Source organism: Salvelinus alpinus, chromosome 5 (genome assembly GCF_045679555.1).
Source record: "Salvelinus alpinus chromosome 5, SLU_Salpinus.1, whole genome shotgun sequence".
Taxonomy (NCBI): Eukaryota; Metazoa; Chordata; class Actinopteri; order Salmoniformes; family Salmonidae; genus Salvelinus; species Salvelinus alpinus.
In genome coordinates, this window is record NC_092090.1 from 66,469,974 (window position 1) to 66,758,331 (window position 288,358).

At 42.8% G+C, this 288,358-nt stretch overlaps 6 protein-coding genes and 1 long non-coding RNA gene across 16 annotated transcripts in view; 1 reads left to right on the forward strand and 6 right to left on the reverse strand.

Moving 5' to 3' along the window:
- LOC139576580 (phosphatidate cytidylyltransferase 2-like) overlaps window positions 1-12,769 on the reverse strand; it is a 21,519-nt gene extending 8,750 nt beyond the window's left edge. Inside the window, exons 1-6 of the mRNA XM_071402829.1 lie at window positions 12,505-12,769; window positions 9,408-9,550; window positions 8,842-8,938; window positions 8,113-8,210; window positions 7,465-7,604; window positions 6,213-6,271 (exon numbers count right to left, since the gene is read on the reverse strand). Coding sequence (XP_071258930.1) covers window positions 6,213-6,271; window positions 7,465-7,604; window positions 8,113-8,210; window positions 8,842-8,938; window positions 9,408-9,550; window positions 12,505-12,570 — 603 coding nt within the window. The 5' untranslated portion in view covers window positions 12,571-12,769. The remainder of the gene's footprint in view (window positions 1-6,212; window positions 6,272-7,464; window positions 7,605-8,112; window positions 8,211-8,841; window positions 8,939-9,407; window positions 9,551-12,504) is intronic.
- A 10,693-nt stretch (window positions 12,770-23,462) lies between these two features.
- On the reverse strand, window positions 23,463-27,435 carry LOC139576556 (low molecular weight neuronal intermediate filament-like). Its single transcript, XM_071402775.1, has 4 exons — window positions 26,562-27,435; window positions 24,737-25,060; window positions 24,349-24,473; window positions 23,463-23,957 (listed from the first exon to the last, which is right to left on the reverse strand). Exons 1-4 carry the CDS (start codon window positions 27,303-27,305, stop codon window positions 23,612-23,614), a joined length of 1,539 nt encoding a protein of 512 aa, XP_071258876.1. The 5' UTR covers window positions 27,306-27,435; the 3' UTR covers window positions 23,463-23,611.
- Window positions 27,436-40,330: 12,895 nt separating this feature from the next.
- LOC139576557 (max dimerization protein 1-like) lies at window positions 40,331-61,311 on the reverse strand. Its single transcript, XM_071402776.1, has 6 exons — window positions 60,446-61,311; window positions 59,629-59,728; window positions 51,979-52,008; window positions 45,433-45,547; window positions 42,818-42,977; window positions 40,331-42,522 (listed from the first exon to the last, which is right to left on the reverse strand). The coding sequence occupies exons 1-6, from the start codon at window positions 60,510-60,512 to the stop codon at window positions 42,317-42,319; spliced, it is 678 nt and encodes a 225-aa protein (XP_071258877.1). The 5' UTR covers window positions 60,513-61,311; the 3' UTR covers window positions 40,331-42,316.
- Window positions 61,312-64,409: 3,098 nt separating this feature from the next.
- LOC139576558 (uncharacterized) lies at window positions 64,410-66,984 on the reverse strand. Of its 2 annotated transcripts, XR_011675145.1 has the most exons (4): window positions 66,750-66,927; window positions 65,863-65,995; window positions 65,403-65,516; window positions 64,410-64,489 (listed from the first exon to the last, which is right to left on the reverse strand). It is a non-coding gene; the product is annotated as an uncharacterized lncRNA (long non-coding RNA). The 2 variants fall into 2 exon arrangements; XR_011675144.1 differs by lacking the exon at window positions 64,410-64,489 and having other exon boundaries at window positions 64,804-65,516; window positions 66,750-66,984.
- A 2,112-nt stretch (window positions 66,985-69,096) lies between these two features.
- On the reverse strand, window positions 69,097-96,223 carry LOC139576559 (beta-adducin-like). 9 transcript variants are annotated; one of them, XM_071402786.1, is made up of 17 exons: window positions 95,802-96,223; window positions 82,888-83,099; window positions 82,114-82,255; window positions 81,772-81,923; window positions 78,725-78,805; window positions 78,244-78,393; window positions 77,854-77,997; window positions 77,492-77,590; window positions 76,954-77,130; window positions 76,297-76,542; window positions 75,090-75,197; window positions 74,886-74,972; window positions 74,498-74,566; window positions 74,128-74,254; window positions 73,200-73,283; window positions 72,720-72,753; window positions 71,809-71,855 (listed from the first exon to the last, which is right to left on the reverse strand). In XM_071402786.1, coding segments are annotated over exons 2-17 (1,866 nt in total). In that variant the 5' UTR covers window positions 83,053-83,099; window positions 95,802-96,223; the 3' UTR covers window positions 71,809-71,854. The 9 variants fall into 9 exon arrangements, with proteins under 9 accessions (XP_071258880.1, XP_071258878.1, XP_071258879.1 ...); XM_071402784.1 differs by having other exon boundaries at window positions 73,200-73,286; XM_071402779.1 differs by lacking the exon at window positions 72,720-72,753 and having other exon boundaries at window positions 69,097-71,855; window positions 95,802-96,222.
- Window positions 96,224-117,568: 21,345 nt separating this feature from the next.
- On the forward strand, window positions 117,569-181,647 carry LOC139576561 (hexokinase-2-like). The gene is made up of 18 exons (XM_071402787.1): window positions 117,569-117,904; window positions 132,354-132,516; window positions 149,430-149,578; window positions 150,318-150,437; window positions 150,570-150,665; window positions 152,423-152,522; window positions 155,229-155,412; window positions 166,489-166,650; window positions 166,955-167,188; window positions 169,257-169,561; window positions 170,155-170,303; window positions 170,401-170,520; window positions 171,273-171,368; window positions 171,615-171,714; window positions 171,866-172,049; window positions 176,846-177,001; window positions 177,319-177,555; window positions 179,381-181,647. Exons 1-18 carry the CDS (start codon window positions 117,842-117,844, stop codon window positions 179,523-179,525), a joined length of 2,763 nt encoding a protein of 920 aa, XP_071258888.1. The 5' UTR covers window positions 117,569-117,841; the 3' UTR covers window positions 179,526-181,647.
- A 33,935-nt stretch (window positions 181,648-215,582) lies between these two features.
- Window positions 215,583-237,614, reverse strand: LOC139576562 (neuropeptide FF receptor 1-like). The gene is made up of 4 exons (XM_071402788.1): window positions 237,195-237,614; window positions 217,217-217,316; window positions 216,643-216,969; window positions 215,583-216,594 (listed from the first exon to the last, which is right to left on the reverse strand). Exons 1-4 carry the CDS (start codon window positions 237,571-237,573, stop codon window positions 215,949-215,951), a joined length of 1,452 nt encoding a protein of 483 aa, XP_071258889.1. The 5' UTR covers window positions 237,574-237,614; the 3' UTR covers window positions 215,583-215,948.
- Window positions 237,615-288,358: the final 50,744 nt, after the last annotated feature.

A 288,358-nucleotide genomic window follows, 5' to 3' on the forward strand; every position in this document is an offset into this window, starting at 1 on the left:
TACAAAATCCATGTGTGTATAGCACATATGTTATCGTGTGAGTGTATGCATGTGTCTGTTCCTATGTTTGTGTGGAATCACAGTCCCCGCTGTTCCATAAGGTGTATTTTTTATCTTTCATCTAAATTTTACTGCTTGCATCAGTTACTTGAAGAGACCTCGTGGCATGTCTTGTGGGGTATGTATGGGTAGCCGAGCTGAGCGCCAGTAGTTCAAACAGACAGCTCGGTGCACTCAACATGTCAATACCACTCATAAATACAAGTAGTGATGAAGTCAAGCTCTCCACTTTGAGCCAGGAGAGATTGACATGCATATTATTAGATCACTGTGTACGTCCAAGGGCCAGCCGTGCTGCCTTGGTCTGAACTAATTGCACATTTTCCTAAGTCCCTTTTTGTGGAACCTGACCACACAACTGAACAGTTGTTCAGGTGTGACAAAACTAGGCCTGTAGGACCTGCCTTGTTGATAGTGCTGTTAAGAAGTTAGAGCAGCGCTTTATTACGGACAGACTTCTCCCCATCTTTTTGGTACTGTTGTATCAATATGTTTTGACCATGACAGTTCACAATCCAGGGTTACTTCTAAGCAGTTTAGTCACCTCAACGTGCTTAATTTCCACATTATTTATTATAAGATTTAGTTGAGGTTTAGTGAATGATTTGTAAATAATAAATACAATTTGGGACAATGCTTTTAGTTTTAGAAATAAATTACTTTTGCTTCCCTCCAAGTCTGGGGGCACACACTTTCTAGTAAGTAGGCTTAAATTGAAAATATGGCAAATGGGAGTTGCAATATCGTCCACTATTAGCCTCAGTAATTTTCCATCCAAGTTCAGACTCCGGTGGTTTGTCATTGTTGATAGACAATAACTTTACGAAATTCAAAATTACAATGCTTGCCTTTCATAATTTGTTCAGATATACTTGGATGTGTAGTGTCAGTGTTTGTTGCTGGCATGTCATCCCTAAGTTTGCTAATCTTGGCTATGGAAAAAAATAATTGAAGTAGTTGGCAATATCAGTTGGTTTTGTGATGAATGAGGTGAGTCAATGAATGATAGAGCTGAGTTTGCATTTTTTCTCCAAAATGTAATTTAAGGTGCTCCAAAGCTTTTCACTATCATTCTTTGTTATTTATCTTTGTTTCATCGTGTAGTTTCTTCTTTTTACTCACATGATTTCGCAATTTGCTTGCCATTTGTTTTGTGCAGCCAAACTTATTTGCCATTCCTTTTGCCTCTTCCCTCTCAACCATACAAATGTTCAATACTTCATCAATCCAAGGGGATCTAACAGTTTTCACAGTCATTTTCTTAAATGGGTGCATGCTTATTAGTTACTGGAATAAACAATTTCATAAATGGGTCAAGTGCAGCGTCTGTTTGCTCATTACACACCACGGACCAACAAATATTTAAATCAACATAGGAGTCACTACAAAACTTATTGTACGACATCTTATACACTATATTAGGCCCAGCCTTACAAACTTTGGTTTTCCTAGATATTGCTACTATATTATGATCACTACAGCCAATGGATCTGGATACCGCTTTCAAGCACATTTCTGGTTCATAGGCACATGATTACAGCATACAATAGCTGTAGGATCAGCAGAGACTTTCAGGGCAGTTAGAGGGACATAAATTAGGTTAGTTACATTGGATCTACCAACGCCCCTGGTGTAATGTACATTTGCTGAAGCATTATGGCAATTCTGCGTCACAATGGTAGGGATTTGCTGAGCTGGGGTCATTGATAAGTCATTGTCTCAATGCAGCCTTATAATGCGGTGAAAGGATTAAGGAACCTAAATGATTTTGGTGGATCCCATCCTCCTTATAAAAACGTGTTTTGTTTCCAAAAGGTATCGAAATTGTCAGAGGTTACACCCACTGAGCTGCAATAATCACGTAGCCAGTTGTGAGGAGAAAGAATCCTGCTAAAGCATTCAATGCCACGATTCAGAAGGGGCACAGGGCCAGATATGATGGGTCTTTTGTTAGTGTCTAGCAGAGAGTCAATCAGCTCTTTAAAATCCAGTTTCAACTGTTCAGAGCTGCCGTTTATAATGTCATTAGAAACCCACATGGACTACGATGGAAATCGATTCGATGTCCTGACGTAGTACATTCGGGAGCAGCTTAGTAATGTCATTTACTCGAGCTCCGGGATAGGACATTGTTTTTGCACCAGGAGCGGTCACATTTCTTACCATGGAGCTCCCCAAAAATAACAGCTGGCGAGAAGGACGGGGAAATCTGCCCACTCCCACGCTTCACAGGATTCGGAGAACACTTTATGGATGGGCGAGAGGCAGGATAACGTGAGCCCGTTGCAGGCATCTGACAGATGGAGAAGCCCCGCTCGATCCAGAGCAGGGCTGAAGGTTGCCGACGTCGACTTCGAAATCGTAGTAGGCGGCACTATGGCCGCAGACACCCGAAGCGACGAAAGTGCAGGAAGCTCAGGCTCAAGGACGGCGAAACTATTCCTTGTTTGAATCCACTCTGGGCCTCCCTTTGGGAGTTTAGACTGCTTTGCGGGAGGCCGCTGTCTTCGACTTCCACGGCTTGTGACATGTGACCATCGTTAATTGCCTTGCTCCTCTTGCTGTGCTCCTTCAACTGAATGGGGAGCTCCGGGCAACACCGGCAAGTCAGATAACGACAAACAAGGCATCCAACAAGCGTGAACGCCATCCAGCCACCGGCTTAGAAAATGTACACATTCCACTCTGCGTTTTCTCCAGTTTCTTACGAAGGCTGGCGAACTGCGTGATCAAGGAAGCAACCTCAAGCCTATAATCCTCAGTAAGGAAACAATTGCCGCATTGGAACTATGAGTGATCCAGATTGTCCCGAAACAAAGCATAGTAGATACAGATCCTACAGCTCTAGAAACCGGTAATTTATTTCTCCAGACAAAAAGGGCTCCACTGAAAAACTAATTTGGTACCAACTTCGTTAGCTTGATGGCTAGCAGCTTAGCATCTCTGTCAAGCAGGCTTCAACCTTCATTAAGCGGAATACTGGGACAAGAAATAGCGGTCCTAGCTGTTAAAAGCTAACCGAGTCTCGGAATACACGCAGAGCTTGAGAGGATTTGCAGAGAAGAATGTGAGAAACTCTCCAAATACAGGTGTGCCAAGCTTGTGGCGTCATACCCAAGAAGACTCGAAGCTGTAATCGCTGCCAAAGGTGCTTCAACAAAGTACTCAGTAAAGGGTCTGAATACTTGTGTAAATGTGATAGTTATTTTTTAATATACATTTGCAAACATTTCTAAAAAATAACTGGTTTTGCTTTGTCATTATAGGGTAGTGTGTGTAGATTAATGAGGGGAAAAAACAATTTCATCAATTTAGAATAAGGCTGTAACGTAACAAAATGTGGAAAAAGTCAAGGGGTCTGAATACTTTCCGAATGCACGGTGTTTCCTTGCAGCGCTCAGCTCTGTCACTGCCTTACATGGTCAAGCCAGAGCCCAGAACACAAAGCTTCTAGCTATGCGTGTGTGTGAGACAAAGGCAGCAGATAAAGTGCCTTCAGAAAGTATTCACACACCTTTTTTCCCTAATTTTGTTGTGTTACGAAGTGGGATTCAAATTGATTTAATGGTCATTCTTTGTCAACGATTTACACAAAAAACAAATGTCTAAGTGGAAGAAAAATACTAACATTGAAAAATAAAACACTAATATAATCTTGACTAGATAAGTATTCAACCCCCTGAGTCAATACATGTTATAATCACTTTTGGCAGCAATTACAGCTGTGAGTCTTTCTGGGTAAGTCTAAGAGATTTCAACACCTGGATTGTGAAACATTTGCTGATCAAAATTCTTCAAGCTCTGTCAAATTGGTTGTTGATCATTGCTAGATAACAATTTTTCAAGTCTTGCCATAGTTTTGACTTAACTCTGCTTGAAAATCTAACTCGGTCTGTGATTAGCACCATTCAGTTTCCCATTTCCCAGTCCTTAATGATTGCAAGCATACCCTTAACATGATGCAGCCACCACTATGCTTGAAAATATGAAGATATGATGGTACTCAGTAATGTGTTGTATTGGATTTCCACCGAACATAACACTTTGTATTCAGGACAAAAAGTGAATTGCTTTTTTTGCAGTATTACTTTAGTGCCTTGTTGCAAACAGGAAGCATGTTTTGGAATATTTGTATTCTGTACAGGCTTCCTTCTTTTCACTCTGTCAATTAGGTTAGTATTGTGGCGTAACTACAATGTTGTTGATCCATCCTCTGCTCTCCTATCACAGCCATTTAACTCTAACTGTTTAAGAGTCTCCATTTGCCGCCTCCCGAGTAGCGCAGAAGTCTAAGGCACCCGGGTTCAATCCCATGCTGTGTCACAGCCGGCCGTGACCGGGAGACCCATGAGGCGGCGCACAATTGGCCCAGCGACGTCTGGGTTAGGGGAGGATTTGGCCGGCCAGGATTTCCTTGTCCCATCGCGCTCTAGCAACTCGTGGCGGACCAGGCGCATGCAAGCTGACTTTGGTCGCCAGCTGGATGGTATTTCCTCTGACACGTTGGTATGGCTGGCTTCCGGGTTAAGCGAGCAGTGTGTCAAGAAGCAGTGCGGCTTGGCAGGGTCGTGTTTCGGAGGACGCATGGCTCTCTACCGAATACGTAGTGGAGTTGCAGCGAAGGGACAAGACTGACTACCAATTGGATATCAATTGTCACCATTGGCCTCATGGTGAAATTCATGAGTGGCTTCCTTCCTCTCCGGCAACTGAGTTAGGAAGTACGCCGGTACCTTTGCAGTAACTGGGTGTATTGATATCCTATCCAAAGTATAATGAATAACTTTACCATGCTCAAAGGGATATTCAATGTCTGTTTCCAACCTTTCTGCATATATCATCAGAGTCCATCCAACTTGTGTGACTTGTTTTATTCTACCTTTATTTAACCAGGAAGGGCACATTGAGATTTGAAATCTCTTTTTCAAGAGTGTCCTGGCCAAGATAGACAGCACCAAGTCATTGCACAATTAGACAGACAACATGAAAAACTACATGTAATCTAACAAAAACTATAGAAATCACAGGAGTATAACAAAGTCATAAAACAATTAAAAATATTGACAGGTCAAGGAATCAGCCTCAAAAACCTTAAACTATTTAAAAACACCAATCAGGACAAGTTCTTCCAGTTTGAAAGTATTTTGTGGTGCTCCAAACCGATGGCGCTGAGTACATAAAAGCCCTTTTACCAAACTCAGTTCGGACATTTGGAACAGTTAGCAGAATAAAGTCCTGAGAACAAAGAGAGTACCATCACATTTCTGGAGAATAAAAAGGCCCAAATAAAATGGTAGTAAACCCAAAATGGCTTTGTAAATAAAAGTACACCATTGACTGAGCCTACGAGTGACTAGAGAAGGCCAGCCAACCCTGGTATATAAAGTGCAGTGGTGCGTAATGGTTTTACAGTTTAAAATAAATCTCAATGCTCCATGGTAAAGGATGCCAATTGATCTCAAACACTGAGCAGAAGCAATTATATATAAAATATCACCATAGTCTAGTATAGGAATAAATGTAGCTGATACTAGCCTCCTTCTGGCTTCCAACAAAAAAACAGGCCGTATCCTAAAATAAATTGGTAAGAATATTTTTTGTCCTGGACTTATTTAGGCCTGACATAACAAAAGGGTTGAACACTTATTAACTCAAGATTTTTCAGATTTTCATTTTAAATTAGTAAATGTCAAAAAACATAATTCCACTTTGACATTATAGGGTAATGTGTGTAAGCCAGTGAAAAAAATAGTAATACATTGAATCCATTTTAAATTCAGGTTGTAACAATAAAATGTGGAGAAAGTCAAGGGGTATGAATACTTTCTGAAGTTACTGTAGATCTGGGGTTCCCAAACTTTATCCCCTCAGGCCCCCATTACAGCATTGGGGAACCTTGTGCATTCTGCTATTACAACTTTCAAGAGTAAGTTGAAAGCAGGAATGTGGTGGAGAGAAGAACCACTGCTGTGGATGAGGCCCTGGCCTTATGTCCTGGAATGGACCCAGAACACTGTTGGAGGGCTTACACGTTTTTAGGCAGGAACACATCAATAACGTAATAGTAGCCAAGAGGAAGAAGGCTCATATAATACAGAACACACAAACACTATGCCCAATACACTACGCAACACATGCACACAAACACTCACCATGTAGAACTGCAGGCGATAGTGTTTCTTCACCAGGCTCAGCACAAACATGCAGAAACCTGCAAAAAACACAAAGAAGAGAGGAAACAAGTCAACAAAGCATTATGGGGTCAGCCTTTTTTTAGTGGTTATTGTCATTCTTTGCTTTCAAACTGAGGACCGGTAACTGCAACCTTGTAAATCATCCTAGCCATGTTCAATCACAAACGCAATCTTCAGTGACGCATAAATGCCAATTTGGTTCTGGGTTCCGAGGTTAAAACGCCTGCCAAAGTCAGTAACAGATAAAAAGACAATCACGTGAATGTGCAGCATCGAACTCTTCATTTCTTACAGTTCCAAGAATTCTATTCTTCCCCAAAGCAGAGTAAGAAGACAGCCTTCTGAGTAAGAGGCTTTTACTGAATCAAACAAATTAGATCAAGCCAATGTGACTATAATCCAGTTAGGACAACTTGGACATCTGAATATTGGATGGCAAGACATCCATTCAATTCACATTATTTTGTTAGATGTGCTTCATCAGAGAAGAACAAAGCTAGCCTGGTCACAGATCCGTTTGTGCCGTCTTGCCAACTTCCATGGTCATTGTGGCAGCCACGTCACAAACAGATCTGGGGCCAGGCTAGAACAAAGCACACAGTGTTCTGTGAGTGTCTTTATAGAACTAGTTGACCCTGTGAGCTCATTCTATATTATCTGACACTGGGGAGATGGCCCGATTACCGTAAAAGCCTTTTCCTGACAGCATTTCTACAGTAAACGACCTGGCCTGGTTTTTAAATGTACCCAAAGGGAGAAGTGAACGAAGGAGGGGTGGGTATTTACTTTCCTCTCCTTTCACCTTGAGGCACGGAGTCGAGGTGTGATCATGCAGTCAGAAACAGCCGTTAGCGAGTCAAGTGCTGCCTGCCTTTACCACATCCTCCTGCCATTAACTGCCATACTGCTGCACTGACTGAGTGAAAGCGGGAGGAGCAAGTGAAGCACAGTGGATCTGCCGTCTGAAACTAACCATTTTTAAAACTTGTACCAAACCCTTAGTCAGGTAAAAACTGATAGAAATTGCAGAAGCTTCAACAGTGACTAAAGCAACACTAAAAGTTGACACTAAAAGCAACACCCTCCCGTCTCACTCAATACTCCCTGAAAGCACTAGATCGATTTCCATATATCCTGCCTGGCCAGATCAGTGATCAGGAAGGAAAACACAAGGAAAGGAAGCTAGTTAGAACTTGAACCACAGCCTCACCAGTGAGGTACATGGCAAAGGAGATGAGGCGGTGGTATTTGCTAAGGATGCGCAACGGCTCCTCCCTCTGCACCAGATTAGAGAAGTAGTCCGTCACCGTCTCTCCGTAGAAGAAATAGTTCACACACAGTAGGAAGTACCTGGGGGGGAGGATGAGGAGGGGAAGGAGGAAGGTGAGGTCAGAACTGTTGCAACACAGATCAACTGCACTATGCACTCCAGTCTAGAAAAGTCTGGTGTAATGGTGAACTTTGCATGTATCTGAAGCCATTAAGGGACTTTGTGGGTTCAATATTTACATCAATAATGTTAAGAGCTTTTCACCAGGTTTTTCCAACATAGTGCAATGTGAATGGCAGGAGACCACTGAGCGATCATACTACAAATACCATCACCACTACATTGGTTAAAGACTACATCTCTATATACTCAATTTGATCAGCTAACTAACATTATATAGTCTATCTGCTGATTGGTTTAATAAGCTAGATAAACACTGTAAAGTGGGTAAACATTACCAAGATCAAAAAATCTCAGGAAGTCTGCAATGAAATAAAACATGCAATTCATTATTTTGGATGGCCAAATGGTTAGTTGAAGTGTAACCTTAAACACAGACATAGAACTGTGTGTGTGTGTGTGTCTCACCAGCTCAACGTTCTGAACCAGGGCAGGTGGTAGGAGTGGTACACACTGTAACCGATGTGGATAATTTCTTGGAAGCATTTGATCTGCACACACAGCACCTGGGCAGAGACAGATAATCCAATATTACTGCAAAGATACAACAGGTCTGTAATAAATTACTGAGGTGTGCCGATGACTGTCTGAGTGTTGGTATCATCCCTTTGGTATCAACTACATGGACTTCCCCTACCACAAATTTGATATCGCTCTGACAACAGCATCTGGTCTGTGTATGATTCCTCATCGCCCAAAAACATTTAATTTAATCATACACATTTGGACATGTCTTGTGCTATGACCATTTAGAGTTTTTGTGTTCTCGATTTAGTTCCTGCAGTGTCTGGATGTGGCCGCATGCTTTCTCCTTCCCAGCAAGTCCAACAGAGCATTAAAGCAGAGCAAAGAAAAGCATGTTATTTCCACTGACCTACACTCTGAACCTGAAACTATTAAAGGACAGACAGAAACAGACAGATCCAATTAAATCCCTTACCCTCTCCTAACGCTTTGTTTCTGCAGCTCTGTAAGGTGCGTTAGCAACATGGTAGAAGCGCCACCGATGCACTGCTTTTACCTATCCTGAACCTACTGATCTGGAAACGGCGAGGGGTTAGGGCCAAGGGAGCGATTTGGGACCGGCTAACAAACTGGACTGACAGGAGGCTTAGGGGAGGGAGGAGGAGTACTCACAATCAACATGAGCACCATGGGGCCCAGGTAGATGATGAAGAAGAAGAAGGAGATCATGGCCAGAGTCAGGATCCCTCGCACCCACCAGTTCTTCCATCTGAGAACACACACAGTTAATACCCGCATGCGGTGTTTAATAGATTGTGAAATGAACACAGTGAAATGAAGAGGGGAACAATAAGCATCCATATCAGTTGCACAAAATATTTGCTGGCCAACAGATTCCTAAAGAATGTCAATATAGGCCGACACAGATCAATAGTTCTAGTATATCAGGTGCTGCTTCATAAGCATTCAATTATCCATGACTGAACAGCAGGATGTTGTTAGGAAGGAGGACCAAACAGAAGACAGTACAAAGAAAAAATGCAATAGGCTTGTTTTGTCCCAAATGGCACCCTATTCCCTATATAGTGGCACTACTTTTAACCCAAACCCTGTGGGACGCAGATATCGTGTGTTGTGAAACTATGATCTTTCCCTTGTTCTAAACAATTCCCAAACTGGATGTTGGGATTACCATGAGAAGATAGTAAATAGAAATCTGTTATTTTGTTAGTGGTTACCGTGAGGACAGTCCAGACAGGGCTTTGTTGAGGACCTCGGGGGTGTCATCAGCAGGGACAGGCACCCCCGGGTGCCCTGTATCAGGCTTGCTCTCACTGTCAGACGCCCCATCCTTCTCCGCTTTCCCCTCATTCTCAGATCCCTAGAGACAGACAGAGATGGGGAGAGAGTGAGTCAGACAATTTAAATAAGCACAGCTAGCTACCTATGAGGAATGCTCTCCCACTTCCTTTCTAGGTCTATTTTTTTGTCAATTAATAAAAACATTGCAAGCAAGCTTGTAGAGCTTTCCTGATTTGGTGTTAGGATATTCTGCATGATAAATGTAGGTCTGATAGCGACAGAGTAATCAATATATTACACGGTGTCTGTCTGCCCCTTGATGCTCTGAGAGCTTTTGTCGTGAAACTGCATTAATCCGGATGACCCTCTACTTTTCCATGGCAACAGCCACCAAATGTGTTATCAGGAGACAGCAGACACTAGACTGCTGTAAAGTCCTCGTTGTCGCTCTCCTCTGCCCCCCCCCGGGCGCTACCAAAGTTACACTGTTGTCTAACCTCCAAATAACACAACAGATAGCTATTAGCCTACACTATTTCTATATTGGTTGCAAACACACACACACACACACACACACACACACACACACAGCAGTAGCCATCAAGCTGATGGATCCTCCAGGCTCGCTGGTTTCCATGGTGACCATATCATGTCAGTCAGGATGACTTGGTTAAAAATAGCCCCTCCTTTCACATAAACAACACGCCTGCTACTGAAGAGGCCATTTTCATGTTTCCTGTGTAGAGTACCACTACACTCTTTCCCGTTTCACATCAGAAGCAAAATATTTATTCAACCATGTTAAGTAATGTAGGCCTATGCTATTTCTACCTAGTCTTTTGACTCCTGCCAATCATGCTCGCCTAGGCCTACTCTTCTCAATTTGGCTCATACGGTTTCAACAACAAAAAAATTGAGGGTGCAGATGACAGACAACTTGTTTTCCATGGAAAGTTGCATCTGCTGTCAGGGAACTCCTACAGTGACATATGACTCTAAACCGAACCATAGACAGCACAGCACCATACCACTAGCACAACACAGCTGCACGGGGCCTGCCTGACAGTTGTTAACACTATCCTTCTCTTCAGCAGTCAAACCCAAATTGGGGGTAATGTCAATTACTGATCAAAAGCCACAATGCAAGGCCCTATGCCTAGCAACCCAGGAATACATTCTACTGAAGCAGGAATGCAAGGCTAAGTGGAGGGAAACTGAAAATCTAATAAAGCCCCACAGTGGAACTGTGTCGAATTAGAGAACAGGCAATACACACCAAAGCAGCTGGGCACTGTCTATTTTTATTAGAACTTATGAAGACCCTTGACTTTAACATATAACTGTGTTTCTTTCTTCAAAAGAGCCCACAACTGGTATCAAATAAGATTTTATTTGTCACGTGCGCCAAATACAACAGGTGTAGACCTTACAGTGAAATGCTTACTTACAAGCCCTTAACCAACAATGGAGTTAAAAAAAATATATATAAAAAATAAAACAAATATTAAAGAGCAGCAGTAAAATAACAATAAAGAGGCTATATACAGGGGGTACTGGTACAGAGTCAATGTGCGGGGGCACCGGTTAGTAGAGGTAACTGAGGTAATATGTACACATATGGGTAGAGTTATTAAAGTGACATATGCATAGATAATAACAGAGAGTAGCAGCAGCGTAAAAAAAGGGGGGGGCAATGCAAATAGTCTGGGTAGCCATTTGATTAGATGTTCATGAGTCTTATGGCTTTGGGGTAGAAGCTGCCTCTTGGACCTAGACTTGGCACTCCGGTACCGCTTGACATAGGGTAGCAGAGAGAACAGTCTATAACTTGGGTGGCTGGAGTCTGATCATTTTAGGGCCTTCCTCTGACACCGCCTGGTATAGAGGTCCTGGATGGCAGGAAGCTTGGCCCCAGTGATGTACTGGGCCGTACACACAACCCTCTAGTGCCTTGCGGTCAGAGACCAAGCAGTTTCCATACCAGGTAGTGATGCAACCAGTCAGGATACTCTCGATGGTGCAGCTGTAGAACCTTTTGAGGATCTGAGGACCCACTGCAAATCTTTTCGCTCCTGGGGGTGAATAGGTTTTGTCGTGCCCTCTTCACGACTGTCTTGGTGTGCTTGGACCATGTTAGTTTGTTGGTGCACACTAGCTAAGTTGTGGAAGTCTATTTGTATGTGGCTACAAATGTGTATGTGGGTTGTCCTTCCTGCAGAGTTGTTTGGCCTTTTCATTTCAGCCTATAACTTATGAGTTGAAATCCAACCCATACATTGGAAAAACTAGGCAGTTTATGACTAAATTGAAGGTTGTTCCACCTCAAAACGCACAAGAAAGAGGATGGCACCCACCATCTCAGATTGTTCTGAAATTGTTTCTGTTGATAGAGACAGATAAGATTATCATTCCTTCAATATTATTTTGTTCAAATATAATTTGATCAAGTGCATTGTTCTCAGAGATCAAATTATATTTAAACAAAATAATATTGCGTGAATACTAATCATACTGGTTTCTAACTACAGAAACGATTTCAGAACAATCTGAGATGGTGGGTGTTATGGCCTGCTGAAATGACATGGAACGATCCTCGATTTAATCAATTGAATACATAGCTAGCTACCTAACTTTAGCTGCCCTCTTTGACCTGGCAACACAGGCAAACGTTAGATAAGATAGCTAAACAGCTAACCACTGAAGTAAACGAGTGCCTTTCATGCCAGAACTAATGTTAGCAGCAAATCAGCATCCATAGCATGTTGTTAGCTACCTAGTTAGCATTTTATCTATGTTTTGATAGCAAACTAGCGCAAATGTTTATTAATTGCAGACGTGGCTGGTCAACTAGCTAACTTCCCTTTTACACTAGATATAGTTAACTAGCTAAAACATTTACTATAATTACTTATAGCCTCTATCATAATGTGTGGAAAGGTCTCCCTGCATCATGTGCATGTAGCGGATGTTTCTCTTCCCTTGGCTAGCTAACTAGCGGGTCTGTCCAAACGGTAGTCCATAAACACTCCGTACCTTGTCTTCGGATTGTTGATGTTGTAGGTCGTTTTCCGTCTTTCCGCGGTGCCGTAGCTCTGTCATTTGTGCAACTCTTGTCCAAGCTACTACAGAGGAGTGTATGTTACAGCTTGCTAGCTATTTTACAACCTTTGCTAGCTTGCTAAATAACAAATATAACCGTTTGGTTCGACAGAAATTATCCTTTGCCCCAGATGATGCACGTTCCTCTCACTGCGTTGCCCCTCCCACAAAGTCGTTTCCCGAAGTTGCTAAATGGTCTGAGCTGCATTCTGTATCGCGACGTTTTGTAACGTTGCTTTGCATTTGTTGCGAAACACTCTTTAAAATCCACTTTCTCTTGTCTGGTCTAGTCTAGAGTTGAATGAATTCCAGAGTTGGTCTGCTGGTTAATGTATATATCACGCTGCTGGTAGTGGGTTACAATGAATTTATATCTAATCTATCCCGGCTGACCTTGGAGGCATTTTGAAAATGATATATTTTTGTTTTGCAATTGGAATTTTGCACGCTATGTGGCAGCAAAGGCCCACAAATGTATTGAACGAGAACTGTGTGGCGTGCATGTGTGTGCTTGCTTGTGTGGGTGTGTGTGTGTGTGTGTGTGTGTGTGCATGCTTGCTTGTGCTTGCGTGCATGTGTGCCTCTCCCACCCCAGCAGCACAGGGATGTGTTCAGCCCTGTGGCGTGACAGGGGCACAGAGCAGTATAAATACTTAATGGCTTCCTGCAGAGTCAGAGTGAAGGGAGAGCAGCACTGCAGACAAAACACAAAAGCTATGTTTTTTTCAGGGCGTTTCCCCTCTTTTCTCCTCTTAATATTCAATGTTTATTATAGTAAAGTGTCATCCATAGAGCTTCAAAGTCTGAAAGTAGGCTAAGAATGAACTACCATTTCTACAAAAACATCAGTGCTCATGTGAAATAGGCCTACTGTAAAGTAATGTTTTTTTTGTTACTTCATTTGATTCTTGCGTAAGTCCATTGAGAACCCTCTCACCACTGTAGCCCATGCTGGAGCACAGCACTGAGATGTATGACTCATCAAATACCCCTGTAGTGCTGAAAGAGATAAACCAATCTATAGCGATGCAGGTATGCAACATGTTACATTTCATGCTTGCATTATGACTGCAGTGTTGTGTTTGTGATCTGTGATCTGTGGTATGTGGCGTTGCTTCCCCTGCAATATGTGGCACCCGACTTTGCCCAGTCATGCTATATTACGTATTGGGTGCACGGTGGTGTGATGTCTTGCTGTACTGTCTGTCAGTGGCAGAATTTGGCTGGGATTCCTCAGGAGCTCCAACACGACTGCAGGGCTCTGGGACATCTGCAATGCAGAAGTCTATATAAATAGCGGTGGAGAAAGGGTGCCAGAGAAACTGAAAGAGAGGGGGGGGGAACGAGAGAGAGAAAGAGAGAGAGAGAGAGAGAGAGAGAGAGAGAGAGAGAGAGAGAGAGAGAGAGAGAGAGAGAGAGAGAGAGAGAGAGAGAGAGAGAGAGAGAGAGAGAGAGAGAGAGAGAGAGAGAGAGAGAGAGAGAGAGAGGCTGAGAAGAGGGTGTGCAAGAGCAGCCGCTGAATTGTGGATACATGAAAACTATTATTGTGCAGAAAAAGCAAGAAGACTCTTGGAGGAATACGTTTTTGCTGTAATTTTACCCTCAATTTGCCCATTTTCTTTTTTGACCTGCTGTTTTCTCCACCATCAATATGTTGCTAAAGAAAAGTTAAGAAATCCCTTGGACCATTTGAGAAGCCAAAAAACAGGACTCACCAGTGGATATAAACAGCCCTAAGTGGCAGACTGAAAGACTGTTAAGTCGGTAACTTCGCTTAGATATAATCAGCCTCCCCTGCCACATGTGCTAATGAATTATGTAGTACAGGAGTATGCAAAAACCACAACTAAGCCCAATAAGAGATTGTATTTGAAAATAACAATAATTGGGCCTCCCGGGTGGCGCAGTGGTCTAGGGCACTGCATCGCAGTGCTAGCTGCGCCACCAGAGTCTCTGGGTTCGCGCCCAGGCTCTGTCGCAGCCGGCTGCGACCGGGAGGTCCGTGGGGCGACGCACAATTGGCATAGCGTCATCCAGGTTAGGGAGGGTTTGTAGGGATATCCTTGTCTCATCGCGCTCCAGCGACTCCTGTGGCGGGCCGGGCACAGTGCGCGCTAACCGAGGGGGCCAGGTGCACGGTGTTTCCTCCGACACATTGGTGCGGCTGGCTTCCGGGTTGGAGGCGCGCTGTGTTAAGAAGCAGTGCGGCTTGGTTGGGTTGTGCTTCGGAGGACGCATGGCTTTCGACCTTCGTCTCTCCCGAGCCCGTACGGGAGTTGTAGCGATGAGACAAGATAGTAATTACTAGCGATTGGATACCATGAAAATTGGGGAGAAAAGGGGATAAAATTAAAGAAAAAAAGAAAAAAAAGAAAAAAAAGAACAATAATTGAATACCTTGATTACATTGAGACACGATCACATATGTCTATTTTTTTTATTTGTGCGACTACTTGGTAACAGATTTCCTAAATGTAAGTAATTATTTTAGCTGAATTCCTGGTGATTTTACAGTCTTTTTTACTTTGGGGGGGGCCATAAAAAATCACCCGCATGATGTAAAACTTTTCCTGGATACAGAGGAATCTTTTGTCTGATTAGCAGGATGTCTTGGTAAGCTCATTACCTTATTGTAATGTAGTGCCTTCGGAAAGTATCCAGACCACTTCACTTTTTCCACATTTTGTTACGTTACAGTCTTATTCTAAAATGTATTAAATCTGTTTTTTTCTCAGCAATATGAGATGACAAAGTGAAAACAAGTTTTTAGAAATATTTTATTAAAAATATTTATTTATTAAAAATGAATAAAAAATGTATATTTATTAAAAATTAAAAACAGAAATACCTTATTTGCATAGGTATTCAGACCCTTTGCTCTGAGACTCGAAATTGAGCTCAGGTGCATCCTGTTTCCATTGATCATCCTTGAGATGCTTCAACAACTTGATTGGAGTCAACCTGTGGTAATTTCAATTGATTAGACATGATTTGGAAAGGCACACACCTGTCTATGTAAGATCCCACAGTTGAGTAATGTCAGGGGGAAGAAAAAAAAAACAAGCCATGAGATCGAAGGAATTGTCCGTAGAGCTCAGAGATAGGATTGTGTCGAGGCACAGATCTGGGGAAGGGTACCAAAACATTTCTGCAGCATTGAAGATCCCCCAAGAACACAGTGGCCTCCATCATTCTTAAATGGAAAAAGTTTGGAACCAACAAGACTTCCTAGAGCTGGCCGCCCGGCCAAACTGAGCAATTGAGGGAGAAGGGCCTTGGTCAGGGAGGTGACCAAGAACCCAATGGTTCTTGGTCACCTCTGTGGAGATGGGAGAACCTTATAGAAGGACAACCATCTCTGCAGCACTCCACCAATCAGGCCTTCATGGTAGAGTGGCCAGACAGAACTCTTCAGTAAAAAGCACATGACTGCCCGCTTGGAGTTTACCAAAAGGCACCTAAAGACTCTCAGACCATGAGAAACAGGTTCTCATATCCCAGGCCACCATACATACAGGGCTATAACGGTTTAAATGTGTTTATCTCAAATTATTCACAGCAAACCATAGGAAATAATTCAAAATTATCAAATGAGGCACATACTATCTTAAATAAGGGATCTCTCTGTCTCTGCTTCTTGTTATTTTCTGTTGTCACTCGGTTTGTCTGTGCTTCTCCTTGTTCTCCTCTATTGTCACTCGGTTTGTCTGTGCTTCTCCTTGTTCTCCTCTATTGTCACTCGGTTTGTCTGTGCTTCTCCTTGTTCTCCTCTTCTGTCTGTCTGTCACTCAGTGTGTTTGCGCTTCTTGTTCTCCTCTGCTTTCACTCTTGTCTGTCTGTGCTGAGCCCAGCCACATCCTCGTTGTGAATTAATAAACACATATATACTGTATGTTTTATTGTAATACATGATGACTTGTGTTTAATAAAAGCACTGTATTAATGTCTAGTAGATGTTTATTGGCTTCTGTCTTATAAAACTACTTTTTAGGCTATATTGCATGTTAGTGCCTGTCATATGTGTTCCTCTGAATCCCCCCTTCCTTAATTAAGTGTTAATTAGCCTCCTATTTCATACAATATACAGCCAAAATATGAACTGGCAGGAGTAGGCTACATCTGTGTCAGTTTGTGTGACAGTGTGCCTCCCTCTGTTTTCTTCCTACAGCGACTGCACTGTATTCTGCTGCCACAGCAGCTGATGATCTGTCTGTGCTAAAGCCTGGCATCATTTCTCACAGTCACAGCACTCAGACCAGCAGAATAACCAGAACTTTTAGAAAATAAGTTGTTTAATTTTACACACTCAGCAGCGTTGGCCTTAATAGATATTTTTGGGTCTCTAACTTTTTTCGACACCACCTTTTGCAATCCATGATCTTGGCTGACCAACTGTTGACAGAGAGTCAGAGTGGGTCTCTTTTCTGATTAACTGTTTGACTGAATGTGAATTTGTGCAACCTCAGTTCAGCCAATTAGAAAACCGGGGACCAGTCGTTGCACACTGATCAGCCAAATGCTCATTATAGATTATTATGACAACAGAGAAAATGCGCAAAAATCATTGGGCCATAGGCACTGTTACTTTTTTTTTGCCAGACCAACTAAAAGATTGTGCGGCCCAAATGGCATTTGCCAGAATTGCCAGATGGCTAATCCGCCCCTGTGTATGTGTGTGTGTCTTCTATTTCAATCCCACTGCAGAGTGATGTGTCGCTGGACTCTCCTCATTCACCCCACCGGCCCTGCCAACCCATAACTCTCTCCATGGCACATGGACAACAGGGAATCAGTCATTCTGTGCCTTGGCTTGCATACAGATGCAAAGGTTGACGTTTGCATGGCCACACATGCACTGTATACACACACGTGGGGAAGCTACTCTGAAATTCTAGTTTACCAAGCTACCAATTACTTCACACTGGAAGAAGTTAAGCTACACTAAAGCTACCCTTAAGAAAACTATAGTTTACTTCACTAAAGTTACTTTGAAAGAGTAGTTCATTACATCCAAACTACTTTGTAAATATTTGTCATTTGTAAATCTGAAATGTTATCGATGACCAATTGCAAGAACAGTTCACTTTGGGGTCATAATGTTAACATAATGTGTAATTTAGCCAATTAAAAGTGAGAGAAAAGAAGGTCTGATGCTAGAAAAGAAAGGAAATTATTGCCTACTTCACCCATATTTGATTTGATTTTTGCGAGAAAAAACAGTAGTGTGTAGTTCCAGTAGTTAGATACACCACTACATGGCAAAAAAAAACTACTAAAAACACTACCTAGATTAGAATTTAGTTCAACTACCACCAAGCTATTGCAAAATGTAGTTAAATTATTAGTTGAACTACATATAGTTCACTAATCCCTAACACTGACACACGCATACACAGAGAGAGCGAGAGACAGATGCATAGAGGAGTTACATTCAGACTGTCGCTATAATTTCACCATAATCTCACAAGCGTTCTCACAGTAAAGTTGACCATAATCTAGTTCATATGATACCAAGGTCTTACGTTTCCTCTTGCAGGTGTAGTCATGTTTTCAGTTTCATTGATCTGGCCTTTCTGCTGATAACGGCCTTTTGTCAATGCGCTGATGCCTATTTGCCCACACAGTATTACTGAGTGGCTGTGCAAAGAGTAAAGATTTCCGTTCTGAGATCAAGTATTTGCTTCTGACAGCAGCGCTGGTGGACACTCTGCTACTGTCAGCCATCTTGCATTCTCCTCCCATCGTATACCTTTGAGTCAGACAGGCAGCAGAGAAAGAGAGTGCTGAGATGGGGAGATATCGTTTGCGTCCCAAATGGCACCTTATTCCCTATAGGCCCTGGTCAAAAGTAGTGCACTAAATAGGGAATAGGGTGACATTTGGGACAAAGACATCCAACTCATCTAAAGACCCAACTGACTTCATACAATAAATAAATCACTTTAAGTCTGGTGGGGTAGTTTGTAGAACTTTCCCCCAACTAACTACACTACAGTAATACATCATGTCTACTTCACATTATCATAGCAACTTGTCAGTGAGTGATATAATGTAACTGTGATGTGTTATTGTATGGTATAGTCATTACTGGTTGGACAACCCAAATTGCTATATCATATCAGCTATTATAGTTTATAGTTTATTATAGGTGTGCCTATTGCTCTCAGGTCAGTGAGTTGGTGAAAATAGTTGTCAGCGGGATGACTGCCAATAATATATGCTATGTCATGCTAATGGTTCAGCAAGGGAGGATGGGCAGGCAATTCAAGTAAAGTCCATGTAATTGATTTGTTCTTTTTGTGGACTATTATTTATCTCTTTTGCCATGTCCATTAGTGAAGTAATGAGTTGATATCACGGTATGTTTCACTTTACAGCTAGAATCCTGATTTGCTACATCCATTTTTGGACTTTTAAATTAATAATATAGTACATACCCATCTATTCTTGAAGAATATAACTTAGAAATGCCTCATGAGTTGAGAACCTACTCGTTCAAGGGTTTTTTCTTTATTTGTACTATTTTCTACATTGTAGAATAATAGTGAAGACATCAAAACTATGAAATAACACATATGGAATCATGTAGTAACCAAAAAAAGTGTTAAACAAATCATAATATATTTTATATTTGAGATTCTTCAAAGTAGCCACCCATTGTCATGATGACAGCTTTACACACTCTTGGCATTCTCTTAACCAGCTTCACCTGGAATGCTTTTCCAACAGTCTTAAAAGAGTTCCCACATATGCTGAGCAATTGTTGGCTGCTTTTTCTTCACTCATCCCAAACTATCTCAATTGGGTTGAGGTCGGATGATTGTGGAGGCCAGGTCATCTGATGCAGCATCACTCTCATTCTTGATCAAATTTCCCTTACGCAGCCTGGAGGTGTGTTGTGTCTGTGTTTTGTTGAAAACAAATGATAGTCCCACTAAGCACAAACCAGATGGGATGGCGTATCGCTGCAGAATGCTGTGGTAGCCATGCTGTTTAAGTGCGCCTTGAATTCTAAATAAATCACTGACAGTGTCACCAGCAAAGCACCCCCACACCATCACATCTCGTCCTCCATGCTTCACGGTGGGAACTACACATGCGGAGATCATCCATTCACCTACTCCGCGTCTCACAAAGACACTGCGGTTGGAACCAAAAATCGAACATTTTGACTCATCTGACCAAAGGACAGATTTCCACTGGTCTAATGTCCATTGCTTGTGTTTCTTGGCCCAAGCAAGTCTCTTCTTCTTATTGGCTAAAACTTCTTGGCTAAAAGTTTTTTTTCAGCTTTTTACCAAACTGAGGTGGGATTACCGCTTTATTATTGTTTCAACAAAGGATTCTAGCTTTAACATTTGTCATGTCTACTGCATGCATTTTCAATACAAAATGCTACAAATATTATACTATTGTTTTTCGATTTTCCCTTCTTGTTCTAACCTGGCTGTGCCCAGTCAGAAAATGTTTCAAGTTTTAATGTCACATATACTCTTAGAAAAACAGTTGCTATCCATAACCTTAAAGGTGTCCCCATAGGAGAACACTTTGAAGAACCCTTTTTGGTTGCAGGTAGAACCCGTTTGGGTCCATGTAGAACCCGTTCTACAGAGGGTTCTACCTGGAAACAAAAACAGGTCTACCTTGAACCAAAAGGGGTTCTACCTAGAACAAAAAAGTGTTTTCCAATGGGGACAGCCAAAGAACCCTTTTTTCTAGGAGTCTACACAAGTACAGTGTAATGTCTTTCTTGCAAGCTTTAACCCCAACAATGCAGTAATCAATAACAATGTAATACAAAAAAGAACAAGGTAGAACAAAAACACACAAGATCTAAAAATAAGAAGAACACGATGAAGTAAGTAAGAATACTATATACAGGGTCAGTACCAGTACCATATGTACAGAGATACTGTAGCTTATGTAGTATGGTTGTAACGGCAGCCTTCCTCCTCTTCACGAGAAGAGAAGGTGTAGCAGGGATCGGACCAACACGCAGCGTAGCCAGTGCTCAACATGTTTAATAAACGAAACTGTGAACACTTAACAAAAGTGGCAAACCGAAACAGTCCTCTCTGGTGAAACGAACACAAAGACAGGAAACAACCACCCACAAACCCCAACACAAAACAAGCCACCTAAATATAATTCCCAATCAGAGACAACACAAAACACCTGCCTCTGATTGAGAACCATATTAGGCCAAACATAGAAACAGACAAACTAGACACACAACATAGAATGCCCACCCAGCTCACGTCCTGACCAACACTAAAACAAGTAAAACACACAAGAACTATGGTCAGAACGTGACAATGGTTTAGATGTTACCATAATAATTGAAGACACTGACGATGGTTGTGAGTGTTTGGTTAATAAATTGCTTTATTTGGCTTTGGGAGGAATATCACTGCATGAGACAGCAGCACATACAGTCACAGTAGTATAGCAGAATTAATGGTCTGTGTCAACGCTCCTGAACCACCTTGGTAACATGTGAAATGCAAGTGAAAAGGTTGTTTTATTGTTTTGATCATGGTTAAGGCAATTATCTTTTTTTACACTCAACAAGCAAAATCTATCCCATCCCCAGTTTTCAAGCTCCCAAGAATCAGGCCATGCAGTCAATGCTTGTCAATTGATTCATTTCTCAAGGAAAGGAAAAAGGAGTGATATCTACAACGGTTAAAGATAAGGCCTTCCACAGTGTGTGCCAGTCTCAAAAAAAGAACATTTAACATTCTGTGAAGCTATACATTTGCCCACGGTAAGTTTACAAACATTTTGGAGGACAGGTCATTTTACTACAGTATAGGATTCTAGAGTCCATTCCATTTTACTACAGTATAGGATTCTAGAGTCCATTCCATTTTACTACAGTATAGGATTCTAGAGTACATTCCATTTGGGGTTTTCCATGTATTTTTCTTTCCCTAAACATACTTCCTGCAACACTTTTCCTTTTATCACTGTAAATCATAAATGTCTCCTTCTTTAACATTTTCACTCATTCTTTATAACCTTACATATCTGTGCAGTCACTCACTGTATCCTGACCCACAGATAGTCCTGATATCGATAGCGCAGCACCATGATAGAAGCTAGCCGGCCATATAACTTACAGTATGCTATTAAGGTCCCTCTCGTGCAGCTACGATATGTCTGCCTAGGGTATCCTGTGTACATACTGTTGCTGTCCATCTCAGACTGTGGTAGTGGTGGTGGTGGGGGGGGGGGGGGGGTATATGGTGATAATAGCCCTTATCTGTGGCGCAGCATCATGTGACCACCCATGACCCCAGTGGCGTCTGCACCGTCTGCCACTTGGTCCTGCAGTCCACACGAGGCTGCTGAGGGGAGGACGGCTCATAATGACTTGAATGGAGTGAATGGAATGTTATCAACCACATAGAAACCATGTGTTTGGTGTGTTTGATACCATTCCATTCCAGCGATTACTATGAGACCGTACTCCCCAATTAAGGTGCCACCGGCCGGCCGCCTGTGATGCAGTCAGAGTGGAGGGCTGTCTCTCACTCATTGTCACCTCCAGCTGTCCTTCACAGCAGCCACAGGCCTCTTAACTGTCTGGAGCAGAGCACACTGCTAGAAGCAAACACAGGCAGCATCCCGATGGGCTCTGATCAAAAGTAGTGCAGAAAATACAGAATAGGGTACCATTTGGGACTTAACAACACACACTCTACCACTCAAACCACCAGCCAGAAGGTCGTAGGGTACAGAGCACTAAACGACCGCAGATAGTAAACAAACAAGACTTAGACTGCTCTGAGGAAAGGAAGGGACTAGGAGAGACATTTACCTCAGGTTTAGAGAGTTATCTTACTTTGAGGGCATATCCATTCAGTGACAAATGAATCAATCAAGAGAGGGTATTTCAACATCAAATATAAGGGTATAGTGTGATAAATAGCAGCATTTTAAAACTCTACATTTTTCATTCCTGAAAGGTGTCCTTCTGAACACAGAAGAGGTACTGCACAATGCACTTATCTCCTATCTTTGAAATTAGAACCCTCCCAAATAAATGCTATGATTTCATGTACTGTTTTCTAGAATCCATGTTGTCATTTTGCCGTGCTATGACATTCGCAGTGACAGAGAGAGGGGGGAAGGTGAGTGGTGAAATATTTACTTTTCTGGTGATGAAAAGTGATGGAAAAGAAAGTGGGTCAATGGACAGAACATTCTATATCTTTCTCCTGTGAATGAAAAAGAGAGGAGGGAGGAGCATTCAGTGTGCCAGTTTGTATCTTCAGCTCAGAATACGGTATTGCACCCATGGGCATGTTCTGGATTCTGTGTGCCCAATATTATACGCTAACATTCATGAAAAGGTTTAAAGAGCATTTTCTACAATCAAATTACCTTAGATGTTTCCAACTTTTTAAAATGTCTTTCTTCAAAAAGCACCTTAAATGTTGGACTGGTAAACGTTGGTAAAGCTCTATGCTCTAGACCTCTGTGCATATAGTAGGCATAGTCTGTGTGCTACTACCAGTATCCTACTATTACTTTCAAGATTACAATTGAATTGCTCTTAATAACCACATCTCATATCATTAATGGTACATAAAGACGGGACCTTACTGGGCGACATCATCCCTGACTTCTTAATCTGACATCATACTTGCTTTAAGGCATTCTCTTTTGCTGACTGACTGGCTTAATACTGTAATGTTGACCACCTTCTCTCTGCTCCCTGTGGTAACCATCATCTATGGAGTAAAACCGTGACATAGAATCCTGAGAAAATGTAGCTACAGGTTTATCTTCTGGCAGGGTAATACACCTCTCTGCGTTGTCTGTCTTTCTGTTTACCACCACACAGCTGATAATTGATACCCAGAGAACGAGAGGAGAAGGTACGTGTGTGTGAGGCATCTGGCGTGAGTACGTTAAGTGTATGTGCGTGTTTGTCCTTGTGATCAGAAATGAGGTGACAGGGAAGGGATCCATATGAGTGAATGAGTGGACTGTAGTAGGGCGAAAGGCATTGATGATCGATGACACAAGCAGTTTAGCTCTTGGTGCTCTTGCTGGGAGCACCCCCCTTCTCTTCCTTCTTCTTCTGAATGTCATCCTCCTCTTCCTCATCTTCCTCCTCATCTCCCTCTCCATTCTCCACCGCATTCTCCTCTCCATCCCCTCCCTCCTCTCCTTCCTCCTCGTTCTCCTCTTCCTCCTTCTCTTCCTCATCCTCCTCCTTCTCTGATTCCTCAGGCTTGGCTCCCCTCATCCTGTAAGGGGCGGAGGAACCCAGGGCGTAGGAGCGGCTGGACGAATAGGAGAAGCCAGAGTAACCTGACTGCAAGATATTTCCGCCAACCGTACTCAGACGGCACTCTTCACCTTCAAGCAGCTTCCTAAAGAGGGGGATGAAGATGGAGAGATGTAGAGGAAGAGAAAGTCAGTTTACAAACATTTATTAAATTCTATTGCTGTGCTGACGAGGTATTCAAATGTTTAGAAAAGGGGGGGGTGCTCATAAATCTTTTAAAGAGACACTGTGGTGCATCAACAGTGGCCTGATTGCTGAGCTGACTAATATACTGACTAAATCAGAGGAAGAGAGTCAGTTAACAAATGTATCAAATTCCAACCATTCATACTTTTCAAAGCACTCTGCTGACTTGGAATTCAAATGTTAAAAAGGTGTTCAGAGTACAGGAAAGGCACTGTGGTTTGGATCAACGATATGCTGAATGCGGACTTAACATTATCAGACATATTGACGCAGACTAGGTGATGACTAACCTGTAAGCAGCGATCTCAATGTCCAGGGCCATCTTGACATTCAACAGGTCCTGGTAGTCACGCAAGTGACGGGACATCTCCCCCTTGGTGCTGCGGAGGGCAGACTCAAGCTCCTGGATGGTCTCCTGCAGGCAGATTAACATCAGGATGTGTTACTAATGATAAATACCTCACTATGTTCATTTCCTAATACCTCACAACGTACATTTCCTAATACCTTTTTACATGTGTTGTGCTACAGTGCAATTGAAATGACATCACACATACCATCTGTGATATACACCTGTTACTTAGGAGGGGATAATTCTATAAAATCCACAGGTTAAACCCTGTACTGTAGCAATTACTGTGGTATACAGTAATAGCCAGCCTGTCCTACTCCACGTACCTGCATCTCTCCCATCTCGTTGCTATGGCGGTCCTCCATCTCAGCCATCTGCCTCTCCAGGGCCTCGTTGTGGCCCCTGAGAGCCTCGATCTCCAGGCTGCGGGCCTGCACCTGCCTGCGATACTCATTTAGCTCCTCCCTGCTATGCTTCACCTGGTCCTGGTTGCGGGAGGCCGCCTCGTTCACACTGGCAAACTTAGAGCGGTACCACTCCTCGGCCTGGTTCTGATTCTTGGCTGACAGGACCTCGTACTGGGCACGGATGTCCTTCAGGGCCACGGCCAGGTCGGGTTTACCATCCCTCATGTCCATCTCCACTGAAACCTGGGACCAGGTAGGGACAGAGGGGTTAGTTAGGGTTGGGTATGGTTACCAGGTGTGAAGAGAATGCTTCAATGGCTAAATATCTACATATTTGTAGTGTAGCGGAGATTCAAATATGATAATATTTTGCTTTAGTATTCGTTATTATATTATTCTTTTTATGTTCGTATTAATTCTAATTTACTGTAAATGTGAAGTAGGCTATTATAATAAATCCAAACCAAAATTGTTGCCACATCCATTTTTTGTTGTTGTTCTTTAACTAAATATAGTAAAAGGTTTGATAATCACTATTGAAATCTATGTCAAACCACACAGACCATCATGGGCTTATAGTAGACACATGGGAGCTATGAGCCTTGGGCTAATGTGATCTATCCAGTGAGGTAAAATACTGAGGGCTGATGTATTGATCCCTGAGTCAGGGCTCTGTGCACCCCCATGGGTGTTGCTTTCAATCGCTTCCATGGCAATTATATCTCCAGCAGGGCAATAGAAAAGCCCCTGGAGAAAACAAACACTTAATTATCTATCCAATAAGGAAAATTCTCTGTTGCATCAATTGATATTAAATTGTACATCAGACTTATTTTTTATTTAAAGAAAAGCATTTAGAGTACTATCACCTTATCCAATGATCTATCCAAAATGTAATTATCAGTAATTAACCTATAGAAATCGTCCTGTAAAATGTGTTTACAAAGTGTGATTGTGGTAGTTGATCATCATGAGATTGACTACGTAAAATTCAACAAGGGCATTGATTAATCTTATTTTTTGTATACGTTCTGAGTTGACCCTATCCTATTTCTCCCCCAACATGCTAGGTCGACCACACCTAGATATTGCGCTACTCTTTCTCTGCATCATCAGTGGGAGCGCTAGCATCCCTATCAACCCAAATGCTCCCCCTCTCTCTCCCTCCCTCTCGATCTCCCTCCCACTCCCTCTTTTTAGCACACTGGCTCTTGCGTTAGACTGTATAACACTTTCAGACTATGCACAGAATCGATTTTCAGTAACCATTTACACCATTTCAATTATATTTTATAGTTATACAACTTCCCTCATAGTTTATATATAGTTAGTGTCCTATGTCAATGCTGGGTTTGAATTGACAGAGGAGAGGGAGTACTGCATGGTGCTGTTTTACGCAGAACCGCAGTGCCGTAAAATTTACTGCCACTTATCGCAGTGCGCAGTGTTCACTGGCTTCAGCACCAAGGACAGCGCATGTGCTGTGAATTAACTTTGACTCAGTGAACGTGGATCCACAGTGAATGTGAATGATAAGACAGCCATATGATAACACGCTATGAACAGTGTTAGTTATTTAGAGATGGTTATCACCATAAATGATAAAAGTTATCATCAAAACATACATTGCCTAACTTTTCCCTTGGTGTATATTTGTTAGGATATTTGGAGGCGGCGAGATGGGGAGATGAGGGTGACAAGTGACAACAGATGGGGGTCATGAAGGGTGATGTGATGTTGGCACCTGTGTGGCTTGCAGGGAAGCCTGCAGCTCTTGCTGCTCCTCCTCGTGCACTTTCCTGAGGAAGGCGATCTCATCCAGCAGTGACTCGACTTTCTTCTCCAGCTCGAGTCGGGACATCGTGGCGTCATCCACGTCCTTACGGTAGCTCTTCAGGGTGCCCTCCGCCTCCTCGCGGAGCCTTGTCTCCTCGTCCAGCTTCTCCTTCACGCGGTCCAGCATCTCGTTCATCTGCACGCAGTCCAGGTGCATCTGGCTCTTTTCGTGCGTCAGCTCCTCGACCCGCGCCCTCAGCTCCCGGATCTCCTGCTCGTACAAGTCGTGCAGACGGGAGGGCTCTGTGTGGCGCTGGCGCAGTAGAGTCACCTCGGCTTCCAGAACCTTATTCTGCTGCTCCAGGTTGTGGACCTTCTCAATGAAGGAGACGAAGCGGTCGTTCAAGCCCTGGAGCTGCTCCTTCTCGTTGGTGCGGATGATTTTCATCTCGTTGGTGACGGCCGTGGACTGGGTCAAGTCCATGGAGTCGGGCATGGAGGAGTGAAAGTTGCGCCCGGCACCCGCCTTGCGGTAGCCGGAGGATGTGACCATGGATGGGGAGCCATAGTTGCGGTGTGAGCCGCTGGAGCGGTATCCACCGGACAGGCGAGAGGGGCTGCTGCCCACCGACATGCGGCCGGAGCTCCGGGGCGCATCCCCGAAGATCTTCCGATAGGAACTGCTGGAGTAGACGTCGCCGGAGTAACTCATGTTTGCAGGTGGAGAAGTGGAATGCTAGTCTGACCCTTGCTGCTTGCGGAGTCCCTTCTCACTGCCCCGTGTGAGAGTGTGTGTGGAGTGTGGGAGTGTGGGAGAGAGAAAGAGAAAGGAAGTGAGATACGAGTGATGTCTGGCAAAGACAGGTACTTTTATAGTGATGAAACTCGAGCATCATTTGACGCAGGGGCAGGAGCAGGGTAAGGGAAACCTGCAAGCTCATGCAAAAAGAGCTATTCTCAGGGGAACACGAATTAAACTTGTAAGTATTTTAGGCTAATCCATGCTGTACAGACAAGCCAAGATAGACCTTTGGTCAATGCGAGAGCATAAAATGATGACTTACAGGGGACATGTAAATAGTTATTTATAATAAGACCAAAAGGCCAGGCCTACTAATATCCTGATGATAATGATTATACTAATTAAAGCGAAAAATTACTTTACTATTACATTTTGATACCGAGGCCAACTTAGGACATAATAGGCCAAATTGACATTGCCTAGACTATTTCTGATTAAGTTTTGTGAAACTTCCCATGTTTTGTGAAACTTCCCACTTCCCTTCCGATCCCAGTAAACACGGTCATTACCGTTTTGCCGTGCTGTCCCAGCAGTCCAGGTATCGGATCGATGCATGTGAACTGTGTGCCAGGTCTGACTATGTATAAACGGTACTGCTGTATTGCAGTCTGCAGCCATGCACCTTTCGTGCCCAACCACCGCAGTGTCTGAATACAGGAAGAGACACAGACACAAAGGTCTGTTTGCATGACTCCCCAATGCCCACACATCACATTAAATAAATGCAAGTCACTTAATATCCTAACACCTATTGTCAAGTTTAGCCTATACACTACATTGAAAACATAAGCCTGTGAAATGGGTCAGTCCTGCAGACATTTTCCAGAATCACAAAGCACTTTTGTGCGATGATTCAGCACATGAGAGAGGATTATTCATGGTGCAGCGCTGTCTTCTTCTCGCGCGATGACTCGACCTGCTGGATCTGGCCTTGGCCCTGATCCAGGTTACCCCATTTAGAGGGTAAAGCACACGCGCCCAGAGCTGTCGGGACTGCAGAACGCATAGCCCAATAGCTATCTTATCCCATATAGTAAACATTCAACACATTCTGAATTTGCATTTGCACTTTGACATTTTTTAGGTATTCATGAAGATAATAACACATTCTAAACTAGTTGTTTAGTCACTTTTAATGCTGATGAGGTAGCCTTGCCCTTGAAGATTTATGAGATATTGATCGCTTGAACTATATGCTATTATAATATTGCAGCAGATTGTAACTTGGGCAAGGGCATATCCTGATGGTCAAGTTATTCCTAATCAAATTTAGGAATTTACATATGGAACCACAAATGCACCAACAAGGAGTAATCATGGTTATTATCTGAACAGAAAATAAAATACTGTTGAAAAAAGTCAAAAATATTTACACTGTAGATGCCTTGTTTACCATGATCTAATACAAATGTTAAAGTCGATGCGACGCATTTGCAAACGTCCCCTTTTAACCACTAGAGGGCAGAATATTCTTAGTAATGTGCAACATCTCCACTTGGCTTTGAGAGATGCCAGGCCAAGTAAACAATGGGATAACCTCCTCTCTACTTCTACACTGACCAATCACCATCAGCAGCTAGACAGGCTGTCTATCCTGAGATCTTCCTTCATAAGAAAAAATGACTGTCCTTATTTCTTTCTTTCATACCATTCATTCTTTCACTCACAATGGTCTCTTCATAGACATCGCATTGTTTGCTTATGGCATGTATTTGAATCCTCTCTCTGTTTTATAGCAGGCAACTCTCAGCTCATATGCTGCCAGACATAATCACCAGACTTCAACCAAAGTCACCTTGACATCCAGAACACAGTGTCACCCACATGTACAGACATGTACCTTCAGCACTCCCACATAGTTCCAGCCTACACCTCCTCTATCAAAAACACCTCATCATTAGCGTGTGAGACATACACACATCCCACACCCCTACCTATACCAGTGGAGGCTGCTGAGGGGAGGACGGCTCATAATAATGGCTGGAACGGAGTAAATGAAATGGCATCAAACACATGGAAACAATGTGTTTGATGTATTTGATACCATTCCACCATTCCACTAATTCCTCTCCAGTCATTAACACGAGCCCGTCCTCCCCAATTAAGGTGCCACCAACCTCCTGTGCTACACAAACCCTGCCGCACCTCACCAGCAAGCTCAGGCCAGCCATTTCCAGCAGCTCCAACAGCAGGCAGCAACAAAAGGCCCATTGAGACAGGAGACGACCGGGAGTGACTCAGCAGGTAGAGGTATCACCTCTTTCTAGGCCAACGTTTGTGTCTTCCAGTCTTCCTTTCTCCTGCTCCAGTTCAGCAAGTTAGTGAACCTCGAAATGGGAACATTTGTTGTACTGAAAAAGAGAACCTGAAAACAACTCACTGCTGTCAAGGTGTAAAGGGGATGCTTTTTTTTAATCGATGAGATTTGTAAATTAAATGTGTGATTCACATGCATTCACTTTGCAGTCTGCAGTTCCTTTCCTGTTGGGACAAATGCCATTTTTTAAAAGCAGTACCACTTTGAGAGCAATTTCCTTTGAATGCTGCGGTATTGATCTACAATGTCTGTAGTATCTCCATGCTTAGGCTCTCAGTCAAAAGGCTCCTTTAAAACGTTCCTATCCCAGGTGCTTTGATTTGCCAGGTGCTCATGAAGTAGCTGTGCCAAGACCAACTGTATGTTACTGACCAGTAACCATTCTGTTCATCTTTTTTTCTTCCTTAAAAACAACTGATCCTGTCTGATGTGCACTACCTCGTCCCTCTGGTCCCAAGAGACCATCCTCCTAATGCAGACTATCAGCTCCATCTGTCAACAAGCCCCCTCATTCACAGCACGGCCCCTACCTTCCCTACGTTTTTTCTCAGTGTAGGGATGGGATTGTCAGTCACGTCCTCTGTCTCGCTTAACACATCTTTTATATTCTACGATACGTAATCACTATGAGACAGAAGGGTCCTTCTACCAATTCGGCAACATTTGTATTTCAGTTTCTTTTTTAACGTAATTTTAACATTCTGTCATAAAGAACATGTTCAACTACATAAAAACACGTTTTCCCATCTCAAGAGGTGAAATAAAAAAATTACTATAGTAAGTAATTAAGTGTCAAAGTAACACGGTTGACCGTAACAGGGTTGCCAATTTCATCTTAATAAATTATAAGGAATAAAGTTTTGAAGTGTCTGTCCGATATCTAGGACATAAAAGAAAACACAGGAAATATAGTTTTTTTTTTATACATACAGTGCATTCGGAAAGTATTCAGACCCCTAAAATGGATTATATAAATACAAATCCTCATCTACACACAATACCCCATAATGTAAATTGTCCGATGGCAATTTTTATGAATTGTTCAGCAGTCTAATGGCTTGGGGGTAGAAATTGTTGAGGAGCCTTTTTGTCCTAGACTTGGCACTCCGGTACCGCTTGCCGTGCAGTAGCAGAGAAAACAGTCTATAACTTGGGTGACTGGAGTCTCTGACAATATTATGGGCTTTCCTCTGACACCGCCTATTATATACAGTGGGGAGAACAAGTATTTGATACACTGCCGATTTTGCAGGTTTTCCTACTTACAAAGCATGTAGAGGTCTGTAATTTTTATCATAGGTACACTTCAACTGTGAGAGACGGAATCTAAAACAAAAATCCAGAAAATCACATTGTATGATTTTTAAATAATTAATTTGCATTTTATTGCATGACATAAGTATTTGATCACCTACCAACCAGTAAGAATTCCGGCTCTCACAGACCTGTTAGTTTTTCTTTAAGAAGCCCTCCTGTTCTCCACTCATTACCTGTATTAACTGCACCTGTTTGAACTCGTTACCTGTATAAAAGACACCTGTCCACACACTCAATCAAACAGATTCCAACCTCTCCACAATGGCCAAGACCAGAGAGCTGTGTAAGGACATCAGGGATAAAATTGTAGACCTGCACAAGGCTGGGATGGGCTACAGGACAATAGGCAAGCAGCTTGGTGAGAAGGAAACAACTGTTGGCGCAATTATTAGAAAATGGAAGAAGTTCAAGATGACGGTCAATCACCCTCGGTCTGGGGCTCCATGCAAGATTTCACCTCGTGGGGCATCAATGATCATGAGGAAGGTGAGGAATCAGCCCAGAACTACACGGCAGGACCTGGTCAATGACCTGAAGAGAGCTGGGACCACAGTCTCAAAGAAAACCATTAGTAACACACTACGCCGTCATGGATTAAAATCCTGCAGCGCACGCAAGGTCCCCCTGCTTAAGCCAGTGCATGTCCAGGCCTGTCTGAAGTTTGCCAATGACCATCTGGATGATCCAGAGGAGGAATGGGAGAAGATCATGTGGTCTGATGAGACAAAAATAGAGCTTTTTGGTCTAACTCCACTCACCGTGTTTGGAGGAAGAAGAAGTATGAGTACAACCCCAAGAACACCATCCCAACTGTGAAGCATGGAGGTGGAAACATCATTCTTTGGGGATGCTTTTCTGCAAAGGGGACAGGACGACTGCACCGTATTGAGGGGAGGATGGATGGGGCCATGTATCGCGAGATCTTGGCCAACAACCTCCTTCCCTCAGTAAGAGCATTGAAGATGGGTCGTGGCTGGGTCTTCCAGCATGACAACGACACGAAGCACACAGCCATGGCAACTAAGGAGTGGCTCCGTAAGAAGCATCTCAAGGTCCTGGAGTGGCCTAGCCAGTCTCCAGACCTGAACCCAATAGAAAATCTTTGGAGGGAGCTGAACGTCCGTATTGCCCAGCGACAGCCCCGAAACCTGAAGGATCTGGAGAAGATCTGTAGGGAGGAGTGGGCCAAAATCCCTGCTGCAGTGTGTGCAAACCTAGTCAAGAACTACAGGAAACGTATGATCTCTGTAATTGCAAACAAAGGTTTCTGTACCAAATATTAAGTTCTGCTTTTCTGATGTATCAAATACTTATGTCATGCAATAAAATGCAAATTAATTACTTAAAAATCATACAATGTGATTTTCTGGATTTTTGTTTTAGATTCCGTCTCTCATAGTTGAAGTGTACCTATGATAAAAATTACAGACCTCTACATGCTTTGTAAGTAGGAAAACCTGCAAAATCGGCAGTGTATCAAATACTTGTTCTCCCCACTGTAGGTCCTGGATGGCAGGAAGCTTGGCCCCAGTGATTTACTGGGCCGTTCGCACTACCCTCTGTAGCGCCTTACGGTCAGATGCCGAGCAGTTGCCATACCAGGCGGTGATGCAACCGGTCAGGATGATCTCGATGGTGCAGCTGTAGAACCTTTTGAGGAACTGGGGGCCCATGCCAAATCTTTTCAGTCTCCTGAGGGGGAAAAGGTTTTGTCGTGCCCTCTTCAAGACTGTCTTGGTATGTTTGGATCATGATAGTTCGTTGGTGATGTGGACACAAAGGAACTTGAAACTCTCGACCCGCTCCACTACAGCCCCGTCGATGTTATCAGAGGCCTGTTCGGCCCACCTTTCCTATAGTCCGCGATCAGCTCCTTTGTCTTGCTCACATTGAGGGAGAGGTTGTTGTCCTGGCACCACACTGCCAGTTCTCTGACCTCCTCCCTATAGACCGTCTCATCGTTGTCGGTGATCAGGCCAACCACTGTTGTGTCATCAGCAAACTTAATGATGGTGTTGGAGTCGTGTTTGGCCACGCAGTCATGGGTGAACAGGTACTACAGGGGACTAAGTACACACCCCTGAGGGGCCCCAGTGCTAAGGATCAGCGTGGCAGATGTATTGTTGCCTACTCTTACCACCTGGGGCCGGCCCGTCAGGAAGTCCATGATTCAGTTGCAGAGGGAGGTGTTTAGTCCCAGAGTCCTTAGCTTAGTGATGAGCTTCGTGGGCACTATGGTGTTGAACGCTGAGCTGTAGTCGATGAACAGCATTTTTTATTTATTTTACTTTTATTTAACTAGGCAAGTCAGTTAAGAACAAATTTTTATTTTCAATGATGGCCTAGGAACAGTGGGTTAACTGCTTGTTTAGGGGCAGAAAGACAGATTTGTACCTTGTCAGCTCGGGGATTTGAACTTGCAACCTTTCGGTTACTAGTCCAACGATAGGTGTTCCTTTTGTCCAGGTGAGAAAGGGCAGTGTGGACTGCGATTGAGATTACATCATCTGTGGATCTGTTGGGGCGGTATGCGAATTGGAGTGGGTCTAGGGTGTCCGGGAGGATGCTGTTGATGTGAGCCATGACCAGCCTTTCAAAGCACTTCATGGCTACCGACGCGAGTGCCACGGGGCGGTAATCATTTAGCCAGGTTACCTTAGGGTTCTTTGGCACAGGGACTATGATGGTCTGCTTGAAACATGTTGGTATTACAGACTCATACAAGGAGAGGTTGAAAATGTCAGTGAAGACACTTGCCAGTTGGTCAGCGCATGCTTGGAGTACGTGTCCTGGTAATCCGTCTGGCCCTGCGGCCTTGTGAATGTTGACCTGTTTAAAAGGTCTGACTCACATCGGCTGCGGAGAGTGTGATCACACAGTCGTCCGGAACAGCTGATTCTCTCATGCATGTTTCAGTGTTACTTGCCTCGAAGCGAGCATAGAAGTTATTTAGCTCGTCTGGTAGGCTCGTGTCACTGGGCAGCTCTCAGCTGTGCTTCCCTTTGTAGTCTGTAATAGTTTACAAGCCCTCCCACATTCGATGAGCATCGGAGCCGGTATAGTACGATTCAATCTTAGTCCTGTATTGACGCTTTGCCTGTTTGATGGTTCGTCGGAGGGCATACCGGGATTTCTTTGAAGCTTCCGGGTTAGAGTCCCGCTCCTTGAAAGCGGTAGCTCTACCCTTTAGCTCATTGCGAATATTGCCTGTAATCCATAGCTTCTTGTTGGGGTATGTACGTACAGTCACTGTGGGGACGATGTCGTCGATGCACTTATTGATAAAGCCAGTGACTGATGTGGTGTACTCCTCAATGCCATCGGAAGAGTCCCGGAACATATTCCATTCTGTGCTAGCAACACAATCCTGCAGTTTAGCATCTCCTTCATCTGATCACTTTTTTTGAGACCGAGTCACTGGTGCTTCCTGCTTAAATTTTTGCTTGTAAGCAGAATTATGGTCAGATTTGCCAAATGGAGGGCGAGGGAGAGCTTTGTACACGTCTCTGTGTGTGGAGTAAAGGTGATCTAGAATTTTTTCCCCTCTGGTTGCACATTTAACATGCTGATAGAAATTAGGTAAAACAGATTTAAGTTTCCCTGCATTAAAGTCCCCGGCCACTAGGAGCGCCGCCTCTGGATGAGCGTTTTCCTGTTTGCTTATGGCGGTATACAGCACATTGAGTGTGGTTTTAGTGTCAGCATCGGTCTGTGGTGGTATGTAGACAGCTATGAAAAATACAGATGAAAACTCTCTAGGTAGATAATGTGGTCTACAGATTATCATGACATACTCTACCTCTGGCGAGCAAAACCTTGAGACGTCCTTAGATATCGTGCACCAGCTGTTGTTTACATATATGCATAGGCCCCTGCAACGTCTTACCAGAGGCAGCTGTTCTATCCTGCCGATAGAGTCTTTAACCCGCCAGCTGTATGTTCTTAATGTTGTCGTTCAGCCACGACTCGGTAAAACATAAGATATTACAGTTTTTAATGTCCCGTTCATAGGATATACGTGCTTTCAGTTCGTCCCATTTATTTTTATTTTCCAGCGATTGAACGTTAGCTAGCAGGATGGAAGGCAAAGGCAGATTAGCCACTCGTCGCCTGATCCTCACAAGGCACCCTGGTCTTGTTCCGTAAAATTTCCTTTTCCAGCGAATGACGGGGATCTGGGCCTGGTCGGGTGTCTGTAGTATATCCGTCCCGTCCGACTCATTGAAGAAAAACTCTTCGTATAATCTGAGGTGAATAATCGCAGTTCTGATGTCCAGAAGCTCTTTTCGGTCATAAGAGACGGTAGCAGCAACATTATGTACAAAACAAGTTACGAACAACGTGACGTCATACCCAAGAAGATTCGAGGCTGTAATCGCTGCCAAAGGTGCTTCAAGAAAGTGCTGAGTAAATGGTCTGAATACTTATGTAAATGTGTTATTTCAGTTTTTTTTATTTATAAATTTGCAATAAAAAATTTAAAAACTGTTTTTGATTTGTTATTATGTGGTATTGTGTGTAGTTTGATGAGGGTTTGGATGCTACAAACAGAAGTTGGCACAATGACGGTAACGACTTCAGATGAGTCCTGTTTTTGTGAGAATACCAATTTTTGGGATGTCTCATGGTCTGACAAACACAACTGTAGCTCGGCCACCTCCCACCGCAGATGTGGAAGGCCGCCATAAGCGGATGCGTTGGATTGAGTTGCAGCCCATGCAGATATCTCTAGCTTAAACTGAACAATTTTGATGGGGCTTTTTTACATCAATTAGATTGACGCACCGATGCATCAATAGACTCTAGGGAGTTACATCAGCCATAAATCCCCTAGTGACAGGAGGAATGGAAGTTTGTGTGCAAAAGTTTTCCACCACAAAACACCAGAAAATGTCCAAAAAGAGTAGAAACAGCTCACCTGCTTTTACACTATGTTTTGACTATCAGATGTTCAACGTTCCTTTTGAAGTAAATATTTCAAATGGAATAGTTTCAACATATTTAAAGAGTTCAGTTCACATAAGTGTCCCTCATTTTAAGGCCAACAGATGTACACTGAGTGTACAAAAGATTAAGAACACCTGCTCTTTCCATGACATAGGTGAAATCTATGATCCCTTATTGATATCGCTTATTAAATCCACTTCAATCAGTGTAGATGAAGGGTAGGAGATTTTTAAGCCTTGGATCGGGTATGTGTGCAACTCTGAGGGGTGAATGGGCAAGTCAAAAGATGCAAGTGCCTTTGAATGGGGTATGGTAGTAAGTGCAATGTGCACAGGTTTGTGTCAAGAACTGCAACACTGTTGGGTTTTTTACACTCAACAGTTTCCCATGTGTATCAAGAATGGTCCACCACCCAAAGGACATCCAGCCAACTTGACACAACTGTGGGAATCATTGGCGTCAACATGGGCCAGCATCTCTGTGGAGCGCTTTCGACACCTTGTCGAGTCCATGCGACGAATTGAGGCTGTTCTGAGGGCAAGTCATCTTCCAAAATTACTTTGAGAAAGTGGGTTAAAACAATTTTTACTTAAAATATTAAAGTGCATTCCATTTGTAGAACGACCCAGAATTCTGTCTGTATGTATTTTTTTGCTGTAAATTAGGCCATTTGATCTCACAGAGAGAATACTTCCTAACTGCAGCTACCTGTTTTGTTTCATATGCCAGTGTTTACATTTGAATAAGAGGGTGCGATCTGGCATGACTGTTGTGTGAGTCTCTAAACATATTAGGGATCATGCCCAAAGCAAGCATCTGCAGTGGGGATTCAAAGCACATAAATGATAGAGTCATGTACTCAATGTTTATTTCCCAAGGGCATGTTGCAATTGTATTGCAAAGTGTTATTCGGGCCTAGGTGTGTGTGTGCAAACGTTGTGGTTCGTTGGGTCTGCAGGGTTGGGATAAACTGATGGATTTGCCTAATTTGACAGCCAGGGGGATGGAGGGGTCACAGGGACTCGGATCCCACTGGCAGAATGTAGACAACCGACACACACACATTTGTCACGGCATGCACACACGTCAATGATAAAGCCATCTTTGTACACTCGCCAACAATACACTGACACGATAGTGGACCTGCAAACCAGTAACAGATGCAAGTAGAGACTAGGCTATTCCAGCTATTGCAGCAATGACAAAGACAATACTATATCAGGTAGCGTAGTGTTGTGGGAAAGCATTTAGGGTCAGAACTGCAATGCAAAACATGTACGCCCCATGAGACAATGGCACTGATGGCATTCAAAGACTGTCCATTCATGTCTTTTGTTTGGAGTCTATATTATATTCAAGGTTTCCTTGACAGTTGTTTTTACCCCCCCTGGACCTACTACCTCCTGTGAGGGTAGACTCACTCCCCTTCAAGAATATTCCCTGTAGACTCACTCCCATTCAAGAATATCCCCTGTAGACTCACTCCCCTTCAAGAATATCCCCTGTAGATTCACTCCCCTTCAAGAATATCCCCTGTAGACTCACTCCCCTTTCAGAATATCCCCTGTAGACTCACTCCCCTTTAAGAATATCCCCTGTAGACTCACTCCCCTTTAAGAATATCCCCTGTAGACTCAAAATACTGTAAAGCACCAATGCTTCTTCTGCTATATTAGTTCAGAACAGAATAAACCTGTAGTGAAAAAGTCTTCAATAATATAAAAATCAATTTAGTCATGCGGGCATACATTTTATGTATAGCTGATCCCGGGAATCGAACCCACTACCTTGGCATTACAAGCACCTTGCTCTGCCAACGAGCTACAAAGGACCACTTCAGATTTCCTTTGGCCAGTAGGTTATAAGCAGTGAGCATCTCATACAGACTGACCTGGACACATATTATTCCAGTCTGAATTAGATACTGGAAGAATAACTAATCTCAGTCACCAGGGAGAAGGGTCAGAGGCGTGCTGGAATCATATCAGAGGGTGTAAGAACAGTAATCCATAGTAGAATATCCACACTGCACTCTCCATCTTCCTCCCGTTGAGTTGGCAGCCAGACAAGGACAGACTGCATCACAAAGGTGCCAAGATAAAGAAATTGCTTTGCGATGTGTCATTTGTGACTATGTGCAAGTGTGTGTGCATACCAGTGTGCGTGTGTCCCAGTGTGTGTGTTTTAGCAGTTTGCAAAAGGACGACAGACTTTTGAGAGGAAGGATGCCGATCAAGGTTCCATCACTCCCTCCCTCCATCTCCTGGTTATTAAACAGCCGCAGACTTATCTGGTCAAACCAGGGATTTAAGCAGGAGATTACTGTCAGAAACGAGCTATTCTGCCTGCCTGAGCTAGCTTTGATTACCTCCCAAGATGATGGCTTTGTTTTCCTGTCTGGCATCATTCCACATTGAAAAGGTCTCATCAAACCCAAGCTGATTATTGCTACTATAGAATATGGGCACTAGAGGCATGTCCTCTGCATTAGGTTTACATTACGGTCCTTTAGCAGACACCCTTTTCCAGAGTAACTTACAGCCTGAGTATTCAATTAAGGTAAGACATGACATATCTGCTATCAGAATAATCATAGATAAATACATATTTCAAATCATCAGACCAAGTCATAAACACAAAGACAAGTAGCTAGGTAAACAAGGTTGGGAGATGTTTTATTCCTTTCATATCACTGGCAAATATAAATTACTGTTCCACATTTCCCCGTTTTTTTTTTCTCCCTCCGAAATGTTTAAGTGCTTTCTTTTAAAGTCGATATTCAAATTCCCCAATTCTAAAATGTAAGTGCACAAAACGTCCACCTTTTTAATAGTTGAACAAACCCTTAAGCCATCGTTTTTCGGACGTGCGCGAATGACAACGTGTGTGCGCGTATGAGGGAGAGCAACACACCCGAGACAGTTACAATGAAAATAATGACATTTGTAATAACACGTCTATACTTACATTATATACATTCATATATAATATACTTTACTATGGTTCTCTTACAGTTGTCTGTTTTAAGGCTTACGCCACTTCGTACGAACCTAACCCAAATATACAAAAAAAAAATATGTGTTGAATTCCCAGGGTGATATCCCATATAGCTTACACAGGACTACACAGAAGCCAACTGCAGTGATCTGCTTGTTCTTTAAGAATCCACACCTGCTCTTAAGGCAGATGCTGAAGCACCAGGGGTGTTAACAGAGTGTAATACAGGGAGGTAGGAGAGCTGCAGCTATACTGTACAAACAGCCCAGTCTGCTCCCTCTGCACCATGGTGGCTGGCCCACAGCATGTGGAGGAGGGGGGGGGGGCGGGGGGCACCATAAAAATGAATCAGGATCTCTTCTCTATGGGAGCCACATTCACACACGAGGAGTGGAAGACACAGAAAACAGGCCATGGACGGAGGGAAAGAGAAGAGTGTGTGGCCCCCGAATAACAGACAATGCTTAGGTTAAAGTGATGCTACAGAGGTTTAGTATATTTTCAACCAGTAGTTTTGAAAGTAGCACTCAAGACAAAACAGGTCCCAGAAAATTGTGCACGTCATCTTTTTCCCCCTCAATTCGTATGATACAGTATGTTACAAATTCCAATTCGTTATGAATTTGTAAGTGCTTAAGATCCCATTCCATCTTTTAATAATACATGAGGTCTTTATTGAAGAGTTGGGCTTTTTTGTTGTTGTGTGTGCACCTTTTTACTTATAAACAACTAAAAAACATCCATATAAGTGCTAATTTCCCCCTCCATTTCAAAACAACCCTCCCTCTCCCAAACCCTTATAGTTTCTCTCTGAAGACAGTGACGGGACATACACACCGACTCAAACCGACAGCATTCCAGCACACACACCTGCCCCATAACACCAGTCTCAGCCAGGGGCTCAATTCACAACAATCCCCTTCTAGCATGGTTACATCGTTCCTCTCCTTTTGGATAAGTTTTTTTTAAGTGACACAGAAGTGCAGCATTCCACACACACGACACTAAACAACCCTAATCCTATATTTCATATATGTTTTTGTCTGTGTATCGACCATCTTCCCATTCTACCGAGATTCTGCATGTGACAAGTTCGAGGTTCGCCATTGTGCTGCAACAGTGCAGGAGATTATAGGCTAGTCAACTACATTCAACCGCTACTGCAATCCTCTCCAGTTTATCCCCAGGTTATTGAACCCACCATTTCCTCCTCACTACACCATGTTATAATCTCTTGGGTCAAGGAGCCATTTTGTTTCAGGCTCTCAGGCACAAAGAAGGGTGAAACCCCACTGTAGCTTCCCACTGTCACAGCAATGCCAAAGCACCAACACCAGCTCCTCTTAAATTATATACATTTTTATATTCCTTTTTTATTTTTTATTATATTCATTTAAATTATTTTCCTATTGAGAGGATGTTTATTATTATTATTTAAATATAATCAACCACAAAACAATTTCATTCATTTCTAGGAGCACCGTGCCAATTTCTGAAAGGACACAAAAGTCTATAGGCACAAAAGACAGTTCTAAAAAACTATGGATCGACTATGCTGTGCAAACCAACCACACATAGAAAACCTCACAAGAATAACATAACTAAAGCCATAACTAATTAAATAGATATATCTATATATTTAGATCTAATATAAATACTTTTTATTCAATATACATAAGAGCTCTTTCTGTGTAAACTATTTACATAAACATGACTACATTTTGCTAAAATAATAAATAGCTCTATAGGCCAGGCAGATATTTAGTGTACAGTAACCTTTCTGCTCTTTTCTTTTCAGAGGAGAACTAATTCAATAGACGTTGACCTTCCTTGTTCTGTGTTTTGACTGAAAGGCAAAGCAAGTCAGCAAATCTGTTGTGTTCTGCTTGTGGGTAACCTGAAGCAGATAGCTAGATCCTTCCTGGCATTAAAACGGCAAAATGCTCTCCCTCATAAATATGGGCGAAGGTAATCCTCTACTAACATATGTTACTTTCGATCTAACATGGAATGTGCTTTAATCTCTTTACTGGTTTATTTCAACAGTTAATGTACTGTCTGTCTGTATGACTTCCCTTCAAATACATTTAAGTGATTACCACTGGCTACAGTGCGTGACCAGCATCAACACAGACACGTACATTAAAACACAAGCTAGACGCCACCGTCATCAGAGAGAGGAAGATACAAGTTGCCTTAACCCCAATCCCCCCACCCCTTAATCTCATGCTGCACATTGTTTTTCAAAGTTTTTTTTTCTACTCCCCCCAATCATAAAAATTCTGAAATGGCAGGTGTGGACAAAAACAAAATAACAGCTTAATAACCCCCCCACCCCATAAGAGCCATAAACATGGAGGTATGTATCCGGCCGCTAAACCTGGTAGAGAAGAGAGGGATGGATGTATTGCTGCCGACCACAACAACGAAGAGTTTGTGGAACATGGATGACGTCACAGCCGTGCTTAGTGTCGTAGAACTCCCAGTGAGGCTTCACGTGGACAGTGCAGGTAGACGATTATTTACCATAAAGACTTACTGAAAGACTACACCTGATAACATTACTACAATAGCTGCAGTGTAGATTGTTTAAAATGACCACGCCACAGCTCTTTGACCAAGACCATCCATTCCTATACTCCGTTCCAAAATACCATGCTGTGATTGGTCAGCTGGTTAGTCAGGTGGCACAGCTCTGCTGTCTGTACCACCACCACCTATGGAGAGGCCAGTCTCATGGGAGAAATGGGCGAAATGGGATTTAGAGCTGGGGGTCGAGCAGGGTTTCTCATCATGACTGGATTGCTTCAGATGGCTTCTGAACAAGAGAGAGAGGCAGTGGGGTGTAGGTGTGGTGTTGTAATCACATTCTCTAGCTGTCTTAAGTTTTCGGACGCTGGAAGGGGAACACTGCATGGATATGTGAAAAGTCAGTCACCTCTACTTGGCTTACACTGAAACAGACAGCAGAGCAGGAAGGACAGAAGGAAGGGGGGGGGCTGGTGGACACAAAGGGACGGACGGAGTGTCTTGTCCTCCTAATCCCACTCATCAAAAAGCTCTGATTTGGGCAGTGCCACAGACTGATCCTCCATTCTGGTTGGCCGATGGACGATTGAGATAGGACGGTGGGTGTGTCTGTCTAAGAGGTGTTGCATTGGGGGTTTCAGGGGGGAAAGAGGTGGAATACAGCTGGAAAGGAGGAGGGGGCTTGGTCAGAACAGGCCAGTCCTGCTGGGAGTGAGGTCTGATTGGCAGAGACTGGTTGGAGGACGGGAGTTAACTGGACGATAGAGGGACGGGATTGAATGGGGGCTGGGGTCAGAGGTTGAGGGCTGTGCTCTTATAGGCTGCAGCCCAGCTGCTCGGCCTTCTCCTGAGTGTTTTGGTTCTGCATGCGCAGGCGCAGGCTGGCGCTGGAGTAGCCCTCGTCACTGCAGCTGCTGCGCAGGCTGCCCCGCTCATCAGAGTCACTGACACTGCTGGTGCTCCACTCCAGATCCCCCAGCAGGTAGTCAGTCCCCTCCACATCCACATCCAGCTCCTCCTCTGCAACACACAACACAGGTCAATATTATGCAGGTACCACAATCAGCACCAATGCGGTCTCTACTGCGCTCATATTCAAATTCAATAACTTTGGTTAACATAAAGCCCCATCACTAAGAGTGGGCGGAAGGATTGGTGGAAGAGAATGGAGACCTTTATATTGTATTATAGTGTGGTTTGATGGAAAAACGTGAAACGTTGACAAAAAAAAAACGTTATACTGTAAACCTCCACAAAGCATTAATCACCCCAGTTCAGTTTGTAATGTAGGAGAGGGATTCCCTTGAGTGCTCACCCTGGTCTGAGTCAGGATTGTCGGAGGAGACAATGGATCCTGTGCTGTCCATGCGTGTTCTCTCCACCCCCAGCTGCTCCAGACGCCGTTGCAGGTGCCTCTGCTCTCTCTGCAGCTGGTCTAAGGTATGCTGGGCTCTCCGCTCGCTCTCCTCCAACCTCTACAGTAGACACACATACAGCAATAGACACTGGTCCTCACTTTGTGTGTGTGCACTCTTGTGACAGCTGCTCTAAGACATGCTGATATCGCCTTTTGCCCTCCTGCAACCTCTGACCTCAGTATGTACAGTGCCTTCAGAAAGTATTCGTACCCTTTGACTTATTCCACATTCTGTTGTGTCAGAGACAGATTTTTTTCTCTCTCACCCATCTACACAATGCCTCATAATGACAAAGTGAAAACATGTTAAGACATTTTTGCTAATGTATTGAAAATTAAACAAATCTCATTTACATAAGTATTCACATCAATGAGTCATGTTGTAGAAGCACCTTTTGCAGTGATTACAGCTGTGAGTCTTTCTGGGTGTCTCTAAAAGCTTTCCACACCTGGATTATGCAATATTTGCACATGACTATTAACAAAAATCTTCAAGCTCTGTCAAATTGGTTGTTGATTATTGCTAGACCCCAATTTTCAGGTCTTGCCCTAGATTTATCTCCCAGTGTCTGGTGGAAAGCAGACAACCAGGGTTTCCTCTAGGATTTTGCCTGTGCTTAGCTCCATTCAGTTTCTTTTTTATCCTGAAAAACTCCCCAGTCCTTAACAATTTCAAGCATACCAATAACATGATGCAGCCACCACTTTGCTTGAAAATATGGAGAGTAGTACTCAGTAATGTGTTGTATTTGCCCCAAACATAACAATTTTTTTGCAGTATTACTTTAGTTCCTTGTTGCAAACAGAATGCATGTTTTGGAAAATTCCTTCTCACTTTGTCAATTAAGTTAGAATTGAGTAGTAACTACAATGTTGATCCATCCACAGTTCTCCCCCATCACAGCCATTAAACTCTGTTTTAAAAAGTCACCATTGGTCTCATGGTGAAATCCCAGAGCGGTTTCCTTCCTCTCCGGCAACGGAGTTAGGAAGGACGCCATTATCTGTGTAGTGATATACCATTCAAAGTGTAATTAATAACTTCACCATGCTCAAATGGATATTCAGTGTCTGCTTTATATAAATCTACCAATATGTGCCCTTTTTTGCTAGGCTTTGGAAAACGTCCCTGGACTTTGTGGTTGAATCTGTGTTTTAAATTCACTGCTTGACGTTACAGATAATTGCATGGGTTGGGTGCAGGGATGAAGTATTTATTCAAAAATCATGTTAAAACACTATTAGAGAGTGAATACATACAATTTGTGGCTTAAGCAATTTTTCACTCCTGAACTCATTTCGGCTTGCCATAACAAGGTTGAATACTTATTGACTAAATACTTTTCAGCTTTTCATTGTTAATTTGTAAACATTGACATTATGGGGTATTGTGTAGGCCAGTGACAAATCTTAATTGAATCCATTTTAAATTCATGCTGCAACAACAAAATGTGGGATAAGTCGAGGGGTGTGGATACTTTCTGAAGGCACTAACAGTGATTCATTAATATACTGGCCTCCTCCTACCACCACACATAGTTAACCATAGACAGGTTCCTGAACAGTCTAGTCCACAAGGTAGGTAAAACCCTGGTCCTGGAGTGATGCAGGTTTTAGTTTTTAACCAGGTGCCGCTTTACTCGACCTCATCAAACCCTGATGTACACTAGTCGCTCACCCGAGTTAGCACTACACTAATTACCCTCTAGACCACGAGGGTAACAGACATAGAATTAGAATACTAGAATTAACTTGAACCTTCTTATGATGGTATAAAAGGTCAGTCATTTTGGTCAGGAAGTTGGTCAACCATGGTTTGCCAGTGAGTCGATAAGATAATGTAAAACAATGCATTTGAAGAATTTATCTGCAATCCGTTTGTTAGCTAGCCAGCCAGCCAGTTTTAGAGGAATGATCCCATGAATTTTTCAAATTAACTGCCAATATGATAAGATATCTATACTTGTCTGAGTCCTAACACAATAGCACTCACAGCTTTCCAAGAAAGCAAAAATTGAGACATTTATGGTCTATTCACATATTTTAGAGGCTATTTATACAGAAACTGTATGAACCTGTATGAACTGTATGATTATTTGACAATATTTTTTAGGTTGACAATTCTATTACACAATTTCTGATATCATATGCCTTACTTTTATTTTCCTACATAAGTAAAATCAGGATTATGCCTCTACTGCCATTCATTCCAATTAGATTGGTTTGGATTTCTCCCGGACCAACATGGCTGCCATTTTCACCCCTTTCTGGAACTATAGCCCCCTCTAGTAATTTAATAGGGTCTCCATGGTAACAGATTTCTTTCTATTTTAGTCAACTCTGTTGCTGTAACCACGCCAAACGTTGCCATGACAGTAAAAAGGGAGTTGGCTGAGGCAGAAACAAAGTGGCACCGTCTATTACCCTCTTCCAACGGTAGAATAAATTGCCCTCTTGAAACTGTAAACACTTTAAACGGATTTCTCATTACTTCTCCGCCCACCATCACCCACCACAATGTGTTTCTTGGCCCTCATCAGCAGGCTGAGGGTGGTATGCCTGTTGGAGTCTGGTCCCAATGGAACGAGGGATTTCAGTCGCTCTAAACACAGCCGTAGGTGTGCGCGTCTGGAGAGAAAGAGAGAGATGCATAATTTCATCAGCTCCCTATAAAAGGCCCAGTGCAGCCTAAATTCAGTTGTTCCCTGTGCTTTGTATCATACTCTGCAACAGCTGATGAAACTAACACTGTAAAAGTGAGAGAGAGAGAAAAAAAGTGTTATTTCCTGATTGTATTTTCAACCAGGCAATCCTGGTGACGTCTCCAGCCCACAAATTGGTTAATATACCCCTCTGCCAATAACAGCTAGCTTTCAGTTTTCACCTCCACACTCAGACCACTCCCAGCTAAATTCTTGCTTGAGAAATAGTTAGAACATTTTCATGGAAAACTAAGATAATTGTTACGCAGAAATATGATATTGATATGAAAATGACCGCATTGGGCCTTTAAACCCCCCCAGACGTCCTTGTTCACCTCATATGGTGTCAGATCTCTAGCTCCCTGTAGCTCTCCTGCAGTCATTTCACCCCTGAAAGAGATCACTTTCATCCACAAACACTTGTCTGCCTAGGGCCTGCACCTGCCCGGTGTAGTGATCACAACATTTACATTAAGCTGCTCGAGATCTCTTTATTATCCCCCCTTATCTCCTCACTCGGCTTGGCAGCTGAAGGGGAGTAGTGGGTGTCGATGGGTGACCACATGACCCCTGTTACACAACACATCACACCTCCAACTGGAGGCTGCTACATGCACGCAGGCAGGCAAGGGGCACGACCTCACCATTTACTGCAGGTGTGTGTAGCTATCTTAAGATGAATGCTCTGGATAAGACCGTATGCTAAATGACTCAAATGTGCGTACCAAAGGCCAACGCATGAGTGGGGCGAACTTCAATTGAAAACGACTGCACAAAGCGTGGGACAGTTGAGAACATCTGAAATGTTATTTGTAGCTCAAGGCTAGGAGTATGAAGAATATTTAGTACTGGGAGTACTCGAGAGATATGATATAGTGCGCGTTTATCCCTTCCAACTGCAGTGTGAATGACTAAAGAATATTCTAATGTTCATTGGAGAGACACACACACACACAGCCAACATGTAGATAAAGTACATAAGAGTGGGACATATCCAGGTGTGTTCCTCTGCTAGCCTAGAGCTTAGCTTAATATGAACTATTCCAAAGGGAAACTGGCATGACATAATGTGACAGAGTCCGAGCAGGAGCAGCAACACTGTTGTGATAGAATCAGGATGTACAGGGAGGCTAATGTTTGTTAAACAATGTCAACTGACGGCAGGGCAGAGTCATGCATGTTACAGTAAGCAGGCCTACAGTACTAAGCCGGTGTTATATGGTCTGACTAGGGTTGCAAAGCGACTGGTAATTTCCTAAAGTTACTAAAGTTTTAATGTTAAGTTTACTAAAGTAATTTTTTTTTATTCATATATAGTATTTTTATATTTTATATCCGTGTCCATATTGTCCATGAGTTTCTAGTAGATAGACCATATGGTTCAAGAGGAACTTGCCTAATTAATGAAAAAAAAAAGCATCTAAATCAAGAATGGCATTATTTTAAATTTACCTCTGCAACTCTTTACCACAACTGCCATCAGTTTGACACCAAAACATTAACAGTGCGTAAAAAATAAAATAAAAGGACATTTCATGTTGAAACTCAATAAACACCAATGATATTCAGTAAGTTGATTTATATTTAGTTAAATGTTTTACAGCTTTGTCATATATTTTTATATCATCGCATTTCATATATTTTAAAATGTGATAAGGTCAGAGATAAATTGCAGACACCTGTGATAATCGGAAGTACCCAAAGGGGCCACTAGATGTCTTGTGATAGATTACAAAATCCTTGAAAGATACCAAAATGCTGGTAGTTTACTGGCAAACTGGTAGTTTACTGACAAAAAAAAGTTTATATAACCCCCCTTTGCAACACTAGGTGTGACTGAATGGCAGGACTGTAAGGGTGTGGTAGGAAGGACACAAAAACAAGGCTATTTCTGCAACAGGATATTCCAGGGATGTATACACTTACAACGTATCAATGGGGTGGCTGTTTATGGGTCTGTGTTCATGTAGCCGATATTTCTGTGAGCCTGTACCTTACCCGTTGACAAATCCCACCAACAACGTCCAGCGTTTACGTACAGACCAGGGTTTCCGTTTGGAAAATGTGTCGCCGGACAACGTGATCGGGAAGATTTTAATTTAACGGCCATTTGAGAAATTTACCAGACCCATATGCATTGATTCAATTCTCTGTTAGGAACTTAGAGGGTGAATCTAAAGATGCAACCACTAGGATGGGTCGCTAATATGACTAGGGTTGTGCCTTTGGCTTCTGGACAAGGAAAGAAAGTTGATATGAAAACCCAATAGAACAGGAGAGAAATGGCATATGAGGAAGTCTTTCATAGTCTGCTCGCGTGGCAAAAGGCCTAGCTGATTATTGAGTTGCGACTGACAGTGAAAAGCATATCAAATATATGTTGTGTGAATTGATTGCCCTTTATTTTCATCAATTCCACACGTCACCAATAGTAAATGCACCTTTAATCCCCCGTCATTTGGTTATATTCACTTCTGTATTACTAAGTCGACCTACAGTTATTTACCATTCTCATTCTTGGAGTGGAAACGTTGTTTGCCTGCAACACTTGAGAGAAACAAGTTTGTTTATTTCATAACCAACATTTACGACTTTTTTCACTGTCTTTTGCTTGGAGTGCTCCATGTGAGCAATGACCACGGTTCTGGTTTCTCGGTCTTGTTAATGTTGAGGGAGCGTGCGCGCCTGAGCACGCATAGAACCAGCCTACCTGGGCTGCTGCGCATAAAATGTAAGAAAATGCCCATTTGGAGTTGTTTGACTTCTGACTTAACTCACCACGTCCCCCTCTGATAAGCTGAACTTGTGTTATGTTTTTCCTTCACCTCACACAATAAGTCAGCAAAGTCTGGATGATAGCCTACTAGTTCCTCACAGTAGGCTATTTGAAAAGTCTTTCCAACAAATCACCAAGTCTGGGTGTGAAAGAGCAAAATATCATCATCATCTGATAAACCCATATATCCTGTGGAAACGTCATTAAAAAACTTTTCCATTAAGCAATAACAGCAGTCTTTCCCAAACTCACTGGCACAGAAAACGGCTAGTTGACACAATGTTGCAAGTTCGCTAGAGACAGCTTCAGCTGATCCAGTTGATTGATTTGATACAATGTTGCACTTCACTAGTATAGCTCAAGTGAAGACAGAGAAAAAGGCAGGCAGACAGGCTGTAAAGAGATGAATGTGATTGAAAGAACCAGAATTATACCAGTATAATTTCTATTGTTTTTAATTTGTCAGCTTTAAAGTATTTTTACTTATTTGACAATGGAAGCTCATTTAGGCTATTTAGCCGCCAGTGAATCACGGTGTATCAATATGTCCATATGGCAGAAGCTGGTGCGCTCGCATTAGTAGAATTTTGACTTTTATATTTGAAGATTGTTATGATTAACCACATGACGATTTTGGGAAACGAAAACGTTATTGAAATTAAACCACGAAAATTCGCATATGAAAATCATAACAGGCACGCAGATAGTAGAATATATTGTATCCTTCCCCAAACTTGAAACTCACGCGCCCCTTATAAAATAATTGCCATGTTTCTACGGTCGGATTTTCAAGTTAGTTAAGACATGCCTCATAATATGGAAGTAAAACAGTCAGATTTCAAACAATTAAGCATGTTTTCATGCATACTGCCTCCAGCTCACATTGTAAAGTGATGAGTGACATGCTGATAGCCTGCCTACCTTTTTCTCAGTCAATTTAGCCGGCAACAGTTGTATTATTATTTTTTTAATTTTTTACAAAAGCCGGCCATTACCGGCTAACGTAAACCCTGGTCCAGACATTTCAGTGTTGTGTAATATATAGACCAGAGACAAGACCATGCACGGGCAGCTCCCTCCGCTCCAACCAACATGGTCTTTTACACGGGCAACCGGGCCTCCTGAACGCAGGCCTTCCACTTGCCCTGTGGCCTGTAAATCATCCTCCTGTACCGACTCTGACCTCAGGCTAATTGCTCCGAGCAGAGGGATGAGGACAGTAATGCAATCCATACATTCCATTTCTATGGGGATGAGTTCGCACGCAAAAGGTGTGGTAGAAAGAGGAGTGAGGTTACACAGATGGCCAGCTCCAGCAGGCAGACTCGGCTACGGGACTCACTGCAACAGAGGACTTGGACCGAGGCAGGGTGGTAGAAGTGTAGGTGGGGGATTCATTTGAACAAACATAGGAGTAGAAAACATTGAGCCCCCATTGCTTGAGTCTATCTAGACACGCACAACGACTGACGGATCAAGTCTCACCGTCCTCTGGCTGGCAGTGTGTTTGTGTTTCATCATTGGCCAAACAAAAATGTCGCCTTGCAATAACTGCCATCTTGTGTGTCGGAATAAGGGGCCATGCTGGTTATAATTTGTAGAATATTTGTCATACCCGTTGTAAGTGGTGTGAGGGGTATAACGGTACACGTATTCGTACCCTTCAGTACGGGGACCTTGGTTCGCACTGTAAACCCGAATGAATACATAAAACAAATATTTACAGCAAAAACACTAGGCCTACGCTTCGAGTAAATCTGAGCTGAAAAAATATCTCAGGTCATTTCGTTAAAACAATGAGCCCATGCGCACGTTGGAAATCAACATTTCAATCTTAAATTGCCGCATTTCAGAACTGTACTTTTGTGAGGCGCAGCTGGGAACTAGTTCTATACAATGGTGAGGTCAAGAAGCCAGAATTGGAGGATCCTCCATCATCGTTTAAATCTCGCTTGGGAACGGCTTCCCAGTAGATTACAACGACGGACAGAGAGTTGTGGATAAAACGTTAACAGTATGTCGCCACGCTCTACAACAGCAGCCTACGCAGCTGCCAACACCTCAAATATGTTGTCACATTTACCCAGACATCACCACAGTAGACCGAAACGCAAAGAAACAACATTGTCTCTCCTCTGCACTCAAGCAGCCCTTGGCAAATGATTCTGACTGGGCCAAAGAAATTACAAGAGCGATAGATTTTTTTTTTTTTTTTAATACAGTCTTTGGTTTATTGACACAGATATGCGCTTATTCTCAGAGGTTGAGAATCGGGAGTTTCAGTGAGCACCTCGTAAAAGTACTCGAGCATCCATCTTGCACTCATTTCAGCAAACATGTAGTAGCCACTCTATATAAGAAAGCCAAAGCTTCAATGAACTGACCAATGCACCCTGTGTTGCGCTTTCTTAACAGTGACCGCCCATCACATTACCCACAGGCGGGGAGATGTACTGTGCTAAAGACACGCCCCCACTGACAGAGGAAGTGTCATGGTGCGTTCGTAACCAAGATAGAAGCGGGAATTTACCACATACGGCTGGGGGGGGTGAAACAATCCACTTGAACAGCCCTCCAACTGGTAATTACTAGTGGGAAACTCGTCTAGCATCATGAGCACCCACACGGTGACCTCGGACTTCACCTACTAAGTAAATGGCCTCTAGAACAGCATTTGCACCAGTTAAAATGTAACAAAACAGTTATAAAAAGGAATCTATTAATGTAGTTTTTGAACTCTATACATTTGTTTACAGGCATGATAGCTGTACCTTTAGTTTATGGTTGATGCAGTTTGTTGGCCATTAGCCAAATCGGCATTTCTCAACGAGTTCAAATCACATGAACGCGTCAAACTGGTATTTACGACTTCACAACTGGTAAATTCCTACCTCCCACATGTTTACAAACACAGAATCAAAAGTGGAAACTTGAGGCCCAACATAACAATAGTCACAACAGACAATGCCAGGAACATTGTGTATGCTGAACATTGTGAATGGCATTTCATTTTCCTGCTGTACCGAAACCGAACCAAAAATTGACCCCAAAACAACACGAACCGAACCATGGGTTTTGGTGAACTGTTACACACCTAGGAGGGATGCATTGATAGAGGCAATAGGCAGCAGGAGTGAGATGGCTGCCTTCCTTCCAGTTAAGGGAATGTGTATGGGCTTAAAAAGCCTGAGAATCACACACACACACACACTCATGCTGTGCTGCTGTTCCCAGGCCTAAGCTTCAGAGCCATGCATTATTCAGTCAGTCTGCCTGCCCACTGAGTCATTAGCCCTGGTTGAACAAGAACACCACTCAGACCCTGCCTAGAACACCAGTGGGACAGGGACACCTCCAGGGAGAGACTATGGAAACAGGGAGACTCCAGGGACAGCCAGGTAGAGGTCAAAGTGAGACCAGGGATGAGGCCTGTAGTCCCTTTTTGGATAAGCTGCATTCTGCACTGTTCATTTCACTCTCATTACTCCCTTCTAGCCATGTGGGACTGAGGAGAGATTCAATGTCTAATAGGGTGATCTGACAGAGCTAAGAGAGAGACAGTGATGTGGGATTCAACGTACCGGTTTTTCTCCATCTCGTTGTGCGTAGATCTGTGAACAGACAGACAGAGGTTAGAAAGTGTCCTTACACATCATCACAGTAGATTCAGCGTGCTTCAGTAAAGTGCTTTAATAATAGACGATCCCTCTCAGTTTTCCATCACTGCAGTCAACCAGGGAGTTATTGCGGAGAGGGAGAGGCTTGTGTTGTGTGGGAGTTTAAGAAGCGCCAAAAAGCACAGAGAAGTTAAACTCTACGAAATGAGAAAAGGCAGGAATATATATTCAGGAGGCACACACGTGTACACACACAGAGGCCCGGGGGGGTAGACTTAGCAACTAACTAGAAACAGCCTGCTGCCTGATACCAGCCAGGCTATAGAGTGAGTAAAGGGTGAAAAGAGAGTAGCGGTTGGAAGAGGGACAGAGAGAGAGAAAGAAAGAAAGGGACAGAGACGATTTAAAGGTCTTGTAGTGATTGGGTATTGGTGGCCACCTTGCCTCCTACATTGCAGTGTAAACTGCATTGTTCACCAACAGCCTATGGTCCTACCAGCTCTACCGGGATGAGGCCTGTAGTCCCTTGTAGGATCAGGGCACACAGATACGCACCCCTCTCTCCAAGCTCCACAAAGGGCCAGGAGGCTGGCCAGGTCTCTTTTTCATAAAGAATCTGCAATGGGGTGAGAGGGAAAGGGCACTAGGCAGAGAGACAGGAGCAAAGTCCTCTTCTCTCCACTACACCGGAACTCCCCAACCTCCAGTCCCAAAATAGACCAACCTGCACTCTGCAGGCTGACTGCTGTCAGCACCCCGACAGCCTTGGACCCCCTCCGAAAGATCAACCACGCACTACAGACAACACAAATACGAGTGCTTGCTTGCCCCAGCCAGAGAGTACAGTTCATATGACAGCACAGTAGAGCTGACTGGTAGAGAAGACTAGGATATGAATAGGGCTACCAGTGTAACCCATTTCCCATGTGACGGGGGATGGGAGGGGGGGGCAGGCATGCCACTGCCAGAGACCTTTCCTCTCCTCTGCCAGGTCATATTACTGTACAGGACGAGGCCACCTCCCCCTTCTACTCTAGGTGCCGTCTACCTGGCATGCTGTACATGAGCCCATGCATTACCGTACAATTATAAAATAGAACAAATCATTACAGACCTATTGACTTGAATGGGGATTAACGGTCTAGTGATTCTATGTGTACAGAACAGCAGTCATATGATCAATGTAATAAGCAGTGAATTAGGCTACACTGTATTCCAGCTATGTAGTACTACACACAATGGAAGAGCTTTAGAATAAGGATAAACATAGCTGCATTGTTGTCGTTAGCTATATATAGTCTAATCAGTCAGTGTTTCCCCTGGGTTTTCCTTCTAAGGCGGAGAGCTAAGGACATCCTGGGCAAAATGTTCAACTGAGTCCAAGAGGCTATAACACCAATATGATGATAAGATGGTTAGATAGATATATTCAACATCTTCCTCTCCATGACTTCATAATAGAGTGGAACAAACAGGTCTACAGAGTCTAGTCCACCAACACAATAGCATGTCAGGCCTGTTTGTGTGCACAGGGAGCAGGGGAGAGAAAGTAGTGAGAGAGGAGAGGACCATTTCTGTAATGGAGGAGCTGAAGCAGCAATGACTGCCAAGAGTGAAGAGTAGAGCAAAAGGGGAAAGAGGGGAGCGAGAGAAAAGAGGAGACGAGTACATTCATAAAAAGTGCCAGCATTTACGTTGTTACCTAGAAACGCACTACTACTACTACTTTTACAGATCCACTGCCCAGCCATGCAATTTATAGAACTTGATCGCCACTGTAAGAAGCATTTAGACCAGGGATGAGCAACTAGCGGAACTCAGTCAGGCCCTCATTGATTGTTAGTCAATCTCACTCAAATATATTAAAACCTGCAAACATCAGGGCCTCCCGAGTGGCGCAGCGGTCTAAGGCACTGCAGTGTTTGAGGCGTCACTACAGAGCCGTTTTTTTATCCCGGGCTGTGTCGCAGCTGGCCGTGACCAGGAGACCGATGAGGCAATGCACAACTGGCCCAGCGTCGTCCGGGATAGGGGAAGGTTTGGCCGGCCGGGATGTTCTTTTCCCATCGCTCTCTAGTGACTCCTGTGGCAGGCACATGCACACTGACACCGTCACCAGTTGTACGGTGTTTCCTCCGACACATTGGTGTGGCTGGTTTCCGGGTTAAGGCGAGCAGTGTGTCAAAAAGCAGTGCAGCTTGGCAGGGTCGTGTACATGAGGACGTATGGCTCTCGACCCTTGCCTCTCCCGAGTACGTACGGGAGTTGCAGCGATGGGACAAGACTAATTACCAATTGGATTTCACAAAAATTGGGGAAAAAAAGGGGTAAAAATTATAATTAATTAATAAAATAATAAAACTGCTAACATTTCTCTCCATCCTATGGAAAAATGTGTAGAATTGCAGGAAATTAGTTAGAGCAAAATGTTCCTCTCCGGAAAAATGTGTAGAATTGCAGCATTGCTCGTAATGTGGTGTGGTGGTGGGGTGGGCATACACATCAAATAACATTTTATTTGTCACATGCACCGAATACTACAAGTGTAGACCTTACAGTGAAGTGCTTACTTACAAGTCCTAACCAACAACGCAGTTTAAAAAAACTAAATAAATCAAAAAGTAACAAATAATTAAAAAGCAGCAGTAAAATAACAATAGCGAGGCTATATACAGGGGTGCAGAGTCAATGCACGGGGACACCGGTTAGACGAGGTAATATGTACATTTAGGTGGAATTATTAAAGTGGCTATGCATAGATAATAACAGAGTAGCAGCAGTGTGAAGGGGAAGGGGGGGCAATGCAAATAGTCTGGGTAGCCATTTGATTAGATGTTCAGGAGGCTTATGGCTTGGGGTAGAAGCTGTTAAGAAGCCTCTTGGACCTAGACATGGCGCTCCGGTACCGCTTGCCATGCGGTAGCAGAGAAAACCGTCTATGACTAGGCTGGCTGGAGTCTGACAATTTTTAAGGCCTTCCTCTGACACCGCATAGTATAGAGGTCCTGGATGGCAGGAAGCTGGGCCGCACACACAACCCTCTGTAGTAGCTTGCGGTCGGAGGCCGAGCAGTTGCCATACCAGGAAGTGATGCAACCAGTCAGGATGCTCTCGATGGTGCAGCTGTAGAACCTTTTGGGATCTATGCCAAATCTTTTCAGTATCATGACGTGGAATAGGTTGTCGTGCCCTCTTCACGACTGTCTTGGTGTACTTGGACCATGTTAGTTTGTTGGTGATGTGGACACCAAGGAACTTGAAGCTCTCAATCTGCTCTACTACAGCCCTGTTGATTAGAATGGGGGCGTGCTCGGTCCTCCTTTTCCTGTAGTCCACAATCATCTCTTTTGACCTTTGATCACGTTGAGGGAGAGGTTGTCATGGCACCACACAGACAGGTCTCTGACCTCCTCCTTATAGGCTGGCTTGTCGTCGTCAGTGATCGGGCCAACCACTGCTGTGTCATCGGCAAACTTAATGAAGGTGTTGGAGTCATGCCTGGCCGTAAGGTCATGAGTGAACAGGGAGTACAGGAGAGGACTGAGCACGCACACCTGAGGGGCCTCCGTCTTGTGGATCAGTGTGGCGGATGTGCTGTTACCTACCCTTACCACCTGGGGGCAGCCCATCAGGAAGTCCAGGATCCAGTTGCAGAAGGAGGTGTTGAGTCCCAGGGTCATTAGCTTAGTGATGAGCTTTGAGGACACTATGGTGTTGAACACTGAGCTGTAGTCAATGAATAGCATTCTTACATGTGTTAATTTTGTCCAGGTGTGAAAGGGCAGTGTGGAGTGCAATAGAGATTGCATCATCTGTGGATCTGTTAGGGTAGTACGCAAATTGGAGTGGGTCTAGGGTTTCTGGGATAGTGGTGTTGATGTGAGCCATGACCAGCCTTTCAAAGCACTTCATGGCTACAGATGAGTGCTACAGGTCGGTAGTCATTTAGGCAGGTTACCTTGGTGTTCTTGGGCACAGGGACTATTGTGGTCTGCTTGAAACGTGTTGGTATTACAAACTCAGACAGGGAGAGGTTGAAAATGTCAGTGAAGAAACTTGCCAGTTGGTCAAAACGTGCTTGGAGTACACATCCTGGTAATCTGTTAGGCCCTGCGGCCTTGTGAATGTTGACCTGTTTAAAAGGTCTTACATCGGCTGCGGAGATCGTGATCCCACAGTCGTCCGGAACAGCTGATGCTCTCATGCATGTTTCAGTGTTTATGCTCGCTTCAAGGCATAGAAGTAATTTAGTTCGTCTGGTAGGCTTGTGTCACTGGGAAGCTCTCGGCTGGGCTTCTCTTTGTATTCTGTAATAGTTTGCAAGCCCTGTCAAATCCGACGAGCGTTCGGAGACGGTGTAATACGATTGGATCTTAGTCCTGTATTGACCCTTTGCCAGTTTGATGGTTCGTCGGAGGGCATACCGGGATTTCTTATAAACTTCCGGGTTAGAGTCCCGCTCCTTGAAAGCGGCAGCTCTACCCTTTAGCTCAGTGCGAACGTTGCTTGTAAACCATGGCTTGGGGTATGTACGTACAGTCACTGTAGGGACGACGTCGTCGATGCACTTTTTGATAAAGCCAGTGACTGATGTGGTGTACTCCTCAATGCCATCGGAAGAGTCCCGGAACACATTCCAATCTGTATTAGCAAAACAGTCCTGGAGCTTAGCATCTGCTTCATCTGACCACTTTTTTTTTTATTGACCGAGTCACTGGTGCTTCCTGCTTTAATTTTTGCTTGTAAGCAGGAATCAGGAGGATAGAATTATGGTCAGATTTGCCAAATGGAGGGCTAGGGGGAGTTTTGTACGTGTCTCTGTTTGTGGAGTAAAGGTGATCTAGAGTTTAACATGCTGGTGGAAATTTGGTATAAATGGATTTGTGTTTCTCTGCATAGTCCCCGGCCACTAGGAGCGCCGCCACTGGATGAGCGTTTTCCTGTTTGCTTATGGCGGTATACAGCTCATTGAGTGTGGTCTTAGTGCCAGCATCGGTCTGTGGTGGTATGTAGACAGCTACAAAAAAATACAGAAACTCTAGGTAGAGTGTGGTCTACAGCTCATCATGAGATACCCAGGCAAGCAAAACCTCAAGACTTCCTTAGATATCGTGTACCAGCTGTTGTTTACAAATATACATAGACCACCACCCCTTGTCTTACCAGAGGCGGCTGTTCTATCCTGCCGATACAGTAAAACTACCAGCTGTATGTTGTTCATGTCGTCGTTCATCCATGACTCGGTAAAACATAAGAAATTACAGTTTTTAATGCCCCATTGGTAATTTAATCTTGCTTGTAGGTCATCGATTTTATTTTCCAATAGAACGTTTGCCAATAGAACGGATGGCAGTGGGGGTTTACTTGCTCGCCTACGAATTCTCAGAAGGGAGCCCGATCTCCGCCCCCCTTTTTGTCAGTCTTCTCTTCACGCAAATGAGGATTTGGGCCTGTTCCCAGGAAAGCAGTATATCCTTTACGTCAGACTCGTTAAAGGAAAAAGCTTCTACCAGTTTGTGGTGAGTAATTGCTGTTCTGATGTTCAGAAGTTATTTTTGGTCATAAGAGACTGTAGCAGCAACATTATGTACAAAATAAGTTAAAAAATAAGTTAAACGCAAAAAAAACCTAATTGAACAAAATAACACGGTTGGTTAGGAGCACGTAAAATGTCAGCCATCCTCTCCGGCGCCATTCTACTTTGCTAGTCATTAGAATTTAACATGAACATTTGACTAGTGGGTTGGCGCCCCCCCTTGGGTTGTGCCGTGGCGGAGATCTTTGTGGGCTATACTCGGCCTTGTCTCAGGATGGTAAGTTGGTGGTTGAAGGTATCCCTCTAGTGGTGTGGGGGCTGTGCTTTGGCAAAGTGGGTGGGGTTATATCCTTCCTGTTTGGCCCTGTCCGGGGGTATCATCGGATGGGGCCACAGTGTCTCCTGACCCCTCCCGTCTCAGCCTCCAGTATTTATGCTGCAGTAGTTTGTGTCGGGGGGCTAGGGTCCGTGTTATATCTGGAGTACTTCTCCTGTCTTATCCGGTGTCCTGTGTGAATTTAAGTATGCTCTCTCTAATTCTCTCTTTCTTTCTCGGAGGACCTGAGCCCTAGGACCATGCCTCAGGACTACCTGGCATGATGTCTCCTTGCTGTCCCCAGTCCACCTGGTCGTGCTGCTGCTCCAGTTTCAACTGTTCTGCCTGCGGCTATGGAACCCTGACCTGTTCACCGGACGTGCTACCTGTCCCAGACCTGCTGTTTTCAACTCTCTAGAGACAGCAGGAGCGGTAAAGATACTCTGAATGATCGGCTATGAAAAGCCAACTGACATTTACTCCTGAGGTGCTCACTTGCTGCACCCTCGACAACTACTGTGATTATTATTATTTGACCATGCTGGTCATTTATGAACATTTGAACATCTTGGCCATGTTCTGTTATAATCTCCACCCGGCACAGCCAGAAGAGGACTGGCCACCCCTCATAGCCTGGTTCCTCTAGGTTTCTTCCTAGGTTTTGGCCTTTCTAGGGAGTTTTTCCTAGCCACCGTGCTTCTACACCTGCATTGCTAGCTGTTTGGGGTTTTAGGCTGGGTTTCTGTATAGCACTTTGAGATATCAGCTGATGTAAGAAGGGCTATATAAATAAATTTGATTTGACTAGTGCTAAAACTACCTATGTAGCCTAATATCTAATATGAATCAGGTTCCTATTACAACAGACTGAGGCATAAATAGACCCATGCGACCCCTCCTTACCGGTTTAGATTTAATATCCAGTTATCTCGAGTTACTGCCTCTCTCGACCACCCAGCCATACTGCTTAATCTCTGTCAGGGTTAGGTAGGAGGACTACCGTAGGAGGCTGTTTCTTCATAGCTAGGTGTCTTGGTAAGCTGGATAACAACAGACAGCTGGCCAGGCGAGGGTGTCCTGTCCTTCCAGGAGGAGAGCTGTCTATCAGGGTGAACTGCTTGACTGCTGCAGTCTGTCCTTAGACACCCTGATCAACCTCAATCTGCTTGGATTCCCCACTACTGCAAGTTGCTACTTGCTTAACTCTGCCTAATTCTGATTGCAGTATCCCAGACAGGAAAAACATCAAGGGCAAAATGCTATTAAAAATGCTCAAAGCAAACTTACAGGCACAAACACACTGACAGACACAAACTCAAAGCATCAGTTTTATAGAGTTTCAGAAGGACTGGGTTGTTATAGATTATGATAATACAGTTAAAGATTATCATTGGCTGTAAACAGACTAGGCTGTCCAGCATTGAGAGCATAACATTAAAGATCAGAACACAAATCCAATAGACAGCAAAGCAACAACCCAACAGAGCCCCTGCAAGTTTGTAAAGTCGAGTTGTTTTTGTCAGTGCTGCATGCCTACACCGTGCCACCACGCCTATATGACATTCACTACATGAGTGAATGTAGGACGAGGGGGGCTCTGCCTGCACATGGATGAATAACACAGCATGATGAGGGGGTGCTTCAAAACTGGACCACACAAACTGCATGTTTTCTGAAAAACTGATCTTGCCATTACAGCTGAATCGTTGAGGGGGTCTACAGTACACAGGGGATTATACACTACTGTTAGTCAAATGACTACCTGCTATTGGAGTTCTTCTTGCTTTTGTTTTTCCGTTTCAAGCTGTCCTTCTCTTTGCTGCTGGTGAACGGTAACACGGAGGCATAGCCATGTTCTGCTTCTGCAAATAAATGAGCAGGATACAAGTTAATCACATCATTATAATTCTCTACAGTGCAAGGAATGCATTCAATGCAGCCATACACATTCCAATGAAAATTGACGAGGGCCAGAAATGATAGATGAGGGAATACTGTATTTTTGCCTAGGTAAGATGAGACAATTTGTACAAAATATCGATTTATTTAAATGTTTTCCCCTTCAGGCAATGATGTCATCTGAACTAGAGTAAACCCTACCAGCTACCCGACAAACCACAACAGAGAAGGGGTCGCTTGGAGAGAACATCAAGATCAAATCCAATGAAGCAAGCATGAACCCTTACCGTGTGAATGTGACAAATATATATATTTTAAATAAAATACGGTAATTTTTGCATTTCAGTAAGATTGCAAACACTATACTTAAACAAGTATCTAGATAAATACCCTGGTAGTGTCGACTGTAATTATTGCTGTACATTTGTTGTTGCTGTGAACATATTGCTGCCAGCTACCCCTATTTGTCGATGTAGCCTAGTTGCAATTACTTAGCTATGCATTCATGTTTAATATGTGGTCTGCAATAATAATCAATACATTATTTATAGCTAATCAACCTGACAAATTGATTATAACAGGTGCGTCCACCAGCAATGCAATTGATGCACGGTAGTACTAACTCAATTATTCATTTAAAAAAAAAAATAAGAATGCAAAATATGTTATCACTACTGTACCTCTTTCTCTGCGATCAAGGTATTCTGCTGCTTCGATCAACATCTGCACCATTTCGATCGCCGCCATTTTCAACAATAGCACCGAAAAAAAGATGCTAATTCGTGTCTGAATTTGGATACACAACTACTTCTGGGGGTTAACGTTAACTATTTCACGTTCAATTACGTTTTTTTTTGTAATGATTAAAATAAGAGATTATATATCTCCCACAAGGCAATTTATCGATAACAGAAATCAGTTATCGCTGTGATACTGCTCTGATCAGCTTGATAGCTTATTTATTGGCTAAATAGTTTTTGTCAAATTCGCTTGACTGATTCTGGCTCGCAGTTACAATCGCTGTCAGTGATTGCAAGCTAACGTAAATGCTAGCCAACGTTTGTGGAAGTCACCAACAAAAATAATGCCGGCGGAATTAGTGTTGAACCAAACGTCACGCCTTGTTGACAAAATAAAAACGACAACCGGTAGCTAGTTAGTTATTAGTAGATGGCTTTCAAAAACAAAGTACGTTTAAACTTAGCCGCACAGAAAAAAAAGTATAGCTTTCTTGCTACCGTGTGAAGCTAACGACACAGCAAAGAAATGAACCCGTTTTAAAATTCTATGTCTGGTCTATTCGAAATTTCGAACCAGCGAATGTAGCTAACTATCCAACGTCAAAACAGCCTTGTCGAATTCAAATACTGTAGTAACAAGCTGGCTAGTTATGCTGCTCGGTCTCGAGCTGCAAAGGCTGACAAAAAGAAGTTACACAAAATGTTTGAAAAGAGCGGCTAGCCACTGCTACCTTGCAACAGTGTTGATCAGACCGCAATTATATTGGTAAACTAACTCCTGTATTTTTGCCAAAAAAGCTTCTGTGAGCGGCGATGCAATTGGGTACCCTAAATAGTAAATGCATTTCTTATTGGACCTAGCCACTGTCGCTTCAACCAATAGGGCTGTCACATACCCCGAGTCATATGCGACTGGTCAACATGTTTCGCCATTTTGGCTCAATCATATCCTAGGGGGAAATCGCAATTGCATTCTCCTCCTTCTCAAAAGAGAAGGTAAGAGCGACCTCTGACTTGCTCATGCAATGGGACGCGAGGGGTATTTTAATTGAGATTCTCCCCCACTAGTCTAGCGTTGTTACAATACATGATCCACAATGGAGTCTTGTTTAGAGTTTAGCGTTCCACCATTGGTTGTTCTCACCGAGACTGGTCACAATTTATCAACAACTCGCACGAGCTGCGGTGGCAACACCCCTTTTTGTGCGAAAGACCACGCCCCGTGGACATGCTGCTTTCGCTGTGTACATCGGTGATTGGTTTCTCAGTGTTGTTTGCCGTATTTCAAGATCAGTGGTTGGCCGAATTCACATGCTGTTCCACTATTGGTCTGTCTCGTTTAGTGACAGTTACCTTTGTTTTCCTGATGAGATAATATGGACCGCAGAAGTAATTAAGCATTTTTAACCATAAACATTTGTGATAAAGTATTGATATATTGATAAAAACATAATTGAATTATAGAAATCATGACAGTGGAGAGCCGACCTTAATTCAATTTGCATTTAGGTTTCTTTACTTGAGAACACCTTTTAACACTTGGAAATCTCCAAATATGCTTGAAAACTAGATTGGTAGATTGATTCATAGCAGGTTATGCAATTGGCATACTAGCTATGAGGGGAAAAGCCAGCGTTGAATTGCATATGTTGCGGCAATACTACACAAAATATATTGTGTGCATGCTTGACAGGACCATAGTTGATGATCCTCTGGGAAGATTAAGTTGAGATATTCCATCAGTCGGACCAAAATGCCCATAATCAAATCTATTTAATTGGAACGCAATTGTTATTGTATGCGAGAAAGATTAAGATAGACCAACAAGAACTTTGGCCATGCAAGGTAGATCACATGGGAGGCATTCACTAGGAACCAAACGGAATGAAACCATTATTATAGCAGTGAACGAAAAAAAAACATTTTGAACCTTAAAGGAACCTTCAAAAATATTATTCTCAGACCTTCCAGCACTGAAAACTATCCCACTTAGAACCCACATCTCGATCTAACATTTATATATTTCTTAATTCCATTCTTTTACTTTTAGATTTGTGTGTATTGTTTTTAGATACTACTGTACTGTTGGAGCTAGGAACACAAGCATTTCGTTTACACCCACAATAACGTCTGCTAAATATTTGTATGTGACCAATAACATTCCATTTTGGTTTGATTAGAGCACTACATTTCAAAAATGTGTTTGCTTACATCAAAAAACGAGAAGGGGCCATGATCTGAATTTAAGTTCTTAATCTGAATCAAAAACACCTTAAAATGCATGCTGAAAAGCATATTAACCCAGGCATGTTGTTAACAAGGCTCATTCTTAAAATAAATAAACAAAACTGATATTACAGAAACATTTACTTATTCAGTCGCATGAGTATTTGCAGAACTTATATGCAGTGCGTGCATGGAGTCACACACGCACACAGTGTCACAGAGAGAGACCACAAGGCTAGTGTAACATCAATGAGTCTGTTGTTTATCCTACTTCAAGCAATGAAGTCCAGAGGTCTGTTGAATCCACCTTTTCTGTTCATGTACTGCCTGAAAAGAGAGGGGGAAACGTTACATCACTGCTACCCTTGCAGCACTTGTACATTACATCATCATCCACCAATAGGAGAGACGATCTGTCTGTATAGAAACACCTGCAGAAGTGATTGGCTCCAGTGAGAATGAGCACTGTTCAGACTGCTCAATATCAGCCAGGACCTTGTGTCTTGCAGTTGCAACTGTTGATTTATAAACAAACCATGCTATTTGGCACATACATCAACAAGATATGCTACCTAATTACAGGCCAGAATGTGATGGAAAATAAAGAATAGCCAAACATGAAGGACTAGATACTGAATATGCAGTCCCACTCATATGCAATATTATGAATATTAGATGCAGTCTATATTACAGCATTTACACGACTACATGTGGGCAGTTTTGAATGATATTTGTGAAATGATAAACCACATAACACCTCTTGTAGTTTCTAAAGACAATGAATCAGCATACCCGTATTTCCTCTTCTGAGACAGATTGATAGCATGTGCATTGACTGCGCCATCGGTCTTCCTTCCCTGTTGGCAAAGACAGCCACATTAACACATCACACTTGAAGTAGGTCAAGGTATCATCCAAAAACAAGAGATTGTTCACTATTCATTCAATGGTGGCAATCAAGACTTAAATTGTTTCAAATGAAAACATGTTCTCCCAATAAAAACTGCTACACACAAATGGAGACCTACCCTTTTGATAAGAATCACAGCCCTAACAGATTCCCTTAGTCTTATAAACTGTGAAGTGTCACACGTTCTTTATAATCACTATTATTACCATATGGTTCTTAGATCTGTGATTGTTGTTAGTGAAGAGCACTGTACAATCAGTTTGGTTTATGAGCCTGTGCAAACTGTGCCACCCTGTGGCGAGTTGGACAATTTGGGCACTTACCTGCCTACAGCAGTGGTTGTTAAACTTCTCCTCTGGGACCGTCACACATTTAATAATTGTGTGGTAGGGTGTAATGATGACGCTGATCGTGTTGCAAAACGTTTCGTCTGTTGCGAAAACCGTTAACTCCAAATGGAAAACGTGCAAACAAGTGTTTCTATTGGAAAAATTCAGTTCGGTCCCTCCCCGTTTTGTTTGCTCCGTTTGCTTCTTAAAACGGTAAAAGGTTACCGTAATGAATACACCCCTGAACAAGCATACTTGATTCACTAATCAAGGGTTTGGTGTTAGTTGATAACTCAAATACGTGGAACGGCTAGGGGTCACCAAGGAGAGGTTTGAGAACCAGAGGCCTACGGTATAATACAAATATAATATCTATAGATATCTTTGACAAGCCTAACCAGGAACCTCTAGGTTTGAGACAAGTCGACAGAATCCTTACTTTTGTGGTGTCAAAGTTGCCGAAGCCCATAATCTTCATCATCTCAATCTCCTCTTTGGTCTTGCCCTGCATATCTTCCTCTGTAAACAATACACACATTTAACACTAAGCAGGTTTCCATCCAACCTTTTTATGCGAGTAAAGTACGTTGGATAAAAAAATGTACTGATGGAAACAGCAAATTTGCCCATAAACATTACAAATTGACAAACCATGCCAGACAAGGTTGGATCTTTTTGTGTGTGTAAAATTAATTCTGCAAGAAATGGCAGTGGAAATGCTTTTATGTGCAAATATTGAAATAACCATCCTTTCTAGAAGTCCCACGATGATAGTCTATGTTATGTGATCCTCCCACTGTGAACTTTCAAGGGTAGTGAAAGCATAGTGGTGAGCTTGATGCTTCGTTCCAATAAATATCGAGTTTTATTTTGTTGACATGGGTGCTTGCCTGCTGTTTGACAAATAAAAATTATATTTTGTCCATAATAATCTCATCGTGTAGTAGGCTATACCCATACTGTATCTGTAAATTGTTGGCTAGAGTGCACGTGCCAATATTATTTTTAGTTACAATTTTAGCACTACTGATTATTTTGTAACGGAAACCCTGAGAATGGTTTACCAAGAAAAAACATGACTAATTCGAGGTAAAAGGGAGTTGGAGCACTCAATAAAAAAAGAGCAGTGATTTATTTTTGCTCACTTTAATCTACTGTACAGGATGCGAACTGGTGACCCATTTATCCTGTCTTTTTTAAATTTGATTCGGTACATGGGAATTTAACCACAAAAGTTATTATGTGCCCTACGTTATCACGCACAAGTACATATGTTTTAATATTCACATTGAAATCTGTCGCCAATTGATTGGAAACCTAGCTAGTGACACACAACAATAGTATTTATCCATATCCTCACATAAGGGGTGCGTCCCAAATGGCAGACTTTTCACCATTTGAAACGCATCCAAGTTCATAACAGATAAACCACCCGAGATCTGATGCTCCTTAATCCGCTTATCCTTGGAATCCTTTTGATCATCATCACGCCTGTCCTTCTAACCTGGAGGGGGAGCCAGAGGAAGAGTGTAGGCTGGGAAGAGACCTAAAGAAAAGAGACAGCGATAGCTAGAGGACGGGTTATCTAGGCAGAGATCCTATTCTATATCATCTTCTTGATGTGTGCACTAATCATTTCCCCTAATGGACTGGTTTAAGAAATATTATGGAAACTGGAAACACCCTCCAGCCCATTCTAACACCAACGCAATACTTTTAAATTCTTGAGGATTAGGTGAACAAGTGCACATTTTGGAGAGAAGCATAGGGAATCAGAACGCTAGTGATACTTTTGAAGTAAGCACAAGATATCAGTGTCTTTAGCCAGATATACTTCTGTCAATGGGTGTGTAGCCTGTGAGGTTACACCACATACAGTAGTAACCACTGACCCTGTGTGAGTCCACTGTCTCCTTTCAGTTGAGTTGACTCACTGGTCTTTTCTCTCCTTTCCCTGTCTCGAGAACGGGAGCGTTCCCTTTCTCTGCGCTTTCGTTCGCGGTCCCTAGAACCCGAGCGCCGTCTCTGCAGAATATGCGAAACAAAGAACAAGACAATACTTAGTAGGGCAGGGTACGAAGCATCCATGTTATGAATTGTTCCACGAATCCACGAATGTTGTTAAGTAACTGGTTTGGGTTTAATATACTTTCGTACTAACTCAACAAAATAATGATGCTGCTAAAGTGTTGGGAGAACTTATCTATGTGCAGGGTGTCATGTCTCCAAAATACTAAAGTAAATAACTTATTTTGAGCACATTGTTTACCGCCAGACTAGCTCTGGTACATGTGCATACGTCGGAGGGGCATGCAAGTAGTAGCACATATCCGACGCATGTTCGCGGACTAGAGCTAATCTGGTCGTTAAATTCGTATTTGATTAACGACACCCTACGCGTACAGACAAAAGTTATCCAACACTAGCAACATCTACACGTTGCTGAGTAACAACATTATTTTGAAACAACTCAAATTCGTGGGGAAAACTGAAAAAATCAATTGAACGTTCCAGAGCATAGAGGAAACTCGTTATTGTCGGGTGATGGACCAGAGAAATACGCACTAGCTAGAATGTACACAAACTAAAGTTAACCCAATTAGCATAGTTTATCTCCAATGTTTAGAGTTAAACATCTCAATGTTAATGGCGAGACCAAAATGGTGTAGTTATTATTATCACCAATTTGCTAGTTAGAACAAATATGGACTGTTTGTAACTAGAATGCTGAACGTTAGCGAATTGCTATTATTATTGCTTATTCGTTGCTGAAGCAAACCTCGTTTTGTTGGGCATCGGCTTCTACTTCTGCCCATTTTAGTGCCTTCTTGTGAAGGTCTTCAAACAATAAGCAAAGTCAAAACCTCGACAATTTAATAGATCTCTTCCGTTTGATTTCAGTAACCCCGAGCCAGCAGATGAAAAATACAGAACAGAAAAACGGAAGCCCTCAACACATAAACCTATCTTGACTGCCCCCTAGTGGGTGGAATTAATATGAATGAACGTTGCCTGTGGATTTCGGTAATTCATTTCTATTTCTATTTCTTCTTTGGGATTGGGTTGGCTGATTCGTCCAACTTTTATGGTGTATACACACTGCCACCTACTGTACTGCTGTGGGAGGCCAGTCACGGCCTAACTAAATTAAATTCTATTCATTAGTCCTGTTCCTCTAAGAAAGTGAAATAGAGCCCTAGACATCACTTCCCTCCCCCACTACACCACCCAAACCCCATCCAGCTTCTCTAAGCCTTTCACACAATCTCTCATTATCTACGTCATACAGTTCACAAAATATCAACACATGCTCCTCCACTAAACACTCATCACACAGGCCTGTTTCTTGTCTCCCTATCATCCACAGCGTGGCATTCAAACCTGTGTGCCCAAACCATAGTCTACTCCACATAACTTCCTCTGTCCTACATCCCACCTCTTCCTTTACTGATCGGTGCACGCAATAAAATTGCCTCCCCTTACTACTAGCATCACACTCCCTTTGCCAAAGATCTAACCCATTTCCCAGATCAAGGACTGACCGGCGGCCCAGTGGGACCTGAATATCTATCCCCTCTCTCCGCACAGCACTCTTAGCCACCACATCGGCCTTCTCATTACCCTCCACACCCACATGGGTGGGAACCCAGCAAAACCTTACCATCACTCCCGTCCTCTCCAATCCCACTAACCTCACCATCATCTACACAAACAAGTCTCCCCAATCCGACCTGATCACCACTCTGAGTGGTTTCACCTCCTCCACCCATCCCAAACCTATCTGGGATGTACACCCACCCTACCACTGACTGGATTCTTTGAACCATCTATATCCTTAAAAACAAATAAAAACTACTATCTATAACTCTCCACACACAGTCTGACGTCCTCAGCCCATTCTCTCCTGCCGTCAATCCTCTCCACATCTACACTTGGTTTCGGAAACAGCCGCAGAGGAATGGTCCCCAATGCAATTGGGGACCAATTGCCCTATCTCTCTCTCACCCAGTCCATATTCTACCACCTTCTGCCTGATTGTCCACCCGTACCTCCTCTGCTTACCCACTCCTCACTCCCAGCATTCCCCAGTTGCCGTGACCGCAGGATGTCCTTCTGAACTCCCTTTCAACCTCCCCCAGTGTGCTAATGCCAGTTTGTCCCGCCTTTTCCTCAGTGGGAGTTCCCCACTATCCACCTGCAATGCCTCAACAGGTGTCGTCCTGAAGGCACCCACACACAATCTCAGGGCCCTTGACTGTATCCTATCCAGGCGCTGTAGTACCGTTTTAGCTGCCAATCCATATACAAAGCACCCATAATCCAAAGATGACCTGATCAATGCCTGGTACATACAGTACACAACAGTGTTTGTCTATTCGATCTCCAATCATATCCTGCCACTGCCCTCATGAGGTCCAGCGCCTTTCCTACACTTTATTTCAATATAGTCAACATGTCTCTTCCACGTAAGCCTCTTATCAAACCCCATACCTAAATACTTAAACATCCTACCTATATCCTGACTATATTTGCAGCTTAACATCTTTAACATTTCAATGTATTCTTCTTCTTTGGTATTATGGTGGTCCGCAAACAAATGTTTTAGTTGCATGCCGCCACCTACTGTATTGGCTGCATATCAGCCTACTATTCTGTAGTATGAATTCATTACACTGTGAAAAAATTGCCCTACCAACTAACCCTACACCCATTAAAACATCATCCCTTTTCCACTACTTTGGCCCTATCTGATCCTGCACCAGGCCAGCAGCCTGGGAGGACGGGACAGTATCATTTAAAACACCTTGTAACTCTTCTGCAGTAAAATATCGTACACCCAAGTACTTCTCTGTAGCTGCCACCACAATACCTATCATCTGTGAATTACGTTCTATTCATATGGTACATTTGACAACCATGGCCATGTAGGCAAAGAAAAAAAATGTATTGAAGCACATGTTATTCCTATCACACGTGAGATCATGTCTTGATAAGGCATATCTAACCAAGATGAATTATTAAAAAGTTAGGCAAGGTATATCAGAATGGCGACTTTACAGTACCTGAATCTCACATGATTAAGTGCAGTTGCTAGTGTAACGAACAACAGATCAAACCAAACTGGATTGAAATCAACTTTGATCTTTAATGACTGGTACATTTCAACCTTGCAACTTTTCACTTTACATTCTAATATGAAATAATACATTAAAAACCAACAAATATCACACATCAGCATTTTGATAACAGCTACTGATCATAAAAATAATTACAGCTGTAGAGGTATTTTGTACACATATTTCAAATAATAATTTGGGGAAGAGTGGAATGTTTAGTACCTTTTAGTTCGGCTTCAGTTTGCAACATCAAGCAACAAGTTTCTCCCACAATGCTTAGATCATATCCTTGCTTGGTATTAGTGGCATTTATAGCTGTCAGCTTAATGTTGGGGACTTTCTTTTTTTTTAGCATTTATTTTCTTATTTGTCCCTGCTGTCTATGATTTGAATAGTTAGTTTAATTGGAACAAGACTTCTGCTAAAAAAAAAGAGCACATTATTATACCTGCATAATTCTACATGTACTGCACCTGTGCTCGTATGTACATACCCGTCACCTTCGTCTGACTATTAAAAACGAATAAACATGACCAGGCCAGGGGGTGCCTATGAGGATACTTCAATGCAACATTGGTTTATATACATACATGTGTCAAGTGCGTTACTTCTTATAATAAATAGGGAGTGCATAATTCAGGTGGTGTTGTTGATTCTATTTCATTTAGAATGATTGTGGATTGTTTCAAGATCATTTGAGAGTTGTACAGAAATAATATTGCCCCCCCCCCAAAAAAAAAATAAATAATTAGAATTACTTCTAGACGTGATGAGTGACTGAGCTATACAGTGGGGAGAACAAGTATTTGATACACTGCCGATTTTGCAGGTTTTCCTACTTACAAAGCATGTAGAGGTCTGTAATTTTTATCATAGGTACACTTCAACTGTGAGAGACGGAATCTAAAACAAAAATCCAGAAAATCACATTGTATGATTTTTAAGTAAATAATTTGCATTTTATTGTATGACATAAGTATTTGATCACCTACCAACCAGTAAGAATTCCGGCTCTCACAGACCTGTTAGTTTTTCTTTAAGAAGCCCTCCTGTTCTTCACTCATTACCTGTATTAACTGCACCTGTTTGAACTCGTTACCTGTATAAAAGACACCTGTCCACACACTCAATCAAACAGACTCCAACCTCTCCACAATGGCCAAGACCAGAGAGCTGTGTAAGGACATCAGGGATACAATTGTAGACCTGCACAAGGCTGGGATGGGCTACAGGACAATAGGCAAGCAGCTTGGTGAGAAGGCAACAACTGTTGGCGCAATTATTAGAAAATGGAAGAAGTTCAAGATGACGGTCAATCACCCTCGGTCTGGGACTCCATGCAAGATCTCACCTCGTAGGGCATCAATGATCATGAGGAAGGTGAGGGATCAGCCCAGAACTACACGGCAGGACCTGGTCAATGACCTGAAGAGAGCTGGGACCACAGTCTCAAAGAAAACCATTAGTAACACACCATGCCGTCATGGATTAAAATCCTGCAGCGCACGCAAGGTCCCCCTGCTCAAGCCAGCGCATGTCCAGGTCCGTCTGAAGTTTGCCAATGACCATCTGGATGATCCAGAGGAGGAATGGGAGAAGGTCATGTGGTCTGATGAGACAAAAATAGAGCTTTTTGGTCTAAACTCCACTCACCGTGTTTGGAGGAAGAAGAAGGATGAGTACAACCCCAAGAACACCATCCCAACCGTGAAGCATAGAGGTGGAAACATCATTCTTTGGGGATGCTTTTCTGCAAAGGGGACAGGACGACTGCACCGTATTGAGGGGAGGATGGATGGGGCCATGTATCGCGAGATCTTGGCCAACAACCTCCTTCCCTCAGTAAGAGCATTGAAGATGGGTCGTGGCTGGTTCTTCCAGCATGACAACGACCCGAAACACACAGCCAGGGCAACTAAGGAGTGGCTCCGTAAGAAGCATCTCAAGGTCCTGGAGTGGCCTAGCCAGTCTCCAGACCTGAACCCAATAGAAAATCTTTGGAGGGAGCTGAAAGTCCGTATTGCCCAGCGACAGCCCCGAAACCTGAAGGATCTGGAGAAGGTCTGTATGGAGGAGTGGGCCAAAATCCCTGCTGCAGTGTGTGCAAACCTGGTCAAGAACTACAGGAAACGTATGATCTCTGTAATTGCACACAAAGGTTTCTGTACCAAATATTAAGTTCTGCTTTTCTGATGTATCAAATACTTATGTCATGCAATAAAATGCAAATTATTTACTTAAAAATCATACAATGTGATTTTCTGGATTTTTGTTTTAGATTCCGTCTCTCACAGTTGAAGTGTACCTATGATAAAAATTACAGACCTCTACATGCTTTGTAAGTAGGAAAACTTGCAAAATCGGCAGTGTATCAAATACTTGTTCTCCCCACTGTACATACAGGAGACTTGAGTGCGAGTTAGTGTGTTTGCCTCCGTGTATATGGCTAGAAGTGGAGGGTGTGTGTCAGAATCATTTTACATATCCCCCTCAAGTTTCAGCTTTCTCTTTCTGCTCTTTCTTCTTGCTCTTCTTTAGGAACGAGGGGGCCTTGAACTTCTTTTTCTTCTTAGAGGGGGACTTGGAGGGGGATCCCTCAGGGGTGTTGCTGGGCGGTTTAGCGGGTGGGGCAGCAGGGGTGGTGGAGGGGGGTGTAGAAGTGTCGTTGGTAGACAAAGCCTTCATCCCTTTCTCCAGCTCCTCCGTGGTCTGCTTCTCCTCCTCTCCTTTCCCGTTCTGAACTGCTGTGGAGTCTTGCTTTGTCTCATCTTGTTCATTTATTATTGGAGTAAAACAAAGCAAAGGAAAAAAAACAGAGTAAATAGATTGTTTTTGTATTTTTGTGTTAGCTGCATGGAACAGTAGGGGAGAGTGGAGTAAGTCCATAGTATGCGGGAAGTACACAAAAATATACAACCCCCACCATCGATATAGCCGTCTGTAGCACATGCAAAAAAGCATCCTTCCTACATATATTTCAGGATGTTGTGTATCCCTGGAAATAAGCAGAATTCATGTAAAAACATAGCTTGCCCCCAAAAAAGTGATACGGGTATGGGGTAAGTTGAGCCGCGGGACAGGGTAAGTTAAGCCACCTTCTGCCCTGAATTAAATATTACCGCTACCTTTTTAAAACTATCTTTATTTACCCCATGGCCACTGGCTCAACTAAACCCAAGGGAAACATTTTGAATATATTAGCCCACACAGCTACAAGGATGCACTTTCATGCTCGGACATGTTTAGGACCTCATATTGAAGCTTATAGAGACCCCAACTGATGTATAACAATCTTAAAATTATCTACTTTGGTTTAGATGCAAGCATTATGGAACTTCTGACACAATAAATGAAATATACTTTTTTGGACCTAACTTGCTTACCACTTTTTCCATGTGGTTTCTTCCTTCACAGACTCCATGAAATGATGACCTCTTTCTAAATATTTGGTCAAATTATTTTTGGGGTATGGTTTCCGAGAAAAAAGGGTGGCTTGACTTACCCTTTTGGCTCAACTTACCCCACTCTACCCTTCACTGCAGACATGTCATGTCATTGCAGTTGTGCCCAACTAAACATGCTTGGTTAATGAGAGTGCAACCATGTCTTACAGTTTGTTTCTCAGTACTTACTATTGAGACAAGATCTCAGTACCAGAGGGGTGCCCTATGAGTCAGTATAGAGGAGCATAGACAAAGACGAACACAGAGACAGAAGGAGAGAGGTACATACAGTAGTTGTGAAGACAGATGGGCGTCACAAGACGGCGCTGAAATGTGACACATTTACAACAACAACAAACACCACCACACACACACACATCACTCAGCCACTGAGCTTATTGTACAATATTCTCCGAATTGAGATCCATGCACGTAACTCCATACATTGATATCAATGCATGTTTAATGCGAACGTCCATGTTACATATCTCAAGTTAGGATTGAAATATTTAGGGAAATATTCAATGATGGTGAGCGCAACAGGGGTTGTGGAGACAACAGTACAGGGTCCCACATATTGTCATGTAGGAATTTGAGCGGTCCTTCTCCCCTGTATGCAAGGCAAGCAAACATAGCTGTGTGTGTTCAGCACTGCAGGCTGAGTCTCACCTGAGGGTGGGGGATTGCAGGGGGTAGGGTTGTTGGTGGAGGGGGTAGCTGGGAGAGACTCCTTCTCGTTCTCCACCTCCTCCCCTACTGACGCACAGAACGACAGACAGACACAGGAGAACAGTGCATAGAGCTAATTCTAGTAAGCCGCGTGCAAGAGTTGTGAGGCAGAGTGAGAAGTGAATTAGGAATTGGTGAAAGAAAGGCACATTAACTGTGAGTATAGCGAGCCTTGCCTGGCTACCCAAACTCCTTGCTCTGGCCAAATGCTACACCACGCCCACGGACGTTAGTCTCTTCTCCGCAATGAGTCTGGATCTGAGTACCTCCCCAAAGATTTATAGAAGGCAAACACATTCTAACCGTTCTGATTGTTATCAGAAAACGATGGGTTGGGCCAGAGCCATAACACACATGGGTAAATACTCTGATTGGTTAGAGATGAACCAATCGCTGATGATTTTGTACAACACCCCTCATTTGGACGTCACCACCAACGACTTTAACGACGGCAGTCTCAGACTGAAGTATGTAGCGAACATAGAGCAGCGGAATAATTTGTTTGAGTCATAAGGCAATAGCGAGCCAGTAGTGAGACACATTTAGAGTGAGGGATAGTGTAAGGCAACATTTCGAGAGCTTGGGACTATAAGGTTCTATCTGCAAAAATATTATTCTGAGATAATTGGCTTTAAAGTTCCGAACCCTCATTGGTTTGAATGGTGTCAGCAATTTTTGTTATCTTTTATTCTTTTGAACTTAACAACATTAATTGGGATATTTAGTGAACTATACACACTGTAGGTAGAGAACATTGAACAGAACAAAGCTATGTCAATAACAACATTTTGACAAAAATGCAGATAGAACCTAATAGTCCAAGCTCTGGATTTAGTGTGAGGATAGCTTTTGGTAGCAGTGCACTTACCATCTGTTTGACCTCCTGCCTTCCTCTGCACCTCCTTGCGGTACTCCTCCAGCTCCTTGTCTGTCAGCTGGTTAAACGGGTTGGGGGTCTCCGGCTCAAGTATCGCAAGTTCTGCCGGGTCTGGAGACTAGGATGAAAAGGAGAAGGAAAGGATATTACAATTGTTTTGGTTTTGATAATCATTGTCGACCCAAGATGCTTCCCATCTCATTTCAATTTCACACTCAAATGATTCATTCCCAGGAAAGTTGAACATTGCAATATCTTCCAAGTCTTCTTTGTGTTTGCTCTAAGAAGAGCTCCTTGGTTTAATCGTCTTCATGGTTCATGATTTCCTCTCTCTCTCAGACTATCTTATTTATTTGTTTACCTTTACTTTGATGCTTTTGTTGACTGAGAGCACACTCTTTTTTACAGCAACATGCAGTTTTTTCTGGACCTGGGGAAGATTAGCAGGGTGGAGGATGAGGGGTTGAATGAATGAATGAATTAATGGGCTTTACAATGAGAAACAGGGGAGAAAGGATCATTAATGGGGATGGTTAGGTGGCCAAAGTAGCTTCTGCAGCTGGGTTAGGAATCGTATTTAACCAAGACAACAGGGTAAACAACCCATCTCTTGCGTCAAGACCATAGGGCCTCAGTTTAACACCTAAGACAGAAATACCATACATCAAATGAAAATGTAAAAAGCAAGCATTCATACATACTCCAGCACTAGTAGCCACATCACTCTAGACCTAGTACTTGAGCCTTACCAGTGGACTACCATCCGTTATGACACCGGCTAGTACTTGGGACTGGGGTCCTGCTGTCTTCATGTCCTGACGGTTCTGCTGCCGGATCTGGAGATACACAACAAGACCCTGAAAGGCTGAAAACCCAACACCAAACCATTTGATCCCTGTAATACATCCATACTGTGACATCATCGCTCACTGGGAGCAGTAAGGCAGACGTACCTTATTTCGTGTTTCCAGCACCTCTTGAGGGTTGGTAAAAAGAGGAACAAACTGATTTGAGTTCTCAATCTTGATGGCTCCTTGTTGCATCTCCTCTGTCTTCAGCCACTGAAGAAAGAGAGATGAGTGTTGAGGGTCAGGAGTTCGGCTGCATGACCCATCCCATAAACATTGCTTCAAATGCTTTTGCCCCATCAACACGTTTGTGCTTTCAATGACATTTTTGGGGGACAAAGTTGATCTTATATATGACAGTGCGTGAGCGCGAGAGAGAGAAAGGTATGTGCCTTTCTCGAATGACATCCTCCTAATATTCTATTGAATCCAGTAAAGAATATTTGCACCATGGTCATTTGACTCTGAATGCATGTTTAACTGGAATCAAGATACAACAATAACCATTATTTTAAACCAGTGTGTTATACAGTGTTGTTGTCATTCTGAGTGCAGTGTTATTATTATCACGTGTTCTCAGACAGAGAAACACCCCTGCAGTGACTTTCTTTTCCACCACCAGAGGGCAGATAGCACTGCAGTAATCAAAACCAGTACTGGGCTTTCCGCTGCAATGCAGAGGACAGGAGAAAGAGAGGTTGGGAGGTACAGGAGAGAGAGAGACAGGGAGAGTGAGAGCTAGTCTCCTCCCCCTGCCTGATGTAAGAGGGTCTCTGCCTGCCTGGTATTGTTCTGTCTGAAAGGACTCCAACAATCTCTCTCCCTGAGGTACTATAGCAAACACCCTGTTTTAAACACCTTTTCACGCACACAAATAAAGGTTGCATCTGCATCCATTAATTAGCCACACACACACATAGCCTTTAATGGCTGTTCAATTCAATTGCATTAGTGGAAATTCTAATATAATAGATATTTAAAATAAAAACAACAATGTTGAGGGAACATTGCCCTCAGATACTTACTGTGGTGCGCTGGTATCCGAGGCTGGCCCTCAGATACATACTGTGGTGCGCTGGTGTCCGAGGCTGGCCCTCAGATACTTACTGTGGTGTGCTGGTGTCCGAGGCTGGCCCTCAGATACTTACTGTGGTGCGCTGGTGTCCGAGGCTGGCCCTCAGATACTTACTGTGGTGCGCTGGTGTCCGAGGCTGGCCTTCAGATACTTACTGTGGTGCGCTGGTGTCTGAGGCTGGCCCTCAGGTACTTACTATTGTGCGCTGGTGTCCGAGGCTGGCCTTCAGATACTTACTGTGGTGCGCTGGTGTCCGGGGCTGGCTTGGTCTTGGTTCACCCTCAGGTAGGAGTTGGGGGTGTTGAGCCAGCGGGTCTTCTCCTGTTGCTGCCTCTGGGCGTAGGGGTGCTGGCGGGGTAACGGGTGCACTCCCTCCTCCTCAAACTGGAAGGAGTGGACTGTGGCGGGTACCTCCACCTCCCTCCGTGTCCGAGAGCGCTCCAGCAGCACGGGGAAGCGGTAGGCGTAGCCGGTACGGTAACCCTGGAGGGTGGGGAGAGGGAGGTTTATAGGAAGGTTTTTGTCTGATTGATGTATTGTAAATGTCCAGGGGTAAAAGTGATCCATATGATCCACATCCTGGAGGGTTAAAGTAGGTAAGACCTGTGTCTGGAACCCTCTTAGTGTCTGCATATTCTATGTACTGTTTATCCAGTATTGTGTGTGGTGGATGTTAATGGATTCGTGCAGGGGGACACACGTGACCTGTTTGATAAGATCCAGTGCAGTGCATGTCATAAACAGCATTTTACCTGCCCTATTCATAATGACTTTCCCTATTCCACAAAATTGACAATGCTTTTAGCATTGTAAAGCAGTACTCTACATTGACTCGTTCCACTAAATTGAAAATACTTCTAGCATTGTAAATGTGCTTCTGTCTTTTGATCTCACCAGGTTGTCCAGAGTCCTCATGAGAGCCTCAAACTCGTGCTCCCCGAGTCGACTCTTGGTCAGGGGGCCAAAGGTGGATCCGGCCCAGCCCACGGTGCCTGCAGCGTTGGGTTTGTGGGTGGAGCGGTCCAGCATGATCAGGTTCTGCTCTCCTCCAGCACTGCACAATGCTGACACCTGTCAGCACAACACAGGATTGCAGCAGTGTGTTATGCTTAGTGTTTGGCAAGCGTACAGTTACAGTACTGCACATACAACAGTCACAGTACAAGGGTACTAAGGCAAGGACAAGCATTCAGGAGCGAAACTGTCAAAGCTGTGCATGTGTGTGCTGTTACTCTCTCTCATACACACACATACATTGAGCTATGAGTCGGGCAGTTCTCTCCCTCTGTCTTTCTCTCTCACGCACACACAGTCACTGAGCTATGAGTCTGGGAGTCCTCCTTCTCTCTCTCAGTGTGGTTGTCAGAGTTGTGCCTCAAGCCTTTGGCAGGAGGGAGCAGCAGAAGCGATGTCAGTACGTGTGTCTCTGTACCTGGATCTGACAGGCAGCCTGTATGTGGTAGATGGTGTAGAAAGCCTCCTCCACTGACTCCCCCAGGGCCACGATGCCATGGTTTCGAAGCAACAGCACCTAGGAATAAAGATAGACTTCAGCAACAGAAAAAACATAGTAAAACCCTCTTTTGCCTCAGAGTACACTCTTATTTTTGTTCATTTCCTCTTCTTTCTTCGGCCCTGTCATTGCAATTGTTATTGTTTTACAAATATATTGAGTAAAAGTAACTAATGTTTTCCCTATTTATGGTGCCATTCTTTTCTCAAGCAGCAAATTAGCAGTATCAGGACAATCACAAGCCTGTTCCGTTAACCCTTGCTCTGCCATAATGTTTTCACCTTGCAGGTGGGCCCGAGACTCTTCTGAAGCTCCACCCGGTCCTCCTCGTTCTCCATCAGCCCATTGTAGTCGTAGGACGCCACCTCACCCACCAGCAGAGCCTCATGGGACAGTGGCAGCAGGCCACACTTCATGGCGGACACCTGCACACACAGACAACTATAAGTCACATTCTGGAATGAAGGATTTGACATGTTTTTTCAACACTGGTCATCATTAAATGTGAATAATGTCTATATCTTATACTAAAAAGTATAATCTCTAGTTCTACCTAGTCCTAAAACTCCATTATTTTAGAAAAAATATTTGAGACTATGTGAAAATATGTTAATGATAGTTCTGAGTGTGCCCTGTCCCCTAGGCAGGGCCTAAGTGTATGTGTGACTCACGGCGGCGGTGGCGGGGGTGTGGAGGTGCACCAGACAGCGTACGTCTGGCCGGGTAGAGTAGATGGCTGAGTGGAGGCTGAAGGAATCCAGGTCTACCCCCAGGGTGGTGCTGCCCCTCTCCACCACCTCCCCAAGGATATTCACCTTCGCCTGGGAGGACAACAACACAGAGCAACACTAGCATTAGAGCTCAGTGTCACATTAATTTATATTTGTGTAATGCTTATTGCAATGCGTATTGTTTATTACGATGTTTAACTGTTAAGCCCTTGTTGAAGGAGTTCTGTGATAACAGGGGCAAGTTAAACTAAGCATCAGTGAGATGACTGAATAGTTAGTGCTTACGTGTATCGGCCAGTATAAAAGTACCGTTTACGTTAGCAGCTAAACTCAAATGGGGATCAGGCTATTTACATAATAACCCACAGCAAGTAGAGAGGTTCGCTTTATGACTGTGGAGCAGAATTAGTAGTGAACTCACCAGGCTAGAGGCAGTGACCTCACCATAGGCCAGGCCATTGGGCAGAACCAGGAAGTGCTCCTGTTCCTTACTGACACGCAGCTGACAGGAGACAACACACACACACACACACAGCTCTGTCAGATACCAAACTTTACAAACAGGGATAGAGAAAAGGAAGGGATGGATAGAATACAAACAAAGATAGAGTGAGAGAAAGTAAAGGTATGTCACACCCTGACCATAGAGAGCCTTTTTATTTCTCTATTTGGTTAGGTCAGGGTGTGATTAGGGTGGGCATTCTAGTTTTTCGATTTCCATGTTGGCCTGGTATGGTTCCCAATCAGAGGCAGCTGTCTATCGTTGTCTCTGATTGGGGATCATATTTAGGCAGCCTTTTCCCACCTGTTGTTTGTGGGATCTTGTTTTTGTGTAGCTGCCTGTGAGCAGCCCAGAACGTCACGTTTTGTTTGGTGAGTTTATTATTTATTAAACATGTGGAATCCTATGCACGCTGCGCCTTGGTCCAATCATTGAAACGAACGTGACAAGGTAAAAACTGAGATGTTGTCTTAAAATGAGTTACACAACGACATAGTCAAGTATCTGCTCCAAACTTTCAAAACCTGCATACAATTTTACCCTCATTGATAGGGCTGTGGGGGTCAGCCGGTGATTGTCAAGCCAATAACTGTCAGTCTCACGGTAATTGACAGTTAATTAACAAACACATTTAGCATCTCCTGGCTTCCACGCATAGGTCTGGTGATGCAGACTTTTGGAACATCTACATTTTAGAAAGTCTAATAAATCAATGTAATATAGCCTACACCACATACAGCCTTCACAATAAATCCATGATTTATTTTAGACAGATCTAAAGAAGCATGATATGAAGAAAATGTAGTCTATTTGAGAAGAATAGCATAGTCTGAGTTGTCCTTATGTTAGGTCCTGATCTGGCTGTGGGCTACACTAGTTCATTTAGCAGACAATATTTGGTTAGAATTCCATACCATTATTTTATAGCATGAAGAATACAATTGAACAAACTGAATAAAATAGAAAGGATATTTTCTCAAAGATTTGAGGGAGTGCGCACATGCGGCTATTCTGTGTTGAGCGGTTAACAAAGAAAATAGGCATTCCTATATGCTTAATTTAGAGTTATAAATGTAATGTTAGTAGTTCTACAAACATTGGGCTATATTTTTTGATTTTTAATACATTGTAAGGCTACATGATGCAATTCTAATGATATGAAAAAAGTTGCTTGAAAAGGCATGAGCTCTGCTTTGTGTTTTGTGCAGGCTGTACACACTGCATCAGTCTCTCATTCACAATTTGACAAGCACTTGATAATGCCTAGAATTTCACAGCGGCATCCCCTTTGCGTGGCCGTAATGCCCCCTAAAAAAAATCCATGGCTTTTGCGGCTAGTGGCCATTGTGCCCTTCTCCCTGAGTACTGCATGCTCCATCACATGATCGGGTCTTTCGCACAGGCTACAAGTGAAGACAGACACATCAGGGATGCAACTGCACACGTCCTTATCCAATTCCCGAGGTGCATATTGAAGATATTGGAAGAACTGTCCACATTTACTTTTGTCAGCCAAAAAGATGAGTAGGCCTAACTAACCACAAAAGCACTAGCCTATGTCAATCTACCACCCCCCATAGTACAAAAGTCAACCTAATCTATTCTGTGCAAGAAATAAATATTCCAAACAGTCTGGGACAGTTGTGGGATGCGATAGATCCCAAATTAATACAACCACTAGCATAAAAAAAACAAAGTTTTTATGCAATGTGGCTGACGCAACAGATCAGAACATTTATCTTAAAATGTTGATAAACTATTAGGCTATTTCTTCACATTATAAGAGCAGCAATGAGCTCATGGTAGAAGGCTATAAGCGCATATGTTCCATTAGCAGGAAAACACCATTATCAAAAGGAACCGCAAATGCAATTATGCATGTAATGCTTTTATTTAAAAAAGTAGCATTTTTATGGTGAAAATGATCTTCCCCAAACATGAAACTCACGCGCTGCTTATGTATGCCAGTTAGGCTCTAAATCCCTTGTAAAGTGGATTAATTTTCTTAATTTTAAGAAGTTATTTGGCCAATTTAGTTGTGATACAAACCTTATTAAAACGTATAGGCCTATGGACTAGGCTACATGAGGTGTGTGACTATGATTAGAAAAAGTCACAAAAAAAGGGCATTGTTTCTTATGCTGGGCATCATTCACAAGTGATAATATATACTACAGGTGATAGGCTAATATTGTCACCCATCAGACTATTCTTGATTTAATCTTGTCTTTACATATACCAAATAATATATGTGTGAAATTTGTTTTGATTTAGAATGGACCATTATGATGCACCTGTATCGAAACGGGGGCAGCGGGAAAAAATACATGTCATCTATGCACTTAAATAGCGAATGGAGGACGCTTTTCCCCGTGGTTTATTTTCATGCCAGCCAGGTAGGCTATACTCCTGTTGTAAAGATAAGCAATGTGCTTAATATTAGGAAAGTTGAGAAATACATATAGTAGGCCTAGCCTATAGAAAGCTGATAGGATCCTCCTATTTTTATTAGCGGCCATCACTCTGTTTTCTCCCGCAATTACGTAGGCTATAGAAATTTTCCGCAACATGAGCTCATGGGCTCTCATGAAGTGTTTGATTAGATCTTCGATTACATTTGTGATGATGTCAGAGTGATTAGAGGTACAATAGAGTGCTGAGTACCAGGCAGTTAGCAAGTTTGGTAGGCTACTAATGACCAGCAGCAGCAACAGAGCTTGGAGAAGCCTAATTACCGGCATTAAACGGTCATGTGGAATTTGACTGCCTTCATGACTCGTGACCGCCGGTGTGGCGGTAATACGGTCACCGCAACAGCCCTACTCATGGACATTGTAATGGTAATGATGGTACTAAAACCATCTCTTTGAACAGTAGTGCTTTTTGCATTGTCAAAATAGGGCTCTAAAAGAACAAAGCAAAAGAATGATAGAGAGAAAGAGTGTCAGCCAGGCAAGTCTACTCACGGTGAGGCAGGTGTGGCTGAGCTGGGCCCAGCCGTAAAGGTCCAGAAGGCGGTGGACACTGGCCAGTTTACAACGCATCAGCCTCTCTCCCTTCACCATGCCGCTGGGCTCCAAGCCATGCAGGTCGTTGATGGGTGTCACCATCATCATGCCTACACGGAGAGAGAAGTCAATAGCAGATCACAGAACATTATCTTGTGTGTGTTTTATCTGTTGGTGAGGTGATTCGGGGAGTTATTTGTCTGTGTCTTGATGTTAGGGAAATTTTGCGATCGATTTCTATTTGGCTCAATGTCTGGGTGACGTCTATTTTAACAGGAGTATGTTTGTTTGTGTGTGTACCTGTACTGGAGGCGGACAGGGCGGCAGGTGAGCCGTGAGAGGCCATGTAATCAGCTAGCTGCCTCAGAGCCCAGAGGTTGGAGCTGCTGCCTCCCTTCTTCATCTGTTCCTGGATCAGAACATCCAGCTCCTCACGGAACGACTGCACGCACGCACACACACACACACACACATTAGTCTGCATGCTGCTAAAATGCACACACAATTAGCCTGAGGGCTAAAACACTCACCCAAACACACTCACAAATACTGCATAGAGCAGCATAGCTCCTAAAGCAGACAGACACATCAAATGATCACAATAAAAGGCTTTTAAACCGCATCATCTAATGTATTTCCCTCTCGCCATTCATTAGCACTGTCCGCTGCTACTTCTATCTTCACAACTCCAGGCCTCCTTTTTGTGTCCCTCGCACACAAGCACGGCACATGCGCACACACACACACACACTATGGCAAAGGCTCCCATCTGCAGCTGTCAAGTGGTGATTCAGAGCAGATTAAATCTGAGCTGTGGAGATAATCATATCTTTGGAGATCTAATGAGGGGGAAGGGAGAGTGGAGGGCAGAGGGATTGGACACAGCGTGGAACGATGGGATGAGGGGGAGGTCAGGGTAGAGTGAGTAAGGGATGTCCATAATGCAAAACTGAAGTGGGACTTTTTAAAACCGCTCCTTGAAAAGTTATGTGCATATGCACAAACAGACACGTGTGTGCGCTCACAGACCCAAACAGACCGGACGCACGCACACACACACAGTGTTTTACTCACCGGGCTCTGCAGGAGGCTGGAGACGCGTTTCTTGTGTTGGGGCCCGGAGGAGCCAGGTGTAGAGTGCTGTGGAGACACAAGAGCCTCGAGGACCCCATCACTAGGGCCCCCATCACTGGAGCTCTGCTGCACAGGCGTGCCCTTAGGGGTGGGCGAGGTGCTCATCTTCTACTGCTCACAAGGGGGTGCCACAGGACGAGGGGTGGGGAGAGCTGGGAAGAGGAGAAGATCAATTAATTTCTGTTTCAAATAAAGATATACATTTAGAAAAACGCATTTTTAAGTCCTGCTAGTGACGCACACACTCTTAATTTATGCAACAAATACAGTGCATGAATGGACTGTATTTTTTGTTGTTTTTATTGTAATCTACTGTAGGTACCAAGCCTCAACTTTCAACATAGACACAGGAGCTTATCTCCCACCCCAAAACCAGGGATGAGATATTCCACAGAGTAAAGCCTGTGTGGGCTGTTGGCTAGCGGAACCAATGGGAAGTGGAGAAATGCAGCATTAGCAGTAAGAGGTCAGACAGCAACATTACAACGCCCGCCAGCAGGAAGTCAACTCAATCATAGAGGGCCAGTAATGGGAGAACCAGTAAGACTTACCGTAAAGGTTTTCAAAAAGAGCCAACCAACCCTCCGCCAGTGAACATACACATTTCTGCTAACAGCAGATAAGACCACAAACACGCCCTCTCTCCTGTGCTATCTGAAACTACTCCGATTAGCCACATGCACAGTGCCTTCAGAAAGCATTCAGACCACTTAACTTTTCCCACATTTTGTAACATTACAGCCTTATTCTAAAATTGCTTAAATAAAATAATTTATGAGGTATTTAGAAATTTCTTACAAATAAACAGAAATAGCTTATTTGCATAAGTATTCAAACCATTTGCTATGAGACTCGAAATTGATCTCAGGTGCATCTTGTTTCCATTGACTATCCTTGAGATATTTCTACAACTTGGACTACACCTGTGGTAAATTCAATTGATTGGACATGATTTGGAAAGGCACACACCTGTCTATATAAGGTCTCACAGTTGACAGTGCACATCAGAGCAAAAACCAAGCCATGTTGTCGAAGGAATTGTCCGTACAGCTCCGAGACGGGATTGTGTCGAGGCACAGATGTGGGGAAGGGTACCAAAAAAAATGTCTGCAGCATTGAAGATCCCCAAGAACACAGTGACCTCCATCATTCTTAATGGAAGAAGTTTGGAAACACCAAGACTCTTCCTGGAGCTGGCTGCCCGGCCAAATTGAGCAATCGGGGGAGAAGGGCCTTGGTCAGAGAGTAGACCTAGAACCCGATGGTTACTGACATAGCTCTAGAGTTCCTCTGTGGAGATGGGAGAACCTTCCAGAAGGACAACCATCCCTGCTGCACTCCACCAATCAGGCCTTTCTGGTAGAGTGGCCAGACTGAAGCCACTCCTCAGTAAAAGGCACATGACAGCCCGCTTGGAGTTACCAAAGGGCATCTAATTGACTCTCAGACCATGAGAAACAAGATTCTCTGGTCTGATGAAAACATGAGTGAACTCTTTGGCCTGAATGCCAAGCATCTCGTCTGGAGGAAACCTGGCATCATCTCTATGGTGAAGCATGGTGGTGGCAGCACCATGCTGTGGGAATGTTTTTCAGCAGCAGGGATTGCGAAACTAGTCAGGATCGAGGGAAAGATTAACAGAGCAAAGTACAGAGAGATCCTTGATGAAAATCTGCGCCAGAGTGCTCAGGACCTCAGACTGGGGCGAAGGTTCATCTTCCAACAGAACAATGACCCTAAGCACACAGCCAAGACAACGCAGGAGTGGCTTCGGGACAAGTGTCTGAACGTTCTTGAGTGGCCCAGCCATAGCCCGGACTCAACCCAATCGAATATCTCTGGAGAGACGTGAAAATAGTTGTGCAGCGACGCACCCCATCCAACCTGACAGAGCTTGAGAGGAACTGCAGAGAAGAATACAGGTGTGCCAAGCTTGTAGCGTCATACCCAAGAAGACTCGATGCTGTAATCGCTGCCAAAGGTGATTCAACAAAGTACTGAGTAAAAGGTCTGAATACTTATGTAAATGTGATATTTCAGTAGTAAAAAAAAAAAAAAGCAAATATTTCTAAGAACCTGTTTTTGCTTTGTTATTGTGAGTAATGATGAAAAATATATTTCACATGAAAATCACATGAAAATAACATGCCTGGTATTGTAAACATCTCAAGAATAGGCAAACATGGTGATGAACTCAGATGCTAAATGTATATTTAACCAAACATACAAATCTATGTGCATTTCTCTGAATTATAAAAATGTATATTTTGGTTGAACTATCCCTTTAAATAGTCAATGGTGAATTTCAGGATATGCACTTTGTGTTGGTAAGGTTTCCCAAGCTCCCAAACAGTTTTTACCCATAATCTGCAAACATTCTACTACTATCTAAATCAGTGGCGGCTCCTCAGAGGAGGAATGGAATCACCATCCTCAGTGAATTTCATAAAAATAAAATCGTGAAACATTTAAAATGTTCCTTTTTAGATAAAACTATACAAAATATATTCACGTCACCAGACGTTCACGTCACTAATTAAAACACTGTTTTACAATGAAGGTCTACAGTAGCCTCAACAATACTCTGTAGGGTAGCACCATGGTGTAGCTGGAGGACAGCTAGTTTCCGTTTATGGAAGCCATATCCGTCTTCCTCTGGGTACATTGACCTAGAAGGCTCATGGTTCTCACCCCTTCTATAGACTTACACAGTAATTACGACAACTTCCGGAGGACATCCTCCAACCGATCAGAGCTCTTGCAGCATGAACTGGCATGTTGTCCACCCAATCAAAGGATCCGAGAATTAATCTAGTACTGAAAGCATAAGCTACAGCTAGCTAGTACTGCAGAGCATAAAATGTGGTGAGTAGTTGACTCAAAGAGAGAGAAAGACAATAGTTGAACAGTTTTAAACAAATTAATTTATTCAAAAGTGTAGAAGCAAGAGAGAGAGAGGAATTAGGAGTACTTACTTAGGTAGTTAATGCAGCTAGCTAGTTTAACCTACTCACACCCAGCTCAAACAGCGAGGGATTCTATGTTAGCTAGCAAGCTATGGCTATCCAACACTTGAACTCTTCCAAGTCAAGGTAAGCTTTGGTTTTACTAATTTATTGCCACCGGGGGCTCGCCAGTGTAACTGCTAAACTGACTGTACGCTGTACTGCATGATTGTAGCGGGTTTACTAACGTGTTAGTTCTATTAGCTGACTATGACATTACTTTAGCTAATATGGTGACAAAAATGTAGGCTGTTTTTAGCGGTTAGCAGTTATGATATGGTTTGGCTTAGAAATTATTTTTTGCCTGGTCACAGACATCTGATGTGTCGTGCATTGAAATCCACAAGCAAAGGGAAAATGTGAGAGGAAGGGAGCATGTAGATGCAAGTAGGAATACAATGTGGCTGCTATGAAAGTGAACTGTGTTTATGTGTGATCAAGGTTGTATTCTGTTGAAAAACGTTTCTTAAATGGAAGCAAACGGGGATAAACATACCTGCATGAGAAAGTCTTGTTTGCAACTTTAGGACTAATGATTACACCCTAGATCAGCTAGATGCAGCCAAGAGTGTGAAAGGCAGTATTGAATGTGTCACTGTCTTTCACCTCAAAATTTTCTCTCGACATGTGTGCACCTATGTTGTAAACTTTCATTCATAGGCTAGGTTGTAGCAACCTCATGATGGGCAGAGAGAAAATTGAAGCATCATGTAGTAGCCTAAACCTATCAATGTTACATTGAACTGGGTGAATGGAATATGAATGACAGCCATCCAATTTGCTGTAATAGAAATAAGGCCATGCTCATAAAAACATAATCGCCCTCCCTCATCTTAAACTGCACCGACCGCCACTGATCTAAATGCACTCTTAATTCCTCCTCCCTAATGCATTAAATCTACTCCCAAATACCAAGTCACTCCCACCACCAGGCCTAATAGTATTTATGAACTGCTGCCCACAACCTTTCATTTGAAGGATTTTATTCTGTGGTGGTACAAACTTGAATTAGCCTTAGTGCACAATGCTTTCTGTGTACCATCACAGAAAAACCTTAATTATGTGTACTGTATCACCACATTCAGGTTGATTTTTCATCCGTTTTAATACAGGTTACTTATTTATTTGCCTAAGCTTTCCATCCATTCTCTCTTTCACTTCAGCAGTGATAAATTCATGGAATTATTTGACGAAAAGATCATGATCATTAGAAAGCAAATTAAGGACGACTCTTTAAATCTGCGTATTCCTCCAAAGCTCTGTTGTCTTGAGTCTGCACAACACTGCCAGGACCTAGGATCAAGGGAGACACTCAAGTTTTTTAATACTATATCTCTTGACACAATGATGAAAATAATCATGGCCTCTAAACCTTCAAGCTGCATAGACTATTCCAACTAAACTACTGAAAAGGCTGCTTCCTTTGCTTGGCCTTCCTATGTTGAACATATTAAACGGCTCTCTATCCACCGGATGTGTACCAAACTCACTAAAAGTGGCAGTAATAAAGCCTCTCTTGAAAAAGCCAAACCTTGACCCAGAAAATATAAAAAACTATCGGCCTACATCGAATCTCCCATTCCTCTCAAAATGTTTTGAAAAAGCTGTTGCGCAGCAACTCACTGCCTTCCTGAAGACAAACAATGTATACGAAATGCTTCAGTCTGGTTTTAGACCCCGTCATAGCACTGAGACTGCACTTGTGAAGGTGGTAAATTACCTTTTAATGGCGTCAGACCGAGGCTCTGCATCTGTCCTCGTGCTCCTAGACCTTAGTGCTGCTTTTGATACCATCGATCACCACATTCATTTGGAAAGATTGGAAACCCAAATTGGTCTACATGGTTTAGATCTTATCTGTCGGAAAGATATCAGTTTGTCTGTAGATGATTTGTCCTCAACTGTAAATGTCGGTGTTCCTCAAGGCTCCGTTTTAGGACCACTATTGTTTTCACTATATATTTTACCTCTAGGTGATGTCCTTCGGAAACATAATGTTAACTTTCACTGCTATGTGGAGGACACACAGCTGTACATTTCGATGAAACATGGTGAAGCCCCAAAATTGCCCTCCCTGGAAGCCTGTGTTCCAGGAAGTGGATGGTGACAAATGTTCTACTTTTAAACTCGGACAAAACAAAGATGCTAGTTCCCAAGAAACAAAGAGATCTTCTGTTGAATCTGACAATTAATCTTGATGGTTTTACAGTCGTCTCAAATAAAACTGTGAAGGACCTCTGCGTTACTCTGGACCCTGATCTCTCTTTTGACGAACATATCAATACTGTTTCAAGGATAGCTTTTTTCCATCTACGTAACATTTTAAAAATAATAAACTTTCTGCCCAAAAACTACGCAGAAAAATGTATCCATGCTTTTGTCACTTCTAGGTTAGACTACTGCAATGCTCTACTTTCTGGCTACCCGGATAAAGCACTAAATAAACTTCAGTTAGTGCTAAACACGGCTGCTAGAATCTTGACTAGAACCAAAAAATGATCATATTACTCCAGTGCTAGCCTCTCTATACTGGCTCTCTGTTAAGGCAAGAGCTGATTTCCAGGTTTTACTGCTAACCTACAAAGCATTACACGGGCTTGCTCCTACCTATCTTTCCAATTTGGTCCTGCTGTACATACCTACACGTACGCTATGGTCACAAGACGCAGGCCTCCTTACTGTCCCTAGAATTTCTAAGCAAACTGCTGGAGGCAGGGCCTTCTCCTATAGAGCTCCATTTTTATGGAATGGTCTGCCTATCCATGTGAGAGACACAGACTCGGTCTGAACCTTTAAGTCTTTATTGAAGACTCATCTCTTCAGTAGGTCCTATGATTGAGTGTAGTCTGGCCCAGAAGTGTGAAGGTGAACGGAAAGGCACTGGAGCAACAAACCGCCCTTGCTGTCTCTGCCTGGCCGGTTCCCTTCTCTCCACTGGGATTCTCTGCCTCAAACCCTATTACAGGGGCTGAGTCACTGGCTTACTGGTGCTCTTCCATGCCGTCCCTAGGAGGGGTGCGTCACTTGAGTGGGTTGAGTCACCGACGTGGTCTTCCTGTCCGGGTTGGCACTCCCCCTTGTGTTTGTGCCGTGGGGGAGATCTTCGTGGGCTATACTCGGCCTTGTCTCAGGATGGTAAGTTGGTGGTGGAAGATATCCCTCTAGTGGTGTGGGGGCTGTGCTTTGGCAAAGTGGGTGGGGTTATAGCCTGCCTGTTTGGCCCTGTCCGGGGGTATTGTCGGACGGGGCCACAGTGTCTCCCGACCCCTCCTGTTTCAGCCTCCAGTATTTATGCTGCAATAGTTTATGTGTTGGGGGGCTAGAGTCAGTCTGTTTTATCTGGAGTATTTATCCTGTCTTATCCAGTGTCCTGTGTGAATTTAAGTATGCTCTCTCTATTTCTCTCTCTCTTTTCTCTCTCTTTCTTTCTTTCTTTCTTTCTTTCTTTCTTTCTTTCTTTCTTTCTTTCTCTCTCTCTCTCTCTCTCTCTCTCGGAGGACCTGAGCACTAGGACCATGCCTCAGGACCACCTGGCCTGATGACTCCTTGCTGGCCCCAGTCCACCTGGTCATGCTGCTGCTCCAGTTTCAACTGTTCTGCCTGCGGCTATGGAACCCTGACCTGTTCACCGGACGTGCTACCTCTCCCAGACCTGCTGTTTTCAACTCTCTAGAGACAGCAGGAGCGGTAGAGATACTCTGAATGATCGGCTTTGATTATTATTATTTGACCCTGCTGGTCATCTATGAACATTTGAACATCTTGGCCATGTTCTGTTGTAATCTCCACCCGGCACAGCCAGAAGAGGACTGGCCACCCCTCATAGCATGGTTCCTCTCTAGGTTTCTTCCTAGGTTCCGGCCTTTCTAGGCAGTTTTTCCTAGCCCCCGTGCTTCTACACCTGCATTGCTTGCTGTTTGGGGTTTTAGGCTGGGTTTCTGTACAGCACTTTGTGACATCAGCTGATGTAAGTAGGGCTTTATAAATACATTTGATTGATTGATATAAACAGACACATTTCTGTGGCCTCTGCCCTGGCAGGTCCTAGTTCATGCTGTGCTGTGGTGTGGTTGTGAGTGTGACTGCATCCCAAATGGCACCCTATTCCCTATATAGTGCACCACACTTGACCAGGGCCCATACAGCTCTGGTCAAAGGAATTACTATTTAGGGCAGGGCCATAGAGAATGATAGCGAATGATAAAATCCTCTATTGGCCAAAAGGCTGTATTAGCATGGGCTGCGCCATTGAGGGCTTCCACCATTTTAATCTAGTCAACTGGGTGGGACTTCCATCTTCATTGGCTGGTCCCTCCTGGTGACCCTGTTGGTGTAGACCAGGGTTTCCCAAACTGGAATCATGTCCAACCGGGTCCTCAGGACAAATATACTACTCCTCCACACTACTTCCTCCTCCTCCTGCTCCCCAGCCTCATCACCTGAGCTCCAGGAAAAACCGGAGGAAAGAGAAGAAGAGGGGAGCTCTGACAAGGGAGCTCTGACTGCTGGTTATATGATGAGCCTCTGCCAGTCCAACTTAGGAGCTGGTCATGTGGAAACCACATTTAATGTGCATGTGTGCAAATATTTATTGATCTGTGTAAATGCACCGGCCTCTTTCACTGGATTGATATGGCAGCCAGGCCTTTCTCCTGACTCTGAGAGCTGGAGATGCAGTTAGAGGAAAGAGGGGGTGAATAGGAGTATTACATAAGTAGTCCCAGATTGATTTCTCTGGCCAGGCTTTCATTAGGTTAATGAGAGAAAGTGCAGTTAGTGGATACAAACTAATTATGGAACTACTTTGGAAAAAGTCAGCATTGATTCTGTCTTGTTTATCCATGCTAACCCGCTTTCATCTCAGCCAGTTGTCACTACCTAGCTAACTTAAAAAAATATATCTGGGTGAAGATACAGTGTCTTTGTCATTGGCACTTTAGATCTATACCCCCTTTTCATCTCAAGTTCTAAAAATAACAGAAAACTCAGCGTTGATATCTTCCTGAATATTCAAGCATAATGATATGCATAATAATGAGATCATCTTTCATAAATGAACAGGCCAAATTGCGTTGGATTGCTTTAATCAAAGTTCCTCTTGAGCATTATTGGTAGGGATGTTAACGTTTTAAATTAACCCTTGTATAATATTTGTCGTCTCTTCTGTGCTCCGGTCCTCATTATTTAGTCAGATGATTTAACCTTTTACTGCAGTGGGCTAAATCAGGGTCATACAGAATGTTCCTTAGTAGTATTAAACAAAGATACTTTGAAAGAAAAGTACAGACCTCACACACATGGTTATGGGCTTTAAAAAAAGATAAGAGTTTAAATGTATATTTTGAGTTTGCATCCCAATATTACACTTTCTATATCACAGAAGACTGAAATATAACAAAACCGTTTGAAATAGAAACACCTGATTGTCAGCGGGGTTTTTGAAATAATGTTTATTAATAAAAATATGAATAACATTCCACCAATGAGGCCACTAGAGGGGGATTTAGTCACTTGACTGCAGGAAAGGGTTTTAATAGCCTGGGTGTGTTCTAAACGAACAAACAGCGACAGGAGGAACTGATCGGTCTGTTAATACATTATGTAAAATGATCGTGACCAGAGGTAAATGGTTACATGTTCTGCTGTATCAGCTTGGTAGATTTCTAAACTGGACAGGATGCTGGAAAATCGTTGCAGAAAATCTGTCAAACCATCAGCATCTAAACACGCGGAACATGCCCTGAGATTAGAGCAAGGCTTCTGAAAGGATGTAATTATGGTTTTCATTTATAGTTATCAACAATTATGCGCAAACTTGTGAACTATACACAATCAATGATGAGTGGGCATTCTTCTGAACCAATGGCTGTCATGCACTACCTAGGTTGGAACAACACATTGAGGAGGATGAAGGATGTTAACTAGAAAGAAATATCAAAATGCACACTCAACAATAGAAAATCTATGAAAAATAGACAAACAGGCAGCTTTAAAGTTCAGCAGAAGAACTGGGATCTTGAAAATGCATTTTCATGACATGTTTTAAACGGAACATGGAGCCTAGATAAAACGTAGTCTAAAGAGATACAAAGACAGCTGGAGTTGAACCAAGGACAGGGCCAGGAAGGGTCTGTCTACCTTAAGCACTTTCCTGGATTCGGTAAATGGAGACAGTGCATCTCTCCAGACAGCAATGTCGCCACTGTCTCCTCTCTCCTGCATCTGTCTCCCTTCCTCTTCCGGCATTAGGTCTCCATACATTATTGATTTTCTGACTTACTTCATACCGATAATGTTTATGATAAGTATTAGTATCTGGAACATAAAAGATATTCCACATAAGCTTGTGTGTAGTTTATCTGTACACTTAGGCTACAATTGAACCAATTCCATTGCTAATAGCTGCATGAAACTATGTAGGCTAATGCTACGGAGTTAAGAACATGCCATAAGCTCACCCCACAGCTAGCTTGAAATGTCGCCAATGGAGCTATCGAATTAGATATTTTTCTGTAGCTCAATCGGTTAGTAGTTTGTCAAAGAAGGGGGTCACGTGTGTTTGTGAGCAGAGGACCACTAGTCCACTAGGGGCAGTGGAGCTATATTGTTAGAAGCACACGGACGTCGGTTTCACCTACAAATGAATGATAATGCAGTGAAATAGACTCCATTTAGTCATGTAACCTTTGGCGTCCCCCTAAGGACAGATACACTGGCATATTATACATTGAGACTATCAGAGTTCCTAGAAACTAATCTTCAACACAGTCTCCATGATGTGGCTGGTTCACCAGAGACAAGATTTCTCTCAGAGTATAAAGGGCTTGTGCCATGAACAAATGCTGGGTGCTTGTCTTATCTACATACACCCACCCATTACTCCACAGATAAAAGTCTACCCCTCCACTGTGAGGGAGAAATACACAGTAATGATGATGTGCTGCTGACAATAACCTACTTCAAGCAATAGCTAATTATAGGCTATTGATGAACATACAGTGCATTCAGAAACTATTCAGACCGGTTGACTTTTTCCATATTTTGTTACGTTACAGCCTTGTTTTAAAATGTATTAAATCGTTTTTTTCCTTCATCAATTTTTTTCACACAGTTTTGACATTTTAGCAAATGCATTAAAAATCGAAAACTGAAATATCACATTTCTATGAGTATTCAGACCCTTTACTCAGTACTTTGTTGAAGCACCTTTGGCAGCGATTGATTACAGCCTCAAGTCTTCTTGGATATGACACTACAAGCTTGCCACACATGTATTTGGGGAGTTTCTCCCATTCTTCTCTGCAGACGCTCTCAAGCTCTGTCTGGTTGGATGGGGAGCGTCGCTGCACAGCTATTTTCAGGTCTCTCCAGAGATGTTTGATCGGGTTCAAGTGAGGGCCCTGACTGAGCCACTCAAGGACATTCAGAGACTTGTCCCGAAGCCACTCCTGCGTTGTCTTAGCTGTGTGCTTAGGGTCGTTGTCCTGTTGGAAGGTGACCCTTCGCCCCAGTCTGAGGTCCTGAGCGCTCTGGAGCAGGTTTTCATCGAAGATCTCTCTGTACTTTGCACCATTCATCTTTCCCTCGATCCTGACTAGTCTCGCAATCGCTGCTGCTGAAAAACACCCCCATAGCATGATGCTGCCACCACCATGCTTCACCATAGAGATGATGCCAGGTTTCCTCCAGACGTGATGCTTGGCATTCAGGCCAAAGAGTTCAATCATGTTTTCATCAGACCAGAGAATCTTGTTTCTCATGGTCTGAGAGTCAATTAGATGCCATTTGGTAACTCCAAGCGGGCTGTCATGTGCCTTTTACTGAGGAGTGGCTTCAGTCTGGCCACTCTACCATAAAGGCCTGATTGGTGGAGTGCTGCAGAGATGGTTGTCCTTCTGGAAGGTTCTCCCATCTCCACGGAGGAACTCTGGAGCTCTGTCAGAGTGACCATCGGGTTCTTGGTCACCTCCTTGACCAAGGCCCTTCTCCCCCAATGATGTAGTTTGGCCATGCGGCCACCTCTAGGAAGAGTCTTGCTGGTTCCAAACTTCTTCCATTTAAGAATGATGGAGGCTACTGTGTTCTTGGGGACCATCAATACCGTTGAAATGTTTTGGTACCATTCCCCAGATCTGTGCCTCGACACAATCCTGTCTCGGAGCTCCACGGACAATTCCTTTGACCTCATTGCTTCGTTTTTGCTCGGACATGCACTGTCAACTGTGTGACATGGTATAGACAGGTGTGTGCCTTTCCAAATCATGTCCAATGAATTAATTTACCACAGGTGGACACCAATCAAGTTGTAGAAAAATAACAAGGAAGATCAATGGAAACAGGATGCACCTGAGCTCAATTTTGAGTTTAATAGCAAAGGTTCTGAATACTTAAGGTATTTCTGTTATTTATTTTTAATAAATTTGCAAAGATTTCTAAAAACCTGTTTTTGCTTTGTTCTTATGGGGTATTGTGTGTCGATTGATGTGGTAAAATATTTATGTAATCCATTTTAGAATAAGGCTGTAACGTAACAAAATGTGGAAAAAGTGAAGGGGTCTGAATACTTTCTGAATGCACTGTACATGAAAGAAGCCATTTGATTGTTTACTTAAGCTTACAACTTAAGTACAACTGAATGCCTTCAACTGAAATGTGTCTTCCGCATTTAACCCAACCCCTTTGAATCAGAGAGGTACGGGGGCTGCCTTAATCGACATCCAAGTCTTCGGGGCCCGGGGAAGTGTGGGTTATCTGCCTTGCTCAGGGGCAGAATGACAGATGTTTATCTTGTCAGTGTGGGGATTTGATCCAGCAACCTTTCGGTTACTGGCCCAACGCTCTAACCACTAGGTCTGTTCAAAACAAATTATCATCTGACCAGAGCAAGGAAGTGGATTCAAGTGACTCCTTAAAAAAATAGGCCTCTCCATTTTGTTCAGTTCCTCCATAGCAGCATCCCTCATATGATACCCCATGGCCCCTGCACGGCTGCCTAGCAACCAGGCGAGCAGCGCTGCAACATCAGCTCCCACTGAGCGACTGATGTTTCAGCCCTGCCTGGCAGGAGGATCTAAACTGATGGCCACCCGCAATATGCCGAGCTATGTTGTGGTGTTACCAGGAGGTGAGCGGAGACGCCACTTTTTGTCCTCACGAATCCATTATAGCCTGGCTACACAGGCCCCAATCTGCATAATAAAACGCGAAATGACCGATCCCATAAAATTACAAATAAAGGGCGCATCCATGCAAGACGGTCCCTGCTTGTGACATAATCCAATTCCCTTTATGCGGTTTGACGTTGGCAAATAAGAGCATCTGCCCTGCATGGGCTATGTAAACTCAAATATAACAGAACCACCATGTAATACGTTTAAAGCCAAGAGAAACGAATTTCTAACATCGAAAACAATAGATAGGCTATACTATTCTGATGAAGAATGTCCATAAATCATAGGCATCCATGTCTGCTGCGGCAGAACAGATTGCTGGTGATGATTAGCAGACCAATAAAAATGTAGGCCATAGTAGGCAGCACAGTTGGGAGAAAAAGGTGGATCAGCTAGGCTTTTGAAATTATATTATAGGGAATTAGAAATGTTATTCATTTCAGATTGGAGATGGTTTTATTTTCTACATCACTGGTCATTCTCCCATCAGTGTTATGGCAGGCATGCATCACACATTATAGTATAGGCTTACATTTAATTGCGAGGCAATGTCACCAAATGAAAGGTGTGTATCGGCAAATGGATTGTCACGAATATGTTGATAGGTTAAATTACTGAAAAACGAATTTACATCAATGAAAAAAACATTCAGGTATGTTAAGTTATGTTGAGTGCTTACCTCAGTGCATTGTCCGCGCCTTGTCCTTTGTGGGGGCGCGTCACACCCTCTGTCGTAGGAATTAAAACCCAAATAACACTTGCTGCAGGAATTAAAATGCAACGCTAATGTTTACAATGCTTGGTGATTCCGCGATGTCTGCTTCTACCGTGGCCGTTGGTATATATCCCCGTTGTTTTTCATCGTTGAGCGCGCCTGGACCAGCCCATCGCTAAGCCTGCCCACACTCCAACACCCTGACCTCCGTAAGGATCTTCTGCACGATCCGACACCGCCTGCACTCCACTAAATTCTACAGCAATTTATTTGATTTGATATAACTTTTTGTGAGAAAACATCACGTTGGAATTCAATGTAAATATGGTGCACACCCCAAGGGTGTTAGTTTGATTTTTGTCCTATGGCAGCCTGGAATTGTAATATTGTAAAAACATTGAAGCTGTGAACACGAATTACATCAAACTGGCGCCACCTTGTGCTCGAGGTTGAAAATAAGTACTCAAAGGAAAAACAAACAAAGGCCATTAGGGCCTACCCTTCATAGGCATGGCATTTAGAGGCAGAAGCTATAAGCCTATGTAGGGGTGGCGGTCAATAATCAAATATGACTATGTTAGTCAAATTACATTTAGAAGTGCATGTGTATTGTTTACTTTGTTAGGTGATAATTTAATTAATTAATGTCATGCAATTCTACACATTTTGCCATGGGGTGTAGAGAAAATGTTGCTGTTTTAAACAAGTTTGTTGCAATTCTACACATTTTGCCATGGGGTGTAGAGAAAATGTTGCTGTTTTAAACAAGTTTGTTGCAATTCTACACATTTTGCCATGGGGTGTAGAGAAAATGTTGCTGTTTTAAACAAGTTTGTTGCAATTCTACACATTTGGCCATGGGGTGTAGAGAAGATTTAGCAATTTTACAGGTCATTTCGTGCAATTCTACACATTTTGCGATAGGGTGGAAAGAATGTTTTCAGTTTTTAATATGATATCGAAGTCAGACTGACTAACAAAATCAATGGCCGGGCGGTTATTCGACCATGATTACTACAAGTTTAGATAGCTGGCTGCTAGACTAATATACCAATCTACATTTTTTTTGCTGACATGGTCAATTGAGTGACTATCACTGACTGACATAAGAGAAAAACTGCTAATGCATAACCAAATTTTGAAATTGCTCCTTGGGTATTCTACTATTCTAACTCTCAACTCTAAGTTGAGACCCCCCTTTTGTTTGTGGGAAATTGATCAAACGCAACATGCAACAGTTTTTGCATGTTGCGGTTCAAATAAGGAAATCAGTCAATTTAAATAAATTAACTTGGCCCTAATCTATGAATTTCACATGACTGGGAGTACAGATATGCATATGTTGGTCACAGATACCTTAAAAAAAGTTAGGGTGTGGATCAGAAAACCAGTCAGTTTCTGGTGTGACCACCATTTGCCTCATGCAGCGTGACACATCTCCTTCGCATAGAGTTGTTCAGACTGTTGATTGTGGCCTGTGGAATGTTGTTCCACTCCTCTTCAATGGCTGTGCGAAGTTATTGGCGGGAAATGGAACACGCTGTCGTACACGTCGATCCAAAGCATCCCAAGCATGCTCAATGGGTGACATGTCTGGTGAGTATGCAGACCATGGAAGAACTGGGACATTTTCAGCTTCCAGGAATTGTGTGCAGATGCTTGCGACATGGGGCCGTGCATTATCATGCTGAAACATGCAGTTTTGGAGGTGGATGAATGGCACGACAATGGTCCTCAGGATCCCGTCACGTTATCTCTGTGCATTCAAATTGCCACGAACACAAAATGCAATTGTGTTCGTTGTCCGTAGCTTATGCCTGCCCATATCATAACCCTACCACCACCATGGGGCACTCTGTTCACAAGGTTGACATCAGCAAACCGCTCGCCCACATGACGCCATGCATGTGGTCTGCAGTTGTGAGGCTGGTTGGACGTACTGCCAAATTCTGGTAGAGAAATTAACATTCAATTCTCTGGCAACAGCTCTGGTGGACATTCCTGCAGTCAGCATGCCAATTGTGTAACTCTGTGTTGTTGTTTTTGTCGCACTGCTTTGCTTTATCTCGGCCAGGTCGCAGTTGTAAATGAGAACTTGTTCTCAATTGGCCTACCTGGTTAAATAAAGGTGAAATAAAAATAAAATAAAAAATTGCAGTCTCCATCAAAACTTGAGACATCTATGGCATTGTGTTGTGTAACAACATTTTTGTGACCTTAATTGTTCCAAGCACAAGGTGCACCCGTGTGATTATCATGCTGTTTAATCAGCTTCTTGGTATGCCACACCTGTCAGGTGGATGGATTATTTTGGCAAAGGAGCAATGCTCACTAACAGGAATGTAAACAAATGAGTGCACAAAATCTAAGAGAAATAAGCTTTTTGTGCATATGGAACATTTCTGGGATCTTTTATTTCAGCTCATGAAACATCTTGTTCAGTAATGACCTTAGTGTACAGCAAGCAAACTTCATGGCTGAGTCCCAAATGGCAGTGTAATCCCTTTATAGTACACAGGAATAGGGTGCCATTTAAATTGCTAATAGTGCGCAATTTAAACACTTGCCCGCTATTCACCCCTTTCTATGATACATGTGTAAATATTGGACCATAAATTGTACCTTGTATTATACTAAAATGTTTATTTTATTCTACTGAGCCATTTACTTTATGTTCATATTGTTATCTTTTATTATTTCTTATTGTTGCATTGTCGAGAAGGAACCTGCAAGTAAGCATTTCTATGGACGGTGTATACCATGTGTATCCTGTACATACGACCAATTAAACGTGAAACATTTGGTATGCACACATAACAGCTGTGGTAAACCTACCTGTAAGGTGTTTGTTTACAAACAGGCTTATTCTCTCAGCCATTCCACTCAGTTGGGCTGGAACATCTGTAGCCTTCAAACACAACTCTGGACCTTGATTCCTGACCCACTGCATTTTTTCATTGTTCCCCTTTAATCAGGGACTGGTTTAGACCTGAGACACCAGGCGTGTGAAATTAATTATAAGGTAGAACAGAAAACCAGCTTCGGACCTCATAGAGTAAGAGTTGAACACCCCTGATCTATAGAGAGAAAACAGGTTGTGTGGTGCTGCCTGCTAGTACAGTTTAGTCCTGAGAGAATATCATAAGCTATAGACTGAGTATATAAAACATTATGAAAACTTCTCTTTCCATGAAATAGACTGACAAGGTGAATACAGGTGAAAGCTATAATCCCTTATTAATGTCACTTGTTAAATCCACTTCAATCAGTGTAGATGAAGGGGAGAAGACAGGTTAAAGAATGATTCTTAAGCCTTGAGACATGGATTGTGTATATCTGCCATTCAGAGGGTGAATTGGCAAGACAAAAAATGTAAGTGACTTTGAACAGGGTATAGTAGTAGGTGCCGGGCGCACTGGGTTGTGTCAAGAACTGCAACGCTGCTGTTTTAAAATAAACACTCAACAGTTTCCTGTGTGCGTCAAGAATGGTCCACCACCACGTAGTGGTCTAAGGCACTGCATCGCAGTGCTAGCTGTGCCACCAGAGACTCTGGGTTCGAGCCCAGGCTCTGTCGCAACCGGCCGCGACCGGGAGGTCCATGGGGCAACGCACAATTGGCCTAGCGTCGTCCAGGTTAGGGAGGGTTTGGCCGGTAGGGATATCCTTGTCTCATCGCGCACCAGCGACTCCTGTGGCGAGCCGGGCGCAGTGCACACTGACCAGGTCACTAGGTGTACGGTGTTTCCTCCGACACATTGGTGTGGCTGGCTTCCAGGTTGGATGCACGCTGTGTTAAGAAGCAGTGCGGCTTGGTTGGGTTGTGTTTCGGAGGACGCATGGCTCTCGACCTTCGTGTCTCCCGAGCTCGTACGGGAGTTGTAGAGATGAGACAAGATAGTAACTACTAATAATTGGATACCACGAAATTGGGGAGAAAAAGGGGGTAAAAAAAAAAGAAGAAAAAAGAAAGAAAGAATGGTCCACCACCCAAAGGATATCCAGCCATTTTGACACAACTTTGGGAAGCATTGGGATCAACATGGGTCAGCATCCATGTGGAACGCTTTCGACACCTTGTAGAGTCCATGCCCTGACAAATTGTGGCTGTTCTGGGGTGCAACTCAATATTAGGAAGGTGTTCCTAATGTTTAGTATACTCAAGAGAGAGAACTGTCTGCTATCAGTCTAGACCTGAGAGAATATCACATGCTACAGTGGGGCAAAAAAGTATTTAGTCAGCCACCAATTGTGCAAGTTCTCCCACTTAAAAATATGAGAGAGGCCTGTAATTTTCATCATAGGTACACTTCAACTATGACAGACAAAATGAGGGGGAAAAAATCCAGAAAATCACATTGTAGGATTTTTTATGAATTTATTTGCAAATTATGGTGGAAAATAAGTATTTGGTCAATAACAAAAGTTTATCTCAATACTTTGTTATATACCCTTTGTTGGCAATGACAGAGGTCAAACGTTTTCTGTAAGTCTTCACAAGGTTTTCACACACTGTTGCTGGTATTTTGGCCCATTCCTCCATGCAGATCTCCTCTAGAGCAGTGATGTTTTGGGGCTGTTGCTGGGCAACACGGACTTTCAACTCCCTCCAAAGATTTTCTATGGAGTTGAGATCTGGAGACTGGCTAGGCCACTCCAGGACCTTGAAATGCTTCTTACGAAGCCACTCCTTCGTTGCCCGGGCGGTGTGTTTGGGATCATTGTCATGCTGAAAGACCCAGACACGTTTCATCTTCATTGCCCTTGCTGATGGAAGGAGGTTTTCACTCAAAATCTCACGATACATGGCCCCATTCATTCTTTCCTTTACACGGATCAGTCGTCCTGGTTCCTTTGCAGAAAAACAGCCCCAAAGCATGATGTTTCCACCCCCATGCTTCACAGTAGGTATGGTGTTCTTTGGATGCAACTTAGCATTCTTTGTCCTCCAAACACGACGAGTTGAGTTTTTACCAAAAAAGTTCTATTTTGGTTTCATCTGACCATATGACATTCTCCCAATCTTCTTCTGGATCATCCAAATGCTCTCTAGCAAACTTCAGACGGGCCTGGACATGTACTGGCTTAAGCAGGGGGACACGTCTGGCACTGCAGGATTTGAGTCCCTGGCGGCGTAGTGTGTTACTGATGGTAGGCTTTGTTACTTTGGTCCCAGCTCTCTGCAGGTCATTCACTAGGTCCCCCCGTGTGGTTCTGGGATTTTTGCTCACCGTTCTTGTGATCATTTTGACCCCACGGGGTGAGATCTTGCGTGGAGCCCCAGATCGAGGGAGATTATCAGTGGTCTTGTGTGTCTTCCATTTCCTAATAATTGCTCCCACAGTTGATTTCTTCAAACCAAGCTGCTTACCTATTGCAGATTCAGTCTTCCCAGCCTGGTGCAGGTCTACAATTTTGTTTCTGGTGTCCTTTGACAGCTCTTTGGTCTTGGCCATAGTGGAGTTTGGAGTGTGACTGTTTGAGGTTGTGGACAGGTGTCTTTTATACTGATAACAAGTTCAAACAGGTGCCATTAATACAGGTAACGAGTGGAGGACAGAGGAGCCTCTTAAAGAAGAAGTTACAGGTCTGTGAGAGCCAGAAATCTTGCTTGTTTGTAGGTGACCAAATACTTATTTTCCACCATAATTTGCAAATAAATTCATTAAAAATCCTACAATGTGATTTTCTGGATTTCTTTTCTCACTTTGTCTGTCATAGTTGAAGTGTACCTATGATGAAAATTACAGGCCTCTCTCATCTTTTTAAGTGGGAGAACTTGCACAATTGGTGGCTGACTAAATACTTTTTTGCCCCACTGTATATACAGGACTGTCTGCTAGTCTAGACCTGAGAGAATATCACATGCTATATACAGGACTGTCTGCTAGTCTAGACCTGAGAGAATATCACATGCTATATACAGGACTGTCTGCTAGCAGTCTAGACCTGAGAAAATATCACATGCTATATACAGGACTGTCTGCTAGCAGTCTAGACCTGAGAGAATATCACATGCTATATACAGGACTGTCTGCTAGCAGTCTAGACCTGAGAGAATATCACAGGTTATATACAGGACTGTCTGCTAGCAGTCTAGACCTGAGAGATTATCACAGGTTATATACAGGACTGTCTGCTAGTCTAGACCTGAGAGAATATCACATGTTATATATAAGAGTGTCTGCTAGCAGTCTAGACCTGAGAAAATATCACAGGTTATATACAGGTCTGTCTGCTAGCAGTCTAGACCTGAGAGAATATCACAGGCAGTGGTGGAAAAAGTACCCAACTGTCATACTTGAGTAAAAGTAAAGATACCTTAATAGAAAATGACTCAAGTAAAAGTCAAAGTCACCCAGTAAAATGCTACTTGAGTAAAAGTCTAAAAGCATTTGGTTTAAAATATATCAAAAGTAAATGTAATTGCTAAAATGTACTTAAGTATCAAAAGTAAAAGTATAAGTAAATATAATATAAATATAAGTAAATTCCTTATATTAAGCAAACCAGAAACCACCAATTTCTTGTTTTTTAAATGTACTGATAGCCAGGGGCACACTCATTCAGACATCATTTACAAACGAGCATGTGTGTTTCGTGAGTCCGCCAGATCAGAAGCAGTAGGGGTGACCAGGGATGTTCGGTTGATAAGTGCGTGAATTGGATTATTGTCCTGTCCTGCTAAGCATTCAAAATGTAACGAGTACTTTTGGGAAAATGTATGGAGTAAAAAGTACAATATTTTCTTAAGGAATGTATTGAAGTAAAAGTTGTCAAAAATATAATTAGTAAAGTAAAGTACAGATACCCTAAAAAACGACATAAGTAGTACTTTAAAGTATTTTTACTTAAGTACTTTACACCACCGACCACACGGTATATATATTTTTTAAATTTTATCCATTATTTTACCAGGTAAGTTGACTGAGAACACGTTCTCATTTGCAGCAACGACCTGGGGAATAGTTACAGGGGAGAGGAGGGGGATGAATGAGCCAATTGTAAACTGGGGATTATTAGGTGACCGTGATGGTTGAGGGCCAGATTGGGAATTTAGCCAGGACACCGGGGTTAACACCCCTACTCTTACGACAAGTGCCATGGGATCTTTAATGACCTCAGAGAGTCAGGACACCCGTTTAACGTCCCATCCGAAAGACAGCACCCTACACAGAGCAGTGTCCCCAATCACTGCCCTGGGGCATTGGGATCTTTGTTTAGACCAGAGGAAAGAGTGCCTCCTACTGGCCCTCCAACACCACTTCCAGCAGCATCTGGTCTCCCATCCAGGGACTGACCAGGACCAACCCTGCTTAGCTTCAGAAGCAATATATAGGGCTGTCTGCTAGAACATTCAGACCTGCCAACATTGAAGAATTTGTATGAGTACCAATTTAGCGAGGTGGCACCCACAACAGCACATGTGATAACCATACTAGTCATATCACAGGCAAATGCACTTTTTGTAGCCTGTTAACAGAATTTATAACGGTTTAAGAAAAATGATTAAATAATTCTATTCGGAAACTTAACCATTAGGATTAGAGGTTATGTAGCATAGACAAGGAGTAATTAAAGCTGATCAACATAAGTCCAAATAGGTTGGACAGGGGAAGAGAGGAATGTATGTGTGTGCCGAAAGAAAGCAAAGAGACTCCTTAATATGTTTGAACCGACCCGGCTATAACTCTGGGGAGATAACCCAAGGGGGGGCGCCAACTCTGGGTTGGCGCCCCCCCTTGGGTTGTGCCGTGGCGGAGATCTTTGTGGGCTATTCTCGGCCTTGTCTCAGGATGGTAAGTTGGTGGTTGAAGCTATCCCTCTAGTGGTGTGGGGGCTGTGCTTTGGCAAAGTGGTTGGGGTTATATCCTTCCTGTTTGGCCCTGTCCGGGGGTATCGTCGGATGGGGCCACAGTGTCTCCTGACCCCTCCTGTCTCAGCCTCCAGTATTTATGCTGCAGTAGTTTATGTGTCGGGTGGCTAGGGTCAGTTTGTTATATCTGGAGTACTTCTCCTGTCTTATCCGGTGTCCTGTGTGAATTTAAGTATGCTCTCTCTAATTCTCTCTTTCTCTCTTTCTTTCTCTCTCTCGGAGGACCTGAGCCGTAGGACCATGCCTCAGGACTACCTGGCATGATGACTCCTTGCTGTCCCCAGTCCACCTGGCCGTGCTGCTGCTCCAGTTTCAACTGTTCTGCCTGCGGCTATGGAACCCTGACCTGTTCACCGGACGTGCTACCTGTCCCAGACCTGCTGTTTCCAACTCTCTAGAGACCGCAGGAGCGGTAGAGATACTCTGAATGATCGGCTATGAAAAGCCAACTGACATTTACTCCTGAGGTGCTGACTTGCTGCACCCTCAACAACTACTGTGATTATTATTATTTGACCATGCTGGTCATTTATGAACATTTGAACATCTTGGCCATGTTCTGTTATAATCTCCACCCGGCACAGCCAGAAGAGGACTGGCCACCCCTCATAGCCGGGTTTCCTCTCTAGGTTTCTTCCTAGGTTTTGGCCTTTCTAGGGAGTTTTTCCTAGCCGCCGTGCTTCTACACCTGCATTGCTTGCTGTTTTGGGTTTTAGGCTGGGTTTCTGTACAGCACTTTGAGATATCAGCTGATGTAAGAAGGGCTATATAAATACATTTGATTTGATAAGCTGGGACATGGAGAACCCCTCCAGGTTTCCCTTATCTTGGGGGGAATGGAACTGTCAGTTGGGTAGTGATCAACTGTGGTGAGAATGGTAGAAAAGTAGATATGATAGCTCTCCTCCTGTTAGTTTGTATGTATGTGCGTAGGTTAAGAGAATGTTATAAGAGGAACATCTTTGGATATGCACAGGAGAGCTCTCGCAAATAAACTTGGATTTGATCAATTGTGAGCTGGGAATTCTGTCTGCTTCATTTAAAACCGGAACTTTACAACCTCTGGGTTGCAGACCGATTAAGATAATCTAAATTTATGAACATTGATTTTCAAAATTCTTTAACATAGCCTAATAATGATGTCAGAAGACTGCCTCAGTAAGAATGGTAGGCTATAGAGTTATGGGTTCTTGTTAATTGGCTGCTCTTCAGTAGCTAACAAGAAATAAGTTTAAATGCACAATCAGGGCTCTCCCTAGGATTATCTGACAAGGTGGTGCTGATGTAGGCCTAAGGTTGGGTAGGGGCAGAGAGGCGAAGCGAGAGGATTTACTCCACCCAAAATCTGTCTGCGTGAGATAAGCCCTTTTGTGTATGGAGGTCTATGAGAGAGTATCAAATAACATGAGGCTTATTTTATCGAATAGAATTTTGGTAATGTTTAGGCTGTTACAAATTTACTGATATAAGTGGATGCACGTGACATTCTGGAAATTTTGAGAAAAACAACTTAGTTGTGCCTGTTGTTCACATGCGTACAGTGCATTCAGAATGTATTCAGACCACTTGACCATTTCCACATTTTGTTACATTACAGCCTTTCTAAAATGGATGAAACAATTTTTTCCCCTCATCAATCTACACACAATACCCCATAATGACAGAGCGAAAACAGGTTTTTAGATATTTTTGCAAATGTATTACAAAATAAAAGACAGAAGTACCTTATTTACATAATTATTCAAACCATTTCCTATGAGTCTCGAAATTGAGTTCAGGTGCATCCTGTTTCCATTGATCATCCTTGAGATGTTTCTACAACTTGATTGGAGTCCACCTGTGCTAAATCCAATTGACTGGACATGATTTGGAAAGGCACACACCTGTCTATATAAGGTCCCACAATTGACAGTGCACGTCAGAGCAAAAACCAAGCCATGAGGTCGAAGGAATTGTCCGTAGAGCTCCGAGACAGGATTGTGTCGAGGCACAGATCTAGGGAAGGGTACCAAAACATTTCAACAGCATTGAAGGTCCCCATTGAAATAATGGCGCCGGAAGAGATGGCTGCCGTTTTACAATCCCCTAACCAATTGTGCTATTGTGTGTGTTTTTTTTCCGCATTATTTGTAACAGGAAAACGTTCATCCAGAGGAGGCGCTCCTAGTGGCCCGGGGACTTTAATGCAGGGAAACTTAAATCCGTTTTACCTCATTTCTACGAGCATGTTAAATGTGCAACCAGAGGAGAAAAAAAAACTCTAGACCACCTTTACTACACACACAGTGTAACGGCTGTCTTCCTCCTCCTCATCTGACGAGGAGAAACGAGAAGGATCGACCAATGCGCAGCGTGGTACGTATCCATATTTATTTGAATACTTTTCAATATTGAAACAAAACAATAAACAGACGAAAACCAACGAAGCTACAGTCCCGAACTAGTAACACAGACAAAACAGGAACACAGGAACAGGAACAATCACCCACAAAACACACTACAAAACAGGCTACCTAAATATGGTTCCCAATCAGAGACAATGACTAACACCTGCCTCTGATTGAGAACCATATCAGGCCAAACAAGAAACCCCACATAGAAACAGAAAACATAGACTGCCCACCCCAACTCACGCCCTGACCATACTAAAACAAAGAAAAAACAAAAGAACTATGGTCAGAACGTGACACACAGAGAGGCGTACAAAGCTCTTCCTCGTTTGGCAAATCTGACCATAATTCTATCCTCCTGATTCCTGCTTATAAGCAAAAACCTAAGCAAGAAGCACCAGTGACTCGGTCAATAAGAACCCACCTCTCTGATTCAGAGGGGTTGGGTTAAATGCGTAAGACACATTTCAGTTGAAGGCATTCAGTTGTACAACTGACTAGGTATCCCCTTTTCCCTTTCCCTAAGAAAGTGGTCAGATGAAGCAGATGCTAAGCTACAGGACTGTTTTGCTTGCACAGACCGGAATATGTTCCAGGATTCTTCCGATGGCATTGAGGAGTACACCACATCAGTCACTGGCTTCATCAATAATTGCATCGATGACATCGTCCCCACAGTAACCATACGTACATACCCCAACCAGATGCCATGGATTACAGGCTACATCCGCACTGAGCTAAAGGGTAGATCTGTCGTTTTCAAGGAAGCTTGTAAGAAATCCCACCTGCCCTCCGACGAACCATGAAACAGGCAAAGCTTCAATACAGGACTAAAATTGAATCATACTACACCGGCTCTGAAGCTCGTCGTATTTGGCAGGGCTTGCATACTATTACAGACTACAAAGGGATGCACGAGCTGCCCAGTGACACGAGCCTACCAGATGAGCTAAATTACTTCTATGCTCACTTCGAGGCAAGTAACACTGAAACATGCATATGAGAGCATCAGATGTTCCGGATGACTGTGTGATCACACTCTCCGTAGCCGATGTGAGTAAGACCTTTAAACAGGTCAACATTCACAATGCCGCAGGGCCAGACGGATTACCAGGATGCGTACTCCGAGCATGCGCTGACCAGCTTGCAAGTGTCTTCACTGACATTTTCAACCTGTCCCTGACTGAATCTGTAATATCAGCATGTTTCAAGCAGACCACCATAGTCCCTGTGCCCAAGAACCCTAAGGTAACCTGCCTAAATGACCACCGACCCGTAGCACTCACGTCTGTAGCCATGAAGTGCTTTGAAAGGCTGGTCATGGCTCACATCAACACCATTATCCCAGAAACCCTAGACCCACTCCAATTCGCATACCGCCCCAACAGATCCACAGATGATGCAATCTATATGACACTCGACACTGCCCTATTCCCACCTGGACAAAAGGAACACCAATGTGAGAATGCTATTCATTGACTACAGCTCAACATTCAACACCATAGTGCCCTCAAAGCTCATCACTAAGGTAAGGACCCTGGGACTAAACACCTGCATCTGCAACTGGATCCTGGACTTCCTGACGGGCCGCCCCCAGGTGGTAACAACACATCCACCACGGTGACCCTCAACACAGAGGCCCCTCAGGGGTGCGTGCTCAGTTCCCTCCTGTACTCCCTGTTTACTCATGGCTGCATGGCCAGGCACGACTCCAACACCATCATCAAGTTAGCCGATGACACAACAGTGGTAGGCCTGATCACCGACAATGATAAGACAGCCTATAGGGAGGAGGTCAGAGACCTGGCCGTGTGGTGCCAGGACAACAACCTTTCCCTCAACGTGATCAAGACAAAGAAGATGATTGTGGACTACAGGATAATAGAGGACCGAGTACGCCCCCATTCTCATCGAAGGGGCTGTAGTGGAGCAGGTTGAGAGCTTCAAGTTCCTTGGTGTCCACATCACCAAAAAACTATCATGGCTTCTAAACAGCTTCTACTGCCAAGCTCCTGAACAGCTCATCAAAGGGCTACCCAGACCCCTATTTTACGCTGCTGCTACACTCTGTTAATTATCTATGCATAGTCACTTTAACTTTACCGACATGTACATATTACCTCAATTACCTCAACTAACCGCACATTTCTCTGTATTGGTATCCCCTGTATATAGCCTGCTATTGTTATTTTACTGCTGCTGTTTAATTATTTGTTACTTTTATTTTTAAAAAATTACTTAACTATTTTTTACTTAACACTTTTTTTCTTAAAACTTCTTAAAGCATTGTTGGTTAAGGGCTTGTAAGTAAGCATTTCACTGTAAGGTCTAATAAACTTGAAGTATTCGGCGCATGTGACAAATAAAATTTGATTTGAGAACACAGTGCCCTCCATCATTCTCAAATGGAAGAAGTTTGGAACAACCAAGACTCTTCCTAGAGCTGGCTGCCCGGCCAAAATGAGGAATCGGGGGGGAAGGGTCTCAGTCGGGGAGGTGACCAAGAACTCAATGGTTATTCTGATAGAGCTCCTCTGTGGAGTTGTGGAGATGGGAGAACCTTCCAGAAGGACAACGACCCTAAGCACACAGCCAAGACAATGCAGGAGTGGCTTCGGGACAAGTCTCTGAATGTCCTTGAGTGGCCCAGCCAGAGCCCGGACTTGAACCCAATCAAACAACTGGAGAGACCTGAAAATAGCTGTGTAGCGACGCTCCCCATCCAACCTGACAGAGCTTGAGAGGATCTGCAGAGAAGAATGGGAGAAACTCCGCAAATACAGGTGCCAAACTTGTAGCGTTGAGGCTGTAATTGCTGCCAAAGGTGCTTCAACAAAGTACTGAGTAAAGGTTCTGAATACTTATGTAAATGTGCTATTTCAAAAAAAAAAAAATTGCAAAAATTTCTACAAACCCGTTTTTGCTTTGTCATTATGAGGTATTGTGTATAGATTGAGGGGGGGAAACATTTTAATCAATTTTAAAATAATGCTGTAACATAACAACATTTGGAAAAAGTCAAGGGGTCTGAATACTTTCTAAATGCACTGTATATGAGCTTGTTTCAGATCTCCATCCCTGACCTAATTCATCAAGTTAGGTCTGACTACTAGGCTACTATTCATTCAACATGCTCTGTTGTCATTGGTGAACTGACTATTATCACATAATTAGCAGCCTACTGTTGACATACAGCTATGTCAAGAGGACAGATGAAGAACTGATTAAGACTGTTAAAGATCAGTAGGCATAACATAACTTTCTGTGAAGGACGGAATTAGCGGAACAGCTCTCTCTGCCATGTCCATTTCCATCCACATAGTAAAGCAAACTCAACTGCCGTAAGACTGCACGTTTCAACAACAAAAAAAATACTGCACATTTCCTTGCTCATCAATGCGCTTGCGCCTACTACCTTTGTGGAGACCAAAGCATGTGAGAGCAAGAAAGTTCTCGCTTAGTTGACTAATAATAAATAGTGGTTGTGCTTGACTAACACATGCAATTTTGGAAAATGTATTTGGCAAACAGTTAATTCTCCTTTGTTCCTTTTTCTAAACACATCAGGGGCATAAAATAACACTCACATGCCCCCACCCATCATTCCATTGATTGTTAGCTTGTGGTGCCTAAAGTTAGCTTAACTTTGTAGTGGCAAGTTATGAAATAGTGAACCACTTATTTCATTTAAATACACTCTCAACTGGTTGCTCATTGCTGTTTCTCTAAGATGGCTACTCAGCGCAAATGCCCATTAAATCTAAAAGGAAACAGTCGGTGGTGGTATTTCATTTATTTAAAAAGCATGGAATTCCGCAAACAAAGAAAGGTATGCAACCACAGAGGACAAACATATGTACAAGGTGGGCGTTTAATAATTGTACTTTTAAATATTGATGTAGGGCGAATCGATATAGTCGGAGCTAGATTACACAAAGCCTGGTCTCGGCTCTACGCCGTTGGTTAAATTCGTCAGAAACTTCCATCACCATGGAGTGGAGTTTAGTCCGCTAGCCGACAGGTAGAGTTTGTGTGTTGATATTGCGCCTACAGCTACGCTCACTCTCATTTGTTCCTTGGTGTTTACCATTCGTCTTCTCTTCACAATAACCTTCCAGTGTGAACATAAAGTCCCTTGTTTCCTCGTCTGAATTTAGCTACGTTAGAGATAATTGGGAGCAAGGACCCACCTTTTTCATGTCACCCATCGACTCACGTTCGGGGACCCTTATTACTCCAGCACTATCTTCCAAGCTTTTCATGGTGATGTATTTTACGTGTGGTCATATCTGATATGTTACAATGTTACAGTAGACTACTCGAGTAGTATTTTTCTGGGTGACTCACTTTTACTTGAGTCATATTCTATTAAGGTATCTTTACTTTTACTCAAGTATGATAATTGGGTACTTTTTCCATCACTGAAAATAAATGACAATGTGTATCGGTAATTAATTGAATCCCACATACGCAATTTTTCATTTAGCAGACACTCTTATCCAGAGCGATTTAGTGCATTCATCTTAAGAAAGTTCACCTATGTACCTAACCAAATCGTCGCTAGATAGATTTACTTGAGGCTTATGGTTTCAACTGTTCTGCCTGCAGTTATGGAACCCCTACCTGTCCCAGACCTGCTGTTTTCAACTCTTAATGATCGGCTATGAAAAGCCAACTGACATTTATTCCTGATTATTATTTGACCATGCTTGTCATTTATGAACATTTTGAACATCTTGGCTCTCTCTAATTCTCTCCCTCTCTCTTTCTTTCTCTCTCTCGGAGGAACTGAGCCCTAGGACCATACGTCAGGACTACCGGGCATGATGACTCCTTGCTGTCCCCAGTCCACCTGGCCTTGCTGCTGTCCCAGTTTCAACTGTTCTGCCTGCGGTTATGGAACCCCTACCTGTCCCAGACCTGCTGTTTTCAACTCTTAATTATCGGCTATGAAAAGCCAACTGACATTTATTCCTGATTATTATTTGACCATGCTTGTCATTTATGAACATTTTGAACATCTTGGCCATGTTCTTGTTTCCCCCCTCTGATAACCAGGTGGTGAATCGCATCTCTGCATGTCTGGCAGACATATCAGTGTGGATGACGGATCACCACCTCAAGCTGAACCTCGGCAAGACGGAGCTGCTCTTCCTCCCGGGGAAGGACTGCCCGTTCCATGATCTCGCCATCACGGTTGACAACTCCATTGTGTCCTCCTCCCAGAGTGCTAAGAACCTTGGCGTGATCCTGGACAACACCCTGTCGTTCTCAACTAACATCAAGGCGGTGACCCGTTCCTGTAGGTTCATGCTCTACAACATTCGCAGAGTACGACCCTGCCTCACGCAGGAAGCGGCGCAGGTCCTAATCCAGGCACTTGTCATCTCCCGTCTGGATTACTGCAACTCGCTGTTGGCTGGGCTCCCTGCCTGTGCCATTAAACCCCTACAACTCATCCAGAATGCCGCAGCCCGTCTGGTGTTCAACTTTCCCAAGTTCTCTCACGTCACCCCGCTCCTCCGCTCTCTCCACTGGCTTCCAGTTGAAGCTCGCATCCGCTACAAGACCATGGTGCTTGCCTACGGAGCTGTGAGGGGAACGGCACCTCCGTACCTTCAGGCTCTGATCAGGCCCTACACCCAAACAAGGGCACTGCGTTCATCCACCTCTGGCCTGCTCGCCTCCCTACCTCTGAGGAAGTACAGTTCCCGCTCAGCCCAGTCAAAACTGTTCGCTGCTCTGGCACCCCAATGGTGGAACAAACTCCCTCACGACGCCAGGTCAGCGGAGTCAATCACCACCTTCCGGAGACACCTGAAACCCCACCTCTTTAAGGAATACCTAGGATAGGATAAAGTAATCCTTCTAACCCCCCCCCCCTTAAAAGAGTTAGATGCACTATTGTAAAGTGGTTGTTCCACTGGATATCATAAGGTGAATGCACCAATTTGTAAGTCGCTCTGGATAAGAGCGTCTGCTAAATGACTTAAATGTAAATGTAAATGTAATGTTCTGTTATAATCTCCACCCGGCACAGCCAGAAGAGGACTGGCCACCCCTCATAGCCTGGTTCCTCTCTAGGTTTCTTCCTAGGTTTTGGCCTTTCTAGGGAGTTTTTCCTAGCCACCGTGCTTCTACACCTGCATTGCTTGCTGTTTGGGGTTTTAGGCTGGGTTTCTGTACAGCACTTCGAGATATTAGCTGATGTACGAAGGGCTATATAAAATAAACTTGATTGATTGATTGAAGTAATGGTCGCACAATGCCATCGGGGGTACGCCAAATAAAAATGTGATTCACATTTATTTTTTTTAACTGTCGAATTATATTTTCCAACATTTGGGTGAGGTTTTTTTCTCACCTGAGTAGTCTCGTTTCACTGCCAAAAATAAAATTAAACCATCTAGTGGTCAGCGAAATAACAACACAATGTCAAATACAGGTAACCTAATCAAATAATTAACATCCAATCACATTAACCATTACTCTCTCGCGGGAATTCCACTAACGGTCCGTATGTAGCCAAACGTAGCTGCTGCTCATTCCGTTTGCTCGGAAATTGATAAATGGTTAAAAACATGTAAGGCCCGCATCCATAGAGACACATACCAGCTCTACTGGTATAACTGCTACTACCAGCAGTACTACACCTGCACCTGTCGACAACACAAGTTGATCTGCTTCCACGAGTACATCCAATGCTAGCATCAGTAATTCTACATTTGTTGTTAGCCCAGCTAGCATGGACACTGACAGTTGGGAATCTGATGCAGCCGAAGAGCTACTGCCCCCTTACCCGGGACAGCACCGAACAACAGACAGGGATGTTGGACCATAAGTCCTCCACAATAGTATGGGGCTTGCCTGTCCTAGCCACTTGGACCATCGAAGAGGTGCAAATATGATGAAAACTACATTGATTTGGTGTTAACTTATATTAGGAGAGTGCCTTTCCTCAGCCACAGTGTGTTATTTGTGAAAAAGTACTATCTCACAACTCGATGAAACCTTCACTCTTGCGCAGACATTTAGAAACAAAACATGACAATTTGAAAAATAAGGGAATTAAGAATTAAGACGACTTTCGTGTAGTAAGACTTGTAAAAGCAACAGATACCATGAATAAGAAGGGGCTAGAAGCGTCTTATATGGTGAGTTACCAAGTGGCTAGGACAGGCAAGCCCCATACTATTGTGGAGGACTTAATTCTTCCTGCTGCCACAGATATGGCTGGGACAATGCTGGGGGAAAAGGCCAAAAAAACTATACAGATAATGCCTTCATCAAACAACACTGTTTCACAATGCATCAGTGACATGGCAGGAGATGTTTTGAAACAATTACTGCTTAGCATACAAGCCAGTGAATTCTAGGCGCTACAGCTGGATGAGTCATACCTGGCACAGCTCCAGGTATATGTCCGTTATGTTTATGGGGGTGAATTAAGGAAGACATCCTCTTCTGCAAACCACTGGAAACCAGGACAACATGAGAGGATATTTTTAAAGTACTGGACAGCTTTGTGATACCAAATGGACTTTGGTGGTCAAGATGTATTGGTATCTGTACTGATGGTGCAAAAGCCATGACAAGGAGACATAGTGGAGTGGTAACGTGCGTGCAAGCAGTTGCTCCTGACGCCACTTGGGTACACTGCAGCATCCACCGAGAGGCTCTTGCTGCCAAGGGAATGCCTGACAGCTTGGAAGACGTTTTGGATACTACAGTGAAAATGGTTAACTTTGTTAAAGCAAGGCGGCTGAACTGTCCTGTATTTTCTGCACTATGCAATGATATGGGCAGCGACCATGTAACGCTTTTACAACATACAGAAGTGCGCTGGTTATCAAGGGGCAAAGTATTGACACTTTTTTGTTAATTGAGAGACGAACTTAAAGTTTTCTTTACTGACCATAATTTTCACTTGTCTGACAGCTTGCATGATGACGAGTTTCTCACACGACTGTCCTATCTGGGTGATGTTTTTTCTCGCCTTAATGATCTGAATCTAGGATTACAGGGACTCTCCGCAACTATATTCAATGTGCGGGATAAAATTGATGCTATGATTAAGAAGTTGAAGCTCTTCTCTGTCTGCATTAACAAGGACAACACACAGGTCTTTCCATCATTGTATGATTTTGTGTGCGCAAATGAACTCAAGCTTACGGACAATGTCAAATGTGATATAGCGAAGCACCTGAGTGAGTTGGGTGCACAATTACGCAGGTACTTTCCCGAAACGGATGACACAAACAACTGGATTCATTATCCCTTTCATGCCCTGCCTCCAGTCCACTTACCGATATCTGAACAAGACAGCCTCATTGAAATTGCAACAAGCGGTTCTGTGAAAATTGAATTTAATCAGAAGCCACTGTCAGATTTCTGGATTGGGCTGTGCTCAGAGTATCCTGCCTTGGTAAATCACACTGTTAAGATACTGATGCCCTTTGCAACCACGTACCTATGTGAGAGTGGATTCTCAGCCCTCACTAGAATGAAAACTAAATACAGGCACAGACTGTGTGGGAAATGATTTAAGACTGAGACTCTCCAATACAACCCAACATTGCAGAGTTATGTGCATCCTTTCAAGCATACCGTTCTCATTAACCTGTGGTGAGTTATTCACAATTTTCAATGAACAAATAAGGATTTATATGTAAGATGGTGAAATAAAGAGCAGAATTATTGATAATTATTATATTATTGTTTGTGCCCTGGTCCTATAAGAGCTCTTTGTCGCTTCCCACGAGTCGGGTTGTGACAAAAACTCACTCATTCTTATGTTTAATAAATGTATCGTATAGTGTGTGTGTGGCAGGCTTACAATGATGGCAAAAAACAACATTTGAGAGTGCGCTGACCCTGGTGCTAGAGGGGGTACGCAGCTGGAGGTTGAATGTACGGGACTATAAAAAGTTTGGGAACTACTGAGCTAGAGCAATTGAGCTTGGCTGAAAACTGTACTAATAATGTTAGCCACTAGAGGTCATGAGTGCTGTAATATATTTTTGGGAAAATAGAAGCTACAGTTATCACATCAGAAAAAGAGTGCATACTTCAAATATGACCTGGACTAGAGTATACAGAATGTCATGTTTTTTCTCTGGCTGCATTTATATATATATATATATCTACATCTTCACTCAGGTCCACAAAAAAACAAGTTTGTGTTAAAACAGAGCATGAAATATGTGTGTTTCGCAATGAAGCACATAAATTACATTTCATTTGTTTCTTGGACATTTAGGCTCTATCATCAGTCGTAGTCTCTCTCGTAGGCTAAAATACAACTGGGAGATACGTGAGTGGATCGCTGAACATTAAATTAATGACATAACCCATTTTTGGGGGCTTTGCCAGGAGGAGCCGGTCTGAACCTGATGTGAGTTTATCACCGTAAAAGTCCCATCATGACTGAGGAATAGGAGACAGTTTATGTATAACACTATAAATATATGGTATAAAAATGTTATTCAACATTATCTCTACATGATAGCTTAGTATCCTAAACATTTCACACTCTGGCCAACTGTACTTGGCATTAAACTTTGAGTTATAAATAGCTAATCCTTTAATACCTGCATCGTGGATTACCTAGTTTATCTTGCCGCTCCTTTTATTCTGTCCTGTCCAAACAGAAGACAGGGAATACAACCAGAATACAGAGGAGAGGGTTAGGCTATATCCAAAAGCTGAACCTGGGCCGGTATTAATATAGCTTCTCAGAGTAAGAGTGCTGATCTTAAATCAGTTTTGCCTTTTAGGTCATAATGAATAAGATTGCATCCTAGATCAGCACTCCTACTCTGAGACCCTTTATAAATACGGGCCCTAAAACTCCCAGTCACCCCTCAGTCTGATCAGAGCTAGATCAGATATTTCCCTCTGCCACATGAGCATGTGTTTAGAATATGATCATATCGTACAGCATTAGTCGAATGCATGACCTAAGGCAGCATGACAATGTGACGTCTATTTGCATTCATGTTTACGTGTACATCTGTGTGCTCAAAACATGCCAAACTGGTTGCTGGTATTTCTGAGTTGCATGAGCAATGCTTTATTAGTAGAAGGAAAAGAGCAATAGAGTCAATTGATATACAAACCTTGAAATATTTAGAAACATCATAATATTTACTGACCTTTTCTACACTCATATAAAAGGCACATTTTATTGAAAGAGTGTTTGTTTGAATTGTGTCCAATATGAACAGTGTGAGGGCTGTAATCAGTACTGATGGCCTTTTGCAATGGCTTTGCTTATGTTAATTTAATCGTGATTTAATGTGGTACTGTGTGTGTTTGGAAGGAACACAGTATTGACAAGGGCTGCTTCTGACATGGCACTCTATTCCCTAGTGCACTCCCATAGGGTTTCGACAAGGAGTCATAGGAGGGAAAGTTTCAGATGGATGGAGAGGAATACAATGGATGGATGGAGAGATACAATGAGGATGAGAATTGGCAGAATGACCAGTACATGGCCTGACCACTGCGTAGGTACTGACAAAGAGATAGGCATACTTCAGCCAGTAGGTTTGGCTGGTGTGACAATAGTGGCTGTTGGTGTGGCATTTCTTCTGGACAATAGCTGCTATGCAGCAGCAGTTTGGAGTTAGATCCCAATGTTCTGACCTTGTGATCTGTTTTATTGTATCCAACTCAGAGATTCTATGAGCAGCACTGTCTGAGTCACACCATTATCTGAAGGTTATATCTATAGTCCATGCTGAAATATCAAGATCACAAAAAACTTTCTGAATTGAAATATAACTGACCCCAACCCTCATCCTCTGAGACAGTAGCCTACTATTGTTCTAATAGAGAAGAATACTCAGATCCCTGTAATGCCTAGTCATTCAGCTTCATGGGAAGTGCAGATGTGAACCAAAGTACTGTGATCTTGTCAGTATGATTTCAGTTGTTACTTGTTGCAGAAAATGACTGACCTTGATTTGGTGCATATAATACATCAAACACTCACACCTGAATGGGCTACAGGATAGGCTACATAATTGAATGTGGCACCTGAATAGGCTACAGCATGTGCTAAATTGGATGTATTGCTACATTGTTGTTGAAATAATTCTCTCCTCCCTGTCAATTTCCTGCCTTAAATTGTATTCTTCCCCCATACAGTCTTTTTCTTCCTATGATGAGATTTTTTCTTCTTCTGGCAGTTCATGAATGTAAGAAATGAAAGTCCTGTAATGAAAGTCCTGTAATCAGGAACATCATGTCAATAGATGGAACTGCACTCTGAAATCAGTTTAATCCGTATTACAAACCAAACTCACTCCTGTTTTATATATATTCGATTATAGTTGTATCTCTATGAATAAGATATATTAATATTATATAAAAATGTTAAAAGTTGCTCTGAGAGATCAAATAATAATATTTAAGGACATCTTGTGTTTAATTATAATATTCATCATTATGATAATTTGCTTATCGTTAGACAAGAAGAGAAGCCACACCTTCCTCGTGGCCAATCGCCAGCAATGACGCGAAGAATATTAAGAATTACTTGTTCGAAGTAGGTGGAAGTTATCGATGTGACTTCTGTAGCCTTCATCTCTAAAGTTGTCATAACGAAGGCCAGAGAAGATTTTGTTCGACGTTATGATTAGTTGCCGACAACTTTAACGAACAAGCCCTATAGGAAATAATTACATTGACATAGCTAACTAACTAAGAGGTAGAGAAGGACATTTACAACGACGATGATAGCCTCTCATCTTCTGGCTTACTACTTCACGGAGCTCCACCATGACAAAGTTCAACAAGTAAGTGCCTAGAAAACATAGCTACATGTCTTTGCTCTTTTTATGTTATAAAGGGACATATTTTACAAGTGATATTGGCCGTTGACCGGTTAGCTAGCACTCGAAAGAAGAGGCTAGGTTACTTGAAGTACGCCACACGTGTCGTGTGATGACTCGGATCATATTGGCATTGCGTCAGTGGAGCGTCTAGCTAGTTTCCATTGTGTCGAATTTCCTCTAATGAGTGGTAGTTAATAGGTTTTATTTTCCGTCAAATGCCCCACAATGTCTATCCAAACGAACTAAATTAAAGTTGAAGACACTGACGAGATATGCCCAAGTATTATTCACTTTTACTGACTTGTTTAATATGAAATAATTGCGCATCTTCTTGTTTCCGCATTTCAATGCAATGCCAGAGCGAGAGCCGTCGGCCCGGTCTATGGATGGGCAGGGATTCCAAGAAATGGCAGCACTGACCTAGCAATGTTTTGAGAAATAGACGGTTGGCATGTCAGTTTAGCTTGGCTGAACCTGAAACGTAAGACTGTCTACATCACTGACCTAAACAGGACTATCCACATAATTAGACAGGATGCATGCACACTTATCGTTACATCAGTAGTAGGATAAATGGTTGTGGAAATGAGCCTATCATGAAGTGCTTCTACGTAAGTCCAGCGTGGTCTCATAGACTAGACGTAACATGGTAAACGTAAATCCATTAGTATATGTTACATTTGGTATGGTTAAATAAGGCAGATGGTTACTTATTAAGTAGGTTGGTTGGGTGCGAGTAAGAAACTCATCACGGACAACTTTTGCATTTGAGCTAATTAACAACTTTTCAACTACCTACTTTTTAGATACTTTGCAACTACTTAGCATGTTAGCTAACCCTAACCGTAACCATTTTAGTGAACCCTTCTTCTAGCCCTAACCTTAACCCTTTTAGCTAGTCCTAACCCTTTAACCTAACAACTCAACTTAACCCTAAACCCTAGCTAGCTAACGTTAGTCAGTTAGCTAGAATTCCAAACATATATGGTCTCCAAATTCATAACATTTTGTAAGTTTTGTTAATTTGTAACATATATATGAATTGTAATTAATAACATATCATACAAAATGGGTGATGGCAATCCACAAATTAATTCATACCATATGAAACGTAACATATACTAATTGCTGGATCGAATCCCTGAACTGACAAGCTAAAAATCTATTGATTTGTCCCTGAGCAAGGCAGTTAACCCACTGTTCCCCGGGCGCCGACGACGTGGATGTCTATTATGGCAGCCCTCCGCACTTCTCTAATTCAGAGGGGTTGTGTTAAATGCGGGAGACACATTTCAGATGAAGGCATTCAGTTGTACAACTGACTAGGTATCCCCCTTTGCCTAAAAGTAATGTTTTGGATTTACGTACAGAATATTACAAAATGCTTTGAGACCAGGTTGGTAACTTATCTTCTGTTCACCCTTCTCCATCTCACTCACCTTAGGTTTAGGTTCACTACCCCAAACACACACACTCTCCCTCTCAGCTGTGCTGCATATGTGGCAAGGGCAGCATCTATGAGAGCTTTGTGTTGCTTGTAGCAGGACAGGGCTATTTTGTGTGAAAGCTAATATTATGGGTTGCATACACGTATTTAGCAGATGTTGTTGCGGGTGTAGCAAAATGCTTATGTTCCTAGCTCCAACAGTGCAGTAATATCTAACAATACATTTTAAAAGTAAAGAGGGGAATTCAAAAATATAGGAATATTAGGATGAGCAATGTTGTAGTCCGGGGTATAAATAGAGTTGAAGTCAGAAGTTTACATACACCTTAGCCAAATACATTTAAACTCAGTTTTTCACAATTCCTGATGTTTAATCCTAGTAAAAATAACCTGTTTTAGGTCAGTTAGGATCACCACTTTTATTTTAAGAATGTCAAATGTCAGAATAATAGAGTGATTTCTTTCTTTCATCACATTCCCAGTGGGTCAGAAGTTTACATGCACTCAAATAGTATTTGGTAGCACTGCCTTTTAAATTGTTTAACTTGGGTCAAACGTTTCAGGTAACCTTCCCACAATAAGTTGGGTACATTTTGGCCCGTTCCTCCTGACAGAGCTTGTGTAACTGAGTCAGGTTTGTAGGCCTCCTTGCTCGCACACACTTTTTCAGTTCTGCCCACAAATGTTCTATGGGATTGAGGTCAGGGCTTTGTGATTGCCACTCCAATACCTTGACTTTGTTGTCCTTCAGCCATTTTGCCACAACTTTGGAAGTATGCTTGGGGGTCAGTGTCCATTTGGAAGACCCATTTGCGACCAATCTTTAACTTCCTGACTGATGTCTTGAGATGATGCTTCAATATATCCACATAATTTTCCCTCTTCATGATGCCATCTATTTTGTGAAGTGCACCAGTCCCTCCTGCAGCAAAGTGGGGTGAACAGGCAGTGGCTCGGGAGGTTGTTGTCCTTGATGATCTTTTTGGCCTTCCTGTGACATCGGGTGGTGTAGGTGAGCCTTACGGTTGTGGGCGGCGCAGTTGCCGTACCAGGCGGTGATACAGCCCGACAGGATGCTCTCGATTGTGCATCTGTAAAAGTTTGAGTGTTTTTGGCGACAAGCCAAATTTCTTCAGCCTCATGAGTTTTAAGAGACGCTGTTGCGCCTTCTTCACCACGCTGTCTGTGTGGGTGGACCATTTCAGTATTCTGTGATGTGTACACCGAGGAACTTAAAACTTTCCACCTTCTCCACTACTGTCCCGTCGATGTGGATAGGGGTGCTCCCTCTGCTGTTTCCTGAAGTCCACGATCATCTCCTTTTGTTTTGTTGACATTGAATGTGGGGTTATTTTCCTGACACACTCCGAGGGCCCTCACCTCCTCCCTGTAGGCCGTCTCGTCATTGTTGGTAATCAAGCCTACCACTGTAATGTCGTCTGCAAACTTGATGATTGAGTTGGAGGTTTGCATGGCCACGCAGTCATGGGTGAACAAGGAGTACAGGAGAGGGCTGAGAACACACCCTTGTGGGGCCCCAGTGTTGAGGATCAGCGGGGTGGAGAAGTTGTTTCCTACCCTCAAAGTCCAGGACCCAGTTGCACAGGGCGGGGTCGAGACCCAGGGTCCGGAGCTTAATGACGAGTTTGGAAAGTACTATGGTGTTAAATGCTGAGCTGTAATCGATTAACAGCATTCTTACATAGGTATTCCTCTTTTACAGATGGGTTAGGGCGGTGTGCAGTGTGGTTGCAATTCTGTCGTCTGTGGACCTATTGGGGCGGTAAGCAAATTGGAGTGGGGTCTAGGGTGTCGGGTAGGGTGCAGGTGATATGATCCTTGACTAGTCTCCCAAAGCACGTCATGATGACGGAAGTGAGTGCTACGGGGCGGTAGTCGTTTAGCTCAGTTATCTTAGCTTTTTGGGAACAGGAACAATGGTGGCCCTCTTGAAGTATATGGGAATAGCAGACTGGGATAGGGATTGATTGAATATGTCCTCCGTAAAGGCACCTTTTACGGACATATTCACAAGATCCTTTGCTGTTATTCTGGGATTGATTTGCACTTTTTGCACCAAAGTACATTAATCTCTAAGAGACAGAATGCGTCTCCTTCCTGAGCGGTATGACGGCTGTGTGGTCCCATGGTGTTTATACTTGCGTACTATTGTTTGTACAGATGAACGTGGTACCTTCAGGCGTTTGGAAATTGCTCCCAAGGATGAACCAGACTTGTGGAGGTCTACAATTATTTTTCTTAGGTCTTGGCTGATTTCTTTACATTTTCCCATGATGTCAAGCAAAGAGGCCCTGAGTTTGAAGGTAGGCCTTCAAATATATCCACAGGTACACCTCCAATTGACTCAAATTAAGTCAATTAGCCTATCAGAAGCTTCTAAAGCCATGACATCATTTTCTGGAATTTTCCAAGCTTTTTAAAGGCACAGTGAATTATAAGTGAAATAATCTGTCTGTAAACAATTGTTGGAAAAATGACTTGTCATGCACAAAGTAGATGTCTTAACCGACTTGCCAAAACTATAGTTTGTTAACAAGAAATTTGTGGAGTGGTTGATAAATGAGTTTTAATGACTCCAACCTAAGTGCATGTAAACTTTTGACTTCAACTATGTGTGTGTATGTGATGTATAGACATGCACAGAATGTGGATAGAATATATAGTATATCTGAAGAATAAGTGGATAGGATCGTATATTTACAGCAATAGCTTAATAAATGGCCTTGACTAGAATACAGTATACTATTAGATTGTCTGTAGATTTTCATGTCTGTCTGTAATTGAGTATCGACTTGGCCGGGATGTACTTGAAAAATAGATTTCAAATCTCAATTAGCCCTTCCTGGTTAAATAAAGGTTAAGAAGAAATGTATAAAACGGTATGTAAATGTTATTAAAGTGACCAGTGTTCCATGTCAATGTACAATAGCCAGCTAGTGACAGTGACTACGTTCAGGGCTGGGTACTGGGTGGAGGCTGGCTAGTGATGGATATTTTAGTCTGATGGCCTTGAGATCCCAGCATTAATGCACCTGTACTGACCTCACTGTTGAATATTCTTCACCACACTGTCTGTGTGGGTTGACCATTTCAGATTGTCAGTGATGTGTACGCAGAGGAACTTGAAGCTTTTCACCTTCTCCACTGTGGCCCCATCAATGTGGATGGGGTGTGCTCTCTCTGCTGTCTCCTGAAGTCCATGATCAGCTCCTTCGTTTTGTTAACGTTGAGAGAGAGGTTATTTCCCTGCCACCACTCTGCCAGGGCTCTCATCTCCTCCCTGTAGGCTGTCTCGTTGTTGGTATTGCACCAGTCCAGACAAACTCACCAGCTGTGAGTTTGCAAGTCAAAGTCTGTAAGGTGTGGCCACAGACTGTACTACTAGCATCACACTTAAAATATTTTACATTAGGTAAATAAATGTCACATACTTATCCTTTTTGATCTGCCTGCTCTGTCAATGGCTGTTACATTTGGGCTTTTCACCCTTCTGATCCTTTCTCTCTAAGCTAGTCTGCTTTACCCTACTTATGCCCTGACAAAATTGATTCCTGTCCATAGCAGCGGGAAGTAGGGGTGCTGAAGGTGCTGCAGCGCCCACTGATAAATTGAAATAATTTTGCCCAAATTCTACAATTACTCCTGTCTGAACACTGTCTGAATTTGGGCAGCACCCACACCAAATAGCAAACAACTTGTGTTGTAGTCATAAGAATATAATCCATAGAAGGATTTTGGAACCTCACCTTGGAAATTTGACTGGTAAACTCATGGGTTTGCTCAAAATAGCTGCCAGTACTGAATTTTATTTATGTTTGTGGTGTCTGTGAATAGCAACATTTTAGCCCCTACAGGATTTGCTGATCACATTTTGTCTTTGCAAAATCAACAATTCCCTGCATATTATGCGAGTGCTTGCAAATTTGACAGTCACTGCATTATTTCTGCATAAAACAGTAAAATCATTTCACAATATCTCATGATACTGACTCATCACCGCAGTACAAAAAGAGGACTTGCAATTTCAACCACTCAGTGCACATTTTCCCCATTTTATATGGTTCAATTAAGCCACACATCAACAAAATGTTTCCCTCGTCAACGCATTTCCGCTACCAATTGCACAAAATTCATGCATATTGCCATGCAAAATGTGAGGATTGGTGCAGCAAATCAAAACTTTTGCCCACCAATATCACAAAAAATCCTGGAGGGACTAAAGTGCCTTTCACAAATGTAAAAATACCGTTTTGGGAAATGTGTTTGCAAAGCAAATGCCTACTGCTGAAAAGAGAAATCTAATCTCAGTCAATAGAAGCAACTATTTTTTTCTTCTCGCAACAGATGAACAGCACTGTTTTAGTAGCTCAGGCCTGTCTTGGAGACGATCACCGGTATGGTGAGAAGCTTAGGCTATGCATCTTCATCGGTTTAGTCAGTGCCACTGGAAAGTTGATTTAGTAGCTTATTATTTATATACACAGTACCAGTCAAAAGTTTGGACACCTACTCATTCAAGGGTTTTACTATTTTATACATTGTAGAATAATAGTAAAGACATCAAAACTATGAAATAGCACATGGAATCATGTAGTAACCAAAAATGTGTTAAACAAATCAAAATATATTTTAGATTCTTCGAAGTAGCCACGCTTTGCCTTGAAAGCTTTGCACACTCTTGCATTCTCTCAACCAGCTTCACCTGGAATGCTTTTCCAACAGTCTTGAAGGAGTTCCCACATATGCTGAGCGCTTATTGGCTGCTTTTCCTTCACTCTGCGGTCCAACTCATCCCAAACCATCTCAATTGGGTTGAGGTCGGGTGATTGTGGAGGCCAGGTCATCTGATGCAGCACTCCATTACTCTCCTTCTTGGTCAAATAGCCTTTACACAGCCTGGAGGTGTGTTGTGTCATTGTCCTGTTGATAAGCAAATGAGCGCAAAACCCAATAAGCGGAAACCAGATGGGATGGCGTATCACTGCAGAATGCTGTTGTAGCCATGGTGGTTAAGTGTGCCTTGAATTCGAAATAAATCACTGACAGTGTCACCAGCAAAGCACCATCACACCTCCATGCTTCACAGTGGGAACCACACATGCGGAGATCATCCGTTCACCTACTCTGCATCTCACAAATCTCCAATTTGGACTCATCAGACCAAAGGATAGATTTCTAACGGTCTAATGTCCATTGCTCATGTTTCTTTGCCCAAGCAAGTCTTTTCTTATTAGTGTCCTTTGGTAGTTGTTTCTTTGCAGCAATTCCTGATTCACGCAGTCTCCTCTGAACAGTTGATGTTGAGATGTGTCTGTTACTTGAACTCTGAAGCATTTATTTGGGCTGCAATTTCTGAGGCTGGTAACTAATGAACTCATCCTCTGCAGAAGAGGTCTTCCTTTCCTGTGGCCGTCCTCATGAGAGCCAGTTTCATAGTGCTTGATGGTTTTTGCAATTGCACTTGAAATAACTTCCAATGGCCTTGAAATGTTACGGATTGACTGACCTTCATGTCTCAAAGTCATGATAGACTTTCGTTTCTCTTTGCTTATTTTAGCTGTTCTTGACATAATATAGACTTGGTCTTGTACCAAAGATGGCTATCTTCTTTATACCACCCCTACCTTGTCACAACACAACTGATTGGCTCAAACGTATTAAGAAGGAAAGAAATTCCACAAATGTAAAGTTTTAACAAGGAACACCTGTTTATTGAAATGCATTATAGGTGACTACCTCATGAAGCTGGTTGAGATAATGCCAAGAGTGTGCAAGCTGTAATCGAGGCAAAGGGTGGCTACTTTGAAGAATCTCAAATATAAAATATATTTTGATTTGTTTAACCCTTTTTTTGTTAAAATCCCGTTAACGGGACCGACTTGACAACAGCCAGTGAAAGTGCAGGGCGCCAAATTCAAACAACAGAAATCTCATAATTAAAATTCCTCTAACATACATGTATCTTATACCAATTTAAAGGTAATCTTGTTGTTAATCCCACAAGTGTCCGATTTCAAATAGGCTTAACAGCGAAAGCACCACAAACGATTGTTAGGTCACCGCAAAATCACAGAAAACACAGCTATTTTTCCAGCCAAAGACAGGAGTCACAAAAAGCAGAAAGAGATAAAATGAATCACTAACCTTTGATCTTCATCAGATGACACTCATAGGACTTCATGTTACACAGTACATGTATGTTTTGTTCGATTAAGTTTATATTTATATCCAAAAACCTCAGTTTACATTGGCGCCATGTTCAGAAATGCCTCCAAAATATCCGGAGAAATTGCAGAGAGCCACGTCAAATAACATAAATACTCATCATAAACTTTGATGAAAGATACATGTTTTACATATAATTAAGATACACTTGTTCTTAATGCAAGCGCTGTGTCAGATTTCAAAAAGCTTTACGGCAAAACACAATATTCAATAATCTGAAAACGGCGTTCAGCCACAAAAGCAAGCCATAGAGTTACCCGCCAAATTGTGCAGTCAACAAAACTCATAAAAAGCATTATAAATCTTCACTTACCTTTTGCTGATCTTTGTCGGAATGCACTCCCAGGACTCCCACTTCCACAATACATTTTTGTTTTGTTCGGTAATGTCCATCATTTATGTCCAAATAGCTATTTTTGTTTGGTAAAGCGTGTTTGGTAAACAAATCCAAACGCTCGTGCAGGTCCAGCCTAACGTCGGACAAACTTCAAAAAGTTATATTACAGGTCGAAGAAACTTGTCAAACTAAGTATAGAATCAATCTTTAGGATGTTATCATAAATATTCAATAACGTTCCAACCGGAGAATATCTTTGTGTCTATAGAAGTAATGGAACGCAAGTCCCTATCATGTGAAATGCGCGTGACCTGGCTGTCTGCCAGACCACTGACTCAAACAGCTCCCATCCGGCTCCACATCACAGTAGAAGCTTCATTCAAGGGTCTACAGACTGTTGACATCTAGTGGAAGCCGTAGGACGTGCAAACAGATCCATATCCTACTGTGTATTCAATAGGCGATGAGTTGAAAATCGACCAACCTCAGATTTCTCACTTCCTGGTTGGATTTTTCTCAGGTTTTTGCCTGCCATATGAGTTATGTTATACTCAGACATCATTCAAACAGTTTTAGAAACTTCTGAGTTTTCTATCCAATATGAATAATAATATGCATATATTAGCGACTGAGGAGCAGGCAGTTTACTATGGGCACCTCTGTGAACCTTTCATCCAAGCTACTCAATACTGCCCCTGCAGCCATAAGAAGTTCCCTACATGATCAGAAATAGTGTAGACATTGTTAATGTTGTAAATGACTATTGGAAATGGCTGATTTTCAATGGAATATCTACGTAGGTGCCTCAAGTCCTCAACTGGCAGCTTCATTAAATAGTACCCACAAAACACCAGTCTCAACCTCAACAGTGAAGAGGCAACTGGGATGCAGGCCTTCTAGGCAGAGTTGCAAAGAAAAAGCAATATCTCAGACTGGCCAATAAAAAGAAAAGATTGAGATGTGCAAAAGAACACACACTGGACAGAGGAACTCTGCCTAGAAGGCTAGCATTCCGGAGTCGCCTCTTCACGGTTGACATTGAGACTGGTGTTTTGCGGGTACTATTTAATGAAGTTGCCAGTTGATGACTTGTGAGGCGTCTGTTTCTCAAACTAGACACTAATGTACTTGTCCTCTTGCTCAGTTGTGCACCGGGGCCTCCCACTCCTCTTTCTGTTCTGTTTAGAGCCAGTTTGTGCTGTTCTGTGAATGGAGTAGTACACAGCGTTGCACGACATCTTCAGTTTCTTTCCAATTTCTCACATGGAATAGCCTTCATTTCTCAGAACAAGAATAGACTCAAGTTTCAGAAGAATGTTCTTTGTTTCTGGCCATTTTAACCTGCAATCGAACCCACAAATGCTCCAGATACTCAACTAGTCTAAAGAAGGCCAGTTTTATTGCTTCTTTAATCAGAACAACAGTTCAGCTGTGCTAACATAATTGCAAAATAGTTTTCTAATGATCAATTAGCCTTTTTAAAATAATGAACACAGGAGTGATGGTTGCTGATAATGGGCCTCTGTACGCCTATGTAGATATTCCATAAAAAATCTGCTGTTTCCAGCTACAGTAGTCATTTACAACATTAACAATGTCTACACTGAATTTCTGATCAATTTGATATTTTAATGGACAAAACATTTTGCTTTTCTATCAACAACAAGGACATTTCTAAGTGACCCTAATCTTTTGAACTGTAGTGTATATTAATGTGGAGTGGACACCATTTCAAATTAGTGGATTCAGCTATTTCAGCCACACCTGTTGCTGACAGGTGTATAAAATCAAGCACACAGCCACGCAATCTCCATATACAAACATTGACAGTAGAATGGCCTTACTGAAGAGCTCAGTGACTTTCAACGTGGCACCGTCATAGGATGCCACCATTCAATCAAGTAAGTTTGTCAAATTTCTACCCTGCTAGAGCTGCCCCGGTTAATGGTAAGTGCTGTTATTGTGAAAACAAAATGTCTACGAGCAACAACGGCTCAGCCGTGAAGTGGTAGGCCACAGGAGCGCACAGAACGGGACCGAAGAGTGCTGTAGCTTTGAAAATCTGTCTCTGTTGCAACATTCATTACTGAGTTCCAAACTGCCTCTGGAAGCAATGTCAGCACAATAACTGTTCGTTGGGAGCTTCATGAAATGGCTTTTCATGGCCGAGCAGTCGCACACAAGCCTAAGATCACCATGCGCAATGCCAAGCGTCGGCTCGAGTGGCGTAAAGCTCGCCGCCATTGGCCTCTGGAGCAGTGGAAACGTGTTCTTTGGAGTGATGAATCACTCTTCAGTTGAACGGACGAATCTCGGTTTGGCAGATGCCAGGAAAATGCAACCTGCCCGACTGCGTAGTGCCAACTGTAAAGTTTGGTGTAGGGGGAATAATGGTCTGGGGCTATTTTTATGGTTCTGGCTAGGCCCCTTAGTCCCAGTGAAGGGAAATCTTAACGCTACAGTATACAATAACATTCTCGACAATAATGTGCTTTCCTGTTTCAGCATGACAATGCCCCCGTGCACAAAGCGACGTCCATACAGAAATGGTTTGTCGAGATCTGTGTGGAAGAACTTGACTGGCCTGCACAGAGCCCTGACCTCAACCCCATCGAACACCTTTGGGATGAATTGGAACGCCTAACATCAGTGCCCAACCTCACTAATGTGCTTGTATTTGAATGGAAGCAAGACCCCGCAGTAATGTTCCAATATCTAGTGGATAGCCTTCCCAGAAGAGTAGAGGCTGTTATAGCAGAAAGGGGGGGACCAACTCTATAGTAATGCCCATGATTTTGGAATGAGATGTTCAACGAGCAGGTGTCCACTAGAGGTCGACTGATTATGATTTTTCAACGCCGATACCCATTATTGGAGGACCAAAAAAGCCGATGCTGATTAATCGGACGATTATTTTTATTTATTTTTAAAATGTATTTATTTATTTGTAATAATGACAATTACAACAATACTGAATGAACACTTATTTTAACTTAATATAATACATCAATAAAATCAATTTAGCCTCAAATAAATAATGAAAGATGTTCAATTTGGTTTAAATAATGCAAAAACAAAGTGTTGGAGGAGAAAGTAAAAGTGCAATATGTGCCATGTAAGAAAGCTAACGTTTCAGTTCCTTGCTCAGAACATGAGAACATATGAAAGCTGGTGGTTCCTTTTAACATGAGTCTTCTATATTCCCAGGTAAGAAGTTTTAGGTTGTAGTTATTATAGGAATTATAGGACTATTTCCCTCTATACAATTTGTATTTCATTAACCTTTGACTATTGGGTGTTCTTATAGGCACTTTAGTATTACCAGTTTAACAGTATAGCTTCCGTCCCTCTCCTCGCTCGAACCAGGAACACAACAACAGCCACCCTCGAAGCAGCATTACCAATGCAGAGCAAGGGAAACAACCATAGGCTCAGAGCGAGTGACGTTTGAAACGCTATTAGCGCGCGCCAACTAGCCAGCCATTTGACTTCGGTTACAACAGCCTCATCTCGGGAGTTGATAGGCTTGAAGTCATAAACTGCGCAATGCTTGACGCACACCGAAGAGCTGCTGGCAAAATGCACGAAAGTGCTGTTTGAATGAATGTTTACGCGCCTGCTTCTGCCTACCACCGCTCAGTCAGATACTTAGATACTTGTATGCTCAGTCAGATTATATGCAACGCAGGACACGCTAGATAATATCTAGTAATATCATCAACCATGTGTAGTTAACTAGTGATTATGATTGATTGTTTTTATAAGATAAGTTTAATGCTAGCTAGCATCTTACCTTGGCTTACTGCATTCGCGTAACAGGCAGTCTCCAACGAGAGAGAGGCAGGTCATTATTGCATTGGACTAGTTAACTGTAAGGTTGCAAGATTGGATCCCTCGAGCTGACAAGGTGAAAATCTGTCGTTCTGCCCCTGAACGAGGCAGTTAACCCACCGTTCCTAGGCCGTCATTGAAAATAAGAATGTGTTCTTAACTGACTTGCCTAGTTAAATAAAGATTAAATAAAGGTGTAAAAAAAATAATGCAAAATCGGTGTCCAAAAATACCGATTTCCGATTGTTATGAAAACTTGAAATCGGTCCTAATTAATCGTCCATTCCGATTAATCGGTCAACCTCTAGTGTCCACGTACTTTTGGTCTTGTATGTATGTATGTATTATCTCTAATATTGTGTTATCTCCTAATATTCTACAATTGGTCTTTTATTATCATTTTTATTTATCTGTTTGACAGTGTCAGAGTAGATTTCCGTCATTTGTGTAGTATTAAAAAATATACTGAGAATGTCTAATGTCATGTAGACCTTAATGACGTAAAATTTAAGGCCTTCCATTAACTCACAACATCTTCTTGTGGCTATGGTAGTGTCATAATGTCTCGACCATTCTTCCCTCGCTACTCCCCATTTTCCCTCTACCCCTCCCTTTCTGGTGAGGTTCTGCTTTCTAAGTCCATCTCCAGTTTCAGATTGAATGTTGTACGGTCAGTCTGTTCCAGGTTGCTGCTGGAACGTTGTGTTCTGTCTGTATCAGATATTTATTATCAGTCTTTTTGCTAGCCAGGACCTTCAGGCCAAGGTGACTTAAGGGGATGTGTCCCAAATGCCACCCTATTCCCTATGTCGTGCACTACTTTTGACTAGAGCCTTCTGGTCAAAAGTTGTGTGTGTGTGTAACTACATGCATACAGTGCCATTCGGGACTCAGCCACTGTACCAGGGTCTTACCTTACTTAGTGGCGCTGGGCCACGTGATTGTGCAAGGCAGCAGTCTACCACTTTTAGCCTATACATGCTGATATCATTGATATGTTGCAGTTTGCCGGCTTTTACTGTAGACAGCTAGGTCTAGCCATTTGAGACAAATACAATAAAGCCATAATATTTAGTTTGTGGTTTGCTAGACCTTTTCACTCGTCTCGTGTTCCCCCTTCCTCCAGTCACGTGCTCCTTGCTGCCGGACACGTTTTGCAAGTCTGAGGTTCCTGGTATTTAGAGTAATGTGGTTGGGCTATGTGTGAAATCAGCTGCTTGTACAGTTCTTATGGCTGCTGCCTAGCAGAGTTATTCAGTTCCTGGAGTTGGAGCCAACCAGTAATGCAGGGGGTGGGGTTAGTTAGCCCTGGGGAAATGTGACTTCCAGTACAATAACATTTTATCGGAGGTTTGAGTTGAGGCCTACAGAGGTAGTCCAGATTTGGCTTTGACAGTGAAATGGGTCTAGGACTATTGTAGACGACGTGCCTAACAAATAAGATAGATAATTATGATTTTCCATTGTGTAGTCTCTCTGTTGACTGCTTGTCTGTAATGTCACCCAGACTATGGAAACAGTCACTCTGTTCAGATTCTGAACCATTACTATTATCATGACAAAGCGGGCATTACCACATGACTGTTGGCATTTCAGCCAGGGGAGATTGTAGTATGATAAGATGTAATGCCACTGTCCCTATTGGCTCCGGACCATAGCTACACACACACACACACACACACACACTAGGGTTTCCATTAAGAAAATGTGGCGCCGAACAACGTGACCGGGAAGATTTTAATTTACCGACCATTTGAGAAATTTACCAGACTCATATGCATTGGGTGTGTAACCCATTAGGGCATCCACCCACTGTGCTCAGAATGACAGGATTCACATTTTAGATTATGGTAATTAATCTGAACAGAACATGCAACTCCTGTAATAAAGCAGCCAATAAGACATCATTTTTGAAACATTTGCCAGGTAGGATATTTAACGATGGATGGCCTACCTTGTTAAATAAAGGTGAATTTAAAAAATAAAAGCATGACGGTCAAATGTATTTCCTGCAATGAATGAAAAGCATTATTTTGCAATGGAATTTTTTGTCTCCTGGTTATTTTGTCCAGAAACGGTTTAATCAGCTAACGGAAACCCTGACACACACTCACACTAATTGAACACAACATTATGTAGGCTAACTTCAGTGGTAAAGCGACAAAATATAGACACAAGCTTATAACCACGTAAGCAAATATCTAGGCCTAAACAAACAGATGATGGTTCCTTTGCATAGCTACTGATGTCACTGCATGGCAACCCTCATGAGCATTGGATACTCATGTCAGACGTAGTTCGTAATCAATAGGGAATATTGGTTCATATTTATCCTAGCTTGCTGTCCAGGGTGTGCACTGGTACATCAAGCTGCCTCATGCTACAGAATCAGGAGATCAGCTCCTACCCTATGAGCCTTTCTGGATCAAACAAGGCTTACTCATCCATCTTCCTATCTCGCTCGCTCCCTTTCCTAAGGTCAGTTGGATAAATACTTGTAGCACCTCCAGTTGCTAGCTTACTCTAGCTTACTCTCTCTTTTTCTCAAGGTGGATAAATACCTGTACCACCTGCGGTTATCGGACGAGAACCTGATGGACGTGTCGGTGAGATTCCGACGGGAGATGGACAAGGGTCTGGGCCGGGACTCCAACCCCACGGCCGCTGTCAAGATGCTGCCCACGTTTGTGCGTTCCACCCCTGATGGGACAGGTGAGAGCATTGGGGGAGGGGGCTTGACTGACAGCTGTTGAGTAATTTTTATTTATTTAGATTGAGTTGTAAATATAGATTCCAAACCCACAACTGGTTTGTGGGTTTCCTAAGAGCTCTATTTTCATGTCATCTGACCAAAGCACTGCCTGGAGTTTGAAAAACTGCATTGGCACTTGGATTGGATCTGACACTATGGTCAGATGACGTGAAATAGAGCTCTTCGGTCACGCGCACCAATGGTGGGTTTGGTGTTGAAAAACAGAAACGTATGCAAAAAATTACTTCGTACCTACGGTAAAATATGGTGGTGGATCTTTGATATGAGTCAAGGGCATCATGAACTTTACCAAATACCAGGAACCTGTTTGCCTCTCCCAGGAGGCTGACACATGGCTGCAAGTTGATCTCCCAGCAAGACAACCCCAAGCACAAAGAAATGGTTAATTGACCACAAAATCAACCTTTTGCAATGGGCTTCTCAGTATTCATATTTGAAAACCTGTGGTTTGAATTGAAGAGGGGAGTCCATAAGTGCAGATCAAGGATCTGGAAAGATTCTGTATGGCGATCCCTCCCAACGTGTTCTCCAATCTCATAAAATATTTTAGAAAAAGTCTGTGTCGTTATCCTCGCAAGGGAAGGTGCTAGATTTTTGAAAACGGGGTTAACAATAATTTTGACTAGAGGTCAACCGATTAATCGCAATGGCCGGTTAATTAGGGCCGATTTCAAGTTTTCATAACAATCGGAAATCGGTATTTTTGGACACCGATTTGGATAATTTTTTTAATTTTTTAATTTTTTTACACCTTTATTTAATCTTTATTTAACTTCTCTAGGATATGTGGGACGCTAACGTCCCACTTGGCCAAAAGCCAGTAAAAATGCAGAGCGCCAAATTCAAATATATTACTATAAAAATCTAACTTTCATGAAATCACACATGAAAGACACCAAATTTAAAGCTACACTTGTTGTGAATCCAGCCAACATGTCTGATTTCAAAAAGGATTTACGGCGAAAGCACCACAAACGATTGTTAGGTCAGTAGATAGCCACAGAAAAACACAGCCATTTTTCCAGCCAAAGAGAGGAGTAACAAAAAGCAGAAATAGATAAAATGAATCACTAACCTTTGATGATCTTCATCAGATGACACTCATAGGACTTCATGTTACACAATACATATATGTTTTGTTCGATTAAGTTCATATTTATATCCAAAAATCTGAGTTTAGGCGGGACGCTACTGTCTCACTTGGCAAAAAGCCAGAGAAAATGCAGAGCGCCAAATTCAAATATATTACTATAAAAATCTAACTTTCATTAAATCACACATGAAAGATACCAAATTAAAGCTACACTGGTTGTGAATCCAGCCTACATGTCAGAATTCAAATAGGCTTTTTGGCGAAAGCAAACGATGCTATTATCTGAGTTAGCACCATTGTAAACAAAGAGAGATAAGCATATAGCGTTTCAAACGTCACTGGCTCTGAGACTTGGAGTAGTTTTCCCCTTGCTCTGCATGGGTAACGCTGCTTCGAGGGTGGCTGTTGTCGATGTGTTCCTGGTTCGAGCCCAGGTAGCGGCGAGGAGAGGGATGGAAGCTATACTGTTACACTGGCAATACTAAAGTGCCTATAAGAACATCCAATAGTCAAAGGTATATGAAATACAAATGGTATAGAGAGAAATAGTCCTATAATTCCTATAATAACTACAACCTAAAACTTCTTACCTGGGAATATTGAAGACTCATGTTTAAAGGAACCACAGGCTTTCATATGTTCTGAGCAAGGAACTTAAACGTTAGCTTTCTTACATGGCACATATTGCACTTTTACTTTCTTCTCCAACACTTTGTTTTTGCATTATTTAAACCAAATTGAACATGTTTCATTATTTAAGGGTAAATTGATTTTATTGATGTATTATATTAAGTTAAAATAAGTGTTCATTCAGTATTGTTGTAATTGTCATTATTACAAATACATTTAAAAAATCGACCGATTAATCGGTATCGGCTTTTTTTGGTCCTCCAATAATCGGTATCGGCTTTTTTTGGTCCTCCAATAATCGGTATCGGCTTTTTTTGGTCCTCCAATAATCGGTATCGGCGTTGAAAAATCATAATCGGTCGACCTCTAATTCAGACCCCCTTGACTTTTTCCACATTTTGTTATGTTACAGCATTATTCCAAAATATATTACTTTTTTTCTTCATCCGTCTCCACACCATACCCCATAATGATGAAGAAAAAAGGTTTAGATTTTTTTTTGCTGATTTGTTAAAAAATAAGGAATAATCACATTTATGTAAGTATTCAGACCCTTAACTCAGTACTTTGTTGAAGCACCTTTGGCAGCAATTACAGTATCGTGTCTTCTTGGGTATGACGCTACAAGCTTGGCACACCGGTGTTTTGGGGAGATTCTCCAAAAGTATAGTATTGTCCTCTCAAGCTCTCAAGTCTCTTCAGAGATGTTCGATCGGGTTCAAGTCCGGGTTCAGACGTTGTCTTGGCTGTGTGCTTAGGGTCGGTGTCTTGTTGGAAGGTGAACTTTCACCCCAGTCTGGCATCCTGAGTGCTCTGGAGCAGGGTTTCGTCAAGGATCTCTCTGTTCATCTTTCCCTCGATCTTGACTATTCTCCCAGCCCCTGACAGTCCCTGCCTCTGAAAAACATCCCCAAAGCATCATGCCGACACCACCATGCTTCACCGTAGGGATGGCGCCATGTTTCCTCCAGATGTGATGCTTGCCATTGTACGCTTGGGCCTAAATCTTGGTTTCTTCAGACCAGAGAATCTTGTTTCTCATGGTCTGTGAGTCTTTGGGTGACTCTCGGCAAATTCCAAGCAGGCTGTCGTACTGAAGACTGGTTTCCGTCTGGCCAGTCTACCATAAGGCGTGATTGGGGTGCTGCAGAAATGGTTGTCCTTCTGGAAGGTTCTCCCATCTCCACAGAGGAGCTCTGTCAGTGACCATCGGGTTCTTGGTCACCTCCCTGACCGAGGCCCTTCTCCCCGGATTGCTCAGTTTGGCCAGGTGGCCAGCTCTAGGAATTGGTGGTTCCAAACTTCTTCCATTTAAGAATGATGGAGGCCACTGTGTTCTTGGGGACCTTCAATGCTGCAGAAATGTTTTGGTGCTCTTCCCCAAATCTGTGCCTCAACACAATCCTGTCTCGGAGCTGTACGGACTATTTCTTTGACTTCATGGCTTGGTTTTTGGTCTGACATGCACTGTAAACTACGGGACCTTATATAGACAGGTGGTGCCTTTCCAAATCATGTCCAATCAATTGAATTTACCACAGGTGGACTCCAAGTTGTAGAAACATCTCAAGGATGATCAGTGGTAACAGGATGCACCTGAGCTCAATTTCGAGTTTCATGGCATTTACTTATGTAAATATGTTATTTCTGTTTTCTTTTTAATACATTTGCTTAAGTGTCTCTTCTGTTTTCACTTTGTCATTGTGGGGTATTGTGTATAGATTGCTGAGGATCTTTAAAAACTTTTTTGGTCATTGCAGGCAATCTATTTTAGATAAAAGCTGTAAAGTGGGAGAAGTCGGATCTGAATACTTTCCGAAGGCTCTTTATCTAGCTAGCTCTGGCCCAATCCGAAGTGTTTTTATTTAGCCTGTATTTAACTAGGAAGTCCCATTGGTGTCAAAAGACCTCTTTCTCCAGAGAGACCTGGCCTTCAAGCCTTGGACTTGTAATGCACTGTAATTTGATTATTCAAGGAAATGGCACAACCCATACTCTGAGTTGCTATTTACAATTACCATACCATGGGGGAAACACAGGGGAGTTCTCATAGACTTGTTAGCTGACAACGTCATGAAAACAATGCACACACTTCAATGGGGCAGAAGGCAATGTGTTATTGGGATTCTGGATGGCCAGATGGCGGCAACTTGTTTTTGTTGCTAGCCATGTGGGAAATTGTAGGTGGCTCGTTTCAGCTAGATTTTTCAGCTAGAATTATCTTTTTCTTGATACCATGTCTTGTTTTGACTGATGTCACGTTTATGCTAATATGGCTAAAATTTACTAGCTAGCTAACCAATAACTGTAACGATTTGAGAGAAGTGCTCATTGTGCAAATGTATTTGTTTTCAATAAATATTAGATACGAAATATAGTTTACATGTGTCAACAATCTAAGCCAACCCCGTCTGTTACGCACACTCCGGTTTTGTTGTTAAACAACCAACCCGTCTACAGACCAGCAGCAAAAAAAATCTTACACTCATAAGGAACATGTAAATGTATTTCACACACATTTTGGATTATAATTGGATTGAAAGTCTCACGAATGTCCTGCTTAATATGTTTGTTATCGTTGCAAATCAACTGCATTACACCAAAACAAATAAACACTTAATCCAATAAAATGGCACTTTGGCTAGCTTTGCTACCACCCTATATCAATGAGCGTTAGCATTTCAGCAAACAACTGCTGCATCCAAAATAGGAATTTTGCAACTAGCACGACCAAATATAATTTTTGTGACTGTTCAAGCAATAATCAAAACAACGTAAGCCTATGAGAACCCCGGGAAGTGTTTTTGTTTGGAAGTAATGACTTTGTAAATCTAGGATAGGTTGAATGGGTGCGGATTGTGAATGGAAGTTAAATTTTTTCACAGTGGCCGTTGTACTTGTTTAGGACACGATTAGCGGCTTGAAGTGTGCTTAAACATTTCAACTATGGACAGTTCTGTAATTTGCCGAGATGAATAGGATGTTGGAGTTTTCTGATTGATTAACCCCTTTTAGATGTTTTATTAGGATGCCGATTTAGCTGATGCCATCATGACATCTACTCTTGGGGTCCGACTCATAACTAAAAATACATTACAGACAAAAATATAATTTACATTCAAATGACCAATTTTAGCTAATGAGAGTATGCTGGTGAAGAAGGGCACATATAACATCTGAGCTCTGTTACAATATCCATCCACACTAGTGTACCACTAAGAAGGAAACAGTGAATTGGGCATGCACTCTACCGGTAGGGCTATGCTGCATGAACATTGTAATGTGAAGCCTTGAGTCCCAGCTGCGTTTTCCCAGAGTTAGACCGGTGTTAGTGATTTGTGACCGGGGCAGGTGGCATATCCAAAAACACTCTCAGAGACTGGGGAAGGTGATTTATCATTGGAGACTGAAGAGGTGACCAGGCCAAACCTATTTGCCCAGCCTGTTGACTCGGGTCATTATTGGCACATTAAACCCCAACCTAGCAGATAAGTGTCTATCCAACTGAACCACTTATCTCTCGCTCTCGCTCTCGCTCTCGCTCTCTGCACCACTGTCTTTGTTCTCAAGTCATGGTTTTATTTTCTATCTAAAGAAATGTTCCTTAAGTTGAGACTGACCTTTTGATCAAGTATTCCTCAGTTTGAAAATGACATTCAAATTAAAAGGGCATTGAAATGTTAGGCTAGTCACTTAACGAATGTGACAGGATTCAAAACATATAGATTTTATACTTTTTTATTGAGTTGAATAAAACCTCTGGGTGTGATAATTAACATTGTGTTTGTCTGGTTGTTATGCATTAAAGAGGAATGTCAGTCCATTGAAAGATTCACCACTTTATCTCATGAAACTGTTATAGATGATACACAGGATTAAACATGATTTTTTTTGCATTGTTATTTCAGAATGTATAATGTAGCTGCAGTACATTTGAGTAATTTAGCAGACGCTCTTATCCTAAGCAACGTACAGTTAGTGCATTCATCTTAAGATAGCTACACGTCATAGTAAGTACATTTCTCCTCAAAGTAGTTATCAGCAAAGTCAGAGCTAGTAAGGGGGGGTAAAACATCAAGTGTGAGTGTTGGTTCACGAAAGGCATTTTATTTATTTTCTAGAAATGTTTTATGGAGAGGCAAGGGGAATAATGGTGGAATGAGTGTTTTCACAGTAATACTTATCCGCCAGTGTTGTGATTGGCTACGATATTTGCCTATTGATTTTCTCCCGCCGGCTTCTGTTGTCAAAATGGGAAAGCTGTTCTGTTTTGACTTTGACTGTGTTGTCTAGTGGAAACCCGGTGTATGTCAATGTAGAATTCGCTTTGTCCCTTCCTGGTTGCTAAAACTCTACACTGTTCGCTCAATGGCAGTTTGTTGAAGAATACAAGCACTGAATAGTGCAGGGAGTCATTGTACCATCTAAACTGGTGGACCAAAACTGAAAGTAAAAGGCTCAAAATGCAAGTCTCCACTATGTTATGGGGAAGTGGGATGAGGAGATTTTGTTATGATTGCAGACTTGTGCTGTTGCAATTCGCCTAGCCCCCTAATGGGAGAAATTCTGAGAAATCTGTAGCACATTTAAAGGCCATGGGTATGTTATTGGCAATAGGTGAAAAGACCAAACACTTTTCAAAGAGGAATGTGGTGGCAAGGAGTCTACTGCTTCATGGTCAGTCCTCTCAGTGGCTGTAATGAAATTCATTTTAGTCTCACCCATGATTCCCCCCCCCCCCCCCCACAGCTCCAATTAGTCTAGAGGAGCCAGACCTTGGGTAACGCCACAAGATCTGGGTAGGATGTTAACTACTCCCGGACTTTTAGAAATGGGGAGAGGGGGATCTCAGACAATTTCCCCCAACAAATCATGAGTTTGGGTAGGTGGGGCTTAAAATGCGGGCGGGAATTGTGCTCATGGAAAAGATTCCCCTCGTAAACAGGTGGACCAAATGCGGACGCAGATGGCTAGCTAGGCTTAGCAGGGAAGAAAGACTGGCAGTCTGCTCTGGATGAGGTGAGGAACTTCTCCTCGTTATAATTATGGCACATAAATCATCATACCATTTCAAAATGTTAACAAACCTTCTATACTAAAAGGGTCATATTAGATGACTTCAACGTTTTACAGGTTGCATTCTGGTAGCTACCAACTTATGCTAGCTAGCTACCTAGCATTGTTAAGCCCATATTCCTCCAGCAAGCTAATAATAGCTTTAGCTTGCTTACTAGCCCTTGGTAATGTATGTTTTTGTTATAAATTAGCCAGTTAGCTAGCTCTACTACAGGCTAAACATTTCCCTTCACTGTAGTTATTCATGTTTCTGCTTGAATGCCCTGTTTACATAAACCAATCACCCATGCATTCTACTGTAGCATGCTAGCAGATACCCATAGACTTCCAGTTAGCATTGGCTCAAGAAACTACTTCTAACTTCCATCTTCCCAGACAAACACAAAAATTGTATCCAAAATCCCGAAGTATGCCTTTAATTGGACGCAAATTGAAAGGAACTAACCAAAACCAGCAGACGCATGACCCTCCATGAATTTAGTAACACCCCTGATCGAATTCAACATTTAGTAATGTAAAGAGAACTGAGCGCATGTACAAAAATCCATACATTTTTGGGTGAAATTGAGTGAAGGTGTTTCTGTTTCCATCCTTTGTCGCCTGGTGCGGTAGAACAATTATTCAGCCTCAGTAGCATAACTCTGGATAGCTGGCGTTCTGTAAACAGTGAAAGGACATTTTCAGACTGGATCTGACATTTTGAAACATATCTAGTGTCCCACCTGGCCAACATCCGGTAAATTTGCAGGGCGCCAAATTCAAAATACGGGAATACACATAATAAGCATTCATAAAATATGCAAGTGTTATACATTGGCTTAAAGATGAACTTCTTGTTAATCCAGCCGCTGTGTCAGATTTCAAAAAGGCTTCACGGCGAAGGATACCATGCGATGATCTGAGGACAGCGGCCCGTGTAAAAAAAAAAAAGAAAAAAGAAAAGAAGAAAAAAAAGCATACAAACATTTACCAGCCAAGTAGAGGAGTCACTAAAGTCAGAAATAGCAATAAAATGTATCACTTACCGTCGATGTTCTTCATATGGTTGCACTCACAAGACTCCCAGTTACACAGTAAATGTTTGTTTTGTTCGATAAAGTTCCTCTATGTCCCAAAAACTCTGTTTTGTTGGTGCGTTTTGTTCAGTAATCCAATGGCTCCAAGGCTGTCACAACAGGCAGACGAATACATACTAAAAGTACCGGTAAAGTTCGTCGAAACAACATGTCAAACGATGTGTATAATTAATCCTCAGGTTGTTTGTCTTTATAATCAATAATATTTCAACCGGACAATACCGTTTTCAATAGAAAGGAAAAATAACAAACGAGCACGCAAAATCAGGTCTGCAAAGTTCCTCTGTCCTCTGACCAAAATGGCTGTTTACTCATCGTTTTTCAAAATAAAAGCCTGAAACCATGTCTAAAGACTGTTGACATCTAGTGGAAGCCATAGGAACGGCAATCTGATTCCTAACCCATTGGATTCTCTATAGGCATTGAGTTGAAAACAGCCACATGAAAATAATTCCACTTCCTGGATGGATTTTTCTCAGGTTTTCGCCTGCCATATCAGTTCTGTTATACTCACAGACATTATTTTAACAGTTTTGGAGACTTTAGTGTTTTCTATCCAAATCTACCAATTATATGCATATCCTAGCTTCTGGGCCTAAGTAACAGGCAGTTTACTTTGGGCACGCTTTTCATCCAGAGGTGAAAATACTGCCCCCTACCCTAGAGGTTAAAAACTTTCTTTGCACAATATAGCAGGCCCACAATCGCCATCTTCATATTCAACATCACACTCTGGTTTGGTTCCTAACCTTCACCAACCAGGCCAGAAAGTAGTCCAACCCAGTAAGCGCGCACATTTTCTGACTTATGAAATTGAGTTAGGAATATGTACTGTAGAGATTGTTTGCACATGGGCAAGATGTCACCTGGATTTAAGAATAGCATTTTGCTCCGTAGTCAACGTATGCCATTGGAGATCTGTAGCATCTCACCCTTGTTGACTTTGTAGAACCATTCAGTTGAGTGCATTTGTGGCACAGCTTGGGTTTGAGTGGGGGCCGGCTGACTTGGGTCTGTTGTCATCCACATTACCATGGATGTAGAGGAGTTGTCACAGCGGTGTAGTACTACTGATATTGATTACCGCATTGTTGGGAAAGAGTTGGCAAGAAAGGCATTTCACTGTACTTGTGCACGTGACAATAACTTAACTTCTTGAATGCTGCCTTCATCTTCTCTGCATCCTACAGCAGTAAAGAGAGGGGAAGAGATTACAATTTGCATGCTGTGCTGGGTGCCATGGTGATGGTAGGCATCGCCATTGCTCCTGCAGGGGCTTCTGCTGCCACTGTATAGTGAGTGGTCTGTTTTCATTCTCCTCTGTCCCCTGGTGCAGTGGAATAATTATTGTTCAGCCTCAGTAGCATGATTCTGGATAACTGGTGTTCTGTAAAACATAAAAGGATATGTAGACGGGACACTTTTCAGACTGTATCTGTCATTTTCAAATAAATCTTTCTGATTTAAACACTGCATTTGCATACTATAACACCCCCACAACCTCCATTCTCATACTCCAGTGTTTTCCTCATACTCCAGTGTTTTCCTCATACTCCAGTGTTTCCCATTAGCGCTGGCTGCCGGCTAATCAGCAGGTTACTTTTTCCACTTCATATTAACTAGGCTACAGTGCATTCGGAAAGTATTCAGAACTCTTGAGTTTTTCCACATTTGTGTTACGTTACAGCTTTGTTAAAATTGATGAGAAAAAAAACAACAATTTAATCAATCGACACGCTACGCCATAATGACAAACAAAAACAGTTTTTGAGACATAAAAAAAAAAAAAAAGAGAATCAAATTTTATTGGTCACATGCACATGGTTAGCAGATGTTATTGCGAGTGTAGCGAAATGCTTGTGCTTCTAAACTCAGCAAAAAAAGAAACGTCCTCACTGTTAACTGCGTTTATTTTCAGCAAACTTAACATGTGTAAATATTTGTTTGAACATAACAAGATTAAACAACTGAGACATAAACTGAATAAGTTCGACAGACATGTGACTAACAAATTGAATAATGTGTTGCTGAACAAAGGGGGGGGTAAAAAAAAATCAAAAGTAACAGTCAGTGTCTGGTGTATCTGGTGTGGTCACCAGCTGCATTAAGTACTGCAGTGCATCTCATCCTCATGGACTGCACCAGATTTTTCAGTTCTTGCTGTGAGATGTTACCCCACTCTTCCACCAAGGCACCTGCAAGTTCCCGGACATTTCTGGGGGGAATGGCCCTCGCCCTCACCCTCCGATCCAACAGGTCCCAGACGTGCTCAATGGGATTGAGATCCGGGCTCTTCGCTGGCCATGGCAGAACATTGACATTCCTGTCTTGCAGGAAGTCCTGCACAGAACGAGCAGTATGGCTGGTGGCATTGTCATGCTGGGGGGTCATGTCAGGATGATCCTGAAGGAAGGGTGCCACTTGAGGGAGGAGGATGTCTTCCCTGTACCGGACAGCGTTGAGATTGCCTGCAATGACAACAAGCTCAGTCCGATGATGCTATGACACACCGCCCCAGACCATGATGGACCCTCCACCTCCAAATTGATCCCGCTCCAGAGTACAGGCCTCGGTGTAACGCTCATTCATTCGACGATAAACGCGAATCCGACCATCACCCCTGGTGAGACAAAACTGCGACTCCTCAGTGAAGAGCACTTTTTGCCAATCCTGTCTGGTCTAGCGATGGTGAGTTTGTGCCCATAGGCAAAATTGTTGCCGGTGATGTCTGGTGAGGACCTGCCTTACACAAGGCCTACAAGCCCCCAGTCCAGCCTCTCAGCCTGTTGCGGACAGTCTGAGCACTGTCCGTGTAACTTGGGCAGTTGTTGTTGCCATCCTGTACATGTCCCACAGGTGTGATATTCGGATGTACCGATCCTGTGCAGGTGTTGTGACACGTGGTCTGCAACTGCGAGGACATCTGCAGTCCTCATGCCTCCTTGCAGCATGCCTAAGCACGTTCACGCGGATGAGCAGGGACCCTGGGTATCTTTCATTTGGTGTATTTCAAAGTCCGTAGAAAGGCCTCTTTAGTGTCCTCTAAGTTTTCATAACTGTGGCCTTAATTGCCTACCGTCTAGTAGAGGTCGACCGATTAATCGGAATGGCTGATTATATTCCAATCCACGAGGAGACTGCGTGGCAGGCTGACCACCTGTTACGCGAGTGCAGACAGCAAGGAGCCATGGTTAGTTGCTAGCTAGCATTAAACCTATCTTATGAAAAACAATCAATCTTAACATAATCACTAGTTATCTACACATGGTTGACGATATTACCAGTTTAACTAGCTTGTCCTGCATTGCATATAATCAATGCGGTGCCTGAAATTGTCACTTCTCTTGCGTTCAGTGTAAGCAGAGTCAGGGTATATGCAGCAATTTGGGCCGCCTGGCTCGTTGCAAACTGTGTGAGAACCATTTCTTCCTAACAAAGACTGCTTTTTTTACATGGCACATATTGCACTTTTCCAACACTGTGTTTTTGCATTATTTAAACCAAATTGAACAGGTTTCATTATTTGAGACTAAATTGATTTTATTTATGTATTATATTAAGTTAAAATAAGTGTTCATTGTTCATTCAGTATTGTTGAAATTGTCATTATATAGATAGCTAGATCTATCTAAATCGGCCGATTTAATCGGTACCGGCTTTTTTTTGGTCCTCCAATAATCGGTATCGTCGTTAAAAAATCATAATCCGTCAGCCTCTAGTCTATAAGCTGTTAGTGTCTTAATGACCGGTACACAGGTGCATGTTCATGAATGGTTCATTGAACAAGCATGGGAAACAGTGTTTAAACCCTTTAAAATGAAGATCTGTGAAGCTATTTGGATTTTTACAAATTATCTTTGAAAGGACGGGTCCTGAAAAAGGGACCTTTCTTTTTTTGCTGATTTTATCTATCTCACTCACTACCGGTCAAGATTTTTTACATTTACATTACATTTAAGTCATTTAGCAGACGCTCTTATCCAGAGCGACTTACAAATTGGTGCATTCACCTTATGATATCCAGTGGAACAACCACTTTACAATAGTGCATCTAACTCTTTTAAGGGGGGGGGGGGGGGGGTTAGAAGGATTACTTTATCCTATCCTAGGTATTCCTTAAAGAGGTGGGGTTTCAGGTGTCTCCGGAAGGTGGTGATTGACTCCGCTGACCTGGCGTCGTGAGGGAGTTTGTTCCACCATTGGGGTGCCAGAGCAGCGAACAGTTTTGACTGGGCTGAGCGGGAACTGTACTTCCTCAGAGGTAGGGAGGCGAGCAGGCCAGAGGTGGATGAACGCAGTGCCCTTGTTTGGGTGTAGGGCCTGATCAGAGCCTGAAGGTACGGAGGTGCCGTTCCCCTCACAGCTCCGTAGGCAAGCACCATGGTCTTGTAGCGGATGCGAGCTTCAACTGGAAGCCAGTGGAGAGAGCGGAGGAGCGGGGTGACGTGAGAGAACTTGGGAAAGTTGAACACCAGACGGGCTGCGGCGTTCTGGATGAGTTGTAGGGGTTTAATGGCACAGGCAGGGAGCCCAGCCAACAGCGAGTTGCAGTAATCCAGACGGGAGATGACAAGTGCCTGGATTAGGACCTGCGCCGCTTCCTGCGTGAGGCAGGGTCGTACTCTGCGAATGTTGTAGAGCATGAACCTACAGGAACGGGTCACCGCCTTGATGTTAGTTGAGAACGACAGGGTGTTGTCCAGGATCACGCCAAGGTTCTTAGCACTCTGGGAGGAGGACACAATGGAGTTGTCAACCGTGATGGCGAGATCATGGAACGGGCAGTCCTTCCCCGGGAGGAAGAGCAGCTCCGTCTTGCCGAGGTTCAGCTTGAGGCCCTATAGAGGTAATGGGTCAGGGGTCATGTAGGCCAAGGTTTTTTTTTTTTCCTGTCTGAGGTTCTTATTGTCACTGAGTGTACTGAACATGTAACAGGCATGTTTTCCTACGGGGTCTTTGAATTCCCCTAATTCTCTTTAGAGAATAGTCTTTGCACTGGAATATTTGGTGACATATGTATTGCAAGGTATTGCATACCTCATTTAGTTTCTTTGTAGTATGCAAGTGTAATTCAGCAGGGGAGAATGTAACAGGGTTGGTTATGTTTCCACTTGCCTCTAAAGAAATGTGTATTTGATGTTCAAGCATTCTTATTGGTTAGTTCAACTCTGATGACAATAAGGGGTGTTGTGATTGGCCCCGCTTCCAGATAGGGGGAGATCGCGAACGTCAGGTCTTCCCAGTATGAAAATGTGATGCAAGGGGTAGGTCACGTTCTGAATACTGTTTTCTATTTTCTATTTTACAATGTGTACAAGTTTGCTGTACGTTACTGATTTTATACATGTGTGGGTATATGGTACCTGTTAGGGATTGAGGGGCTTTCTGGGATGTGCTTTGGCATATGATTGCTGTAAATAATTGTGTTAGCTAGCATACACCGATGTCATGGTCACATAAGCCACGGCTAACACAGTTGTCTTCATGCTACAGATTTTGCCATCGACAGCCATCAACACTGTTAAGCCCTGCACAACTAACGTGCTGTTTCCAATTTAACAACAGGTATTTACACATGTTATACTTTGTATTGTATTTTTGTATTTTGTTGGCCCAGTATGAAAATGTGATGCAAGGGATTTTGCCATCGACAGCCATCAACACTGTTAAGCCCTGCACAACTAACGTGCTGTTTCCAATTTAACAACAGAAATAAATGATGCTCAACTGGGACCACTGGCCGAAGTGATTTATTATTTTAAAACACAACGCATGGAGAGTACACTATACATCTAAACATTTTAGAACACATACTCATTCAAGGGTTTTTCTTAGTAAAAATGTATTTTTCTACATTGTAGAATAATAGTGAAGACATCAAAACTATGTAATAGCACATGGAGTCATGTAGTTACCAAAGTGTTAAACAAATCAAAATATATTTGAGATTGTTAATGCTGGTGAGTTATCCAGAACTTATTTCTGGCTGTATGTAATAAAACAAACGTTCTGTGCTAATAATGTAAGAAATGACACACACACACACACAAGCAAAATACTGTATGGTTGCTTAGGAGCTAGAAGCAGAGATGCCATGTCTGTCTGCGCCATCTTACTTCATTATTCAATAATTTCGCTGTGAATTTCGGATGTAATCAAGGCATTCGAGGCCGGCTACTCTATGCAATTGTGGAAAACACTGATATTCAGTATAACACTCTGGTCCATAGCCAGTCTGGGGAGCAGAGGTTATAGCATGACATAACCAGGTAACTAGAACAGCATGTACAGGCCCATACTGTTCCTAAACTCTCATCCAGTCTGAGGAGCATACACAACGTACAACAGCCAGTTATTACCCAGAGGTTATAACATGACACAGCCAATTATTACTGAAACGCTCACCTCTAGGGCCTCCAGGGTGTTGGTGTCGAGCTGACACGCCTACTGCACCGCATCATGAAACGTCCCCTCTGTGGGTTCCTGCAGTGTTGGGCATTATGCCTTCACCCCCTAGAAAACACCAGCAGAGCGAACCTGGGAAACAGTCAGGGGTCTGGGGTTAGATATGACCACACCAAATGGGTGTAGTAGTATGTACATATTGAACCTGTTTGCAACATCACTGGTCTGCTTTGCCATTTGATTCATTGCTCCTTTTTGGTCAGATTGTTGTAGAAGAGAAAGTGATCTCAATGACTTACCCATTTTAAATAAAGGCACAAAAATGATCACCTTCCGTGAAACGTGAAGTAACTGTCTGTAATTTTCCACTTTGAAACACTTGACTAACATAATTAGAAATAATTTATTCTACGACCTCCTATATCCGTGCCCCAACATTTTATCTGCCTAATCATATAGTTACATATAGAATCCCTATTAATTGAATAGGCTCTCTGGGCCTAGTCGTAAAGATTTGTCATTTAACTTTTAAAAATATATTACCTTTTTATTGTGGCAACTAGCCATGATGTTTTTAATCTGATTTGTCAATCACTTCAAAGGGCTCCTTTACTAGGCTACCCGTGCACGTTCATCCACTCGCAGTGCCCAGTGCTTGACTTGGACAGGAGCTCACCTGACCTGAGAACCGACACTTAAAATGTTTCTGCTGCTTGAGCGCTTGTTCTTCTTATAGAATATTAGCTGAAAAGTACCAGCACCTATTTCAGTCCAAGTCCAGCACTGCTCCAAACAGTGTTGAATAGAAAGAGCCGTTTGTTACACACAACACCACAAAGTGTAGACTAGAATTTATGCGTCACCTGTTGTCCGCGAGCGTCTCGGTGTCAGCCACTCATCTCTGCCATGGCCAAATTTGTTGTCATCTAGTCCTATTGCATTTGAGTGTAGGCTATACCACCAGTGTAAGTCCAGTCACAAATGTTTAATGCCTCTGACATGCGATAATGATACGAAATGCTGTAGTAGCCTACAGTTTTCTTGACATTTTGTTTTAATTATTGTGACGGGCTCATGTTTTACTGGTACGGTGTACTCCACTATTTATTTTGCCGGGACGCCATACCGCTTTACTTTCACCCCTGGAGGGAGGGATTAGTTTACCTGACTGTGTTGTGATGCAGCTGGTCCCAGATGAGAGGCCAGCTTAGTCTTCAGCTCCGCCAGACACGGAGCCATAGTGCCAGACACATCCAACTGTGCCCCAAACACATGCTTGCTACCTTGGGGGAGAGGGAAGAGCCAGAGACTAGGGTTACTTAAACCTTCAATGGGGCATTCAAAGATATTTAGCTATTTTGGTACCATAGAATTAGAATGAATAGAACAGACATTACATTTCAAAGCCGATGTCTGGTGAGGGCTCTTGGGACTCGTATTTGGCTAGTATTGTTGAGAGGGAGGGAGAGAGAGAGAAACACCAGCAGCCATTGCAGCCTCGTTTGTTTGTTTTTACCACTGCAGGGGTCTCTTGAGTCAGGTACTGTTTTAACACCTACTGTACCTAGAACTGAGAGGGGGTCACTTTTTAAAATGTATTTATAGGTGTTAAGTGTTGCATAGGTGTTTTTTGCTAAACCACCTGTGCAACTACTTGTTGAACATGGATTGTTTTCATAAGCCTTTCTGTAGACATTCCTTATCATTTCACTGTATTCCCTTCCCTGCTGTGTGTAAACCTTTCTGATGATGGCATGCTGTTAGACAGGGGACATGCAGGGGAACTTTGATCGGCTCCAGACAGTGTCATCTCAAGCAGGCTCTCTGTTTTGTCAGGCTGGTGGGCAACCAGGGGCTGGAGCGGAGGCAAGAGAGCAGGGTTAGCCTCATCTTCACCCCACCTACTTTGTTCTAAATGTCTGTATCTGATATCACAAATTGAAAATTATACAAAACTGTAAATGCTAGATAACCGTGGCACTGGTTTGTTTCAAATACTACTAGTGTTAAAACGACTCTTCACAAAATAGTAATTAAATGAAGTCATTAAGAACAACCTCTTATGTCCATCTTGCTAGCTACTAGTTCCTCTGTTGTTGTTAAGAGGATGTTTACGGTAAGGCAATAAGCAGAAAAAGCAGCGATGTCAGAAAGCCGGTATTTCTAAAATTGTAAGTCATCTGGCTCGAGAGACTTGGCTTCAATCACATTCTTGCTGCTTGCGGTCATATCTGTTTGCAGCTATGTAGCTTTGATAGGCTGTGTTAGTAACACACACGCTTTTTATAAAAGAGCCCTATTTCATAAAAAATACCATTAGGGCTAGTTGTGGTACAGGCTATTTGGAAGACTTGTAGTATATTTAACTAGACAAACACCACATTCCCACTTAAGTCTTTAGTAGCATATATTTGTATTCTTTACCATCTCTATTGCAATTACCACTGTAGTGTGTGGTGTGAGTTAAAAAATTTTTTTATTGCTTTACAGCAAGTTGTGAAAAAGACATGTTTCAGGGGCCAACCTTCTTCAGTGTTTTTTTTTGTTTTTCCCCCTTTTTTTTATCCACCAGAAAAGGGAGACTTCCTGGCTCTAGATCTGGGTGGGACCAACTTCCGGGTCCTGCTGGTGAAAGTGTCTGACAATGGGAAGCAGAAGGTGGAGATGGAGAACCAGATCTATGCCATTCCTGAGGAGCTGATGAGGGGCAGCGGCTCAGAGGTGAGTGGGGGGAGTGGAGTGGACCATGTCCCTGACAAAAAATGTTCTCGATTGGTCAACATTTTAAACTGATTTTTCCATTCAATTTTTTAAATAAAATCAACTACAGTACCAGTCAAAAGTTTACTTTTACTCATTCTACTCATTCATTTTTATACAAAAGATAGCCCTATTTGGTAAAAGACTAAGTCTATATTATGGCAAGAACAGTTCAAAGATGCGAAAATAAATGCAAGTCTATCATTACTTTAAGACATGACCCAATTGAGATGGTTTGGGATGAGTTGGACTGCAGAGTGAAGGAAAAGCAGCAATAAGCGCTCAGTATATGTGCAAACTCCTTCAAGACTGTTGGAATATAAATCCAGGTGAAGCTGGTTGAGAGAATGCAAGGGTCCTCATTCAACATTGACTGGAGTGTTTCAAACAGAAGACTCTCTACCAGAAAATACATAATCTAAGACAATTGATAGTTGGTATTCAGCATTGATAAAAGTAGGCCTTTATTTACTTTTGAAGAACTACTAAAATAGTGATTTTTGTCAGCGCATAGACAGCAGCTCTATAGAGATGAGTTGACTTGGAATGAAATGTCATCAAATAAAACAAATGTAATAAACACAACAGAATAATATTGGGGTTGGAAAAATAACCAATCAATGAGCTGAAGGGTTTTCTAGCACATTGACCAGTTTGCTGCTGTATGTTAACACAGAACACCCCTCTGTTTCTCCCTAAGCTCTTCGACCACATTGCTGAGTGTCTAGCTAACTTCCTGGAAAAGCTGGGAATAAAGAATCAGAAGCTTCCTCTGGGCTTTACCTTCTCCTTCCCCTGCCAGCAGACCAAACTGGATGAGGTGAGGAATAAGAAGGGTGACCATTTGAAGACCGCATTGGAAAGTTAAAGGGGGAAAAAGTCACTGATTTCAGAATGCTCCAGAAGTTTTCATTGCCTGTGTGTGTGGCCATTTGTGTGCGTCTTCATGCAGAGTATTCTGGTGTCATGGACCAAGGGCTTCAAGTCACACGGGGTGGAAGGGAGAGACGTGGTCAGCCTTCTGAGGAAAGCCATCAAAAAGAGAGGGGTAAGTCAATAGAAAGTTAATAGGCCATGGTTATGCACTGAGTAGCCATTGCAGTAGCAGCACTCTGTGCCTACTAACTTGCCACATCATGTTTCTTCTAGGAGCTTTCCAGATGGTGTGTGCTACACAAATCATTTGACCCACCCACTAAGGTTAAGCGGAAAGTATCGCATGAAGGCGTCAGACCAGCACTATTATGGCTAACTGAAACAGTGTTTATTCAAGTTTAGAAAGATACCATCGCACTCAACCCACTTGGGGATTTAGAAGTTATTCATTGGTGACTAAAACCGGTCCCAATAAGAGATGCACGCACACAAATGTATAATAAATCCAATAAATTATATAGATTTTTATAACACAATAGGCAAATAACCCATTGTTCTGTGTGATTAAAAAAAGTATATATTTAATAACAACAGGCAGGGGAACCACATTACACTCAGAAATTGAGTTTGTCTGTTCCCATGCTTGCTGTTTTCACAAAGAAAATCCATAAATGTTTTTACCCATTTCTGTATGCGACCATTAAGTTTAACTTTTCATATTGAGCTTTACAGTAGTTCTCCTGAGGGTGTATTCAAAACAAGTAGTGGTAGCCCGCTTTATTGATGTAATAATAAATAACAATTACAGTAACATTTTGGAGAATATTATGGAAATGTACATGAAAAATTATGGGAATGCACCTGGAGTGTATAGAGGGCTGTTTGAGGCCCTAGAGATGCAGAGAGTGCTATTTGTCAGCAAAGCTATTCAGTATACATTTCTGTTTATTTGTTGTTTCTCTGATGAACTAGTCGCTTGCTGAATGCAGGGCATGCACCGTTCACATGTCTTGTTTAGTCTACACTATGCTTGGCGGGAAAAATAGGATTGGCGTGTTTTCTTGTGCTTTGCTCTTGTCCTGACCGCTGCCCTGATCTATAGTGGAATTACTGTGTTTTCGTCCTTCCAAGAAAAGCACCAAATTATATTTGAATAGGTCATCATTATATTGTGTACTGTCAGCCATGGATTCCGAAACTAACACAAGTTGTTGCATTCTTAAGCGATATTTGCTGAAACACAGCTGCTTTACCAGCATGTAGCAGAAGGACCAGCTCTGTTAGAGACCTCTGGGCTGAACTAGCTAGCTGCTCACTCAAATGCAACCCAGAGGTTCACATTTTGTTGCTTTGACAACATGTTGTGCCACCGATTTCATTGAGATTTCAGTGTCAATTCAGGTCAGAGGCTTGTTTCCCCTGCTCTGCAAGGGCTATGGAACGTTAATGCTGCTTTGTGACGGTGTTGTTGGTATTAGAGAGTCGCTGATTCGCGCCCAGTGCTGGACAGGGTCCGGACCTATTCTGTTGCACTTGTAACTTTTCTTCATTAATGTATGAAGCGAAACTCTTGAGAGATACCTTTTTGTTAAGTAAATCAAGTGTTTAAATGAGGTGAAAGGGAGACTAGGAAGCCCCCCCAAAAATATAAAACAGATTATATTGGCTGCTTATAACATCGGAGTAGGACTGCTGATTTTTAGGATCAGTTTAGCCTTTTAGATCATAATGAATAAGATGACATGGACAGAAAGGACCTGATCCTAGAACAGCACTACTACTCTGAGACGCTTTCTGAATACGGGCCCTGATCACACCCTGCATCTTGACTTGTTTCTCATAGGAGTTGCATCATGCGTAATGGTTTGTCACCGCACGCTGGCCAAGGAAGTCACTTGTTAATTACGGCATGTTTCTATCTTTCCTAAGGACTTTGACATTGACATTGTGGCCGTAATCAACGACACTGTGGGCACAATGATGACTTGTGGATACGACGACCATCACTGTGAAATAGGCCTCATTGTCGGTGAGTCCCTCTCCATCCTAACACATATGGGGATTAGTTGGATTTTCTACGGATTGCATTTCATCATGAATGCATTCCGTACACAATCAATAGGACTGACTTCCAATGTTCTGGCTCCCGATTTCCTCACCATAGAATTACATATAGAACACTGAATTATTATAGGATCTCTTGGTGCTCACTTTCACAATGTTTTGATGTTTATGAAAATGTATTTGCTGAGAGGCCTCCATTGTGTGAATACAGTCCATACATGCACTCTCCTCCATATGTATTTGGACAGTGAAGCACATTTATTTATTTATTTTTCTTCAGAATTTTGGGTTTCAGATCAAATATTTCATGAGGCAACAGTATATAATGTGGATGGATTATCTTGGCAAAGGAGAAATGCTCACTAACAGGGATGTAAACCCTTTCATTTGAGGGTATTTTCATACATATGTTTTACTGTTTAGAAATGAAAGTCCTCTGTCGCTCAGTTAGTAGCACATGACTCTTGCGATGCCAGGATAGTGGGTTTGAGTTATGCGGCCCCCCCCCCCCCAATACGTAAAAAATGTATGCATGCATGACTGTAAGTCGCTTCTGTGAAATGGCTATTATATTATTTATATATCCAGTCGCCCCCATGTGAAGTATTTGGACAAATTCACTTTTACAGTATTAATGCACGAAATGACTACATAAAGCTTGTGACTCTACAAACTCGTTGGGTGCATTTGCAGTTTGTTTTTGTTGTGTTTTGTGTTTTTCCTAATAGTAACTGAATGGCGACTGGAGTAATTGTCTGTCTTTCTAAATGAGTAGATAAGATGTTTCTAAACACGTCTAAATGAATCCTGATAATGCCATGATTAGGAAAATCATGAATAATGATGAGGAAGGAGGGTAGAGGCTACAACAAATCATGCTAACCTCTTACCATTACACATAACAGGGGGGGGGGGGTATGATCATGGTAGCATCCATATGAATGTAGGTGTGTTCAGAAACATCTTCTATTCTTACAATAAAAGTTACTTCAAAATGACACAATTCATTATTGACTTCCTATTGGGCAAAACACCCGAAACACAACCAAAACAAACAGCAAAAGCATCCAATGAGTTTGTAGTCTCATAAGCTTGATGTTGTCATTGCATGCTAGGAATATGGGACCAAATATTAAACTTTTGACTACATTAATACACTAAAGTGACTTCTTCACATGGGGGATTAGATAAAGTGCTTTCATTTCTAAACAGTAAAGCATACACTGAACAGAAATATAAATGCAACAATTTCACATTTTACTGAGTTACAGTTCATAGAAGGAAATCAGTCCAATTTAAAATGGATTCATTAAACCCTAATCTATGGATTTCGCATGACTGGGATTACAGATATGCATCTGTCGATTACAGATGCCTTAAAAAAAAGTAGAGGTGCGGATCAGAGTGACCATCATTTGCCTCATGCAGTGCGGGATCTCTTTCACATAGAGTTGATCAGGCTGTTGATTGTGGCCTGTGGAATGTTGTCCCACTCCTCTTCAATGGCTGTGCGAAGTAGCTGGATATTGGCGGGAACGTCGATCTAGAGCATCCAAACGTTCAATGGGTGACATCTAGTGAGTGTGCAGGCCATGGATGACCTGGGCCATTTTCAGCTTCCATGAATTGTGTGCAGATCCTTGCAACATGGGGCCATGCATTATCATGCTGAAACATGAGGTAAATGCAGCGGTTGAATGACATGACAATGGGCCTCAGGATCTTGTCACAGTATCTCTGTCCATTAAAACTGTCATAGATAAAATGCAATTGTGTTCATTGTCCATAGCTTAACCCTGCCCATACCATGACCCCACCACCAACACAACGATGACATCCGCAAACCGCTCGCCCACGACATACATGTTGTCTGTGGTTGAGGCCGGTTGTATATAACGCCAAATTCTCAAAAATGTTTTACACAGCTTCTGGTAGAAACATTAACATTAAAATCTCTGGTAACAGCTCTGATGGAAATTCCTGCAGTCAGCATGCCAATTGCACGGTCCCTCAAAACATCTGTGTCATTGTGTTGCTTGGCCAAACTACACATTTTAGAGTGGCCTTTCATTGTTCCAAGCACAAGGTGCGGCTTTAATAATTATGCTGTTTAGATCATGCTGTTTAATCAGCTTCTTGATATGCCACACCTGTTAGGTGGATGGATTATCTTGGCAAAGGAGAAATGCTCTCTGACAAGGATGTAACCAAATTTGTCCACACAATTTGAGAGAGATACGTTTTTTGTGTGTATGGAACATTTCTGAGATCTTTTATTTAATCTCATGAAACCAACACTTAACATGTTGCATTTATATTGTTGTATATGTATGAAAGTACCCTCACATAAAAGCTGACATTCTGTACTTTCGCCTCATATGAAACAAAATGTCCACTGTTCAAATACATATGGAGGGGAGTATAATCAGTATGTAAATAATACACCTACTGTGGGTTTATTGCGACATGTTCAAATTGTGCTTTTGGTGTAAGAAAGGCTTAGCGTTGAAACCTCTGTACAAATCTAAACCTTAATTTAGATTTTGAAGCGTGATTGTTGATGAGTCAATATCCACATATGCGCTCCAGAGGTTAATTTTCTTTGTCATCAGATTAGTCAGTCCTTATGTCCCTGTTGCCAACAGTATGTTGTCTGTCGCTGCCCCCCTAGGTACCGGCACTAACGCCTGCTACATGGAGGAGATGCGTCACCTGGAGCTGGTGGAGGGGGACGAGGGGAGGATGTGTGTCAACATGGAGTGGGGGGCGTTCGGTGACGACGGCGCTATGGATGACCTCCGTACAGACTTCGACCGGGAGATCGACGCCGGCTCCCTCAACCCCGGCAAACAGCTGTGAGTGAGAGGGCAGATGCATGGCCCGCCCTCTACTTCTACTATACTGTCTATTACGCTAGTCCTCTTTGTCTATTGCCCAATGCCACCTGGAAAAGATATCAACCTCCAGCTGCCATGTAGGTCCGGCTTGTTGTTGAAACTGTAATTTTGACCTTGTTAACTCTTTGGACCCCGGTAGAATTCTAGAATAATGCTGTAGATTACTGAGGATTTTCAACTAATTTTCTCACATTTCAAACAGACATAGCTCAAAAACAAAAAAGAAATTACAAGTTACCTCATCTTTAGTATGATACCACATTCATTTCAATAGGAATAACACAAATTTTGTCTCCCATTGTGTACAGACACTCACTATAAAAAAAAAAACTAACATTCAACACAACAAGGAACTTGAGTATTTAAATTGTAGTAAATTTGACCAAATGTACAAACTATAATATATTATACTTAGAAATATTATTTACGTATACATATTCAAAAATTTATCAAAAAGTTGACCGGCGGACACTATTCAGAAATGATTTCAAAACCCACTCTCCCACTCTTTGCCCAGCGTCCACTCCGGATGCACACCACACACCCTCTCCTGCGCCCTCTCATAATTTTGTCCTGCTTTCAAATTATGAGTTACAACTCGGTCCACACCCCCTGGTGCCACACTCTTGGCTCTTCGCTTCCTGCCTCTGTATCCATCACAAAGCCAATGTGCAATTTGCATTTTGAATGCCTTCAGGGACAGGTGCCTGCAGTTTCTGTGAAGGGGTCTTTGCAGGGTCCCCACACAATGTAAGCATTAATAATAGCAATTTTGAGCATCCCTCAACACATACTTCCACCATTTTCCTGCCTGTCCGTCCAACATTCTAGTAGCTCCTGAGCTGGTTGATGTTTTATTTTTTTATTTCACCTTTTATTTAACCAGGTAGGCCAGTTGAGAACAAGTTCTCATTTACAACTGTGACCTGGCCAAGATGAAGCAAAGCAGTGTGAAACAAACATCAGTTACACATGGGATAAACAAACGTACAGTCAATAACACAATATAAATATCTATATACAGTGTGTGCAAATGTAGTAAGATTAGGGAGGTAAGGCAATAAATAGGCCATAGTGGTGAAATAATTACAATTTAGCAATTAAACACTGGCGTGATAGATGTGCAGAAGATTAATGTGCAAGTAGAGATACTGGGGTGCAAAGGAGCAAAAAACAAAAAACAATATGGGGATGAGGTAGTAGGGGTGGGCTTGTACCGGTGCAATGATCGGTAAGCTGCTCTGACAGCTAATGCTTAACGTTAGAGAGGGAGATATGACTCCAGCTTCAGTGATTTATTTATTTAAAAATATATATATATTTTTTGCAATTCGTTCCAGTCATTGGCAGCAGAGAACTGGAAGGAAAGGTGGCCAATGGAGGAGTTGGCTTTGGGGATGACCAGTGAAATAGACCTGCTGGAACGTGTGCTACGGGTGGGTGCTACTATGGTGACCAGTGAGCTAAGGCGGGGCTTTACCTAGCAAAGACTTATAGATGACCTGGAGCCAGTGGGTTTGGCGATGAATATGAAGCGAGGGCCAGCCAACAAGAGCATACAGGTCGCAGTGGTGGGTAGTATATGGGGCTTTGGTGACAAAACGGATGGCACTGTGATAGACTACATGCAATTTCCTGAGTAGAGTGTTGGAGGCTATTTTGTAAATGACATTGCCGAAGTCAAGGATCGGTAGGATAGTCCGTTTTATGAGGGTATGTTTGGCAGCATGAGTGAAGAATGTTTTGTTGCGAAATAAGAAGCCGATTTTGGATTGGGAATGCTTAATGTGAGTCTGGAAAGAGAGTTTACAGTCTAACCAGACACCTAGGTATTTGTAGATGTCCACATATTCTAAGTCAGAACCGTCCAGAGTAGTGATTCTAGACAGGCGGGCGGGTGCGGGCAGCGATTAGTTGAAGAGCATGCATTTAGTTTTGCATGCATTGAAGAGAAGTTGGAGGACACGGAAGGAGTGTTGTATATGGCATTGAAGCTCGTCTGGAGGTTTGTTAACACTGTCCACAGAAGTACCAGAAGTGGAGGTCCACCGACTAATCGGCAGGGCCTTTAAAAAAAGAATTAGGGCCGATTTCAAGTTTTCATAACAATCGCCATTTTTGGACGCCGATTATGGCCGATTGCATTCCACGAGGAAACTGCGTGGCAGGCTGACCACCTGTTACGCGAGTGCAGCAAGGAGCCACGGTAAGTTGCTAGCTAGCATTAAACTTATAAAAAAATAATCAATCGTCACATAATCACTAGTTAACTACACATGGTTGATGATATTACTAGTTTAACTAGCTTGTCCTGCGTTCCATATAATCAATGTGGTGCCTGTTCATTTATCATCGAATCACAACCTACTTCACCAAACGTGGGATGATTTAACAACAGCGCATTCGCGATAAAAGCACAATCGTTGCACGAATGTACCCAACCATCAACATCAATTCCTTTCTTAAAATCAATACACAGAAGTATATTTTTGAACCTGCGTATTTTGTTAATGTCACGTTCCTGACCTGTTTTATGTTATTTTTGTATGTGTTTAGTTGGTCAGGGCGTGAGTTGGGGTGGGCATTCTATGTTTTGTGTTTCTATGTTTAGGTCACTTGTAATTAGCCTTATATGGTTCTCAATCAGGGACAGGTGTTTGACGTTTTCCTCTGATTGAGAACCATATATAGGTTGGCTGTTCACACTGTTTGTTTGTGGGTGATTGTCTTCCGTGTCTGTGTCTGCGCACCACACGGGACTGTTTCGTTTGTTCGTTCGTTTGATGTAGTCTGTTCCTGTTCGTGAGTTCTTCGTTTAGTTATGTAAGTTCCATGTTCAGGTCTGTCTACGTCGTTTTGTTATTTTGTAATTTTCCAAGTGTTTTTTCCGTGTTCGTCTTCGTCTTTAAATAAATTCAATATGTCATCACACCTCGCTGCATTTTGGTCGAATCCTTGCTCCTCCTCTTCGGATGAAGAGGAGGAGGAGAACCGTTACAGTTAAAAGAAATTCATGTTAGCAGGCAATATTAACTAGGGAAATTGTCCCTTCTCTTGCGTTCATTGCATGCAGAGTCAGGGTATGTGCAACAGTTTGGCCCGCCTGGCTCGTTGCGAACTAATTTGCCAGAATTGTACATAATTATGACATAACATTGAAGGTTGTGCAATGTAACAGCAATATTTAGACTTGGTTGCCACCTGTTCGATAAAATACGTAACGGTTCCGTATTTCACTGAAAGAATAAATGTTTTGTTTTCGAAATAATAGATTCCGGATTTGACCATATTAATGACCTAAGGCTCGTATTTCTGTGTTTATTATAATTAAGTCTGATTTGATATTTCATAGAGCAGTCTGACTGAGCGGTGGTATGCAGCAGCAGGCTCGTAAGCATTCATTCAAACTTTACTGCGTTTGCCAGCAGCTCTTAGCAATGCTTGATTTATAGAGCTGTTTATGACTTCACGCCTATCAACTCCTGAGATTAAGCTGGCAATACTATAGTGCCTATTAGAACATCAAATAGTCAAAGGTGTATATGAAATACAAATGGTATAGAGAGAAATAGTCGACGTGTCATAATTCCTATAATAACTACAACTTAACTTCTTAACTGGGAATATTGAAGAACTGGGAATATTGAACCACCAGCTTTCATATGTTCTGAGCAAGGAACTTAAACGTTGCTTTTTTACATGGCACATATTGCTCTTTTACTTCTTCAACACTGTGTTTTTGCGTTATTTAAACCAAATTGAGCATGTTTCATTATTTATTTGAGACTAAATTGATTTTATTTATTTCTTATATTAAGTTAAAATAAGTGTTCATTGTTCATTCGGTATTGTTGTAATTGTCATTATTACAAATATATATAAAAATCGGCCAAGTAATCGGTATCGGCTTTTTTTGGGCCTCAAATTATCGGTATCGGCATTGAAAAATCATAATTGGTCGCCCTCTAGCCAGAAGTATACAGAATGGTGTCGTCTGCGTAGAGGTGGATCAGAGAATCGCCAGCAGCAAGAGCGACATCATTGATGTATACAGAGAAAAGAGTCCGCCCGAGAATTTAAACATGTGGCACACACACAGACTGCCAGAGGTCCGGACAACATGCCCTCCGATTTGACACACTGAACTAGAGGTCGACCGATTATCATTTTTCAACACCGATACCGATTATTGGAGGACCAAAAAAGCTGATACCGATTAATCTGCCGTTTTTTGTTTTTTATATATATATTTGTAATAATGACAATTACAACAATACTGAATGAACACTTATTTTAACTTAATATAATACATCAATAAAATCAATTTAGCCTCAAATAAATAATGAAACATGTTCAATTTGGTTTAAATAATGCAAAAACAAAGTGTTGGAGAAGAAAGTAAAAGTGCAATATGTGCCATGTAAGAAAGCTAACGTTTAAGTTATTTGCTCAGAACATGAGAACATATGAAAGCCTGTGGTTCCTTTTAACATGAGTCTTCAATATTCCCAGGTAAGAAGTTTTAGGTTGTAGTTATTATAGGAACTAAAGGACTATTTCTCTCTATACCATTTGTATTTCATATACCTTTGACTATTGGATGTTCTTATAGGCACTTTAGTATTGCCAGTGTAACAGTATAGCTTCCATCCCTCTCCTCGCTCCTACCTGGGCTCGAACCAGGAACACATCGACAACAGCCACCCTCGAAGCAGCGTTACCCATGCAGAGCAAGGGGAATAACTACTCCAAGTCTCAGAGCGAGTGACGTTTGAAATGCTATTAGCGCGCACCCCGCTAACTAGCTAGCCATTTCACATCGGTTACACCAGCCTAATCTCGGGAGTTGATAGGCTTGAAGTCATAAACAGCGCAATGCTTGAAGCATTGCGAAGAGCTGCTGGCAAGACGCATGAAAGTGCTGTTTGAATGAATGCTTACGAGCATGCTGGTGCCTACCACCGCTCAGTCAGACTGCTCTATCAAATCATAGACTTAATTATAACATAATAACACACAGAAATACGAGCCTTAGGTCATTAATATGGTAGAATCCGGAAACTATCATCTCAAACAAAACATTTATTCTTTCAGTGAAATACGGAACCGTTCCGTATTTTATCTTACGGGTGACATCCATAAGTCTAAATATTCCTGTTACATTGCACAACCTTCAATGTTATGTAATAATTACGTAAAATTCTGGCAAATTAGGCGGCCCAAACAGTTGCATATACACTGACTCTGCGTGCAATGAACGCAAGAGAAGTGACACAATTTCACCTGCTTAATATTGCCTGCTAACCTGGATTTCTTTTAGCTAAATATGCAGGTTTAAAAATATATACTTCTGTGTATTGATTTTAAGGCATTGATGTTTATGGTTAGGTACACGTTGGAGCAACGACAGTCCTTTTTCACGAATGCGCACTGCATCGATTATATGCAACGCAGGACACGCTAGATAAACTAATAATATCATCAACCATGTGTAGTTATAACTAGTGATTATGATTGATTGTTTTTTATAAGATAAGTTTAATGCTAGCTAGCAACTTACCATGGCTTCTTACTGCATTCGCGTAACAGGCGGGCTCCTCGTGAGGCAGGTGGTTAGAGCGTTGGACTAGTTAACTTCTTATGGCTGAAGGGGCCGTATTGAGTAGCTTGGATGAAAGGTGCACAGAGGTGCCCAGAGTAAACGGCCTGCTCCTATGTCATAGGTGCTAATATATGCATATTATTATTAGTATTGGATAGAAAACACTCTGAAGTTTCTAAAACTGTTTGAAATATGTCTGTCAGTATAACAGAACTCATATGGCAGGCAAAAACCTGAGAAGTTCCACTTCCTGTTTGGATATATTCTGGGGGTGCCAGATTTTCAACCAAGCTCTCATTGAAAATACAGAGATATTGATGGGTTTTTACTTCCTACGGCTTCCACTAGATGTCAACAGTCAATAGAACTTAGTCTGATGACTCTAATGTGAAGGGAGGCCGAAGGAGACAGGAATGAGTAATCACTTCCATGAGGTGCCCACGCATTGAACTGGCGCGTTCATGTGAGAGTGAGCTCCATTCCATCGGTCAATTGAAGTCGATGTAATTCTCCGGTTGGAACGTTATTCAAGATGTATGTTAACAACATTCTAAAGATTGATTCAGTACATCGTTTGACATGTTTCTACTGACTGTAACGGAACTTTTGGACATTTCGTCACATTATAGTGGATGCGCTTTGAGACTTTGGTTAGGGAGTTTGGTAAACAATTCGAAAGTAGCTAATTGGACATAAATAACGGACATTATCGAACAAATCAAGCATTTATTGTGGACCTGGGATTCCTAGGACTGCATTCTGATGAAGTTCATCAAAGGTAAGGAAACATTTATCATGTATTTTCTGGTTTCTGTTGAGTCCAACATGGCGGCTAATTTGGCTATTGTTCTGAGCTCCGTCTCAGATTATTGCATCGTTTATTTTTCCGTAAAGTTTTCTTGAAATCTGACACAGCGGTTGCGTTAAGGAGAGGTATATCTATAATTCCATGTGTATAACTTGTATTATCATCTACATTTATGATGAGTATTTCTGTTAAAACGATGTGGCTATGCAAAATCACTTGATGTTTTTGCAACTAGTGAATCTAACGCGCCAATGTAAACTCATATTTTTTTATATAAATATGAACTTTATCAAACAACATGCATGTATTGTGTAACATGAAGTCCTATGAGTGGCATCTGATGAAGATAATCACAGGTTAGTGATTAATTTTATCTCTATTTCTGTTTTTTGTGAAAGCTATCTTTCGCTGAAAAAATTATTATTGTGGTTTTTGTGGTGACCTAACAGAATCGTTTGTAGTGCTTTCGCTGAAAAGCCTATTTGAAATCGGACACTTTGGTGGGATTAACAACAAGATTACCTTTAAAATTATATAAGACACATGAATGTCTGAGGAATTTTAATTATGAGATTTCTGTTTTTTGAATTTGGCGCCCTGCACTTTATTTTGTTTTTGTCATATCGATCCCGTTACCGGGATTGCAGCCATAAGAAGTTAACCGTAAGGTTGCAAGATTGAATCCCTGAGCTGACGAGGTAAAAATCTGTCGTTTTGCCCCTGAACAAGGCAGTTAACCCACCGTTCCTAGGCCGTCATTGAAAATAAGAATGTGTTCTTAACTGACTTGCCTAGTTATATGAAGGTGTACAAAAAAAACCCGGCAAAATCGGCATCCAAAATTACCGATTTCCGATTGTTATGAAAACTTGAAATCGGCCCTAATTAATCGGCCTCTACACTGAACTCTATCAGAGAAGTAGTTGGTCAACCAGGCGAGGCAGTCGTTTGAGACACCAAGGCTGTTGAGTCTGCCGATAAGAATTCGGTGATTGACAGTCGAAAGCCTTGGCCAGATCGATGAAGACGGCTGCACAGTATTGTTTTTTATCGATGGCGGTTATATCGTTTAGGACCTTGAGCGTGGTTGAGGTGCACCCGTGACCAGCTCGGAAACCAGATTGCATAGCGGAGATGGTACGGTGGGATTTGAAATGGTCGGTGTTCTGTTTGTTAACTTGGCTTTCGAATACTTTAGAAAGGTAGGGTAGGATAGATATAGGTCTGTAACTGTTTGGGTCTAGAGTGTCTCCCCCTTTGAAGAAGGGGATGACCGCAGCAGCTTTCCAATCTTTAGGGATCTCAGACGATACGAAAGAGGTTGAACGGGCTAGTAATAGGGGTTGCAGCAATTGTGGCGGCAAATTTTAGAAAGAGAGGGTCCAGATTGTCTAGCCCAGCTGATTTGTAGGTTCCAGATTTTGCAGCTCTTTCAGAACATCAGCTATCTGGATTTGGGTGAAGGAGAAATGGGGGAGGCTTGGGCAAGTTGCTGTGGGGGGTGCAGGGCTGCTGACCGAGGTAGGGGTAGCCAGGTGGAAAGCGTAGCCAGCTGTAGAAAAATGCTTATTGAAATTCTCGATTATCGTAGATTTATCAGTGGTGACAGTGTTTCCTAGCCTCAGTGCAGTGGGCAGCTGGGAGGAGGTGTTCTTATTCTACATGGAATTCCTGGTCAACCCGGCCCATTTTTTAAAATTTGAATCCAGGACCAGCTCTGGATCGTATGAGTACGTTCTGCCCATGTTTTGATACTGGTTTTATGGTGTCATTCCCTGAGCTGTTAGGACATAGAAAGTACACATCTCATTTGTCCCTACAGTAGCACACTTTAAGATTATCTGCAGACCGTTTTAGACTCTAACCTGTATGGAGTGTCAGGATTCACCTAGCGGTCATGATTTGGGGCTGATGTATTAGAATAATTGATTATGCTAATGTTATATTTATAGAAGGGGAGGGGTTATAAGACCCCTCCCTCCTTACATTTATAAGGTCCTAGACTACAGATGAACAATATATATATTAATTATATGGTTTTAGAATTGTTCCACAGTTGTTTTCTCATTCAGTCACTCAATGTGTGACTAAGACAGAACTCTGCAGGGGAGTGTGGGAGATAAGAGACTACTCAGACATTCCACAATAAATCAACTTTGGGGAGGGGACATATATTGCCTAGCTTTTAGATAAACACTGAAACTCTGTTTGTATAGCCATGGATGCAGGGTTTTGGTCTCAGGAGTAAAAAGGTAAGGACTTTGGTTTAATAAAACAACTTGAGACCTTTTGTTTAGGGAAGAATTTACTCAGAAACATGCGTGCTATGTTCCTGTTTGTCAACTTCTGTCTGCAATTGCATTAATAAAGGTTTTTTAATTATTTAATTAAAAATATTGTCATAATGCTAATTTCACCAATGATTGACAAAGAAGGACGTAAGGAACGAACCCTAACAGGAGTTTGCCTTCATAATGGCCTTGGGTAAATTCTTTCTATTGGGCCTCACTGTGCCACAAAAGTATGTCGACATCAAGAAGATATCTCACCAGAGGTATGGCTGAAAAGTTGTCATCAGCATAGACATGGTGTTGTGACGAGAGAGCTCATGCGCTCCATGACAACTCTGCAGGCTAAGCCAAGTTAAATTGCTTGATCCCCCCTGACCTATGTACACACTGAAAGCTAGGCAGTAGCCAGTCAAGGAGTCAGAGACACAATATTTTACCCCCCACTTTACTGTTTTTTGGGGGGGCCTATGCTGCTTCCACAGTAGTCTACTGTCAAGTTGTATCATAGCTTCATCCACTGAGAGGGCTTGCCATGGGTGAAGTAGTTTGGGGAAATTCTCTTGTCTGCCACTCCTCCCTCTTCACTCTACTTTCTCCTCCCTATTCCTTTTCACACTCCTCCTCTTGCCCTCTCCCTCCATTCCCCTCTCCCTCCATTCCCCTCTCCCTCCATTCCCCTCTCCCTCCATTCCCCTCTTTATCCTCGCTCTATCCCTCCAATCATCTCCAACTCCTCCCTGCCTTCTGGTGCTGAGCCATGACTCTCCCAATTACTTCCCTCACTCCTGTCATGGACCTAGAGTAACGGGGGGGAGAGAGAGAGGGGCAGCAACAAATAGGATACTATTGTGGTAAGGAATATCTCTCTCTGTCTCTCTCACACTTGTATTGCTCTCCCTTCCTCTCTTTTTTTCCTTAACTATACACATACTTTCTTCCTAATAATCAACTGTTAGGGGTTTCCATAATATTTTATGTGGTACAGTTACACGCCTCCCATTCCCATCTCACAGTAAACCGTATCATCATGTCATACAGCACTTTCAGTCAATCAATCAAAATTATTTCATGAAGACCTTACTTAGTGTCCAGATTTTCTCAGTTCATGGTGTGCATACAGTACCAGTCAAAAGTTTGTACACACCTACTCATTCAAGGGTTTGTCTTTATTTTGACAATTCTCTACATCGTAGAATAATAGTGAAGACATCAAAAATATGAAATAACACATTATGGAATCATGTAGTAACCAAAAAAGTGTTAAACAAATCAAAATATATTTGAGATTCTTCAAAGTAGCCACCCTTTGCCTTGATGACAGCTTTGCAAACTCTTGGCAGTCTCTCAACCAGCTTCACCTGGAATGCTTTTCCAACAATCTTGAAGGAGTTCCCACATATGCTGAGCACTTGTTGGCTGCATTTCCTTCACTCTGCGGTCCAACTCATCCCAAACCCTCTCAATTGGGTTGAGATCGGGTGATTGTGGAGGCCAGGTCATCTGATGCAGCACTCCATCACCTCCTTGGTCAAATAGCCCTTACACAGCCTGGAGGTGTGTTGGGTCATTGTCCTGTTGAAAAACAAATGATGGTCCCACTAAGCATACACACTTAATATGGTCATGGATGACCAGCGGGGTTAGATTATAACCATAAAGGCTATATAGGGTACTCACACTTGAAGACCCATGGTCAGATTACTTTAAATAGATGGTAAGAAGTCAAAGTATGTGGCAGAACTGTTTACAGATTCAATTAGTTACAAAGCTGGGACAGTTTCCAAATGAATAGCATCGGTAGAAACAGGACAAAACAAGCAACTTGTTAGCCGGCTATGCAAACAAATATCACTGCAAATCGATATCATATGAACTCCACTGTGCGGACTTCTACCCTAACACGACAGCTAAGGTGTCAAATTTTAGGATAACAGTGAATATCTGTACCTAGCAAACATGACTAACCTAAGCCTAACAGATAAACACAACATTACTCTGATCTCCATTTTGGCAGCTAGTTAGCTGGTTGTCTGCATGGCTAGCTAGTGAAAGTGACAGCTGAAGTTGACACTACGCAAGTCAGGCCAAATATACCACCAAACAACTGTTCTGGCCAGACAGACTAGCTATCTAGCAAGCTATAGCAGCAGCTTGGGCTGTTTTCCATATGAATTACATCGGTAGAAACAAGATTGAACAGCCAACTAGTACAGCTAAACACAAACTATTTCCATAAGACCGAGAGCAATCATTCGAGCTCCACCGCTGATGTGCTCGCCTGTACCAACCAAGTAATCATGACAGGATTTGCGTGCCTGTGTGTGCGTGTGTAGGTTTGAGAAGATGATCAGTGGGATGTACATGGGGGAGCTGGTGCGTCTGATCCTGGTAAAGATGGCCAAGGAGGACCTGGTGTTCAAGGGTCACACCACTCCTGACCTCCTCACCACAGGACACTTCCAGACCAGCTTCGTCTCCGCCATCGAAAACGACAAGTCAGTAGTATGAGTGTACAATATATGTGTTTGACTGTGGGCCTATTTAATCAAAGTATAAAATAATAGATGACATGGCTCTTTCTTTGACTCCGTCTTGTATCTTGATATAACTTGGTTGATGATCATGAATATGATGCTGCTGCTAATGATGATGATCATGAATATGATGCTGCTGATGATGAATATGATGATAATGAGTGTGATGATGCTGATGATGATGATAATGAAGAGCAAGTACCAAACCTAATGTTATACTTTTTTAAGCCAGTATGTAACTGAGGTGGTGCTCTCTTTCTGACAGAGACCAGGAGGGTCTGGTGAGTGCGGAGAAGGTGCTGAGGGGGCTGGGCCTGGACCCCTCTGGGGAGGACTGTGTGGCCACTCAGAGGGTGTGTCAGGTGGTGTCGACGCGGGCCGCCCACCTGTGTGCTGCCACGCTAGTCTCTGTTTTGAGACAGATCAGAGACAACAAGGCTGCGGAGAGGCTGAGGACAACCATAGGAGTGGACGGCTCTGTCTACAAGAACCACCCACAGTGAGTGGAGCTGTCTTTGTGCGTCGCATGTGTTTTAGCCCAAGTGTGTGTGTGAGCTTTGAGATGTTGTACTCTGGGGTTATCTCTAACAGAGTGGGGATCAATGACATTGTCATTGTGGCTCCCGCCAATTCAGGATAGAACAGATGAAGTGTTGTACTTGATACTCAGGTAATCTACATCTTCTCTGTGACACACCACTCCTGGTTACTACTCACTGAAGTATAGAATAAGTGCTCTTCTATGGCATTAGAATGAACTAAACTAGATTGCACAGTGTAATTACAGTGGAACTGACCCTCATCTCAAATGCCAGTCAAGAATGTGGTTGGCTTTCAGTTCATCCTGTTCTACAGATGTTGGATTTTAATTTGATCACCCTGTTGTTTCAGGAAATTTCCTGCAGCAAACTTTTAGTGTATTCGTTTAGAAAGGCTTTGTAATTTCCACTTGACTTGATTTCCCCTTACAAAAATGTATCCATCCCAACAAAAATGTTTATTAATTATAATTCACACTAATTCAGATTTCCTGTTTCTGCAGGATTATTTTCCTGTTGTGAGAAACTGGTCAAATTTAAGATTCTACGCCATGTAAAATAAGACCTTCAAATCAAGTGCTACCATTTCCCTCATATCCTCTATCCCTTGTGGACACTATAGATCTTAAGCAGCGCAAGGCTCAAATACACTACTACTCCAGTCCTTTCACCACATCAAAAATGAAATGCAATTGCACAATGTCACATTTCATTCAAATGTATTCACTCAATTTGACACTCCATCTACAACTCTTGAGTTTCACACCAGAGCCATGACTCACTGTGAAGTATAGGAATTTTCCTAGAATAAACTATTGTTGTGACTTTACTTTCATTAATCTGACTGTTATTTATCTAATCAACTAATGATGTTTAATTGTTACCAATTTTATTTTTAAATTAATCATGCAACAATTAACTAATTCGGAATTGGGGCACCACGAGAGCGGTTTATTTTTATTTTTTTATTTAACTTTAATCATCTCCCAAATTAAACTCTAAAGGTCTTTACCTATTATATCCATAAAGGGTCAACTCATTAATCATAAAAACATATCATCATTCTGAACAGTCGTAACCTCCTGCATCTGCAAAACCCCATCCTTATGATTCAGTACTACACAAATTGGTTTAATTATTTGTTTACTAGCTAACTAAATGATAACACAGGATAAACATACACACTTAATTCATTAGAAACAGGTCCCTAGCAGACTGACACAATATTGCAGCTTGTTATGAGAGAGAGAGTACTTTGGTACATTTAGAAACTACTCACACAGTAATCATATATTTTGCACACGAACCGCCGCCCGTTTGGAGTAGGACCTCATGAATGTATTTCTCTACCATAAGCCACCTCCAACATCATTTTAGGAAAATGTGGCACTATGTCCAACCGGCTTCACAATCACAGACCATGTGTATGGCGTCGTGTGGGCAAGCGGTTTGCTGATGTCAACGTTGTGAACGGAGTGCCCCATGGTAGTGAGGGGTTATGGTATGTGCAGGCATAAGCTACAGACAGCGAACACAATTGCATTTTATCAATGGCAATTTGAATGCACAGAAATACAGTGATGAAATCCTGAGGCCTATTGTGTGGCCCTTAAATTTAAAAAAGAAAAGAAAAAAAAAAGTTTTTTGTTGTCTCTGGCCAACAGCTGCATATCTATATTACCAGTCATGTGAAATCCATAGATTAGAACCTAATGGATTGATTTCAATTGACTGACTGATTTCCTCATATGAACTGTAACTCCAGTAAAGTCTTTGAAATTGTTGCATGTTGCGTTTTTATATTTTTATTCTGTATAAATTACACTGGATGAGGGGAATTGCAATGGAAATGACCCTTAAATCTCAAGTGCCAATTGAATTTACAAGACCAAGTAAGGAATGGTTTATACACATGTATTCACTAATAAGAAACATGAACAAATTGTATTTAGTTTACTAATAGCTAATTAAACCTTTTAACATTTTTATAAGCTTATTAAAAGTAAAGTTGTGCCTCTCCTCGCCCAGGTTTGCGCGGCGGCTCCACAAGATGGTGCGGCGGCTAGTGCCGGACTGCGACGTGCGTTTTCTGCGCTCAGAGGACGGCAGCGGGAAGGGGGCGGCCATGGTGACGGCGGTGGCGTACCGGCTGGCTACCCAACATGCTGAGCGGCAGCGTATCCTGGACACCCTGCGTCTGAGCCGGGAGCAGCTGCTGGAGGTGAAGAGGAGGATGGGAGAGGAGATTAACAGGGGCCTGGCCAAGGAGAGTCATGACCAGGCCACCGTCAAGATGCTGCCCACCTACGTCCGCTCCACCCCTGACGGCACAGGTATATAGGTTCAGCATAGGAAGGGGTGGTATCTGCGGAAGAATCTCAATTGCAGTTCCTCGTGTCCTCTCGGCTCATTCTCAAAAAACATTGGATTAGAAGGTCAGAGGGGAGGGAGATGGGAGGAATGTGTGTGTCTGGGAGGAGATTGAAGGGTACCCACCATGGGCCTTAAATTCTTAAGTTTTAGAATTTCAGAAAGCCCTTGATTGAACATCCTGGAAAATAGACAGATGTCCTTGGAAGGACTATAGATAGCAGGAGACTGAGGAGTAGGAAACCGTAAGCTGTTGCATGTAATTAAGAATTTACCAAATCAATACACCAATTTCACTTAGGAACAGTCCACCTGTACCTGGGATGTGTGGGTGGGTGGTTAGCCAGCAATCAGAGGGTTACCGGTTGGAAATTCAGGGCTGACAAAAAAGTCTGCCAGGATGTGAACACCTACTTCCGTTCTTTAACAAGGCACCATAACTCTCAAGCTGCTAAATGTAAAAAAAATAATATATATATGTGTTAAGTTAAATGTAGGAGTGTTATCGCGCTTGCTTAGCTACCTTCCCGATTGTCTGACTCATTGAACTTATCAGAGCACGGTGACTTCTTGGCCCTTGACCTGGGTGGGACCAACTTCCGAGTTCTGCTGGTTCGCGTGCGGGGCGGGAAGAGACGCAGCGTGGAGATGCACAACAAGATCTACGCCATCCCCCAGGAGGCTATGCAGGGCACTGGAGAGGAGGTAAACCAGAAATGTCTGTCTCAATGTCTGTTATGTCACAGTCCCAGTCCACTGTATTGGTCATTTGACACATCTCTCTCGGTCTGTTCTCTGTCAGCTGTTTGACCACATAGTGCACTGCATCGCTGACTTCCTGGAGTACATGGGTATGAAAGGAGCTTCCTTGCCCCTCGGCTTCACCTTCTCCTTCCCCTGCCATCAGAATAAACTGGACCAGGTAACAAAGCAAACACGCACATGCAAAAGTCGTTTTAAACATAGTTTTTGGATGGCTTGAACCACTGCTGAACCTCAGACAGAACGTTGAAAACACTTGAGAACAGTCAATGTGCTCTGTCTGCACCTGTTCATTCAAATGGCAAAGCTTGGAAGGACAAGCGCTGACAGGAGTGGACGAAGTGCATCACATGGTCTATTCACACATTCTATAGGCATCTGTAGTAGAGGTCAACCGATTATGATTTTTCAACTCCGATACCGATTTATTGGAAGACCAAAAAAAGCCAATGCCGACTAATCAGCCTTTTTTTATATATATATATATATATTTTTTAAAATATTTATTTGTAATACTGACAATTACAACAATACTGAATGAACACTTTTATTTTAACTTAATATAATACATTAATAAAATATATTTAGTCTCAAATAAATAATGAAACATGCTCAGTTTGGTTTAAATAATGCAGAAAACACAGTGTTGGAGAAGAAAGTCAAATTGCAATATGTGCCATGTAAAAAAAATAAAAATAAAAAAGTTTTAAGTTCCTTGCCCAGAACACATGAAAGCTGGTGGTTCAATATTCCCAGTTCTTCAATATTCCCAGTTAGTTTTAGGTTGTAGTTATTATAGGAATTATGACGCGTCCTGACATAGTATAGACTAACCAGCACTCTGCTCAGGGCCAGGTAAAGATGCCCATCCCCCGCCCTCCTAATGTGATGTCCATTCCTCCTCCTCCTCAGGGTATCTTGATAAAGTGGACCAAGGGTTTCAAAGCTACCGGCTGCGAGGGAGAGGATGTTGTGTGTCTACTGAAGGATGCTATCCAGCGCAGAGAGGTTAGAGGTCACACCCACCCACTGGGCTTAGTCACAATCCTACACTGCCCAGAATCAAAACGCTGTTACACATTACAGTACCGGTAGGATCTCAAATCCATTTAAAATTGAATATGATACCATGAAAGTACACCAACCGTAACTTTTTGGAATTTGATATTATAGTATACCCATCTGAAATCCTTTGGTTATGAAAAAGGGTTCCATGTTAGTGATCCGTAAGTCCTTGTGTTGATGTTTTTGTAGGAGTTTGATCTGGACGTGGTTGCCGTGGTGAATGACACTGTGGGCACCATGATGACCTGTGGCTACGAAGACCCACTGTGTGAGGTGGGCCTCATCGTAGGTGAGTCTCCAATAGCCTACTGTATGTTCTTTCTGAATCACAAGCACAGTCTGTAAGAAATCAATAACTGCCTTTTTCTTTGAGTGTCTGTCACTCTTGTTCTCTCACACACACACACACACACACACACACACATTTCCCCTCTCTCCAGGTACTGGCACTAATGCCTGCTACATGGAGGAAATGCAGAATGTGGAGCTGGTGGAGGGGGACGAGGGGAGGATGTGTGTTAACATGGAGTGGGGGGCCTTTGGGGACCACGGGGAGCTGGACGACTTCAGCACAGAATTCGACAGAGCCGTGGACGACTGTGCCACCAACCCTGGCAAACAGAGGTAGCCTATTACTGTTTGTTTATAACGGTGTTTATAGCGGTGTTGAAAGAAAAAGAAAGAAAGAGACCTTTAGTCGGGGTGCTGATTTACGGAGGCTGAATTTAACAAATTAAATCTCCTTCCTGTTGATTTATTAGACTGTTTGTTAAAGTTGATGTATATGTCTTTGGAGGCTGGGATTAGGTTTGCAAAGGGAAGGTATATTAAAGGAAACTTTCCAAATTTACCAGTAAACTACCAGAATTTGTGTAATCTATCACAAAACATCTAGTGGCCATTTTGGGTACTTCAGATTATCACAGGTGTCTGTAATTATCTCTGTCCCTCTGTGTGGCTTTATCAATGTGAAATATATTAAATTAGATTATTTTTAAATTTTAAAGAATGACAGCTGTAAAAAAAAAAAAAAAAAAAAATATTCTAAATATAAACCAACTTAGTCAATACCATTGGTGTTAATATGACGATTTTAGCATGACATATCCATTTATTTACTTATTTTGCTATGTCAATGTATTTGTTAATGTTTTGGAGTTGAACTGGTGGCAATTGTGAAAAAAGTAAATAGTTGGAAGAGTTGCGGTGTTAATAGAAAATAAGGACATTGTTTTTAGAATATTTTTTTTCATTTATTATACTATTTTCTCGAACATATGGGCTATCGACTAGACGGAGATAATAAATGAATAATACACTAAAAAAAATGAATGCAACATGTAAAGTGTTTCATGAGTTGAAATTAAAGATCCCAGAAATATTCCAAACACACACAAAGCTTATTTCTCTCAAATCTTGTGCACAAATTTGTTTACATCTCTTTTAGTGAGCATTTCTCCTTTGCCAAGATAATCCATCCACCTGACAGGTGTCATATATCAAGAAGCTGATTTAAACAGCATGATCATTACTCAGGTGTACCTTGTATTGGGAACAGTACAAGGACTCTCTAAAATGTGCAGTTTTTTTTCACAACACAACAGTTTTGAAGGAGCGTGCAATTGGCATGCTGACTGCAGAAATGTCCACCAGAGCTCTTGCCAGAGAATTTTATGTTAATTTCTCTACCATAAGCAGACTTCAAAGTCGTTTTAGTGAATTTGGCAGTACGTCCAACTGGCCTCAGAACCGCAGACCACTTGTATGGCGTCGTGTGGGCGAGCGGTTTGCTGATATCAACGTTGTGAACAGAGTGCCCCGTAGTGGCAAGGGGTTATGGTATGGGCAGGCATAAGCTACGGACAGCATTGCATTTTATCTTTGGCAATTTGAATGCACAGAGACTGTGACAAGATCCTGAAGCCCATTGTTGTGCCATTCATCCGTCGCCATCACCTCATGTTTCAGCATGATAATTCATGGATCTGTACACAATTCCTGGAAGCTGAAAATGTCTGTTCGATTGCCTGCATACTCACCAAACATGTCACCCATTGAGCTTGTTTGAGATGCTCTGGATCAAATCAAATCAAATCAAATTTTATTAGTCACATACACATGGTTAGCAGATGTTAATGCGAGTGTAGCGAAATGCTTGTGCTTCTAGTTCCGACAATGCAGTAATAACAACAAGTAATCTAACCTAACAATTCCACAACTACTACCTTATACACACAAGTGTAAAGGGATAAAGAATATGTACATAAAGATATATGAATGAGTGATGGTACAGAACGGCATAGGCAAGATGCAGTAGATGGTATAGAGTACGGTATATACATATGAGATGAGTACTGTAGGGTATGTAAACATAAAGTGGCATAGTTTAAAGTGGCTAGTGGTACATGTATTACATAAAGATGGCAAGATGCAGTAGATGATATAGAGTACAGTATATACATATACATATGAGATGGGTAATGTAGGGTATGTAAACATTATATTAAGTGGCATTGTTTAAAGTGGCTAGTGGTACATTTTTACATAATTTCCATCAATTCCCATTTTTAAAGTGGCTGGAGTTGAGTCAGTATGTTGGCAGCGGCCGCTAAATGTTAGTGGTGGCTGTTTAACAGTCTGATGGCCTTGAGATAGAAGCTGTTTTTCAGTCTCTCGGTCCCTGCTTTGATGCACCTGTACTGACCTCGCCTTCTGGATGATAGCGGGGTGAACAGGCAGTGGCTTGGGTGGTTGTTGTCCTTGATGATCTTTATGGCCTTCCTGTGACATCGGGTGGTGTAGGTGTCCTGGAGGGCAGGTAGTTTGCCCCCGGTGATGCGTTCTGCAGACCTCACTACCCTCTGGAGAGCCTTACGGTTGTGGGCGGAGCAGTTGCCGTACCAGGCGGTGATACAGCCCGACAGGATGCTCTCGATTGTGCATCTGTAGAAGTTTGTGAGTGCTTTTGGTGACAAGCCGAATTTCTTCAGCCTCCTGAGGTTGAAGAGGCGCTGCTGCGCCTTCTTCACAACGCTGTCTGTGTGGGTGGACCAATTCAGTTTGTCCGTGATGTGTACACCGAGGAACTTAAAATCAAAGTGTAGTACAGCGTGTTCGAGTTCCTGCCAATATCCAGCAACTTCACACAGCTATTGAAGAGTGAGACAACATTCCACAGACCACAATCAACAGCTTGATGAACTATGTGAAGGATATGTGTCGTGCTGCATGAGGCAATGGAGATCACACCAGATACAGACTGGTTTTCTGATCCACGCCACTACCTTTTTTGAAGGTATCTGTATTCCCAGTCATGTGAAATCCATAGATTAGGGCCTACTGAATTTATTTAATTTGACTGATTTCCTTATATGAACTGTAACTCAGTAAAATCTTTGAAATTGTTGCGTTATACATTTTTGTTCAGTGTATGTGCAGTGCATCCGGAAAGTATTCAGATTTTTGCAAATCTATAAAAAAAAAAAATGGAAATATCACATTTACATAAGTATTCAGACCCTTTACTCAGTACTTTGTTGAAGCACCTTCGGCAGCGATTACAGCCTTAAGTCTTCTTGGGTATGAAGCCAAAAGCTTGGCACATCTGTATTTGTGGAGTGTCTCCCATTCTCTGCAGATCCTCTCAAGCTCTGTCAGGTTGGATGGGGAGTGTCGCTGCACAGCTATTTTCAGGTCTCTCCAGAGATGTTCGATCGGGTTCAAGTCTGGGCTCTGGCTGGGCCACTCAAGGACATTCAGAGACTTGTCCCGAAGCCACTCCTGAATTGTCTTGGCTGTTTGCTTACGGTCGTTGTCCTGTTGGAAGGTGAACCTTCACCCCAGTCTGAGCACTCTGGAGCAGGTTTTCATCAAGGATCTCTCTGTACTTTGCACCATTCAGCTTTCCCTCGATCCTGACTAGTCTCGCAATCCCTGCTGCTGAAAAACATCCCCATAGCATGGTGCTGCCACCACCATGCTTCACCGTAGGGATGGTGCCAGGTTTCCTCCAGACATAACGCTTGGCATTCAGGCCAAAGAGTTCAATCATGTTTTCATCAGATCAGAGAATCTTGTTTCTCATGGTCGGAGTCCTTTTAGGTGCCTTTTGGCAAACTCCAAGCTGTCTGTCATGTGCCTTTCACTGAGGAGTTGCTTCCGTCTGGCCACTCTACCATAAAGGCCTGATTGGTGGAGTGCTGCAGAGATGGTTGTCCTTCTGGAAGGTTCTCCCATCTCCACAGAGGAGATTCTTTCAAAGATAATTCGTAAAAATCCAAATAACTTCACAGATCTTCATTGTAAAGAGTTTAAACATTGTTTCCCATGCTTGTTCAATGAACCATAAACAATTAATGAACATGCACCTGTGGAACGGTCGTTAAGACACTAATAGCTTACAGACGGTAGGCAATTAAGGTCACAGTTATGAGAACTTAGGACACTAAAGAGGCCTTTCTACTGACTCTGGAAAAACACCAAAAGAAACATGCCCTGCTCATCTGTGTGAATTTGCCTTCGGCATGCTGCAAGGAGGCATGAGGACTGCAGATGTGGCCAGGGCAATAAATTGCAATGTCCGTACTGTGAGACGCCTAAGACCGCGCTACAGGGAGACAGGACGGACAGCTAATCGTCCTCGCAGTGGCAGACTACGTGTAACATCACCTGCACAGGATCGGTACATCCAAACATCACACCTGCGGGACAGGTACTAGATGGCAACAACTGCCCGAGATACACCAGGAACGTACAATCCCTCCATCGGTGCTCAGACTGTCTGCAATAGACTGAGAGAGGCTGGACTGAGGGCTTGTAGGCCTGTTGTAAGGCAGGTCCTCACCAGACATCACCGGCAACAATGTTGCCTATGGGCACAAACCCTCCGTCGCTGGACCAGACAGGACTGGCAAAAAGGGCTCTTCACTGAGGAGTCGCGGTTTTGTCTGAAAATAAACGCAGTTGACAGTGAGAACGTTTCTTTTTTTGCTTAGTTTAGAAGCACAAGCATTTTTTTTTTAGATTCTTCAAAGTAGCGTTGATGACAGCTTTGTATATCTTTTGATTTCACACTTTTCTGGGTTACTACATGATTCCACATGTTATTTCATCGTTTTGATGTCTTCATACAATGTAGAAAATAGTCAAAAATAAAGAAAACGCTTGAATGAGTAGGTGTGTCAACTTTTGACTGGTTGTGTGTGTGTATATATAACAAAATAGTTATTAAAGTATAAAATACCAACATATATTGTCTGTTAATTACCAAAATAGCAGAAAATTGCTGTCATTTTTTTGTAAACCTGGCTGGGACTACTACACGCACCAGTGCAATAACGCTTTCATCAATAAAACCTGAAGTGTGGTGAGCCTCAGGATTCAGCAGTAAGCCTCAGGATTCAAGTCTCTCTCTCTCTCAGGTATGAGAAGATGATCAGTGGGATGTACCTTGGGGAGATAGTGAGGAACGTACTGCTGGAGTTCACTGCAAAGGGACTTTTGTTCCGAGGCAAACTCTCTGAGAGGCTCAAGACCAGAGGCATCTTTGAAACCAAGTTCCTCTCCCAGATCGAGAGGTGAGTCTGTCAGTTTGCTTGTCTGGGAATGTTTGTGGCAATTATGCCTTCAGTCACTATCTAGTGTTGATGTCTGATGAGCAAAAGGAAGATTTGGAAAAGTGTCACTAAAAAGTTTAACAGCCATGGTGGGAGCAACGTCTGCGTCCCTTTTTCAGGGTATCAAAGCTATTGGATTTCAATTATGTCCCTCCTAGACACCAATGTCTAGCATAGGATGGAGAACAATGTTGTGTGCACTTCATGATCACAAAAATGATTTGACTGTTGTCTGTAACAGTCAGTGCCTGCCTGTCTCTCCCCCCCCCCCCTGTCAGTGACCGTCTGGCCCTGAGGCAGGTGCGCTCCATCCTGCAGCACCTGGGTCTGACCAGTTCTACGTGTGACGACAGTATCCTGGTGAAGGAGGTGTGCAGCGTGGTGGCTCGCCGCGCTGCCCAACTCTGTGGTGCCGGCCTGGCCGCTGTGGTCGATAAGATCCGGCAGAACCGCAACCTCTCCGAGCTCAAAATCACAGTGGGTGTCGATGGAACGCTCTACAAACTACATCCACAGTGAGTGGTTATTAGATAGTATTATCACAAAAAGAGAGTCCGGTTAAAGCTATACTCCAGGGGCTGTATTCATGAATCGTCTCAGAGTACGAGTGCTGATTTTAGGATTTTGCCTTTTCGAATTACAATGAAAAACATATGAACTGTACTCTACTCCTAGATCAGCACTGTTTTTCGTACACTTTTTAAAATACTGGCGCAGACATTAATGCGCATTTAACTGTAGGCCGCTGGTAGTTTTAGTTTATAGCCTTTACTTTGCTCTTACTTTTCCCTTTTATCTTAATGAATCTATGAATAAAATTAGTGGGTGCCAAAAGGATAAACATTGAGAAACTCGAACATAAGTTTTTCTTTGAGGCGCTGTTTCCATGGTTTCCATTTCGTGGTTACGTAGGTAAAATGCAAACATCAATGTAGTTAATTAAAATGTTACGCATGGTTTCTTTATGCATTTACAAACCTAATCTCCTTTCAATAATGATAAGAATTTGAGTTTAATTGGTGTGAGATATAAATAGATAGATTGTGTTATATATATATATATATATATATATATATATACACACACACACACAGTGCATTCGGAAAATATTCAGACCCTGTGACTTTTTCACCATTTTGTTACTTTACAGCCTTATTTTAAAATTGATGAGGTTATTTTGTATTTAATCAATCTACACACAATACCCCATAATGACAAAGCGAAAACAGGTATTTGACCAAGAACTCGATGGTCACTCTGACAGAGCTCCGTAGTTCCTCTGTGGAGATGGTTGTCCTTCTGGAAGGTTCTCCCATCTCTGCAGCACTCCACCAATCAGGCCTTTATTGTAGAGTGGCCAGATGGAAGCCACTCCTCAGTAAAAAGGCACATGACAGCCCCCTTGGAGTTTGCCAAAAGGCACATAAAGGACTCTGACCATGAGAAACAAGATTCTCTGGTCTGATGAAACCATGATTGAACTCTTTGGTCTGAATGCCAAGTGTCACGTCTGGAGGAAACCTGGCACCATCCCTACGGTGAAACGTGGGGGTGGCAGCATCATGCTGTGGACATGTTTTTCAGCAGCAGGGACTGGGAGACTAGTCAGGAACGAGGGAAAGATGAATGGAGCAAAGTACAGAGATCCACTCAGGACCTCAGACTTTTTAGCGAAGGTTCAACTTCCAACAGGACAACGACCCTAAGCACACAGCCAAGACAATGTAGGAGTGGCTTCGGGACAAGTCTCAATGTCCTTGAGTGGCCCAGCCAGAGCCCGGACTTGAACCTGATCAAACATCTCTGTAGAGACCTGAAAATAGCTGTGCAGCGACGCTCCACATCCAACCTGACAGAGCTTTAGAGGATCTTCAGAGAAGAATGGGAGAAACTCCCCAAATACAGGTGTGCCAAGCTTGTAGCGTCATACCCAAGAAGACTCAAGGCTGTACTCGCTGTCAAAGGTGCTTCAACAAAGTACTGAGTAAAAGGGTCTGAATACTTATGTAAATGTGATATTTCAGTTTAACATTTTTCTAAAATGTATAACCTGTTTTTCCTTTGTCATTGTGTGTATATGTTGATGTATACAATTTAATCCATTTAAGAATAAGTATGGAACATGATATATAAATATATAAGTCTAGCCTCATACCTTTTAACAGCACCTTTTTACAGTGCCTGCATGTACATCTGCCTATGGTTTTGCCTCATTCTCTTGTCCCTGGCCATATGAACTCACTTCCCCTTCATTCCCTGCAGCTTCTGGTCCATTGTCTATTCTTAGTAAGAACATTCTAACCTGCCTCTGATCTCTCTCCTTATCTCTCCTCTTCACAGCTTCTCCAGCATCATGCATGAGACGGTCAGGGATCTGGCGCCTCAGTGCGAGGTCACTTTCCTCCAATCAGAGGACGGAAGTGGAAAGGGGGCGGCTCTCATCACGGCGGTGGCCTGTCGCATCCGAGACGCCGGACAGCGCTGAGCGAGGGGCTCTGGGGATGCAGAGAACAAGGGTTACGTCCCAATTGGCACCCTATTTCCTAAATAGTGCACTACCTTTGACCAGTGTCCTATGCTCAAAAGTAGTGTACTGAATAGGGGGCCATTTGGGACACAGGCATGGGCGGGGTCACAACAGGGACAGCACAGGATGACAAAGGGATACTGGAAAAGGAGCACAACGGACTTCTTACTTAGAGATTTGCTGTGCCTCATCGCATCTGTTAATCAAAAGTAGTGATGTTCACAACAGCCTGCGTTGGTTTTTTTTACAGTTTTTTGGTTCTGGTGTGTGTTTGTAATAGAAAGTACTTGCCTGGTGGGCCATGTTGAAAAGGGACTTGCAGAGAATTAAATATTTTAGTTATATGTTTTTGTTTCCTAACAGAAGCAGAGATTCTGTTTTCTTACGTGAAATGTGACAGTGATATTGATGACCTTAGCTGTGTTCGATTACCCATACTAACCACACTAACCATACTTTTTGTGACATAAATTGAGTATGTAGTATGCTTATTGGTCATAGTATGGATGGAGTTAATATGCCAAAAGTTCCCGGATGTCGTACTAAATTCGCCAAAATACAAAGTATACAAGCAGTGAACACTATTTCTGTGCTTTTAGGGCCCCATAATGCAATTCTTCAGAAAATTAGCGTGGCTTCACACCGTTTTTCAGATTTGAAGAAAATGGTGGAAAATGTGCAGCCGAAGTCCGACGAGAGCAGATACAAATTCATTGCTTTAACTAATGATGACAAATGTGAAAATGTTGATCAATGTAATAAAGTCATGGCTTTTCAAATAAGTTATATGTTGGCTGACAATTTGTTAGCCACGCTATCCTTACAAACCGCATAGCATTACAGCAGTACCGGTATGTTCGCTAGTTACCTAACATTAGTTGGTTACTAATACATCGAAGTTGCCAGGCAGTATATTACCTATATGCTATCTATCTACCCAACATTATGGACTTTATTATTCACATCATTCTTAGCTATCTACTCTGATTTCAGAGCACTCTCGTCTGAGTGTGCCAGAGCACAGAATAATAGATTAATTTTATGAATGCTCAACACCCGTTGAATATGACCGGTGTCAGTAAACGTCGGCAAAAAAAAGCGGAATTAAATTATTGCCAGCAGCTGGATAACATGGATAACATGAAATAACATGAAAACAGCCTAATCAACTCGGCTAGGATGAGTAAAATGGTCAGTGAGGTGGTCTCTCATTTGTGTTCGGCAGTAGTTAGCCAGTTAGCTTGGGTGCTTGACTGCCGTTGTGGGGTCCGAACGCTCGGATCATCCCTACTCCTTGAAAGCTCCGAGATAGAAAAGCTCAGAATTTACAAACGGTCAACGGATTGAATTTACGAACACACCCAAAATCGTAAAATGTCTAGCTAGTCATTTGTTATGCTAACAAGCTAGCAAGAGGTTGCATAGCAACAGTATCAACTTCAGGTAGACAGGCGAAGTACTAGTACGCTCAACTGAAAGGATTACCGTTTGTTTACAGTATATTAAAATGAACTAATAGTGTGCAGTGTGTGTATATACTCATTAAATATAGTATGTTCGTATGGGTATTCGAACACAGCTCGTCTTCAGAATGGTGACTGCTGTACTAGGAATGAAACCACACCTGGGTTCAGAATCTGATATATTTGAAATCTTTCAAATACTTTTGAGCATTTGTTCTACTCTACCTGGAGTGCCAGGTGGGTTAAGTTGGAACTTTTGGGACTTTTCTATTGGGTCCATTGCAACAGGCAAGCTCAATCAAGCACAGCTAAAGTATTTTAACAGATTCCAATAGTACTTCCCTCCATTAACATAACAGAATATGCCGCAATACCGTACTTATTATGTACCAAGTCCATTAATGCCTAGAACACTCTGTTAGAACTAGAACGGTACATTAATTTATTTAAGAAATGTATTGTTTCAATAAATCTCTAACTAATGAAAAGTGGGAGTCTAGAAGTGAGGCTAAATTGTGAATTCAAACAGACAAATATCGATTGGAATACACCTTATTTTAGAGTATGTCCTGGTTTGTCTGCAGGTGAAATAGAATTAAATAATGATTGTCCATGGCTCTAATCTACATTTCTTTCTGCTTTTCCTAGCATTATACAGTATCTTCTTTCCATATTATCAACTGTATTGGAGGAGAAGGTGGACCTGAGGGGACCTTTGACCTTTTGAGAAGGAGTCGAGAGAGGATGCGAGGAATGGAGGAAAGGGGAATAGAGAAAGTGCACATGGTAGATTTACAATTGGTTTAACGACTGCTCGCATCCTCCTCGCCTCCTTTTGAAAAAGGACAAAGGTAAGCAAGAAAGTAAGAAAGGGTAACTTTGAAACAAATGTGCTTGTATGAATTGACTCCTCTTTGCTAGTGTGTCAAACGTTTAGCGCAGGTATTCCGTCAGGGGTACGCCAAATAAAAATGTGATTCACTTTTTTTTTTTTTTTCACATTTTCAAACAGTACATTTATATTTTCCAACGGGGCTATAAATTTGGGTGAGTTTTTTCTCTCGCCTGATTAGCCTCAGCCAAAAATAAAATGAAACCATCTAGTGTTGCGCGAAATAACACAATGTCAAATACAGGTAGCCTAGTCAAATAATTAACAACCAGTCACATTAACCGTTACTCTCTCGCGGGAAACCATTCTTGTTTTAGACATTTAGAAACTAAACATGACAATTTCAAAAATAAGCCTTGGGAGTTTTGAGCAAGAATAAAGATGACTTTCGAGTTGTAAAAGCAACAGATACCATTAATAAGAAGGGGCTAGAAGCGTCTTATATGGTGAGCCACCGAGTGGCTTAGGACAGGCAAGCCCCATACTCTTGTGGTAGACTTAGTTCTTCCTGCTGCCGCAGATATGGCTGGGACAATGCTGGGGGAAAAGGCCCCAAAAAACTATACAGATAATGACTTCATCAAACAACACTGTTTCACGACGCATCAGTGACATGGCAGGAGATGTTTTCAAACAAAACAATTACTGCTTTGCATACTAGCCAGTGAATTATGTGTTACAGCTGGATGAATCAACAGACTTGGCAGGCCTCTTCTGGAAACCAGCACAACATGAGGGGATATTTTTCAAGTATTGGACAGCTTTGTGACATCAAATGGACTTTGGTGGTCAAGATCTGTACTGATGGTGCAAAAGCCATGACAGGGACACATAGTTGAGTGGTAACGCGCGTGCAAGCAGTTGCTCCTGACGCCACTTGGGTACACTGCAGCATCCACCGAGAGGCTTTTGCTGCCAAGGGAATGCCTGACAGCTTGGAAGACGTTTTGGACACTACAAGTGAAAATGGGTAACTTTGTTAAAGCAAGGCCCCTGAACTCTCGTGTATTTTCTGCATTATGCAATGATATGGGCAGCGACCATATACAACATACAGAAGTGTGCTGGTTATCAAGGGGCAAAGTGTTACCTTTTATTTTATTGAGAGACGAGCTTAAAGTTTTATTTTACTGACCATAATTTTCACATGTCTGACCGCTTGCATGATGTCGAGTTTCTCACACGACTGGCCTGTCTGGGTGATGTTTTTTCTCGCCTGAATGATCTGAGTCTAGGGTTACAGGGACTCTGCAACTATATTCAATGTGCGGGACAAAATTGAGGCTATGGTTAAGAAGTTGGAGCTCTTTCCTGTCCGCATTAATAAGGTCAACCCACAGGTCTTTCCATCATTGTATGATTTTTTGTGTGCAAATGAACTCAAGCTTACATTGTAAAATGTGATATAGTGAAGCACCTGAGTGAGCTGGGTGCGCAATTACGCAGGTACTTTCCCAAAACAGACGACACGCACAACTGGATTCGTTATCCCTTTCATGCCCTGCCTCCAGTCCACTTACCGATATCTGAACAAGAGAGCCTCATCAAAATTGCAGCAAGCGGTTCTGTGAAAATGTAATTTAATCAGAAGCCACTGCCAGATTTCTGGATTGGTCTGCCCTCAGAGTATCTTGCCTTCCCACGAGCCGGGTTGTGATAAACTTACACTCATTCTTATGTTTAATAAATGTATTGTGTGTGTGTGTGTGGCAGGCTTACAATGATGGCAAAAGACAACGTTTGAGAGTGCGCTGACCCTGGTGCTGGAGGGGGTACGCAGCTGGAGAATGAATGTTTGAAGGGGTACAGGACTATAAAAAGTTTGGGAACCACTGGTTTAGAGGCTTTACACCACTCTTGGCATTGCGCATGGTGATCTTAGGCTTGTGTGCGGCTGCTCGGCCATTAACTAATTTCATGAAGCTCCCGACGAACAGTTATTGTGCTGATGTTGCTTCCAGAGGCAGGTTGGAACTCTGTAGTGAATGTTGCAACTGAGGACAGATTATTTACGTGCTTCAGCACTTGGCGGTCACGTTCTTTGAGCTTGTGTGGCCTACCAGTTCACAGTTGTGGCTGTTACTCCTAGACGTTTCCACTTCACAATAACAGCACTTACAGTTGACTGGGACAGCTCTAGCAGGACAGAAATTTGAAGAACTGACTTGTTGGAAAGGTGGCATCCTATGACGGTGCAATCTCCATTTTAAAGTTACTGAGCTCTTCAGTAAGGCCATTCATTCTACTGCCAATGTTTGTAAATGGAGATTGCATGGCTGTGTGCTCGATTTTATACACCTGTCAGCAACTGGTGTGGCTGAAATAGCTGAATCAACTAATTTGAAGGTGTGTTCACATACTTTTGTGTATATATAATGTAGGTAGGCTATCGTCTAAAAGTGGTAGGCCTACTTAATTTTTAAGAGAGCTTGCACCATCTGGCATGTAGAGTATCTTTTAAAATTTGGGCATAAAAATGTAATGCTATTGTGGGAGATGCCATTTGGAGCAGTAATATACTCTGATATTGTCCTTAACTGTTAGGACATTACATTCTTGAAAGAACATTACAAATTCCCCTTTTAACAAACTTTAAGAGACAACAGTCAGAATGAATGGTCGACACTTTCTATTCTGTTGCAGAATGGAATCTATGGTATTGGTATCCTGAAAAGTAAATATTTTATGATGGTCCGGGGTAAACGAGACACCATCATAACAAAAGATTTACCATTCAGTATACCAATACCATAGATTCCATTCTGCAACAGAATGGAAAAAGGACTAAAAGGACTGAAGGGTATAAAATCCCCAAGTTCACTATGATGCGTTGGGAAACAGTGTAGACCATGGATAGTGCTGTATGAGTCCCAAACTCAGTAATAACCGTGAAAGGAATCGATACAAAGCAGTATCGTGGTATAACCTGACATTGTTAAATGACCAACTTTTTATACTGTGTGCCATATTGAGAGTGGACTTAATCATGTTTTCCTCTTACAAATGAGCTACTTGCAGTATACCTAATTTAACAGGAACTACCCTACCAGGCATTTTGGTTGTATTACATTTACATTACATTTAAGTCATTTAGCAGACGCTCTTATCCAGAGCGACTTACAAATTGGTGCATTCACCTTATGATATCCAGTGGAACAACCACTTTACAATAGTGCATCTAACTCTTTTAAGGGGGGGGGGGGGGGGTTAGAAGGATTACTTTATCCTATCCTAGGTATTCCTTAAAGAGGTGGGGTTTCAGGTGTCTCCGGAAGGTGGTGATTGACTCCGCTGACCTGGCGTCGTGAGGGAGTTTGTTCCACCATTGGGGTGCCAGAGCAGCGAACAGTTTTGACTGGGCTGAGCGGGAACTCTACTTCCTCAGAGGTAGGGAGGCGAGCAGGCCAGAGGTGGATGAACGCAGTGCCCTTGTTTGGGTGTAGGGCCTGATCAGAGCCTGAAGGTACGGAGGTGCCGTTCCCCTCACAGCTCCGTAGGCAAGCACCATGGTCTTGTAGCGGATGCGAGCTTCAACTGGAAGCCAGTGGAGAGAGCGGAGGAGCGGGGTGACGTGAGAGAACTTGGGAAGGTTGAACACCAGACGGGCTGCGGCGTTCTGGATGAGTTGTAGGGGTTTAATGGCACAGGCAGGGAGCCCAGCCAACAGCGAGTTGCAGTAATCCAGACGGGAGATGACAAGTGCCTGGATTAGGACCTGCGCCGCTTCCTGCGTGAGGCAGGGTCGTACTCTGCGAATGTTGTAGAGCATGAACCTACAGGAACGGGTCACCGCCTTGATGTTAGTTGAGAACGACAGGGTGTTGTCCAGGATCACGCCAAGGTTCTTAGCACTCTGGGAGGAGGACACAATGGAGTTGTCAACCGTGATGGCGAGATCATGGAACGGGCAGTCCTTCTCCGGGAGGAAGAGCAGCTCCGTCTTGCCGAGGTTCAGCTTGAGGTGGTGATCCGTCATCCACACTGATATGTCTGCCAGACATGCAGAGATGCGATTCACCACCTGGTTATCAGAGGGGGGAAAGGAGAAGATTAATTGTGTGTCGTCTGCATAGCAATGATAGGAGAGACCATGTGAGGATATGACAGAGCCAAGTGACTTGGTGTATAGCGAGAATAGGAGAGGGCCTAGAACAGAGCCCTGGGGGACACCAGTGGTGAGAGCACGTGGTGCGGAGACAGATTCTCGCCACGCCACCTGGTAGGAGCGACCTGTCAGGTAGGACGCAATCCAAGCGTGGGCCGCGCCGGAGATGCCCAGCTCGGAGAGGGTGGAGAGGAGGATCTGATGGTTCACAGTATCAAAGGCAGCCGATAGGTCTAGAAGGATGAGAGCAGAGGAGAGAGAGTTAGCTTTAGCAGTGCGGAGCGCCTCCGTGACACAGAGAAGAGCAGTCTCAGTTGAATGACTAGTCTTGAAACCTGACTGATTTGGATCAAGAAGGTCATTCTGAGAGAGATAGCAGGAGAGCTGGCCAAGGACGGCACGTTCAAGAGTTTTGGAGAGAAAAGAAAGAAGGGATACTGGTCTGTAGTTGTTGACATCGGAGGGATCGAGTGTAGGTTTTTTCAGAAGGGGTGCAACTCTCGCTCTCTTGAAGACGGAAGGGACGTAGCCAGCGGTCAAGGATGAGTTGATGAGCGAGGTGAGGTAAGGGAGAAGGTCTCCGGAAATGGTCTGGAGAAGAGAGGAGGGGATAGGGTCAAGCGGGCAGGTTGTTGGGCGGCCGGCCGTCACAAGACGCGAGATTTCATCTGGAGAGAGAGGGGAGAAAGAGGTCAAAGCACAGGGTAGGGCAGTGTGAGCAGAACCAGCGGTGTCGTTTGACTTAGCAAACGAGGATCGGATGTCGTCGACCTTCTTTTCAAAATGGTTGACGAAGTCATCCGCAGAGAGGGAGGAGGGGGGGGGGAGGGGGAGGAGGATTCAGGAGGGAGGAGAAGGTGGCAAAGAGCTTCCTAGGGTTAGAGGCAGATGCTTGGAATTTAGAGTGGTAGAAAGTGGCTTTAGCAGCAGAGACAGAAGAGGAGAATGTAGAGAGGAGGGAGTGAAAGGATGCCAGGTCCGCAGGGAGGCGAGTTTTCCTCCATTTCCGCTCGGCTGCCCGGAGCCCTGTTCTGTGAGCTCGCAATGAGTCGTCGAGCCACGGAGCAGGAGGGGAGGACCGAGCCGGCCTGGAGGATAGGGGACATAGAGAGTCAAAGGATGCAGAAAGGGAGGAGAGGAGGGTTGAGGAGGCAGAATCAGGAGATAGGTTGGAGAAGGTTTGAGCAGAGGGAAGAGATGATAGGATGGAAGAGGAGAGAGTAGCGGGGGAGAGAGAGCGAAGGTTGGGACGGCGCGATACCATCCGAGTAGGGGCAGTGTGGGAAGTGTTGGATGAGAGCGAGAGGGAGAGGGAAAAGGATACAAGGTAGTGGTCGGAGACTTGGAGGGGAGTTGCAATGAGATTAGTGGAAGAACAGCATCTAGTAAAGATGAGGTCAAGCGTATTGCCTGCCTTGTGAGTAGGGGGGAAGGTGAGAGGGTGAGGTCAAAAGAGGAGAGGAGTGGAAAGAAGGAGGCAGAGAGGACTGAGTCAAAGGTAGACGTGGGGAGGTTAAAGTCACCCAGAACTGTGAGAGGTGAGCCATCCTCAGGAAAGGAACTTATCAAGGCGTCAAGCTCATTGATGAACTCTCCAAGGGAACCTGGAGGGCGATAAATGATAAGGATGTTAAGCTTGAAAGGGCTGGTAACTGTGACAGCATGGAATTCAAAGGAGGCGATAGACAGATGGGTCAGGGGAGAAAGAGAGAATGTCCACTTGGGAGAGATGAGGATCCCAGTGCCACCACCCCGCTGACCAGAAGCTCTCGGGGTGTGCGAGAACACGTGGGCAGACGAGGAGAGAGCAGTAGGAGTAGCAGTGTTATGTGGTAATCCATGTTTCCTTTAGTGCCAAGAAGTCGAGGGACTGGAGGGAAGCATAGGCTGAGATGAACTCTGCCTTGTTGGCCGCAGATCGGCAGTTCCAGAGGCTGCCGGAGACCTGGAACTCCACGTGGGTCGTGCGTGCTGGGACCACCAGGTTAGAGTGGCAGCGGCCACGCGGTGTGAAGCGTTTGTATGGTCTGTGCAGAGAGGAGAGAAGAGGGATAGACAGACACATAGTTGACAGGCTACAGAAGAGGCTACGCTAATGCAAAGGAGATTGGAATGACAAGTGGACTACACGTCTCGAATGTTCAGAAAGTTAAGCTTACGTTGCAAAAAATCTTATTGACTAAAATGATACACTACTGCTGGCTGGTGAAGTAGGCTAGCTAGCAGTGGCTGCGTTGTTGACTTTGTTGTGTAGCTGGCTAGGTAACCTCGATAACTGGCTAGGTAACCTCGATAATTACTTTAAACTACACAATTATCTTGGATACAAAGACAGCAAAGACAACTATGTAGCTAGCTAACACTACACTAATCAGGTTGTTCCGTTGTAATGTAATAGTTTCTACAGTGCTGCTATTCGGTAGAAGTTGGCTGGCTAGCTAGCAGTGTTGACTAGGTAGGAGAACGGCAGCGCGGCGGACGAAAATAGCTGGCTAGCTAACCTCGATAATTACTTTAAACTACACAATTATCTTAGATACAAAGACAGCAAAGACAACTATGTAGCTAGCTAACACTACACTAATCAAGTCGTTCCGTTGTAATGTAATGGTTTCTACAGTGCTGCTATTCGGTAGCATTTGGCTAGCTGGCTAGCTAGCAGTGTTGACTACGTTAGAAGGACGAAAATAGCTGGCTAGCTAACCTTGATAATTACTCTAAACTACACAATTATCTTTGATACAAAGACGGCTATGTAGCTAGCTAAGAACAAATTGCTATGATCAAACAAATCGAACCGTTGTACTGAAATGAAATGAAATGTAATACTACCTGTGGAGCGACAGGCATGTGCCTTTCCAAATGTCCAATCAATTGAATACTTATTTACATAAATTATGTTTATTTTAATGCATTTCCCAACATTTTGAAAAACCTGTTTTTGTTTCATCATTACGGGGTATTATGTGTAGATTGAGGAAAAAAAATTGTATTAATCAATTTTAGAATAAGGCTGTGAGGTAACAAAATGTGGAAAGAGTTAAGGGGTCTGAATGCTTTCCGAATGCCCTATCTACCTCACACTCCAGTATCTGCCATTGTACATTTGGTATTGGCACTGACCCTGTTTATAGCATTTATGTCTCGTATATATTTTGATATTGATTACTGCACTGTTCCGTAGAGCTTGGAAGTTGAATGTATTCACATCCCTGTTAGTGAGCATTTCTCCTTTGTCTATAATCCACACTCACCTAACAGGTGTGGCATATCAAAAAGCGGATTAAACAGCATGATTATTGCACAGGTTACTCTGTGCTGGGGACAATACAAGGCCACTCTAAAATGTGCAGTTTTGTCACACAACATAAGCCACAGATGTCTCATCTTCTGAGGGAGCGTGCAATTGGCACGCTGACTGTAGGAATGTCCACCAGGGCTGTTGCCAGAGAATTGAATGTTCATTTCTCTACCATAAGCCACTTCCAATGTCGTTTTAGAGAATTTGGCAGTACATCCAACCGGCCTCACAACCGCAGACCACGTCTAACTTCACCTGTGGAATCGTAGTCCAGCCACCCGGGCAGCTGATGAAACTGAGGAGTATTTCTGTCTATAATAAAGCCCTTTGTGGGGAAAAATGTATTCTTATTGACTAGGTGTTAGGAATTTTATGAATAACGACTAAAACAATGTCTACATTTAGATAAAACTATAACTAATTGAACTCTGCACGGTATTATTATTATATCTGATTAATGTTAATTCATAAGGAAGGGATTAGGTAGTATGAACAAGGAGTAATTAAAACATAATAAACACCATTCCAACTTAGTTAGAGAGATTTGTGCTGTGGGTTATAAAGTAAGCAAAAAGGGTCGTTAAACTATGGTTGAACTGACCCAACTTAGCCCTAAGATGTTTAGATAAGGCAGTGAGTAACTTTTTAGGTCTTCCATTATCTTGAGTTGTCTGCTAAAGTGGTAATAAATTATAGTGAGCCTTCAGGAGAATAACTTATATTGTGTGTCATGTGTGTGCGCTGGGGAGTTGGAATGAACTTTTGAACCTGTTTTATCTTGGTCAAGAGGAGGAGATTTATTCTGTAACCAATGACGTCATATCTTGTATATAAACTGTTGTTCATGGTTAAATGGGAGCGTGCTCCGAGAATAAATACTATTATCTCATTTTAATAAGACTGTACCCTGTCTATTTTATGTTAATAAAGTATCTTACAAATACTTAGAAATAGACAGATTGATTTTAATTAATGAGTACATAGAGGAATTATTTAATTCCCTTGACACTAGGCCTGGGTCCCAAGTGGGTGGGCCTATGCCCACCCATTGCTGCGCCCCTGCCCAGTCATGTGTAATCCATAGATTAAGGCCTAATTAATTTTTTCAATTGACTGATTTCCTTATCATTTATATTTTTGTATAATATCGTCATTAAAACATCTGCATGAGTCATCCAGACACCTACTCCTTTTAATCGGTCTTTAGAGAAGATTATTAATAAATATATTTTGCTGCATATTTACATTTATTAGTTTCTGTTATTGCTTACTGCTGTATACTCCTAACATTTATTGTACAGCTAATGGACTGCCCTATGGCAACACGAGTTCATTTGTACAGATCTGTCTTTGCATTTTTCTGATTGCGGTAGCAACTTATTAAATCCTTTATAGAAAAGCTGCTTACCATTTACCTTTTAGTATTTATAAAAACTCATCTTTCACCGAAGATGTCTCTCCATAATGTAGATAAAGTAATTATCATTGTAAGCAGAGAGTAGATGTAACAATACTCAGAAGCTATTTTAATTTATTCAACAGTGCAAAAAGCATAAATCTTATTGGATAATTCTGTGTATACCACTCAAATCTATCTCTTAAACACAGGAATAACTATACAGGTGAATACTTCTTAGTTTTACTGATCTGAAAATTCTTAGTCTTATTTTATTCCAGCTGTTACAGCAGAAAGCCTTCCAAATCTGGCACGCAAACTGATTACCAGCTATACTTTGGCATGGGTCCTGAGATCCTAAAAAGGTTCTACAGCTACACCATCGAGCATCCTGACTGGTTGCATCACTGCCTGGTATGGCAACTGCTCGGGCCTCCGACCGCAAGGCACTACAGAGGGTAGTGCGTACGGCCCAGTACATGACTGGGGCTAAGCTTCCTGCCACCCAGGACCTCTATACCAGGCGGTGTCAGAGGAAGGCCCTAAAAATTGTCAGACTCCAGCCACCCAAGTTATAGACTGTTCTCTCTGCTACCGTATGGCAAGCGGTACCGGAGCGCCCAGTCTAGGTCCAAGAGGCTTATACCCCCAAGCCGTAAGACTCCTGAACATCTAATCAAATGGTTACCCAGACTATTTGCACCCTCCACCCCCCATTTTACACTGCTTCTACTCTCTGTTATTATTTATGCATAAGTCACTTTAATAACTCTACCCACGTGTATATATAACCTCAGTTACCTCGACTAACCCGTGCCCCCGCATATTGACTCTGTACCGGAACCCCCTGTATATAGATAGCCCCACTATTGTTATTTTACTGCTGCTCTTTAATAATTTACTACTTTTATTTCTTATTCTTAAATTCAAAATGAGTTGGACAAATAATTTGGCAAAAGCCAGTCAAACACCACCCTCTGGATCCATCTATATGCCAAATCACCTTCTCCTATAAGTACTTCACAGGTAATTACTGTATACGGGAATAGTAGAGTACAGTTAATTACAAACCGTTAAACAATGTAGGGTCCCCAACGGCCCAACCTCTACATTAGGACCCTCTTAATATGAATTTGCTCGTAAACGGTTCAAGTTAGAAGCCATTAGGGATAATTGCAGTGCGATATACTGTGTCCAGTATGTTGCGGTGGCTGGGGTATTTTAACCAATGCAAAGGATTTTAAAACAGACAGACTGTGGACTTTCTGGGACGGGCTCGGGACAGGCTTTGGCAGAGGTGTTAAGAGGGGTAAATAAATATAAAATTAGGCAAAACTGAGTAAGCAATTTATAAAAGCATAGAATAAAATAATTCACTCAATTGTAGCCTCAGTTATTCCATGCATCACCACAACTGTGTACCCTACCAAAGTAGCCGAGGAGAAGATGTCCCTACCGCCAAGAGGCTCTCAAAACAATAGATTAAATGAGTAGAAGCTCTTCCGTCATTATCCAATCAGTCTGGTTTGATTTGTGCAATCATTGTAATTGGGGCATTTGTTCTTGACAGGAGACTTAATCCATCAAGTCCATTGTCTTTGCTGCTGCTCTAATCTATCCATTGAAAATGACTGATTTCCAGTAGTTGTGGTGTGCTCGAATTATCAAACAATGTGAATCCTTTGTCAAGTGTATTCTGTAGGGAACCGGGCTATCATTCATGTACTGCAATGGAGGACAAGGTGAGGAATGACTACTGCAATTTATTTTTGTATTATTTGTTTGGCAGCATGTGTAGGTGTACTGCAGAGGGAGACCAGAGTGCTACAATTGTGTTTGCTTTACTCTATTTTTATCCAAATCTACAGTAAATGAAAGTACAAACAATTGAGTTGAGCAATATTCTTTTAAAATATGAGATAAGGGATACAGGATGAAGATACTGTATCAACTGGTTCCGTGATTATTTTTTTGTGTGTACTTTAATGTCAGTCTTGAAATGTGGATCTATTTGAATCCCTATTGGCTTCCATGACCTTTTACACCCCAATTAAATGAACAATTGCAGTCTTATCACATACAGTTCATCCTGACCGGTTGCATCACCACCTGGTATGGCAACTGCTCGGCATCTGACTAAGGCGCTACAGAGGGTAGTGCGTACGGCCCAGTACATCACTGGGGCCAAGCTTCCTGACATCCAGGACCTACAGTTGAAGTCGGAAGTTTATATACACCTTAGCCAAATACATTTGAACTGTTTTTCACAATTCCTGACATTTAGTCCTAGTAAAAATTCCCTGTTTTAGGTCAGTTAGCATCACCACTTTATTGTAAGAATGTGAAATGTCAGAATAATAGTAGAGTGATTTATTTCAGCTTTTATTTCTTTCATCGCATTCCCAGTGGGTCATAAGTTTACACACACTTAATTATTATATGGTAGCATAGCCTTATTGTTTTAACTTGGGTCAAATGTTTCGGGTAACTTTCCAAAAGCTTCCCACAATAAGTTGGGTTAATTTTGGCCATCTATTTTGTGAAGTGCACCAGTCCCTCCTGCAATAAATCACCACCACAACATGATGCTGCCACCCACATGTTTCACGGTTGGGATGGTGTTCTTCGGCTTGCAAGCATCCCCCTTTTTCCTTCAAACATAACGATGGACATTATGGCCAAACAGTTCTATTTTTGTTTCATCAGACCAGAGTACATTTCTCAAAAGTACGATCTTTGTCCCCATGTGCAGTTGCAAACCGTAGTCTGGCTTTTTTATGGCGGTTTTGGAGCAGTGGCTTCTTCCTTGCTGAGCGGCCTTTCAGGTTATGTCAATATATGACTCGTTTTACTGTGGATATAGATACTTTTGTACCTGTTTCCTCCAGCATCTTCACGAATCAAATTAGAGTGTATTTGTCACGTGCGCCGAATACAACAGGTGTAGACCTTACAGTGAAATGCTAACTTACAGGCTCTAACCAATAGTGCAAAAAAGGTGTTAGGTGAACAATGGGTAAGTAAAGAAATAAAACAACAGTAAAAAGACAGGCTATATACAGTAGCGAGGCTATAAAAGTATTAAGGCTACATACAGACACCGGTTTGTCAGGCTGATTGAGGTAGTATGTACATGTAGATATGGTTAAAGTGACTATATGCATATATGATGAACAGAGTAGCAGAGGGGTTGGTGGGTGGCGGGACACAATGTAGATTTTTTATTTTATTTTTATTTATCCGTTATTTTACCAGGTAAGTTGACTGAACACATTCTCATTTACAGAAACGACCTGGGAAATAGTTACAGGGGAGAGGGGGATGAATGAGCCAATCGTAAACTGGGGATTATTAGGAGGTGACCGTGATGGTTTGAGGGCTAGATTGGGATTTTAGCCAGGACCCCGGGGTTAACACCCCTACTCTTACGATAAGTGCCATGGGATCTTTAATGACCTCAGAGTGTCAGGACACCCGTTTAACGTCCCATCCGAAAGACTGCACCCTACACAGGGCAGTGTCCCCAATCACTGATAGCCCGGTTAGCCAATGTGCGGGAGCACTGGTTGGTCGGCACAATTGAGGTAGTATGTACATGAATGTATAGTTAAAGTGACTATGCATATATGATAAACAGAGAGTAGCAGCAGCGTAGAAAGAGGGGTTGGGGGGGGGCACACACAATACAAATAGTCCGGGTAGCCATTTGATTACCTGCTCAGGAGTCTTATGGCTTGGGGGTAAAAACTGAGAAGCCTTTTTGTCCTAGACTTGGCACTCTGGTACCGCTTACCATGCGATAGTAGAGAGAACAGTCTATGATGGGTGGCTGGGGTCTTTGACAATTTTTAGCGCCTTCCTCTGACACAGCCTGGTGTAGAGGTCCTGGTGCGTACGGCCCCAGTGATGTACTGGGCCGTACGCACTACCCTCTGTAGTGCCTTGCGGTCAGAGGTCGAGCAAGTGCCGTACCAGGCAGTGATGCAACCAGTCAGGATGCGCTTGATGTTGCAGCTGTAGAACCTTTTGAGGATCTCAGGACCCATGACAAATGTTTTTAGTTTCCTGAGGGGGAATAGGCTTTGTCGTACCCTCTTTGCGACTGTCTTGGTGTGTTTGGACCATTCTAGTTTGTTGTTGATGTGGACACCAAGGAACTTGAAGCTCTCAACCTGCTCCACTACAGCCCCGTCGATGAGAATGGGGGCGTGCACGGTCCTCCTTTTCCTGTAGTCCACAATCATCTCCTTAGTCTTGGTTAAGTTGAGGGATAGGTTGTTATTCTGGCACCACCCGACCAGGTCTCTGACCTCCCTATAGGCTGTCTCGTCGTTGTCGGTGATCAGGCCTACCACTGTTGTGTCTTCTGCAAACTTAATGATGGTGTTGGAGTCGTGCCTGGCCGTGCAGTTGTGAGTGAACAGGGAGTACAGAAGGGGACTGAGCACGCACCCCTGTGGAGCTCCAGTGTTGAGGATCAGCGTGGCAGTTGTAATGCTACCTACCCTCACCTCCTGAGGGCGGCCCGTCAGGAAGTCCAGGATCCAGTTGCAGAGGGAGGTATTTAGTCCCAGGATCCTTAGGTTAGTGATGAGCTTTGAGGGTACTATGGTGTTGAACGCTGAGCTGTAGTCAATGAATAGCATTCTTACATAAGTGTTCCTTTTGTCCAGGTGGGAAAGGGCAGTGTGCAGTGCAATAGAGATTGCATCATCTGTGGATCTGTTTGGGCAGTATGCAAATTGTAGTCGGTCTAGGGTTTGTGGGATAATGGTGTTGATGTGAGCCATTACCAACCTTTCAAAGCACTTCATGGCTACGGACGTGAGAACTACGGGTCTGTAGCCACTTAGGCAGGTTGCCTTTGTTCTTGGGCACAGGGACTATGGTGGTCTGCTTGAAACATGTTGGTATTACAGACTCAATCAGGGACATGTTGAAAATGTCAGTGAAGACACCTGCCAGTTGGTCAGCACATGCACGGAGCACACATCCTGGTAATCTGTCTGGCCCTGCAGCTTTGTGTATGTTGACCTGTTTAAAGGTCTTACTCACGTTGGCTACGGAGAGCGTGATCACAGTCATCCGGAACAGCTGATGCTATCATGCATGCCTCTTTGTTGCTTGCCTCAAAGCGAGCATAGAAGTGATTTAGCTCATCTGGTAGGCTTGTGTAACTGGGCAGCTCGCGGCTGTGCTTCTCACAAGGTCCGTTGCTGTTGTTCTGGGATTGATTTGCACTTTTCGCACCAAAGTACGTTTTTCTCTAGGAGACAGAACGCTTCTCCTTCCTGAGCGGTATGACTGCTGCGTGGTCCCATGGTGTTGATACTTGCGTACTATTGTTTGCACAGATGAATGTGGTACCTCCAGGCATTTGGAAATTGCTCCCAAGTATGAACCAGACTTGTGGAGGTCTACAATTATTTTTCTGAGGTCTTGGCTGATTTCTTTTGATTTTCCCATGATGTCAAGCAAAGAGGCACTGAGTTTGAAGGTAGGCCTTCAAATACATCCACAGGTACACCTCCAATTGACTCAAATGATGCCAATTAGCCTATCAGAAGCTTCTAAAGCCATGACATCATTTTCCGGAATTTTCCAAGCTGTTTAAAGGCACAGTCAACTAGTGTAAGGCAAAATATCCTTTTTTTAGTGTATGTAAACTTCTGACCCACTGGAATTGTATACAGTGAATTATTATTAAGTGAAATAATCTGTCTGTGAAACAATTGTTGGAAAATGACTTGTGTCATGCACAAAGTAGATGTCCTAACCGACTTGCCAAAACTATAGTTTAACAAGAAATTTGTGGAGTGGTTGAAAAACGAGTTTTAATGACTCCAACCTAAGTGCATGTAAACTTCTGACTTCAACTGTACAGTCGTGGCCAAAAGTTTTGAGAAGGACACAAATAGTAATTTTCACAGTCTGCTGCCTCAGTGTCTTTAGATATTTTTGTCAGATGTTACTATGGAATACTGATGTGTAAATACAAGCATTTCATAATGCATAATTACATGAAGTTGATGCAAAGAGTCAATATTTGCAGTGTTCACCCTTCTTTTTCAAGACTTCTGCAATCCACCCTGGCTTGCTGTCAATTAACTTCTGGGCCACATCCTGACTGATGGCAGCCCATTCTTGCATAATCAATGCTTAGAGTTTGTCAGAATTTGTGGGTTTTTTGTTTGTCCACCCGCCTCTTGAGGATTGACCACAAGTTCTCAATGGGATTAAGGTTTAGGGAGTTTCCAGGCCATGGACCGAAAATATCGATGTTTTGTTCCCTGAGCCACTTAGTTATCCCTTTTGCCTTATGGCAAGGTGCTCCATCATGCTGGAGAAGGCATTGTTCGTCACCAAACTGTTCCTGGATGGTTGGGAGAAGTTGCTCTCGGAGGATGTGCTGGTACCATTCTTTATTGATGACTTTGTTCTTAGGCAAAATTGTGAGTGAGCCCACTCCCTTGGCTGAGAAGCAACCCCACACATGAATGGTCTCAGGATTCTTTACTGTTGGCATGACACAGGACTGATGGTAGAGCTCACCTTGTCTTCTCCGGACAAGCTTTTTTCCGGATGCCCCAAACAATCGGAAAGGGGATTCATCAGAGAAAATGACTTTACCCCAGTCCTCAGCAGTCCAATCCCTGTACCTTTTGCAGAATATCAGTCTGTCCCTGATGTTTTTTCCTGGAGAGAAGTGGCTGCTTTGCTGCCCTTCTTGACAACAGGCCATCCTCCAAAAGTCTTCGCCTCACTGTGCGTGCAGATGCACTCACACCTGCCTGCTGCCATTCCTGAGCAAGCTCTGTACTGGTGGTGCCCCGATCCCGCATCTGAATCAACTTTAGGAGATGGTCCTGGCACTTGCTGGACTTTCTTGGGCGCCCTGAAGCCTTCTTCACAACAATTGAACCGCTCTCCTTGAAGTTCTTGATGATCCGATAAATGGATGATTTAGGTGCAACCTTACTGGCAGCAATATCCTTGCCTGTGAAGCCCTTTTTATGCAAAGCAATGATGACGGCACGTGTTTCCTTGCAGGTAACCATGGTCGACAGAGGAAGAACAATGATTCCAAGCACCACCCTAATTTTGAAGCTTCCAGTCTGTTATTTGAACTCAATCAGCATGACAGAGTGATCTCCAGCCTTGTCCTCGTCAACACTCACACCTGTGTTAACCAGAATCACTGACATGATGTCAGCTGGTCCTTTTGTGGCAGGGCTGAAATGCAGTGGAAATGTTTTTTGGGATTCAGTTAATTTGCATGGCAAAGAGGGACTTTGCAATGAATTGCAATTCATCTGATCACTCTTCATAACATTCTGGAGTATATGCAAATTGCCATCATACAAACTGAGGGAGCAGACTTTGTGAAAATTAATATTTGTGTCAATCTCAAAACTTTTGGCCACGACTGTATATACTAGGCAGTGTCAGAGGAAGGCCCAAAAAAAATTAAACGACTTGTCACCCAAGTCATAGACTGTTCTCTCTGCTACCGCACGGCAAGTGGTATCGGAGCGCACCTGCCCCCGCTTGTTTTTACACTGCTGCTTGAGATGTAGTCATAGCAGAATTATGTTTTTCGACATTTATATAAATTACACCTAACATCCGGCTTCTTCACCAGTGGGATCATCCGAGACCAGCCACCCGGACAGCTGATGAAACTGGGTTTGCACAACCAAAGAATTTCTGCACAAACTGTCAGAAACCATGTCAGGGAAGTGCATCTGTGTGCTCGTCGTCCTCACCAGGGTCTTGACCTGATTGCATTTCAGCGTCGCAACTGACTTTAGTGGGAAAATGCTCACCTTCGATGGCCACTTGCACGCTGGAGAAGTGTGCTCTTCACAGATGAATCCTGGCTTCAACTGTACCGGGCAGATGGTAGACCGTGTGTATGGTGTTGTGTGGGTGGACAACGAACACAATTGCATTTTATCGATGCCAATTTCAATCCCCAGAGATATTGTGACAAGATTCTGAGGCCCATTGTCGTGCCATTCATTGGCCGCTATCACCTCATGTTAGAACATGATAATTCACGGCCTCATTTCGCAAGGATCTGTACACAATTTCTGGAAGCTAAAAACGTCTCTGGAGTAATGAATCACGCTTCACCATCTGGCAGTCCGACGGACGAATCTGGGTTTGGGAGATGCCAAGAGAATGCTACCTGCCCGAATGCATAGTGCCAACTGTAAAGTTTGGTGGAGGAGGAATAATGGTCCAGGGTGGTTTTTCATAGTTCGGGCTAGGCCCCTTTAGTTCCAGTGAAGGGAAATCTTAACACTACAGCATACAATGACATTCTAGACAATTCTGCACTTCCAACTTTGTGGCAACAGTATGGGGAAGGCCCTTTCCTGTTTCAACATGACAATGCCCCCGTGCACAAAGCAAAGTCCATACAGGAAGGGTTTGTTGAGATCGGTGTGGAAGAACTTAACTGGCCTGCACAGAGCCCTGCCATCAACCCCATCGTACACCTTTGGGATGAATTGGAATGCCGACTGCAAGCCATGCCTAATCGCTCAACATCAGTGCCCGACCTCACTAATACTCTTGTGGCTGAATGGAAGCAAGTCCCCACAGCAATGATCCAACATCTAGTGGAAAGCTTTCCCAGAAGAGTGGAGGCTGTTATAGCAGCAAATGGGCGACCAACTCCATTTTCATGCCCATGATTTTGAACGAGATGTTCAACCAGTAGGTGTCCACATACTTTTGGTCATGTAGTGTAGCTGGTCATTACATGCCCATTAGATATTAATTTAGAATCCTCCAATCATCTAAATTGAATTATTGGAGGAGACTCACGTCACTGACAAAAATCATTTTTTACATACGCTCCACAAATATCTTAATGAACTATAGTTTTGGCAAGTTGGTTAGGACATCTACTTTGTACATGACAAGTAATTTTCCCAACAATTGTTTACAGGCGGATTATTTCACTTATAATTCACTGTATCACATTTCCAGTGGGTCAGAATTTCACTGTGCCTTTAAACAGCTTGGAAAATTCCAGAAAATGTCATGGCTTTAGAAGCTTCTGATTGGCTAATTGACATAATTTGAGTCAATTGGAGGTGTACCTGTGGATGTATTTCAAGGCCTACCTTCAAAGTCAGTGCCTCTATGCTTGACATCATGGGAAAATCTAAAAGAATCTGCCAAGACCTCAGAAAAAAATTGTAGACCTCCACAAGTCTGGTTCATCCTTGGGAGCAATTTCCAAATGCCTGAAGGTACCACGTTCATCTGTACAAACAATAGTACGCAAGTATCAACACCATGGGACCACGCAGCAGTCATACCGCTCAGGAAGGAGACGTGTTCTGTCTCCTAGAGGTGAACATACTTTGGTGCAAAAAGTGTAAATCAATCCCAGAACAACAGCAAAGGACCTTGTGAAGATGCTGGAGGAAACAGGTACAAAAGTATCTATATCCACAGTAAAACGAGTCATATATCGACATACCCTGAAAGGCCGCTCAGCATGGAAGAAGCCACTGCTCCAAAACCGCCATAGAAAAAGCCAGACTACGGTTTGCAACTGCACATGGGGACAAAGATGGTACTTTTTGGAGAAATGTCCTCTGGTCTGATGAAACAAAAATAGAACTGTTTGGCCATAATGTCCATCGTTATGTTTGGAGGAAAAAGGGGGAGGCTTGCAAGCCGAAGAACACCATCCAAACTGTGAAGCACGGGAGTGGCAGCATCATGTTGTGGGGGTAATTTGCTGCAGGAGGGACTGGTGCACTTCACAAAATAGATGGCATTGTGAGGAAGGAAAATTATGTGGATATATTGAAGCAACATCTCAAGACATCAGTCAGGAAGTTAAAGCTTGGTCGCAAATGGGTCTTCCAAATGGACAATGACCCCAAGCATACTTCCAACGTTGTGGCAAAATGGCAACAAAGTCCAGGCCAGGTATTGGAGTGGCCATCAAAGCCCTGACCTCAATCCTATAGAACATTTGTGGGCAGAACTGAAAAAGTGTGTGCGAGCAAGGAGGCCTACAAACCTGACTCAGTTACACCAGCTCAGTCAGGAGGAATGGGCCAAAATTCACCCAACTTATTGTGGGAAGCTTGTGGAAGGCTACCTGAAACGTTTGACTCAAGTTAAACAATTTAAAGACAAATCTGCCAAATACTAATTGAGTGTATGTCAACTTCTGACCCACTGGGAATGTGATGAAAGAAGTAAAAGCTAAATTAAATCATTCTCTACTATTATTCTGACATTTCACATTCTTAAAATAAAGTGGTGATCCTAACTGACCTAAAAGAGGATTTTTACTAGGATTAAATGTCAGGAATTGTGAAAAACTGAGTTTACATGTATTTGGCGAAGGTGTATGTAAACTTCCGACTTCAACTGTATACTGTAGGCCTACCATAGGTGACATGAGTCACTAGTGTTGAGTAATGCGCTGTTAAAAGTGGTGTAAGTCTTATTTAAGTTAGAAGCAATAGGATTTGAAGCAATAGCCTACCCGCTGTGGTCAAATATTTCAGAACCATTTCGTGCTGCTCTGAGACAAGCATTGGAACTGGTCTTGATAAATCAATGAGGTTTTTATTTTCACTCCGTTTGGGTTTTGGTTAGACTACAATTAGGGTGTGGAAATGTTATGTTCATAGTACTGTAGCCTACTCCTGACCGTCACAGTCTCCTAACGGAAACCCGGAGGGTTTATTTTTCTTGGAATAGAAACGCCATAATATTAATCTAATTAATTCAACTACATTTCTTAAAATCAATCCCACATACTATGTTCTTATTAAAAAAAGTACAAATTCTCTAATATAGCCAATATTGAAGACTATCAAATGCTTCTCAAATGGCAACCATGGCAGACAATTTAAATAATGTGCCATAGAATTCTGCGGCAGCCCCGCAAGGTGTGCTGCAGTATGACGCAACTTTTACAGGAGGAACCACTAGGTTCTAGTTCATGTGGTTTTAGATGATTCATAGCACAGCTGGCATACACTAAGTACAATTAAAACCATATCTGCATAAACAACTGTACATATACCATGCTGTTAAGGTAAGTCATACCATGCTGTTCCTACAAACATTTTAAAAACCAAGAGTTAGAGAATTCAGCCACACAGCACTCAGCGTATTGCATGTCCCTACAGGTAGCTAACTGTAAGCCTGTGGTGCATTTAACAGCTTGTTCTGCAGCCTTCAGCATATCCTGTATATTGTCCTCCCCTGCACTGAATAGATTTTACATTTCTGAAGACCTCCCTACACAGAACTGTATCCATAGATAAGGAATATTACTTCAGAGGTGTGTTGCTCAGTATGTATGAGTTTAACACTGGTAACATCAATGCATCACCATGGATTCAATTCCCGCAGCGATCACATACATCTAACATTCACATTTTTTTTTATTTGGCAGAGCAACTTGTACATAAAAAGTCAAAAGCAGACAAAGAAAATAGGTCTCAAAAACTGCAATAGCTCAGTTTGTAATACGCAGGCACTCACACGAAGTTGACAGAAGTATACTACTAAACATCTTTAAGCCTACACAACATTTTAGCAAATTGACCTTGAAAGATACACTGCCCTACCAAGCAAAAATGCAGTAACTGCTCATAGTGTGGAACTGAGAAAAATGACTTATTTACCTTGGTTTCACAGTACATTTATGCAGTTACTTCTAACATGACCCCCATTTTCTCCACAATACAAGGCAGGATACTTGTCCACATGATTAAGCATGTATTTAATGTAGCAAAAATGACTAACTCATTTTTGACCAAATGAGCAGTTACTGCCTTCTTGTTTGCTTGGGAGGGCAGTACAGATTACACAGATGTAGACTTAATTGACCCGGCATGCCTTGTGGTGCATTATGACCATTGGCCACCCTGCTGCAATATAAATCAAACAACATTAGAACATTATTAGTACATTAATAATTAGTACACAATTGTTTCATTTACCTGTTGCCCAAATATAAGTATAATTAGAAAACGTTTAACTTAAGTGCAGATCATTAAAAAAATACAATAACTAATTCAATATTCCTCCACCCACTTTAGACCATTTAATGCAAGGCACCATTTTCAAACTCATGATGGAGTATCATGTTACATGTAGCCAAAGAACCAGTAAGCCCCTTTACTTCCATTTAACATGTTCCAATACAGATTCAATTAATGTATCTGATGACTTTCAGTTTGATGTGATTAAAACATGTAATGAGTCATTTTGACTCTCTCTCATTGCAACATGAACTCAGGGTTAACATTTATGATGAAATAATTACTCCCATAACACCAATAATATCAGGATACATAAACATGAAATTACAAATACCACTCCCACTACAAATAGATAAACACAAACACATACAGTAGTTTGACAATCACTAGTCTGAAAATCATTTGAAGCAGTGGTTCGATCATGCATTGCAGTATTTACAAAGTGGCTCTAAAATACACAATGGTATTTGGTTATTGTAAAAACCTACTACAACATGGTAGGCTTCCCTCACATGGGGAGGCTTCCAGTTATCAGAATAATGCATACCTGTGTCTGCAGGCAGTACTGTCTGTGTCAAACTACATGCTGCACAAACACTGCTATCACAATTGGAGTCAATTATACTGTATTTCCATTTAAATTCTTAAGGTAAACTGAAAATCCAATTTTCCTCAAGGTTTACAAGTGTGGTATGATCTCCAAAGTACACAGGGAATGAGGGCTTAAGGTTGACATTGGATTGGCCAGAGTTTATCTGGTGCCGTCCATTTCCTACCCTGCCTTTGTTTCCTTCTCTTTATATCGCAGATAGCTTGCTACGGCCCACCACCTGTCTGCTTTAGTTTGAGATGATCAATCTCTGTCGAAGGAGATGTTTTTTTACTTATTGTGTATATGTATTTATTCTGAACACATCTCTGTTTGTTGGCAATGTCAATTCTTGCAAATGTAAAAAATACAAAAAAAGTTAGCTAGCTGGACAGACAAAACGCCGCCCAGTACTAAACTGTGAAACCTGTGTTCTATCTCTGCCATCTCATGTTATCTGTATCTAAGGTAGTAGACAGCTGGTGACAAACTGCTATCAGGTTTTGTATTTATTTGTAATCTAACTATTTAGTTATTGAAATGCGATACCATCAATGCAAGCTGTAAAATGACTCCCAACAGAACACAGCAACCCTAGCAATGTAGCTAGCTAGTCACAAGTACTGTAGATCTGTTGCTAGCTAGCAGGAGCAGATAGCTTTATCACTAGCTAGCATGTCATTCTGGGACAAGGAGAGTTTTAGCTATCAGTTTATTCCAAGTAATAATTTAAGACAACAAAAATCTATAGCACAAGTAGTGTAACCGTAATAGTCATTAAGGCACCACCCACTATTTTCATTCATACTAACAAATAAGGAATGCCAAATTATCCCTGTCTATATTTGGAGTAGGATGATTGCAGAGCACCCTGCCTCAGACTGTCAGGATGTTCATTTACTAGCTCTCAAACTACAGTCCTTTTGATGTGATTTATTTGACTAATTCTTGTCTCACATGATCTATTCAGCACTCCCGTGTCCTGCTCCCAGAGATCAACCAAGTGCTATTCACCAAGCATGGGTTGACTCACTCACCTGTGAGAACTATCCTACTACAGTTTGAATTAGCCCTGCCGTCACTATTTATACATCAGAATGAAGAAGAAAAAAAATTGCCAGCGCTGAAGAAGTCTATATCGGTTCACTAATACAGAACTAGTAAAGGCCCAGTGCACTACTTTTATTTAAAAAATGTAAACTAAACATATGAGTGTTTACTAGCATTTGTAACTTGAGTCTGATAATTATCTGTACAAAAATGAATCTGATCATACTTGTGGAATATAAAATATTTTCAATTTTCTTGAAATACTTTGCAAATGCAACTTATTTCTATGTAGAAACTGACATGGTCTATTTCCTATTCCATTTTAGTAGACACTCTTATCCAGTGTAAATTACAGTAGTGAGTGCATACATTTTCATACTTTTTCCCAGTGGGAATTGAACCCACAACCATAGCATTGCAAGCGTCAAACTCTACCAAATGAGCTACATCATCACAAATCACTTGGTCTCAACTTACTCAATTACTGTATTGTGCATTGTTTTTCTTCATGGTGAAGGAAAGTCTACAGGTACAAACCTAGATGACCAGACTACGCAAAATACAGTAATGTACATTAAGTAAATCAATACTGCACCAAGTGGTTTTCTGTTATTTGATAAAGATAAATATGTGGATATTTTGTCTTTGCCCATAACCTTGAGCCTTTTGAGGACAGGGTTTTGTGCTTTACTGATTCCATTGGAATAACAATCACAGAGAATGGGACAGGGCAACAACTCTTATAATTCCAACTATTGAATCCTGAAAGATACAATTCTTTATTATACAACTTTCACAACTCTCCAAAGTGGAGATGCTGGAAAAAGATGTGTACCTGTGCTACAGATATCTGTCCACTAACACTAAAAGCCCAATGCACTACCTTTGTGAAGAAAATCACTTTTTTAAGTGATTATGACAATTGAATTCACTGAGTGCTATAGCTAATGAAACACAAATTGGTATTTACAGTAGCTGGCTAGGCTAGTCAAACTAACATTGGCTAGCTTTAAATAAATTGTCTAAAGCCCCTTTTCCACTAGCACTTAATTGCCAGCTGCAGTCACATATTGTCTACCTAGCAACATGACATGATTTCTAATATCTGGAAGCAGTGGAAATGCAAATTGAGCTAGCCCACCAAGGCCAGCCCAACCTGGGTTGACTTCTAAGTGCCAAAAAAACGGGGCTTAATAAATGGTCAACGGAGTTACCTTTTCATACGATCAAGACAATTCGTATTGCATGCTGCATATTTCAAATGCATTCAAACATATTTATCTTATTTCATTCTTTGGGAGCTAATTTTACAGTGCATTCAAGTATTCAGACCTTGACTTTTCCACATTTTGTTATGCTACAGCTTTATTCTAAAACATATTTAAAACATTTCCCTCAATCTATGCACAATACCTGATAATGACTATGCGAAAAACAGGTTTAGACATTTTTGCAAATGTATTAAAAATGAAAAACAGATACCTTATTTACATAAGTATTCAGAGTTTTGGAGTGCCATGAGACTCAAAATTCAGCTCAGCTGCATCCTGTTTCCATTGATCATCCGTGAGATGTTTCTCTAACTTGATTGGAGTCCGTCCACCTGTGGTAAATTTAATTGAGTGGTCCGTAGAGCTCCGAGACAGGATTGTGTTGCGGCATAGATCTGGGGAAGGATACCAAACCATTTCTGCAACATTGAAAGTCCCCAAGTACACAGTGTTCGCCATCATTCTTAAATGGAAGAAGTTTGGAACCACCAAAACTCTTCCTAGAGTTGGCCGGCTGGGCAAACTGCAATCGGGGGAGAAGGGCCTTGGTCAGGGAGGTGACCAAGAACCCGATGGTCACTCTGACAGAGCTCCAGAGTTGCTCTGTGGAGATGGGAGAACCTTCCAGAAGGACAACCATCTCTGCAGCACTCCACCAATCAGGCCTTTATGGTAGAGTGGCCAGACAGAAGACACTCCAGTAAAAGGCACATACATGACAGCCCCCTTGGAGTTTGCCAAAAGGCACCTAAAGGACTCTGACCATGATGATCAAGATTCTCTGATCTGATGAAACCAAGATTGAACTCTTTGGACTGAATGTCAAGCGTCAGGTCTGGAGGAAACCGGTGAAGGATGGTGGTGGCAGCATCATGCTGTGGAGATGTTTTTCAGCGGCAGGGACTGGGAGACTAGTCAGGATCGAGGGAAAGATTAAAGGAGCAAAGTACAGAGATTCTTGATAAATCTGCTCTAAAGCGCTTAGGACCTCAAACTGGGGCAAAGATTCACCCTCCAACAGGACAACGACCCTAAACACACAGCCAAGACAACACAGAAGTTTCTTCGGGACAAGTCAATTTCCTTGAGTGGCCTAGCCAGAGCCCGGACTTGAACCCGATTGAACATCTCTGGAGAGACCTGAAAATAGCTGTGCAGCGACGCTCCCCATCCAACCTGATAGAGCTTGAGAGAATCTGCAGAGAAGAATGGGAGAAACTCCCCAAATACAGGTGCGCCAAGCTTGTAGTGTCATACCCAACAAGACTTGAGGCTGTAATCACTTCCAAAGGTGCTTCAACAAAGTACTGAGTACAGGGTCTGAAAACATATGTAAATGTAATATTTAGGTTTTAAAAAATTAAGTGTAAAAACCTGTTTGATTTGTCATTATGGGGTATTGTGTGTAGATTGAGGGGGGGAAAAATTCATTAATCAATTTTAGAATAAGGCTGTAACAAAATGTGGAAAAAGTCAAGGGGTCTGAACACTTTCCGACTGCACTATATATCTGAATGCAGTTCGTATTTTCACAATAGGCTGTGTTTACATCGTAGATAGAAGCAGGCCATTGGCTGCCTTCATCAGGAAGGGTATGTGTGGGAGTTCTGATTTGGTTTAGCAGTTTGGCAATTTTGCCTGAGCAGACAGTGTTAAAATATACTTTTTATGAGAACATTTTATAGTCATAAGAATGTTTGAGCGTCATACAATAAATCTGCTCCTCCCTCGACGAGAATCAACTTTGCCCCCACCACCTACGAAAAGGCTTGTTCTGACAACAAGCCTTTTTCAGTTTGAGTCCAACGTTTATTAAATGATCTGAGGAACTCAGCAGACCCTTGTCTACCTGTTATTCCTACTCTGGTCCTGCTGGTTTACTACTCCCACACATCGCCTCCTGAGGAAAATAGGAATTTCATTTTTCATTAGCATGTATTGGGGGTATGAGCTTTGATACTAACTTTCTCACTCATTATTCACAATTCATTCAGGATTATCTGTAGTCACGGTAGCATCCACATTAATGTAGAAGTGTTTAGAAACATTCTATTCTTATTTACAATGAAGATGAGTCCAATATGACAATATATTATTTACCCTTAATTTCCACTGGGCACAAAATAATCTGGAAAAATAACCAAAACAAACTTTAAATGCATCCAACAAGTTTGTAGAGTCACAAGCTTGATGTCATTGCGTGCTAGGAATATGGGACCAAATTCTAAACTTTTTACTACTTTATTTATAAAAATTCTTAGGTGTACCAATATTGTTGTTATACAATTGCTCAGAGAAAGATTTTGTTTTAGTATAATTTCAATTTTTTTTAATACAATATAGCTCAATATGAATATATTCATTATTGTTAATCTTTATCAAGGGCGTCAATAATTTTGTACCCCACTCTATATACTTAACACAACACATATGGAGGCTTTCAGTACACCAATGCAGTATCATGCCATTGCAACAGTCAATTCAACCATTGTAACACTTGAACATGATTCAGCAGATCCATTATTGCAATCAACTTTGATCTTGAAACAGTTGCAAATTAGTTATCTTTTGTTCAATTGTATCTTATCAGCTTATGGTTTGTTATCTTGTATTCTATGAAATATTAGCTAGATTTAGTCTTGTAAGTGTTACATACCCCAATAAGAAACCAAAAATCGTTGCTCAACATAAAGGGAATTAACAAATGAGTTACGAAAATCCAAAAAACAAAACGCATTGGGTTCCAAACATGGGTTCCGAATGGCATCCATGGGATTGCTGGGCAAGCAACTCCAGTTGAGTCCTAAAAGAATCCCACCATGGACACCCACTGAACTTGCCTGAGATTCGACGAACCAAAAACCAAAAAAAACAAAAAAAATTTAGGATAGGGAGCGAAAACAAAAGTGGCGCAAACTCAAATATGGGAAGGCAAAGGCTCTGTTCAACAACCTGAAGCCAAGTGGAAGCGCTAAAAACAGAGGAGTAGCTCATCCAACAACCTTTCGGTTACTGACCCAACGCTCTAAACGCAGCATCTAGTTTGTCTACAAATAAATGCTTGATATGTTAGATTCACGTCTCCATCTTCACCAAAAATCTAAGTTTAAAAATAGGACTAAATCAAACTTTAACGTGCATTTAAAGTTTTTGATTTGATTTAGTGCTATTCTTTAACTTAGATTTTTGGTTGAGATAGAAACGTGAATCTAACATATCAAGCATTTATTTGTAGACAAACCAAATGTTGCGTTAAGCGCGTTGGGCCAGTAACCAAAAGGTAGTTGGTGAACCAGGCGAGGCAATCATTTGAGAAACCAAGGCTGTCGAGTCTGCCGATGAGGATGTGGTGATTGACAGAGTCGAAAGCCTTGGCTAGGTCAATGAATACGGCTGCACAGTATTGTTTCTTATCGATGGCGGTTAAGATATCGTTTAGGACCTTGAGCGTGGCTGAGGTGCACCCATGACCAGCTCTGAAACCAGATTGCATAGCGGAGAAGGTATGGTGGGATTCGAAATGGTCGGTAATCTGTTTGTTGACTTGGCTTTCGAAGACCTTAGAAAGGCAGGGTAGGATAGATATAGGTCTGTAGCAGTTTGGGTCAAGAGTGTCCCCCCCTTTGAAGAGGGGGATGACCGCAGCTGCTTTCCAATCTTTGAGAATCTCAGAACAGGCTAGTAATAGGGGTGGCAACAATTTCAGCAGATCATTTTAGAAAGAAAGGGTCCAGATTATCTAGCCTGGCTGATTTGTAGGGGTTCAGATTTTGCAGCTCTTTCAGAACATCAGCTGACTGGATTTGGGAGGAGAAATGGGGAAGGCTTGGGCGAGTAGCTGTGGGGGGTGCAGTGCTGTTGACCGGGGTAGGGGTAGCCAGGTGGAAAGCATGGCCAGCCGTAGAAAAATGCTTATTGAAATTCTCAATTATAGTGGATTTATCGGTGGTGACAGTGTTTCCTATCTTCAGTGCAGTGGGCAGCTGGGAGGAGATGTTCTTATTCTCCATGGACTTCAGTGTCCCAGAACTTTTTTGAGTTTGTGTTGCAGGAAGCAAATTTCTGCTTGAAAAAGCTAGCCTTGGCTTTTCTAACTGCCTGTGTATATTGGTTTCTAGCTTCCCTGAAAAGTTGCATATCACGGGGGCTGTTCAATGCTAATGCAGAACGCCATAGGATGTTTTTGTGTTGGTTAAGGGCAGTCAGGTCTGGAGAGAACCAAGGGCTATATCTGTTCCTGGTTCTAAATTTCTTGAATAGGGCATGCTTATTTAAGATGGTGAGGAAGGCATTAAAACGTCATCACGTTTGACAGTGATGAGTGGAGGTCGTTTGACCGCTGACCCATTACGGATGCAGGCAATGAGTTAGTGACCGTTGAGATCTTGGTTGAAAACAGCAGAGGTGTATTTAGAGGGCAAGTTGGTTAGGATGATATCTATGAGGGTGCCCGTGTTTACGGCTTTGGGGTGGTACCTGGTAGGTTCATTGATAATGTGTGAGATTGAGGGCATCAAGCTTAGATTGTAGGATGGCTGGGGTGTTAAGCATGTTCCAGTTTAGGTCACCTAGCAGCACGAGCTCTGAAGATAGATGGGGGGCAATCAGTTCACATATGGTGTCCAGAGCACAGCTGGGGGCAGAGGGTGGTCTATAGCAGGCGGCAACGGTGAGAGACTTGTTTTTAGAGAAGTGGATTTTTAAGAGTAGAAGTTCAAATTGTTTGGGTACAGACCTGGATAGTAGGACAGAACTCTGCAGGCTATCTTTGCAGTAGATTGCAACACCGCCCCCTTTGGCCGTTCTATCTTGTCTGAAAATGTTGTAGTTAGGGATGAAAATGTCAGAATTTTTGGTGGTCTTCCTAAGCCAGGATTCAGACACGGCTAGAACATCCGGGTTGGCAGAGTGTGCTAAAGCAGTGAATGAAACAAACTTAGGGAGGAGGCTTCTAATGTTTACATGCATGAAACCAAGGCTATTACGGTTACAGAAGTCATCAAAAGAGAGCGCATGGGGAATAGGAGTGGAGTTAGGCACTGCAGGGCCTGGATTCACCTCTACATCACCAGAGGAACAGAGGAGGAGTAGGATAAGGGTACGGCTAAAAGCTATGAGAATTGGTCGTCTAGAACGTATAGAACAGAGAGTAAAAGGAAGTTTCTGGGGCGATAAAATAGCTTCAAGGAATAATGTACAGACAAAGGTATGGTAGGATGTGAATACAGTGGAGGTAAACCTAGGTATGGAGTGATGATGAGAGAGATATTGTCTCTAGAAACGTCATTGAAACCAGGTGATGTCATTGCATGTGTGGGTGGTGGAACTGAAAGGTTGGACAAGGTATAGTGAGCAGGGCTAGAGGCTCTACAGTGAAATAAGCCAATAAACAGTAACCAGAACAGCAATGGACAAGGCATATTGACATTAAGGAGAGGCATGCTTAGTCGAGTGATCATAAGGGTCCAGTGAGTAGAGGTTGGTTGGGGACACGGCGATTCAGACAGCTAGCCGGGCCATCGGTAGCAAGCTAGCATAGGATGGAGGTCTGTTTTTAGCCAACTCGTGCGTTTCCGTCGGTAGATTAGTGGGGTTCCGTGTGGTAGAGGGGATCAATCCAATTGGCAAAATAGATATAGTTATAGTGACCCAAGAAAATTTGTCCGATAGACCTATTCAGATAGCAGCCGATAAGACAGCTAACGATTAGCGGGCCGCAGATGGGTGTTCAGGTAACGTTGCGACGGAGGTACCAGTTGGACAACTCCCTCGGGCAGATAACGTCGGTAGTCCAGTCGTGAAGGCCCGGTGGGGCTCCGCATTGGCAGTAAAACGGGTCCGGATAGGTGATTGTAGCCCAGGAGTGGCTGATGGAACTCTTCAGCTGGCTAGCCCCGGAATAATTGATGTTTGCTCCGGGATCGACGTAAGCCAATAGTCACACGGGTAGCAGCTAGCTAGCTGCGAAATCCAGGTGTAAATGTCCAGAGCTTGCGGTTGAAATCCGGTGATATGGAGAAAAATAGGTCCGGATGTTCTGGTCTGAGTCGCGTTGTACAAAAGTGGTGAGTAGGTGTGTCAACTTTTGACTAGTACTGTATATCACCTTAAAAATGGTTTATTTACAACCTCTGGGGTTTAACATGTTGGGCAAAGTGGTAAAGGAGAGTCTGACATGTAACCCCTAACTTGAGTTCAGTCTTCGTCAATGAGAACCAAGAGGGGCCTCCTTCATGACTGGGAAAGGACTCGATTCTAGGCCGTAGAAAATCCTACTTCCATCTCATTAGATCAGACCAGGATGGAAGAACAGTGATTCATATTACTGTTTTGCATCCTAAAAAAGGATAGTTGTTTTTTGTTGCATAACACACTTCCATTATTTGTCTACCCATATGATGTGGATCATTGTCAGGTTATTAGATATTCACGCTTCAGTAACAAAACACCACTGTGGTTGTAATAACACTTTAAACAGGTAGTTAGTAAATGTGTAGAATGTGTTTTGTTTTGGGTCCACACTGGTAAGTTAAATTAGACAGTCACAGAGGATTTCCTTCTGAATAACTGGTCAGCGCGTAGCACTTTCCATTCAGCTTCAGGCAACTTTGATGTAAGGCTTGATCACACCTGTAGTAACTACTTCTATCCATCACGGTCCGCTTGTGGAATATAAAATTGTTGCTTATCCATTGTTCACTAGATATATCAATGTAATTACACCCAACACAATGTTGAAAAACAGAACGCTTCCCACCACTAGATCACCTAATTAGACGTGAGCTGGATGTGATCCCAACGCTGCCACCAATGTAGTGGAAGAGTGAAAGCTGCAACAGGGACTCTAAACACGGCTCATACCTAGGGAAAAAAGTAAGCTCTAACGGCCGTTGCCATGGAAGCCTAGTAGGCCTACAATGCTGGCATATGCCTAAGTACATTCCATGATTGACACGGCCGTAATAATCATAATGAAACGGCCTTGGAAGTGCCATAAGTGTAAGCCAACATAATTCATTATTTTACATGAACCTGTTTAACTGTATTTATGGCTTGATCATAGTCCAGACTCGTTATAGTTGCGAACATAGCACCAGTATCCCAAAGTATTAAGCAAAAACAAACCGAAAACAGCATAGGCATTAATCAAAAAGATTCCAAAAGTATTTCGGTAACAACCTGGTTGATTAACAATATTGGGTTAAGTTTTTCTATTTGAATAAATGTGGGACACAAAAAGCAGTGTAGAACAGCATTTGTCAAAATGCATTGCTCCAAAAACTTTCAAAGATTTTTCGGGGGCAAACTGAGGAACAATGTATTTTCCACTGAACGAAGTTGCACAAAACTGTCTAATTTCACACAAATTAAGCCTTACGAAAATGCACAATCTGCTAAAATACTTTTTGTACATATTTGCATGAATTTAGTGTGAGATTTTGTTGGTATTGAACATAGGCTCTTCATCTAGGTTTGTACCTGTAGACTTTCCATCGCCAAGAAGAAAAACAATGCACAATACAGTAATTGAGTACATTGAGACATGAAGTGGTTTGTGATAAAATTATGTGGCTCAGTTGGTAGAGCATGGTGCTTGCAATGCTACGGTTGTGGGTTCAATTCCCACGAGGGACCAGTATGAAAATGTATGCACTCACTACTGTAAGTAGCCCTGGATAAGAGTGTCTACTAAAATGGAATAGGAAATAGACCATGTCAGTTTTTACATAGAAATAACTTGCATTTGCAAAGTATTTCAAGAAACTGGAAAACATTTTATATTCCACAAGTATTATCAGATTAACTGTTTTGTACACAATTATCAGACTCAAGTTACAAATGCTGGTAAACACTCATACGTTTAGTTTACATTTTTTTTCATAAAAGTAGTGCACTGGGCCTTTACTAATTCTGTATTAGCGGATCGATAGACTTCTTCAGCTCCGGCAATTTTTATTTTCTGCCTCCCTCTTATCTACAAGTTTTGAGTCAAGGGTGTGAATACTTATGTAAATGAGATTCCTGTATTTCAATTTTCAATAAATGTGCCAAGAAATATTTGTAATGATGGGGTACTGTGTGTAGATGGGTGAGAAAAATACATGTATGTCTAATCAAATATGAAATTCAACATAATTCCAACCACCCAAAACAATGTACACTGCTCAAAAAAATAAAGGGAACACTAAAATAACACATCCTAGATCTGAATGAATGAAATATTCTTATTAAATACTTTTTTCTTTACATAGTTGAATGTGCTGACAACAAAATCACACAAAAATGATCAATGGAAATCAAATTTATCAACCCATGGAGGTCTGGATTTGGAGTCACACTCAAAATTAAAGTGGAAAACCACACTACAGGCTGATCCAACTTTGATGTAATGTCCTTAAAACAAGTCAAAATGAGGCTCAGTAGTGTGTGTGGCCTCCACGTGCCTGTATGACCTCCCTACAACGTCTGGGCATGCTCCTGATGAGGTGGCGGATGGTCTCCTGAGGGATCTCCTCCCAGACCTGGACTAAAGCATACGCCAACTCCTGGACAGTCTGTGGTGCAACGTGGCGTTGGTGGATGGAGCGAGACATGATGTCCCAAATGTGCTCAATTGGATTCAGGTCTGGGGAACGGGCGGGCCAGTCCATAGCATCAATAACTTCCTCTTGCAGGAACTGCTGACACACTCCAGCCACATGAGGTCAAGCATTGTCTTGCATTAGGAGGAACCCAGGGCCAACCGCACCAGCATATGGTCTCACAAGGGGTCTGAGGATCTCATCTCGGTACCTAATGGCAGTCAGGCTACCTCTGGCGAGCACATGGAGGGCTGTGCGGCCCCCCAAAGAAATGCCACCCCACACCATGACTGACCCACCGCCAAAACGGTCATGCTGGAGGATGTTGCAGGCAGCAGAACGTTCTCCACGGCGTCTCCAGACTCTGTCACGTCTGTCACATGTGCTCAGTGTGAACCTGCTTTCATCTGTGAAGAGCACAGGGCGCCAGTGGCGAATTTGCCAATCTTGGTGTTCTCTGGCAAATGCCAAACGTCCTGCACGGTGTTGGGCTGTAAGCACAACCCCCACCTGTGGATGTCGGGCCCTCATACCACCCTCATGGAGTCTGTTTCTGACCGTTTGAGCAGACACATGCACATTTGTGGCCTGCTGGTCATTTTGCAGGGCTCTGGCAGTGCTCCTCCTGCTCCTCCTTGCACAAAGGCGGAGGTAGCGGTCCTGCTGCTGGGTTGTTGCCCTCCTACGGCCTCCTCCACGTCTCCTGATGTACTGGCCTGTCTCCTTGTAGCGCCTCCATGCTCTGGACACTACGCTGACAGACACAGCAAACCTTCTTGCCACAGCTCGCATTGATGTGCCATCCTGGATGAGCTGCACTACCTGAGCCACTTGTGTGGGTTGTAGACTCCGTCTCATGCTACCACTAGAGTGAAAGCACCGCCAGCATTCAAAAGTGACCAAAACATCAGCCAGGAAGCATAGGAACTGAGAAGTGGTCTGTGGTCACCACCTGCAGAACCACTCCTTTATTGGGGGTGTCTTGCTAATTGCCTATAATTTCCACCTGTTGTCTATTCCATTTGCACAACAGCATGTGACATTTATTGTCAATCAGTGTTGCTTCCTAAGCGGACAGTTTGATTTCACAGAAGTGTGACTGACTTGGAGTTACAATGTGTTTGTTTATTTTTTTGAGCAGTGTATATTGAATATAGGATGAAAAAGATTAACATTTCTATGTAGAATTTAACCCAGTTTAAAGTAGACATGATGATTATGTTGGAATTAGATTGACATAACCTGACCAACAGGTTGTTTAATCTATGTATTTAAGTTTGTTTTATTCTAATTTCAATGTTTACAACGCTGGTTGAAATTTGATAAACAGTACTGGTTGATGACTTAAAAAAAAAAAAATCCTACGCATTTTCTCCGTTGATTCCACGGCACAACGCGTTGACAAATTACGTTGAAACAACGTTAATTCAACCAGTGTGCGCCCAGTGGGATGTCTATTCTCAGCACTTATCATGACCAATTTTCTATTCAAACACTTTGTGGATACGGGCCCAGGTCTTTTTTTAGTGGTTGGAGGGATCTTAGAAAGACTCCAAGATCAAAGTTTGTCATGTGGTCTAATTTAATGTTGACTTGAGTCCACATACCACACCATCTGAAAAATTAAATAAGACTGTGCCTATCTTTTCTATTCATAAGGGATGCTGAAATCACCTCCATGGTTTCAATCCCCACTAATGATCCCAGGCCTGACACACTCCCATTGGGCTGGTGGGCTCCTCAACATGAATCCCCTTTTTGTTCATCACATAGCCAATTCCCATTCCTCCACTCGCGCCAGTCCCCATGCCCTCAACATGGACTGTGTTGCTTCCCACCTTAGAATTCTTCTTCAACTCCAGCTCAAGGAGCACAGAGTCTGTCACATTACCGTCGGTGTATACTTTGTTTCTTGCCCCAAACAAGAGAGGATTGGGGTTGCTTGTGGGATCCCTCAGTCCGCCTCCATCCAATCCACCATTACCCCCACCTCTTGCTCTACCTTCCCTAGTTCCCCTTCCCGTTACCTCACCCCTATTCCCTGTGCGGCAACAAGAGTTGGTCTGGCAGACGGCCTGGAAGCCCCTCTTGAAGTTCTCGTTGAAGTATCCGTAGATGATGGGGTTGACAGAGGAGTTGGAAAAGGCTAGCCAGTGGGCGAAGGGAAAGATGTATCCGGTGAGGAGCTCCAACTGTTCCTCTCCCAGCCCTCCGTAGTCCGTCAGCAGCATCAGAGTCCACAGCGGCAGCCAGGACAGCATGAACAGCAAGGCCACCACAATCAGCATCTTGATCACCTTGATCTTCTTCTGGGAGATCTGTGGCCTTCCCCCCTCATGCCTGGCTGAGGGGGGAGGAGGTGCTGCATCCTGAGGTTCTCTGCTTGACACCACAGAGGTGTAGAGCTTCACCCCGATGCGCCCGTACATGACGGTGATGAGAGTCAGGGGCACCAAGTAGATGTGTGCGAACAGAACCGTGGTGTAGACCTTTCTCATCTTCGGGTCAGCAAAGTTCTCATAGCAGGAGTACAGGGGGTAGGTCATGTTGTAGTTCTGGCTGTAAACCATGTAGTGATCAGCCACCTCCTCCACGGTCAGGGCAGCTGCTGAGGGACACATGATTACCACGGCCAGAACCCAGATCATCGCTATGGTCGCCTTGGCAACTAGGAGGGTGAGTTTAGGCTGAAAAGGGTACACAATGCAGCGGAACCTGTGGAGAGTGGAAATAGAGAGAGGAAAAGGAAGAATGCTTGCTGTTTTTTTTGTGCCAAGGCACTATACAAATGTGGTCAAATATATTGGCACTCCTTGCACTTAGTGCAATGTTCTGTTTTTTACTTTCAAAACTGGTTGAATGGCTATTTCTACACTGTAGGGCACCCTCAATCACAGGTGAGATAAATTACACCGTAAACAAGAATCATTGCCTCCAACCAAATTCCCTCCATCATACCAACCTGTCCACTGCGATGGCCACCAGGGTGAAGACTGAGGCAGCCACAGACATCCCCTGCACCAGACCACTCAGTTTACACACAGTGTTGGTAAACGGCCAGCCTGTTGACAAAATCAATGACAATTACCAACAACTACAAAAGAGACAGCAGCCATATAGTTCAATTTACTTGGTAAAATAAGGACAAATTAAAATACATAGACTTTCCCAGCTGCAATTTCCTAGGCCTTGAACACAGTTGTGTCATATGCACTAACAAGTTGATGGCACAATATATACATTTACACAGACACAATCACTCAACCCACAGATGGAGATATAAACACTGGTTAAACATCTGTTCTGTTTGTTTTGAAGGACTTGATGAATAAGGCAAAAGATGGTAATGAAAACCAATTCGAATGTGTCTGTAGAATGGGGAATCATAAGTATAATTTGCTATTTGGCTGTAATTTGCTATCATGAAGTTATACAACTATAGATGAGCCATTTGCTATATGTATAACAGTTATACAACTAGTCTGTAAATTAGCAATTTACATTCCCCCATTTTCCATCAGTAGAAAGTGCATAATGACAGTCTGAAAAGAACATGATGAAATATGCATTAAATAAAACTCAAACAGTGTCTAAGATTTCTAAGTTATGTTTGAACAAAGCTCTTCATCACACCAAGCTCAGCGGGGTATAGGCACAATTTATATCCCGTTGCCAAGATAAATTGCAGAAAATGTATATTAACAAGATATATAGTTCCGGAGTTCCAAATTAAGCAGCAGCAGTTGAAAAGATGAGCTCCTACAAATATTGAAATTTAAATGTTTTTTTAGAGTAAAGTACATCGAAAAAAATCAAAAGAAAACTGCAAACTGAATAGGAGACCAAACAAGCAGCAAACAAAGAAGAAAGGCTTTTGAAAAAGTAACAATTTTTCATAAAATTATACCGTTTTCTTAGCTAGCTAAGTTGTTTACCTGTTGCTAGGCAGTTGCTAGGGACATTCCTGAAAGAAGCTAGCTAGCTAACAAGGAGTGTCTAGTTGGCAGAAGAGAAGAAGGGACAAAGAAGGGACAAAGTGGGACAAAATAAGGACAGAAGAAAAGGGAAAGGGGACATTAAGGTGAAGCAGTCCTCTAAAGACACAAAAGACAATAATACAAGAAACAACACTTCTATTGCCTCTCCCTCTACGATACGCACTTCCGGTTTGGTTTGGAGCGAGTAGTTGCATTCCGCTTTGCTCCACAGGTAGTATTACAGGTAGTATTACATTTCATTTCATTACAGTACAACAGTTTGATTTGTTTGATCTTAGCTGGCTACATAGCCGTCTTTGTATCCAAGATAATTGTGTAGTCTAGAGTAATTGTCGAGGTTACCTAGCCAGTTAGAGGTTACCTAGCCAGCTACACTTTCAAACAAAGTCAACAACGCAGCCACTGCTAGCTAGCCTATTTCACCAGCCAGCAGTACTATATCATTTTAGTCAATAAGATTTTTTGCAACGTAAGCTTAACTTTCTGAACATTCGAGACGTGTAGTCCACTTGTCATTCCAATCTCCTTTGCATTAGCGTAGCCTCTTCTGTAGCCTGTCAACTATGTGTCTGTCTATCCCTGTTCTCTCCTCTCTGCACAGACCATACAAACGCGTCACACCGCGTGGCCGCTGCTACTCTAACCTGGTGGTCCCAGCGCGCACGACCCACGTGGAGTTCCAGGTCTCAGGCAGCCTCTGGAACTGCCGATCTGCGGCCAACAAGGCAGAGTTCATCTCAGCCTATGCTTCCCTCCAGTCCCTCGACTTCTTGGCACTGACGGAAACATGGATTACCACTGATAACACTGCTACTCCTACTGCTCTCTCCTCGTCTGCCCACGTGTTCTCGCACACCCCGAGAGCTTCTGGTCAGCGGGGTGGTGGCACTGGGATCCTCATCTCTCCCAAGTGGACATTCTCTCTTTCTCCCCTGACCCATCTGTCTATCGCCTCCTTTGAATTCCATGCTGTCACAGTTACCAGCCCTTTCAAGCTTAACATCCTTATCATTTATCGCCCTCCAGGTTCCCTTGGAGAGTTCATCAATGAGCTTGACGCCCTGATAAGTTCCTTTCCTGAGGATGGCTCACCTCTCACAGTTCTGGGTGACTTTAACCTCCCCACGTCTACCTTTGACTCATTCCTCTCTGCCTCCTTCTTTCCACTCCTCTCCTCTTTTGACCTCACCCTCTCACCTTCCCCCCCTACTCACAAGGCAGGCAATACGTCCAAGGTGGCTTAGCAGTTCAGACGTCTTTTTCTGTTCCGTATTGTCGTGTCCTGTATATATATATATTTACACCTTTCTTCGCATATCTTTTATTTATTTTATTATCCAAGAACTCAACTACAAAAGCTTTCCTGCAAAAGCTTTCCTGCAACCCGCTTCACCAATTACAAAAAGTATTATTTACCTCAATCTGAAAATCCATCGTGGAAGCTAGCCAGGGGCTAATTCAGAAGCTAGCCTGAAAGCTAACCAGAAGCTACTCCGATAGCTAGCCAGAAGCTAATCTGTAGCTGCCCCGAAATTAGCCGGTTTGCTGGCTAGCGTTGGTGTTTCAGCTGCCCACGTTTAGTGGTCATCAGCTATTCCTTTAGCTCGATAATCTACCGGCACTTTTGTGCAACGCGACTCGGACCGGAGCATTCCGGGACTCTTTTTCTCTCAGTTTCCCCGGATTCCAGCCGCAGGCTCTGGACACTTGCACCTTGATTTCGCAGCTAGCTAGCTGCAAACCGTGTGACTATTGGCTTACGTCGACCCCGGAGCAAACTCAAATCATTCTGGAGCTAGCCAGCTGAGGAGTTCCATCACCATCCGGACCCGTTTCTTTTGTTGCTGCTGCAGATACGGAACCCCACCGGGCCTTCACGACTGACTGCCGCGACTGACTGCCGACGTTATCTGCCCGAGGGATTTATCCAACTGGCACCTCCGTCCCGACGTTACCTGAACGCTCATCTGAGGCCCGCTAATCGTTAGCTGTCTTATCGGCTGCTATCTGAACAAGTATATCGGACAACTATTATTATTATTTTATTTTTATTTTTTATTATTATTATTATTATTATTTTTTTTTCCTTGGGTCACTATATCTATTTTGCCAATTTGGATTGATCCCCTCTACCACACGGAACCCCACTACACGGAACCCCACTAACCTACCGACGGAAACGCACGAGGTATCTACAAACAGACCTCCATCCTATGCTGCTACCGATAGCCATATACCCGGCCAGCTGTCTGGATCGCCACGACCCCAACCAACCTCTACTCACTGGACCCTTATTGATCACTCGATTAGCATGCCTCTCCTTAATGTAAATATGCCTTGTCCATTGCTGTTCTGGTTAGTGTTTATTGGCTTATTTCAATGTAGAGATTCTAGCCCTGCTCTCTATACCATATCCAACCTCTCAGTTCCACCACCCACATACGCGATGACATCACCTGGTTTCAATGATGTTTCTAGAGACAATATCTCTCTCATCATCACTCAATACCTAGGTTTACCTCCACTGTATTCACATCCCACCATACCTTTGTCTGTACATTATTCCTTTAAACTATTTTATCGCCCCCAGAAACTTCCTTTTACTCTCTGCTCTAGTAGCTCTAGGCGACCAATTCTCATAGCTTTTAGCCGTACCCTTATCCTACTCCTCCTCTGTTCCTCTGGTGATGTAGAGGTGAATCCAGGCCCTGCAGTACCTGGCTCCACTCCTATTCCCCAGGCGCTCTCTTTTGATGACTTCTGTAACCGTAATAGCCTTGGCTTCATGCATGTTAACATTAGAAGCCTCCTCCCTAAGTTTGTTTTGTTCACTGCTTTAGCACACTCTGCCAACCCGGATGTTTTAGCCGTGTCTGAATCCTGGCTTAGAAAGACCACCAAAAATTCAGACATTTTCATCCCCAATTACAAGATTTTCAGACAAGATAGAACGGCCAAAGGGGGCGGTGTTGCAATCTACTGCAAAGACTGCCTGCAGAGTTCTGTTATACTATCCAGGTCTGTTCCCAAACAATTTGAACTTCTACTTTTAAAAATCCACCTCTCTAAAAACAAGTCTCTCACCGTTGCCGCCTGCTATAGACCACCCTCTGCCCCCAGCTGTGCTCTGGACACTATATGTGAACTGATTGCCCCCCATCTATCTTCAGAGCTCGTGCTGCTAGGCGACCTAAATTTGAACATGCTCAACACCCCAGCCACCCTACAATCTAAGCTTGATGCCCTCAATCTCACACAAATTATCAATGAACCTACCAGGTACCACCCCAATTCCGTAAACACGGGTACCCTCATAGATATCATCCTAACAAACTTGCCCTCCAAATACACCTCTGCTGTTTTCAACCAAGATCTCAGCGATCACTGCCTCATTGCCTGCATCCGTAATGGGTCAGCGGTCAAACGACCTCCACTCATCACTGTCAAACGCTCCCTGAAACACTTCAGCGAGCAGGCCTTTCTAATCGACCTGGCCGGGGTATCCTGGAAGGATATTGATCTCATCCCGTCAGTAGAGGATGCCTGGTCATTTTTAAAAAATGCCTTCCTCACCATCTTGAATAAGCATGCCCCATTCAAGAAATTTAGAACCAGGAACAGATATAGCCCTTGGTTCTCTCCTGACCTGACTGCCCTTAACCAACAGAAAAACATCCTATGGCGTTCTGCATTAGCATCGAACAGCCCCCGTGATATGCAACTTTTCAGGGAAGCCAGAAACCAATATACACAGGCAGTTAGAACAGCCAAGGCTAGCTTTTTCAAGCAGAAATTTGCTTCCTGCAACACAAATTCAAAAAAGTTCTGGGACACCGTAAAGTCCATGGAGAATAAGAACACCTCCTCCCAGCTTCCAACCGCTCTGAAGATAGGAAACACTGTCACCACCGACAAATCCACTATAATTGAGAATTTCAATAAGCATTTTTCTACGGCTGGCCATGCTTTCCACCTGGCTACCCCTACCCCGGACAACAGCACTGCCCTCCCCTCTGCTACTCGCCCAAGCCTTCCCCATTTCTCTTTCTCCCAAATACAGTCAGCTGATGTTCTAAATGAGCTGCAAAATCTGGACCCTTACAAATCAGCCGGGCTAGATAATCTGGACCCTTTCTTTCTAAAACTATCTGCTGAAATTGTTGCCACCCCTATTACTAGCCTCTTCAACCTCTCTTTCGTGTCGTCTGAGATCCCCAAAGATTGGAAAGCAGCTGCGGTTATCCCCCTCTTCAAAAGGGGGGACACCCTTGACCCTAACTGCTACAGACCTATATCTATCCTACCCTGCCTTTCTAAGGTCTTCGAAAGCCAAGTCAACAAACAGATTACCAACCATTTCGAATCCCACCACACCTTCTCCGCTATGCAATCTGGTTTCAGAGCTGGTCATGGGTGCACCTCAGCCACGCTCAAGGTCATAAACGATATCGTAACCGCCATCGATAGGAAACAATACTGTGCAGCCGTATTCATTGACCTGGCCAAGGCTTTTGACTCTGTCAATCACCACATCCTCATTGGCAGACTCGACAGCCTTGGTTTCTCTAATGATTGCCTCGCCTGGTTCACCAACTACTTCTCTGATCGAGTTCAGTGTGTCAAATCGGAGGGTCTGTTGTCCGGGCCTCTGGCAGTCTCTATGGGGGTGCCACAGGGTTCAATTCTTGGACCGACTCTCTTCTCTGTTTACATCAATGATGTCGCTCTTGCTGCTGGTGATTCTCTGATCCACCTCTACGCAGACGACACTATTCTGTATACTTCTGGCCCTTCTTTTGACACTGTGTTAACAACCCTCCAGGCGAGCTTCAATGCCATACAACTCTCCTTCCGTGGCCTCCAACTGCTCTTAAATACAAGTAAAACCAAATGCATGCTCTTCAACCGATCGCTGCCTGCTCCTGCCCGCCTGTCCAACATCACTACTTTGGACGGCTCTGACTTAGAATATGTGGACAACTACAAATACCTAGGTGTCTGGTTAGACTGTAAACTCTCCTTCCAGACTCACATCAAACATCTCCAATCCAAAGTCAAATCTAGAATTGGCTTCCTATTCCGCAACAAAGCATCCTTTACTCATGCTGCCAAACATACCCTTGTAAAACTGACCATCCTACCAATCCTCGACTTCGGTGATGTCATTTACAAAATAGCCTCCAAAACCCTACTCAATAAATTGGATGCAGTCTATCACAGTGCCATCCGTTTTGTCACCAAAGCCCCATATACTACCCACCACTGCGACCTGTACACTCTCGTTGGCTGGCCCTCGCTTCATACTCGTCGCCAAACCCACTGGTTCCAGGTCATCTACAAGACCCTGCTAGGTAAAGTCCCCCCTTATCTCAGCTCGCTGGTCACCATAGCAGCACCTACCTGTAGCACGCGCTCCAGCAGGTATATCTCTCTAGTCACCCCCAAAACCAATTCCTCCTTTGGACGCCTCTCCTTCCAGTTCTCTGCTGCCAATGACTGGAACGAACTACAAAAATCTCTGAAACTGGAAACACCTATCTCCCTCACTAGCTTTAAGCACCAGCTGTCAGAGCAGCTCATAGATTACTGCACCTGTACATAACCCATCTACAATTTAGCCCAAACAACTACCTCTTTACCTACTGTATTTATTTATTAATTTATTTTGCTCCTTTGCACCCCATTATTTCTGTCTCTACTTTGCACTTTCTTCCACTGCAAACCAACCATTCCAGTGTTTTTTTAGTTTTTATTTTACTTGCTGTGTTGTACTCACTTCGCCTCCATGGCCTTTTATATTTTTATTTATTTATACATATATTTGTTTGCCTTCACCTCCCTTATCTCACCTCACTTGCTCACATTGTATATAGACTTATTTTTTTTTCACTGTATTATTGACTATATGTTTGTTTTACTCCATGTGTAACTATGTGTTGTTGTATGTGTCGAACTGCTTTGCTTTATCTTGGCCAGGTCGCAATTGTAAATGAGAACGTGTTCTCAATTTGCCTACCTGGTTAAATAAAGGTTAAATAAAATTAAAAAAAAATTAAAAAAAATACGCTTGACCTCATCTTTACTAGATGCTGTTCTTCCACTAATCTCATTGCAACTCCCCTCCAAGTCTCCGACCACTACCTTGTATCCTTTTCCCTCTCGCTCTCATCCAACACTTCCCACACTGCCCCTACTCGGATGGTATCGCGCCGTCCCAACCTTCGCTCTCTCTCCCCCGCTACTCTCTCCTCTTCCATCCTATCATCTCTTCCCTCTGCTCAAACCTTCTCCAACCTATCTCCTGATTCTGCCTCCTCAACCCTCCTCTCCTCCCTTTCTGCATCCTTTGACTCTCTATGTCCCCTATCCTCCAGGCCGGCTCGGTCCTCCCCTCCTGCTCCGTGGCTCGACGACTCATTGCGAGCTCACAGAACAGGGCTCCGGGCAGCCGAGCGGAAATGGAGGAAAACTCGCCTCCCTGCGGACCTGGCATCCTTTCACTCCCTCCTCTCTACATTCTCCTCTTCTGTCTCTGCTGCTAAAGCCAATTTCTACCACTCTAAATTCCAAGCATCTGCCTCTAACCCTAGGAAGCTCTTTGCCACCTTCTCCTCCCTCCTGAATCCTCCTCCCCCTCCTCCCCCCTCCTCCCTCTCTGCTGATGACTTCGTCAACCATTTTGAAAAGAAGGTCGACGACATCCGATCCTCGTTTGCTAAGTCAAACGACACCGCTGGTTCTGCTCACACTGCCCTACCCTGTGCTTTGACCTCTTTCTCCCCTCTCTCTCCAGATGAAATCTCGCGTCTTGTGACGGCCGGCCGCCCAACAACCTGCCCGCTTGACCCTATCCCCTCCTCTCTTCTCCAGACCATTTCCGGAGACCTTCTCCCTTACCTCACCTCGCTCATCAACTCATCCTTGACCGCTGGCTACGTCCCTTCCGTCTTCAAGAGAGCGAGAGTTGCACCCCTTCTGAAAAAACCTACACTCGATCCCTCCGATGTCAACAACTACAGACCAGTATCCCTTCTTTCTTTTCTCTCCAAAACTCTTGAACGTGCCGTCCTTGGCCAGCTCTCCTGCTATCTCTCTCAGAATGACCTTCTTGATCCAAATCAGTCAGGTTTCAAGACTAGTCATTCAACTGAGACTGCTCTTCTCTGTGTCACGGAGGCGCTCCGCACTGCTAAAGCTAACTCTCTCTCCTCTGCTCTCATCCTTCTAGACCTATCGGCTGCCTTTGATACTGTGAACCATCAGATCCTCCTCTCCACCCTCTCCGAGCTGGGCATCTCCGGCGCGGCCCACGCTTGGATTGCGTCCTACCTGACAGGTCGCTCCTACCAGGTGGCGTGGCGAGAATCTGTCTCCGCACCACGTGCTCTCACCACTGGTGTCCCCCAGGGCTCTGTTTTAGGCCCTCTCCTATTCTCGCTATACACCAAGTCACTTGGCTCTGTCATATCCTCACATGGTCTCTCCTATCATTGCTATGCAGACGACACACAATTAATCTTCTCTTTTCCCCCCTCTGATAACCAGGTGGTGAATCGCATCTCTGCATGTCTGGCAGACATATCAGTGTGGATGACGGACCACCACCTCAAGCTGAACCTCGGCAAGACGGAGCTGCTCTTCCTCCCGGGGAAGGACTGCCCGTTCCATGATCTCGCCATCACGGTTGACAACTCCATTGTGTCCTCCTCCCAGAGTGCTAAGAACCTTGGCGTGATCCTGGACAACACCCTGTCGTTCTCAACTAACATCAAGGCGGTGACCCGTTCCTGTAGGTTCATGCTCTACAACATTCGCAGAGTACGACCCTGCCTCACGCAGGAAGCGGCGCAGGTCCTAATCCAGGCACTTGTCATCTCCCGTCTGGATTACTGCAACTCGCTGTTGGCTGGGCTCCCTGCCTGTGCCATTAAACCCCTACAACTCATCCAGAACGCCGCAGCCCGTCTGGTGTTCAACTTTCCCAAGTTCTCTCACGTCACCCCGCTCCTCCGCTCTCTCCACTGGCTTCCAGTTGAAGCTCGCATCCGCTACAAGACCATGGTGCTTGCCTACGGAGCTGTGAGGGGAACGGCACCTCCGTACCTTCAGGCTCTGATCAGGCCCTACACCCAAACAAGGGCACTGCGTTCATCCACCTCTGGCCTGCTCGCCTCCCTACCTCTGAGGAAGTACAGTTCCCGCTCAGCCCAGTCAAAACTGTTCGCTGCTCTGGCACCCCAATGGTGGAACAAACTCCCTCACGACGCCAGGTCAGCGGAGTCAATCACCACCTTCCGGAGACACCTGAAACCCCACCTCTTTAAGGAATACCTAGGATAGGATAAAGTAATCCTTCTAACCCCCCCCCCCTTAAAAGAGTTAGATGCACTATTGTAAAGTGGTTGTTCCACTGGATATCATAAGGTGAATGCACCAATTTGTAAGTCGCTCTGGATAAGAGCGTCTGCTAAATGACTTAAATGTAAATGTAATACCCAAAGCAATGATTTTCTGTCCATTAGATTGCTTTCTACAAAACACTTTAGTTCAATAGTAATTTAATTTCCTCAAATGAATGGGCATGCAAAAGGTTAACATTATGAATAATGAGGACAAGAGGATATGTACACCCATTCTTATAGGGTTAGTTTCTCGACAGAGAATGTAGAGAATCAGAATCTGATCTTTGTCCACGAGGTGCTACTCTTACCCATCATTAATATGAATTAAATCTCATTATGACTCTACCTTGTCGAAGGAAAAGGGGGTTTCGTGCTCAAACAACTGGAGTAGTGGTACTACTCTGTCTGATGAAGGTCGTTGACCGAAATGTCACGCTATGTTTCTAACTTTGGATGCATTTTTCATATTTTTACAGGGGTGCAACTTTCACTGGGGATGGGGGGTCATGCAAAGCTTCTGGAAGGCTGGCTGGACCAGCACGCAAGAGTTGAGCATAGTTCAGTGTGTGTGTGGACCTCTTTCACCGAGTTGTAAACGCAAGTAGAGCAGAAACTGGCTACTCTTTAGTTGACTGATATAGCTGGCCAGGTAACTGCTGTTGAACTTTACAGAAAAAAAAAAAACGAAACTAGTTTTTATTCGCAGTTCTGAGCTAGTTTTGTAACTGACATGTATCGTTCGCTAATGTTTCATCCCCTCTCGACTGAGGTGAATGAATTATCTACGCTAGCTAGTAGCTATCACAGCCAGGTCAGCTCTAGCCTCTAGCTATCTGTCAGATAGCGATATGAGGTGGCTAGCAGTTGTTTGTATGGAAATGTTTTGTAGCCTTTGTTTTGTCCCATTTCAACAGAAGTGAATTCACTTGGCTAGCTTTCGCCAGTTGATGTACCATTAGAGAGAGAGAGCTTGCCAAAGGTTGGCTAACTTGAGCTATTATTTTTGCCTCAATCACACTAAACCTGAATCAAATGATAACCATCAGCCAAACAATTGAAGATTGATATTCTGACGTTTTTTCAGTGCAATGTTGTAACGGTTTTCTTCCAGGGGTGAAGGAGAGGACCAAAGTGCAGCGCGGCTAGTGTTAAACATGTTTAATAAAGAACAAGTAAAACACTACAAACAACAATACAAAATAACAAATGTGCAAAAACCGAGACAGACCTATCTGGTGCAGACAATCACAGAGACAGGAAACAAACACCCACAAAATCCCAACACAAAACAAGCCTCCTATATATGATTCTCAATCAGGGACAACGATTACCATCTGCCTCTGATTGAGAACCATATTAGGCTGGACATAGAAACAGACAAACTAGACACACAACATAGAATTCCCACCCAGCTCACGTCCTGACCAACTAAACACATACAAAACAACAGAAAACAGGTCAGGAACGTGACAAATGTGAGTTTTTATTAGTCAGTATGTCGATGTAACATTATTGATCTGTCAGTTTCCCTAGCTAATTCCCTACTTTTCACACTGAGACAGTAATAAACAGCACTAGCGTTACAGGCATTACGGTCATGGTGCAAAGTAGAGGTCTGCACCGCATCCACAGCTTTTCAAATCGCACTCTGCCCGCACCTGCTGGTTTTCTGCCTGACTCCCTGGTCCCAAACCCAACTGCAGTCCCGCAATGTTATTTTAGGCGTATGTGACACAGCTCACTTGCCAGCCATGGTTCCAGCAATTTTGCGCCCTATAGGCAATATCAAATGCACAAAAATAACTTAATTCTTTAAATTAACAGAGATTCTCACATGGCCCTTATTTTAGGCTATCCGTATTGCTGGGCTATATCAGCCAATATGCTAGATGTAGTTTGAAGAGAGCAGAGTAGGAGAGACTTGCACTTTCTATTGAGCTATTTTTAGCCTAGCATTTAGGAGTTCGAAGATTTTCAGACTGAGAAATATGGTTGATCAATATTTAGACCTATTTCTAGGCAATGTAGTAAAGTATTTAGGAAGTAAATTTCCTTGGACAGATAACTTCCCTGTGCTTCTACGCCCATGCATAGGCTATAGCCTACTCTATTTAATTGAGACCACACCCGCACCTGAACTCGCAGGTATGGCTACTGAACTTGAAGCAGCAAGAATGACGACAGCGACTCTTGCTACATTTTGCATAGGCTTATAGGATATAACCTACCTTTTAGGAGGATGATTTGAAGGCAGAGACAAATAAATGGGTAATCAATACTTATTGAAAATGAAAAGGCGTAACACTCGCTCGCCATAGTAGCCTAACCTATGTGCGCGTTGTATCAAGGGATGATATAGGCTTTTCCCGATGAGACAAAAAATGCAAAACGAAAATGTGAAGAAGACCTGGTAGAAGCTATTGATGGTGATGAATGGATAGAGATATGTTTGAATGCCCAGTCATGTTCATATAATCTCAGACATAAATTACAGCAGTTTAAGACCATCCATAGAACATACTATATGCCAGTGAAATGTTATTCCTCTGCTGGAGGTGTAAAACACTAAAGGGGTCATATTTGCATATGTTATGGTCTTGTGAAGGCTGGCTGAATTCTGGCAAAGAGTATGTTCTTTTATCTCAGCATGTCTACAGATTCTCCCTTCTTCCTGTTTTTGTTTGCTTGGAAGTGCTGATACTGGAGACTGTTATCAGAAGAAACTGTGTAACCAAGCATTTATAGCGGCTAAGAAATGGATTGCCATTCATTGGAAGGTTGGTTATCCTCCCATAATGTCAAGTTATGGATCACTATATTTGATTTATTACAAGATTAAAGTGTATACTGGGCAACTTTCATAAGGTCTGGATGCCTTATATGGAATACAGTACGCCAAAAGGAGTCTGCATTGAAAACATGCCCACGTCAGGGGAGATACCTATTAAGGCAATCCCTAGCTGCTGGGCTGCTCAGTCCTGGCCCTGGGGGTCTGCCGTCCTGTTGGTTGTCACTCTGGCCTTGGCCTAACACACCCAACCAATAAATTAATGTTTCACTAAGATCCTAAAGCTGAGTGGGATGTGTTAAGTTGGGGTGCTGCAGGGTGGTGGACGCCTATGGAAAGGACGGGGCGACCCAGCTATATTGTGTGCAAGTAAAAAGAGCTCTACAGTACTATTAGGCCTATGAGATTAGTTACATGGAGGATTTGCTATTTCTGTCAGTTAATGTACAGTACCAGTCAAACATTTTGTTAAAAGACCAAGTCCATATTATGGCAAGGACAGTTCAAATAACCAAAGAGAACTGACAGGCTAATAACTCTAATGAACTTATCCTCTGCAGCAGAGGTCTTCCTTTCCTGTGGTGGTCCTCATGAGAGCCAGTTTCATCATAGCGCTTGATAGTTTTTGCGACTGCACCTAAAGCAACTTTAAAAAGTCCTTGATTGACTGACCTTCATGTCTTAAAGTAATGATGGACTGTCGTTTCTCTTTGCTTAATTGAGCTGTTCTTTCATAATATGGACTTGATCTTTTACCAAATAGGGATATCTTCTGTATACCACTCCTACCTTGTCACAACACAACTGATTGGCGCAAAAGCACTATGAAGAAAATAAATTCCACAAATTCACTTTTAACAAGGCACACCTGTTAATTGAAAGCATTCCAGGTGACTACCTCATGAATCTGGTTGAGAGAATGCCAAGCGTGGGCAAAGCTGTCATCAAGGCAAAGGGTGGCTGTCACGTTCCTGACCTGTTTTCTCTTGTTTTGTATTTATTTAGTATGGTCAGGGCGTGAGTTGGGTGGGTTGTCTATGTGTTGTTTTCTATGTTGGGGTTTTGTGCGTTCGGCCTGGTATGATTCTCAATCAGAGGCAGCTGTCAATCGTTGTCCCTGATTGAGAATCATACTTAGGCAGCCGGGGTTCACATGTGTGTTTGTGGGTGTTTGTATTTCGTGTCAGTGTTTGTGCCACACGGGACTGTCTTTCGGTCTGATTCTCTTTTGTTATTTTGTATCTTGAAGTGTTCAGTTTACTTTCATTAAAATATGAACACTTTCCACTCTGCGTCTTGGTCCGATCCCTACACCTCTTCAGAAGAAGAGGAGGAAATCAGCCGTTACAGTGGCTACTTTGAAGACTCCGAAATATAAAATAGATTTTGATTTGTTTAACACTTTTTTGGTTACTACATGATTCTATATGTGTTATTTCATAGTTTTGATGTGTTCACTATTATTCTACAATGTAGAAAATAGTAAAAATAAAGAAAAACCCTGGAATGAGTAGGTGTGTGTTTTGACTGGTAATGTATGTCCACTGGCAGGGTTTGGCCTTCACATTGGGTCTTGGGGGTGACGAAAAGATAGTGGGGTGGACCAAGGTTAAAATGTTCAATGCTTATGGGCATACATGGGTCCCTCCAATATCCAAACCCAGTGATAAAATATTAATACTTATGTAAATTGAGTTCTGAAGTAGCCAAGTTTCCAATTTTTTTTGTTCTGCTTTTGGAAGATAAGAAGAAAATGGCCAGTGGTAAAAATACAAACTCATGAAAAGCATTCAGCAGGAAGGATCTCTGACGATATTCCTCACTCTGTTATGTCTCCTCTGATCATTTAATGTTGCCTGCAGCAACACTTTGTTTATATTCATTATAACAATGTTTCTGTTCTTTGTTTTTGATGAGTCATTCAGTCAATTCACAAATTACTAAAGACATGCTCCGGAACTTTGCTATTAAGTTTTTTTTTTACCTCCCGCTGTGGGCTGGATGTGTCAATGTGTAGTTCATACATGCATAATCTATGAGCAGAATGTCTTACCTCAATTAGCAACAAAATCCTTAGTTTAAAATCAACCATTTTTTTGGAAGCTGTGCTGCACCATTTCCCCCCACATTGGCCAGCCCCCTAACATTTTGAGTTCCTGCCAATGAGCTTCAGCCCCTGCCATTTGCATGACAGTTAGCAAGATGCACACACAGCAGAGCGAGACAGAGACCAATGACATGGTACACATACAGTGCATTCGGAAAGTATTTAGACACCTTCCCGTTTTCCACATTTTGATACATTACAGCCTTATTCTAAAATGGATTAAATAGTTTCCCCCCCACATCAATCTACACACAATACCCAATAATAATAGAGCAAAAACAGGTTTTTAGAAATGTTTGCAAATGTATTACAAATAAAAAGCTGATATCACATTCACATAAGTATTCAGACCCTTTACTCGCTACTTTGTTGAAGCACCTTTGGCAGCAATTACAGCCTTGAGTCTTCTTGGGTATACATTTACATTTACATTTAAGTCATTTAGCAGACGCTCTTATCCAGAGCGACTTACAAATTGGTGCATTCACCTTATGATATCCAGTGGAACAACCACTTTACAATAGTGCATCTAACTCTTTTAAGGGGGGGGGGGGTTAGAAGGATTACTTTATCCTATCCTAGGTATTCCTTAAAGAGGTGGGGTTTCAGGTGTCTCCGGAAGGTGGTGATTGACTCCGCTGACCTGGCGTCGTGAGGGAGTTTGTTCCACCATTGGGGTGCCAGAGCAGCGAACAGTTTTGACTGGGCTGAGCGGGAACTGTACTTCCTCAGAGGTAGGGAGGCGAGCAGGCCAGAGGTGGATGAACGCAGTGCCCTTGTTTGGGTGTAGGGCCTGATCAGAGCCTGAAGGTACGGGGGTGCCGTTCCCCTCACAGCTCCGTAGGCAAGCACCATGGTCTTGTAGCGGATGCGAGCTTCAACTGGAAGCCAGTGGAGAGAGCGGAGGAGCGGGGTGACGTGAGAGAACTTGGGAAAGTTGAACACCAGACGGGCTGCGGCGTTCTGGATGAGTTGTAGGGGTTTAATGGCACAGGCAGGGAGCCCAGCCAACAGCGAGTTGCAGTAATCCAGACGGGAGATGACAAGTGCCTGGATTAGGACCTGCGCCGCTTCCTGCGTGAGGCAGTGTCGTACTCTGCGAATGTTGTAGAGCATGAACCTACAGGAACGGGTCACCGCCTTGATGTTAGTTGAGAACGACAGGGTGTTGTCCAGGATCACGCCAAGGTTCTTAGCACTCTGGGAGGAGGACACAATGGAGTTGTCAACCGTGATGGCGAGATCATGGAACGGGCAGTCCTTCCCCGGGAGGAAGAGCAGCTCCGTCTTGCCGAGGTTCAGCTTGAGGTGGTGATCCGTCATCCACACTGATATGTCTGCCAGACATGCAGAGATGCGATTCACCACCTGGTTATCAGAGGGGGGAAAGGAGAAGATTAATTGTGTGTCGTCTGCATAGCAATGATAGGAGAGACCATGTGAGGATATGACAGAGCCAAGTGACTTGGTGTATAGCGAGAATAGGAGAGGGCCTAGAACAGAGCCCTGGGGGACACCAGTGGTGAGAGCACGTGGTGCGGAGACAGATTCTCGCCACGCCACCTGGTAGGAGCGACCTGTCAGGTAGGACGCAATCCAAGCGTGGGCCGCGCCGGAGATGCCCAGCTCGGAGAGGGTGGAGAGGAGGATCTGATGGTTCACAGTATCAAAGGCAGCCGATAGGTCTAGAAGGATGAGAGCAGAGGAGAGAGAGTTAGCTTTAGCAGTGCGGAGCGCCTCCGTGACACAGAGAAGAGCAGTCTCAGTTGAATGACTAGTCTTGAAACCTGACTGATTTGGATCAAGAAGGTCATTCTGAGAGAGATAGCAGGAGAGCTGGCCAAGGACGGCACGTTCAAGAGTTTTGGAGAGAAAAGAAAGAAGGGATACTGGTCTGTAGTTATTGACATCGGAGGGATCGAGTGTAGGTTTTTTCAGAAGGGGTGCAACTCTCGCTCTCTTGAAGACGGAAGGGACGTAGCCAGCGGTCAAGGATGAGTTGATGAGCGAGGTGAGGTAAGGGAGAAGGTCTCCGGAAATGGTCTGGAGAAGAGAGGAGGGGATAGGGTCAAGCGGGCAGGTTGTTGGGCGGCCGGCCGTCACAAGACGCGAGATTTCATCTGGAGAGAGAGGGGAGAAAGAGGTCAAAGCACAGGGTAGGGCAGTGTGAGCAGAACCAGCGGTGTCGTTTGACTTAGCAAACGAGGATCGGATGTCGTCGACCTTCTTTTCAAAATGGTTGACAAAGTCATCAGCAGAGAGGGAGGAGGGGGGAGGAGGGGGAGGAGGATTCAGGAGGGAGGAGAAGGTGGCAAAGAGCTTCCTAGGGTTAGAGGCAGATGCTTGGAATTTAGAGTGGTAGAAATTGGCTTTAGCAGCAGAGACAGAAGAGGAGAATGTAGAGAGGAGGGAGTGAAAGGATGCCAGGTCCGCAGGGAGGCGAGTTTTCCTCCATTTCCGCTCGGCTGCCCGGAGCCCTGTTCTGTGAGCTCGCAATGAGTCGTCGAGCCACGGAGCAGGAGGGGAGGACCGAGCCGGCCTGGAGGATAGGGGACATAGAGAGTCAAAGGATGCAGAAAGGGAGGAGAGGAGGGTTGAGGAGGCAGAATCAGGAGATAGGTTGGAGAAGGTTTGAGCAGAGGGAAGAGATGATAGGATGGAAGAGGAGAGAGTAGCGGGGGAGAGAGAGCGAAGGTTGGGACGGCGCGATACCATCCGAGTAGGGGCAGTGTGGGAAGTGTTGGATGAGAGCGAGAGGGAAAAGGATACAAGGTAGTGGTCGGAGACTTGGAGGGGAGTTGCAATGAGATTAGTGGAAGAACAGCATCTAGTAAAGATGAGGTCAAGCGTATTGCCTGCCTTGTGAGTAGGGGGGGAAGGTGAGAGGGTGAGGTCAAAAGAGGAGAGGAGTGGAAAGAAGGAGGCAGAGAGGAATGAGTCAAAGGTAGACGTGGGGAGGTTAAAGTCACCCAGAACTGTGAGAGGTGAGCCATCCTCAGGAAAGGAACTTATCAGGGCGTCAAGCTCATTGATGAACTCTCCAAGGGAACCTGGAGGGCGATAAATGATAAGGATGTTAAGCTTGAAAGGGCTGGTAACTGTGACAGCATGGAATTCAAAGGAGGCGATAGACAGATGGGTCAGGGGAGAAAGAGAGAATGTCCACTTGGGAGAGATGAGGATCCCAGTGCCACCACCCCGCTGACCAGAAGCTCTCGGGGTGTGCGAGAACACGTGGGCAGACGAGGAGAGAGCAGTAGGAGTAGCAGTGTTATCAGTGGTAATCCATGTTTCCGTCAGTGCCAAGAAGTCGAGGGACTGGAGGGAAGCATAGGCTGAGATGAACTCTGCCTTGTTGGCCGCAGATCGGCAGTTCCAGAGGCTGCCTGAGACCTGGAACTCCACGTGGGTCGTGCGCGCTGGGACCACCAGGTTAGAGTAGCAGCGGCCACGCGGTGTGAAGCGTTTGTATGGTCTGTGCAGAGAGGAGAGAACAGGGATAGACAGACACATAGTTGACAGGCTACAGAAGAGGCTACGCTAATGCAAAGGAGATTGGAATGACAAGTGGACTACACGTCTCGAATGTTCAGAAAGTTAAGCTTACGTTGCAAAAAATCTTATTGACTAAAATGATATAGTACTGCTGGCTGGTGAAATAGGCTAGCTAGCAGTGGCTGCGTTGTTGACTTTGTTTGAAAGTGTAGCTGGCTAGGTAACCTCTAACTGGCTAGGTAACCTCGACAATTACTCTAGACTACACAATTATCTTGGATACAAAGACGGCTATGTAGCCAGCTAAGATCAAACAAATCAAACTGTTGTACTGTAATGAAATGAAATGTAATACTACCTGTAATACTACCTGTGGAGCAAAGCGGAATGCAACTACTCGCTCCAAACCAAACCGGAAGTGCGTATCGTAGAGGGAGAGGCAATAGAAGTGTTGTTTCTTGTATTATTGTCTTTTGTGTCTTTAGAGGACTGCTTCACCTTAATGTCCCCTTTCCCTTTTCTTCTGTCCTTATTTTGTCCCACTTTGTCCCTTCTTTGTCCCTTCTTCTCTTCTGCCAACTAGACACTCCTTGTTAGCTAGCTAGCTTCTTTCAGGAATGTCCCTAGCAACTGCCTAGCAACAGGTAAACAACTTAGCTAGCTAAGAAAACGGTATAATTTTATGAAAAATTGTTACTTTTTCAAAAGCCTTTCTTCTTTGTTTGCTGCTTGTTTGGTCTCCTATTCAGTTTGCAGTTTTCTTTTGATTTTTTTTCGATGTACTTTACTCTAAAAAAACATTTAAATTTCAATATTTGTAGGAGCTCATCTTTTCAGCTGCTGCTGCTTAATTTGGAACTCCGGAATTGATGACGCTACAAGCTTGTCACACCTGTATTTGGGGAGTTTCTCCCATTCTTCTCTGTAGATCCTCTCAAGCCGTGTCAGGTTGGATGTGGAGTGTTGCTGCACAGCTATTTTCAGGTCTCTCCAGAGATGTTCGATCGGGTTCAAGTCCGGGCTCTGGCTGGGCCACTCAAGGACATTCAGAGACTTGTCCCGAAGCCACTCCTGCGTTGTCTTGGCTGTGTGCTTAAGGTCATTGTCCTGTTGGAAGGTAACCTTTCTCCCAGTCTGAGGCCCTGAGCGCTCTGGAGCAGGTTTTCATCAAGGATCTCTGTACTTTGCTCTGTTCATCTTTCCCTCGATCCTGACTAGTCTCCCAGTCCCTGATGCTGAAAAACATCCCCACAACATGATGCTGCCACCACCATGCTTCACTGTAGCGGCTTCCGTCTGGCCACTCTACGATAAAGGCCTGATTTGTGGAGTGCAGCAGAGATTGTTGTCCTTCTGGAAGGTTCTCCCATCTCCACAGAGGAACTCTGGAGCTCTGTCAGAGTGACCATTGGGTTCTTGGTCACCTCCCTGACCAAGGTCCTTCTCCCCCGATTGCTCAGTTTGGCCGGGCATCCAGCTCTAGGAAGAGTCTTGGTGGTTCCAAACTTCTTCCATTTAAGAATGATGGAGGCCACTGTGTTCTTGGGGACCTTCAATGCTGCAGACATTTATGTTGCCCTTCCCCAGATCTGTGCCGCGACACTATCCTGTCTGGGAGCACTACAGACAATTCTTTTGACCTCGTGTCTTGGTTTTTGTTTTTACATGCACTGTCAACTGTTGGACTTTATATTGGCAAGTGTGTGCCTTTCCAAATCATCTCCAATCAATTGAATTTACCACAGGTGGACTCCAATCAAGTTGAAGAAACATCTCAAGGAGGTTCAATGGAAACAGGATGCACCTGAGCTCAATTTCGAGTCTCATAGCAAAGGGTCTCAATACTTATGTAAATAAGATATATCTTTTTTTATTTTATACATTTGCAAAAATGTCTAAACCCGTTTTTCCTTTGCCATTATGGGGTATTGTGTGTAGATTGAAGAGGAACATTTTGTATTTAATAAATTTTTGAACAACACTAACGTAACAAAATGTGGAAAAAGTGAAGGGGTTTGAATATTCCCGGATGCACTGTTTCTGTACATATGTGACGTAGTAGACCAGTTTTGGTTCGCCGGCTCAGACAGAGTTGCATTCGCCACCCCATACAGAGTTGCATTCACCAGGTCAGTCAAACCGTTACCTACCTGTGATGAGGTTGTCCACCAGCGTTGTGGGGATGCAGAAAATGCCCACCAACAGGTCGCTGACCGCCAGGTTGAGGATGAAAAGGTTGGTGACGGTTCTCATGCGGCGGTTCCCCAGCACGATCAGACACACCAGCACATTACCCACCATGCACAGCAGGAAGATGAACAGGTAGGCTAGGATGAAGCTAGCAGCCACAGGGAGGGAGTGCTGGTAGTAAGGGAAATAGGTGATGTTGTTGGTGGTGGTGTAGTTGGTGTGGTTAGCAGCATCATAGTAGAGGAGGAGGTGGCTGGAGGAGTTCAAGGCTATCATGGTGCCTGTCGAGCCCTCCAGTTCAGTCAGACCCTTTTCTTCTTCGCTGCTCCACACCTCCATCACTCCTCTCTTCTTCAGGGTGGGGCACGCAGCCACTCACACACCGCTCTGCACCTTGGGACACAGACAAACAGAAGAAAATCATTTCCTTATGAAATTCTAGCGGATTCATTGTGTATTCATACAGAGTATCTCCAAACATTCTAATTATTCAGTCATTTGAAAATGACTAAATTCTTAGTAATAGATAAAGTTAGCTCACAAGCAGCTCCCATTGATGAGAGCTAAAATTACATGCCAGTTAGCCCTGTCGTTGACCTCAAAACATTTCCAGCAACTTAGATCACCTCCTGAATCAAACACTAATCAGGTTCCACACAGTTTTATATTTGAACCAGTTACTGTAATACAATTATGTGCACATGATACCCAAATCCTCGACAAACGTCTACGATATTAAAAAAAAGCCATGCTAACCAATTGCTTATTATGAGTTGAGTGGACTTTAAATGAACAAGAATTTGGGCCAATGTGTTAGTTTGTTCGATCAACAAACTGCTCGAAGTGAGCTGAATTTGAAAAAGCTTGTTGAGTAAAATTACAAATTCATGTTTGCCTTTGGAAGGCAGTAGAAAAGTAAATGAATCTTTAGTTGTAGGTTAAATCTCAAGATGTTCTCCAATTAAAGGACACATTCAATCTTATTCAGTCTAATTATTTTAAGTATTTAATTATATACTGTACATAAAAGGTTCTGATATGGCATTTATTCTGCTTCTATAATTCTATTCCAAAAATGTAATGTCTGTCAACTTAGCTTTCTGTTTCTTCATACAATATCGGTACACTTAGACACGTAGGATCTTTATTTGAAGAGAAAATCAAGTCTGAAATCTCAAAGTGGCTATTAAACTTCAATAGCGTTTTTAAACCTCAAAGATTTAAATCTCCTGCATTGCAGGAAACTTGTCCTGCAACAGGGTGATCAAATTAAGATCCTACACCTGTTGATGTTTTCATGCCATCTACTGAAAACCTTCACTCATTTTCAAATGTTTTTAAATGTTTTCCAAGACCACAATCACTTCCCACTATTCCACGTTGTTTCTACGTAATAACGTTGATTCAACCAGTGTGTGCCCAGTGGGTTCCTAGAGACTCACCGTCACTAATTCACCGTAATTCTAATCTATGAACAAGGCCCTACGATAATAAGAGCCTGAGAACAAAGAGAGACATTTACAATAAGTGACCTTATCCTGAACCTTTTTCTTAATAATTGCCTTTCTTTCACAGATACAGCACATACTGGAAATGTGTTTTATAATAATTATACTATAAAACAATGAACAAGGCCTTAACTATCATGTGTGCAACAAACAAAAAAAATCACACTACCCTGCAAAAATATTCAGGACCCTTGGATTTCTTCGCATTTTATTGTGTTACAAAGTGTGATTAAAATTGATTTATTGTCAAAAAGCTACACAAAATATAAAAAAACGAATTTAAGATAATAAAAAAATATATACAGTATAACTAAAATATAGTCATTGCATAAGTTGGCCTATTCAGCCTCTTTGTTTAGGAAAGCCTAAATTAGTTCAGGAGTCAAATTTGTCTTAACAAATCACATAAGGTCCATGGACTAATAGAGAATTAATAGGGGTTGACATGATTTTTGACTGACTAACCTCACTGTCCCCCATACATACAACATCTGTAAGGTTCCTCAGTCAAGTATTGCATTTCAAAACACAGATTTAACTATAGGGAGCTTTCTAAAAGCCTCATAACGAATGGCAGTGACATTGACTATCTCTTTAAGTATTGTCAAGTTAATAATTATGATGTGGATTATGTATTAAACCACCCAGACACAAAGACAGTCTTCTTTCTGAATTGAGCTGCAGGACAGGAATGAAACTACTCAGGGATGTTGCAATGAGGCCAAAAACTGGGGAGTTTATCAGGATAAAAAGAAACAGGATGTAGCTAAGCACAGGCAAAATCCTAGAGGAAAACCTGATCCAGTCTGCATTACACCGGAGACTGGGAGAGGAATTCACCTTTCAGCAGGACAATAACCTACAACACAAGCCCAAATCTACACTGGAGCTGCTTACCAATAATTGACTGTGAATGTTACGGAGTGGTCAAGTTACAGTTTGACTGAATACTTGAATGGCAATACTTGAAAATTGCTGTCTAACCATGATCCTCAACATCTTGACGAATTTTGAAAATAATAAATGGGCAAATATTGCACAATCCAGGTGTGCAAAGCTCTTATAGACTTACCCAAGAAGGTTCACAGCTGTAATCGATGCCAAAGGTGTTTCTAACATGCATTACCTCAGGAATGAGACAGAGATGGCCGCCTCGCTTCGCGTTCCTAGGAAACTATGCAGTATTGAGTTTTTTTAAATGTATTATTTCTTACATTGTAACACCAGGAAATCTTAAGTTTTATTGCATACAGCCGGGAGGAACTATTTGGATATAAGAGCAACGTCAACTTACCAACATTACGAACAGGAATATGACTTTCCCGAAGCGGATCCTCTATTTGGTCCACCACACAGGACAATGGATCGGATCCCAGCCGGTGACCCAAAACAACGGCACTGCAGAAGGGGCAGACAGAGCGGTCTTCTGGTCAGGCTCTGTAGACGGGCACATCACGCACCGCTCCCGAGTATACTACTCGCCAATGTCCAGTCTCTTGACAACAAGGTAGACGAAATCGGAGCAAGGGTTGCCTTCCAGAGAGACATCAGAGATTGCAACATTCTTTGTTTCACGGAAACATGGCTCACTCGGGATACGTTATCAGAGTTGGTACAGCCACCTGGTTTCTTCACGTATCGCGCCGACAGAAACAAACATCTCTCTGGTAAGAAGAAGGGCACGGGTGTATACCTTATGATTAACGAGACGTGGTGAGATCATGACAACATACATGAACTCAAGTCCTTTTGTTCACCTGACCTAGAATTCCTTACAATCAAATGTCGACAGCATTATCTACCAAGAGAATTCTCTTCGATTATAATCACAGTCGTGTATATCCCACCCAAGCAGACACCTCGACGTCCCTGAAAGAACTTCATTGGACTCTATGTAAACTGAAAACCACATATCCTGAGGATGCATTTATTGTAGCTGGGGATTTTAACAAGGCTAATCTGAAAACAAGGCTCCCTAAACTTTATCAGCATATCGAATGCGCGACCAAGGCTGGCAAAACCCTGGATCAGTGTTACTCTAACTTCCGTGACGCATACAAAGCCTTCCCCCGCCCTCCTTTCAGAAAATCTGACCACGACTCCATTTTGTTGCTCCCAGCCTATAGACAGAAACTAAAACAGTAAACGCCCGTGCTCAGGTCTGTCCAATGCTGGTCCGACCAATCGGATTCCACACTTCAAGATTGCTTCGATCACGTGGACTGGGATATGTTCCGCAGAGTGTCGGACAATAACGTTGATGAATACGCTGATTCGGAATGCGAGTTTATTAGCAAGTGCATCGGTTATGTTGTACCCACAGCGACTATTAAAACCTTCTCCAACCAGAAACCGTGGATTGATGGCAGCATCCGCACAATACTGAAAGCGCGTACCACTGCTTTTAATCAGGGCAAGGGGACCGGAAACATGACTGAATACAAACAGTGCAGCTATTCCCTCCGCAAGGCAATCAAACAAGCTAAACGTCAGTACAGAGACAAAGTAGAGGCGCAATTCAACGTCTCAGACACGAGAGGTATGTGGCAGGGTCTACAGTCAATCACGGACTACAAAAAGAAAACCAGCCCCGTCGCAGACCACGATGTCTTGCTCCCAGACAAACTAAACAACTTCTTTGCTCGCTTTGAGGACAATACAGTGCCACCGACACGGCCCGCTACCAAAACCTGCCGGCGCTCCTTCAATGCAGCCAACGTGAGTAAAACATTTAAACGTGTTAACCTTCGCAAGGCTGCCGGCCCAGACAGCATCCCTAGCCGCGTCCTCAGAGCATGCGCAGACCAGCTGGCTGGTGTGTTTACGGACATATTCAATCAATCAATCAATCCTTATCCCAGTCTGCTGTTCCCACATGCTTCAAGATGGCCATCATTGTTCCTGTTCCCAAAAAAGCTAAGGTAACTGAGCTAAATGACTATCGCCCCGTAGCACTCACTTCCGTCATCATGAAGTGCTTTGAGAGACTAGTCAAGGACCATATCACCTCTACCCTACCGCACACCCTAGACCCACTCCAATTTGCTTACCACCCCAATAGGTCCACATTCGACGCAATCGCAATCACACTGCCCTAACCCATCTGTACAAGAAGAATACCTATGTAAAAATGCTGTTCATCAACTACAGCTCAGCATTTAACACCATAGTACCCTCCAAACTTGTCATTAAGCTCGAGACCCTGGGTCTCAACCCCGCCATGTGCAACTGGGTCCTGGACTTCCTGACGGGCCGCCCCCAGGTGGTGAGGGTAGGAAACAACATCTCCATCCCGCTGATCCTCAACACTGGGGCCCCACAAGGGTGCGTTCTCAGCCCTCTCCTGTACTCCCTGTTCACCCATGACTGCGTGGCCATGCATGCCTCCAACTCAATCATCAAGTTTGCAGACGACACTACAGTGGTAGGCTTGATTACCAACAGCAATGAGACGGCCTACAGGGAGGAGATGAGGGCGCTCGGAGTGTGGTGTCAGGAAAATAACCTCACACTCAATGTCAACAAAACAAAGGAGATGATCATGGACTTCAGGAAACAGCAGAGGGAGCAGCCCCCTATCCACATCGACGGGTCATTAGTGGAGAAGGTGGAAAGTTTTAAGTTCCTCGGCGTACACATCACGGACAAACTGAAATGGTCCACCCACTCAGACAGTGTGGTGAAGAATGTGCAGCAGCGCCTCTTCAACCTCAGGAGGCTGAAGAAATTCAGCTTGTCACCAAAAACACTCAAACTTTTACAGATGCACAATCGAGAGCATCCTGTCGGGCTGCATCACCGCCTGGTACGGCAACTGCTCCGCCCACAACCGTAAGGCTCTCCAGAGGGTAGTGAGGTCTGCACAACGCATCACCGGGGGCAAACCACCTGCCCTCCAGGACACTTACACCACCTGATGTCACAGGAAGGCCAAAAAGATCATCAAGGACAACAACCCCCCGAGCCACTGCCTGTTCACCCCGCTATCATCCAGAAGGCGAGGTCAGTACAGGTGCATCAAAGCTTGGACCGAGAGACTGAAAAACAGCTTCTATCTCAAGGCCATCAGACTGTTAAACAGCCATCACTAACATTGAGTGGCTGCTGCCAACATACTGACTCATCTCTAGCCACTTTAATAATAAAAAATTGGATGTAATAAATGTATCACTAGCCACTATAAACAATGCCACTTTATATAATGTTTACATACCCTACATTACTCATCTCATATGCATATACTGTACTCTATACCATCTACTGCATCTTGCCTATGCCGCTCGGCCATCGCTCATCCATATATTTTTATGTACATATTCTTATTCATTCCTTTACACTTGTGTGTATAAGGTAGTTGTTGTGGAATTGTTAGATTACTTGTTAGATATTACTGCATGGTCGGAACTAGAAGCACAAGCATTTCACTACACTCGCATTAACATCTGCTAACCATGTGTATGTGACTTACACAACTAACCAAGGTGATAACTTACACAACTATATTTTTGTCCACTTTGACATCAGAGTATTCTGTGTAGATTGTTGACAAAATATGAGAATTGAATAAATTTTAATCTCACTTTGAAACACAATAAAATGTGAAGAAATCCAAGGAGTTTGAATTATTTTGCAAGGCACTGTAAATTGTACTGAACAAATTGTACTGGAAGGCCAGCATCCCGGAGTCACCTCTTCACTGTTGATATTGAGACTGGTGTTTGCGGGTACTATTTAATGAAGCTGCCAGTTGAGGACTTGTGAGGCGTCTGTTTCTCAAACTAGACACTCTAATGTACATGTCCTCTTGCCCACCGGGGCCTTACACTCCTCTTTCTATTCTGGTTAGAGCCAGTTTGCACTGTCCTGTGAAGCGAGTAGTACACAGCGTTGTACGAGATCTTCAGTTTCTTGGCAATTTCCCGCATGAAATAGCCTTAATTTCTTAGAACAAGAATAGACTGACGAGTTTCAAAAGAAAGTTCTTTGTTTCTGGCCATTTTGAGCCTGTAATCAAACCCACAAATGCTGATGCTCCAGATACTCAACTAGTCTAAAGGCCAGTTTTATTTATTCTTTAATCAGAACAACAGTTTTCAGCTGTAGTAACATAATTGCAAAAGGGTTTTCTAATGATCAAATAGCCTTCTAAAATGATAAACTTAGATTAGCTAACAATGTGCCACTGGAACACAGGAGTGATGGTTGCTGATAATGGGCCTCTGTACGCCTATGTAGATATTCCATAAAAAAATCTGCCGTTTCCAGCTACAATAGTCATTTACAACATTAACAATGTCTACACTGTATTTCTGTTAAATTTTATGTTATTTTAAATGTAAAAAAAGTGCTTTTCTTTCAAAAAAACTAGAACATTTCTAAGTGATCCCAAACTTTTGAACGGTAGTGTACACGTTGCTTTATAGAAACCAACAACACGTGATACACAGAAAGGTCATTCTGTGTGAAACTGGAACCAAAAAAACATTCAGTTTTGGATAATTTTGAAATTGTCAAATTTGTACCAAACATGATTTTAAAAAATTGCTTACTTGGAGAATGTCCAAAAGATCAACATATAGTAAACTCCAAAGACCTACAGTAGGTGTAATAAAAAAATAAATTTGTGGAATTCTGAATCATATGATTGCGTGCACCTAGACAATATGCTATCCAGCTTGTAAACTCTTGGGTCTCATTAAAAATAAGGTTGGTGAACTCTGGAATGCGCTGTACACAGTTTTCTATTGATGTTTACACCCGGATACTTAAAGACTACGTGCTTCTCTGGTGTCATTATGGAAAGCCTCAGGCTAGTTGAAAATGATTTCCTCCAGTGTGTTTTTTTGACAGTAAAGTAAGTATGAAACGTTGTTCATCCATCAGACAACTGTACTAACCACTCTGAATCTCGGACCTGTTCACACCTGTTTCCAGATTGCATATCCGTGTGTTCCGGAGTTCCGAATTAAGCAGCAGCAGCTGAAAAGATGAGCTCCTACAAATATTGAAATTTAAATGTTTTTTTAGAGTAAAGTACATCGAAAAAAAATCAAAAGAAAACTGCAAACTGAATAGGAGACCAAACAAGCAGCAAACAAAGAAGAAAGGCTTTTGAAAAAGTAACAATTTTTCATAAAATTATACTGTTTTCTTAGCTAGCTAAGTTGTTTACCTGTTGCTAGGCAGTTGCTAGGGACATTCCTGAAAGAAGCTAGCTAGCTAACAAGGAGTGTCTAGTTGGCAGAAGAGAAGAAGGGACAAAGAAGGGACAAAGTGGGACAAAATAAGGACAGAAGAAAAGGGAAAGGGGACATTAACTTCTTGCAACTATAGGGGGTGCTGTTCCGCATTAGCATATTTGGGTCTCCAAATTAAACTGCCTCGTGCTAAATTCTTGATCGTACAATATGCATATTATTGTTATTATTGGATAGAAAACAGTCTATAGTTTCTATAGGAGTTGAAATTTTGTCTCTGAGTGGTACAGAACAATTTTTACAGCACTTTTCATGACAGGGTTCAGATTTCAGAAATTTTTACCTCTGATCTGGGGTCTGTTTATAAGGCCACAGTGAATGCTATGAAGAAACCGACACTACCTACGTCTTCCTCTGGGTGTCTGTACGTCATCACGTTTTCAATGAACTCGATGGGATATTCCCAGCCATTATAAAAGCCCAAAATGTACAGAGACCCCCCTTTCTCAACGTGCGCCTCAAGCGTGAAGGCCATCGGACCTGCCTCGTTCCAAATCGTTTTCTAACCAGCTATATTTCTCCGGTCATGTTTTCAGTCGTTATAGTTGTTAAAAACATCATAATGTAGTTAATTTTAATCGTTTTATAGCAATTTATATCCGTTTAGTGCGATTCTGAGGAATTTATTTGTCGTGCACTTTCTAGCTTTGGGAACGTTTCGCGGTCTCGGTCGTTGTTAGTGGACATTTCGAAGGACAGAGGACATCTATCGACCAAAAGACGTTTATAACATAGAAAGGATACATTGCCCAAGAATATGATGGAAGATCAGCTCAAAGTAAGCAATATTTAATATGATAAACCGTGTTTCTGTCGAAATATTTTAAACGCATACATCGCCATTTTGTTTGGTGTAGCTTCACTTGGCCAACCCTGTATTGAAAAGTAAGGATAATTTTAAAAATGTAAATCAGCGGTTGCATTAAGAACTAATTTGTCTTTCGATTCCTGTCAACCCTGTATTTTTTAGTCAAGTATATGATTAGCTTTTAATTAAACTAGATCACTCTGATAGATGACGTCAGACATATTGAGGCTTGATTTCCTAGTATTTTTATTGTGTAACCACGGTTTTGTATGGCTAAATATGCACCTTTTCGAACAAACTGTATATGTATGTTGTAAAATGATGTTACAGGAGTGTCATCGGAAGAATTCTGAGAAGGTTAGTGAAAAAATTAATATCTTTTGGCGGTGATTACGTTATAGCGCTCTTTGGCTGGAATCGATGCTCTGGTAACGTTTTCACATGTAGTATGCTAACTTATCGATTTATTGTGTTTTCGCTGTAAAACGCTTAGAAAATCTGAAATATTGTCTGGAATCACAAGATCTGGGTCTTTCCATTGCTATGCTTTGTCTATTCTTATGAAATGTTTTATGATGAGTAAATTGGTCATACACGTTGCTCTATCTAGTAATTCTAGTGGATTTGTGATGGTCGGTGCAATTGTAAACTGTGATTTCTACCTGAAATATGCACTTTTTTCTAACAAAAACTATCCTATACCATGAATATGTTATCAGACTGTCATCTGATGGTTTTTTTTATAGGTTATTGGCTATCAATATCTTAGTTGAGCCGAATTGGTGATAGCACCTGAAGGAGTAAGAAACTGATGGAGTTAGAATAGTGGTGTATTTTGCTAACGTGTTTAGCTAATAGATTTACATATTTTGTCTTCCCTGTAAAACATTTTAAAAATCTGAAATGGTGGCTTTATTCACAAGATCTGTATCTTTCATCTGGTGTCTTGGACTTGTGATTTAATGATATTTAGATGCTACTATCTACTTCTGAAGCTATGCTATCTATGCTAATCAGTGTGTGGGGGGTGGGGGGTGCTCCCGGATCCGGGGTTGAGGTTCGGTAAAGGTTAAGGTGAAGCAGTCCTCTAAAGACACAAAAGACAATAATACAAGAAACAACACTTCTATTGCCTCTCCCTCTACGATACGCACTTCCGGTTTGGTTTGGAGCGAGTAGTTGCATTCCGCTTTGCTCCACAGGTAGTATTACAGGTAGTATTACATTTCATTTCATTACAGTACAACAGTTTGATTTGTTTGATCTTAGCTGGCTACATAGCCGTCTTTGTATCCAAGATAATTGTGTAGTCTAGAGTAATTGTCGAGGTTACCTAGCCAGTTAGAGGTTACCTAGCCAGCTACACTTTCAAACAAAGTCAACAACGCAGCCACTGCTAGCTAGCCTATTTCACCAGCCAGCAGTACTATATCATTTTAGTCAATAAGATTTTTTGCAACGTAAGCTTAACTTTCTGAACATTCGAGACGTGTAGTCCACTTGTCATTCCAATCTCCTTTGCATTAGCGTAGCCTCTTCTGTAGCCTGTCAACTATGTGTCTGTCTATCCCTGTTCTCTCCTCTCTGCACAGACCATACAAACGCTTCACACCGCGTGGCCGCTGCTACTCTAACCTGGTGGTCCCAGCGCGCACGACCCACGTGGAGTTCCAGGTCTCAGGCAGCCTCTGGAACTGCCGATCTGCGGCCAACAAGGCAGAGTTCATCTCAGCCTATGCTTCCCTCCAGTCCCTCGACTTCTTGGCACTGACGGAAACATGGATTACCACTGATAACACTGCTACTCCTACTGCTCTCTCCTCGTCTGCCCACGTGTTCTCGCACACCCCGAGAGCTTCTGGTCAGCGGGGTGGTGGCACTGGGATCCTCATCTCTCCCAAGTGGACATTCTCTCTTTCTCCCCTGACCCATCTGTCTATCGCCTCCTTTGAATTCCATGCTGTCACAGTTACCAGCCCTTTCAAGCTTAACATCCTTATCATTTATCGCCCTCCAGGTTCCCTTGGAGAGTTCATCAATGAGCTTGACGCCCTGATAAGTTCCTTTCCTGAGGATGGCTCACCTCTCACAGTTCTGGGTGACTTTAACCTCCCCACGTCTACCTTTGACTCATTCCTCTCTGCCTCCTTCTTTCCACTCCTCTCCTCTTTTGACCTCACCCTCTCACCTTCCCCCCCTACTCACAAGGCAGGCAATACGCTTGACCTCATCTTTACTAGATGCTGTTCTTCCACTAATCTCATTGCAACTCCCCTCCAAGTCTCCGACCACTACCTTGTATCCTTTTCCCTCTCGCTCTCATCCAACACTTCCCACACTGCCCCTACTCGGATGGTATCGCGCCGTCCCAACCTTCGCTCTCTCTCCCCCGCTACTCTCTCCTCTTCCATCCTATCATCTCTTCCCTCTGCTCAAACCTTCTCCAACCTATCTCCTGATTCTGCCTCCTCAACCCTCCTCTCCTCCCTTTCTGCATCCTTTGACTCTCTATGTCCCCTATCCTCCAGGCCGGCTCGGTCCTCCCCTCCTGCTCCGTGGCTCGACGACTCATTGCGAGCTCACAGAACAGGGCTCCGGGCAGCCGAGCGGAAATGGAGGAAAACTCGCCTCCCTGCGGACCTGGCATCCTTTCACTCCCTCCTCTCTACATTCTCCTCTTCTGTCTCTGCTGCTAAAGCCAATTTCTACCACTCTAAATTCCAAGCATCTGCCTCTAACCCTAGGAAGCTCTTTGCCACCTTCTCCTCCCTCCTGAATCCTCCTCCCCCTCCTCCCCCCTCCTCCCTCTCTGCTGATGACTTCGTCAACCATTTTGAAAAGAAGGTCGACGACATCCGATCCTCGTTTGCTAAGTCAAACGACACCGCTGGTTCTGCTCACACTGCCCTACCCTGTGCTTTGACCTCTTTCTCCCCTCTCTCTCCAGATGAAATCTCGCGTCTTGTGACGGCCGGCCGCCCAACAACCTGCCCGCTTGACCCTATCCCCTCCTCTCTTCTCCAGACCATTTCCGGAGACCTTCTCCCTTACCTCACCTCGCTCATCAACTCATCCTTGACCGCTGGCTACGTCCCTTCCGTCTTCAAGAGAGCGAGAGTTGCACCCCTTCTGAAAAAACCTACACTCGATCCCTCCGATGTCAACAACTACAGACCAGTATCCCTTCTTTCTTTTCTCTCCAAAACTCTTGAACGTGCCGTCCTTGGCCAGCTCTCCTGCTATCTCTCTCAGAATGACCTTCTTGATCCAAATCAGTCAGGTTTCAAGACTAGTCATTCAACTGAGACTGCTCTTCTCTGTGTCACGGAGGCGCTCCGCACTGCTAAAGCTAACTCTCTCTCCTCTGCTCTCATCCTTCTAGACCTATCGGCTGCCTTTGATACTGTGAACCATCAGATCCTCCTCTCCACCCTCTCCGAGCTGGGCATCTCCGGCGCGGCCCACGCTTGGATTGCGTCCTACCTGACAGGTCGCTCCTACCAGGTGGCGTGGCGAGAATCTGTCTCCGCACCACGTGCTCTCACCACTGGTGTCCCCCAGGGCTCTGTTCTAGGCCCTCTCCTATTCTCGCTATACACCAAGTCACTTGGCTCTGTCATATCCTCACATGGTCTCTCCTATCATTGCTATGCAGACGACACACAATTAATCTTCTCCTTTCCCCCCTCTGATAACCAGGTGGTGAATCGCATCTCTGCATGTCTGGCAGACATATCAGTGTGGATGACGGATCACCACCTCAAGCTGAACCTCGGCAAGACGGAGCTGCTCTTCCTCCCGGGGAAGGACTGCCCGTTCCATGATCTCGCCATCACGGTTGACAACTCCATTGTGTCCTCCTCCCAGAGTGCTAAGAACCTTGGCGTGATCCTGGACAACACCCTGTCGTTCTCAACTAACATCAAGGCGGTGACCCGTTCCTGTAGGTTCATGCTCTACAACATTCGCAGAGTACGACCCTGCCTCACGCAGGAAGCGGCGCAGGTCCTAATCCAGGCACTTGTCATCTCCCGTCTGGATTACTGCAACTCGCTGTTGGCTGGGCTCCCTGCCTGTGCCATTAAACCCCTACAACTCATCCAGAACGCCGCAGCCCGTCTGGTGTTCAACTTTCCTAAGTTCTCTCACGTCACCCCGCTCCTCCGCTCTCTCCACTGGCTTCCAGTTGAAGCTCGCATCCGCTACAAGACCATGGTGCTTGCCTACGGAGCTGTGAGGGGAACGGCACCTCCGTACCTTCAGGCTCTGATCAGGCCCTACACCCAAACAAGGGCACTGCGTTCATCCACCTCTGGCCTGCTCGCCTCCCTACCTCTGAGGAAGTACAGTTCCCGCTCAGCCCAGTCAAAACTGTTCGCTGCTCTGGCACCCCAATGGTGGAACAAACTCCCTCACGACGCCAGGTCAGCGGAGTCAATCACCACCTTCCGGAGACACCTGAAACCCCACCTCTTTAAGGAATACCTAGGATAGGATAAAGTAAACCTTCTAACCCCCCCCCCTTAAAAGAGTTAGATGCACTATTGTAAAGTGGTTGTTCCACTGGATATCATAAGGTGAATGCACCAATTTGTAAGTCGCTCTGGATAAGAGCGTCTGCTAAATGACTTAAATGTAAATGTAAATGTAATATCCTTTATAATATTTTAGAACCACAAAGACATCACAAAGACGGTTTCATTCTTTAACTGTCATTTTTGGTCATCACCTAAATATGGACATAGCCTGTGTCAATCTTTGTACTTCATAATTGCCTGACTGGTTCTGAAATAAATTATCTGCATAGAAAGCACCCGTTCAGTGCCTCTAATTAGTCCTCAATCCATAAATTCACAGTTTGCTGCTTTCAAGGGCTTTTCGTTAACGTAAAGCCCTTGAGATGAGATGGACAATGTTATGATGACAGTTGGACAATGCTGGCAAAAATTTTTTTTTGTTGCTGTCAAGGCATCGCTGATATTTCCATGGCATTTATCTATCTAGGGTTCTGTCCTTATCTCTTTGCCATTTAGAATGTCTAATCAATAAAGTGTCATTTGTGCAGCTTCCAAATATGAAATACGGTCAGTTTTGGCCATGAAAAATGTAATCTGCACTGTAGCACAGTAAAAGAAAATGCTTCAAAGTGGATGTACTGTAACTGATCCATCAGAGGTATATTTCAGAAATGTGTTTCCTTATTACATCAGTTATTGTTAATTGTAGATATTGTTAGGCTGATTTTTCTAACCTGGCATCTTCCCGCAAGAGCTTGTACCTTGCACTACACACACACACACACACACACACACAGACACACCTGTGGTTCTGTTTAATAGGCTTTAGCAACAATCACTTGCAGGTATGCATCACAAATGGCACCCTTATGGACTACACTATACCATAGGGCTCTGGTCAAAAGTAGTGCACTATATAGGAAAAAGGGTGCCATTAGGGAAGCAGTCCTGTTCTGCCATATAGAATACACGTTTCTATTCTGATCTCAGATGTATTATAATGGGTAGACTTCTAAATGCCATGGTTAATTGCTGGTGTGTGGGTGGACAGTATTGTGTAGTTATAGTCACAAAAGGGAGAGAAAAAAATGACAGTATACTGTTAGGGTACTAGCTCACAGTTTTTCAACCTTTATTTAACTAGGCAAGTCAGTTAAGAACAAATTCTTATTTTCATTGACCGCCTAGAAACAGAAGGTTAACTGCCTTGTTCAGGGGCAGAACGACAGATTTTTACCTTGTCAGCTCGGGGATTCGATCTTGCAAACTTTCGGTTAATAGTCCAACGCTCTAACCACTAGGCTACCCTGCCGCCCCAATAGTTAAGTCTTATGATCATGGCCTTTAGGATGAAGTATTTTCTTCAGTTTTCCTCCAAGAACAACTGAACATCTTTAATAAACCCAAGTCACATGTGATTCAGTTTATCAACGGAACAAAGAAAAAGTGTTCCATTCTATTACATTTAAATAAAAAGATAAATAGAAAGAAAATGGAAATAAAAGGAATATAAAGCTTGATAGAGAGAAGACAAAACAATTAAAGATGGAAAAGGCTTTTATTCAATGTGCTTCATTCTACATAGTATGTGACCGACCGCCTTGATTTGGTCTTATCTAGCAAAATTGTTTTTTACTTTGGATAAAAGCAGAGACACAGAGCTACAAAAGAGGCGTATCATACACTGCATTTGAGGAACAATGGGAAGGTAATTCCACTTTGAAAGTTGATAAACTTGTAACCTCACTTTTTCAGAAAATTGCCTTTAAATGTTTTGGTACCTACTGGAGAGCTCTTCTTTGTCTACACCCATTCAGCATTGTTCCCACCCTCTTAAGCTTTAGCCCTCACCCAAACTGACCATTTTACTCACCCTAGCAGGGCTGGTTAGGCTGTTTTCATGTTATCCAGAGTGTTGGTGACTGTAACGATGTGTGCTGAGAGTCGGGAAGCAAGTTCAGGGAGTGAGTGTTTTAATAAAATAAAACGGAACATAACACAAAACAAGAAACACTGACAGCACACAGACAAGAAACAGAAACAATGACACCTGGGGAAGGAACCAAAGAGTGGCATATATAGGGCAGATAATCAAGGAGGTGATGGATTCCAGGAGTGTCATAATGCGCTGATGTGCGTAACGATGGTGACAGGTGTGCACCATAACGAGCAGCCTGGTGACCTAGAGGCCGGAGAGGGAGCACACGGGACAGTAACCCCTTCCCCACGCGCGGCTCTTGCCGCAGGACACCGACCAAGATGACGATCCCGGGGATCAGGAGCGGACTAGTCACCTCTAAGGCACAGAAACCTGTCGAACCAGCTGAGGCATGGGAGCATGGCAACCTAGAGCGCCGGAGAGAGAGCATACGTGACAGTACCCCCTCCCCGGCGTGTTCTGCTTCAGCCGCAGGACGCCAACCACAGGGACGATACCGGGGATCAGGAGCGGACCGGTCACCTCCGCTGAGGCGCAGAAACCTGATGAGCCGGCTGAGCCCACCCTGGTTGCCTCGGTCGAGGCACGGGAACCTGTTCACCAAACTGAGGCATGGGAGCCTATCGAGGCCCCTGAGGCATGAGAGCCTATTGAACCCGCTGAGGCATGGGAGCCTATCGAACCCGCTGAGGTATGGAAATCCGTCGAGCCAGCTGAGGCAGGGGAACCTGTTGAACCCGCCGAGGCATGGGAATCCGACAAACCGACCTCCCAGGTATCTCCGGTTCTGACTCCCGCCACGAAGGAGTTCTCTGTCTTGTCCTGAAGGAGTGTCCATTAAGATCACTGTTTTAGCTGACAGATTTAGTACAAACTTCCCCAAATAATTGACCATACCCAAAACACGCTGAATGCCTATCTTTCTCCATCTCCTTAGCTATCATACTCGAATTCCAAAACTCTGTCCTCCAGAAAGTGGAGAGCAACACTTATGCAGTTTTACTACGTGATACACTTTTAAAAAATCTGCGTTACACAGGATTACCTAAACATACTGACCGGCTCAAATAGACAGAAGCGTGCAACAGTTGAAGTCGGATGTTTACATACACTTAGGTTGGAGTCATTAAAACTCGTTTTTCAACCACTCCACACATTTCTTGTTAACAAACTATAGTTTTGGCAAGTCGGTTAGGACATCTACTTTGTCCATGACACAAGTAATTATTCCAACAATTGTTTACAGACAGATTATTTCACTTATAATTCTTGCTTGATTTTGCTTGATGCTTGACTTTCCAGCCTGAGGCTGCATGCTTGACCAGTACGTAATCACACTGATCACTCAATACCAGACTTGTGTTAGAGGTTGATAAATTCACGATTGATTAGATCACTAATACTCATTCATAATTCAATGGCGTACTTGTTTTAGAGAGGTTGATAGATCATAAAGACTTGCTTAGTCATATGAGATAAATATACAGTACATTTGGGACAGAGATTTTAAAGTCATGCAAAGAATATGGATAATAAGGAAAAGGTTGATGTTAATGCCTGACAAGTTGAAAGCCCTTTCATGTTAAGATTTTGTACAAATATTTGCTTCTGTTACTGCAACAAGTTCCTTTTAATTGGCTCGAACTGAACAAACCTTTCTTCCATAGTTGTTGGAGACTCCTCTGCATTATGTCATTTGGACATTGTTACATCACTATTGGCTTATGGTCTGTTCTATCTGTTTTGTTCTACCATGGAGGCATGGGCTAGTGGGAGTTTACCATATTTTTAATAGCAGTAATTTCCTTTCAAATCAGTGAACAGAAGTGAACAAGTGCACACTTTGGGAGGAAGGAGAGATAATTGGGATATAACCCAAGAGACTTCTGTCACTCTGAGCGACCATTGCATTTAGATCTCAGGGAAGTTGGGATGTACCCGATGAACTTCAGCCAACATGCTACGGGCGAGTTTCACATGCATTACAGCAACAAGCTCCTTCTAACTGGCTTGAAGAGAATGAGCCCATCATTGGAATTCTCTACATACAGCAAGTATAGTACTGTAATTACAGCCAGTGAGAGCCTCCTCCATTTGTATTAGTGATGTCAAATCAGTACTAGCTAATGGTCGGGTTCTTCCATCAATCAACTAAGATGGAAAAATAAGCAAGCAGATCACACAGTTGTTGTTGACAAATGAATTGTGCTGTTTATTTTTTATTTAACTAGGCAAGTCAGTTAAGAACAAATTCTTATTTACAATGACGGCCTACCCCGGCCAAACCCTAACCCAGACGACACCGAGCCAATTGTGCGCCGCCCTATGGGACTCCCAATCACGGCCGGTTGTGATACAGCCTAGAATTGAACCAGGGCCTGTAGTGACATCTCTAGCACCAGGATGCAGTGCCTTAGACCGCTGCGCAACTCGGGAGCCCTAACAAGACTATATGTAAAGGATGTGAAATGGCTAGCTAGTTAGTGGTGGTGCGTGCTAATAGCGTTTCAATCGGTTACGTCACTCGCTTTGAGACCTTGAAGTAGTGGTTCCCCTTGCTCTGCAAGGGCCGCAGAGAAGAGCTCAGTGACTTTCAACGTGGCACCATCATAGGATGCCACCTTTCCAACAAGCCAGTTCTTCAAATTTCTGCCTTGCTAGAGATGCCCCGGTCAACTGTAAGTGCCGTTATTGTTTAGTGTAAATGTCTAGGAGCAACAACGGTTCAGCCGTGAACTGGTAGGCCACACAAGCTCACAGAACGGGACTGCAGAGTGCTGAATGGCGCAGCACGTAAAAATAATCTGTCCTCGGTTGCAACACTCACTACCGAGTTCTAAACTGCCTCTGGAAGCAACGTCCGCACAAGAACTGTTCGTCGGGTGCTTCATGAAATGGGTATCCATGGCCAAGCAGTCGCACACAATCCTAAGGTCACCATGCGCAATGCCAAGCATCAGCTGGAGTGGTGTAAAACTCGCCGCCATTGGACTCTGGAGCTATGGAAATGCATTCTCTGGAGTGATGAATCATGCTTCACCAGTCCGATGGACGAATCTGGGTTTGGCGGATGCAAGGACAACCCTTCCTGCCCCAATGCATAGTGCCAACTGTAAAGTTTGGTGGAGGAGGAATAATGGTCTGGAACTGTTTTTCCATGGTTCGAGCTAAGCCTTTTAGTTCCAGTGAAGGGAAATCTACGCTACAGCATACAATGGCATTGTAGACGATTCTGTGCTTTCACTTTTGTGGCAACAGTATGGGGAAAGCCCCTTCCTGTTTCAGCATGAAAATGCCCCAGTCCACAAAGCAAGGTCCATACAGAAATGGTTTGTCGAGATCGGTAAAGAAGAACTTGACTGGCCTGCACAGAGCCCTGACCTCAACCCCATCAAACACTTTTGGGATGAATTGGAACGCCAACTGCGAGCCAGGCCTAATCGCCCAACATCAGTGTCTGACCTCACTAATGCTCTTGCGGCTGAATGGAAGCAAGTCCCCGCAGTAATGTTCCAACATCTAGTGGAAAGCCTTCCCATAAGAGTGGAGGCTGTTATAGCAGCAAAGGGGGACCAACTCCATATTAATGCCCATGAAATTAGATGTTCGACGAGTAGGTGTCCACATACAGTACATGACCAAAAGTATCTACCTACCCATCTTCTGTTATTGTCAGGCAAAAAAAATTGTATAGCACTTTTCAATAACAAGGAACAAATCACAATATAAAATAATAAAATACTAACAAAAGAAACAAAAACAGGGGGAAGGAGAATACGAAAAAAATCTAAATAAAATGCACAAGTCTTATCTTGGAGGCAGAACTAAGCAGTTTCTTTTTAGATAGACCAACTGCAAAGTCAAAATTGGCTATATTGTAAAAAAATTAATGAAAATAAGTGCATTTTGGTCTTAATTTAAGGTTAGGCATTAGGGTTAGCAGTGTGGTTAAGGTTAGGGTTAGTCAAGTGTGATCAAACGCACATCTTTTAATGGGGTGCAGGTATAAAATAAATAGAACTAGTACACTTATAAGCTCCACCACGTACCTTTATTAATAAACAAAACATTTTGATCGTGCAAGGAAATGGCCTAACAAAGAGCCTTGTATGATCCAAACATTGTTTGTTTATTAATAAAAAGGTACGTGGTGGAGCTTATGAATGTGCAGGCTATATTTACTTTATAGGGTTAAGGTTAGGTTTAAAATCAGATTTGATGACTTTGTGGCTGTGCCAGCTAGAGATCACTCTGAAGAGCTGCCTCCAGGACAAGATTCATGACGAAGAACGTTAACCTGTCATTAAAAACATAAATTGAAATCATAGATTAAAAGCATCTTCATAAAAGTGTGTCTTCAGCAGGGATTTAAACAGAGGCACTGAAACTGCAAGCCTGATCTCCTCTGGCAGATCATTCCAAAGTCTAGGGTCCCTAATGCAAATGCCCAGTCTCCTTTCATTTTCAACCTAGACTTTGTAATGGTCAACAGTGTCCTTCCAGAGGATCTCAGGCTGCATCCTGGCTCTTAGGGAGATAAAAGATCAGAGATATAGGATGGGGCTAAACCAAGCCTAGCCTTAAAAGTGATTAATACAATTTTACAATTCTAAAAGTGACTGGTAGCCAATTTAAAGAAGCTAAAATAGGTGTGATATGGTTACATTTTCTGGCACCTGTTAAATGCAGAATTTTGAACTAACTGTAGAGGATGGAATGATTTCTGACTGAGACATGTATACAAAGAGTTACAGTAATCTAGGGTCAAAGAAATCACCAAGGTTTCTGGCCGCAGGCTTTACATTGGTGGACAGATTACCAAGGATATTTACATTGTGGGTTCTAGCAAGGTGGGGGACAAATAAAACAACCTTTGATTTCTTATCCTTGAGCTGGAGAAAATTGTCAGACATTCAACATTTGATGTCAGCAAGACACTTGTGAAGGGTAGCTTGGTCAATGGGTCGGATTGGTAAATAAAGCTGCGTGTCATCTGCATAGCAGTGAAACTGAATGTTAAGACTGCGGGAAAAAGGATGTGGCCCAGAATTGACCTGAGGGACACCATAGTGAATAGATGCTTGGGACGATACTGAACCACCCATGCTCACTGAGAAACATCTGCCACATAGACATGACCTGAACCGGTCGAGGGAAACGTTGGAGATTCCCACCCTCCTCTGCAGCCGGTCAACAAGGATGTTATGATCAATTGTGTCAAACAGGGCACTGAGAACCACAAGAACTATAATAGAGCATGATAGGATGTGTCCAAAATGGCACCCTATTCCCTATTCCTTATAGTGTAACAGGTCAAAAGTAGTGCACTATAAAGTGAATTAGAGTGCCAACCGTGCCATTTGGGATGCAAAAATTGTCTTTAATGGCCCCTTCAGCACAGCGCTTTCATCTCTGTAGTGGCTCAGAGAACATGGAGCAATAGGTGCCAAAGCCAATATCTTCCTCAAGGACAGTGGAGTACGGTAGGTAGCCCATTTTCAGTTGACTCACTGGACTGGCAGAGTTATAAAATGCATTTTTAAAAAGTACAGTTGTCAAGTGTAATTGCTGCAGATACCTACCTATCTACTGAACTTTTCATATTTTCCTTGTGTAATATCTGATAATGAGGCTAATGGATTTCCCCAGCTAACACGTTCCCACAACTTTAGAGAACGTTCCTTTAAGAGTCTCATTAGGTCATTAACTAATGTTTTCATAGGAAAGCTCCTGTGATGTGCAAGAAATGTTTGAAAAGAGACCATTCCCTTAATGTCAAAAAGAACTTACCCAGAACCGTGTTACCATGTTCTCCGAACTTAAGATATTAATGTTCTAAATCAAATCAAATTGTATTGGTCACATACACATGGTTAGCAGATGTTATTGCGAGTGTAGCGAAATGCTTCTAGACACGTTTCATGGGAACTTGGAAAAAACAATGGGTCCAGTTTTTCGGAGGGTTAGGAGAATATGCCGTCAACGTTTGACCAAACATACACAGAACATAAGATATTAAATTACACATCACGTATTGTTACTGTTGCCGAGCCAATCAAGGCCCTGATTGATGAACCACAGATCTATTCACAGCTCTTTTTCTGTTGGCAAGGTTACCAATACTAGTGAAAAGCATGAGCTGACAGACACCCCCAAAAAGTTGGTAGAGGTGCTGACAAGCGACGACTAAACTAAAGGCTATAAAAAATAAATAAAAGAGTCCTTAAAGAAGACACATTGATGCTGAAATTTTGGTGGTTTAACCAATAAATTACTGAAAGCATGTATACAGAGTGTGCGACTCATTATTTTTAAAGGAATACTCACACAAACAGTGCTTTTAAGATAGTGTTTTCAAATTACATATTTGACGCACATGATTACATTGTGCATGGTCAATTAAAAAACGGTAGTTATTATTCAACATGTCCTCACCTGGGATTTGAACTCGTAACCTCTTGGTTCACAGTACTCCGATATTCCTGCTGCCACCATACCCATGTAAATTAAATCGGACTATTCTCTCATAATTTATTTTATTGACTTAATCCAGCAATTAGGGGCTTTCTGTATAGTTGCTTCATGTTGGTGTGGCATATTAACATGTTTTAATGATACTCCTGAATCACTATGATCAATAAAATATTTTATTGAGTGTACATTTTAACAGAGCTGAGATTTACCTCGAAGTGCATTCACCCCATTGCTTATACCTATCAAGTTGTTTCAGATCTACAAACGTGCCCAGGGAGAAGGGGTTAGGGTTTCTTCTGGACGGGACTGATGGATTCTGTTAAAATGTAACGTGTTAAACTGTAGTTTGTTTGTTACCTGTTTAGTGAATGATTACTTTGAGTACTAAATGGAGTTCAGACAATGAAACGGTGTGTATGCTCATTTAGAAAGGTTGACCTAATCAGATAACAGGAAATTACCTCGGATCAGAGAGAAGGGTCAGGCCAGAACAGAAGATGGACGGGGTGTGATTCTGACATCTAGCTAAACAAAGAGAGGACCATGGACATTCCATAGGGGAAAGGAGGGAAACTCATTAGGGTCATAAAATGTATAGCTGGGGAGGTGACGCCTACAAGGGAAGAGTATAAAATGTGTTGTGAGCTTTCTAAATGTATGCAGTCAGCTGACTGTATCCTTGGTATTATCAATCATTCATTTTAAAGTTCAACCATGTTCTGGGTATGCTTCTATCAGAAGCAACATTCCACCTGGGCCATGTTTGGCAACAATTTAGGAACGTTACAAATAGAAATGCAATGATGAGAGCTGATGTGATTCCTTATCAGAGACACGTTTGTTCTACATGGTATATGTAGTGTAGACTTCAAAAAGAAGATAGCTGAGCATCTCAAGGAGAACTTTCTATCAAGAATTCTACTGATTCCCATCTTTCAATGAGAAACCCATTTTAATTAGAACAGATGGGTGTGTCGTAACTCTTGTCAAATAATGACATGAACATACACTCGTCGGTCCTTGTCCCGGAAGGGATATTGCAGCAGATGACCACGTCGCCTGATCCGATGAATCCCGGTTCCTGTTGTGTCATGCTGATGGCAGAGTCAGAATTTTACTTAAGTATCATGAGTCCATGGCCCCATCCTGTCTGGTGGCAGTGGTGTAATTGTGTGGGGAATGTTTTCTTGGCACACGTTATGTCCCTTGATACCAATTGAGCAGTATTGCCATGCCCCCGAAGAGTTCAGGCTGTTCTGGAGGCAAAGGCAGGTCCGACCCGGTACTAGCTGGGTGTACCTAATAAACTGGCCACTGACGTATATTGCTAAGAATGTGAGATTAGTGTGACTATCCTAGCAGGTCTCAAACCCAGGACACCAGCACCAATGACAAACACCCTAACCACTGTCCCAAATGGGATATCGCTAGGCCATGTGCTTAACCCCGCCTCCCTAGGCACTGAAAGGATCTGAAAAAACGTGATAGGTGTAAGCAATGGGGTGAATGCACATTGAATTCAATTTCAGTTTTATTAAAAGTACACTCAAGAAAAACTTTTATTGATCATAGTGATTGAGGAGTATCAATGCCCCAACAACATGAGACAACAATACAGAAAGCCCTTCAAATTGTTGAAATAAGTCAATCTAATCAATGATGAGAGAATAGTCAAATTAACTTAGAACTGACGCAGACATGGTGGCATAGCAGGAAGATGTAAATGTTGTGAACCAAGAGATTCAAATCCCTGACGTGTTGAATAACTATTACTGTGTAAATGAACATGCACAATGTAAATCACGTGTCAAAAAATGTAAGTTGAAAACAATATGTTACAATCACTGTGTAAGTATGCCTAACCTTGCCAACAGACAAACATAGCTGTGAATGGATCAATGGTTCACCAATCAGGCCCTTGATGGTCTTGGCAACTGTAACAAAGTTTGATGTGTAATGAACTTTTTTATTTATTACACATCACAAAACATTAATATCTTGCATTCTAAAAACATGGCAACCATGTTCTGCGCATGTTTGGTGGGACGTTGATGGAATATTCTCTTAACTCAGAAAACTGGATGTGCTTGCAATGTCCCATAAAAAAAAACGTGTCGAGAACATTAATGTGTATTCTGAGAACATTGTAACCACGTTCTAGATTAGTTCTGTTTGAGATGAAGGGAATGTTCTCCCACCTTTTACACCAAAACATGCTAAAAAGGTTCTCAGAAGGTTTTTGCAAACAGACAGAAGAGGGACATTATGGGTAACATTACAACAATGTTATTGCTCCCTAGAATTGTTAGCTGGGTCAGGATAGAGCTTCTATCTTTGTAGTGGGCTCAGACAGACTAGCAACAGGTTCCAACACTATCTTCTCAAGCACAGTGAACAGCGAGGCAGGTAGCCCATTTTCACTCTGACACATCACCTATGTACTCATCTTACTCACTCCTCAGCTCACCTCACTTAACACTGTTATTGACTTGCCCAGGCCAAAAAAGGAGTCAAAGCTGTGTCTATCTAATTTCATTCCATCTTCAGCTCAAACACAAAATGCTCTGGGCTACTTAAGACTGAAACCAAGCATCCTTAGCCAGATCACACCCCTCCTGGCTAAATGCAACCCGTGTATAATTATGCATACCCACACCACATACTTCATTTCTTGCACACATTAAATCAATGACTCATAGCTACACGGGGTGTACAAAACATTAGGAACACCTGCTCTATCCATGACATAGACTGACCAGTTGAATCCAGGTGAAAGCTATGATCCCTTATTGATGTCACATGTTAAATCCACTTCAATGTGTGTAGGTGAATGGGAGGAGACCGGGTAAAGAAGGATCCTTAAGCCTTGCGAAAAATGAGACATGGATTTTGTATGCGTGTCATTCAGAGGGTGAATGGGTAAGACAAGATATTTAAGTGCCTTTGAGCGGGGCATGGTAGTAGTTGCCAGAATCACCAGTTTGAGTGTGTCAAGAACTGCAACGCTGCTGTTATTTTCACACTCAACAGTTTCCCCATGTGTTTCAAGAATGGTTCACCACCCAAAGGACATCCAGCCAACTGTGGGATGCATTGGAGTCAACATGTGCTAGCATCCCTGTGGAACGCATTAGACACCCAACAAATTGAGGCTGTTCTGAGGGTAAAAGGGGGTGCAACTCAATATTAGGAAGGTGTTCCTAATGTTTTGGACACTCACTGTATAGAGTACTTAAAACCTCTACAGGATCGACCCCCCCCCCCCCCCGCGCGTGACGGTTAAGCTAATGTGAAAAGAATACCATGTTATTTTTTGGGAAGACTTATGTAATTGGAAATGTATCAATAAACCAATTAGGCACATTTGGGCAGACTTGATACAAAATTAACAGTAATGCAATGGTTCATTGGATAAATCTAGAACATTGCACATACACTGCTGCCATCTAGTGGCCAAAATCTAAATTGCACCTAAACTGGAATAATACATTGTGGCCTTTCTCCTACATTTCAAAGATGATGCATGTTTTTTCTTTGAATTATCTTTTACCAGATCTAATGTGTTATATTCTCCTACATTAAATTTCACATTTCCACAAACGTCAGTGTTTCCTTTCAAACGGTATCAAAAATATGCATATCCTTGCTTCAGGTTTTGAGCTACAGGCAGTTAGATTTGGGTATGTCATTTTAGCCGAAAATTTCAAAAAAGGGCCCGATCCTTATTAAAGTCTGAAGTAAGATGACAAACTAGGTAAAAGGAATAATAGTGCTGTCTTTTGGCTAGTTGGGCAAAATCAAATTAAGATCCTACACCTGTACAACATCTGTTTGGGGTTTTTTCACAACAGTAAAACAGCTTGTGCATAGATGGAAAATATTTATGCTGGTTGGTTAGCCTACCAACACAACATTCAACCTTTATTTAGCAAATGCCTCATAGCACGCAAGTAAATGTAATTCAGTATTTGTGAATTTATCTCTGTCATAGCTAGCCATATCTATGACAAAAAAATGTAGCGAAGAATGCAGTTATGAAAAACGATGGATTTCAACACTCAGTGACAACCCTGCGAATGCACAGGGCAAAGAGGTACGCGGTAGGCGTTAAGAAGTTACATTTGTACAGGTATTGACTTCTGAAGTTGCCGCCACGCTGAGATTTGGGCGTATCTGTATGAGGGCAATTCTGTGTAAAAGTCAACCTCAGCATGCACAAATAAAGTTAGACATTTCCTAATTAAACCATGTTCATAATTATGCTTAAAAATGTCCAATGCAGCCGTTTCTTTCTCAAAGTCAAATCATTTCTGGGTAACAATTAAGAACCTTACTGAGATTTTTTTCAATTAAATTGTCAAAAAGAAGAAAAAAAATGCTTCTTAGCAAACAGCAAATACTCCAGCAAGAAATTGTGAAGGACTATCTGGGAGTGGTCTGAGTGGAGGGTAAAACTGAAAACTAGCTGTTATTTGCAGAGGTTTGGAACTCTTTCTTATTGGTCTATTAACTAATTTGTGGTGATGTCACCAGGCAGGCCAAAACTGCATCCCACCAAAACAGGGAGAAATTTCAGCCAGTCTTTTCAAACAGGTCTTACACTAAAAGGGAATTATCACCATAGCGTTGCGAGGGTAAAATCACTGAGGAAGCCAAGTCAAGAAAAAAAAGCCATATTACAACCTATGTGTTGTAATAATTGCATTGCTTGCTCTATAACCTGTTAGTTCATATCCCTTGGCACCATGATATATAGGCCTAAGGCTGAGACAATAAAAAGACAGTGGCAGAATAAATTCATCCAAACCTTTGTTTCATCACAAAACCGGAGAGCAACATCTGTCTGGTGAAGTCCACAAACCATATTGCATGTAACAAATAGTTACATGACCTACAGCATAGTCAAGCAAGTTAATGTTTCAGACTACTAAACAACTATCGATTTGGAACCACGGAGAGTTACTGAAGTCGCAAAGAAAACGGGAGCAGCCTCCACTATTCCAGCACCATTTCAATGTCAATATTTCGATCTATGCTTAGTCTAATACAGCTAAGATATCAACAACTATTTACTTCGAAATAGAGTTAAATCAAATGACTTATAAAAATCAGGCTGTTGATTGTGACCTGCCAAATGTTGTCCCACTCCTCTTCAATGGCTGAGCGAAGTTGCTGGATATTGGCGGGAACTGGAACACGCTGGCGTACGTGTCGATCAATAGGTGACATCTCTGATGAGTATGCAGACCATGGAAGAACTGGGACATTTTTAGCTTCCAGGAATTGTTTACAGACTCTTGCGAAATGGGGCCGTGCATTATCATGCTGAAACATGAGGTGATGGCGCGACAATGGGTCTCAGGATCTCGTCTTGGTATCTCTGTGCATTCAAATTGATAAAATGCAGTTGTGTTCATTGTCCGTAGGTTATGCTTGCACATACCATAACCCCACCTCCACCATGGGACACTCTGTTCAAAACGTTGATGTCAGCAAACCGCTCGCCCACACAACGCCCTACACACTGAGTCCTCCGTGAAGAGCACACTTCTCCAGCATGCCAGTGGCCATCGAAGGTGAGCATTTGCCCACTAAAGTCAGTTACGACACCGAAATGCAGGCAGGTCAAGACCCTGGCGAGGACGATGAGCACGCAGATGAGCTTCCCTGACACGGTTTCTGACAGTTTGTGCAGAAATACTATGGTTGTGCAAAGCCACAGTTTCATCAGCTGTCTGGATGGCTGGTCTCAGGTGAAGAAGCCGGATGTGGAGGTCCCGGGATGGCGTGGTTACACGTGGTCTGCATTTGTGAGGCTGGTTGGATGTACTGCCAAATTCTCTAAAACAACGTTGGAGGTGGCTTATGGTAGAGAATTGAACATTCAATCCTCTGGCAAAAGAGAATGCACACTCCCTCAAAACTAATGATCATGCTGTTTAATCAACTTCTTGATGTCACACCTGTCAGGTGGATGGATTATCTTGGCAAAGGATAAATGCTCACTAACAGGGATGTACAGTGCATTCGGAAAGTATTCAGACCCTTTGACTTTTTCCACATTTTGTTACGTTATAGACTTATTTTAAAATGGATTAAATCGTTTTTCCCCCCATCATCAATCTACACAATACCCCATAATGACAAAGTAAAAACAGTTTTTTTGGTGCAAATTTGTTTCTTGGCACACCTGTATTTGGGGAATTTCTCCCATTCTTCTCTGCTGATCCTCTCAAGCTCTGTCAGGTTGGATGGAGAGAGTCGCTGCATAGCTATTTTCCGTTCGCTTCATAGATGTTCGTTCAGTTTCAAGTCCGGGCCCTGGCTGGGCCATTCAAGGACATTCAGAGACCTGTTCCGAAGCCACTCCTGTGTTGCCTTGGATGTGTGCTTAGGGTTGTTGTCCGGTTGGAAGGTGAACTGTCAACCCAGTCCAAGGTCCTGAGCACTCTGGAGCGGGTTCTCATCAAGGATCTCTCTGTACTTTGCACCGTTCATCTGTCCCCTCGATCCAGACTAGTCTCCCAGTCCCTGCCACTGAAAAACATCCCCACAGCACGATGCTGCCACCACCACCGTAGGGATGGTGCCAGGTTTCCTCCAGATGCGAAGATTGGCATTCAGGCCAAAGAGTTCAATCTTGGTTTCGTCAGACCAGAGAATCTTGTTTCTCATGGTCTGTGAGACCTTTAGGTGCCTTTTGGCAAACTCCAAGCGGGCTGTCATGTGCCTTTCACTGAGGAGTGGCTTCCATCTGGCTACTCTACAATAAAGGCCTGATTGGTGGAGTGCTGCAGAGATGGTTGTCCCTCTCTCTGGTAAGAAGAAGGGCGGGGGTGTATGCCTTATGATTAACGAGACGTGGTGTGATCATAACAACATACAGGAATTCAAGTCATTTTGTTCATCTGACCTAGAATTCCTTACACTCAAATGCCGACCACAGTATGTACCAAGAGAATTCTCTTCGATTATAATCACAGTCGTGTATATCCCCCCTAAGCAGACACATTGACGGCCCTGAAAGAACTTAATTGGACTCTATGTAAACTGGAAACCACATATCCTGAGGCTGCAATTATTGTAGCTGGGGATTTTAACAAGGCTAATCTGAAAACAAGGCTCCCTAAATTTTATCAGCATATCGAATGCGTGACCCGGGCTGGCAAAACCCTGGATCATTGTTATTCTAACTTCCGTGACGCATACAAAGCCCTCCCCCGCCCTCCTTTCAGAAAATATGACCACGACTCCATTTTGTTGCTCCCAGCCTATAGACAGAAACTAAAACAGGAAACGCACGTGCTCAGGTCTGTTCAACGCTGGTCCGACCAATCGGATTCCACGCTTCAAGATTGCTTTGATCACGTGGACTGGGATATGTTCCGCATAGCATCGGACATTAATGAATACGCTGATTCGGTGAGCGAGTTTATTAGCAAGTGCATCGGTGATGTTGTACCCACAGCGACTATTAAAACCTTCCCCAACCAGAAACCATCGATTGATGGCAGCATTCACGCAAAACTAAAAGAGTGAACCACTGCTTTTAATCAGGGCAAGGCGACCAGAAACATGACCGAATACAAACAGTGTAGCTATTCCCACTGCAAGGCAATCAAACAAGCTAAGCGTCAGTATAGAGACAAAGTAGAGTCGCAATTCAACGGCTCAGACACGAGAGGTATGTGGCAGGGTCTACAGTCAATCACGGATTACAAAAAGAAAACCAGCCCCGCCGCGGACCACGATGTCTTGCTCCCAGACAAACTAAACAAATTCTTTGCTCTCTTTGAGGACAATACAGTGCCACCGACACGGCCCGCTACCAAAACCTGTGGGCTCTCCTTCACTGCAGCCAACGTGAGTAAAACATTTAAACATGTTAACTTCTCTAGGGTAGGTGGCAGCATTTGGAATTATGGATGAAATGCATGCCCAAATTAAACTGCCTGTTACTTAGGCCCAGAAGCTAGGATATGCATATAATTGGTAGATTTGGATAGAAAACACAAACGTTTCCAAAACTGTTAAAATAATGTCTGTGAGTATAAAAGAACTGATATGGCAGGCGAAAACCTGAGAAAAATCCATCCAGGAAGTGGGTTTATTTTTTATGTTTGTAGTTTTCCATTGACTGCCTATACAGTATCCAATGACTTAGGACTCAGATTGCACTTCCTATGGCTTCCACTAGATGTCAACAGTCTTTAGAACTTGTTTCAGGCTTGTATTCTGAAAAATTAGGGAGTAAGACCACTCTGAGTGAGTGAACCTTGGGGAAGTCCCAGAGCTGTTTAATGCGCCTTTCTTGTTTTTTTTTTTTAAATATTGATTATTATGACAAAAAACAACCTGAGGATTGATTATAAACATCGTTTGACATGTTTCTACTAACTTTACTGATACTTTTGGGATTTTTCGTCTGCCTGTTGTGACTGCCTTTGAGCCAATGGATTACTGAACAAAACGCGCCAACAAAACTGTGGTTTTTGGATATAAAGAGGGACTTTATCGAACAAAACAAACATTTATTGTGTAACTGGAAGTCTTGTGAGTGCAACCATATGAAGATCATCAAAGGTAAGTGATTAATTTTATCGCCATTTCTGACTTTTGTTACTCCTCTACTTGGCTGGTAACTGTTTGTAATGTTGTGTGTTCTGGGCGCTGTCCTCAGATAATCGCATGGTATGCTTTCGCCGTAAAGCCTTTTGAAATCTGACATAACGGTTGGGTTAACAAGAAGTTAATCATTAAGCCGATGTATAACACTTGTATGTTTTATGAATTTTTATTATGAGTATTTCTGTTTTTGAATTTGGCGCTCTGCAATTTCACCAGATGTTGGCCAGGAGGGATGGTAGCGTCCCACATACCCTAGAGAGGTTAACCCTCGCAAAGCTGCCGGCCCAGACGGCATCCCTTGCCACGTCCTCAGAGCACGCACAGACCAGCTGCCTGGTGTGTTTACGGACATATTCAATCAATCCTTATCCCAGTCTGCTGTCCCCACATGCTTCAAGAGGGCCACCATTGTTCCTGTTCCCAAAAAACCTAAGTTAACTGAGCTAAATGACTATCGCCCCGTAGCACTCACTTCCGTCATCATGAAGTGCTTTGAGAGACTAGTCAAGGACCATATCACCTCCACCCTACCTGACACCCTAGACCCACTCCAATTTGCTTACCGTGCCAATAGGTCCACAGACGACGCAATCGCAACCACACTGCCCTAACCCATCTGTACAAGAGGAATACCTATGTGAGAATGCTGTTCATCGACTACAGCTCAGCATTTAACACCATAGTACCCTCCAAACTCATCATCAAGCTCGAGATCCTGGGTCTCGACCCCGCCCTGTGCAACTGGGTCCTGGACTTCCTGACGGGCCGCCCCAAGGTGGTGAGAGAAGGAAACAACATCTCCACCCCGCTGATCCTCAACACTGGGGCCCCACAAGGGTGCGTTATCAGCCCTGTCCTGTACTCCCTGTTCAACTATGACTGTGTGGCCATGCACGCCTCCAACTCAATCATCAAGTTTGCAGACGACACTACAGTGGTAGGCTTGATTACCAACAACGACGAGACGCCTACAGGAAGGAGGTGAGGGCCCTCGGAGTGCAGTGTCAGGAAAATAACCTCACATTCAATGTCAACAAAACAAAGGAGATGATTGTGGACTTCAGGAAACAGCAGAGGGAGCAGCCCCCTATCCACATTGACGGGACAGTAGTGGAGAAGGTGGAAAGTTTTAAGTTCCTTGGCATACACATCACGGACAAACTGAAATGGTCCACCCACACAGACAGTGTGGTGAAGAAGGTGCAGCAGCGCCTCTTCAACCTCAGGAGGCTGAAGAAATTCGGCTTGTCACCAAAAACACTCAAACTTTTACAGATGCACAATCGAGAGCATCCTGTCGGGCTGCTCCAGAGGGTAATGAGGTCTGCACAACGCATCACCGGGGGCAAACTACCTGCCCTCCAGGACACCTACACCACCCGATGTCACAGGAAGGCCAAAAAGATCATCAAGGACAACAACCACCCGAGCCACTGCCTGTTCACCCCGCTATCATCCAGAAGGCGAGGTCAGTACAGGTGCATCAAAGCTGGGAACGAGAGACTGAAAAACAGCCTCTATCTCAAGAACATCAGACTGTTAAACAGCCATCACTAACATTGAGTGGCTGCTGCCAACATACTGACTCATCTCTAGCCACTTTAATAATAAAAAATTGGATGTAATAAATGTATCACTAGCCACTTTAAACAATGCCACTTTATATAATGTTTACATACCCTACATTACTCATCTCATATGTACGTATATACTGTACTCTATACCATCTACTGCATCTTGCCTATGCCGCTCGGCCATCGCTCATCCATATATTTTTATGTACATATTCTTATTCATTCCTTTACACTTGTGTGTATAAGGTAGTTGTTGTGAAATTGTTAGATTACTTGTTAGATATTACTGCATTGTCGGAACTAGAAGCACAAGCATTTCACTACACTCACATTAACATATGCTAACCATGTGTATGTGACAAATACAATTTTATTAGATTTCTGGAAGGTTCTACCATTTCCACAGAGAAACTCTGAAGCTGTCAGAGTGACCACCGGGTTCTTGGTCACCTCCCTGACCAAGGCCATCTCCCCCAATTGCTCAGTTTGGCTGGTGGTCCAGCTCTAGGAAGAGACTTGGTGGTTCCAAACCTCTTCTACTTCAGAATGATGGCCACTCTGTTCTTGGGGACCATCAATGCTGCATACATTTTTTGGTACCCTTCTTCAGATCTGTGCCCCGACACAATCTTGTCTCAGAGCTCTACGGAATCCTTTAACCTCAGGGCTTGGTGTTTGCTCTGACATGCACTGTCAACTGTGAGACCTTATATAGACGGATGTGTGCCTTTCCAAATAATGTCCACTCAATTGAATTTACGAGAGTTGGACTCCAATCAAGATGTAGAAACATCTCAAGGATGACCAATGGAAACAGGATGCACCGGAGCTCAATTTCGAGTCTCATAGCAAAGTGTCTGAATACTTGTTTTTAAAGTTTAAAAAAAACAACCTGTATTCACTTTGTTACTATGGGGTATTGTGTGTCGATTGATGAGGACATTTTATTTAATTCATTTTAGAAACATGTTTGAACGTAAACAAAATGAATGCACTGTAAGCAGATTTGTGCACAAAAATTGCAGAGAAATAAACTTTGGGACATTTCTGGGATCTTTTATTTCAGCTCACGAAACATGGGACTAAAACTTTACAAGTTGCTTTTATATTTTTGTTCAGTATATAAAACACAGGACAATCATGCCTTTGACTGCACTGCACCTTTAAGGTCTATATGTTGGAGTTAAAGCTTTATTTGAAAAGTAGGAAATTGTATGAATCAGTCAATCACATTTCATGGCTTTTAGAAAGGGCTCACAGAGTTTGTTTTTCCACTCACAGCTGTCCCATATTAGTGGTGAAGGTGCGCTGTTAAAGAAGCAATATAAACCAAATTGAAGGGTCTTGAGTTTTGTTTGTGTTTCTACAGTCTTTTAAAGATAGCGGCTGACTGGGACAGGCAATGTAGACTAATAACATAACGTTTTTTAGAAAAAGCTTTAGTAAAACATGCACCTTACATCGTATTATCTTGAAACTTTCTCTGCAAAACTAACTTTCATCAAGGTTTTAACATCTACGGCAGGTATTCCCAAACTGGTGTATGTAATGCCGTCTGGGGGTACGCCAAATAAAAATGTGATTCACATTAAAAATACAATTCTTCACATTTTCAAACAGTACATTTATATTTTCCAACGGGGCTATACATTTGGGTGAGTTTTTTTCCCCTCGCCTGAGTAGCCTTGTTTCACTTCCAAAAATATAATTAAACCATCTAGTGTTCAGCGAAATAACAACACAATGTCAAATACAGGTTGCCAAGTAAAATAATTAACAGCACTTAATTTTTCTGCTGCCGCAGATATGGCTGGGACAATGCTGGGGGAAAAGGGCCAAAAAAATTATACAGACAATGCCTTCATCAAACACTGTTTCACGATGCATCAGTGACATGGCAGGAGATGTTTTGAAACAATTACTGCTTCGCATACTAGCAAGTGAATTATATGCATAACAGCTGGATGAGTCAACAGACTTGGCAGGCCTGGCACAGCTCCTGGTATATGTCCGTTACATTTATGGGGAGTCAATTAAGAAAGACATCCTCTTTTGGAAACCAGGACAACATGAGAGGGTATTTTTTACTGGACAGCTTTGTGACATCAAATGGACTTTGGTGGTCAAGATGTGTTGGTATCTGTACTGATGGCGCAAAAGTCATGACAGGGAGACATAGTGGAGTGGTAACGCGCGTGCAAGCAGTTGCTCCCGACGCCATTTGGGTACACTGCAGCATCCACCGAGGCTCTTGCTGCCAAGGGAATGCCTGACAGCTTGAAAGACGTTTTGGATACTACAGTGAAAATGGTTAACTTTGTTAAAGTAAGGCCCTTGAACTCTCGTGTATTTTCTGCACTATGCAATGATAAGGGCAGCGACCATGTAACGCTGTTACAACATACAGAAGTGCGCTGGTTATCAAGGGGCAAAGTGTTGACACATTCTTTTTTTTTTTTAAATTGAGAGTCGAGGTTAAAGTTTTCTTTACTGACCATCATTTTCACTTGTCTGACCACTTGCATGATGACGAGTTTCTCACACGACTGGCCTATCTGGGTGATGTTTTTTCTCGCCTGAATGATCTGAATCTAGGATTACAGGGACTCTCTGCAACTATATTCAATGTGCGGGATAAAATTTAGGCTATGATTAAGAAGTTGGAGCTCTTCTCTGTCTGCATTAACAAGGACAACACACAGGTCTTTCCATCATTGTATGATTTTTGTGTGTGCAAATGAACTCAAGCTTACATTGTAAAATGTGATATAGCGAAGCACCTGAGTGAGCTGGGTGCACAATTACGCAGGTACTTTCCCAAAACAGAAGACACAAACAACTGGATTCGTTATCTCTTTGATGCCCTGCCTCCAGTCCACTTACTGATATCTGAACAAGAGAGCCTCATCGAAATTGCAACATGTGGTTCTGTGAAAATTGAATTTAAATCAGAAGCCACTGCCAGATTTCTGGATTGGTCTGCGCTCAGACTTTCTTGCCTTGGCAAATCACACTGTTAAGACACTGATGTCATTTGCAAACACGTACTTATGTGAGAGTGGATTCTCGGCCCTCACTAACCTGAAAACTAAATACAGGCACAGACTGTGTGTGGAAAATGACTTAAGACAGACTCTCTCCAATACAAACCAACATTGCAGAGTTATGTATCCTTTCAAGAACACCCTTCTCATTAACCTGTGGTGAATTATTCAAACATTCTTTTTTATTTATTTTTAATTTTATCCCCTTTTTCTCCCCAATTTTTGTGGTATCCAATCGCTAGTAATTACTATCTTGTCTCATCGCTACAACTCCCGTACGGGCTCGGGAGAGACGAAGGTCGAAAGCCATGCGTCCTCCGAAGCACAACCCAACCAAGCCGCACTGCTTCTTAACACAGCGCGCATCCAACCCGGAAGGCAGCCGCACCAATGTGTCGGAGGAAACACCGTGCACCCGCCCCCTCGGTTAGCGCGCACTGCGCCCGGCCCGCCACAGGAGTCGCTGGAGCGCGATGAGACAAGGATATCCCTACCGGCCAAACCCTCCCTAACCCGGACGATGCTATGCCAATTGTGCGTCGCCCCACGGACCTCCCGGTCGCGGCCGGCTGCGACAGAGTATTCAAACATTTTTGATGAACAAATAAGGTTTTATATGTAAGATGGCTAAATAAAGAGCAAAATCAATGATTATTATTATTATTATTATTATTATTATTGGTCCTATAAGAGCTCTTTGTCACTTCCCACGAAACGGGTTGTGACAAAAACTCACACTCATTCTTATGTTTAATACATGTATCGTATAGTGTGTGTGTGGCAGGCTTCAAATCAAATCAAATTTTATTTGTCACATACACATGGTTAGCAGATGTTAATGCGAGCGTAGCGAAATGCTTGTGCTTCTAGTTCCGACAATGCAGTAATAACCAACGAGTAATCTAACCTAACAATTCCACAACTACTACCTTATACACACAAGTGTAAAGGAATGAAGAACATGTACATAAAAATATATGAATGAGTGATGGTACAGAACGGCATAGGCAAGATGCAGTAGATGGTATCGAGTACGGTATATACTGTACATATGAGATGAGTAATGTAGGGTATGTAAACATATAAAAGTGGCATTGTTTAAAGTGGTTAGTGATACATTTATTACATCAACATGGCAAGATGAAGTAGATGGTATAGAGTACAGTATATACATATGAGATGTAGGGTATGTAAACATTATATGAAGTGGCATTGTTTATAGTGGCTAGTGATACATTTTTTCCATCAATTTTTCCATTGTTAAAGTGGCTGGAGTTGAGTCATGTTGGCAGCAGCCAGTCAATGTTAGTGGTGGCTGTTTAACAGTCTGATGGCCTTGAGATAGAAGCTGTTTTTCAGTCTCTCGGTCCCTGCTTTGATGCACCTGTACTGACCTCGCCTTCTGGATGATAGCGGGGTGAACAGGCAGTGGTTCGGGTGGTTGTTGTCCTTGATGATCTTTATGGCCTTCCTGTGACATCGGGTGGTGTAGGTGTCCTGGAGGGCAGGTAGTTTGCCCCCGGTGATGCGTTGTACAGACCTCACTACCCTCTGGAGAGCCTTACGGTTGTGGGCGGAGCAGGTGCCGTACCAGGCTGTGATACAGCCCGACAGGATGCTCTCGATTGTGCATCTGTAAAAGTTTGTGAGTGCTTTTGGTGACAAGCCAAATTTCTTCAGCCTCCTGAGGTTGAAGAGGCGCTGCTGCGCCTTCTTCACCACGCTGTCTGTGTGGGTGGACCAATTCAGTTTGTCCGTGATGTATACGCCGAGGAACTTAAAACTTACTATCCTCTCCACTACTGTCCCGTCGATGTGGATAGGGGGGTGCTCCCTCTTCTGTTGCCTGAAGTCCACGATCATCTCCTTTGTTTTGTTGACGTTGAGTGTGAGGTTATTTTCCTGACACCACACTCCAAGGGCCCTGACCTCCTCCCTGTAGGCCGTATCGTCGTTGTTGGTAATCAAGCCTGCCACTGTAGTGTCGTCTGCAAACTTGATGATTGAGTTGGAGGCGTGCATGGCCACGTAGTCGTGGGTGAACAGGGAGTACAGGAGAGGGCTCAGAACGCACCCTTGTGGGGCCCCAGTGTTGAGGATCAGCGGAGTGGAGATGTTGTTACCTACCCTCACCACTTGGGGACGGCCCGTCAGGAAGTCCAGTACCCAGTTGCACAGGGCGGGGTTGAGACCCAGGGTCTCGAGCATGATGACGAATTTGGAGGGTACTATGGTGTTAAATGCTGAGCTGTAGTCGATGAACAGCATTCTCACATAGGTATTCTTCTTGTCCAGATGGGTTAGGGCAGTGTGCAGTGTGGTTGTGATTGCGTCGTCTGTGGACCTATTGGGGCGGTAAGCAAATTGGAGTGGGTCTAGGGTGTCAGGTAGGGTGGAGGTGATTTGGTCCTTCACTAGTCTCTAAAAGCACTTCATGATGACGGAAGTGAGTGCTACGGGGCGGTAGTCGTTTAGCTCAGTTACCTTAGCTTTCTTGGGAACAGGAACAACGGTGGCCCTCTTGAAGCATGTGGGGACAGCAGACTGGGATAAGGATTGATTGAATATGTCCGTAAACATACCAGCCAGCTGGTCTGCGCATGCTCTGAAGACGCGGCTGGGGATGCCGTCTGGGCCTGCAGCCTTGCGAGGGTTAACAAGTTTAAATGTTTTACTCACGTCGGCTGCAGTGAAGGAGAGTCCGCAGGTTTTGGTAGTGGGCCGTGTCAGTGGCACTGCATTGTCCTCAAAGCAGGCAAAGAAGTTGTTTAGTCTGTCTGGGAGCAAGACATCCTGGACCGCGACGGGGCTGGTTTTCTTTTTGTAATCCGTGATTGACTGTAGACCCTGCCACATACCTCTCGTGTCTGAGCCATTGAACTGCGACTCTACTTTGTCTCTATTAGAGGTTGACCGATTAATCGGAATGGCTGATTAATTAGGGCCGATTTCAAGTTTTCATAACAATCGGAAATCTGTATTTTTGGACACCGATTTGGCCGATTTTTTAACATCTTTATTTAACGAGGCAAGTCAGGTAAGCACACATGCTTATTTTCAATGACGGCCTAGGAACGGTGGGTTAACTGCCTGGTTCAGGGGCAGAATGACAGATTTTTACCTTGTCAGCTCGGGGGATTCAATCTTGCAACCTTACAGTTAACTAGTCTAACGCTCTAACCACCTGATTACATTGCACTCCACGAGGAGCCTGCCTGTTACGCGAATGCAGTAGAAGCCAAGGTAAGTTGCTAACTAGCATTAAACTTATCTTATAAAAAACAATCAATCAATCATAATCACTAGTTAACTACACATGGTTGATGATATTACTAGTTCATCTAGCGTGTTCTGCGTTGCATATAATCGATGCGGTGCATATCGTTGCTCCAATGTGTACCTAACCATAAACATCAATGCCTTTCTTAAAATCAATACACAGAAGTATATATTTTTAAACCTGCATATTTAGCTAAAAGAAATCCAGGTTAGCAGGCAATATTAACCAGGTGAAATTGTGTCACTTCTCTTGCGTTCATTGCACGCAGAGTCAGTGTATATGCAACAGTTTGGGCCGCCTAATTTGCCAGAATTTTACGTAATTATGACATAACATTGAAGGTTGTGCAATGTAACAGGAATATTTAGACTTATGGATGTCACCCGTTAGATAAAATACGGAACGGTTCCGTATTTCACTGAAAGAATAAACGTCTTGTTTTCGAGATGATAGTTTCCGGATTCGACCATATTAATGACCTAAGGCTCGTATTTCTGTGTGTTATTATGTTATAACTAAGTCTATGATTTGAAAGAGCAGTCTGACTGAGCGGTGGTAGGCAGCAGCAGGCTCGTAAGCATTCATTCAAACAGCACTTTTGTGCGTTTTGCCAGAAGCTCTTCGCTGTGCTTCAAGCCTATCAACTCCCGAGATTAGGCTGGTGTAACCGATTTAAAATGGCTAGCTAGTTAGCGGGGTGCGCGCTAATAGCGTTTCAAACATCACTCGCTCTGAGACTTGGAGTAGTTATTCCCCTTGCTCTGCATGGGTAACGCTGCTTCGAGGGTGGCTGTTGTCGTTGTGTTCCTGGTTCGAGCCCAGGTAGGAGCGAGGAGAGGGATGGAAGCTATACTGTTACACTGGCAATACTAAAGTGCCTATAAGAACATCCAATAGTCAAAGGTTAATGAAATACAAATGGTATAGAGAGAAATAGTCATTTAGTTCCTATAATAACTACAACCTAAAACTTCTTACCTGGGAATATTGAAGACTCATGTTAAAAGGAACCACAGGCTTTCATATGTTCTCATGTTCTGAGCAAGGAACTTAAACGTTAGCTTTCTTACATGGCACATATTGCACTTTTACTTTCTTCTCCAACACTTTGTTTTTGCATTATTTAAACCAAATTGAACATGTTTCATTATTTATTTGAGGCTAAATTGATTTTATTGATGTATTATATTAAGTTAAAATAAGTGTTCATTCAGTATTGTTGTAATTGTCATTATTACAAATAACTTTTTATTTTATTTTTTTAAATCGGCCGATTAATCGGTATCGGCTTAGCTTGTTTGATTGCCTTGCGGAGGGAGTAGCTACACTGTTTGTATTCGGTCATGTTTCCGGTCACCTTTCCCTGATTAAAAGCAGTGGTTTGCATTTTCAGTTTCGCGCGAATGCGGCCATCAATCCACGGTTTCTGGTTTGGGAATGTTTTAATAGTTGCTGTGGGTACGACATCGCCGATGCACTTGCTAATTAACACGCTCACCGAATCAGCGTATTCGTCAATGTTGTTGTTTGACACAATGCGGAACATATCCCAGTCCACGTGATCGAAGCAATCTTGAAGCGTGGAATCAGATTGGTCGGACCAGAGTTGAACAGACCTGAGCGCGGGAGCTTCCTGTTTTAGTTTCTGTCTATAGGCTGGAAGCAACAAAATGGAGTTGTGGTCAGCTTTTCCGAGGGGATGGCTTATAATGATATTTGAGAGTGCGCTGACCCTGGTGCTAGAGGGGGTACGCAGCAGGAGGTGGAATGTTTGAAGGGGTACGGGACTAGAAAAGGTTTGGGAACCACTGCTCTACTGGATCGCTGTCCCTATACCGGGACGGTTGATGCTAACATGCGCTAAACGTGTGCTAATGTGACTAGAATGACATTGTAAGTAACAGCAAACTTTGCTGGACATAGACATGTCTTACATGGGCAGAAAGCTTACATTATTTGTTAATCTAACTGTACTGTCCAATTTACAGTAGCTATTAAAGTGAAAAATACCATGCTATTGTTTGAGGAGAGTGCACAACAACAAAAAACTTTTATCACGGCAAATGGTTTGATACATTCACCTGTAAGTGTAAGTAAATAATGTACATACACTTACAGAAATTTGTGGAGTGGTTGAAAAACAAGTTTTAATGGCTCCAACCTAAGTGTATGTAAACTTCCGACTTCAACTGTACATTCAGTAATCTTGCTCTGATGTCATCTTGAGGGTCCCAGAGATAAAAAATGATGTTTAAATGTAGGTAATGGGTTCTACAGTTTGAACCCCTGCCCTCTCTGGCTCCACACCCACCCCGCCATCTAGATGTGTGAAAGTTAGTGAATAAGCTAATGATCCATCATTTATGATATTCCTGGGAGTGTGTAAAATTACAAAAATTATATGGTAATACAAAATGTATGTCCTCTATAGTTACGTACTTGAAAATGTATCAACTGACCAATTCGGCATATTTGGGCAGACTTGATACAAAATACTGTGCAGTATTGCAATGCTTCACTGGATCAATCTGAAACTTTGCACACACACTGCTGCCATCTAGTGGCCAAAATCTAAATTGCACCTAAACTGCAATATTATATTATGGCCTTTCTCTTGCATTTCAAAGATTGAACAAAACAAAACAAAAAAAATAGTTTTTTTGTTTGTATTTTCTTTTACCAGATCTGATGTGTTATATTCTCCTACATGCACTTCCCATTACAACAAATTTCAAAGTGTTTCTTTTCAAATGGTATCAAGAATATGCATATCCTTGCTTCAGGTCCTGAGCTACAGGCAGTTAGATTTGGGTTAGATCTTAAATTATCTACAATTGGTTTCTATTTTCTTTGCCAGTAGGCCTATTCTTTTTCAGTGTTATGATAGGCTGCCTATTCGTAACATCCATTATGGTTGTGGGTCTGATGGATATTGATGTATTATTTGTTTGCTTCAGAAGCTTGTGCATTCACCACATTGTGTTTGCTTGTTGTAATTTTTACTCCCCATTTTTCTCGTGATTACGATCTTGTCTCATTGCTGCATGAGCCGCAAACCGCACTTCCCGGAAGCCAGCCTGCAGAAGCCCGGCCTGCCACAAGGAGTTGCTAGAGCGCGATGAGCCAAGTAAAGTGAAAATGTGAAAATGTTTCAACTAAATGTATTTGAGTGTTAACCAGCATTTGTAACTTGAGTCTGAAAATTATCTGTACAAAACAGTTAATCTGATAATACTTGTCGAATATAAAAATACTTGCTTTATATATGTTTTCTAGTTTCTTGAAATACTTTGCAAATGCCATGTTATTTTGATCGAGAATTTCATGTGAATATGTTGTGTTTTTGCCCATAAATTTGTACCCTTTGATGTAAATGTTTGAGGATAGGATTTTGTTCTTCCTGGATCCCATTAGAATGACAATAGCAAAGAGAAAGTTTTACAGAACATTTTTTTGCCTGCACTACAGATGTCTAAATCGGTCCACTAATACTAGTAAAGGCCCAGTGCACTACTTTAAAATTATATAGATTTCTTATTAATATATATTTTTCATTCAAATTTGTCAGGGGGTGCTACAGCACCCTCAGCACCCCTACTATGCTATTAGGGTGTGGTGCCTGGCCTTGCATACTATTCAGGCTATCTGTAAATATGCAATCCTAAGTGCCTTCTGCTGATATTTTAAAAACATTGCAAATTACAGTACAACAATAGTGCTATGATCCAGATTTTTTTAGATGTTAATGTCTATTTCAGACACTAACATCCACAACGGAGGGTGTAACGTCCACAACGGAGGGTGTAACGTCCATACCGGAGGGTGTAACGTCCATAAATTGTTTTTCCTCTCTAAAGTAATAATGGAAATGAAACTCTTTAAAAATGATAGTTTTTGTGTTCAACCAAGTCTTTCCTTCAAAATGTCAATCCCTGTTTTGACTTAAGACATACAAACTCAGACTTTTGCTAATATGTCTCCTCAAAAAGGGTGCCCCTTTCATGTAGCCTAACATCCATAACACTTCTTATTTGCTTTACTTCCCCAAAATGTCAATATTTACAAGTCTGCTTTTTGGGGTATACACTCCCTTCCAAGGGGTATAGACATACACATCAAAAGTTGCATTGTTATTTTGTATGTCCATTCTATGAGAAATTAAAGTTTTGATTTTGCATGCAAAAGTAAAGCCCATAATGCTGGAATCGACCATGAGTAAGAAGAGATTCAAAGAACTCTGATTTTAAAACGTCTTCTCATGTTAGTTATAGATATGGCTATGTAATGGCGTTTAAAGATAACCTAGGTTGTGCGTTTAAAGATAACCTAGATTGGCTCTCGCCAATCTTTCCAATTGGCGAGAGATTTTCATGTTTATATTCTAAAATCTGCAAAAAACAGATGGTTAAAATATCAGAGGACTAATATAAATACTGTACTATGCATGCCAGTCTCTCTTGGCTGAGAGTTTAGGAGAGACTGACTGCATCACTTCTCTTTATAAGAAACAATGTGTTGAAAATACCAAATTGTTTGCATAGTCAATTTACACACAGCTCTTACACACACACTTACCCCACCAGACATGCCACCAGGAGTCTTTTCACAGTCCCCAAATCCAGAAGAAATTCAAGAAAGGGTACAGTATTATATAGAACCATAATTGCATGGAATTCTGTTAAATCTCATATTGCTCAAATGAACAGCAGACCTGGTTTAAAAAAAACAGTTAAAGCAACACCTCATGGAACAATGCCTCTCCACTATTTGACCTAGATAGTTTGTGTGTATGCGTTGATATGTAGGCTACATGTGCCTTTTTAAAATTGATGTAGTTATGTTCTTGAGCTGTTCTTGTCTACTAATGTTCTGTTTCATTCTTTGTGTGGACCCCAGGAAGAATAGCTGCTGCTTTCCCAACGTCTAATGGAGATCCTAATAAAATACCAAATACCAAAACCAATATGAGCATTTTCTCACCAGAGGGGTGTTTACATCAAACTGACTGTGCATGATGAGGTAGTGCACATAAAAATAACTTTTGTGGTTAAATTCCCCACTACCACTAGTTAAAAAAAATACAACTTTCCATGACATCTTCAACTCTACTGATGTTTTTTTTTCAGTAACAATTTTGTGTTATATGGTCTTGGCACATGCGCTCTAGCCAACAGCTGGCAGATACAGTGCGTGTATAGCCTACATGATGAGATTTATTATGGACAAGAGTGAGATTATTTTTATTTGTCAAAGGCAGCCAAGCATCAATCCTCATGTCACCTAGCCCAGTGGACTAAAGGAGCCTAACATTACTCCTTATAGTCAAAGGACTTTACATGTTCTGTATAGAGAAGAATTGGCTCAGACAGCCAAATACTCCATCTAAACGTGAATCGATTGTCAATTGTGGTACAGTTTTAGAAACATAAAGCACTATACCACATCAAAATAATATCACATCAAAATAATTTCACAAATGCTAAATATACACCGTTTTAACCGGTGCTATCAGTTGCAGCCGACAGTTTTGTGGTTTCTATCTTCCGTTTACACACAGGTGTTCGGAGACGCAGATAGCTAATTAGCACAGGTACGCATCTGTCTTCTGTAAATAAGCGCTATAACATGGAAATATGTCGGAGTGGGAACCCTATAAAAGGTGTGTAGTAATTTAACCTTTTGGTTTCTTGACAAAAAAATGTATTGCTGATATGAAAGATTCCTTATTTCCACAACCAATGCATTTTAACGTTCAGAACGAGTAACACCCATGCCATAAGATTCTATCTTCAATAGGGTCAAGCTCATCACTGTGCACTTTCACCACCCTGTGAAGTTAATCATAATTTATTTAATCGGTAGCCTAAACTGCATGCTTTCTCGAGTCGTAGTGGGAGGAACACACAATATCAACATCATTGCGAAACTCCAAATTTTACTTCGATATCATACTTATATCAATATTTGCGAATAAAGGAATTTCCACCGCCATTTTTCACAAATTTTACAGGCAAAAAAAACAACAAAAAAACACTTTGTCTAGTGATTTTTGCTTTGTCGACCTTTTGAGAGTTTACCGACAAATTTGCTGTTTCCATCAGGCCTGTCATTACATTTTTTTATCCAACAGGTACTTTACTCTCAGAAAAAGGTTGGATGGAAAACTGGTTAGTAACACCAAAAAAAGAGATGACTTACCGTCTTGAGCGAGCGCTTCACTCCAATGTGGCTACTTTGACAGTATTTTAAAATAGTTCAGCGATGCAGCTATGCAAATGTAGATGCATAAACGCGCAATAGTAAAGTAGCTCTTTTCCCAATTCAGCCAAATGGAGATGGGTAAATGGATTCTTCAATGTTGATCAAATTGAGCAAAATCAACGCTTTTTGTTAGGGAATTTCATATTTCTCATTTTCATGTCTCGCTTCTCAATTCCAACTAAACTACTGAGTTTAGGGAGCTGGGTAACTCATACCCATCTCCCACCTAACAGAGAAGCCCCTTGCCGGGCCGACCCCGCCCACCACACGATTTCATTTGCGGAGGCTTTGCAGACAGATAAGCGATGAGCAAAGCGCGGTTCGTATAGTATGTTGTGTATATGGCTATGTTCAATACAAAACCGTTTTGGAACGTTGCAGATAGAAAATAACCGACATGATTCCTTAGAATTAGAGGCATGATTGTTCTACATAACACATTTCTATCTGAACGTTGGCCAACGTTGTGTCTGTCCTGCTGAATGCGGACCTGGTACCCGCATGTCCCTACCTATGAAGCTAGCCACTTTAATGATTAGCAGCAAGTGGAATTTGCAGTTTACTTTTAAAATAAAAGTCCCTCGTTTGAAAGCGAGGCCAACGGATACAAATAGTGGAATCACGCTATATCTGGACTAGATGATGCTGAACAAGTTTGGAATATTGTTGCATAATTACAAATTAAGTACAATAATTCATTCGTTTGATAATAAACAGAAGAAATTGTTGAATTCCCACCGTGGATTTATTAGCAATGTTCCCTCTAAACTGCGCACCTCCTCCAGGACAGCCGTGCAGAAGAATTGCCAGGCTGCGCAGAGACGCAAGAGATTGAGCTTCAATGAGTTCGCCCTATTAGTTTGCACTATAGATCAACGTTTTTTCTCTATGATCAAATCAAAATGATATCAGCCCCTTTTCAATGGAACAAACCAAAACGAATCTAATTGTTCAAGATTGAGTCTGTGATATTGTTCTAGGCAGAGCCAGAGAGCAACAGAGTAAGATAATGTTGACAGGAAGCCCACGAGCGGTCTTTCAATCACCCACGATTGAATGCGCTTCTCAGATCAGTTCAGGTCGCAGAGCCGCGCTTGTGCACGTTTGTTGATATTCTTTGTTATAGCGAGTTATTAGCCCTATTATAGGTAAGTATTGGATAAGTATTGGTCAGCAATGGGGAGTTACTTATTCCTATTAGACCACATAACGTGTAGGCAACATTTCAATGTGTATTTGAAAAGGTAGTCTGGTAAGAAGCTTGTTTGTGTCTTAAATAAAGATATCAGGAGGCCTAGCTCGGAACTTCTGAAAATTGATTTTAAAGAACTGATTCGAGCACTGAGAGATTACAAATAGCAGCCAACCATTTCAGGTCCGGTAACATCGTTGGGCCTCGGGTGTGAAAGGTTCAGCAGGCTACTGTAGCTCTGTTGGAATCACTTTTATTGATAAATCTGACACCTTCTGGAAACAGAAGATACTCTACAGGAATGATGGAGTCCATCCTAATCATCTTGGCTCCTGGACTCTGTTAACACATTTCAAGGCTGCGTTGAGACCAGTGGTGACCTGTCATTTTGAGCCCCACCTTTCTAACAAAAAACTATATATATATATAGTACCAGTCAAAAGTTTGGACACAAGGAATCATGTAGTAACCAAAAAACTGTTAAACAAATCAGAATATATTTTATATTTGAGATTCTTCAAAGTAGCCACCCTTTGCCTTGACAGCTTTGCACACGGTTGACATTCTCTCAACCAGCTTCATGAGGTAGTCACCTGGAATGAATTTCAATTAACAGGTGTGCCTTGTTGATTTGTGGAATTGCTTTCCTTCTTAATATAATTAAGCTAATTAGTTGTGTTGTGACTAGGTACAGAAGATCGCCCTATTTTGTAAAAGATCAAGATCAATTTACAGTAGCTATTACAGTGAAAATATATCATGCTATTGTTTGATGATGTGCACAACAACAAAACACTTAGCACGGCAACTGGTTTGATACATTCACCTCTGTAGCTAAATCATTTTAATTACATTCAGTAATCTTGCTCTGATTTGTCATCCCGAGGGTCCAAGAGATCAAATGTAGCATAGTTTTGTTTGATAAAAATAATTTTTATGTTCAAATGTTGGAGCTGGGGTCTACAGTTTGACCCAACTGCTGTCTCTGGCTCCACACCCAACTGGACATCTAGATCTGTGAATGTTAGTGTATAAGCTAATGGTCCATCATGTATGACATTCCTGGGAGTGTGTAATCTTAAATGTTTTATTACCATAGTATTTTTGAATGTTCTCTAAAGTTATGTACTTGAAAATGTATCAATTGACCAATTCGGAGCTACAGGCAGTTCGATTTGGGTATGTAATTTTGGGCGAATATTGAAAAAAAAGGATACGATCCATTAAGACATGAAGGTCAGTCAATGCAGAAAATTTAAATAACTTTGAAAGTTTCTTCAAGTGCACTGTCTGTGATTTCATTAGAATTCAAGGCACAGTTAACCAGCATGGCTACCACAGCATTCTGCAGCGATACGCCATCCCACCTGGTTTGCATTTAGTGGGACTATCATTTGTTTTTCAACAGGACAATGACCCTCCAGACTGTATAAGGGCTATTTGACCAAGAAAGAGAGTGATGGAGTGCTGCATCAGATGACCTGGCCTCCACAATCACCCGACCTCAACCCAATTGAGATGGTTTGGGATGAGTTGGACCGCAGAGTGAAGGAAAAGCAGCCAGTAAGTGCTCAGCATATGTGGGAACTCCTTCAAAACTGTTGGAAAGGCATTCCAGGTGAAGCTGGTTGAGAGAATGCCAAGAGTGTGCAAAGCTGTCATCAAGGCAAAGGGTGGCTACTTTGAAGAATCTCAAATATGAAATATATTTAACATTTTTTAACACTTTTTTGTTTACTACATGATTCCATATGTGTTATTTCATAGTTTTAATGTCTTCACTATTATTCTACAATGTACAAAAAAAAACTGGAATGAGTAGGTGTGTCCAAACTTTTGACTGGTACTGTACATGCTAAAATCGCCACTGGTTGAGACAGTTACATATCAATGACCCAAGACCAGCTCAGTTAAACCCTACCATTGTGACGCTGAGTTGTCATAATACTGCATCAAATGTACATTATCCCAGGGGCGTTGGCAGACACAATGTAAGTAACTTAATTTATGTCCCCATAACTGCCCTGAATACCTCTGTTGATTGTACAGCTATTGTATGCAGTAATCATGTGTATATGAAGCAGAGTTACATTGTTAGCACTGAGGCAGTGTGCCCTAGTAGGAAGTCCACTGTGTGCAGCTCACCGTACACTATCAGCTCCAATATAAATAACATGAGCAAGTATACTTCTGATAATCTTCCCAGTCAAGCATAACAACAATCAAGCAGGGCCTCATGAGTGGCGCAGTGGTCTAAGGCGCTGCATCGCAGTGCTAGATGCGTCGCTACAGATCCGGGTTCAAACCCGGGCTGTGTTGCAGCCGGCCGCGACCAGGAAATCCATGAGGCAGTGCACAATTGTTTGAGCGACGTCCGGGTTAGGGGAGGGTTTGGTCGGCTGGGATGTCCTTGTCCCATCGTGCTCTAGCGACTCCTTGTGGCGGCCGGGCGCATGCATGCTGGCTTCGGTTACCAGCTGTACTGTGTTTCCTCCGACACATTGGTGCGGCTGGCTTCCGGGTTAAGTGTGTCAAGAAGCAGTGCGGCTTGGCGGGGTCGTGTTTCAGAGGACGCATGGCTCTCGACCCTCACCTCTCCCGAGTCCGTGCGGGAGTTTCAGCGATGAGACAAGACTGTAACTACCAATTGGGTGTCACGAAAAAGGGGTAGAAAGTACCAAAGAAACAACAACAAGAAAACAATCAAGCAACCCAGAAAAGTGCTAAAAATAGCCCATAGTTCATGAAGTCAATAACTTGCTTGTAACAGATGACATTCATATTATATCTCTGAAACTCACTTAGATAATACCTTTGATGTGGTAGCAATACATGGTTATAACATCTGCCGAAATGCCAATGGGGGCGGTGTTGCGGTCTATATTCAGAACCACATTCCTCTAAAGCTTAGAGAGGATCTCATATTAAATACTGTTGAAGTAATATGGGTACAGCTTCATCTGCCTCGCATAAAGCTGCTATAGACCACAAAGTTCTAACAGTCAGTATCTGGATAATATGTGTGAAATGCTTGATGGATGTCACGCCCTGGCCATAGAGAGGCTTTTATTCTCTATTTTGGTTAGGCCAGGGTGGGCATTCTAGTTTCTTTATTTCTATGTTTTCTATTTCTTTGTGTTTGGCCGGGTGTGGTTCTCAATCAGAGGCAGCTGTCCATAGTTGTCTCTGATTGAGAACCATACTTAGGTAGCCCTTTTTCCCACCTGTCTTTGTGGGAAGTTGACTTTGTTTAGGGCACATAGCCTTTAGCTTCACAGTTTGTTCTGTATTGTTTATTGTTTTGTCGGCGTCATTTCGAATAAAAGAGAAAATGTACGCTCACGACGCTGCACCTTGGTCCACTCCTTCTTCATCAGACGAGCGTGACAATGGATGAATGAATGAATATTGTATTTGTGTCAAATTGACAGTTGGTAACCCATCCCTTATGGGATTAATTGACACAAACCAACATTACAATAATTCACTGTAATTATTCAGTGATAATTCTTCCAGTGTTCTCTGCAGTGTGCATCGCATAAAGAGTGAATAAATTCAAGATAAAAATCAATACATAATAGTAAGGTTATCCAAACAATACTTTTATCCCTAGAGCATATACTCTACATGTACATACAGTGCATTTGGAAAGTGCTCAGATCCCTTGACTTTTTCCACATTTTGATACGTTACGGCCTTATTCTAAAATTATTTTAATATGTTTTTCCTCATCAATCTACACACAATACCCCATAATGACAAATCAAAAACAGGTTTTAGAAATATTTGGGGAAAAAATGAAATAATCACATCTCAAGCTCTGTCAGGTTGGATGGGGAGCGTCCCTGCACAGCTATTTTCAGGTCTCTCCAGCGATGTTTGATTGGGTTCAAGTGAGGGCTCTGGATGGGCCACTCAAGGACATTCAGAGACTTGAGCCAAAGCCACTCATGCGTTGTCTTGGCTGTGTGCTTAGGGTCGTTGTCCTGTTGGAAGGTGAACCTTTGCCTCAATATGAGGTCCTGAGCGCTCTGTAGCAGTAGTTCAATCTTGGTTTCATTAGACAAGAGAATCTTATTTCTCATTGTCTGAGAGTCCTTTAGGTGCCCTTTGGCAAACTCCAAGCGGGCTGTCATGTGCCTTTACTGAGGAGTGGCTTCTATCTGGCCACTCTACCATAAAGGCCTGATTGGTGGTGCATGGTTGTCCTTCTGTAAGGTTCTCCCATCTCCACAGAGGAACTCTGGAGCTCTGTCAGAGTGACCATCGGGTTCTTGGTCACCTCCCCGACCAAGGCCCTTCTCCCCTGATTGCTCAGTTTGACCGGACTGCCAGCTCCATTTAAGAATGATGGAGGTCACTGTGTTATTGGGGACCTTCAATATTGCAGAAAATTGTTGGTACCCTTCCCCAGATCTGTGCCTCGACACAATCCTGTCTCGGAGCTCTACGGACAATTCCTTCTACTTCATGGCTTGGTTTTTGCGCTGACGTGCACTGTCAACTGTGGGACCTTATATAGACACGTGTGCCTTTCCAAATCATGTCCAATCAATTTAATTTACCACAGGAGACTCCAATTAAGTTGTTGAAACACCTCAAGGATAATCAATGGAAACAGGATGCACCTGAGCTTAATTTCGAGTCTCATAGCAAAGGATCTGAATACTTATGTAAATAAGGTATTTCTGTTTATTTTTATTAAATATGTAAAAAAAACTGTTTTCGCTTTGTCATTATGGGGCACTGTGTGTATTTGTATTTATTATGAATCCCCATTAGCTGCTGCGAAAGCAGTAGCTACTCTTCCTGGGGTCCAGCAAAATTAAGGCAGTTTATACAGTTTTTAAACATTACAATACATTCACAGATTTCACAAGACACTGTGTGCCCTCAGGCCTCTACTCCAGCACTACCACATATCTACAGTACTAAATCCATGTGTATGTATAGTGTGTGTGTGAGTGTGTGCGTGTGTGCCAATGTTTGTGTTGCTTGATGATGTGATGTGTGTAGATTGATGATGACCATTTTTATTGAATCAATTTTAGAATAAGGCTGTACCATAACAAAATGTGGAAAAAGTCAAGGGGTCTGAATACTTTCCGAATGCACTGTATATTAATTTATCTGACCCCAATCTCAAATTCACAGCAGAGCGAAGTCGGGAGAGAATAGACATATTGGATCTTACAATCCATAACAATAAAGAAAACAAGTTGGAGTCTACTATTTTCCTCAAACCGCAGAGTAGGGATACACTTTTAAGCTAACCACTCGGTACACCTTACGCCTTTGATCACACCGACAGTGACATTGCGTTTTGGTACACCAGAAGTACATTCATTTCCAACAGCATTGCATTGCAATGTGTTCTATGTGGTGCATACATTGGATGTATGAAACGTATGCATCAAATTGTATGAGTAGACTGCTTAACAGAAATGGCTAAAGAAGATTAATGTTGAACTTTTGTTGCAGACATAGCCACATTATGCTGCATATCATTTTGCGCAAAAACACTGTTGGTGTGATCTAGGCGTTAAGAGGAACATACCGGTGGGTCAATTCCTAAGACTCCATCCTAACTGTAGTACACACATAGATTTCGAGCACAAAGCTAATGATAAGCACAACAGTTT

Bases quoted from the DNA above. Each gene is read 5' to 3' on its own strand.
- LOC139576562 (XM_071402788.1), bottom strand. From the start codon at position 237,573: ATGGAGGTGTGGAGCAGCGAAGAAGAAAAGGGTCTGACTGAACTGGAG. The intron at 216,970-217,216 runs GTTGGTATGATG...CACTCTCCACAG, and splicing joins GTGGCCATCGCAGTGGACAG to GTTCCGCTGCATTGTGTACC. The intron at 216,595-216,642 runs GTCAAGCAGAGA...CCCCTCAGCCAG, and splicing joins AAGCTCTACACCTCTGTGGT to GCATGAGGGGGGAAGGCCAC.
- LOC139576556 (XM_071402775.1), bottom strand. From the start codon at position 27,305: ATGAGTTACTCCGGCGACGTCTACTCCAGCAGTTCCTATCGGAAGATC. The intron at 25,061-26,561 runs GTGCCAACATCA...ACCTGGTCCCAG, and splicing joins CTTCCCTGCAAGCCACACAG to GTTTCAGTGGAGATGGACAT. The intron at 24,474-24,736 runs GTACGTGGAGTA...ATCTGCCTGCAG, and splicing joins ACGAGATGGGAGAGATGCAG to GAGACCATCCAGGAGCTTGA.
- LOC139576561 (XM_071402787.1), top strand. From the start codon at position 117,842: ATGATAGCCTCTCATCTTCTGGCTTACTACTTCACGGAGCTCCACCAT. The intron at 155,413-166,488 runs GTGAGTGAGAGG...GTGCGTGTGTAG, and splicing joins CTCAACCCCGGCAAACAGCT to GTTTGAGAAGATGATCAGTG. The intron at 169,562-170,154 runs GTATATAGGTTC...TGAACTTATCAG, and splicing joins CTCCACCCCTGACGGCACAG to AGCACGGTGACTTCTTGGCC.
- LOC139576559 (XM_071402777.1), bottom strand. From the start codon at position 83,052: ATGAGCACCTCGCCCACCCCTAAGGGCACGCCTGTGCAGCAGAGCTCC. The intron at 77,131-77,491 runs GTACAGAGACAC...TTGTGCTGACAG, and splicing joins AGGCTGCCTGTCAGATCCAG to GTGTCAGCATTGTGCAGTGC. The intron at 76,543-76,953 runs GTGAGATCAAAA...CCCACCCTCCAG, and splicing joins TGAGGACTCTGGACAACCTG to GGTTACCGTACCGGCTACGC.
- LOC139576557 (XM_071402776.1), bottom strand. From the start codon at position 60,512: ATGGCGGCGATCGAAATGGTGCAGATGTTGATCGAAGCAGCAGAATAC. The intron at 42,978-45,432 runs GTGGGTGATGGT...TGTCTACTGTAG, and splicing joins GGGCCAAGAAACACATTGTG to AGGTTGGAGGAGAGCGAGCG. The intron at 42,523-42,817 runs GTGAGCACTCAA...TGTGTGTTGCAG, and splicing joins CAATCCTGACTCAGACCAGG to AGGAGGAGCTGGATGTGGAT.